Source organism: Drosophila rhopaloa, unplaced genomic scaffold, assembly GCF_018152115.1.
Source record: "Drosophila rhopaloa isolate 14029-0021.01 unplaced genomic scaffold, ASM1815211v1 contig_3, whole genome shotgun sequence".
Taxonomy (NCBI): Eukaryota; Metazoa; Arthropoda; class Insecta; order Diptera; family Drosophilidae; genus Drosophila; species Drosophila rhopaloa.
The window spans coordinates 7,506,152-7,763,885 of NW_025335123.1; the positions used below are offsets into that span (position 1 = coordinate 7,506,152).

Consider the following 257,734-nt stretch of genomic DNA (forward strand, 5'->3'; position numbering starts at 1 on the left):
AATAGCACTGGTTGGCCGCAAGATTCATATACCTAAGCCCCCCTTTTCTTCCGCGGTAACTACGCCTTTGACTCTGGCTCTTTTCGCTCGGGGGCTTTGCTGAGTTGGCTTACGGAAATAGCTCTGATTCTAAAGTCTAAACCCTTGAGATCCAGCCAATTAATCAGTTGATGGACCGGTGGGGTAATTATCTCAAGTAGTCCTGACTTCTCCTTCAACACACATTCCTTCAATTGAAATTCTTTAAAAACATATAAATAGATCAAAATTATCACCATATTAAACTCATTAAGTTGTATAAATATGTTCTTTTTTTTAATTGTTAAAAAAACACATTTAAAAGTCTGAAAAATAAATGGATTAATAAAAACTGCTAAATAAATTGTACTCGATTTTATTTCTAAATTTTTTTGTCATTATTTTTAAATGTATATTTTATTGTTATTATTTTAAAATAGAATTAAACTTTAAAATTACATAGTTTGCTTATAATTTTTATTTCCATTCTACTTTTAAATTATCAACTCAATTATTTATATAAATCCCTAATCCCATTTACAAAATTAAATTCAAAAAATTAAACAAACATTGAATACCGAAGGGTTAACAGGTTGTAAGACAAAGAGAAAAAAGGAAGATGTGTCGCTAAGGCTTCACTTGGCTTTTTTACCGCAGCAGCAGCAGCAACAGTTGCAAGTTGCAGGTTGCATATGCGCAAGCAGCAACATATGAAGTCCTAGTAAATATAAACCATAACCAACTAAGCAACAGTAGCAACATCATAAGCAACACAAGCAGCAGCAACATCAAGAGCAGCAACAACAACCAGCAACACCAACGCATTGCGCATGCGCAGCAGCAGCAACGTCGTGGCTGCGTGGCCAATATTAAAATAAAAACGAGATAGGAAGTTGTCTTTGGCAAGACGACGTGTAAATACGCTTGCAGCATTGGTAGTAGTATAATTTGTATACAAGTCAGTTATTTAAAAAAAACCCCAACTTCATACAATTTCCAACCGATCGTTCTTTTGGTCTTTAAATTTTCGATTTTAGTTAAATACGAAATGTATTTACGCTGTCTTATAATTCGAAGATAGTTCTATTTATTTATTTTAAATCCAACTAAACTATGCAAAATTTGTTGATTAAAAGGATAAATTGAAAAGTTTCATGTCGCTAGCTCGCAAACAGTATAGAAGCGGATGATATCCACATATATATCTATATATAAATTGAACATTTGAAACGTCTCACTTACTTTGTACTTCAATTATAATACCCTTTTAAAAAGTATGGTTTATAAAGACGGGACTCGGAAGCGTATATGTTTTGCGTATTTGTTTTTTTGTCTTAATGTTGTTGCTGTTGTTGCTCCTGCTTTTGTTGTTGTTGCTCCTCCTGTTGTTGCCGCTTCTGCTGACGTCTCTGTCGCGTCGCTGCTTACCTTCTGCCGTCGTACCGCGCACTCAAAAGTCGTTGAAATTCGATCGTCGAGCGGCAAACGAACTCAGAACGTAGCCGCTGCGCAAACGCAAAGCACGCGTCCAAGACACCCATACACACAAAGCACATACACACACCGCCTACACACACACACGCACGCAACGCCACGCCCTCGCCGCCCAAGTCGCCCAAGCAAGCCGGCTTGCAGGAATTTTCAAAAAAATTTTTAAATCACTGTTTCCAGTTTGCAGAAATTTCAAAACTTCAACGATTAAAATTTTCGATACCTCAACGTATTTTTTTTCGAGTTTTGTTTTGTATTTTTTGTGTGCGTGAACAATTTTAAGTGCCAATTATTTGCGGAGTACAGCGTAAATTACACGAAAATATTCAGGTAACTTACTCAAGTTCAAGTTTATGGTCAACAATAAGTGGAAACTATTTTTTAAGTGACGGTTTTCGCCTGTGCATTTTGATTTGATGTCATTTAAAAAACATGAATTTAAGAAAGTCACAAAAAAGGCGATATTAAAAGTAGTAGCAAAAAAAAAATCATAGCTAACTAAGTTAAATCTAAAAAGTTCCAAACTATTTTCAAAATTATACAAAAATTTTTAAAGAAAACAAGGAACTAGCCATAATAACAATAAAATATGTATAAAGTTGCTTCAAAATGTATACATTTCGTATATTTTTGTATGATACAAAAAATTTGTAAAATTTAAATCCTTGTATAAGGAATAAATTAAATCCTTTGGCTTTGTGTTTTTTAATAATGAAATATAAATATTTCTTACCTGTACCTCTTAGTTTAATTCCAAAAAAGAGAATATGACACTTTAATGTTTGTTTACTTGGGCTTCATTTTTACAAATCTTTTTTGAACTATATTCCGTCCACGAAAATTAACAAATACACATTTAAAATAATATGTTTACCATAAATAAATATATATAAAAAAGAGACAATAGTACGCCTGGCTGCGGAATTTGAATTCAAGGGTATAACAATAAAAATAATAAAAGTAAATAAAAAAGTTTTTATACCCGAAAAGAATACCACATAAAAGTAAACAGAAAGCGTTTCATAAAACGTATCCGAAAAAATATTAGGAGTTCAGCGACATTTGCCAGCGAAATTCCGATTGCACCTGCTCGAGCATTTCGAGTGCCCCTTTCGAGTTCCCCCTTTCTCTGCTCTGCTCCGCTGTCATTCAAATAATCAAATTAGCCCCGAATATCCCGAGAAACCCACAACTCCCCATCCCCGTTGAACTGAAAAGTGGACAAATACCTGATCGGCATACCGAAAAGGGGATGAGTGGCCCCGCGGAATGGGCAAAAGGGGGGACCAAGTGCAGTTAATGCCATAGAACCCGCTATGAAAAGTGGAATGAGGGCCCCGAGTTTTATGCGTGCATTTCAATGAGCTGTGAGTAAGCAAAACCCCAAATAAAAACCCTATGCAATGACTCAAAATATCGCCTCGTTGTTTTTATGTTCAAGCCTATATAGCATATAGACAAGCCCAATATCATTTTCCTCACGTTGGTGGCTCTCCGTTTTTGGAGTTCGACATTTTGGGTCCACTCGATAGAAAGCAAAAGTTATTTATTTCGATTGTTGCGCAAGACAATTTCGATTTCATTGCAACTTTCTACCAAAAAGGTGGGCATTTAATTAGTTGTACTTTCTTATGTGCAATTGCAAAGATATCTATGAGGTGCATTTACAATTTATTCATTTTATGGCTGAGAAACGTAATTTCTTTTTATAAAATATACATATTCGTAAAACTATGGAAACTATTTTTAAATTGTAGTTCTTTAATTATGCCCCTACATATATTTATAAAGCACGTATGTCAATAAAGATTAAATTAAATTTCACAATGGACTATCAATGCTAGTTTTTTATGTGAATGATCAACTCTTAAGGAAATTATTAATACAATTAATACAATTCAAAAATCATCACCTAAAATAATAGTATTCTAGCTCATTTTTTCTCAGTGCAAAGTGTAAAAGATCTTGATCGCCATCAGCTGATCCCTCTGCAAGCCTTCTTCGCTGTCATTCCAAAACTGACCTTCGCCGGGGCCGTTACGACGTTTACTGACCCCCGGTTTCGCTTTCGATTAACACTTTTTAAATACCAAAAGTGGCAAGGATGCACAGCCAGCCAGTTTCAGTTACCAGGTTTTTTTGCCGGACTTAAAAAGAGATTGGCACGCTTGTTCTCACGCCTGTCAGTTGGCCATAAATTTGCAGCGGATCGCTAACAAAAGAAATTTTGAAAACGGAAATATCTCTGCGATGCCTCAAACCAAACTGGATATTTTGGCTAACTATTTGGGCGGTCTTTGTGCATGAAAGCCAACTTGATTCTAAGCCATTAATTGGGCCATTTGTTTTCGGCAATCGTTGCCAAGTCGCTTGATTCATTTGCGGTTTATTTCTGGACAACGCCAATCCAATTGACACAATGACACATTTTTCTTGCCTTGAAGGCGGCTATATAGCATTGATTCGATCCGATCAACGATCAACGATCACCGATCAATTGAAGCCCTGTCTTGATTATAAAATTTACGCATGTTTGATGCTCCATGCTTTGCATGTTTGCTTACGTGATTGAAATTCGTGAAAAGTCCAGGCCATTGAATTGGACACCCCATAAACCCCTCTTGGAAAAAATCACCTCGATCTATCAGTGAAGTGGTACACAAACAGAAAATTAAAGAAGACTAAAGAAAAAGTTACTAAGGAATGCCAATGAATATGTAAAATATTAAGAAAATACCTTAAAGAACTTAATAATAAAAGGTTAAGCCAGAAACTTCTATCTTTCTGTAAAATAAAGGAAACAGTAATTAAAAATGGCAACAAATGTAAAGACATCTTAAAAATCTTGAAGCAATTAAAACCATTAAATATAAAATATAAGCATTATATTTTCATTAAAAGTGCTGTATTGATTGGCTAAGTCTATAGTATTAAAACAGAACAAAATTTAACTTTTTCTTCTTATTCCCCTATATAGACTTCTTTCCATCGCTCTCAACTTGACAGACACTTACAGGTGTGCTCAACTAATTTATGTTTTATTTATTTGTGAACGTATAAAGTTGAGCCATCAGAGAGCCATTAGCGAGAACAAGAAATGCGCTGTAAACAAATTTTGAATACAAAATAGTCTGCTCATCGCTATAGATTTATTTCTTTGTGCCAATTCCAAACTTATCGCTCCCCCAACCAATTAGTGACTTTTCGGAAAGCAATTAAGAAGGAGAAATGCTAGAAAAAAAGGCTTTATAAACCGATTTACATTCGACAGTTCCAGTTTGCAAATCAGTTGAATATTTTTCGGGCGACCTCCAAAGGGGTCTTAAAAATATTGGGGAACACGAGGGACAAAAGGGGTGCGGATGATCAATTTGTCATGCCGCTTACAGAATCGTGACTTGTACGAAAATATTGATGATGGTGATGATTATTATTATTATGCGTATCGATATCATTATTTCTGATTTATTTATGTCGCCCATTCGTCGAGTTCTCTTTTGTGTGGGCTTCTAATTTGTTCGCTTCTATATCCACATATTTGGTTACTCACTTTTGTCCGGCGCCATATTAACAGAGTACCTTAAAAATCGAATTGTTTCATTTGGCAAACGGAAGAAATAATTGAAAACATTTAAGCTTCTTTTTGGTGGCCTGGCTTTGGATTTTTTTTATGATATTTATGTGAACGAAATATAAATTCTTTATTTTTTGGACAGCTGGTAATTTAATTGACTCTTAATGTTTTTTGTTATTTTATAAAGCCGTTCTAATCTGAATGTATGTTCCTATTATTATTATTATTATTTCATTATTATTTTACAAATAATATATATCATATTTAGCTTCTCAATAATGAAATGGCTCATCTAAGATTTAATTTTCTGAATGTGAATTATTCATTTTAAATGTAATTAAAACATGAGTTTATATATTTCTTCAATACTTCATACACCAGACAGGTCAACATTTTACCAAAATTTAAATACCCCTGTGTCCCTTTTATTACCTGACTTTTGACACTTCGTGAGTTTGCCCATCTGACAACTTTATTACTTGCCTTTTTCGGACACCGTCACGCCCTAAAACCCCAGGCCCCAAGTACAAGACACCGATTGCATAAGGTGATATGTAGTACATTAAATACATTCCTCCTTTTGCACTTCATTCGAGTGCTTTTATTCCGTTTTTTTCAAGGGGGTAAACGTTTAAGTCGGGACCTGCGTTCGATTGCGTAATGAAAACACACGCAACGTAAATAAAACAACAATCAAACAGCAGCCAATGTTGGTGGGCTGCCTTTTTTTGGCTGTGCAATTTGCTTAATTTACAACTTAATTTCTGCCATGGTTTTCAATTTATCGTCGCCCGGCTGCAAATTTCGTACATTTTAATTTGGCCATCAACGATGGCCTGACAATTATGATAAACGTCGTTGGTTATTGCAAGGACGTTTTTTTTTCTGATTTTTTCTACCATTTTTTTCATCCTGTTTCGCTTACTCAGCATTTACTCCTTTTTGGTAGACGGTTAATTCCTTTTTCCCTTCGATTTTTACTTTGTTGTGCAACACGCTCATTTAACGCCAAGCAGTTTCCACCTGGCACATTATTGATTTCGGCGGTCCAATTAAAAATCAAGCACTTATGCTTAATTACATCGTCGGCAAAAATCGGATGGGAAGGGGTTACTCAAAGGAGACCTTAACTCTTGTTATGTTGACATTTTTCTATATTATAGACAAGATTATTAATAGTTTTTTTCAACAAAATATTAAATTTATAAGGTGGTTAAGAATAAAGAAAAACTTAAGCAATATCACCCAAAAAATCACTTATCAGAATAGATTTTAAGTAAGCATTGCTTAAGGATTGAAATAAATAGTCTATTTAAATAACATGAATTACATTTTCTTCTAAATCCCATTTTTTTAATTTAAACTCATTGCCCATTTAAGGGTTAAAGAGAAAAAGAAGGAACCATTTTCTGGCTTACAGAAACTTCTAATTAACCGCATTGGCGGCTAATCGAGGGCTTAGTCATCGAATAACCTGTCACCGTAATGTTCTGTTTACTCTTTGCCAATTTTGTTTTCAGTTTTTCGTTTTTTTTGGTTGACAACTGCTTATTGAAATGTAATAAAAAAATCAATATATTATTAATAAATTTATGAGCTATAAAATCACATTTACAGCCAATTTCCTTATGCCCCCGAAACACCCTGTAAAAATTATAATTGCGGCTCGTTAAATAACCAAGTTTACTGCCACACAGAGTCAATGGCCAAAAGGCTAAAAACAACAACAAAAAGAAAATATTTACTAAAATATTTCTGAATATATTGAGATTCCTCTCTGTCTTCTTCTATCTTGTTTTGGTCTTTCACCGATGGACAAATCAATTTGTTTTTAAGCCATTTATATCGAAGAATGGCTTGATGGGGAAGATGCTGAATGCTGGGCATTAAGAATGCGAATAAATAAAAGCACACGTGGAGAAATGGAAAAAAATTTTAATCGTAAAAAAATATTAAATAAAATTTTTTTTAATAATATAATATCTAATATATACTACACAATTATTACACATAATAAATCAATTTTAATTCCCCTTAATATATTATTCTTTTTTTTTTTAACTTTACTAAGTGTAGAATATTTTTAATACTAGTATGTTTTAGTTTTCAATTCAAACTTATCAAAAAAGTGTGGACTGCTTTAATTGTATTTTGCATACCTTTTTTCTCAGTGAACTCTTGGTTTTTAATGAGAATCGAACTCGAACATCTGCATATATATTTTTAGCCCAGAAATCGTCGCTCAAAGCTTTGTATTTCGATTTGTTGGGGGCCGGACCAAGTTCAAGTGCCCGTCGTAAACCCGTTTATGCAGCAGATTTCCCTTTCCGCCCCCCTTGAATATGCGTAAACTAGATGATGCCATTAAAAGTAATGTTCAAAATTGAAAAACCTACGGAGCATATGAAAAAAAAGAGGGCCTATCCATTGATAATGTTTTTCTCGTTTTTTTTCACCGCCTGGACAAGCGAGCAAACATGTTTAACATAAAGATAAGCCTCAAAGGGAATGAGAGCAGGGCAAAAAAATTATTTAAACAAAAAGTGGCAAATATACTTGCATTTATCCCCGTCTGTCTGGGTCTCTTCGAGATTGTGTGTGTGGGCATGAATTTATTTATAAAGGGCACCGGCCATAAAGTCGAAAAGCGGATCAGGTGGACGTCCTTGCAGTCAGCAGTTATTGCACCAAGTACTGCTCACAGTGGTGAAAAAGTGGAGGAAATGATTTGCCATTATCAATTACAAACTCATCAAAGGCTTGTCTGCAAAATTATTAATTAAATTGTTATTTATTAGGCTAAAAAGCACATATATTTCAGGCTTTAAACACTCATACTTAGTAAAAGAAAAGGTTACAAATCATCGTTATTATAGAACCTGATTCAAATTTTAATAATTCTTAGGTAAATTAGTCCATAAACCTAAATAGTAATACATTTAATTTTCAAATTTCTAGCATGGACAACTTTAATTCTTACATTTTTTATACGCCTCTTAAGAAAAGCTAAGAATTTGTATTTAAAGTGTTAACTTACGAGTTGTTATAAGATAATCATTTGTAAATATTTAAGATTAACACTATTTTAAGCTTATGTTAGTTCAGTAAAGCATGCAAAAGTAAGTTATTTATGGGGATCTGTGGCTGTTTAAATAGTTCCACTGTTTGGATGGCCCAAAAACCCGTTTGTTGATAAAATGCATTCGATTTTAAGCCCCCAGTCCGATGCACTATATCATGTTCCATGTCTGTTTGCATTCTAGCCATCTGGGAATCGGGGATTCGGGGATGAGGATGCGACACTTGACAGCCACCAAAATGGGCGTTCTGCCAGTGGGAGTGGTAAGTAGTTAAGGGGCAGAAAGCCATGGGATACTTAATACTTAATATTTAATACTTTCCAGCTGGGACTTATACTCCTCCAACTGGTGATATCGGTGCGAGGACATGGCCGTTTGATGGATCCGCCGGCGAGGAATGCCATGTGGCGATTCGGCTATCCCAATCCCGTAAATTACAATGATAACGAGCTCTTTTGCGGCGGATATGCGGTTCAATGGGAGAAGAACAGTGGACGTTGTGGTGTCTGCGGCGATGCCTATCACGTAAAGTCCCCAAGACCCCATGAAGCTGGCGGGGAATATGCCAAGGGCATCATCTCTCGATACTACACGGCCGGTCAGGAAATCGAAGTCGAGGTGGAGCTGACGGCCAATCACTATGGTCGCTTTGAGATGTTCCTGTGCCCCAACAACAATCCCCGGCAGGAGGCCACCCAGCAATGTTTTGACCGCTATCCGTTGCCAATTTCCGGGAGTCGGGAGCACCGGTACCTCATCCCGCGCGATGCCAAGAAGAAGGATATATTCCGATATCGGGTGCGACTGCCGCCATATGTCACCTGCACGCAGTGCGTCCTGCAATGGACCTACTACACCGCCAATATGTGGGGCACCTGCGCCAATGGAACCGAGGCAGTCGGATGCGGCAAGGCAGGTGAGCATCTATAGCATCTACATATGATTATCCCTCCCTATTAGACAAGATTAATTTATAGTTCATCCCCACATTGTATTTAAAAGTGTACTTTATATGGAATCTAATAGAAACCATATCACAAGAAGGAAAACAATACAATCACCTAAAAATCTAGACAGCGTTATTTCGATTTACAGATTCCATCAATATATTCGCAAAAAAACAAACTATATATTGAGTTTTGAAAACATCCTTATGGAAACTATCAAAAACATTAGAAATTCAAAAGCACAAGATTTAGTTCGATACAAATTACTGGTTAAGGAATGTTTCATAGTTGGTATAACTTTATATAGAGAGAAAATAATTATCTCGATTTAAAAAAAACAGATTTTTTTTAATATTAAAAAAATATAGTTTCCATATTTAGTGATCCTTTTTTTAATACATGTTTGTTTTTTGATATATTTTTCCTGTCATTTTTTGCAAAATTAACCCATATTAACCCCTAGAAACTTTCCGGAACTGTGCGGATATAGCAATTATCTCGAACACCGGAGGTGGTGTCCCACCAATCTTCGTGAACAACAAGTCACCATATCTGCTCTATTATCGGGATTATCGGGCGCCAGCGGACAACAACATCTTTCCACTTATTGTGCGGTAAGTCGGGTGATGGAAATCTGGAAATTAAAGTTGTAATGTATTCTACAGTTGCATAATTCCGATTCGGTAACGAGGACTTATCTTAGATTTTCTTTAGCTTTTTATTTCGTTTATCTTAGATTTCCTTTAGCTTTTTATTTCACTCTGTCATCGCTTTACTTAAAAACTTCAATGTTTCCAAAGGTTATTTAACTATTCTCTTTGCAATTTAACATTCTCATTTCCCTCCGATTTCTTCCTTAAGTTTTCTTTTCTTGGACATTCATTAGGTACTATCCCTTTACTTAACATGTATTTTCCAAATCTCACTTGTAATAGTTTTAAAACTATATTTTTCCGATAACCGATTTCCACTTTTATCAAACGGTTTTATAGTTCTTTCTCCAACAAAATATTTATATTTGTAAAGAAAGATCAGCGAGCACAATTTTAACTCTTGATTTGGTTTTTAGAAATGCCACGCGGCATGCGCGCAAACGAGGCAAGGCTTAACCGCTTACCCGCTAAACAGCTTACCCGATACCTGCTTAAAACCGCTTACCCGCTACCCCCTCGAAAACAGCTTCGAAATCGTTTTTAGCCTAGCTGAAACTGCCACCAAAAACCAAAACACTCATCTCGCTGGATTCCCGCCCAAAAATCGGGTCAGAGTTGTTCATAAAGAAACGGGTAAAGGTAAATTTTTCGACCACCTACATTTTAAGTCTTTAAACGGTTATGGTACACACACACGCATACACACACACTGCTGTATATAAATAAATGCTTAAATAAACATAAAACCGATATAAATGCATTTATATTGTTTTGCTTAACCGCTTTGCTTAACCGATACGGAACCGATTCAAATCGATTTGAATCAGTTATGGTGCTGGGGCATAAACGATTCACATTGCACATGAAATTTTATTAACATTGGCATCGCTTTGGCCCAGTAAGAAAACAAAAAATTCGAAAATCTAAGTGTGAACTCGAACACCGAATCGGTTATCGGGGGTTTTGTGGATTGGTTCGGCATCTTCTGCTTTTTCTGCTACTTGCTAAGCTGTTCTTGATATTTTGTTCGTAGTCGTGGAACTATCGCACAGGTCGAATAATTTTGAAAGGCGTAGGGTTTTTTCTTTAGGCAGAGAGATGCTGTGTCCTGTGTAAGTGGTGTTTATTTTTAAGGCAGTGAGCAGCTCACATCCGGATAGGTGAAGGCCATGATGAGAACTAGAATAACAGCAACTTGGACAAACCCCACAAGCACGGTTTTGAGCAACTGCATCCGCACCTTGGGCTCAATGCGATTTTGAATTGGCGACATGGCCGCCACTCGACGTATGTCTATCCTGGTCCTTTTCGGCTTGGGATCGGGTTCCCTGGTCGCCTGTCTGGATGCTTTGATCTTAGACCCTTCCAATTTCTTTCGCCTAGTCAATCTGGGACTGGGGTTCGGTGTATAGTCGGGGGAACTGATTTCCGTTTCCGGTTCGGGGATTTTCCTTTTTTGTCTGGGCGACTCAAGTTCCGTTTGCGTGGTGTTGTGAACTTGACTACGACTTCGAGGTGGTCGTGGCAGCTGTTTATCCCCCTGATCCAATGACCTTTCCAGAAATTGGCGTTCATTGACCCGCACCGAGAGGCGTGAATAGGCGATGGCTCCGCCATAATTGGCAATGGTTCCCCCACCGCCGCCTCCCGTCTCTCGCGTGGCCATTTCAAGTTCCTCGGCAGCGCTACCACCCAAAGTTTTTGACTCCGCAAAGGCCAGACTGTTAAAGAACATGTTGTCATGATCCAGTAGGTTGAAGGGCCTTCCCGCTTCCGCGTTTAGGTGTCTCAGTTGCTGCAGCAGGACATTTGGGTTCTCTCTTAACTTTCGGAAATTAGTGCGCTGGAGAGGATCGGCTTCGGTTTCTATTAGGCTGGCCAAGGGTGGTTCCCCCCTGGGAGCTGGTAAATAAAAACATTGCGAATCATCTGCCGTCTTCAGTTCGTTCAATGTCTTCGTCTCAATGCGGAACTCGCGCACCAAACCGAAAATAAAAGCCGTGGCCTTGGCCCTTTGCTGAACCACAGCAATCCGTTCAACCCGAAGACAACCCAATTTGGTGATGGGCAATTCATCCGGGTGATAGGGACTCGTACGCGGGGTATAGAAAAGGGTGGAGGAGTGTTGGTTCATATCCTCCACGACTCTGTGCTTGGGCGTCAGGGGTTTGGGTATATTGGTCACTCGAAGTGTGACCTCCAATTTCTCACCCAGCTGCTGAAGCATCCGGATCTCGTGCTGCAAAGTGGGCAGATTCTGGCAAACCTGATCCAGTTCCAACTGGCGCTGCTCCTTCACCCGCTGATCCTGCTCCAGTTGGCGCAAATGTCGCTGCCTTTGGCGGACCTCCCGCAATTGGGATCTCAAACGCTCCTGACTGCTCAAAGTTGTTCTGGCCTCCAATTGCTGTTGACGTAGTTGCATGGCCTCATTGGTGGGACCGTCCAACTGACTAGTGGTACTCGATGACTGGGTTAGTCCCTCGAGGGGTGAGAGAGTATAGGACCCATATCCTTCGCCAACACCTTTGCTGAGGAGAGCCTCCTCGGACATGGTTCTTGGAAGTCTGATGGACTCCTCCTCCAAGGATAAGTCCCCCTCTATCGGCTGACTCAAGTGCTCACAACTAGTGCGCATTCTTCTGGCAGTGAGCAACTCCTTGACCTTCTTGACCGGCTTGCACAAATAGACGAAACTCTTGTTCTGATCATCTGGTAAGCGGATGGCCTTGGCCAACTTGATCTTGCGACGTTCCGAGGAGCTACTACTGCCACTGAGAAATCCATCTTGAACAACTGCATTGGTCCTTCGAGCCGGACTACTGCTATCACTGCCGTGTGGTGTATTCATCAAATGTGGATTTTTGTGCCGGCCCATGGGGATTTGTGACTGCTCCAATTTAGCCTCAGTCTCCCGACTTAAGCGATTCGGCATCCTATTCGGTGATTTATCCGACTTGGTCGGTAATCTGGCCACGCGGGGTAGAAAACTCCGTTGCCTTCGGGGAGTACTATTGGCAATGGGGACATTAGTGCTTTGACCCAGTGGAGTAGTTGGAAAGACAGCCTTCGGTGGTTGTGGATAGCGTGGTTTTGGTGACACTTGGTTTACGGGCATGGACTTTTGAACTGAAAAAAGGATTAGATCAGATTAGATCATAGTGGCTTTAAAAGAAATATTAAATCAATTGCAAATGAGTCTACAAATTAGCTGTTATCCATTTTGGAATCTCAAGGATTTACTCACCGGTGGGCAGTCCGCGTGACAGCATCTCCGTCCGTGTGTAAGTCGTCTTGCGGCGCACTGTTTGGGCTGCGGAAGGTTGTGCCTGGTTCCCACCTTGGGCCTGGGGATGACCTTGAGTTCCTCCGGCGGTTGCCTGCATTTGTATGACCTCCTGCAGGCCCCGATCCATTTGCCGCATCGGGTTGATGCGGTTGCGGTTCATATTGATTGGTGCTGTCCGTCGATCTTTTGCGACATCTGCGATCTTCGGCGGTTCGGGAAGTGGAGTGGAGCCTTGGTTACTATTGTCCCGAAATGTTGCGATGTGATGTGATGTGAGTGGAACGCTGTCGAGTGCCTTGAGTAACTGTATTAGCTGACTGGTGAAATAAACAACATATAGAGAGGAGCTCAGATGACGTCCATGCTCGAATAAAATCAGACTGACAGCCGAACTGCAAAGATAGGGCTACTGCGATTTTAAAATGTAATTTAGGTTTGATTTGGTTAATCTCCTTTACAATTTTTAATTTAAGCGGTCGTTAGTTTTGTAAACCATTTTCATGTTAGATATTTCTATACAAATTAGCCTTAATCTGACCTTAATCGAGCCAAGTTATCGCACCATAGATGGTGTTTGGTGATCCCACTCCTTTAGTACCCTTGAGGAAACCTTAGCCCCATTGGAATAGGTTAAAAAAAGTAAAATACTTCTATATTCATCGTTACATTAAACACTAATTGTTTGATATATTGTCTTCCCTGAGGTATTCGGCCAACAGGGAGCTTGCCAAAGCGCGCTTCTGCAGCATTTCATACTGCCTGAGATTGAAGTCCCATGAGTCCGTCTTCACTGTTGGCCGTTTCGGCATCCGGTTCCCATTTCGATTCGGCGAAAGGGGCGGGGATGCCGAAAGGGGCGTAGATGCTGAAAGGGGCGTGCCTAGCTGCCAACTGTAGGCATTACTCGTGGCCACACGGACCGGCGGTGCACCGGTTTTCCCACGTACGATCCTATTGATTGGCTGGCCAGGATTACCGAGCTTGGAATGAAAGGGAGACTGGGCCGTTTGGCCGGCCTTGATGCGCCTGTTGCAGTCGGAGATGGCATTGCCGTAGCTAATCCGCAGCCCCGCCAAATATCGGCGGTGCTCGGCCCTACGACGGACCTCCTCGAACATCTGCATTTGGCGAAAAGCCTTCCTCTTTCCTAGCTGGGTCTCCTGCACCAAACTGGGAATTTTCCAAGAGAACAAAATAAAAGTTGAGGAGGCAACAAATGTTCAGGTCACAACTTACTGTTATGTACTAATCTACGAGATGGACTCCTCACACATAAATATTGGAAAGAAAAAGCAAAGATCAAATGTTAAGTTCTTCTTATCTAAGGCCTTTCGTGGGTTTTAAGGCTTGGAACACACACAAAACTTATTAAGTTACTTTATTTACATGCTTTTCATGGGGCAGAGTCTTATGTTACGTATTATATGAATGGATCTGCTCAGAAAAGAGGCTCTTTCTTCAGGAACTTTACACAAACAAATATGTATTTATTTGCTGATCGAAAAGTAAAATTAGGATATAAAACTCTTTAATTCATCCTTTTGAGGGGTAGAACTCTGTTCTGAAACATTTGTTATTGGGTACTTCTTGTACTCTTTTTAGTGATCAGAAGTGCATAGCTGCCCCAGCCTTCCGAACTTTGCCAGGTATTGACAACTGGTGCGAGATCAACTGCCTGCGTTACCCGCCCAATTGTCCCGAGGACGCCTGCCACTGTCCGTGAGTATACATAAATGCCATAGAAACCCAATTGTTATATTAAATAAATACCGAACTTTAGCCAGGACTGCGTGGCCATTGGTGAGTTGGCTGGCCAGGAAGGAGCCGATACCTACTGCATGGACAAGTGCCTCAACTACGGATCGGAGTGTCCGCGCGACAGGTGCCGCTGCTCGTAATCCGGCTCAAGGAATCCGGACTACGAGCTACAGCTGTGCTGCCCACCCATTGCCCCCCAGGAGGATTACGAAGATAAATACCAATCTACGAAATGCGAGATCCAATGAAATGAATTTGATTTACAACATATGAGCTGAATTTCAATGGGCTGGATGGGCGCAGAACTGGGTTTCGAATTTATGTGGGGGACCAGGGCAGCTACTCCCGCTTGTAGGCCTCATACAGAAAGGGCCGGGTGAAGGCCTCGAGGAGTTCGCGCTGCTCCCGCAGTCGTCGGGTCTGTGCCACCGGGGTCTCCGGACTGTCGATGTAGCGTCGGGCCCGAAACAAGGCGGAAACCGTACTGCCCAGCTGTTGCCAACGTTCGGTGGCCCGGGATTCGAGCTGCAATGGATCCGGCAGTATTTTGGGTAACTTCAAAGAACCCGGCTGGGATACCACATCTTCTGGGCGTTCGATGGTTTCAATGGGTTCGAAGGGTTCGAGGGGTTTAGGGGGTATTATGACTGGATCAACTGGCGTTGGAGATTCGCCAGGCGGCATCGACTGGCTGCAAATAAGCACCTCGGCGCGCTCTTCACGGGCATCATCCTCACTGTCCTCTGGCGGCAAGGCGGCACAATTGCCGCTGACCAAATCCCTGACATGGGCAAAGCTCGAGGCGATCCGTCGCAATGATATATCCTTGTCCTTTGGCTGCGGAACATCCGCTTCACAGGGCGTATGCCCTACCAACGCTTTAGTCGCAACCAAATCGCCACTGGTGCTCTTCTTCTGGCGCATCTTATTCAGATTTATGCTGGAGAACTTGTTGCCATAACTCCAGCGCATCTCGGCGCGTTTGCGACGCCCCTCTTCCTCCGCAATGCCCGCCAGTTGGTCCCTGGCCATCAGATGCAGGGGTTTCGACATGGCCACCTCTAAATCGGGATGTCGATACGGGAAATCTTGCGGTATTTAAAAATAAAAACGATGAACGAAACGTGCGCTGAGAATTTTGAGATTCGGATGTCTTTCGGATGACGGCTGGGAATCGGGTGCCAGGAATAGCTGGAAATCTCTAGGCGGAGAAATGTATTTCGTCCGGATTACTTGGATCATAAAATACTTATGCTAGGGGATTATCAGTTATTAAGATTGCATTATTACATTAAGATTTCCCTTACATTTGGAGATTTTCAACTAGGATTATTTTCTATTATTTCCAAAGGTTACCTAATAGTTTTAGACATTTCTTCTGAAGAACAACCAATTTCACTTCGCCTTAAGTCACATCTTTAATAAATCATCCTCATCTTAAGCGTAGTCTTAGTTTTATCATACAGAGATTTCCTCCTCTTTTGCTTAATAATGGAAGTTAAGATAAATGAGGAAAAGGTTTGCAAGTCAATTACAAATTATAACAATGCAAACAAAGGTATATTTTTTATGCAACGCAAAGAAGTGAAATTTCATTGACTTATTTCACGGAAATTGTAGACTATGTAAATCAATAACAAATCCCTTAGAATTGATTCCTTAAAATCATCTACAAATATTTAAGATATAATAGAAACTGTTTGGGAACTGATTTGTTTTTGGATGCATTCCTTAAACAATGGAAGGATATTTCTAATATTTTTGCCCTCTCTAATAAGTGAAATTTATAACTGATTTGATTTGATGGGATCAAATTAATAAAGAATTGCTTCTCTTGAACACCGCAAACTAATTATAAATTTTTAAGATATAATAAAAAAATTCTTGGAAACTGATTCGTATTAGGATTGCAATGCATTCCTCAACGCTTCCACAAATTATTGATACCTAAAGTGTATGCTAGAACTGCAGTCGCTTCTTCTGGGCCAATCCATTGCCCCTCACTGTGGTCTCGACCAGCTTTCGCTTGAGCGCTGGTTTCTCCTCGCCGGCCTGCGGATTGGCGCCCTCTTTGGCGGCCAGAATGGCCGAGGGCATGGGCAGTTTGGGACCCACCGTGGGAGCGGGCTTATTGCCGAAGTACGGCATACTCAGGGCCTCCCGACACGACACTCGCCTCAAAGGATTCATGGCGAACAGTCGACGCATTAGGTGGATCAAATCATTGCCTGCGGCAGTGAAGATGTTTTCCAGTGGAGTGCCCGGAAAGTTCCTGAACTGCAGGTAATCGTGCAGCTTGCCCAAATGCGGCCATTCCGCATCCGAGGGTGTTCCCAGTGTGGCAAAGATCTTGGTCAACTGATCCAGGTCCGAATCGCCCGGCATAAAGGGCACCCGCAACATCAACTCCGCCAGGATGCAACCCACGGCCCACATATCCACTCCGGTGCCATATTGCCGGGCTCCAAAAAGCAATTCCGGCGAACGATACCACCGGGTGACCACGTGGTGTGTGTAAATGCGGTTTGGTGAGCCAAACGATTTGGCCAAACCAAAATCACCGATCTTCAGCACACCATCACTGTTGACCAGCAGATTATTGGGCTTCAAATCGCGATGGAGTATCCAATGCAGATGCAGGTATTCCAGTCCCTTTAAAGTCATTATGGCATACGCCTTTATATTCGCCTGGGTCAGGATAATCTTGGTATCCTTGATGATCACCTCCAGGTCGGTGTCCATGAAGTCGAAAACGAGCGAGACATTCGAAAGCTGCCCAAAAACATCCACCAGACCGATGATATTCTCGTGCTGCAGCTCCTGCAGGATCTTGATCTCCCGCAGAGCCGTCCTGTTTATACCATCTCGTGCATCCTCGCGGGACCCCTTCTTGATCTTCTTCACGGCCACAATTTGACTGGTCACCGTGTCACGGGCCTTATAAACAATGGCAAACTGTTCGGAAAAGTGAAAAGCGCACGTTAGTTGGGATCTTTTGGTCTCGATCTTGGCAGGACTCACCTGACCTTCGCCAAGGAAGGACAATTTGGCATAGCGATCCTTCTTGTCGTTGGCGTTGGGCAGCATCTTTCGGAATTCTCATAAATAACACAAAAAACAAAGATATGCCGCGAGGCCAAACCAAAACAATTCAATTCAATAGACGATAGGCGCCGGCATATGTTATCGCAAATAGAGATGACGGCTTTCAAGCCAAAATATTTTTTAATTGATGAAATTCAATAAAATCGATTCCAATTTAAAAATATGTTAGGGCAATGTTAAAAGAAACTATTTCATGAATTTATATTTCAAATTGTTGCCCATTTTAGTTTATACAAATAAATAGCTAGTTTTTTATTTATCAGCCAGATTTTGTAAATAAAAGCAATAAAAAAAAGGCAATCACTACCATATTAAACGAAAAATATAATAAATAGGTATATTAAGCTTAAAAAATATTATTACATATACAGTATTCTTAAACTTATTTAAAAAAAAATTCCACCGGATTAAACATAATTTTTATTGATTTATTGACAACTTTCAAGTAATATTATTTTAATTGATAAAACATAAGTCAAGAGCTGTTTTTTAAAATAATAAAAAATTCAATTTAAGGAATACAATTTTGTTAATTTTTTTATTATTTTCACCTTATACATATTTATTGAATTTAAATCCTAACTAAAAAATATATGAAGTAAAAATGTATCTAGCAACTTTTGGCTAGTTTCCAACACCACTTTACAGCACTGGATATATATCGATAACGCCGGTACGTTGCGACAACGCGTTGACAGTTCGGACACTTTCCAGCACCAACTCACCGAAAGGGAGCATTTTTTTTACCGGAACGAAAATCTTGTTTTTTGCCAAATTAATTGAATAAAAGGCCGCCAGCATGGACGTGCGACCTAACCAGACGATCTATATTAACAACCTGAACGAGAAGATCAAGAAGGAGGAGCTGAAGAAGTCGTTGTACGCGATTTTCTCGCAGTTCGGCCAAATCCTGGACATTGTGGCACTGAAAACCCTGAAGATGCGCGGCCAGGCATTTGTGATCTTCAAGGAAATCGGGAGCGCATCAAACGCCCTGCGCACCATGCAGGGATTCCCCTTCTACGACAAGCCCATGCAGATTGCCTACTCGAAATCGGATTCGGATATTGTGGCCAAGCTGAAGGGAACCTTCAAGGAACGACCCAAGAAGATCAAGCCACCGAAACCGGCGCCAGGAGCCGAGGAAAAGAAGTAAGTATCCTTGGTTAATGTATTCCTCGGTCTTTCAGATCCTGCGCTTAAGTGCACTGTCACGGTCCTCCATTTTGAGAAGCTTTAGTTGACTGACTTTAGAACTGATTTTCGCACTACTTGTCTTGACTTTGGGCGAAATTTAAATGGCACTGGAATCCTGCACCTTTTTAATGTGATCCTTGTTTCCTCTGATCCTGAACTTAGAGCTCTTTCATGGTCCTTAATTTCTGCATAATTTTATTGTCATTTGAGACTGATTCTCGACTTGTTTTTGGGCCACTTTTTAAAACCCCATTAACTGGGATTAATACATATATCAACCGTCTAAAATATCGCAAATTTATTCTGTATCTGATTACCCTTACTCATCACTTTCATTTTCTGCCCCACAGGGACAAGAAAAAGAAGCCGACCAGCGCGGAGAACTCAAACCCGAACACACAGACGGAGCAGCCGCCCAACCAGATCCTTTTCCTCACCAACCTGCCCGAGGAGACCAACGAGATGATGCTGTCCATGCTGTTCAACCAGTTCCCTGGCTTCAAGGAGGTGCGTCTCGTGCCGAACCGTCACGATATCGCCTTCGTGGAGTTTACCACGGAGCTGCAAAGTAACGCCGCCAAGGAGGCGCTCCAGGGCTTCAGGATTACGCCCACGCACGCAATGAAGATCACCTTCGCCAAGAAGTGAGCTCACCGCATACACAAATCAAGTGTACACGTCGCTCGCTGGCTGTTCAAGCAACTCCAATTATGTTCTTAATTTAAAGTATAGAATAAATCAATATATACCTATGGAAATTTGTGAATTAAACTAGGGAAATGGGCATGGAAATCTTGATGTAGCTTATACCAACTTCGATTTATACAGACCAAGTAGGAAAATATAGCCCTCCTTATCAGATTTGTGAATGATTTTTTGCTACACAAAAATATCGAAGCATACAAATAGGAGCCTTTTTATATAATTGCACAGCATATATTTCATATCATTTATTGAAACTTAAAAATTACTCAGACCAATCAATAATCAATTCAAATTTATCGGTTATAGATATGATATTTTAATTAATAAATAAATAGTAGTTGTTTCAGTTTTTGGCAACAAAATAGTGTTAACAAGAAACCAGCAAATGATGTGTTATTTAGCAGCAGTCGATTGTACATATTTCCATTTAATGGTTGAGATATTGTACAGAATATTTCGACTTCGAAGTTGTTTTAGTATCCAGCGTTTCGTGATTGAGATAGCATATAGAGTATTTCGACTTCCAGATTATTTGTGTATACATCTTTTCCTGGTTGGGTATATAGAGTAGTTAGACTTCAATGTTGTGTTGTCCAGCGTCTTGTGGTATATCGTTTGTGTGTAAAGTATCTTAATTATAAGATTACAAGAATAGCGGCTTGAATCTTGAAAGTAATAAAGATCTTCATTAAGTGTTTTGAAATTAGGATCGCGTTATTGATTTCTAGGATTAATATCGTGGCATCTAAAGTATTGTGGAGCTCAATGCTAAAACATTTGGAAAGATTTGCATTTTGGTGGAGTTTCAAGATGTCCAAAAAAGTGGCACTTGGGTATTATAAATGCGGAAATTACTGCTCCATCATAGCCTCCACTGCCTCCTGATCGTGCTCGGAGAGCTCGCAGATGACCACATCGTTGACACTGCCACTGGAGGAGGCACTTGGCCCAGCGCTGCACACATCCTCGGATCCCAGATGGCTGGACGAGCGGCGCTGCTCGGTGGAATCCACATCCAGAACATATTTCTCCATGGATTTGGCCAGTTTGTCCGAGTTCCCGCCGACGAAAAGCTCCAGTACTTCGCCGCATTTAATGAACACAAACGTGGGCATGCTGGTCACATTATAGTCCACTGTAATTTCCTCGTTTTCATCCACATTCACCTTAAGCACCACCGCACGATCTGAGTATTGCTGCGCCAGTTCCTCCAACCTGGGGGCAATAATCTTGCACGGTCCACACCAGTTGGCATAGAAGTCAATCACCACCAGCTTGTCCTCGGCACGGGCCAGCTGCTGGTCGAGATCGTCCTTGTTCCTCACCAGATACACCATGATTTTAACTAGCAAATAGAAGGTTTATTCAAATTAGATGAAAAATTTGGATTTAATTTTTTTTTATTTAAGTTTTTTGGAGCGGAACGTCTGCTCACATCGAAGTACGGGGCCAAAAAGAAAGTCTGTGACTTGCCAAAATGAAATCTGCCAAAAGAAAGCCTACTAGGATCAAAAAAATGTTTTAAACGACAGCTATGGTGAATAAGTGTGACCACTCGCGGGCAAAGGGAAAAATACCACACAAAATACCAATAACTGTCATGGTCAAAATTGCAAACTTTAAATAATAAACATCACGATTAAAATCTGTAATTGGAAATATTTTTTAAAACAGTATTTCGTGAGTTTCTTTTTATTTTGACCATATCTAAAGTATAAAGTAATTGAATTATTAGTATCATTACTATTCAGATATCTTACTATGAAAGCTAATTTGGGAAATTTGTAGCTCAATTTTAACACTTTTACATATTTTTAATTAGATTTGCATTTAATAGCATTTATTTGGAAATTGTGTAATAATTAATTCAAAAGCGGATAACTCAAATTGATAAATATATAAATATATATATATATATAACATTTTTGTCATATTGAGTGTTATTACTATCATATGCAAAACAACTTTTATTTTTTGCTATTCTTACAATTCCAAGAAAGCAGTTGTTCATTTAAATGTACATTTATTTAGTAGTGCAATAATAAATTACGAAATAGATTTAGCAATAATTCCACACTTTGAAGTAAATTATTGCTTATAGCTTATATTTATATGTGAAATACAAGGCTTATTCATATAATAACTATTAATTTCAAAAAAGCTACGATAGTTTTGCCGTGGTGAATTAGTGGGACCCCGAGTACGAGTGCTTTTGAGACCGGCTGGCAGCTCTGCCATGGGCGCCATGTTTTTCTCCCCATAATCCGCCATTTTGAATTTTGTGAGAGAGGCGGCAAAATCGCGAATTCAGCGGAAATTCGGCGGGAATTCCAGTCTCCAAAACGGGACTCGGGGCCTATAAAAGCCCCCATAGAGCAGCCGGTGCATCCAGTGCAGAATCAACTTCGAAAGATTAACGACGTGTCCGCAGAGTTCTTCAAGTCAACACCTAAAAACAGAACATCCGCCAAAATGTCAGTCATTCGCACCATGTCCGATTATCACAAGAAGATCGAGGCGGCAAGTGACAAACTGGTCGTCCTGGATTTCTACGCCAACTGGTGCGGTCCCTGCAAGGATATGGACAGTACGGTGAAATCGCTGGCCAGGAAGTACTCCTCCAAGGCCGTGGTTCTCAAGATCGATGTGGACAGGTTCGACGAGCTGACGGAGCGCTACAAGGTGCGCAGCATGCCCACCTTCGTCTTCATCAAGAACAATCGTCGTGTGGCTGCTTTTTCTGGAGCGGATGAGCATAAGCTCTCCAACATGATGGCCAAACTGGTAAAAACCTAGAAAACGCAGTGAATAATCTTAATTCGGAGCAGGCTCTCAACTAGATTTTAACCAATGTTCCCCGTAAAAGTGTTCTTTTTGTATTCGTTATAAGTCGTGTCATATGTAATTGTATAGCTCGTAAGCGATGTGGGAGTAGGAGATGCGCGTGTGGTCATAAAAACTAGATTATTAAAAACAAAATACGGGCTAAAACCCAAAACCTAACCTCAATATGATGTAAATGTATGCTTTAGGGCGTGGAGGCGTGTCTGCGACATAACCTCTTAGGTCTGAGAAATGTAATCTGTTTTAAACTCAACTCGAAATGCCTTTTGGACAATCAAAATAGCTTTAAGGTTAGGCACTTAGCAATTCGATCAATAAATTGTAACCACTCTGACTATAATTTTCCACTTTTCTCTTGGCTTATGGGTTATTTTTCAGATTTTTCTTGATTTTCAGCTAATTTGAATCACTTTTTGTGTAAAGGACATAGTGTTAATCATGATTTTTTTAACACAGTGTTTTACAGTTATTTTGGTTGTATCAGGTAATGCAGTTCTATATCAAAATCCGAAACTTCGTGTGGTTTTTAGTGAGAATTACCCAAATCATGATACTGTAGAAAGCTAATCTTACCTATTTAACTTGTTTGCAGCTCTTATATAACCTTATTTAATAACTTTTTATATATGTAAGTAGTAGTTCTCAGTGGCAAAAGTTTATTTGACAAAGGAATTACTTTGTCTTTGAACATATATTCCCTTTTATTTAGATATTTATATTTTTGCTTAAATTTCTAGGTGACATTTTCGTATTTTTCCAATGATTATTAACGATTAGTAGGCGGGTAGGGATTACGTCAGAGGTTTTACATTTTTCAGTTGGCATTTGCTAACAAAACTTAAAATCACACACATGAAAAAATCACTTTCGTCAGACCAACACTCACAAAAAACCTTTAGGAAGCTGCAAAATTGCCAAGTGCCATTTGAGACTGCCACAATACAGACCACAAATAGACCGAAAACCAAGTGTTAAGCCCTGAAAAGAAATATCCCAAAGGCTCGAGCTATATAGACTATATAGACCATGTCGTATCAGATCAAGTCGACACCGTATTTCCGGCGGATGTTCAACAACAGCAAGAAGAATGGACAACTGCAGAGATTGAGGGAGGAGTACGAGCGGATTCAGGAGTTCAACGATCGCACCATCGAGTTAAAGATGCGACAAGTGCGCTTGAAGCGGCTTTTCCGGGAGATTGAGGAGATCAAGGAGGGAGGTGCTGGCAGTGCAGCCCCCAATGCCAAGAGATCCCCCGGTGGCACCTCCACTTCTCCACCTGGACACAATCTCCGCCGGAGGAATCATCTCAGATTGGGCAACACCACGCAGGAGCAAAGGACTTACGATCAGCGGGTGGAGGCATTGGCCAGAGCACGGGAACTGGGCAAGGAGATCTCGCGAAGGAACGCCGAGATGGCCGAGGCCGGAGGATTCCTGAGGAGCGAGCTCCGGCTTACGGCCAAGATGCAGGCGGTGGCCGATGCCCGGAAAGATGCCTTGGACCGCCGGGAACGGGCTGCCAAGCGGATATCCTACGGCAACGACCAGTCCCGCCAGAATCTCCAGCGATTGCTCCAGGTCCGCCAGCGACGCCACTGTGGTGGCCACTCACAGGCGGCCGGGAATCGGGCACATCTGGAACCCAATCCGCAGGTTCTCGTTCCCCAACAGTCACCAAGGCAGATGATAAGGTGCCACAGGTTAAAAGTTTTTTACATTCATATTGTTGACCATTTTCCCAGAAAAATTCGCTTAACTTTTAACAATATTCTAAGCTATCCAACTCTTTCATCGTATAATTAATACTTAAAAACAGTCAGATTAATACAGAAAAATATGAGGTTATATTGATTAAACCTATTATTTCCTATAAAGGTCCCTCTAGCTGATATTTTTATTTTATTTATTTATTTATTTATTTAGCTTTATAGCTTAAGTTTTAAAACTATAAACTAACTATATTAAGAGCATTAGCAATTATTTTATTATATTTTTAATTATATTCCAATTCTTGTATAGTTTGGTTTAAAATTTGTATAATATGTTTTATTTCATTATTTTCAAATCGTTACTGCTTTACATGGATAAAAATCTGTTTGCAATTTTTGATTATATTCTTAATGATGTTTTAATTTGAGAGGCAGTTAAAACTGTTTTTCTATTAATTTAAAGTTTATATTGTATTAATTTTTTACTTCATTTTAAATAAATAAAGTTATCTTATAAGGTTTTATATACATTTATAAAAATTCTCTTTACAGAATATAAAAATAAACTACTTGAACAAACTATACCATAAACTATTTATAATTTGAGTGAACAATACGAAAAGTTCATCTTAACAAAATGATCATCTTACTTTACAATTAAGGACATACGTAATCTTAAGTACTAATTCTGTACTTTCAGGGCCAGTCACTTGTATCCGGACTACCGCCAGCTGACGGCTAGTCAAATGGAACTCCTGGCGGATGAGAACGAGCAGTCGGCGGAGCAGCAACGCATCCTGCGGGAGGAGGAGGAGGATGAGCTGCAGCTGAAGGAAGAGCACTTCAGGAGGCTGGAGGAGAAGCTCATGCTAGAGGAGGATTCCCTCTCCCCTTGCGCCTGCTCAGAGGAGGAGAACCACCTGCGTTTTCGTCGGCAGAGGCCATCGATGTCATCCCTGGAGGGTTTGGGTAGCGAGGAGCAGCGGCTGGAGCTGCTGCGACTACAAAATCCCGAGCTGGCAGACGAGCTGGAGCGCCGGCGGCGACGACAGCAGGAGGACGAGGATGAGGAGGAGCAGCTGCAGCGGCGGCGGCGGCATCTCCACGAGGACACCTCGCCCCTGCGGCTGGCCCGCTTCTCGCCCAGCTCGACCATGACGGAGGCCACTACAATTGGCAGCACCGCCACGGCGGCCACCTCGCCACAGAAATTTCAAGAGGACGCCTCCATGGAGTCTGATCTGGAGATGGACACTGCTCCGCTGGGCCATGAGGATCGCTTGGCCTTGTGCTCCCGCTCCGTAACCATAGCTAGTCATCAACCGATTCGGGGAGTGCCCCGGGAGCAGGATGACGACGATCTCGAGCAGAATCAACTGCCCATCACCCTGAACAAGTGGCGGCAGATTTCGCTGATGCTGCCCTGGTTCAAGGCCTTCCCCGACCTCAAATCGACCCCCATCGTCCGGATGAGCAGCAACTACGAAGAGATGGTCCCAGCACCTGCCCTGATTCCCATGTACTCCAACCACTTCAGCGATGCTGTTGCGCAGGTGGAGGAGGCAGAGCAATCGTCGCCGTTTCCGCCTCCTCATCACGAGTTCCTGCTGTCCACCTTCAAGTTCATTGGGACCACCGATCGTTAGGCTTCAGGAGAGAATCGGACAGGCAGATATTCACAGTTCCAGTCCGAAATCTGTGCCCATATCTCCCAGAAAAAGGTGGTCAGTATACTGAAATATATAATTTGATAGTTCACATTATAACCAGGACAATTAGTCATTTAAATTTGATGTTCCCTAAAGCTTATTTATTTAAATTCGATCTAAAATAAAATTTAAAATTCATACCCATATTAATTTAGATCTCATCCCATCAGTTTATTGTCGCTGCCAGGCGTCTGTGGTATCTACAAATCCCGCTTTGCACAGATGACCAAACGACCGCGTCTAATATCCAGCCAACAGTGAAAGTCTGATTGTTTTGACAGGTGTCAAGGCAAATATATACAAAATTTGTTTGTTGTTGCTTTTCGGTAAATAAAATAAATAATTGAAAAGATGATCTTAAATTTGAATTGGAAAATGTAAGAGGTTTAGGTTTCAAAAGTACATACTCTGCTGCAAAAGTAATAAAAATATTAAATATTTACTTTCATATTTAAAAAATGGTGGTGATATATTTAATACAAAGTATGTTGTATTTGTTCAAGGAATTTACAGTGAGTCAGATTTCTAATGAAAAAAATATATTTTTGTGTCTAGTAAACAGGATTTGTATTAAGTGTACCTGTATTCCGGAGTGAACAATATTTCAATTATTTCGTCAACTTCAAGTTATTGTCAAGTACAATTTTATCGGGGGTTAAATTGCTATAGAGGATAATAGTGGCGTTTTTAAATTATGCGATTTTAAGGATACCTCCACTTATAACATGCGAAAAAGTTTACGTAAGATTAGTCAACTAAGGGCAATTAAGTATTAAAGTGATCAATAATACGATTAACTGGCCTTCGTCTTACTTCATTTGCTTTCCTTCTACTTCCTCGTTTTGTTTTCTAGCTCATTTTGTTTTACTTGATCATTTTTCTCCACTTCCTCCTTTTGATATTTCGGCTCATTTTGCTTTTCTTTACTTTTTTTGATCTTCTGGTTCTCTTTTCTCAATTTGATCTACATGTTCCTTGGCGTCACCGATCTCCTTTTCAATCTGTTCATTCAGATTTACCTCCTGCCTTCCCAAAACGGCTGGATGCTGAGCCTCCCTCACTTTTTGGTTGGCCTGTTTGTAAATCCGGGCCCAGTGCTCCTGCTCCTTTCGGTAGGCGGGCATCCAAGCGGCCAGCGCTTTTAGGAGGCCAGAACGAAAGGGATTGTGTAGCTCGGGTAGCTGAAAATCCATGTAGAAGGACGGAGAATAAATTATCTCATCGAACTCCGCCTCGAAATCTTCATCCTTCAGGGGGATTAACCTGGACTCCAGGATTTCGAAGCTATGAAACAGGAAACACATTTAGCAAAGGTAATTTTGTATAAAAGGATCAAATCTACCTAGGCAATCGTTCTCTCAGGTAACGTAGTCTTCTTCCGCAATTGTATTCGATGAGCTCCCGACTGTAGTGATCACTTTTCCCAGCCAGATTTGCGATGACCAGCTTTTTATTGATTGACTGATCGAATGTTTTCTTTTGTGAAAGTCGCAGAAAGAGTATGCCCTCATCCGCGTCCAGTTCGGTCACCTGGGCGTGCAGCTCCCGTTTGAGAACCAAGCGCCGGAACTGGAGCGTACTATCCGGAGACCAGTGGGGTCCTAGTGGATGGACATAAGAGAGAGCACCCCGGGCTGCCAATGGCGGCACATCCGTAAACCAATCGGGCAAGAATTTCAGATCGCTCGGCGACACTTGAGCTGCCGATGCATAATCCACATAGAATATGGAAATCCAATCGGCATTTTTTGGAGGAGTGACGAGTATTCTGGCCCGACGCCATCCAGTATGGTGATTTGCAGCGCAAATATATCCGGCTTTTTGAAAATACCTCGTCACAGGGATCCTGTAGCTTTCGTGCATTTCATGGTTATAAAAGGTGCTACAAGGTTATAAAGGGTGCAAACAAAATAAAGGTGCTTAATCAACAGCAGGGTAGTCCCATAATCTCACTTGATGTTCCTGTTCAACTCGGCCAGCAATTGGGTGTCGTGCGAGCTATTTACAAAATGGAACCAAAACTGAAAAGGACTATAAACCTTTGGGGTTTACACGAAAATACAATTAAAATTGGGCTAGTACATGGTTTTACTTTTACTAACTTTGCAAACGGAGATCATGATGAGGTCCTGTTCCTGGCAGTTGTCCTGCAGACGCAAAGTGGGCAACTTCTTGCCCAGGGAGACGGCATTTCTGGGTCTGTCCACCATAAACACAGCATCCGTCTGTTTGAGTATAAAACCAAAGTTAAAAACACTTATATGTATTGAGAATATAATAAAAATAACCAAACAGCTTTCTGGAACTGCAGCACGGAAATGCAGACGTCGCATAAAGCCCATCATCCGCTCCTCCGCCTCTTCTGCATCCGAGTCCTCCACTTGCAAGGTCTGTGGATCTGTGCTGCTTTTGGCAAAGGGATTCTTGCCGGTTAACTCCTCATCATCGCTATCAAGGGTCGAAAATTCTTTGGAAGTTTGACTACAAGGCAACTCTATGGCTTCCTGGTGCACAGATTTTTTCAGAGAGTGACTGCTAGGCAATCCTGTCGCCGAGTTAAGCCATTCCTTGCTGTTGGAAAGCAGCTGAATATCCCCGGAACACAGCTGGGTTTGTGGGTTGGCATGCCTTTCCTCTGGTCCTGTTGAACTTAGCCACTCCTTGACAAACGATTTTTTATTGCCGCCCGGCAGATTGAGTTGTCGCAAACGACCGAGATCAATGTTTTTGGTACTCTCCTGAGATTTCGATTGGCTTAAGGATGAGGATGCCTGGCTGGGTACGCAATTGGGATCGGTAAGAAAATCGTCAGCGTCCGGCTAAAACGGGGTTTTTCTTTTATCAATAAATACCGTAGTTGACAGGCCTTTAAGATTAAAAACCTGGCTAATGGGTGTGTCCTGGTCACAAGCCTCCTTTAAAGTTGAAGCCGCCAGTCCTAGCTGTTTCTTGCAATTAAGATGGGAATTGGGATGGATAGGATCATTAGGGGCCAACTGAAAATGAGGATTCGTTAGTAGACGTAAATTTCATACTAAAAAGATTACCTACTTGAACAGTGAGCTTTTCTTGGTCACATGGCTCCTGCAAAGGTGAAACCTCTTGACTTCTCGATTTGCCAGAACAAACCTCATCATCTTTGGGTTCAGAAGTAATCTTAACGGGCATGTCATTAGTTTTCGATAATCTTTGCTGATCTAAAACAGTTTTACCAGATTTATGACCTCTTTTTGGCCTTGATCTCCAACCAAAACCTTTATATTTCTATCCATATTCAGAGAATGTGTTTTGGCGCGTGAGGATCGGAATCGTTGAGTAAACTCTTTTTGGAGCATAACATCCGTCTCAATTTGATCAATTCGTTCTTTTAGCGGCTTCATTTTGGTCACTTTCCCCATCATTTAGCTTAATTCATAGAAAATTTGCAAGTTTTTATTTTGCCCTCAATGCAACTGTAGTTTCAACTGGCGGTGTTTAAGGTCTGGCAATGCTGGCATTATCTGGAAAGTAGGGATGAAAAAAAAATATCGCTGAGTATTATATATTTAGCGAGTACACCCTCCGCAGTTAGCGAGTTCACCCTCTTACTTTAGCGAATACAACCTCCAACATTTATAAAAAAAATCCTAAAAAATGTTCTGGTATATTAAATAAAATAAGCATTTGAAAGCCGGACGGTATATATTTTGGACTTGTTTGTTTACGCACGTGTTGTTCGGTTTTATTGTTTTACTTGGATAAATTCTGGCCAGAAAATGGACAGCGAGGGTGACGATTATGAGCTGACCGGTTCCGAGCAGGAGTACGATGCGGAGGAGCGCGAGATACTGGAGGATCTGCGCAAGCAGCGCAAGAAGCGCCAGCAGCAGGATCCCCGCCAGGAAGTCCTGGCCTTTAGCGATGATGACGACGACGATGAGGATCAGGACAACGATGATGTGGCGGATTTGATGCGCGATAGCGACATCGAGGGAGCCGAGGACGATGACCGCGATCTGCCCAACACAATGGACTGGGGCAGCAAGAGGAGCACCTACTACAACACGGACTTTGTGGACCAGGACTACAGCAGCTACAACGCCCAGGAGGAGGAGCAGGCGCGCGCCGAGGAGGAGGAGGCCAAGAAGATTCAGTTGCGCTTGGCCAAGCGGTTCAGCGAGCAGGACTTCCAGCTGGACGATGTCCATGTGGCGGCAGGAAGCAGCGACGAGGAGGAGTCGAGCGAAATCACTAGGGTGACCACCGATCTTACGGGTCTGACGCCCCGTGAACGCCTGCAGCTGTTGCAGAAGGACTCGCCGGAACTCATGGGCCTCATCCAGGACTTTCAGAAACATCTGGAGGAGGTCAAGGATCTGATCACCCCGGTTCTAAACTATGTACGGAACCACGATGTTCCCATGGTCCCGGCTCTCAAGTACGCCAGCCTATACCACACCGTGCTGTCCACCTACTGCTCCAACGTGGCCTTCTATCTGCTGCTAAAGGCGCGACGGAGTAGCGTCAAGTTCCATCCGGTGGTCAAGCGGCTGGTGCAGCTCAAGCTGCTGAGGGAGCAGTTGACGCCGCGCTACGAGGAGTACATACGGCCGCAGTTGGAGGCATTGCTGGAGAGAATTCAGGATGGCGATGCCTTCACCGTGTTGGATGTGGCACAGCGCAAGGCCAAGCTGCAGATCCTCAACAAGTATAACAATGGAGAGCAGGCCGAAGTAAGCAGTGATGATGGTGAAGAGGAGAGGCAAGAAACGAAGGGTCAGGAAGAGCCAGCAGAAGACCCAGAAGAAGAGCAGGACGAGGAGGAGATGGCCCGACGCGGCATCACCTACCAGATGGCCAAGAACAAGGGTCTCACGCCGCACCGCAAGAAGGAGTTGCGCAATCCGCGTGTGAAGCACCGCGGCAAATACCGAAAGGCTCTGATCCGACGCAAAGGAGCCGTGCGCACAGTGCGCAAGGAGCTGCATCGCTACGGTGGCGAGATGTCCGGCATTAAGTCTAGCGTCACTAAGAGCGTCAAGTTCCGCACTTAGTTCAATTAGCAGTTATGTAATAAATCAAAAAGCCCTTTCTTTTAATCAACTCGCAGTTTTGTACATTTTATTTCGGTTTCGGTACGTTTTAAAATCATTTATGTATATAGATCGACAAGTGGCATTTTTTTTCTGGACTTCCAGGATTCATAAATGTCAGAATTTCTCAATTAAAACATGCTTATAGTCAAATATTATTCTTTAACAAATTGATTTTATTGTGTCTCCCATTTTGATTTTTACTTGGTTCCCACATTTTTAACCAATTAAGAATAAAAAAAATCTTACATCTGCCTCATTTGTACAACTAGTTAACCTTTTGGTTCAGTTTAGGTTGTCTAAAATGTTAAAAGCTAAATTTCGAATAATCGTCCTTGAATAGAATAATCGATGTCGTCTTACGGCTGGCTCCTGGCTTTGCCGTAGGAATTGTAACCTAATCCTTAAAAAATAGCCTGCGGAACTCTTTGTTTGATTTTGGCACAGCGGGTTCCTTCCGTTCGGACTGATCAGTAGCCTCTGACTTATTGGTTTCGTCCGTTGAATTTGCGAACTTTGCGGACTCGAAGACCATCAAACGACGTTTCTTTTCGGCCACCGCGTGGGGCAGCAGTATCGTGGGTATCAACGAGGTGGGAACTCGTCTTTTGGACCCAAGACTGAGCTTGGGAAGATCCAAGGAGGAATCTTTTGGCGGAGGGTTTGAAATGGCCGCAACAATCTGCAGAAGTTGATCAAATATATTATTATAAAATAGTTATATAAAACTCAGAAGGAAGCACTCACATTCATGCCCTTCAACAGGTAACCATCGCGTGCAGCCACCGCTCTTTGAGCTTCTATTGGCCTTTCGTACTCCACGTAAGCAATGCACTTCAACTTCATGTGCCTGGTAAAAACATATAGCACTTAGCATATAAAACCTTAAATAAAACTAAAGCTCACTTCTTGCGAACCAGGCGCACATCTTTGATGGTGCCATAGGGTCCAAACAGCTCGTGCAGCTCCTCTTCGGAACAGTCGGGATGCAGGTTTTTCAAAAAGATCTTGTTGGCCTCCAAATGGGCTACAAAATGAACTCATTTAAGTAGATGAAATTTCTGTTTAACCCTTGGGACTCACGCGAATATTTAAAGTTAGATCCCCAGGTCTCTTCAGCCGGACGTGCAGTAAGTTTAGCCTCCGATGCTGGAGGTGGACCATCCTCGGATGTAGTTTTAGAAACGGATTTGGGCATAGACATTTTATGTCCCTGCTGCTGCTGTTTCTGCTGATGCGCCAGCTTACGTCGCTGCTCGCGATTCAATGGCTCACGATTCTCCTCCGGTTGTTGGCCAGGCTTTGCCTCGCAAGGCTTTGGCTGTTGCTGCTTTTCCTCGCAAGGCTTTGGCTGTTGCGGCTTTTCCGCGCAAGGCTTTGGCTGTTGCGGCTTTTCCTCGCAAGGCTTTGGCTGTTGCGGCTTTTCCTCGCAAGGCTTTGGCTGTTGCGGCTTTTCCTTGTGAGGCTTCCCCTGGAGAGGCTTTTCCTGGTGAGGATTTTTCTTGTCAGGTGTGTCCTTGTGGGACTTCTCCTTGTGGGACTTCTCCTTGTGGGACTTCTCCTTGTGGGATTTTTTCTTATGGGACTTTTCCTTGTGAGGCTTTTCCTGGTAAGGCTTTGCCTGATCAAACTTTACCTGGCGAGGCTGTGCCTGGTGAGGTTGTGCTTGGCGATGCTGCGGCTGGCGGTAATTCACCTGCTGGGAATTGGGCTTCATATGGAAACGCTGCTTTATGTATTCAGGGGGCAATTCAAGGGCCTGACAGGCCGCATTAGACTCATAGGTTCCATAGCAGCGTTCGTGGCGTCGATAAAACTCCTGCACCTTGATGCCATCTTCCAAAACGGGCTGGGATAGTGCTTTACGCAGAATATCAGGGGTGCAGTGACCTGCGTTGTATTGGCTTTCCATCTGGGCGAAACTAAGCCAAAGCAATCCGCGATGTGAGCTGCCCGGATAACCTGAAGAAGGAAATGTGTAAATAGTATGCTTACTGAACGTGGAAACATCTGCTCACCCAAAATCTGATGCCAAATATGCATGGCATTGTCCGGACTGCCCAGATGCGCGTACTCCACTTGTGCCCACAGCTGGAGCACCTCGTAACTGGTGTCCGCTTTATCGCCATAAAGGTTAGAAAGCTCTTCCCAGACGCTATTGAAAGCGGCGCGCAACCCAATAACCTGTGCATTATCCTTAACATTGGTGTTACGCACGCAATAGGCTAAGTAGTCTAGGTGCAGCTCCACCGTCATGATCATATCGGGCTCTATGCGCTTCAGAATTATGCGGAGCTGATGGTCAACATCGGGCTGCTTGAAGTCAGCCAGTTCCATTAGATTAATGAATCTGTGATTCAGACGCACGCTGGGGCGACTTCGCACTCCCCGCCAGGCCAAATCCAGTGCAGTGCTACGCAAGAACCCTTTGCCCAAGCGGCTTTCTCTCTTGGCCACTGCCTCCTCTTTCTTGTTACCGTCTTTGCCCATGATAAAGTCGATGTAGCATAGCCACAGGAAATCGGCAATGGGAAACTTGGCCAGGGTGCGCTCAAATAAGAAGCGGATCACCGCGTTTTTAATGTCTTCGTCGAAGGGCAACGACTGCACATCCTCCACATTTCTTTTGTGTAGTTTTGACCAATTCCAGTCACAGTTTTGTGTCTTCATCTCGTCTAGATCTTTCTTAAACTCGTCAACGAGTTTTTGTATGATCTTTCTCTTCTTTTCGCCGCAGTTCCAGCTGACGCAGTGCTTCTGCAGGAGTTCTTCGAATGTGGCGGCTTCTTTTTTGTCAGTGATACTAGAAAGTAGTGGGCGTAACTTGTCGCCAAAATCTGGGCGCTCTACGTCGTAATCCGCAAGCAGTTTGGCCCACAGCACATGGTTCTCGACATTTCCTTGGTCAACCAGGTAGTTCACAATAAAAGTGGAGAGCGGTATGTCTGGTAAACAACATATTAATTAATCGGGTTTTCTATTTTATTTGGTTGCTATAACTTACTGTAGAAGTACGTTAATGCTTTGGCGCACTTCTTCTCGAAAGCCTTGCGCTCGTCGGGCGTTTGGGTCACCACCAGTCGGGCCTTGAGATATTTCAGCCAGATGTGGGCCGGCACGGTAGCTTGCTTTTGCAGCGCAGTCACCGATAGTTCAATCTTGTCCAGGTCGTTGAGTTTGCTGGATTTGCATAAAAAACATAGATGTTACTTAGAAAATTGAACAAATTTTGTAGACAATTTACAATTAATTGCATGCCACCCGATTTTTAGTTAGCCTGCATGTATAAACAAAATTTTAACAAATTTCAAATAAAATCTTGTAATTGAAGCTAAGCCTCTTACTGTTTTAATACATGTATGTATGTTTACGTTTAATGATGGTTTTAAAGGCCCTATTCATTACCATGTAAATTTAAATATTGCATTAATAAGATGTGAAATTTAACCACATTATTTAAAGTTCAAACAAGTTAAATAAAAAGAAACCTATGTACTTTAACATTTTTTGAAAAATTATCGGTTGTTCCGTTGCACTCTGAATTATATGCAGTTACTTTTATATACTGTTTATACTTAATAAATTGGCTTTAAAAAGGATATAGCAGTGCTATTGGTAACCAAATTAAGATTTGGAGACTAGAGAGAAATATGCTTAAACAGCTAATCCCCACTTACAAGGCTATTTCGCTGATTGATACCAACTGGGCGAAACTTTTGTTATCCTGGCTCATCAGATCCTTGTAGGATCGCTCCAGGTTGAGGCTTTCGTCGTCGCTGGATTCGTCGTCGAAGTCCCAGGTGAAGTCATCGCTGCTGGAGGAGGACGAATCATTCCCCGCCTTCTTCTTTACTGAAGTCTCATCATCCGAGGATGTGATAGTAGTGGTGGGCACAATCTCGCCAGGGGACAATGGTGACCAGATTGGAGTTGGGCAGCTTTCCTTGCGCTTCTTCTTTTCATCGTTCTCCAATTCCTCGATCTTGTCCAATGTCTTGTCCAAATGATGCACCGGCATCTCTCCCAGTTCCTTCTTCAGCTGCTTTTTCAGATGAAGTGTTATTTTTTTCATTAAACAAGGGATTGTAAGGGATTCCCATTTACCCCCCAAATCTCACCTTCTTGTTGCCGACCATGATCTTTACTGTTCTTCTCAGGGACCTCTTCGGTTTCCTCTTGAATTTGCTTTCCGAAGTAAAACAGGTAAATAACAAATAACAAAAAGACTACCACCGACGGACTGGCCAAGTAAGTATCACGTTATTCGATGTTTTTAAGTTTCTATAGCGAAATTCTTATTAAGCACTTTGCTGCGAATATTCTAGGTTGCTCCCAAAAATAAAAGTCATTGACTGTCACCTTCTTTAATACGAAAATCCCGAAAACGTCAAATAGAAATAAGTCTAAGGGCTCTAAGTTTTTAGATGCGCAGTGTGCCCGTAGTTAGATAGTGAGAAAAATATCTTGTCTTATAAAGTCCGGCGATAGTTTCGGCAGCCCTGGCAAAACCTGGATCTTAAAGAATAAGTCTATTATAAATAACTATTTTGTGTATTATAATTGTAATTATATTATTCTTATAAGTATTTACAACATGTACTCCCAAGTGAGATTTATATATATGGTTTCATTTTAAAGATGGTTAATATTAAAAATATTAAATATTAAAACAAAAAAATCGGTTGGTGAAAAAAAATTATTTTGGTAAATTTACCACTTATAAATAATATAAAATATGATAAAAAAATTGTACATAACAGAATCGTTTCAAGGTCGTCAGGAGCTACAATTGTTGACATTTTGTGCTAACAATGTTTTATGTAATCGAACTGGACTAGATATATGAAAAGCCAACAAAAGCAATATTTCATTTTTAATTGTTTCAAGTGTGTTGAAAATTTATTTTTATTAGATAGTTTGTGAAATTCAAATTGGTCAAATACTACCCATTATAGCTGACACTTCCCACAACTTAACTTGAGCAAAGCAAAAATACATATTAAAAATAAATGAGAACAAACTTTATTTGGATTTCCTTGCCAATCTCCACGATTTCTATATAAAGTATATGAAAAACATTTGCTATAGATAACCACAATTTTTGCATAGCCAATCTTGACTGTAGTCATATATAAAGCCGTGGTATTTTCCTCGGCTGGTCATACTTCACGTGCATTCCCGCCAAAAATTATTTTTTGGCGTGCCATTTTCGCGATCCTAGTTTTGTTTGCATTTGTGTTTGCTCCAGAACGGATCGAGTCTGCATTATTTATACACCGATAAAGAGATCCGAGTGATAGACTAGGACATAACCATGGCCCACGAAGGGGAACAGTTCATCAAGGACATCCAGCGCGAGTATGTGGACTTCCTGGACGACGAGGAGGATCAGGGAATCTATGCGGGCCACGTCAAGGACATGATTGCGGAGAAGAGCAAACGTCTGATCGTGAACGTGAATGATTTGAAGCGGAAGAATCCACAGCGGGCAATGGGACTCCTGGGAAACGCGGCAGATGAGCAGCTGGCCTTCGGAAGGGCCCTTAAGGAGTACGCCTCCACGGTGGATCCTGGGTATGCCAAGATGCACGAGGATCTCTTCGTTGGCTTCGAGGGCTGCTTCGGCAATCGACATGTCACCCCTCGCTCCCTGACCTCCATTTATCTGGGCAACATGGTCTGCGTGGAGGGCATTGTCACCAAGGTCTCCTTAATTCGACCCAAGGTGGTGCGCAGTGTCCACTATTGTCCAAATACTCGCAAGGTCATGGAGCGCAAGTACACCGATCTGACATCCTTCGAGGCCGTGCCCTCCGGTGCTGCCTATCCCACCAAGGATGAGGATGGCAATCTGCTCGAAACCGAATACGGATTGTCCGTCTACAAGGATCACCAGACGCTGACCATTCAGGAGATGCCCGAAAAGGCCCCGGCTGGCCAACTGCCACGCTCTGTCGACATTGTATGCGATGATGATCTCGTTGATCACTGCAAGCCGGGTGATCGTGTCCAAATTGTGGGTAGCTACCGCTGTTTGCCGGGTAAACGCGGTGGCTACACCTCCGGCACCTTCCGTACTGTTCTCCTGGCCAACAACATATCGCTGCTTAGCAAGGAGAGTAACCTGGACATATCGCGCGAGGACATTATGCTGTGCAAGAAGCTGGCCAAGAACAACGACATCTTTGAGCTCCTCAGCAAGAGTCTGGCGCCGTCTATACACGGACATTCGTATGTGAAGTCGGCCATCCTTTGCCTTCTCCTCGGCGGCGTGGAGAAGATCCTGCCAAACGGAACACGGCTGCGTGGCGATATTAATGTCCTGCTCATCGGTGATCCCTCGGTGGCCAAGTCGCAGCTGCTGCGCTACGTCTTGAACACGGCTCCGCGGGCAATTCCGACCACGGGACGTGGTTCCAGTGGTGTTGGTCTCACGGCGGCGGTTACCACCGATCAGGAGACCGGTGAGCGGCGTCTGGAGGCCGGCGCCATGGTCCTGGCAGATCGCGGAGTCGTTTGCATCGATGAGTTCGACAAGATGAGCGATATTGATCGCACGGCCATCCATGAAGTGATGGAGCAGGGACGAGTTACTATTTCCAAGGCGGGCATCCATGCCTCGCTCAATGCTCGCTGCTCCGTTTTGGCTGCCGCTAATCCGGTGTACGGAAGGGTAAGTCTACAGCTTGATCTCCTCGAAAATCTCTGGCTAATTATGGTATTTTCACAACCCATTGTAGTATGATCAGTACAAAACGCCCATGGAGAATATTGGGCTGCAGGATTCACTGCTCTCGCGTTTCGATCTGCTCTTCGTAATGCTAGACGTGATTGACAGCGATGTGGACCAGATGATCTCGGACCATGTGGTGCGGATGCATCGCTATCGCAATCCCAAGGAGGCAGACGGAGAGCCACTGTCCATGGGTAGCTCATATGCGGATTCATTGTCCTTCGTTTCCAGCAGTGAAGAGGTGGGTTTTGAATAACAATATTTATAAACGGTTTGATAATTATGTTATATCTTCAATTAATGTTACAGAAAAAGGAAACTGAGGTCTATGAGAAGTACGATGCCTTGCTGCATGGCAAATCCCGCCAGCGTCACGAGAAGATTTTGTCCGTGGAGTTCATGCGAAAGTACATCCACATTGCCAAGTGCATGAAGCCCAAATTGGGGGAGCAGGCTTGCGAGGCGATTGCCAACGAGTATTCCAGGCTGCGCTCTCAGGAGGCGGTCGAAATGGATGTGGCCCGCACCCAGCCGATTACAGCTCGTACGCTGGAGACCCTGATCCGGTTGTCCACGGCTCATGCCAGGGCACGCATGTCCAAATCGGTGACCATCGAGGATGCCCATGCAGCCATTGAGTTGGTGCAGTTTGCCCACTTCAAGAAGGTGCTGGAAAAGGAGCGCGGTGGCAAGCGTCGCCGGAACAGTGCATCCGGTGATGAGGGGGAGGAGAATGGTGAGGCGTCCAGCCAGCGATCACCGTCGCGACGCTCCAAGCGCACACGCACTGCCCCTGTAGGTGTGGATAGCGATGACGAGGACATTGAGACACCACAGCCGGATGCTGGAGATTTGACGCGCCGTGAGACCCGTCGTTCGCTACCTGCTCGTCCCCAGCTGCTGACCTCCAGTGAGGAGCAGTCATCGGTGGGCGAAACACCGCCGTCGGAGCCAGCCTCCATCAGTGATCCCAGACTGGGCGAATTCAAGAACAACCTGCAGCGCCTGTTCCGCGAGGCACGCGAACAGAGCCTGCCGCTGGCCAGGATCACCACAGCCATCAACGAGGGCAACCAGGAGCCATTCACCGGCGGCGAAATCGAGGCCGCCGTCCATCGCATGACCGATGATAATCAAATCATGGTGGCCGACGACATCGTTTTTCTTATCTAATCTCACATTCCACCGGAGCATCTTCACCATGTCCATCAAATATAACATATTTTCTCTATTATAACCTTCATATATCGGTTAAGTTGTATTTTTTGTTTCTATTTATATGATAATAAACACTTTGAAATTCTCTTTGCAATTTAAGAAGCATTTTTGTTGGCATTTTCGTTATTTTATGTTTTTTAGATAAAAATTGTAAAAAAGTGACACAAAAATACAAGCCAAACTGAAAACTCCGACTTTAAGAGAATTAGGCCACGATCATTTGGAAGTATGCCACTTTGTAATTGGATGTCTGTGAGAAAAGTTATGGGTTTAGTGGTGTAGGTTTTGGTTAACTTTTTCCCAAAGCCATTTTTCCGAAAATTTGGAAAGGGGTTACATTACAGAAATGACGAAAAATCGACCCCAAAAACACAAACTAAGTTGAAAACACAGATTTTTAGAGAATTAAGCCACGATCATTTAGAAGTATGCCACTTTAAAATCGGATGTCTGTAAGAAAAGTTATGAGCTCAGAAGTGCAGGTTTTGGATCACTTTTCCCCAAATCCATTTTTCCGAAAATTTGGGAAGGGGTAACATCATTAAAATGACGAAAAATCGACCCAAAAATGCAAACCAAAGTGAAAACACAGATTTTTAGAGAATTAGGCCACGATCATTTGGAAGTATGCCACTTTAAGATCGGATGTCTGTAAGAAAAGTTATGAGCTCAGAAGTGCAGGTTTTGGGTCACTTTTCCCCAAAGCCATTTTTTCGAAAATTTGGAAAGGGGTAACATCATTAAAATGACGAAAAATCGACCCAAAAATTCAAACCAAACTGAAAACACAGATTTTTAGAGAATTAGGCCACGATTATTTGGAAGTATGCCACTTTAAAATCGGATGTCTGTAAGAAAAGTTATGAGCTCAGAAGTGCAGGTTTTGGGTCACTTTTCCCCAAAGCCATTTTTTTGAAAATTTGGAAAGGGGTAACATCATTAAAATGACGAAAAATCGACCCAAAAATACAAACCAAACTGAAAACACAGATTTTAAGAGAATTAAGCCACGATCATTTAGAAGTATGCCACTTTAAAATCTGATGTCTGTGAGAAAAGTTATGAGCTTAGAGTGCAGGTTTTGGGTCACTTTTCCCCAAAGCCATTTTTCCGAAAATTTGGGAAGGGGTAACATCATTAAAATGACAAAAAATCGACCCAAAAATACAAACCAAACTGAAAACACAGATTTTTAGAGAATTAGGCCACGATCATTTGGAAGTATGCCACTTTAAAATCGGATGTCTGTAAGAAAAGTTATGAGCTCAGAAGTGCAGGTTTTGGGTCACTTTTCCCCAAAGCCATTTTTTCCGAAAATTTGGAAAGGGGTAAGTAACATCATTAAAATGACGAAAAATCGAACCAAAAATACAAACCAAGTTGAAAGCACAGATTTTTAGAGAATTAAATCACGATCATTTAGAAGTATGCCACTTTGAAATCGGATGTCTGTTAGAAAAGTTATGGGCTTAGAAGTGCAGGTTTTAGGTCACTTTGATCCCCTTTAAAATAACAAATTTGCAAAAGCAACAAACGGACATGGATAGATCGACTCGGCTGGTGTGTTGATCAATAATATATATATACTATTTAAAATAATAAGAAGAACCAATCAGAAAAACAATCCACGTTAAAGGTAATGTATAATTTTCTTATATTTGACAGTCATAGACACTTAAACAGTTTTTTTAAAGCGATATACAAAGTTTTACAACGATTTTAAAAGAAACAAGATAAAAGTCGAACAGAACTGGCTTTAAATCACATTGGTCAACCCATCATTTACTTTGAGAAATTCGGAGGATGCATTATTTATCTCACAAGATGTAGATTTCATTTAAAGGTTTTCTACCTGTATGACCGCCAAATCGTACAATTTTGGGATACAAACTCTTAACTTTATAAACTTTAACATGGTAATTAAAATTTAGCTGCAGAAATTCGTATTATTTGAATAGGTTGAACCATATTAAAGGTTTAGTTTTCTTATTTGAGACAGTCAAAGACATGAGCATTGTTTTGGGGATCTATGAAGTTTTAAACGTTTCTAATAGATTTGAAAATATGAAATGAATATCGCCTCGATTACATTTAATACTTGGCTTGGACTAACATTCATGGTTCCGTTTTCTCTTTGTTTGCTTGGGATTATTTATACAATTAAACTAGACACAAATATAGCGACTAATCTCCGGATAAAACTTATTTACAATAAAAAAGAGCACCTCCTCCCAAGGATCGCAAAAAACGCACACATCGCACACAGGCACACAATTACAGAATAACAGACAGACGGAAATCCTTGGGCGGATATGGAGCAGCCAAACAGAGAAGAGTACAAGATTTAGCTAGACAGCCGTGGCTAAGATCAGAGGTTCACCACATTCTTGAGATCAGGCGGCAGCAAACCCTTCATGCACTCGATTTGCGCCCGGATTTGCTGCTGGGTGCCATTGATTCCCTCCAGCTGTGTGGCCTTCTCCCCATAGAGATTCAGTTTCTGCTTGAGCTTGAGTATCATGTCGATGATCTCCACCTCCTGCTTGTCGTGCGCCCAATGCTCCAGGTTTGCCTCCGATAGCGCCTGCAGCTGAAGATCCTGGAGAGTGAGTTGCAGCTCCCGATGACGGGCCTCGTACCATCCGCGAAAATTGGGCGATCGAAAGAAGCGTCTGTAAAGACCCTTCCAATCTCCTTTCAGCGGGGAAGTGAGCTGCGGTCCGGCTGTTTCCAGCGTCGCCAGGAAGTCGTCCAGCTTAAAGCTGCTCGCATTCGGGGCCGACTTAAACGGACTGATGTCCTTTTGCAGCGGCATCAGCGAGGCCATATACCGCTCCAGTGGTATCATGAAGCTCTGGGTCAGCTCGAGCAGGTGGCGTCGTATCAGAGCGGTTTGCACATGCTCCGGCCGCTTGGTCTTCATGCCCAGCAGCACCTTCTTGATCAGCGCCTTATCCTTTTTGAGGTACGGCCTGTATTTGCTGTGCAGTCCCGAGGATGAGGCATCACCCGAGCCATTGCTGGAACTGCCATTCAATCCAGTGCTGGATTTGAGGGACCTTCCGACCAACTCCGTTGAGCTGGAGAATGAGGTGGCCGAGGAGATGTTCCTCGCATGTTTTTGACTCATCAACAACTGCTGTTGCTGCTGCATGTTTTTCTGAAAATGAGCGAGATGGAGATATAGATTTGTATGTGCCTCGAATAAAAAGTTATTCTGCTCACCTGGTTGTCCACCAGTCTTAGCATATGCGGCCAATCCTTGAGCAGCTTGACAAAGAACGGATTGGTCACGCCTAAAATGCAGGTGGGCACTGTCGTCTTGCTGGTGCACTCCTGCGTAAACTCCCGGAACTCGCTGTCGTGGATGGTGAAGTAGGGACGGGCCTCCGCGCAGTACTCCAAAGGAGCAATTAGGGCTAGGAGAGTCTGAACCATGTGTGAGCAGTCGGCGGGAGAGGTGCCCACCACCACAATAGGTTCGGCGGTGATCACCAGCTCCCACAGCGTATACAGCTGCTCCATGACAAAGTCCAGGGAGTGGAAGAGTTCGATTTCGTTGACGGAGGATAGTACCTTGGTCGCTGGACAAGCAGCCAAGGGTGGTGAAGATTCCCCAGAGTTGGCTGAACTTTCTGCAGTGGATTTCCTACTGCTACTGGTGCGGGGTATGCAGATTTGGTAGCTGCAGTCGAGCAGGGGAAGCTGGAGGGGATTGCCCACCCTTAGGCCGGGCCACTGGCGATTGATTTGCTCACTGGCCAGTCGAAGGACATCGGTTCCTTCCTCGAAGTAGCGAGGTGCCAACTGGGAGAGTATGTCGTAGTACAGATTGAAGAACGGCAGCCGTGTGATGATGATGAAGCTCTTCTGGAAGTAACCACGCGGCAGATTCGAATCCCTCTTCTGCCGGAAGTAGACGAAGCCCCAATAGTGTGAGCCATCCTGTCGCAGGGCTGGCGAGCACTCCGCATTGTATCCCGGCAAGGATTCCCGCCGCGATGTGCAACGTAATCGCATGTGGAACTTGGTGTCGCCCATGCAGCCGGAATTCGAGTCCGGAAAGGCCATGTAACAGATGTTGCTGACCTCCTGGTCGCTGGGCATGAACTCCGGCGGGTAGACATGCTCCAGCGCCTGGCCAAGATTCAAATCGAAGGTGACAACGCAGAAGCAGTGCATCCACTGCGAGAAGTTCACCCAATCCTTGACACTTGGCTGCGAATTCGAATTGGTGGCATCTACGTCCTTGTCTTTGGCGGTGATGTCCTGTGATGGCGCCATCTCCTTGATCCTTGCATCCTCGCTCATTCTATATTTTGTTGATATTTACAAAAAACAACAACAACTTTGCCTGCGACATTGACAAGGGGTATCAGGGATGGGCGATTGCTGCTCCCTGTTCACCGTGACTGTTATCACCACCAGTCACGACAGGAAGATTGATCAAACTTACAACATAGATTTTTAATATTTATAAATTCAATTGGTTGATCCAATTAATGCAATTTTAAATGTGCAATGGTTCATAATGTTAGCCAGCCCATATTTCTATTACTTATTTTGTTTATTATTTATCTCTACCATTTTCACAGCTTCTGTATAAAACTACTCATCTCTATTTCTTAATTATCATATCAAAACTTTCACTTTTTGTTGTTATTTGTTATAGCTGTCCACTAGCGTTGCCACCTTGGTGAAATCACTTTTGGGCGAATATAGCTTATCCAATAGTTTTTATGGAATAAAATATAAATAAAAATAAAGGCCAATTTAGACATATGGGATATGTATTCATGAACAAAAAAAATCATCTCTTCTGTTCCAGGTTCGCTTCATATCCTTAAAAGATATATTGTAATGATCGGTATGCTGGTATATTACTTCGGAATCCGATTTCAATAAGAGATGTAATGTGCCGGAAAGTTCAGGTTTTTGGGAATTTTTTTTAAATCGTGGTAACAACATAAAGACTTTTAAAACTAAAGGACCAGAATCAAAACTGTTAAATTTTTAACGTAAATCATTATTGTTCTAATGCTGATAAAAATGTGTTGGCATAAAAAAGTATATCTAGCGATTACTAGCTAGGCTTCCAGCACTGTTAGTGATGTGCGAATAAGACTTAGAAATACAGGGTTTATTTTTAAAATATTCGTCCAAACAAAAACAGCTTAGTTTACATCTGCTTCGAAAACTACAACAAATAAACAAGCATTTTGGATTGTTAATTTGGTAATTCATAAACCTCGATATAAGATCTCCATCGGGGTCATCATAGAATCAAAGATAGCTATAGGAATTTCCCGCCTAATTAGCTGCGTCTGAATTTGATTGATGAAATTGCAAAATGCCAATTGCGATTTTTAAGTCAGTACGCGAAGTAAGCAGTGAAGATGGGGTGAGTGCTGGTAATATGTAGATGGCATATGCATATATGTAATTATATTTCCCAATTGCCAGGTTCACGTGGCGAATAATTTGCTGAAGGAGAATGCCGGCAAAAAGTGGCGGACCAAATCGCCGGGCGAAAAGTCGGCCTATGTGATCCTGGAGTTTCAGGATCCCCAGCAAATTACCGGCATCGATATTGGCAACGAACATGCCGCCTTTATAGAGGTGCTGGTCAGCCGGACGGGCTGTCAGGCGGATGATTTTAAGGAACTCCTGTTGTCCAGTTCGTTTATGACCCCGATTGAGAGCAAGAATTCGAGTAACCAAAACCGGGTTCGCTGTTTCAGCGGTCCTGCTTTGTCGGAAATTGTCCTGCCGGAAAAGTGGAAGCTGCTGAAGATAGTCTGCACGCAGCCTTTCAATCGACACGTCCAATACGGGCTATCCTTCGTTAAGGTTCATGTTTTGGGAGCTCCGGCTAACGTAGCTGCTCCTCCGAAGGTCAAGTCCCTGCTGCCACATGGAATGATGCAGTTCGGGGCTTTTAAGCTGCGCGAAGAATCTCCGGACTCGGAAACCGACAATCAGGTCACTAGATTTCAACGCTGGAAGAAGGAAACACAACATCAATCTTCTGCTGCTGTCTCCACAGCGGCAGCTATTCGAGATGCGGGCTCTAATGTCTTGAGAAGATTAAGCACTGGCAAGGCTTCCAGCTTGGCTGCATCGCCCTCTGCATCGCCCAAGCCATCGCCTAAGCCATCGCCTTCACCATCACCAGTTCCAAATGCCCTGCGATCAGGCTCTCCTTCTCCTTCAGATAGCAAACCCCTGGATCGCAACCGAGCTTCCCTGTTGTTTGGTGATGACGACGAGAATGAGGCTGCTGTTGAGGAGAATGCCAAGAAGAAACGGTTGAGCAAGCATATCGAGGCGGACAAGGAGCGACGGCGATTGGAGCAGGAAAAGGAAAAGGATCGCAAGAAGAACAACAGCAGGCATTCACTGGATAAGTCAACCAGCAAAGAAGAGAAATCGTCCTCTAAAGAAGAGAAATCCTTCTCTAAGGAACACAAATCTCATAAAGAAGATAAAATAAAGTCAAAAGAGGACAAATCCTCCCCAAAACTAAAACATTCATCAAAAAAAGAGGAAAAGTCCTATGAAAAAGAGGACAAATCAGCCAGAAAGGAGGGCAAATCTTCTTCTAAGCACGAAAACGGGGATCTGGACACATCAAAGCACCAGAATACATGGAAAGGAAAGGATAGTCCTCGTCCATCTGCACAAAAGCGTCATTCATCACCTACTGCAAGCGCTGCTACGCCTGCCAAAAAGCAAAAGGTTAAAGACGCACCAATCCAATATCGTCCCTTTAATCAGCTGCTACAAGGAGTATATCTGGTCATTAGTGGCATTCAGGCAAGAATTAAAGAATAAACTGGATAAACTTAGAAACTAATATCGATCACTTATCATTCCAGAATCCCGATCGTGCAGACTTGCGTTCGAAAGCCACAGCCTTGGGTGCCAAGTATAAAGCTGATTGGGAGCCAGGATGCACTCATCTCATGTAAGCCGGCGTAGTCAATTTGATAACTTACTAGCTAACTCCAAAATTATAACCCAATTAGATGTGCCTTCAAAAACACTCCAAAGTATAATCAAGTGAAGGGCAAGGGCAAGATTGTAACCCGAAGTTGGATCGATAAATGCTTTGAACTGAAGAAGTATCTCCCCTGGCGACGATACGCTCTAAATACCACAGATCTTGGCCAGCCGGAGAGTGATGAAGAGGTGTGCGATGAGGCGATTAAGCCAAATGCACGACGCGAGTCCAGCGAGAATGATGTGGAAATGCTGGAAGACATCCAGGTGAAGAAAACCTATGATGCAGATCCAAAGGATAACAAAACAGGTGATCTGAATCCAGAGGCTTCATCGGGTATCGATACGGAAGATGAATTGGAGCGGGTGACTCAAGGTAAGTTTTTGTTTTCCCATAATTTCTCATTTAAGTATTTATAAAATATAATTCAGAAAACCGCAATAAGAAGATCAAACACAAAACTACGGTGACGGAAAAAGCGCGAGATGTCTACGATGCTAGCACAGATGAAGAGGATTATCTGGAACTGAAGAAAAAGCAGATAGCTGCTGTCGATTGAACGCCATTTCTAATCTCGAAATTTTTCATATACCTATATATGTTTAAATAGTGTGTAAGTCAATCTTGAACTCTGGCAAGAACATTTTTTGACATTTGTGTGAAACCGCTATTTAAAATTAAATATTTGGAAACACTACTTAAAACTAAAATACGACGAATACAAAATGTGTTCTTTAAACATTTTTAATAAAAGTATTTTTTTGTTGACCATATTCAATAAAAATAAAATAACTACACAGTTTATTGCCCATTTGTTAGCTTCTTGTAATTGTTAAATACTTTATTAAAATGGAACTTAAAATGAAAAGTAAACTGGGAAAACAATTGTTGAGTAAACCTCTTGGAATATATTCAAAGTCCATCAGGCTATTCTAATACTAACAATTTTTGACTACATTTCCATTATAAAATATTTAAAGTAAATTATTATAAAGGAACATCGCTAATGCGATGGTACATCTCTAGGAATGAATCTCTAGAATTTCCCAACGCAATATCCTTTTTGTAAGGATCGAAAGCCGCTAAGTGTGCTATAAAAATATGGCTAAACTTTTTTGTAACCCCTAAAATTATGCCTTAAACGTAAAAGGAAACGGCATTGACAACTGTAAAAACGATTTGCAACCCCCAAAAAACAGGTGGAAAAGCAACAGCTGTCTGCTTTTGACAGCTCTCTCTCTCTTAGCTCTCACTTTTCGCATTTCCTCGCTGGCATTTTCCTTAATGGTGAAGAACTCTCTCTTTCGTCCACAGTCGTGTATTTGCTGTCGAGCGAGTAGAGAGCACTTTTGGAAGTTAACAAACCAACGCTATTGTTTATTTATGGTAAATATCTATGGGTAACACTACAAATCCTTCATTGAGCTCAACTAAAGCTTCCTGAGAGTCCCAGAGGATCCTAAAACAGACTCTTTCCCGAGATTTCACTCCTTAGTTGAAGCCAAAAAAGAGAGACGGGAAGTGAAAGTCCCTGGCAATTTGGAAAATCGATACGATTGAGCCATAATTAAAAGTATGCTGATAACTTGCACTCCCCCCTTTTCTTTTTAGAGTGTGTCAGTCGTTGGAAAATTAAGAGGTTGAACGAAACAGAATCCGGAGACCACATACTGAGGTAAGAGGTCGTACTGTACACGCAGAGAAAAATCTACCAAATCGTGGGCTTTTTAAATTTAAAAAGGTTTTTAAAATATGAATTAGTTGGCATTGAAAAAAGTATTTAGCAGATTATATTGATGTGACACACTTTGGAAGTCTTAAATTATTCAAATATTATTGAAAAAGGTAACATAAAAAACGTTTAGGTATTAAAATCCCATACTCTTGGGCGATTATAGAAATCGGTATCTAAAAAACCAATTGCAATAATATATTATTGAATAAACTTTATTTTACATTACATTACATTAAAAAAATAAATCAGAATATTAATAGTCATAATTGTCATTTTAAAGAACTAAACTAGAAAACACGCAAGATTCTAATGTATACACTAAATATTATCTTAAAGATATGAGGTCTATCATTTGGTTATGTTTTTTTCCGTGTGAGAAAGAAAGTAGTGCCATATTAACGATGACTCTTTCCCGCAGATCAAGACCAGAGAAATAATCAATCAAAGGCCAACATGGGTAACGAGACCTCCCTGCCCATGGACATGTGCTCCAACTTCGATGCAGACGAGATCCGGAGACTGGGCAAGCGGTTCCGCAAATTGGATCTGGATAATTCGGGGGCCTTGAGCATAGATGAGTTCATGTCCCTTCCGGAATTGCAGCAAAATCCTTTAGTTCAGCGGGTGATCGATATTTTTGATGCCGATGGCAACGGGGAGGTGGACTTCAAGGAGTTTATCCAGGGAGTATCGCAGTTCAGCGTTCGCGGCGATAAGCTGTCCAAGTTGCGATTCGCCTTTAGGATTTACGACATGGACAACGATGGCTATATCTCGAATGGGGAATTGTTCCAGGTGCTCAAAATGATGGTGGGCAACAATTTGAAGGACACACAATTGCAGCAGATCGTGGACAAGACCATTTGTTTTGCGGACAAGGACGAGGATGGAAAGATATCGTTCGACGAATTCTGCTCAGTGGTGGGCAATACCGATATCCACAAGAAAATGGTCGTCGATGTTTAGAAGTCGTATAATACATATATAGCAGGATTCCAAAATGTGTGTACCTTTCCTTCCTTCAAACCTGTTCAGCTTTATAATAAATGGTCTGTCTGTGAGTCTGTGAGGGCGTTTAAGGGCGTGCCAAAAACGAAGCAGTTTATTCGATTTATTGATATACCTATCGCATATAGTACACTTACACCCAAAACCTGATCGATCTCTCATCCTCAGAATGCAATGAATTGTGTCTTATACTCATACTTGAAACCACCGGCAACGGACCACTACAAATTCATACTTTCTAGAATTTTCCCCATACGAATACCTTCGAAAACCCCTTCTTCGCTCTGAAAGGTGACTTAGGATTGCTCGCATCATCTTAAACTAGTTTGTACTATATCCTAACTCTACGTTCAATTCAAGCCTAACACTTAAGTTCATCTCTCGACTAAATGTTGTGTATAAGATATGTAAAAAAAAAACAAAAACTACAACTACAATTAAACACTGTTTATCGAAAAGCTAAACTAAAACAATTTCCAACACGCGTTTACCTGAGGGTGAAGTAGGCTGGGTTCTTTGGCCGGCAGGACATGTCCTCGGGCTTTCGGTCCGCGAGTCCTTGGACAAAAAACACGTGCGTGTCTCTCGGCTCGTCTCCCAGAGCTTCCAAAACTCCCGAAATCCCAAAACACGAGCTCCCGAAAACCATCGACAAAAAAAACATGCCGAAGACAACCGAAAACTTTTTGGCCGTTGGCAACGATTAAATGTTTTGTAGGTCACCGATTTTCCAACTACTCGTGTATGTATGACGTCCCTCATGTGAGGTGTAATACACTAAAAAAAAACATTTTGAGTTCTTATTAATAATAAGTTTCAGGAAAAACTAAATATTTATGTAAATTTTTATGATTATTTATGATTTATTTATACTTATATAATTTAGTTATCAGGAGTTTTTTTGTATAGTTTCATTTTCATACTTTTACAAAAGTAGTAGTAGTAAAACAAAGTATGTTTTTTAAGCTGACAAATAAATATAAATGTAATAGTTAATTGCGAATATTTTTGGTTCATATAATAGTAACCAATCAATTCATATTGATAGTGTTTTACCTCTTGGTTCAGATTTTTGGATATTCGAATGATCGAAATCAGCTGGATTTTCTCTGAGTGCAACAGGAAGCCAGCAAACTAGCTGTCGGGTCCGTGGAGAACTTGTACGGCAACAGAGCCATGACCATGGAGTCGCCTACTGAGTTCGGGAGGTCCTGCGAGGGTCCTTTTGTGTGCGAGAATGCGTGAGTGTGTGCCTGGTATCAATAAATTATTATATGCTGTCTGTCGCAAGTTGGTTCGTTAATCATTTTCGCCCAGGCCCTGCCCACTGTCCCCTGCCACCACCGACCTCCAAATAAAGGCATTTCCATTTTGAAAATTAGTAGGGTTAATGCTTGGAATGACCCCCAACCCCAATTCGAACCCCTCTCCAAATCGATGTCCCATAATTTCGCTCCTGTTGCTGCGTCACGAGCCCACGACTGACCTTTTTTTAAGGTACTAATTGGTTTGATTAATGTGTTTCACATTTTTCGATGGTACGTAACTGCGCCAGGACTCAATAATCGGGCATTTCCTTTCCAACGCGCGTTAATAATTTTTTTTGGGAGAAGCAGGACTTATATTAATCGATGGGACAGCTACAATTTGTATCTTCGAAGGTTTCCCGGGATATGACAGGTTATATATAATCTAAGAATGGGAAAAAGATTACCAAGTCCAAATAATAATTAACATTTTTTTGTGTACTTTATTTAGTTATTATGGGTAAAAGTTGAATTTAATTTCCCAGGCTTTGATGTCATCCAGTATAAATGAATACCAAAATCTACAAGACATATCTCTCCGTAAACCTTATTGATTCTTTTTTGTGCTCAAAGGCTTCGTTTATTTTTGGAAACCTTCTTTTTTGTTTCTGTTTGCAAGGGGGCCCCAAACTTATTTCGCTTGAATAACTTTGTTTCGAAGGCAACTATTTAGTCAAAAGGCTTTTTATAAATTATGTACAACAATTTCCCCAATTTTAATGGGCTGGTGAGCAAAGGAGAGGGATGGAAAAAGGGGAAATAGCTGGTTCCCTTAAACACAAATCAATATGCCTTTCATATCTATATAGACGTGTGTGTCTCGGTGTGTAATAAAGTTTGGACAGGTAAGGGATATCGTATAACCTCAAAACGAAATTGTCAGCTTTTATTCTTTATTTTGTTTTGCCGCCCGGAATCTCTGGGTTTAATATAGAGCCCATTGACTCTGGCATTAGTATTTCTATACCCACACCTGGGGAAAAATAAAAGCATTTTAGTTTATGTTGGTTGTTTTCGCGCTGTTTTCTTTTTTGGGTTGTTCTGTTTTTGCAATAATAATCGCGGCATTAAGTCAAAAGCGGGCCTGCAAAAACAAATGCCGTGTCTCCCATTGACAGTTGCAGTCAAGGTAATAGTTGTTTTACTTGTTTACTTGTGTTTTTTAGCTTTTAAATTATTATTAGCTTTTTTAAATTCCTTAATATTTAGGAATTTTCAACTATTGAAATATTGTGAATTAAAATAAAATTAAAACAATTGTGTCATTATGTGAATAAATTAAGTGCAGATAATTGAAATGACGTTTGTAAGCAGTACGCTTGGGAAAATACTTGTTTTGTTTGACACAATGCATATATCATTTAACAAAGAGAGTTTAATTAAACTTGAAAATGTTTAATAAATCACTTTGATATTTTACCTATTTGAGCCTTTTCTGTCCAGAGTTGTATATACTTTTGATTTTCGTTTGTCATCGTTTTATGTTTATTGGTTTGTTAACTTATTTAATTAGCCATTTCTATAAATTCGTCCCCAACTGTGCGTGTGTTAGTGCGGTTGAGTGGCATGTGTGAGTGTGTATTGTGCGATAAAAGTTGACTCGTGCCAGTTTCGAGCTGTAACCGAAAACGCATACAAAACAAAAAGCGGCAAAAAAAATGTGAAAGAATGGGGGGAACACAATGTGAATGGGAATTACAAAAACAAGGCATCAACAACCACCGCCAGGAGCGTTCTTTCCCCTCTGTCTCCTGCCCTTCGCTTCCATCTGTTCCCGCCCTCAGAACCATAAATTCACCATTACCACGCAGCTACCTCAACAGTGCACCGCCCCCTCTTGCACGCCCTTTGGCCCACCGACGACCCACTGAACCACAGGCCCACCGACACACCAACCCACCAACCCACCAATCCACCAACCCACCAATCCACCGCCCCTCATTAAAGGTGGCGGCAAACAAACGCCGGTGACGCAACGGAACTCTGGAGCCCCCGATTCCGAACCCGAATCGCATTCCGAATCCGAATCCGAGTTCGAGAGCGAGCAGTCCAAAACAGAAACATGAATACCAACTAACAGGGCCGGACCTGAACCTGACCCACTAACCCTTGGAATTAGAGGCAGCGATTCCAGGATCCAGAGGGAATTCCAAAAGATATAGTACCCAAATGTAACTAAATACATATGGAGCTCTTTAATTCATAAACATGTGCATGGCACAATTAGAATTTTCAACAAATTTTCAACAAGCCAAACCTACAGGGAAAGGCCCAAAACTAAATAACTCTGTTTTTATGGTAAGTATAATAAATAGTATCCTATCCTAAATTTTTAAGGGATATAAAGAATTTATAAGGATATATATTATTAATATTATTGGATATTGGGAAATTATATTAAGCTTAACTATCATAACATCGCTATACGCTATAAAGTACTCAATTTAAAAGTTTAAAATAACAATTTTATAATTGTAATATTTTTAACAAACAATTCTTCTATTAGGTCTGATATAAATATGCACTAATAGACAATATAATTATTCAATATAATATAATATAATATAATATAATATAATATATATTATTATATTCAACCAAAGATAGTATCCCAAAATAAATTAAAATTTAAGCTTTTGCATTTGCATTTAAAGTTGAACCTCAGGTCTAACCATCTTAAGGTCAATGTTAAGTGCTCCTTGGCTGCTTTCTCATACTTATAAAAACTGAAATTTGGCAGTAAAACTGACAAGTGCCGAGTCACTCTAATGAATTTAATGGACACTTACAGCTCAACCAGAGCATAAGAAAATGGGCAGTTGGGTTCTAATCTTCCATTCAGTTTCAGTTGATCCGAGTGAAATTAGGCTAATATTCGTAATTCCCCGTTTTAAATAGACCGTAAAATGTGCTGATTTAAGTAAATGTCTTAAAAAAAACAAAGCATTTATATCTTAATTAATTATAATTTTGTTTAATGGTCCGATACAGACGTTAACACTCTAGTTCTCTTGTAGATATTCCGCTCCTGTAGGAATCGGGGCTACAACCTCGACTCCGATTTTAACTCTGACTCCATTTTGTTTCCATTTTCGATTCCGAGTAGCGACTCCCGATTCCCGATTCAGTTGCACTCAACGAAGTGTCTTTATACTTGTATGCTGTTTTTTTTCAGGCACACAAGTGGCAAGTGTAGACCAGTGGTGCCGTTGGGAGTGCTTTACAAGGGGGATCAAAAGTAATGTGTATTTACAATCCAGAACTCTAGCTTTTAACTTTTGTCCCAAATATTACTCATACGACACGTACGCCCAGTGTTTCATGCATTTGATTTGATAGAAAGCCAGATATTTGAATAATACATACCAAAGAACATTTGCAAATAAGGTGTTTAAATTAAAGTTTTATATATTTTGTTTAACTTGTTTTTTGCAATTTCCAGCTTTCTCTTATTTCTTATAGAACCGTTTTTTCAGCTCGGTCCTTAACTAGTTCAAAAATTCAAATAAAATTGCTTTCAAACTCAAGTTATTGAAGTGTTTCTTGTTATAAAAATGAATGTGTTATTAGGTTTTAACATGGAGTTTTTTGAGATTGAATCTAAAAATAGCATACCTTTAGGGGTTTTTTCCTTTCACTTAGACAACCCAAACTTTATCTCATCCCCCTCACCCTTCGATAAAAGACAAAGTTAACTGTCGACGCCGCTGGGCGGACTAAACGACTTCCCACCCACAAGTGCGACAGAGAAAGAAAGCGGGAGAAAGCTAGGAAAAGCAGGGGAAAGCGGGAGAAAGGAAGAGAGCGACCGACCGACCGAGCGACCGACCGACCGTTAGCCGAGCGAAGAGCAAGAAGAAGCACGCTATATACACGGTGCCGAGCAACAAATTGAGTCAGTATCGCACAAACAACACTAACGGAAACATCAACGTGAAAGCGAGACGGACGCCCTCCGTCCCGTTATATCCCGTTATATGCTGTGTCTGTCTGTCTGTGTGTTGAGTTGAGAGTTCTACGCCGCGCACTCCAAAAAAAGAAAAAACTTTAACACCACACACACTGGCACACACACACAGTAAGGTGGATTAATCAAAAACAACAGCTTTAGGTACAAGAGCCACAAAAGACAACGAAGAATTGAGACAGTGATAGAAGCTTAGATCTCAAAGTGAGCAAAAGAGAAAGCGAGGCAAGATAAGATCTCAAAAGAATGACCTAATGAAGGACACAAAGAATTGTGAGCAGCTTAGATCTTAACTGTAAAAGGGTTTTAAGGCCTCTTTACACGACCTGGATTCTATTCAGAGTTTTTGGTATTTCTTGGTACTCTATAAATTAAAAAAAAACAATATAGAATTTATTGATGACATTAATGAGATTTTATATTAATTTGTTTCTTAATAGTACACTAGTCATAAAATATAATAGATAATATAAAATGTATATTTATCTGTATTCCAAGCTTATTACAAAATTGTGCACCTTTAATAATAAAATTTTAAATTCAAAAATTAAAACTTTGATCGTGTAAATAGGTTTTAAGACCAAAAGAGAGTGGAAGTAGAGAGGGCAGGATCGGTAGTCAGAGGCTTAGATTTAATTCCAAACCAATACTTTGAGCGGAAAAGAGAGTAAAAGTGACCCGAGGGCAGCGAGCAAAGTTTGCCAAATGTAAACGCTATTAGGTACTTAACACTTGGAAAGATTTAAATTGCCCCTCGGGTAAAAAGCTGAACCAGAATAGACAGGCACAGATGCATCAACAAATCAAACTAATAGAAAGAAACTCGTAAAAATTCGACAGGCAGTGGAGTTGAATGCTCTTCGTTCGTCGTTGTCGTCGTGGGTGTCGTACACATAAATATATATATAGATGCAAGTCATATCCCCTTGTCATCTATATATATACAATATATATTTTTTTCATGTTATTCTATAGTTGATATATATTTAAAAAAAAATTGAGAAAATTGTTTAAAAAGTGCAGAAAAAAGAGCGCCCAATGTGGCCCATGGAAATGCCAAGGAAAATGCAGCAGCAACAAATTCGACAACAAACGCAAATTCTACAGCAACAAGAGGAGCAACTACAACAACAATTGCAGTTCCCCAATACATAAGTCCACCGAATTTTCCGTCTTTGTCGCGCGCGTTCACACTCACACACACCAGGCACACACACACAGGGACACATGCATGTGCATAAATGGCAATATGGACGAAGAGCAGCTGCATTTTCGTTTTGTACCAACACAGTGACACGCGCGTGCCAAATATTGCCGATTTTATCATACTAACAACAAGAACAACAACAGCAGCAGCAGAAACAATAACAACAACAACATCACCAGCGGGACCAGCTATTAACTAAAGGAGTCATTACAACAGTAACAACAACAACAACAACGATAGCAACGAACATTACTGGAAGGCGTTGCAAAATATCAAAGTGGGTACCACTACTACTTCATACTACCACCACAACTGCAACTACAACAAAGATAGCATATTTATTAACACAAACTAACACACGCACCCACAAACCGCCTGCACTTTCACACCCACACACACAATGCAAAACTTCGCATACCAACACGAACGACAAGTAACTGTAACCAAAGTGCAAGTAGCGGCAGAAAAGGACAAAAGGGCAGAGAACAGAAGCGAAAAGGAGCAGAAGGAAGCGAGGGGAAATGCCAAATGAGTTCTGCGTGCACATTCCTCAATCCACAGCTGTAGTTGGAAACTTACACTCACTCACACACACCAACACACACTGGAAGAAAAAGTCCTGGGAAAACCAGTAACAAATACACATTTAAGATGTGTTAAGGAGCGAAGTGTTAGAAGTTGAAGAAGTCTTAAAGTTCATTATAAGTTGAGAGCTTCTCCTATATGAGAGAAACGAGACCAATTCAGATTGAAACAATAGCAAATGAAATTTGTCATCTTAAGTAACTTTCACAAAACTAATTACCAAATTGACATGTGACGAAACCTAGAAGAAGTAAAAGTTGTTTAAAAATTTGAAACAAAAGAAATAGGGAGTTTTCTCCCTTTCAAAATTGTGAAGTTAATATCCTAAACTTTCATATTTGATAACACACTTATGAAATCTTAAAATCAAAAGCAATAAGATATACTTGAAAAAATATTAAAGAAAATTAAAAGCTTTTCTTAGATAAAAAAAAAATAATAATACAATTTGTCATCTTGAGTAACTCCCAAAAAACTATCCAGATAAATAACTTATTTTGGTTGAAAAGCAATCAAAAATGAAAAAAGAGTTGGACTTTCTTTTAGTATAAATAATTCAAATTGATCCTTATGAATTTACCCCAAAATTATTAATTACACTCTGAATATACTGAATAAAAAATATATTATAATAAGTTTTTTGTAAATAGCAAATAAACTACGAATGCACTAAGCAATCAATAACAGTTTTATGAATTCAGATAAAATTGCCTGAAAGTGATAGCATGCGTGGTCTTAGATTAATTTTTTACCAACTTTTTCAAATTTTATTAAATTTGTATTAAGAGAACTCTATTAAGCAACTCTAACATAATTTTTAGTATTTCTTGCCTAACCACACAATTAATTATAGACTTCACAAATCTAAAACCTCTGAAAGATACCAAAATTCCCCGAAATTAACTTTAAAGTGCCCACAATCTCATAAATAAATCAAAAATCGTTGTTGCTATGTTAAATATTCCCCCAAATTGTGTGGAAAGAACCCAAGCAAAAGTTTTGTTCATAAAATTAGGCCAACTTCGCATACCGACAAGGGCTCGAATAGATTTTTGGACCGCCACAAACCCCACAGCTGTCTATTATGTTTTTTTTTTGGAATGGGAAAACGGGATTCAAGTGCGGAATACTTGACATTCTTGCTCTCCGTGCAGTATATGCAGATTAGGCCAAGTTGGCTCAGCACCCGCAAACCGCAGCCAAAGGAGAACAGGAGCTTTCAAGTGCTGTGCAATCAAAGGAAGGACCTCAAGGAACCCAACAGGACCTCCGGAGCCGAAGAAAAGGCCCCGTCCACACCACCGATAACTCACGTTTTGGTATTCTGCAGTAAGGAAAGAACACTGTGTAACTGGCTTGCGTACGGTCATGCAAATGCATAAGGATTAGTCCTCGTAAAACGGAATATGAAATTTTCAGACCCAGTAAAACAATGACCCCGTCACCGTACTTCTTCTTTTCCCCTTTCCCGTTCTCCCCCTTTTGACGCACATTGAAAATTCATGAAGAGCCAAATTGAGTTTGTGGTCGAACCCGAAAACATAACTAAAAATAAATAATTTAGTACAATTGGGCAACCTTTAAGACCTCGAATGGGTTTGAACTTTAAGCCAAACTTTATGCTGAACTTTTACAGCGGAAATTGAAAGCATATTGAGTGGGGCAATAACTGCAATTGGGTCAGAAATTTAATGCAAACACTGTAAGGAGTATCGGAGTTGTAATAACATTTCAAGAAGGTCAATTGAAAAACATTTAGTAGTGTGTCACTTGACTTAATCTATCTAGCCTGAAGATTAAACTTAAAGAACAAATATTAGAACTCATCAAAAGAAAGTGCAAGGTATTAATTTAACGAGAACGATTTAAAGTGTCGTAAACGATTGGGGTTATTTAAATATCATAAAGAAGAAGCTCAACAGATTTTAATCTTTTCTCTACTAAAAAGACCTAATCTTAAAAACCCCTTGATCTAAGACTATTACTGCGCCCAACCATAAGTCAATATGCTAACAGCTCTTTTATTGTCTCGAAAGGCACTAAAGTTGCTCGCATTAAAATCATTGTTGATTACCCATCGCTAAGCAATACACACAAAAACCCCAATTAGACATTCCTTATTTTTATTGTAAATAACAATGATCATAAACCCAATGTACATAAATACATTCACCATACCACTGCTACTATTGTAAATAAAATGTCAATTGTGTTTATTTCCCAACCTATTATCCAAAAATACATCAAATAAACTTTTTTGAAAAGAAAACACAAATATTTTTACACTTTTTCCCCTGAAATTTTTCGGTTCTGTTTGGTTGTGCTTTTCATTTCTTTTTTTTTTACAGATTTTTTTTGCAACTCATTTCGTCTGGATGTCGCCGCTTTCGCTTTCTATACGATGCGTTGCGAGATATCCCAGATATACATCTGAATGCACTTGTGTGCTTTTGGGAGCGATCGTGTTGAATGTGAAATATGTCTGCGGTGTAGGAATTTGCCATAAATAGATCCGGGATCCCGATGCCAATAACAGTTTTTAGATGCGTTCCCAGAAAGTTCTCTATACAGGAACATCCGTATCTTACCCCTGGGAATCTTAAGTACTCCCTTGTTTAGCTAATGGACAATCGCATTTCTTTCTCTTGCTTTCCCCTCCAGATCGAATCTTGATTTATTTGGTTAATCTTTTGAATTTTAAAAGTCATCACCCTGCCGGGTTTCGTTGATAACTTTTTCCCAAAGTCCTCTGTCGAATGGTTAATGACCAGAAAAGCGAGCAAAGTGAGCGTAATTAATGGAAACTGTAATCAATCATGCGCTCCAATTAACCGACCCATCCCGTTCAATATTCTTGATATTCTTGTGGATGTGGCACTGCAGAGGTGGATATATATCCCTCCACCCCACCGACTAAATGCTAATGGCAGTGATGGGGGCCCCTTTCTCCATTCTGTCCCGTAATGACACAGAGCGGTCCTGGTGTACATTTCAAAACTCATTACGATTCACTCACTCGACGTCAGTGCGGGTATCTATATATATATATAAACATTATATATATATAAATATGTCTGTGGTCATAGCCGACGAGTCATCATATCTGATTTCTTTATTTTTTTCCTTCCAATGCGTTCCATATTTTAATATTTTGCTTTTGTTTTTCATGAGGTACTTGGCCTTTTCGGGGAACTCAAAAAGTTAATTATTGCTATGTGGCACGCTTTTATGGCAAATATTTCAGTATTGAGGTTGCTTTGATTTGTGTTATTTTTAAATTAAAAATTTTAATAGATTTCTTTCTTTGTGGATTATTAAACACGATTACTTTCTCGGATGTGTACATTCTTAATTTGTTTTTACGTATTTATTTTGCTGTTTTTGAAAAGAAAGTAAGTAAGTGATTTAAAATCTCTTTGTTTATATATTTTTATGGAAACAAATATTATCTTAAACACTCTGATATAAAGGCTCAAATGTTATTGATGACCTAAAATAAATGCCACTCCAAATGCAAATTAGATGTTTACATGACATTTTTCCGACGCAATAATTGCTTGTTGTAATAAGTTTGCTTCTCCTGATTTTTGAATAGCTTATCGGCAGAACATCTATAAATATTTTTACTAACTTTTTAGTATACTAATAAAAGGACCAATGGAAAAAAATACACATCGTTATCTCGTTATCGATAATTAATTCAGCTAAACCACTTGAGTCAACTTCAGTCTCTTTCACTTCACCACTCGAATTCATGAATATCGAGAATTTTGTTTGGAGGGCTGCTTTTTGGGGGCCCTCTAATAATTCCCAACCGAAAATTCAATGGCGTTCAAGATTGCTATTCATAAAAATCGCCCGAGAAAGCTTGCGTCTTTTATTCATATCGATAATTGTTTGAACAATTTCGGTGAATGCCAAAAATGAATTCATCGATTGCTTGCGGCCTTTTCCTTTTTCGCTTTTGCGTTTTTCGTTTTTTTTATTCGCTTCATTTACTTTTGGGTCCTGGAGGCAGTGGGCAAATGGGGGAGTGGCAATCGAGAGGAGCCCAGAGGACCCTTATAACCTTTCACCTCGATTGGGTGGGAGGAAGTGGGAGGAGATGGGCTGCGGGTGAGTATTTCACATTTGCTGATTTTTGACGCGTCCATTTACTGTTGATTGATTTTGCTTGTACACTGCAACTTAAATTTGTCTTTTGTATTGATTATGAATAACTTTAAACATCGGTTAAAAAAAATTTGTAATTTTTTTTCGATAGGAGTTTATCATAAAAATTATAAAAATGACAACAAATCGACCATTAAATACAACCAAGTTTAAAAAACAAATTTTTAAAGAATTAAACCACAATCAATATGAAGAAGAATGCAACTTTAAAATCCGATGTCTGTAAAAAAAGTTATATACTTAGAAGTGCAGGTTTTAGGTCACTTTTCTGCGAGGCCATTTTTACGAAAAATCGACACAAAAATAAAAGCCAAGTTGAAAACATAGATTTTAAAAGAACTAACCACAATCAATTAGAGTTATGCAACTTTGAAATCGTATGTCTGTAAGAGAAGTTATGGGCTCAGAAGTGCAACCTTTAGATAAATTTCTGCAGAGCCATTTTCCGAAAATTTGTTATAAAAATTACAAAAAATTGAAATCAAATTTAAAAACAAAATTAACACAGATTTTTAGAGAATCGAACCACAATCATTTAGACGTATGCCATTTCACAATCGGATTTAAAATCAACTTCTTTTGCTTATGGCTTTTTCTCGACGTGTTTCTTTATAGTATACCAAATATATAGCTGGATGTGTGAGCTGCGGTTGCATCTACTTAAAAATACATTTATTTTTGCGGCTTACAGTGCGCGAGGAGACATGGAAATTGATAAAATATTTATACAGTTTGCATAGTCAATTTACATAAGTCCATCAGCAGTCCAGCTGTCCGTGTGTGTTGTTGTATGATTGTTTTCCCCGAGTTCTGTGGGTTTTAGCGTGTCTGTTAACCACACCAGCCGAACACCCAGCCACCCATCCACCCACTTTCCCCATAACCTTGCCCGCTCCGTGTGTCTAGCCTTGTCCTGTCTCATCAATGTCAAAGCAATGAACCCGAATATCCATATTGCCAACGCTTCGCTTATTCAATTTCCCCGTCTGTCTATCCAGCTGAAGACCCCACCCCCATTTTCCCTGATTTTCCCTGTGGCTAATACCCTTTTCAAAAGCCTGGCAGCTCAACGAGGGGGGAAGGGGGGAAGGGGGCAAGGAGAGAGGGGGCTTAGGGTATTAACAGCTTCGACTTGGCGCAAAGGAAAACAACGTTTTTGTTGTTTGCCCAACAATGTTAATGTGTCTATATAAGCATGTACACAAAGGAACACAGTTGCGGACAGGATAATAGCAGTGCAAATTAACCTTTGTAGTGTGTCCACAATTTCATCGCCTATTGCTTGAATGATTGGCAAATCAATTAGGCGCTTTGGTTGGGTAATTTCACTTAAGCTCTCTATTTTAAGCAAGAAAAAAGCCGATTTAAATGTTTTAATGAAATTTAAAGTTAGGATTTTTGAATATACCCATTTAAGTCTTAAGGTTTAAGTAAGAAATTATATAATTTTCACAAGACAGAATACTAAAACGTACCTAGTATATATTTAATGTAAAAATTGTTATTATACAGAAGTAGTAATGTTATACTATAAAAGACTACACAAAATATCATGGTCATGTCAGCCCTTCTTTGCCTCACTATTTTTTCCATGGCTGTACCTTGTGCATATGTTAAGTATATACGCACTCAATTAGAAAGGAAAATGTGGAAAATGGTAGAATCGTTTATGACTCAGCATAGTGCGTACCACCCCCACACTTCGGACCGCCCGCCCGCATTTGCCATTAAAAATGCTCAGGCATGTGTAATTGTTTTACACACAAGATGCCCAAGATATTGAGTTGAAGTCCCCGGGGGGGGAGGTATTTCGGTATTTCGGCATGGAGTGTGTGTTTGATGTCTATATGGCATGGTATGGCATAAGTGTAGGTAGGGATATATGTATATATTTCGATGTGGGTATATCTGTGGCAGCTATCTTGACAGGTGCCGACAACTTTCGGAAAGCAGTGTCAATTCTTGTCAAAACAATTTCTTGGCTTTCGGTTCGCTTAGTGATTCTTCCCCGGTCGGAGTTACGAAAAAAAGGCCCCCGACCAAGTTTATATGGCCTATATATAGCAGTAAACCTGACACACGATTGTAAGTAGGGTTCCCCCGTTGATGGCTTCATTAAATTGGCTTGGCCTGCTCTTTTTTCCTTGTGCCCCTACTTTCCCCCACCGGCTGTCCATCATCTATTGTGAGTTGGCCTGTTCTTTGGACGCTTTGTGATGGAGTTTTGGCCCGCGGCCGGGATAAGTCAGACCCATATCGAAAATGTCAGGTTTCGCAACTGTTGTTTTTGGGTTTCCCGACAAGTAGATTGTGTTGTCAGGTTGCGAATGGAGGAGCTCCGGGCAAGTGTTTCAATCAATTCAAGTTTTGAACAAAGTCTAGGACTGCAGCTAAAGTGGCTTAACATCCTTTTGTGTTTTTAGCGGGGTGGTAAACTAATAAACAGTAGAAGTCACTTTTTCGTATGCCACTGAAGACGTTTTAAAATCTATTTACTTAGATTGCTATCAATTAGATTTGGTTAACTTTTCGTTGTCAACTCAGTCATTTTATTTAGATTTTGATGATTTTGGAGGTTTATTGATGAGGAAAACTTACTTAACTTATGATGAAGCTTAACAAATGAGTGATTATTTAAATTTTTTGACTTATTTACCTGTCTGCAAAAAAGTAAAAGATACAAAATTATACAACGGCCTTTAGTTATTAAAAATTAAAAAAGTAAAATATATTTTGTTGAGGAAATTCTATTGTTCAATCTTAACATAAAATACAGACGAGTTTTCTGCCATTACAGTGGGAATTTTAAAAATGTGACGTTATATAAAATGCATGAGTTTTCTGTTTGTGCAGAAGCAGATTTTTAAAATCCTCTCCAAGAATGCGCCTTTGGCTCGGTGTTCAACTGAAACTGAGACATTTGACCGTGTTAAAACTGTCAAAAGTCAAAGTTAAGAGCCAAACTGAGATTAGAAGCCAGTTTAGAGACGGTAAGCACACAGATTCCCAGAGAGAGCTATCAGGTCGGGTTTTGTAATCCCAGGGTTTCCGTGCAATTAGAGGGTGACCCCTCAACTTTAGCCAGCCTGTGGCATCCTTTTTTCTCCTTCATTTTTACCACTCGTTTTTCGTTCCTCGTTTTCATCCAAAAAACAACAACAAAAAATGTGCCAGCATAGCTTTTGACGAAATGCAACGAGGTCGTTGTTGTTGAGGTGAGTTTTTTTCAGGGGGGGAATTGGGGGGCATAATGTTTTGTGGCGGACTCCTGGCACAGGATAAAACAGGGCCAAGTTAACGATTTTCCTCTTTTTTATTGTGTACTGTGCTGTGCGAATGAAATTTATGTATTCTGTTTATGTATTCTGTTTCGACACAAAATGCCAAAGGACTCGGCACTCGGCACCCTGCCTCTGATTTTGAGTTGTGCAATAAATTTTTATCTCTACATGCGACCGGTGACTGGTAACAGGGAACTGGGAACTGGTAGCCACGACCAGGACCTGCACCTGGAGGTGAAGCCTGCGGATTGAAGGGTTTCCAACGCCCGTTGGCCATTAAACAACGCTGTCAGGTCTCAATGGCCACAGCCTGAAAACCAGAAAACCTGAAGCGGCCATTACACAATAGAATTTTCCTGTCTGCCTCGCTCCAACTTATTTGTATTTTGCCTTCGTTTCAGTGTTGACGGGGCTGTCTTTTCTGTCTTAAGAAAGAGGTTAACTGAATACAATATTGGGTCGCATTTTCCGATTTGAATATTTGTATTTTACTTTGACTCTTTTTTAAAGAATTTTGTATTTGCTTTATGTTAAAAATATCGACCTTTATTGTATTGGTATTTAATGTAAAAATGGTAAAATCATATGACATAGAGATTTTCTTTAATATTATAGTAACAAAATCATAAAAATAAAATAATCATTAATTATGATGAATAATTCCATGATAGGATCATTATTTTTTCATATTAAAATGTTTTTTATTTTTTTATTTATTTATTTTTTATTTATTGATTGCGATAGATATATGTAGCCAAGCATTGTTATATTTACTTACATGTGCTTTTGATTGTGATTTGCAACAATCACATAATTTATCTTACTGATATATGCACATCCCTGTTTTAATTGTTCATTGGACAAAGAGGTCACAACGTATACAATTTAAAATGTCAACATCTCGCAGACGTAACCACCATGTAACCAAAGTGAATGATGCCAACAATAGGCACTTAATTACGGAATAACAAGCAATTGATGGAATAAAAGCCGAAACGACAGCACTACTCGATTGTGGTTCGAGGTCCTGTGCTCCTGTCTCCTGTCTCCTGTCTCCTTGGCTTTATTGTTATTGGCCAAGCTGCGTTGCGGGCCATGTTTTAGCGCTGAGTGCTGAATGACATTTGGGTCACCTGGGGCTCCCCGACCTGCATGTATACTATATACACACCCGTTTAACTTATTCAATGCCCATTCGGAGCTGAGGTTCGTCCTCTGACCATCGACGAGGACATTCACACGCGGCCCTCGTCTTGATTTTTTTTATTTTTTATTTTTTCTGTCCCTTTGCCGTTCCATCGGTGCATGCTGAATAGGATTTAAGGGGTCGATACAGTGCGTCCCCCGGTTGTAAGGCGATTGATGGCTTAATGCCCCGTGTTGTTGTCGAGTGTGTAACATGGGATTACCGTGATTTGTTGTGCTAAGCAATCGAATTTGATTGGCCATTGAACAGGAGAAAAGTAAATTATCAATTTAAGTAGGTGAGCTTATGGTGGCCATTGAATATGAAGGGATAAAGGACACGTATTGATTCGTCTTTATATAAGGCAGAAATGGTAATTGGAACTAGTTACGAGATTATGTACTTGGCAAAAAAGCATTTGCTTTTGGCTTGCAAATTTGAATAATATATTGCAATAAAAACTGCGAATAAAAAACATAATTCCTTATTTTCAAGAAGTTTCTTCTGCACTAGTAAATAACAGAACTCATCAGTAAACTAGCTCATAATCTGATGAAATCAGTGTACAAATTACAAAATATTTATGAGGCGATTATCGACAGGCAATCCAAATGAATTACACAGCTGAGTCGCACTGTACGTGCCTGTGTGCGATAAAGCAATCATTTTAATGGTGCGATTAAAATTTCATCAGTTCTACTCATCGAATGAAATCGAATTAAAGCGTGGCGCATCGAAAGACGAGATGTTTATCAATTATTCCAGATTCATCTATGAATGAAACTTTCTGATGATTCAGCCTTATTGGTTGTGGCTTTCTCAATTTTTTGTTTATACCAAAGTGACTGACAAATCAATCAATAGCAAAACGAACGATATTTATAGAATATCCCATCAAGGGTGGCTCATAAACAATTGAATTCATTTTCGGCCCCAAAATGCGATTGCATTTGCCGTCGAGAGAAAATGAATTTTTTAACCCAATTTGGAGCAAGAAACCATGTCCCATTCTCCGTCCGTCCCTTTGAATTTTGGGACGTATCTTTGCCCAGTGGCGTACGAGGGGGGTTAAAATCATAAATTGTACAGAATAATATTGTTGAAAAAATAGAAAATATATCGCGTTTTAATATCATAATTTAAACAACGTAAATATCTATTATAATTGGACATATATTATAAGTTATGTTTATAGTACATTCTCAACAATTATCATATACAATTGTTTATAAAACATTAATATTTATTTTAGTTTTTATTTTTATTTTCTAGCAATAGAAAATAACTCTGTTAAGAAGGTAATTAATACAAATGCAATATGTACCGAAAAGAAATGAATAGAATTTTTTTTAAACCCCCTTTGGGGATCTTAGAACACCTTCCCCTCGATGAACTCCTGTCCACGCCCCTGTCTTCATCCGTATCTATATCTGCCGCATTCTGCCTGGCACGGACTCTTCTGACATGGTCTATGGTCTATGGGCTGTGGGGCCCCCAACTATTATTAGCGGCACGCTCGACATGCAAACGTATAATGGATTCATATATATTGTGTGTACAGTATGTGCTTGCACATGGGGGCCATATAATGTTGGCGATATGTATAGTTATGCCAGCCAGTCCATCCAGAAGAACTCATTGCTCTGCAGGTGTTCAAATTTTCACATTTTTCGTCCAGCTCGCTGAAATGTCCTTTTGTCCTTTTCTCACACTGTAAAAAAATTCGTAACCACAGAATTTTTATTAGAAATTTAAAAAAAGTTGTTTTTTAGAAAAAATATAAGCAAATAAATAAAGACACTTTTAAAATAGTTTCAGAACACCAAAAATATTTTACAAAGTTAAAATTTATACCTAAACATTTTTAAAACTTTTATAGACTTTAAGGGGTTGCCATTTATATTGTATTTATTATATTTTAGGTTTAAATTTAATGAAATAATGTTTATTACCATCAATTATAAATGACAATATTTAAATGGAAATTGTTTTATTTAAAATTTGATTTACTCGTTAAGTGTTTAAATATTTTTTCTTTATGCATTTCCTATATTAACCAACAAACCTCGGCATACCTGTGCCTCCATACTTTACAATTCTCGTTTGTTTTTATAGCTGAATTATTGATTACATTTTTGAGATTTGTTTGAATTTTTTGTAAAGGTTTTCCTTGTCCCTTCCCTTTTGTTTTTCGCATAGGTGACTTGCGGTCAACAAGCTTTCCCGCATTTCCCGCTTTTTCCTGGCACATATGTGTGCGCTGGCTTTGAAGCTTTTGTGGCTTATCAGTTCTTTGTTACCAACGTCCAACTTCTGGCAAATAGTTTTCCCGGAAAGCTTGGCCACAGCTTTCGAACCCGTCTTTCATTTCATTTTCCATTTTCTTTATGGAATTTTAAGCCGTTCCTTTGTCTTTTTCTCGCACTCACTTCACATGCCCTGATTTGGCGATTTGTTTTCGACTTTATGACTTGTGATTTCTTTTACCTTGGCATAAATTCTGTTCATATAGTTTGATTTCTCTTTTTTAGGAGAATTTTTTCGGTTAAATATTCATAAATTTAACACACATACGCAGTGTTGGTCATATTGTTCATACGAAGAGTTTCCACTTAACAGGATATGCAATTTATAAATACATAATATAACCTAACTTATTTATATTTATTTGAATAATTGCTAAGCAAATGCAAAAACTACCAACTACAAACTAACAAAACCTGAGGCAATCTTGTGTAAAGTCGCAATAGCCATATTTAAATGTTTATTGATATTTGTGTTTGGTTTGATTTAAAGGCATTGAAAGCAGAAATCAGTTTCAGGAATGTTTTTTATTGCTGACAAATTTGGCAAAGCTAAATTTGACAAGATTTATACATGCAAATTTAAAAAAAAAATTTCAACATTTTGATTGCAAAATTTGAATGACATTTCCATATTACACACTAATTTACCTAATTTGTTTTGTTATTTGACCGGTCGCTTAACTATTACTATAGCTCGTAATTCCTTTTGCTTATGCTTCAAAATAATTACAAATATTTTTAAATAATGTACAAAAATATTGTAAGTGCTTACATGTGTAAATTATTGGCTTATTTATATTTCAAACAATTGTATTGCTTAATATCTGTATTGTGTTTTATTTGTATTTGTGTTATATTTAAGCTTAATTTTGATTATTGTTTGCCCATCAAATGCTAAACGACATAATAAACGACACTCAAAATTTAAGCTAAGCTTTAAGCAAGATTATAAATAAGGATTGTTCACAATAGTCAAAAGCTGATTTTATTAATTGGTTGTTATTTGCCTTGTGGCACACTAATTTATTGTCTGTTTTTGTGCGGTGTTAAATTAAAACTCTTTTGATTGCTTTCCATTACAGATGTCAATTCAGAAGCTAAACGACACCACCAACTCGGGCTACGTAAGTTCCGAGGAGACGGACTCGCTGCTGGTGAGCAGTTCGAATCCCTCGAAGGGAGGTGGTCGGACGGCCCTGCTCCGCCAGGTGAAGAGTAGCTCCACAAATGGCCCAACGACTGGGGCCTCCACATCCTCATCGGGATCGGGATCGGGCGGGGGCGGGGGAGGATCCGCATCGACGGGCTCGAACTCCGCAGCTGGTGCTGGGGCTTCCAAGCCGACGCTGATGCGGCAGGATCGCACTTCCACCTACCTGACCAGTCCCCAGCAGTCGCAGCATGCGAGAATGGGCTCCGAGGAGAGCATGCGGGGAGGAGGAACTGGCCACGACGAGGACGTGGAGCAGGGCCTGGTCCGCAGCAGCATAGTGCCTGACATCGAAGTACACGAAGAGGACCAAGATAGCCACAGCCAGGGAACAAGTAGTAACCAGCAACAGACACAACCGACCATATCAATTATGAATTTAAGCCTAAAGCCCGGCGACAGCCATAGCCACAGCTCCAGTCCGGGTGTGAGCCACCCCAATTTGGGCACCTCATCATATCAGAACCTGGCCTCGAGCATACCGCCCAGCGTGCCAAGTCGCTGCAGGGCGTGCCGCAACTGCAGCCGACGTGCTTCCACCACGCCCACCACGCTGATCGATCGCTCCGCCTCACGCGACAGTGTGAAAAGTGCCTTCCAGCAGGGCAATCTCAGCGGCTCCATGGCCATTTGCATATCGAATTCGGCCCTGCCGCAACAGCAGCAGCAGCAGTACCACCTGCAACAGCAGCAACACTATCAGCTGCAGCAGCAACATCTGGCACAGCAGCAACAGCTGCAGCAGCAGCAGCAGCAGCAAGTGCCGCCCGTTCTCATCACCTCATCGCCCACGAATGGATCACGGATAATACGGCAGAGTTCACAACCGGAATCGAGCAGTACGGCGATTTGCTGCGGACCGCATTCCGCCTGCGTCGGCCACGCCCACTCCCACTCGCATACGGTTCCAAATGTATCGCTGAAGCAATTGCGCGAAAGTTCCGGCGATGGAATCGCTGGGATTGCAGCCGATTCCCTGCGGATCAATGGGGGAATGCGGCCCTTCAAGCAGGTGAGAATCAGTTGGTAAACGTGAAATAAAAAAATTAAAACCCCACCTGCCCAGTTCACCCGACCTCCTCCCCTCTTGCTTTGTCGTGAGGGGGAGGCAAACTTAGCCACCCACACTCGGAGAAAATCAGCAAATCACTGAGGAAAAGAAGCCTTTTAGTACTTCATTTAAAAAATAATTTGTTTTGATTTGAGGATGCCAAAATGCTTATAATTGGCTATCAAGACTAATTTACAATAAATTTAGAAATATTTAGCAAAATACATTCATATATAAATTTAAAATTCTAAAAAATTTAAAGTTATAGAAATGTTTTATTTTAGAGTGACCAGCTATGTTAAACCTTCAAAAGGGTGGCCTTGTTCATATTTTCCTCTACTGAATGTAAAAAATAATTATTTTATAACTATTTAATCAAATACAAACAGCTTTATTCCTTTACCAAAAACCGAAGGCACTTTTCCAATTTGAAAGACTTCGTTTTTCCGAGTGATTCTATACCATGACCCCCCTGTACATAATTCATGTACATAAGACATCAGCAATCGCCCAGCTCATAAATGTCCGAGTGGACGCCACCCAGGAGTACCCTTAGCGCTCGGTGTGTACACAGACCTCTATGTATCATATATAGTATATCAACTCAGCAAATCCCTTCTCTATACATAAGTATATACCCGTAAATTGGATGTTTTGTAGCCACTATCGCACTCGATGTTCTGTGTTCATACAAAGAATTCCCAGATCTTTCATTATTCTAAATACATACGCGTGTTAAAGGATATTCAAGTTCAGTGGGACCAGATTGTGGTATAAGCTTAAATTGTTGCACTGGCCAGCCCCAAAAAAGGTTATGTATTACAAAAGTTTAAGCAGATAGGAAATTTTAAGTAACCAGATCGGAATGCTAAAAAGATGAATTTCCTAACATTATATATTATTATTATATTATATATTATGGATTATGGGGTTTATTATAAATGGTATTTTTAAGCTTACTTAAAACCTTGTGTGTAAGATAGACTCCTCAATTTTTATTACTCATACATATAAAATCTAGAATAATGGCCCCACTTAAAGAAAGCATCAAAAAATCGCTGTACTATTCCTAGTTATTAAACTTTCTCATGTGGAAATCTCACCGCCAAAATCACTGCCCATAACTCATCTTCATAAACACACAAAAAAATCCCTCCAAGATGTTTTTTATGTTCAGTTCGAATTTCTTTATTTATGCTATAGATGTTTTCTAATAATCATAAAACGCTGGCAATTTGTGATTTGCTTATATTGTTGCTGTTTTTCTTTTGGTTTGTTTTCGTTGAATTTATTTCTTCTCAACCAATCTCCGCCGCCTCCTACATTTGGCCATTTAACGTTTTTCGCGCGCTAAAATCCAATTAGTGAAAATCAATATTGCTCATACGCGGCGTTGGCTCAACAATTATTTTGTTCATTTGCCCGCTTGGCCACCTTCAATCGCATTTCGTTGCCTCCATGTATTTATATTTCTTTTCCTCAGTCTTCCTTTCGCATTACTTTCGGTGGGCATAATTAAAAATTTTGTTTACACGCCATTTGATCGGGGGGAATGGAAATGGAAAATGGAAATGGGAATCTTAGTAGGTGGGCCTAAGAGCATTTACCATTTACCATTTTACCATTTAATGATGAAAATCCAACAAACGCAATTAAGACATTTCTTTCCTGCAGTCTAAAAATTGATTATTCATGTGGCAATAGAATTGTTAAGTGCTACAGCAAATACAATTCCTAGTCGTTCTATCTATATCTCTCATCTCTCCTTTATAATTAATATCAATTTGCGCCCAACGTGTCTGAACTTTTGTCGTCCATAAATATCTCGAAAAAGAAAAAAAAATAAGAAAGAAATAATATATAAATATAGATGGGAAAAAAATGATATCGCTTCCTTCTTCATGCTGGCAGTGACCTTACCATGATTGATGAATGTTTTCACTCTTTGACATTTGCCGTCGCGTTTTTCCTATTTTCTCTTCCAAAACCCCCCCCACATTTGTCGTCTTTTTTTTTTGGGTTTTTTTTCAGTCTTTATAGATAATTGCGTTGGGTTCTCTGTCAGACACTTTTGGGCAATAGTCAGGGGATAAGGACAAGAAGCCGGCCAAAATGAGAATGGAATGGGGACGGTAAAACATTTATGGAAGCTTCGGGGCACAACAAAAGCTTTACGTTTTCAAAAAACTAGCGGTAAAGATAGCAAAGTAATGGGGAATGAGATGGTTTGGGGTAAAGTAAAGCCTCCACATTAAACGGCTCCCCATGCAAATGGGCCAAGAGCTTTCAAGCCACATTTAACACGAATAAAAAAGAAAACAAACAATTTGTATATGCAATTCCCCTGCGGTCACCTTTTTACACTTAACCCCCTCGCTTTCAAAAGAGCTTTTGGGAGCTTTTCCTGCATGGGGTTAAGTGGGTAAAGCTTCAACGTATTTCAAGTTTTCAATTGTCTTCGGTTTTCCGCTTTCCATTTTCGTTGACCTATGTTGTTTTTATTGTTTAAAAGCTCTCTATTTAATTATGCAACATGCAGTGAACTTTTCATCCCATTCCATTTCACACACTACACCATATAATACACCCTGGCAATCCCACAGGATCACACGTGTCGAGAAAGCCCGTCATTACTTATCATGTCTATCATATCCCTACCATATATGACAATTTTGCGCATATCACTTCAATCGCATAGTAAACATTTGGCTGCAGGATTATACGTCTAGATACCCCGGCATTACATCTCCTAATTAATTACTAGTTATCTAACTATCCTTACCATATATATGACATCTTTGTAATCGATTACCCTTTAGTATGTAATACTATCAGCTTAAGTTCCTATCTATAATATCCATGTAGTTACTTCGACTGTATTTTTAAATCTTACTCTTAAATTCATGCCTATGCTATTATTTATGGACAGTGCGTTTTGTAAGGGAAAGGAGAGTACAACATTTTTCCTTAAATTAATATAAAATAAATTAAAGAGTTTGTAATGCAAATACCTTAATTTTTAAATGGGTCTATCTGTTAAATTATAAAATGTCTTAAAATCATATTTTAAAAAGCTTCCAATACAACTTATTTTTATTAACAGAACTGCTTTGCAGACACTGGCTTAAGGTTATAAATTATAGAGAAATCAAGTTAATAAATTAATGAAATTGGGTTTCCGAAGTACAATTAATCAAAACAAAACCCAGCTGATTCCTGCCACTTCCGCAACGCACTGTACTCGTAAGACTCTACGCCGATCTTTGTCTGACTGCTAGGTATTTAAACCGCTTCCTTCGCCCAGAAAACCAGAACAAACCTTTTAGAAGCCCCGACCCGAAAGTAGCTTAGCAACTAACTAAAATAACTTTACAAATCTGTACTAATCACTGTCGCATCAACTCTCGCAATCTCTTCAGGGCGTTCTTCTAATGCCTCGCACCTTGTCCGAAAGCCGAAAGTTGCGCCTTCGAAGGGCCTTCACCGAGGCCACTAACGAAACGCTCCAATGCTCCAAAATGGTATTTAACAAATAAAACAATGCAAAAACCACAAAACAAACCCCATTTGCCGAAACTAACTATTTTATTTAATGTGTACATAAATATTTAGAATGAACCAAAGTAGTTCCAAAGTTACACAAAACCAAAAAAAAAACCAAAGTTCATTTCCAATGGCACCGCAATGACCTTCCCGCCTCCCAGCGGTCAAGTAGCTTGTTATCGATAACATAATGCATTTTGCTGCGAAATGCAAAAAGGCCCCTGTGCAATTGGTTTGCGTTTGGCATTCGTTCCTTCCTAGTCTGCACTGCGTCAATGTCCATATTCAATCTCCCCTTAAAATCTCACTACAAAAAGAAGAACAAAAAAAAACTCAAAATTACCAGTTTTAAAACCTTTTTGAGCATTTTGACCGCTTTGTAGCTCCAGTTTGGACTTCCGCATCCCATAATCTCGCATCTACTTCCAAATTCGCTTCAGCGTCCTGTTTGCTTTTGCATCCCTTTTTGAATTTAGATCCGTAGTTAATGTAACCCCTAGTTAGATTACGAATAACATTTATCGATGATTTCTCGCCGCAGGTAAGATGTAGCTAAAAATGTTTCGTTTTTCTTGGCACTGACTGTCGTTATTTGTGATGAGAACATAATGCACCGATTACCGACTAGTTTTTAAACAAGCTTTTGGGGGAGATATATATTTTATAAAAGCTTACAAATATATGGCTTTTTTCAAAAAAATATTTGACATATATATAATATTTACTATATTTCTACACTGTGGGAAAAATGCCTATTTATAATAAAGAAATGTTTCTACTAATAATTTAAATTTAATAGCGGTTCTTCCCATATTTAATATATAGAAAATAGTCATAGAAAGCATACTTGGTATTATATCTAATGATAAAAGAATGGTTATATTTGAACTTATAAATTATCCAGGGTATTCGTAGAGTCTAGCATTTGTCTTTTTTGAGAGGGCAGCAATTAAGTGCTGAGCGGAAGCATTTAAAGTTTCCCTTTGTAAAAGCTGCAACATTTTAATTTCCATGACGTCGACGCGATCAGGTGTTTCCCGTCCCTCACCTTTTACCGTTTTTCCCCAGAGGATGTTTCTCTCATCGCTCTCTAAAATAGTTGCTCTCATTTGGCCAATCCACCTGCTGCTTTTCGTCCACTTGGATTCCACCTTCCAAATGCGATCCGTTCCACACGATCCAAGCAAACGTGCTGATCGAAGAAGTTGTTCTTTATAAACGGTACTAACAATGGAAAGGGGTATATTGTGTGTCTAAATATTGGATTCGGATTATAGGCTTCGAAATTCACAAAATTTGGGGCATTCATATATTTCTGCATTTTTCACCATCACAAAGATGTATAATTCCTTAAAAGATCCATAATCCCAAAGATATTAAAAACTTAAAAAAAAAAGAAATGGATTGTTAGGAGTAGACAGTTATAGCCATAATTGATTTATCTTTATTGATTTAATAGGCTTAACAGAAATAATTCGCTCTCACTACAGAGTATCTCAAAGTCCATATTTAAGTACCCTTATGTTCTTCTTGGTTCCGCTAGATTGGCGGAACCAAATAGAAAAAAAAAGGCAGGAGCGCACCAGATTGGAATATAAATAAAACTTTTGGTGGGCAGCCCATTTGTGCGGCGTCGTCGGAAGGGATCGCTCTCGATCTAGATCTCGATCCCGATCTCGGGACCTCGCTCTTTGTCGCTCATTTTTCAGATCGCTTGCAGATCGGATCGGTCAATAATGGACGTGAACGGCTTGTGGAAATGCTGAATTGTGTCTGCTTCCCCAATCTGTTTACATTCTGGACAATTACGCAGTCGAAAGCCGAAATACTGTTGCCCAGAAATAATCCCCACATTAAATTAAATTCAAATCAAAAGTGATCGGTTATTCGTCTGTTGCGGTTCGTCGATTATATTGTAAAGAAATCCGATTTTTTTTGTCTGTGTGCGTTTGTGTTGACAATGTGCATTTGCTTTCCAAAAATGAAGTGTACTAAGGAAATTTTTACATATAATCAATTCCAGGGAGAAAACATATAAATCATTGTTCAAACAATGCGGTTTTAGCCTGTAACCGGCAAGATCTGAGAATTGCAAATTAAAATAAACAATGTACTCGTTTCCTTGAAAATCTTTTAATAATAATTAAGGCAACATGTTTGTATGTACTTGTAATTTTCCTCAAAACAAAAACAATTGTTTTCAATTAAGAAAACAAAACCAGTGAGTTAACAAAGAAAACGTTCTATTCTCGGGATATTTTTGGATCTAAAAAAGTTCCAGCTCTGGAATTTAATGGCGATCTGATGATCTTGGATCTCTATTATAACTTTTGGCAAGTCTAATGATCCTAAAAGAATAAAAATATATTTCCAAGGCAAAACATGACAAGTAAAAAGTAAAACCTAAACATTTCGGATCCTTAAAAGGTTATAGGCTATTTTGTAAATCGAAAATAGCTTCTGGGATCTTCGAGGATCTGAGAAAAAAGAAAAGAAAACACCTGGAGGAGCAGAGCATGTCGCCGGCCTCCTGCATGGATAACGATTGTAATCAGGGCGCTCTCTACCAGAAATGCCAAGCCACGCCTCCCCAGTCCACGCCCACGCCCACGCCCGTGGTCGTGTCGACGTCATCCACACCCTCGCCCTCCCCCTCGGCCACTCCCTCCCCCACCCCCTCGCGGTCACCGTCGCTGACGGTGATGATGACGTCGTCACAGATGCCGCCGCAGATGCGACAAATGTCACAACCGGTGAACGCGGCCACCGCTCTGATGACGCGAACGGGCAGCGTCGGTGGCGCCACGAGTGCCGCCCGCAGGAACTCCCTTTGGCTGGAAACGCTGCGCAACACACGCAAGCTGTCCTACGCCAACGAGCGCCCCATTCTGGTAAGACTACACTCGAAAAAAAAAACGGTAGTGAGGGCAATGGTGGGCATAACAATTGGAAATAGGTCAAAGTTTAATTGAGTTAATGAAGAGTGAGATACTCGATTGATGTGTAGTTGCCCCTCTTCGAAATATACTTTTTTTTTGCAAGTGTGCGGATTTTAAATGATGCCGTGTACAGTTTCTTATAAGTTTCAACAGGCTCAGATAGTTTAAAACTTAAATACAATTTAGGGATGTTTTGTAAGGGGACTACCCTTCAATTCACAACAGAAATAAACGATATATTAGAGGTAAATATATCGTTTATTTCTGTTTTCTGTTTCTTTTATCTTTTGAAGTCATTTCGTTTAATTGAATTAATTAAGAGTGAGATACTCGTACTCGATTGATGTGTAGCTGCCGCTCCTCGCAATATATAGTATTTTTTGCAAATGTGAGGACTTCAATTGAAGCCTAGACCAGTTTCGTATAAGTTTTAACACGCTCAGATAGTTAAAAACTGAAATTAAACTTAAAGATATTTTGTAAGGGGACTTCCATTTAATTCACAATTTAAATAAACGATATATTAAACTCTACTTAAATCTACTTATTCGGACAAAAATCCGGAAAAATCAGCTCGTTTTTTCGGTCTTTTAATCAAAAACCTGGGAAAAAGTGGTCGAATGTCGGAATGCCATACCTCGTTAGATTCGTTATAAAATATTCAATAGAATGGCACTCCTAGCTGAAATTTTTTCTTTAAAACAAGAAATGATAATGGTACACCTTATGAAAAATATTTTTTGTGTGATTTCAAACCAAGTTCAAAGCCTAATATATTTAAGAATAAATAGGGTCAAAGGTTTATGAAATTTACTAGTCGTAACGGAGAAGATATGAAAATTTGTAATAACTACATTTATAGTAATAAAATCATTATTTTTTATAAATTGCTAAATTTTATTTTAACTATTTAACACAACAAACAAAAAAATAAAATGGCTCACATGTCGTATACGTTTTTTTGTTAACTTTCAAGTTGGAAAAAATGGCTTACATGTCGTATACGTTTTTTTGTTGACTTTGAAGTTGGAAAAAAATGAGCATACGACATGTATGCCATACAAAATATGAATTTGTTGCATTTTGTGATTAACAAATGTTGTACATATTTGTACATACGCTGGGTGTTTTCCATATGCTTATCTTATATTATGAAATTAAGTTTAGATTTCCAACAAACGCTTTCCCTCAGTGTTGCCAAGAAACTATGACGTATCCAGCTTATCTGCTGCCCATTTGTATGCCATTTCCATTCGCCATTTCGTCGGCGGGTTCCACGTGTCCGTTTTGCCTCAGAGTCCAAGCTATAAAAATAAATAAACCGCCCGCGTTCCCTGTCTCCGTCTCTTTTCCTCCGTTCGCTCCGTCTCTTTCTGTGGTCTCTGCGCGATTCGAAGTTATTTTCAACCAAAGCATCTGCAGAACAAAACAAAAACAAATCGCAGGCACACGATGGAACTCTTGGGGAAAATGTTTTGGGCAACGAAACTTTTCTACCCTGCAAAAAGTGGCGAAAGTTTTGCCAAATGTTAGCAAAAAGGGTAAATGTCAGTGGTTTTATAAAAGAAAACAAAATAAAATTTATTAGAAAAAATTTGGGCGCTGGGAATTCACTTGTATTTTGCAAAAATTGCAGTTCCTTAAAAGAACTAAAGGCAATGGTGTCAAGAAACTACAACTTTAAGGTGTCTTTAACTCTCAAGGGCTGCAAAACTAAAAAGGCTTAAAGTAGTTTGTTATTTATACAAGTATTAATGCTTTTCTACTCTCAGTCTACAGTGTTTTAAATAACACAAGTATTCTGACAAAGTATAAATATATAATATAAATAAAAAATAACCAGAAGTCATTAAAATATTTTTGGAATGTTAAAAAAAACATAAGTAATACAAATCTTGGTTATAATTATAAGAATGGGATTAAATTGATAATTTTAAAATGGTTTTTAAAGAATTAAGCTGGACATATATTCTTATGGTTTTATGGTATTGCACTGTGTGAAACCACTAAGAATTACCAATTGAAAACACCCTTATGGCAAAGATAATGGCAGGATATTAATTTGAGGAGTGGGGGCTATGAAAGCAATAACACAAAACAAATGTGGGAAAACGGCACATTAACAAAGGCGGCAAACAAGGGGCCGGGTCTAAAAAAATAGAGGGGGAAGCCATCTATTTGGCTATTCCATCATCAGCATTCGAAACACAAGAAAAAACGCCCATAAAGACATAAAGTTCGCTCAAGTGTTCGGATCGTATCGCCCGATCTGTGCATCTGTATCTATTGCTTTCATATATTGTTTACAACGCAAGCGATTTCGATTTCGATTTGGACTTGGATTTGGATTTGGATAACGATCACATCATCATCGTCCGCATCATTATAAGGCGGGAATCGCAATAAAGAGAATTCAGGGTCACAATTTTCGGGTTACAGATAGTCCATAAATAAGGCTACTGCTTTATTTTCTGGGTTACATATCAGGCATTTTGTGTACTACTCCTTTGATATATGGCCCTGCCGATTGAGCAACGCAGTTTAAACAATGCCAATCGCCACGTAATTAATGGCATATGAGCAATGAAAGAAGAAACCCTCGGGAAAACCGGGCCTCAGATCGTGGGCATAAATTATCGACGAGTGTACTATATATATATTTACTCTTCACCGGTTACCTCATGTAAATGGCCGGAACAACACATGCGTGCATATTTAGATGATGATAAATATTATATATATGCACTCCCAATGGGTATTACGGGGTGTAATCTTAAATATTTAAGGCATTTGCTTTGCGACTTTTGACTTCTTGTCCATATGTCTGCATTTCGAGGACTCACAATCGACCAAGTTAACATTGTTGTGTGTGTGTGTGTGCGTGTGTGTGTTGTTGTGTTTACTTTGGAGGTGGTTCCTCAACTCGACGGTGAAAAATGCTGGCCAGGTGGCCTCAATAGTCCAATAACTTATTGCCTCGGCATTATGCGGCGAAAAGAAAATCGAGAAACTTTTTAAAATTTCATGACAATAGTCTTCGACCGCGACTGCAGTTTTCCCCCTTCCTCGTTTTTCTATATATTATATCCGTTTAAATGGATGTGCTCGGCCGTATATCTTTGCAAGTGCATGCACGCTGTTTGCCCAAGTGTCCATCAATAAAATATGACATGAGGCACTTTCAGCGGACTGTCCCCGAACCGTAAACCGTAAACCGTAAACTAAAGACCGCACCGCACCGGACGAATGGGTCTGAAATCGTCGCCGTCTAAAGGTCGCGCCACATCGAGTCCACTTGTACAGCTGTTCTGAGTCATTTGCCAAGGCATAGTCCCTCTACCAGATGTCCGGCCTTTGAGGGCATACACCTGTGCAGGTGCAGTGCCGACCGGGTTGATCTGTGATTCATCTTCATTCACCCACCGATCTTGGGAGGCTTGAAATTGTATTTTCTGACTTACTTCAGTTTGTTTAAGGTAGGTCCTGATCTATTTGGAAATTACCTTAATTTTTTTAAAATAACTTATGACAATCCTATATAGCTCAGTGATCTAGTGCTCACTTCTGTTGGGTTCAGAGTTGAGTTGACATTTTTTGTAACTTTATATACTTTTATTTTCAAAGTTAGGCCCTTAATTTCAGCCAATGAAATTCAAATTTTATCCTTTTAAATAGTATGAATATTTTTCTTGATAATTTTTTTGATCCATATTAAATATTTCTAAGATGATAAAACTTCATTAACATTATTAGTTTTAAGACAATCTCAAAGAGCCATTAAACATGTATGACTTACATTGAGGTTCAATCAATATTATATAACTGTTGTTTTTCAATTTGCCTGCAATTGTCAAAGTACTTCAAAGTTTCAAACTTGTTGCAAATGTTGCAAAAGTGAAAGTCAGCCGACTAACAACCGGATAATTATATATGAAAATTGCACTTATAAGTGTAAAACTAAGAAAACCGCTAACAACCGGGGGACATTTATGATTTTGCAACCTGTTGTTAACATCTTCCGAAGATCTCTGGATTCCCTCTGGCTAATATAAGATTTTTGTGGGTAAGCTTGTTGTCCCACTCGTATTTAAGCCACTGCTGAAGACGGAATCAATCCCCATATTCAAAATGAGGAAGTGGGGGGCAAAAGGGACCGGAATGGCAAATGGCTGACAAATGCATAAAGTTTTCATTTCAATGAATTATTCAAAATCCGACATGACAACATTTTGACTATCTGTCGTTTGCGTTGACATTTCCATTTGATATCTGGGTCGTCGATTGTGCAAAAGGGGGGCGGGATTGTCACTTGGAGGGGATCGGGGTTCGGAGACGTGTGGATTTAGGTGCGATGTCCTATGTGCACATTAATGTCGTCCTCAAGTGATGGACACTCGAGACAATTGCCTGGGTGTTGCACGAAATGCATTAATTTATTTAAATGAGTGGTACTTTAAGAAGGCTTTGCAGTACCGTATGGATGAAGTGGCTGGTTCCCCCCAGATTTCCAGGTAAGGAATTCCAAGCTCAAGTTGTTGATTGTTTGCCCTGGCAGGTAAAGCCGCTTAAAGGCACTGAAAAAATTTTCCATTCATGCCATTTTGAATTGTGAATAAACTAGTCCAATTTGTCTTAAGATTTTTAAAATATTCATTTACTCAATTTCTACTTCTTAATACTCCAGGATATTAATCCTGGTGAATATTTTAAAGTATATTAAAAAAGTATATTTTGTGTGCCTCTATTTATGATGTACATTTATTAAAAATAATCTGTTAACATTATTTTTAAGTAAAATATAATGCAGAGTAAGCATTATATACATTTTTAACGCCTTAAAATGGTTTAATAAATCTTTTAAATACTATACTGGACCATTATTTAGTATTCTTTTTGTGGTTTATGAAGTTATTAAAATTATTTCAACCAAAATTTCATTAGAAATGAGAAAATAAATAAACAATAAATCAACAATAAAATATTTTATATTAAATATACCATAATGAAATAATTAGCTCCAAAGAAAATTACGAATTATGAATTACGAATAAACTTAGAAATGTAAGACAAACGGACTTGAGCTTCTTCTGGTTTTTTTGCAGCTTATAAGTCCTATTTGAAAAGGGTTCGCTCCTAATTAGATTGACTAAACAGGACAATGAATTAACCACTTGAATTAAGTGCAGGTGCAATATAATTAGAATTTCTCAATGGCTTAAATGATTCCTTATGATTACGGATGCGGAATTAAAGGATTAAAGAGGCCTGGAATGAATGGGAAAGTGGGTGGATTTCGAAGATTGTGGGGATGCGTTGCTATGCCATCAACTTCGGTTGCTAGGCCAATTCATTTGTCAGTTCATCAGCGCCAAAGAATGCATCCGCGTATCTGTGAGAGCGTTATTTAAGAGTGTGCTGGTGCGGGCGTATCTGTGTGATGTACGAGTATGTGTGTGGTAGTGCGAGGTGGGCGCACAGTCAAGCCTGTCTAAAACGGACAATGTGATTTTTAAAATGTATTACATGTAAAGTTCCATATCGAAGGCACACAATACTCTTCGTGTGTAAACGATTGAGACTCTATTTGAATAGAATCATCTGACTTTATGTACATTTTTCGAATCTTAGGCAATATACATTGACTATGTTTATAAATTAAACCATTTTTTTCTAATTACTTTAGAGTTAATTTTAAGAAGAGACGAATTATTGTTATACGATTGGGTTCAAGGAAATTAATAAGAAAGCAGTTATTTTGTAATTCCATTTTTTGGGAAAAAAATGTTTTTTCCGTTCCTTCCGAACTATGTCTTATCGAGGGCCTACCGCATTTCCTTTGCATGCACAAAATATAGCTGAACAACGTGACTATAGTCGAATACGACTGGAGCAGCGGCAATTGCCGATGACAATGAAATCGCGTAGCTGGAACTTTGAATTGAGCATCCATTTGGGATTGCCTGGATGTTGGGGGAGTACCGGGGTCCTAAGGGGGGCGTAGTAGAGGGGGGAAAAAAGATGGATGGGGAGGCCGCGGAGACCATCACCTTACGCAAATCGGAGTTTTTCAATGCGCAGGACCAACCGAAGGCCACGGACAAAGCCGCTCTCTCTTTCTTTCCTCCCTCTCTCGCTCTGGCGCACGCCAAAGGGGGTTTTGGGGGACCAGGCTCCCCCTTAAGATTTTTTTTCTAAAAAACTGAAGACTCTGGTAATTCTTTACCAGCTTTCTAGCTTAAGAATATTATTAGAGAAAAATAAATCCCTTATATTAAATCTACTTAAAATACATCTTACAAATGTCAGTGTTTAATTTAAAAACGTACGTTCTGTCACCTCTTAAAATAAATTAATAAATTGCATTGTTTTTTCATTTAACTAGAAAAGGGAAATATATTTTACCTCTTATATTATTTTACGACTGCTTCAGACTACCCATTATAATTGACAACAATTTTAGTATTTTGAGGTCCATTTTTTTAAATCTACAAACTCCCCCTTTTCAAACGGCTCTGTTTTTTACCGCTGCTTCTCTTTCTAAAATAAAATTTTGAATGCCCGAAAAGGAGTATCTCTCGATGTGTGTGTCTGTGTGTAACCGCAAAAGGATTAACTTGCAAAGTTCAATTTTGATTTTCGTATCGCGTGTCAGTCGACCATTATGCTGAATTGTTAACCGAAGAAAATGAAACAAGAAACAAAAATGAAAAAAAAACTTAAAGCCATAACCAAAGCTCAAAGTTCAAAGAATAAGAAGAAGAAGCAGCGACAGCTTCTTCCTTTCGATTCTATTTCTCCGACTCTGCCATTTTCTCTGCCGCGGTCGCTGCTTATTTTATAAGTGTGTGTGTGGGTGTCCTGCTGCTTTGTGCGTGTATTCGTGGGTGCGTGCAAGCAAGATGGCCATAGCACACTGTAAAGAGTGAAAGGGAGATAGAAAGAGAGTGAAACAAAGTTGAGTGGATTGGAAATCAGTCATAGAGAGACAGAGAGAGAGAGAGCGAGTGAAAGGCGAGGCAGCGCCGACTCTCTCTCCGACTTTCTCCCACACACACTTTCTCTCTTTTACCTCAGAATTTTTGGAGCTCCTTTCGCGTGCCGCCAAATTGAACACACATGCCAATGCCAATTCATTATAGGCAAAAAAAAAAGAATAATTGCAATTGCAATGGCAGCCGAAACAGCGCAGCGACTGCGTCGTCGACTGTGACAGCTGATAAAGACAGTTTTTGACAGGCAAATCTGGTACCAAAGAAGAAGAACACCCACACAAGCACACACACACACCCCAAACCCACACTTCTTTGCAAGCTGCTCACTTTTTAGAAGTACAGTAGAACATCTAAAATAAAAAATTTTCTTTTACTTGTGTATACAAATATATTTTGAAAGCTAAGAATTTCTTTCTCTATATTACAATTGTATAGGATTTCTTAAGCTAGACAATTTTGTGATACTTAGTTAATTTTGTTTTTGTATGTTTTTTTTTTATATTCTAAACGCCAACAGTTGGTTGTTTCAGCTATTTGGACTTTAAACATACTTTAGTCATCTTAAAAGTTAAGTTTTGTTTCGGAATTCCACTTTCATTCAATGCGAAGTTCGGTAAAATTTTGATTAATTAAAGTTATGCATTTTTTTTGTGCAGATCGATTGTTTATTACTGCAGCTTTTCTAGGCCATTAGTGAAGTTGCAATTTTTTATCTATGTATATGCTTTTCTTATTAGGTTGAGCTGCATATGTGTCTTGAACTGCTGATTATTTGGCGTTAACCAAGCTTGAAATTGCTGCCATTTCGGAGGTTTCACTGTGGCTATTTATCAACCGTGGCTTGGTAACGGGATCTGGGAGCGAAGAGATCGGGTGTTCTGTTCTGCCTCTGGCTTTCGGCTACTCTCTTCGCTCTTTTCACTCTCCTTCGTAACGGGAAAAATTGTGGTCGAGTTTATTCGTTGCTCTTGCTGCCGGTGTCGCTGCCGAAGTCGCTGCCCGCGGCGACAGCGTCGTTTTGAAGATTCCGTTTCGTATCGTTTCGTTTCAGTTCTCGGTCGGTTTCTGTTTCAGTCTGTATTGTGTTTACACCCATGGCTGACGTAGCGAGCGCAGAAGAGCTAAACCTTCGAAAGCGAAAAATAATAATACAATAATAACAACAACAACAACAAAAGATATATAACAAAATATATAAATAACAGATGAAACGAAAAACTACAACAACAACAAAAAAGGCATGCATGAACAGCGTCAGAAACAGTATTTTTAATATCCGATAATAGCCACAGCAACAACAATTACAATAACAGTTATCGTTACACTTACAATTACGTTTACGAGTCCCGTTTTTTTCCAGTGCGTGCGTGTATGTGAAACTGTTATTATTAACAATAACAACAACAACCGATAAAAAATAGAGAAGAAATAGTGTTACTTACCTTTTAACCGGATTCCGGTACTCACACACACACTTACACAAACACACACCCTCACCCACACAACAGCAGCGAACAAACATTGAAAATGAAAGACGAAACAATGCGATAAAGGGATAACTAACAAATAAACCAAAGTTAAAAGAGAAGAAGAGGAAGACACGAAGACAACAACAAGCGAATTAAGGTATTCATATAATATTAAGTGAGAAATATTAGGCATAAAAAACAGACAAAAGCACAAGACAAATAAAATAGCAGTGTCAAAAAACGGGAGTAGCTCTACGCTTCTGCCGGCGTAGCATCGCCTAAAGCTAAAAAGAAAGTAAAAGGAAACAATAAAAAACAGCCAAAGGAGGCATACACATAAAAGACTCATAAAGTAGAAGAAAACAGAAAAAATAAAAAGAAAAAAGAGCTGGGAAAGTCCCGGAACAAAGGCAAAAGTAATTTATCACAACATCCATCCATAGATAAATATCTTGCCAAACTCTATGAAGATGTTGAAGCCAAAAATTGGTCAGCAAAGGTAGTGGGAGGAAAGCCGGGAAAAAAAGGAAAGCTTCAATCTAGTTTATCTCCTTGAAGAGGTTTCGAAAGAAAAGTGCATTATATTCCCAAAGAAAAAACCTGAACTGAATGATTCTTCTATTTTTAAAAAATATAGTAATAAAACGACCTAAGCCTGAAAGATCAATAAGTTATATACATTCTTGGGTTCAAAATAAGCATTGCCAGCTTAAGTAAAGCAAATAGGAATCCTACTTTAAATGTAATATAATGTTATTTTAATGTACTGCTTTTATTTTGCTTTTATATATTAAGCAATTTTATATTTTCATAGATTATAGCTCTCGTTTATATTAAAAAAGGGAAGAACATATAACATTTGTCGAAAAATGTTAAGCTTCAGAATTAAACAATTAAAAGCACATAGGTTAGGTTACCATTACCAAGAATTGCTGAAAACAATAGAAAACCAACCATGCAAATCAAAATAGTATCCTGGCAGACTCATTGTTTAAAATCTCAATAGAACAAATTCAATAGTTCCGATCAACACAATGTATAATGTATAAAAACGGCAGAGAACTACACCAATAGTTCAAAATATCAATAGACTTTATTGAATATATCTTGACACCACCACAAACCATTCAAAAAAGTATAGAGCCTCCTGTCTTTGATGGAAAACGTAGCATATTTATCGGCGCCCGCTACTCGGCAAAAGAAAAAAAAACAAAAATAATCAGAAAAAGAGGGAAAACTTTGAAGCGAAGCGGACGAAGAGTAGGCAAAATTTATGATTTTCCCGCATATGTGTTTGGACGAGAAGATATAGGTATATATATATTTGTATATATTGCAATATGTGAGTAATGGAAGGGCGCAAAAGAAAGAAGCTCAAAGAGTGATTCAAACTTTTTTTGGTTCAACCATAAACTTTTTTGCGCCTTGAATATTTTATGAAAGGCAGATGAAGTACACAAGTTCGGAGTAAAGTCCATCATTAAGCGACCAATATATATTGGACTATATAAAACAACGAAAAACATCTCGTGTAAATTTCAAAGTAAAAGTAAGAGAGATAATATTAATATAATTACAGTCTCTGGAGGGAAAAAGGAAGGGGCTGTCATATCTCTTCAGCATTCCGGCTAAGAGTTACGACACATTTTGGCCATGCTTTCTTTCCCTTTCTCGGTATGTTGCCCCCATACTTCTTCTTTTTTTTGGTCCTTTTGCTACACTTCGAGTTGAGTTATCCTAGACACAGCCCTTGGAGACTGGCTCAAGTCAACCCATTTAACCGGCAGCACATGGCCCTGTCTTACCTGGTTTTCCTCATCTAACTGTTTCATGTGCCCATCTTTTCTCTGGGCTTTCTCTTGGTTTTTCCCTTGGGTTTTTCCCATTTTTCTCTTGTTTTTCTGCTGGTTTTTATGACAGTTTCTGTTGCTGTTTTCGATGGTGTAGGAATTCCAAGCCGGTTGCATTAAGTTTCAGTTCCGGCTTGTTGATTGACATTTCCTTTGCCCATTCTCTCCTTTTTCGTGACTTTGTCACATGCCTCCGCTGTGTGTTTGTGCGTTTGCGTTAGCCTTATCCTTTAGCCGGCTGACAGTTTTGGCCAAAAACAAGGAAAAAAAAAACAAATAGAATGGCATTTTTTCGTGTGGCAATGGCCATGGCAATGGCAATCTTATGCAACTCGCTTCGTTTGATAAACCGCAAGTGGCACTGTGTGTGGGTGGCTGGGTGGTTGGGTGATTGTTATGTAAGGCCGTGGATGTAACAACAATGGCCAAGATAAGGGCATCGAAGCGCCAAGCAAACGAAATGAGCAGCGAAACGTGAAAAACTCCAAATAATCTACAATAAAACAAGAGGGGAAACGCACAAAAAAAGGAAAAGAAGAATAAATGGCAACGGGGCGGATGGTGGATGTTAAATGTTGGATATTGCGTATACGTCATGTTGCCAGCGTTTGCTGTTGCTGTTATTGTTGTTATTATTAGGCAGGCGTGGCCAAGTGGGCGACTGGCTCTCGAAAGATAACGCATACGCCGCATAAGTCCACGTTCGCCGCTTAAAAAGATGCAAATCCCAATGAGGCCGACTGGCTGCAAACAATTCTGAATTATTAAGTTACTCAATCAGGCTTGGCCTTAAGACCTTAAACTCACTTGAAATGGGATTTGGTCGAGGGTTTACGTACGTCTCTGTTGTTGGTAGGATTATATATTTCTTGTGGAATCCGACGGACGGGACAGCCGTACAACTGAAGGTGGAAAAATAACAAAATTAAAAAATTTTCAATTAACAAATTCGCCTTTCGAACGTTCGCGTTATGGGCAGGCGTATAAACAAATCTGCAGCGCAGAAAGTTCCGGGCTGAGAAACATTTCTTTAAGGGATTAAATTTTCATGCCTCAGCACAGACAAACGCACATACACAGAGAGGAAAGCATAAAATATATATTTGTAGGGCGTTATATTATAACTTAAAATTCACTGTAATTGATAAATATATTTAAATTGCGGAAATTAACACCGAGATCTGTTTGCCGATAAAATACATTTTCAGTATATTTTTTTCTCTGTGATTATTAAACCTTAACAAATTAATAAGAGTTTTAAAATTTATCTGTATTTGACTTATGTTTGACTCCTGTTTTTGGAAGAATTTGACAAAATCTTTTCTTAGCAAGCTGCTACGACACAAAAAAACATATTTGTACGATATTTAGGCCAGGCCATTGTTGTTTCCGACAGTGTACAATACATCCTGGATATATATAAGCAAACGTGGAGCGACACGTGCCCGAGATGGATGTCTGTTCTGTTTTCCCTGCGCTTTTCCCAAACCGCCTGTTAGATGTTTTTTGATACTTCCAGCCATATTATACTCTTACCTGTCCACGTGTGTGAGCTGAAAGTTTTGTTATTGTTTTCGCACTAAGCAATGGGGATCAGCACGTGGCCATGACCGCCATATTGGCATGTCCTGTAACAAAATAAAAAAAAACAAAATCACACACACACTCAAGACAAAATCAACAGCAAGTTAAACTTCAATTGCAATCGAATCAATTCGAACCTGCTCGCATATATAGGTTAGTTGTTTGTCATTATGGCGGAAGCAAATCATTGTAAATGAAACCAAATTGCTCGTCCCTTCGTTGCCCTTTCCCCTTTTTGAACCTTTCGCCTTTCCGCCGCCTGTTATTTGCATTTCAGTATTTCCCTCTGGATAATTGAGCGGGCATGCGACCCTAACTGGGTCTAACCTTCAGCTAGCCGCAGTAGTTAGACTAACTGGTCTATAGTCTAACTCCAACACCCCCTTAGACCTTAGCGGCGCCATCAAATCCACACACCTACGCCCTTTGCGGCTCATCCAAAAGTGAAAACATTCGAGTCAAGGCCAGGCGAATGGCTCTGTCTATTTGGTATCGTTTGTTTATTAATTATTTGGTTAGGCTTTCACCCGCCCCTATTTCCATTGCACTCAGAGAAAATGTTATCGACCTATCATTGTGATTTCAAAATTTATGTTTTGAAAATTAACAACCTTTATTTTTTACATTTAAAAAAAAGATTTTTTTTTTGTTTTGAAATTACTCTAAAAGATATTCTATAAAACTACTTTTATTGTATTTATGACAGAAATTTCTATAACATATGAAAAGCTATAGCTTAAATTTTTTTTTATTCAATGTTCCAATTTAATTAAATTATTACGATTGCTTATTGATTATAAATTGAATCTCATAGGATTGCAGATAACCAGATATAAAATAAAACTGTGTTTTAAACATAAATATTTGTACTTTTTAATAGTAATCAGTATTATTTTGGATAAACATATGTCCTATAAATGCACCGGTTTTTAAACATTTTTCAAAATAATTCTACCATGATTTTTCTCCGTATAGTTTTGGCTTTAACCCACAATGCCTACTTTCTAGTTACCCCCTCATATTTTTGCCCCCATGTTTACTTTTTGGTTTGGCAAATATTTGAGTTTTTGCCGTCTTTTTCTGTTTTTTTTTTTTGTGTGGACTTTTTTCCTTTTTGTATTTTTAATATGTTTCATTGCCAGTCGTTTCATTATGCAGTCGCTAAGTGTGTCAACTTTGGCGCACAAGTCGAAAGTAAACAATTTTCAATTCCTCAACAATTTCTATTATTTTTCGTGGCTTTTTCCTCTCTACTTGAGTCACCTTAACGATTCTTGCGTTTGTCTTTTCGCATTTCAACGGACTGAGCGATGTGTGTGTGAGCGGCAACAATAGGGTTAGATATATTGATTTTCGATCATAAGAACCTGCAACATGCAAAGTCCGACCAACACCTCGATAAATACATATATATAAATATATATATATCGGCCCAGCGACACGCCCCGCCCATTGACATTAGCTATATTCAAGTCGCCTTGGAGGGGTTTGCCTCGAAGACGTCTTCCAGCCATTGTCAAGTTATCATTATTATATTAAATGAATGCGTCGTTTTGGCACGCTCCAGCCTTTATGCCTCAGTACCCCCGATTCGCCACGCCCCCTGATTAGGGCTTGTTATATATGCGAGTCGGTGGATCCGGCAATCAATAGGCGTTTGGGGTTCGGGGTTAGCGCATATGGAACCGATTTGATTAGTGATGAAAGACCGACTACAAACTAACCACAGTCACCCGCCCCACACAGTTCCTTAAAAAACAAAAAAATGAGGAACTCCCAATTGACCAAATTGTGCACTCAGGGTGAACTAATTGTGTAATTCAAAGTTTTCAAGACCCAAATACACAATAAACATAGTGAGAAAATTCATAGTCTTGACTTCATGGCTTTGAATTATTATATATTGGAAAATGTAATTGTAATCATATTATTTTAATAAAAAAAAAAAAAATTTTAATATCACACTTTTGGGTGTATAAATATCCAATATTCAAGAGGGTCTACAACTATTCGGAAAAGTCTAAAAAATTCTTTAAACAACTTCAAATAATAATTATTTATAAAAACAAATCAAAGAAATTGTGTTTATATCAAAAGTAGATACAAATAAAAAATTATTCCGAAAATTCCTTTAAAGGACATTTTTCCAAAGGAAAAAAGCTTAACTTATTTTACGGAAAAACCCATATAAATAAAGAAAATGTATAGCTATAATAAGATGTATAATACATTTTAAAAAGCTAAAAAGTATGCTAATGATTTTTCACATATGTATATCATGGATAAAATCATGTTATTATAAGCAAATTAATACATTTTTTCTCTGTGCTGGAAAAATTCTTAAGGGTGCGCAAGGCAGGGCAAAAATATTACTTATCCGCCTAATTAAGCTCCAACAAAGCGAACACTTCATTATATATTTCCTGCACTCCGGCAAGCAGAGCGACAGAGAGGCAGAGATTTTGGGGAGGGGGGTTTCCTGGTGAGGAAAAGAAAACGTAACCTTAATGTAATGTGACTTACGCTAAATTTATTAGGCAACAACGAGCCAGGGGCAGGCGGTGGAAATCGGGGGAAAGCGGAAACGGAAACCAAGGCAAACCGAAAAGCGAAGGGAAAACCCACACAGAAACCCAAACACACATGCGTATATGAGGCTGAGCCTAATCGGTATCGTTAACTCTAACTTCAGGACCTCTTCACCCTGGATTTTCCAACCAGTCGTTACCAATTTCGTCGCTTGTTTCGTATTTTCTCTCCTAGTTTCGTTTCTTTTGCCTTTCGCCCTTCGTTTTTGCGTGCTGGCCGCGTTTTGTATAGGAAACTCGATAATTTCCACCAATTTCCTTTCGCCGCTCATGTGTATGTGTGCTAGCTCTGTTAACTGAAAAAGTATGCGTGTCCATGCGAAGCTCATAAACTGTGTGTCGGCAATGAGTATGTTAATTTGGTTAGAGGTGAGAACGCAGGTGAGAAATAATTTTGGGGCGTGGCATCGGCTAAATGCCAATGCCAACATCTCTTTTGTGTGCGTGATCGGCCAACGAAAAAAAAAAAACACAAAAAAAAAGAAATTAAAATGAGACAGATAAAATGGGAAATGGGGTTGGGCCCCAATCGAAATTACTTACCAAAGTACTTCAAAACAAAACTTTGCCACACAAGACGGAAAATTACCCAACAAAATTGCACTTTCGTGATAAACTTTTCAACCCGTTAATTCCACTGTTTGTAAAGTTAGTCTTGAAAGACTTAAGTGTCAATTTATCTCGAATACTGGATTCTGTAGTTTGTTTTTGCAATTAAGTAAATCTAAGTTTGTTTATATTAAAACATCCCAACTAATTGTGTATATCAGGTATATTTCTTGTGTCTAATTTATCTGCAGTATTGGTAAAATGTTTACTATCAAATTGTTCAATGATTAGCAAATAAAATCAACACTTAGAAATAAAATATGTTGATGGAATGAAGTCCTGAAATACAACCCGATTCTGTATTTAAAATTTTAAATAAACATTCACGAAAAAAATGAAGGGAAATTATAGATTAACATACTAGTTAACAAAAGCAAAGTCAATTTTCCAACCAAATTGGCCATTGGCCATAACCTATGTTGATTGGCCCCTTGGCTAATGTTATTTGTGGTCACTCTACATGTTTGTATAGATTTTAAAATTTGATTATGTTTGTTTAAACACTCATGAATTCTCACATTTTCCACTGATTTAATTGAATTCCACGAGTGGCAAATAATATGTTGTTTTCTGTATAGTTGAAATGCCATCATCGTTTTGGTTTTATAAGTTATCCTATTCATAACATTCCGCATTTGAAATTCCGTGTAAATTAAAATTCTCTCCCATTTCATTCTTCAATGGCTTTTCATTTCACTTCACTTGGCTAAATGGGTTTGCGTTAAATTTATTTTCGGTGGTCTCTCAATTGTAAGGCCTCCCAAAAAGCTTATTTCTCGCTCCAAAACTTGCCACATTTTCAAGTTAAAAGACTTCCTTCGAGGCGTTTATTTAATCTGCTGCTGAGTGTTCCTGCTTGCTGTTTTTTTGCCTTTGCTTGGGGTTTTCCACTTCCCGTTTCGCTTTTCAACTTAATTAAGAAATCCAATTAACATCATTGACATTAGATGTCCTAGAATATGCGCAATTTGTTTTGTTTTTATTATTTTTTTTTTTTTGTTTTTTTCGTTGGTGTTTTCATGAGCACATGACAGCCGAAAAACAGACAAACACACTCACGCATCTGCCGAAAAATAGAATTTTCCTTTTTCTTTTTGCATATGTATTTGTGTAGACGGGGCGAAACAGGACCTCGCTGGCCACCCCCGAAAATCCACACCCTTTGCTGACAAGTAGGCGTTGATGTTGATGTTGACGTTGGTCTCGTGTGTGTCCCTCCCCCGAAAACGAGCGACCCTCCGCCCACCGCCCGTCGCCACCCATTCGTTGCGTGAGTCCCGAAATTGTGCGTGTGTGCGGCTCTTTGGTGGGGTGGGGGGTGCCGAAAAAGTGGGTGGTTGGGCGGCCAGCACGCAACAAACAAACGATAACAAACAATTGTGGCAACGACATTCGGATACTCAGTGTCTCCTTTTCCCCTTCCGTCGCCCCCTCGAAGTTCCTCCATTTGTCTTTCCCAGATTTTGGTTGGAAATGTTCCGTAAATGCTGATTGTAAAGGCAGGGCTGGGAATCGTGTTTTGAATCGTGTTTACTGGCCCGAATTAGAAGATGTCCTTGAAGAGGTTTAAGAAATTTCAAGTGTCACTGAGCTTGATGTTTAGATACACTTTCTTGGTGTCTGCTTTTAAAATCTTAAACTCGACAGCAGTGTGCATGTTTCTTTTAGGTTCATGGTCACACTGTCAAGATACATGGTCGTATGGCTAAAATACAATAGTGGGGTGATAAATTTTCTTTAGGTTCTCAATAAAAAGAAAACTTTAATAGTGCATTTGGAATTTATATTTTTATGACTAATAACTAATGGTATTTTTTATATTACCAAATGTTTACGTTAAAATTTTTTAATTCCATGCCCTAAAAAGAATGATATTTTATTGGTAACATTTTTTTAAGGTGCAAATTCTGATAATAAATTATTAAAAGCAGAATATAAAACAAAACGGAAATCCAAATAAAAAAAACCTAGACCCTTAAACAATTTATATCACTTTATTAGTAGCTCTTTATTTGAACATCTTCTACGGTTTGACTGCCACTCAATCGAACGAAAACAAAACGATGGCACTCCGATTTGTCGTTTCACTCCATTATGATAACACTACCGGGGTCAAAGAGCAGCACATCCACGCCCACGAATCTGTCAAATTATCCACATGATCGCCCCCTATGTTTCGCTGCAGACCGGAGCTCAGGAAATCCCAGTCAAGTCGGACAACTTTGGCTCATCTCCTTTCAGCTGGCTTAAACAGTGACACAAGTAACACAACTGCACGAGGAGCGGGAGCCACATTCAAGCAAATCTACTTAACATAAACCAATTCACACACACATACATGCAGGTTGGGGCAAACACACAAATACAGAGATACAAGCACTAACACACTTACACACAAAGACCTAAGAGAGAGAAAGCAGGCAGCTTTCATTACAGGGGAGTGGCTGGCTTTCACCGAGCAACTGACAAACTGCGAAAGCCAAAAACTGATTATGGCTTTACCCATTCAAAGCGACAGCATTCTGCACTTGCAAATAGACAAATGTGTGTATGAGTGCTCTAGTGGGAGAAAGAAAATATAAAGAGAAAGGTTTTTGAATGTTTTATACTTGAAAATGTAATATAAAAAGCCGCACTTTGCAAAAGTTTCTCTTCGGAACAATTTATACAATAATAATTATATAAAATGAGCTCAAATTGCCGTAAAAAGTGCAAGGAACGCGTAGTATGGCCACATTATATGTTTTAGTGTGACCTTGCAAGTAGTGCTTGAGATATAGAAAAGCATATCAGAGATATGAGCTTTTATATTAAATATTTACAGATTTTTTTTTAAATGTACATTGTTTCGAACATATTGTTTAAATACAAATTATTTGAAGTGATTATTATTATTCAAATACCTTCATCAATAAATACATGTTTTTTCAGTGCACCTTTAATACAGCTTTAATGAGAAATAACGAGAGCTGTGTGCAGCTAAGTTACATTTCGAGTAAAAATAGAGACATTTGCAGAATGTGAAATTAAAAATTATGCTATGTACTTAGCACTCAACTTGCTTGCTTTCCTTGGACACCCCTTTTTCCTCCAGTACGGTTTTCCTATTTTTTTGCGCCATTTCTCCCAAGATCCCGTAAGTGAAGTACAAGTTAAGCTCGAGCCTTGTCGCCCAGTCACGTAGTCTTTTTTCCCATAGAGAAGGTGCCTCCAAAAGATAAGGCGGGCAAAATGGGGGACTGAGCTGTTCTTTATAAACAAATATTTGGATTTAGCAACTGAGTGAGCAGTTAAAAGGCAAAAGGAAGCTTAAATTCAAGCTGAAAAAAAATAAGAGGAGCTAGGAAAGGAATGAATTTTATTTCCAAGCTGAATTTTAGGCAGTCCTATGGGACTCCGTCTCCCTTTTGCTCGCTGTGTGTGCTTGTGTGTGCCTAGTTTACGACTTTTACTACTTTCTTTCCACACTCTCTCTCTTTTCCACCCACACCGCTTATGCAAAACCGCACCCATATTGAAGGACAAGTAGGAAAGCAGATTACTTATCTTTTAGTTTTCATTTAAATATGAAGACCAAATGTACACACACGCCGCTTTTTCCTTTTCACTTTTCTCGACCATTAGGCCATATACTCGAACATATACAAAGGAAAAGCATGAAGAGGAGCTCCTTGGGTTTTTGCTCTCACGCAAAACTCTATCTTTTAGCCAGATAAAGATAGAGCAAAAAGCAAGTGGATTTCTTCTTATTTCCCGCCCGCCCTTTCAATTCCCGGTTTCATCTCGAATTTTTTCGTCTATTTTTGGTTAGACGAAAATAATTGGATTTACACCGAATCAAGAATTGAGATGAGAACCAAGGAAAAGAGATGGAGATGCGGCATGTGATGATGTCGTCATTCCGGAGGATAAAGAACGGTTGGCAGGAAGATGTGGGTTGTAAAGGGAACTCAAATTGGAGATATTCATAAGTGAAATTTGTTATTCAAATGGAGAGATAACGGAGGGCTTTTGAATTGCAAAGGTTTTTTTAATAAGAACCATAAAAAAAACTACAGAGGTTTTCAAAATTAAAACCATAAAACAGTGGCAAAGGTTCATAAAATAAAGCCTGTAAGGAAAGTTATTTTAAGGCGGTAAAGCATTATCTTCTTCCCTTAATAGCAAATAAAACTAAACAAGTTAAACAAGTTCCAGAAATAAAACTTAATTAAGTTGATGGTAAAGTATACGAATTCGATTTTACTTACATAGATTTTCACCCAATGCTAGTTGCTTAAGCACCCGAGCACAAACCAGAACCAAACACCATTTTCTTTATCCTTTAAACCAAATCATTCCTAATAATGCATTTGTAAATAAATAAATTCTAGCTCCGCAAACCGGCGTCGACACTCTCAATTCCTGGCTCGATGAAAACACCTTCCATTGCGAACCGGGAACAGATCTCATCTGGATGCAACGAAGAAGCGGCCGAGGCACTAGTGGGTATCCACTCAGACTACCCTAGGTATGAAATGTATGTATAGCCGATCCGCCAGTAGAGTATGTATCCACAAAAGCGTGCATTCATCAACCTCCCCCGCCCATTCGACAAACTCCTCCACCTAGAGTCAATTCCAAACTGATTAGTAGTTTCCACACCTTAAAAAAAATATCGATGTAAACAACCAAACTATTTGTGAAGGATGATCAGGTCAAAAATAGTAATCCAGCTTAATAGAATCGAATATTTTGAGAGGTATATTAATAGGAAACATAATTTAATTGGGTGATATTGAAAATTAGCAAAGTACTTATATAAATGTAAGTACCATTCTGAAATCTGATTTTAAAACTCTTTCTTTTATTACAATTTTTAAAAAACCACTTTAAAATGGCAACAACTAAAATTTGACTGCAGAAAATTAGGAAAATATGACAAATTTGTATAGGATACTATAAACTTGTAGAAATAAAATAATGCACACAGAAAAAAGAGGTAATTGGCCATATATATAGCTTGAGAAAGTGCCTCATAAAACAACATTTTCGCAATATTTTGTATATTATATAAGAAGATGTTTTGGCTCAGTGTACGACTTAGAGAATTTGCAGTGCCACTGAGGTCTGACATTTGAGTGTATGGGAAACGATAACCGTAACTGTGGTCAAATCATTGACTGATGGATAACCCGGGGACAGTAATTAGCTGTCAATGTCAGGACAAGGGACCCCTGGATGATGATTTTGCGAGGGCCAAAATTGAAATAGGGGAAAGGTCCGGGGTAGTAATATTCATTGGGGAGCGCTTGAGAGACCGCGCGATTCAATTTGAGCACTCTAAAGTGAATTCCGCTCACGAATGGATTCTCGGTTCTGAGGTCCACATAAATCTCTATGAATGTCGTGGATGGCAAGATATTTTCCTGCAATCACGTTGGCAATTTGGCACAGTTCAGCAGTTTATAAAGGGGGCAGGGGATTGGATATATATGGCTATGGTTGCGACTACCTTTGTGACTGTGACTATGAGACTATATGGGCATCGAAAACGAGGACAGCCAGCTGTGAGCGTCTGTGTATTTTCATTTGTCAGCAAATTTTTTATTGGCCATCTTTGGCTCATCCATGAACAGGGGACGCCTCCCTCAACCCCTCTACCCCCTTGTCGACGGTGTCTGTGTATCTATAAGATACAAATTGATATGACACATTTAGGAAAGCCGGAGCAAAGCGAAAACACACAAATCTGTCATTCAGGCTGTAAGATTTATTAAGGTGCCGACTAGAGTTCAGCGGAGCTGAGTTAGAAACGCTCGAGTTGAGTTCTGTTGAGTTGAGCTGGGTTGACTTTACCCCCGGTAACCCCCACGAGGAATCTGCGAATCTCGACAGCCCTCCAGCCACTTAAGCATTAGTCAGCGATCTGTGACAAGCACTCAGGGGGTTGAAAACCTGTGGAAATTGTGGGAAAATAGATTAGGCGCTTGGCAAATCCTGCTTGTTAAGTTTTCATTAAGCAGTAGCAGTTCGTATAATTTAAATTCAAAGAAAACAAACTGCAAGTTAATAGGATTATAAACATGGCTCACAATCAATCAGTAATTGAATGCAATCACAAAATAGGTCAGTAAAACCAAATCATCCGAATTAATGACAATTAGTTGATTTAGTTAATACTATGTATTTGCTTTGTTTTCATTTTTTTGTGTAAACCTATTACCAAAACTAACATTAGTTGTTAGTTCCTGCTTAATCAGCAATAAGTCTGAACGAAAATCCTCTTCTCTAGCAAACTATAAATAAACATAATCAGCTGGCAAATTGCATATCCTTTTGTGAAGATTTTATGTAAATTAGGTTCCACCAACCCAATTAGATAAAAACACACATTGGTTTTCTTCACTAGTAGAGTATAAATAAATAGCCACATCACAAGTAATAGGATTTCAATCCGTACGTAGAATCATTCATGGCAGGGAATTAAGAGGGCTTAGCGAGATATACTTAGATATTCATACAGCGAATAAACAGGCAATTAATAAAGGGGTAAGCATTTGAACGATAAAAAAACATATGAAAGGTTATAGAATCAAAGAAAATTAAATTGCAATTGCAAACATAACTGATTATTAAATAAGCGAACTATATTTGAAACTATATTTAATATTAATTCGTTAATGTAGCTAAACATCGATCCTGAACTATGTGTCAGGTCAGAAAAAAAAGATTCCAGTATAAATAATGATGTCCTTTAGCACGAATAGCCATCTAGAACGTCTGATACAATAATTATATACCCAACACATCCCTTAATTAAAGTAGTTAATAATCGATGTAGCCAACATGTAGCCCGACAAAATGGAGAGCCCCGTGGGAAGGGGAGTGTGGTAGTGAGTGTGGGCTTTGGCCACCCAGCGCCTCAATCTGATTGAACTCCAATAACCCCGCAGGTATATGGAAGAACGTGCTCTTACTGGCGGCAATACGTCCAGGAAGCCATCGACAAACTCGGCCAAACACAAACCCAATGTGGGCTATCGCCTGGGAAAGAGGAAAGCCCTCTTCGAGAAGCGCAAGCGCATCAGCGATTACGCCCTGGTCATGGGCATGTTCGGGATCATCGTGATGGTAATCGAAAACGAGCTGAGCAGTGCCGGTGTCTACACAAAGGTAAATAATATAAAAATATAAAATAATAAATAAATATACCTACTATAGTTGTGAAAAATATCCTTTCCCCCGAACACATTTCTTACGAAAGATGGTCAAAGATTTACCGATAAATACAAAAATTGTATCTATTTATTCTAGCTACTCTGTGTACTACATAATATTTACTATACACCATTTCAATATTTAGCATTTAAAAAAATTAAATTATGAACCCAATTAATCTCAATCTTTTATACTTATAAAATAATATTTGAATATTAACATGATTTTTAAAATCGTCTTTTAAATAATAATACTGAATGAAAGTAACTTATATACGAAACCGAAACGTATTTTCATATTGAGACTATTTAGTAAGAAATGTGTGATAAACATTTTATTTGTATGCCCTTAGATATTTATATCAGCCAATAAATCCTTAAAGATTACTAAAACTAATTCGAAAACGCATTTTTCCCACTTTTCAGGCATCGTTCTACTCAACAGCGTTAAAAACCTTAATATCTGTTTCGACTGTGATTCTTTTAGGACTTATAGTAGCTTACCATGCTTTGGAAGTGCAGGTGAGAGTGAGTGCAAATTGTATTCTTCTCTTCCAGATGTTATTGATGTTCTTGCTGATGGTCGTCATCGTTAACTGTTTAACGTTGCCGTCGTCACCCTCGCTCACTGTCACCATAATACCGATAGACCCCCAGAATTCCCAGATATTAACCTAAAAACCCCCTATATTGTCATGCCAAGCCCTCGAAATCCCGAACCCGTCATCATCGCCATCTCGGTTTGTTTGTATGTTTGTTAGTTAGTTAGTTTGTTTGTTTGCTGTTGAAAAACGTTTTCTTGTATCCGGTTATGATTTCGATTTACTTTCTATTTTCTTTTTTGTTCTAACTTTTATCGTGTTTCTCGCATATTTAGAGAGTGACCAAAAGTATTGGAAAAGCGGTAGAGAGTGCATGTGCGGTGAAAGTTAATTTGAGTGAGAGAAAGTGACACCCCGTTTCCGGTTCCGGTTCCGTTCCCCATTCGTTCATTCCACAGCCAACCTTCCTACGTTCCCATTTCTACCTCGCTCCATTCCAACATTTCTCTGGACATATTTCATACTGCCCCTACAAAAAAAGAGAGTTTCATTCCACCTCAAATATCCAAAACGAACTAAAAAGTTAAGAAAGCTGAAACACTGTACATAAAGCTAGCCATTCTCATTCACCCAACTCACCTTAACCACATTCACTTGACTATTCACCACAGTTGTTTTCTGATCCCCGATTCTCGCTTTTAAATTATAGAAAAAAAAAACAGTTAACCCGAAATTTTGACAATTGGCTTTCTTCTTTTACTAATATTTTCACGCAAAAATTTAATTAATTTTTCCTAATAATCTTTTCTTAACCTGATGTAAAATTTCTGCGTAAATTGTTAACCGACCCTTTTGCAAACCCCAAAAAATTACATTCCCTGTGGTGAAATTTCCTATATCGATAGCCCTATTTTGGCATTTTCATTTTATTCGTTTCATTTTCATTAAACGCAGATCCCCTGAACATGATATAGACCGGAACTTATTGACAATACTATATCCATTCCATACCAAAATCGTTTTCGTACTCGTTTACCTCCAATATGCGCTTCAAATACCAGTTGCATGTACAGCACTATAATTTGTTTAATTTGCTCAACATTTTGATATATATGAGCCATATATAAATATACTTATGTATATCTTTATATAATCTATACAATTTCCACTTCTACTTCCTATTCTTAAACTTATTGGTTTCGTCTTACTTTACTCGTTTCGTTTACCTTACAAACATAAAAATATAAAACCACAAGAAAACCAATCAATTTAGTCAAGACATTGTGTTAAAAATTATCGTTGGCATGAGTTAATATATAATATATATATATTTATTACCATAACGCAAAACCTCAACCGAATTAAAAATAAATTCGGTTAAGGAGAGTTTCGTTTGGCATTTAGAAATATGTAGAAAGCATGGGAGCATTTATTTGCCTAGTACGTAATTCTATTGATTCTATCTTTAAACATGAACAAAACATAATTATATACTACAACATGATTGATAACAATATTATCTATTAGCAACATACTCGAATAAAACCGAAGAGAAGTGGAAGAAACTCGAAAACCCTGAACTTTCGTTAGCTTCATCGAATGAAACTGAAATACTGATGTTTGTAGGGACCAAAGTCCTGTGTTCAGTGATCGAATTTGGATTGGTAATTGATGTCTCCATATCGAAAACTCGATATGGCTATCGATAGTCAGCATATCAGCCTCGTTATCGCAATAGCAATCGAAAAAACAATAGCAAAACTAAAAATAAAAATAAAACCCCGAAACCCCAATCTGTCACAACTACATTCAACCATTTCCATGTCCATGATTCAATCAAGCCAGGCCATTGATCAGTCGTCTTTCAGTCAATCAATCAACCAAACCAGTCGTCAATCAACCAGTCAATCAATCAAACCAGTCAGTCAGCTGATAAACTTTCTATATATATATATACAAATAAAACCCCCAAAAATCTCATAATTCGTATTCTCTTCACACAATTGTTCTCTCTATAATATAATTATAACTCCGACTAAATGTTTAACCCCCCCAAATTAATGTTGATGTTTAAAAGTAAAATTTTAATATGTAATTACCTTCCATTATGCTTTGCAGAATTCAGTAAGTAATACTTATTATAATATCTACCATACATACTTCAATATTTGTGAGTAAATCCAAATCAAAACCATGCATAGTGTTATGTACCATATACGGAAGCAACCAATACCAATACTAAAACCAACTCAAATCAAAACCAAAACAGAAACAAAAAACCAAATCAAACAAAACATGCCTAGAGTAGATAAACCATAGATCGTACTTAGATGGGGTATACGTATAAATACTATATGTATACCCAAAAATGCATATTGAAGCCAAAAAGCAGAAACCAAGCAAACTTCAAGTCGATGTTTAGTTGAAACTGCGCGTACCTGTACTCATAAATCGTGTCTAGTGTATATACTATCCTTATTTTTATATTTTTTTTTTATGAAAACTAAAAACTGAATACCCTAAACTGCAGTTACCGATACAGATTATACCGTCAGACGCTGTCCAAGATCAAAGGCAACCGCTTGGCTGATATATATATTTTGACAAATGTGCTTAGCTGTGCACCCGAACCACCTAACCGCAATCTCACCTTGTCTTGCAATACAGTACTGCGTACAGTAAACACTGGCCATGTGCGAACCGATTGTGGAAATGTTTAATCTTAAGGTGGTGCTTTTAAATAGTTGGAATGAGACTACAAATACTTGTAGATAAATTCTGAAAATTCGTTAAATTGTCCAGACATTTGGAAACTCAATAATATTACAAAAGATATTCCCTCAAATTACTTACTGAACAATTAACAAAAAGCTCTAAAAATTAAACTTAGTTTTGAAAATTCTTAAAGAAACTTCAGGATAGACTTTAACTGCAATCAAATTATAGTATACATAAATACATTTATATTCGAATTGCTTTTAAAGTTAGTTTTTGAGAATGGTTTTTCTTTGGTCTTGGAACGAATGTAAATATTTATAAAAAAGCTTACAAGCCACTTTGCTTTTGTAAAGATTTTCAATCCGTAAGCTTAACAAGTATTAAACTTTAAAAATATCCAGTAAATCATTAAGGAAACGTTTTCCAATCGGCTTGCAAACATATAACATAGATGTACATGTGCACAACATACATACAAGCATACTCGCATACATATGAGCATTCCCATTGCTAAGTCGATACTGAATATATATATTAATCGATATATGTACTATCGAACATCAACCTCATCTATCACCAAAATTAGAAGCAAAAATATTGGAGTTTGCCAACCCAAAAAGAGAACACAGGACTTTGTGAATGTGAGATAGGAAAGACCTTGCACACAGACCATGTCGTAAATCGATAATCAATTAATCAGTCGGCTTAACTTGCGAATGGCTCATATGCAACTAAAAACTAAAGACACATCAGAAGACCATGCCTCTCCAACTAAAAGAAAAATAACGAAAAGTGCACATATCTTAGATTGCTGTGCGAATTGCCTTTGCATTGAAGATCGGGAAATAGCGATAGCTTTCGATTGCGCTACCAAACATATCGGTTTATCGACTATTTCGATATTTCCCATCTCTACTCTGCCTAGATGTTGTAATATTGATATATGTTTGTGTATACGGCCTAATTGCACTGCGAACTCTTGATTAATGCAGTTTAGGACTTGGGGGCTTCCGATTATTTCCGATTAAGTTCAGTGGGGGTGATTTTGAACTTTAGAACAATTGATTTGATAAGGAGTAAGGAAAAAGGATAACGGTAAAATAGCAACAAAGAAAACAAGAACGAAATCGAGTGAAACGTGCTAATTACACAAGAACACGCACGCTGCTTTCTAGTAAGTACTTGCACTCACACATGCACCAAAGCACACACACACACGCACAACACACACCTTTAACTAAACCAGAAAAAAAACAAAAAAAGAAAATAACATAAGACATGAAATGAATTTCAGAGGAGATTCCATAGCTTACGATACTTGAACTTGACTCAGAATGTGCTTCCACCACTGAAACAAAAACCATTAACACACACACGTAGGCACACACACTTGAACACCCGCACTCACCCACACATACACCTCATTGACGTTGTACTTGTCAAATAATTCATGCTCGTATATTTGAGTGTAATTCATTTTTGTTTAGTCGCAAAAAACCAAAACCCAATCAATAAATTTCCAATTATAATTAATAAATGATATACTTGTTCTCCTTTTTTTTCTTCCCCTCTCGTTTTCTTTTCTTTTTTGGCACACACCAACGAACTAAATAATCGTATAACCCCATGTAATCCATTTGCGACTATAATTCCAATCGAAATCGAAAACACAGTTATTCATGATAGATAACTGCGCCGACGATTGGAGGATCGCAATGACATGGCAACGAATTAGTCAAATAGGGTTAGAACTTTTTATATGCGCTATACATCCAATTCCTGGCGAATACTATTTCCAGTGGACGACGAAATTGGCCAATAAGAATAAAACAATTGGCACCGAAATGGTGCCGTATGACGTAGCTTTATCATTACCTATGTTCCTTCGATTATATTTAATCTGCCGCGTAATGCTGCTGCATTCAAAGCTATTCACAGACGCATCATCACGGAGCATTGGCGCTCTCAATAGGATTAATTTTAACACAAGGTGAGTTTACTCATTAAAAAAGACATCAAATTTTAATTCCTACACAGTCATTTCGTCAGTATTTGATGAGATATTAAAACAAGTTTTATATTAGGTTTAAAGATAGTTCAAGAACTTAGGATGCCATCACAATAAAAAAACCAAATAATCTGCATTAAAAATAGAAAAAACTTTAAAAAAGAAAACAATTTCGCAAACATAGCATTTATTTGAAATTGTTTTTTGTTGTTAAATATAGCAACATTGAAAAACATTAACCAAATTATTTCCCCTTTCAAAAAATTAATAAAAGCTTCACAAATTGCAACATCAACTTTATATATTTGTATTGAAAACTTGTAGGAATTTTGATTTTACTGTAATTTGTTTAAGTTCAAAATAATAATGTCTATAAATAAGGTATTTATATACATACATACATATGTTTAAGACAGCCAATATTACCCCAGATTAGTAGGATTCCTTGCGTTGCCAACTAATTACCATTATTTGTCAATCTTTTTTAGATTCGTTTTAAAAACTCTAATGACAATATGCCCGGGAACGGTTCTATTGGTCTTCATGGTCTCGCTGTGGATCATCGCATCCTGGACGCTGCGTCAGTGCGAAAGGTAATGGCCATATTATATTATCCATTTTATGATATGATATTTCTACTTGTTGAGATTTTTAGTTTCTTTATTATTTTTGTTTGATTTTTGATTGTACTTATGCTTTCGTTTTTTTTTGTTTGGTCTCAATGGTTGATTGGTTTCCTTAGTTTTTCGGTTCTTAGTTTTCCTTATTCTGAACTCCGTTTTGCGTTACCCGTATTTTTGTTACGTTTAACTCTGAACGCCATTTCCGTTTACCGTACTGATTCAATGTGTTTGCCACTAATACTTTGACATAACTATTAAACGTATGTATTTAATATCAATGTATGTATGTACATAAATGTATGTGCCAAGCATTACGTAATGTCTTCTCCAAGAAACTAAAAAAAAAACTTTAAACTCAAAAACTCGAAATTTAAAACATCTCCGTCACAAGTTGTATTTGCTTTTTTTTTGTACTCTCCTGTATAAAATATATTTTAAAGTCGTTGAAAACATTTTAAAGTCCGGAAAAAAGGGGCAAGGGGGGACTTGAGCACAGCCACAGCTTACAATATACACGATAAAAAAAGCGAATGCGCATTGTTGCTTATTCATACATGCTAAAGAATTTACATGTAGCTTGCATTTTATCCACACACACACACCAACAAAAACGAAATCCCCGACGAAATACCGAAACTGTAAAGAGTTCGAATGCGAATCTGTAACAATCGAAATGCAATTGTCACTGTCACGTAGCGAACGATTGGATAATGGATAATGCTTGCATGTGTTTCAATTTATTTACATTTGGCATTCGGATTCGCTTGTTTTTTACCACCTCTCCCACCATCGCCCCTCCATCCAAAGAACCCTGATTGCTGATTGCTTTTTTACATTTATCTTGCCTGTACTTTTCCCCTTTTTTGACAACTGACAACTTATCGATATATTCGATGAAAGTTGATTGAAGTCCAGCACTTCTCGAGGGAAAGGGGCAACAACAACAAAGCAAACGAAACACACACCCAAATAGTTAAAAAATAAAAAGACAAATAAGTAGAGTTGGAGAATGCTGTAAGAATTACACAGAGAAACAAGATGATGCACCTGAAAAAGTTTGCTCTTGATTATAGGCGCAGTGTAACCTTGCACCTTGTGCTCTTTTTTCGGTGTGCATGGTCACACTGTGTGCTTTGTATGCATCTAAAGCTAATTAAAAGCAATAGCGAATACTGTGAACGGTACATAAGAGTCCATCTTTTTTCTTTGTATCGCGTTTAAACCGTATATACATGCATTATTAGCGTTTAAACCGTATATACATGCATTATTATCCCTAGCCCGTATTATCCCATTTTGTATACTTTTATTAATCTTTGAATCTTTGTGTTTGAACGTTGTATGCTAGATCTGTCTCTCTTTCTCTCATCTTACTCTTCTTCAGCAAACTCTGGTTGCTTTTTTTAATAACCCCTATATAATGACACTCTTTATAAGCTCCTTGAATTGGCGCACCATATGTTCCTGTCGCTTTTTCTCTCGATTAATTTCTTTCCATTGGCCTTTGGTATCCTGTTTCTGTCCCTTTCACATTTTCTCTACTCTCACTCTCACATTGATCTACTTCAGTTGTTCTTGCGATTCTTACATTTTTAATTTGATTTTGTTGTGGATTTACGACGTTCCTTAAGTTTTAAGTTCTTGTTGTTGTTGTTGCTGTTTAGTTTTGGGAAACGAAACAAAACAAAAAAAAACATTTTACATTGCATATTTATCAAATCAATTAAGCTTTAAATTGTGGATTGGACTGCGCCTGCATTGCTGTAGATCATATCAAAAACATCCATATATATATATGTAACCAAAAATAAACATGAAAGAAATGTGTTGATTGCAAACCAAAAAAAAGCAGAAAAATCAATCAAATACCGACCCAAATCATATGAGGATCCTAAGTCTCTCGAACCAACCGATAAATCCAACAGCTGTGTTTCTGTCTAGTGACGAAAGCATACACACCACTCCATAAGTTGTTGTTGTTGTTGCTGCTGTTGTTGTTGTCGTCCTTGTTGTTGCGATGTACCTGTAACCAATATAATCCTCACATGTCTGTGCAGTTGGATCTATATGTTTAAATATATATATATATATATGTATATAGTATTTGCATTGGCTGCACAGGCATGTCGACCAAATCGGACAATCTCAGCCAAAAGACAGAAAAGAATACGAGAGACAGAAGTACTTACACCTTCCTCCTACCTCTTCTTCTTCTTCTCCATCATCTACTACCATATAATGCCATATAAATATTCTCGACTTTCATTTTATTTTCGCCCCAGATGAGTGACATATATTGATTTGCGTGTCACATCCATCCTCCACTCGATTTGTTTCTGATTTTACTTTCCCACGTTTTCATTACTTTGTATTATTTTTGGCACATGGCGATAGACTGGACTGTTTAACAAACAAATGAAAAAGCCCAGTGGGAAATAAATGAAAAATAAATACATCGAGTATATCCTTTAATTTTAAAAACATACACCCAAAACACACTGCCCACGTCTATGTATTATGGTAACGATGTTGAATTTTGTTTCAAATTTCAGTCTATATTCGTATCTCAATGTTTTTTTCTGTAGAAATTGGTAGAATTAGTTCTGAATTTTCCTAAATTTTTATTTTCCGATTTGTCTGTTTTTTGGTCGGGTTCTCCCGTGGTCTCGACTTTATTTTCTGTTTTAAATCGTTTAACTATCTGTGTCTGTACGTGTGTCTGTATGTGTATGTGCGTATTGTTGGAGATCCCTGGAAAATGTATCTTAACCAACCATGCATGCGCTGCTCAGCTCGGATCAAAGCTCTGTGAGTTAGATTATAGGCCAGGGGATTGAAGGAGAAAGTGTGAAAAAACCAGGAGGAAACACGAGATTTGTGCGGTATTATAAGGGTGCTTACAAACACTAAACACACAAACACATGCATACACAAAGAAAACAAATTGAAATTTTTGATCTCAGAAAAAATATTAATTATTCAAGACACAGTTTAACGTAGTTTGACTTTGTAAGTTTACAAAATGAGAAAAATTAGAGAAAAAACGGGTAAATGTATAATGTTAACTCACAGACTGCTTTAATTTTAGTTAGAAGCATGGTCACACCGCGTTTTTCTATTAGTTTTCAGTTGTAGGAGCAGAGTGACCTTGCTACTTAAACTTTATATATCAGTAAGCATCTGAAGCATATTTTAAACATGTTTGTGGGTTTCATTTGATGGAGTAATAAAAACACATTTACGGAAATGAATGCACCTTTTCAAAAAAAAAATAACTAAGTAGCACAGAATTCAAAGCAATTCAAGCATGAATTTGTTTTTCCAGTGTACGGACTCTTGGCATTCATTATGATTTTTCCTTTGCAAATTGCTTAGTCCACCCATTCAGACACAATCCACCCACTCGCCCATCGAAAAACGGCACCCGACGGAGCTGTGCCGGCAGACATGCCTCAGCATTTAGTGGCCACATCTCTAGGGCTTCAGGTGGTAAGCCTCTTCAGGTAGAGCAGCGGGGTATTACGGGGCGTAACTCTCGGATGGGCCATTTCAGTCGTTTTGCATGTAGTCACAAGTGTGTGCCGTTTTGTGTGAGTGCGAGTGTGTGCATCTGTGCCGTTCAGATCAAGAGTTATCAGTTCGAAGACCCAGCACCACTCCCCAAATCCCAATTCCAATTCCAAGCCCCCTTTCCAATCAGACTTTCACGCCTCGGCAGGAAGAGGTGAAGATGAGGATGAAAATGAAGATGAAGAGGAAAAAGAAGAAGCAGGATGAGGAGAAAAAGGAGAATTATGAGAGGAAAACAGTTTTTGAACCGATGCCGAAGCCAGTGTTGTAATCGAGTTGCCAAACTACTATTCCAACTATAATTATTCAATAATATTAATGTCATTGTATATTTCAAAATAATCCCCCCGCCGCCCCCTTTACCAAAAAAATCTATCTACCTATCTCTCTATCTGTATCTTTAAATCTATCTAACTATCTCGCTCTTATATTGAGGGCTTTTAATTCGTTGCCCAAAAAGAAAAAAAAAACAAATCGAAAAGATAAAGCAAATTATTTTCCTTTTTAATATAATTTTACTTTTATTTGTTTTCCCTTATCAAATGTTTTCTTTATTTTTTGATTCGTAATTGATTCATTTATTTCTTTGATTTATTTTTAACTTATGCGTATTCTCTTAATACATGGAAATTTTCTAAAAATATGAAAAAAAAATTACAAAATTGTATTCTTAATTTTCTCGAAAACAAAACCAAAAACGAAAAAAAAATAAATAGAAAAAATTTAAACAAAAAATGTTCACATAATTTCACATCTGTTTATTTGTTTACTCCACTTCTCACCCTACTTCTGTATCCACAAATTGCAAAAAAAAAAATACCAACAAAAATGTATGAAATCGAATATATATATGAAATACCCAACAACCGAAAAACCAACCGCAACTTAAATACGCATACGAAATACGCACTACGCATCTGAAATACCAAATTCTTTATATACATTTTTGTGTACTGAAAACCACAAAAACTAAAAAACCGCTAATGAAAAAAAAAACCAAAACGGCAAAAACAAATTTATAAATTCTAATAAAAAATACGTATCATAAATGATAAAACAAAATGAAATGGCTGAAATTCGTACCCCATTTTTCCACATGCCGATAAATTCCAAACCAAAACCGAAAACCTATACGATCCGATCCGATTCGATCCGCAAAAAAGGTTCCACGATGAGGAGCACGCGAATTTGCTAAACTCCATGTGGCTAACGGCCATCACATTTCTGTGTGTCGGTTACGGCGACATTGTGCCAAACACGTATTGTGGACGCGGTATCACCCTCACCTGCGGCATGGTGGTAAGTATATCCTTCAAAAACCTAAAAACAAAAAAAAGCCTCAAACCTAAAAAAATACCAAAAAAAGACTCCCAGAAATTCCATTTATGATACTGAAAATACCTTAAAAGATACCAAAAACAAACTAAATCATAATAAAAAAAAAACAAAAATAGAACAGTACAGAACAGAACAGTTGCAAAAATAAAACAGAACAGAAAAGAAATATATATATATATATATATATATCTCCTTATATACAAACAATAAAGAAATCCTATAATAAGATAAACAATAAACTACAACAACTACAACAACAAGTACATACATCATCATCAACAAAAACCGCAACAACAACAGCAAACAGCAAACTTTCATGCATAAAAATATGAGAAATCAAAACCCATCGCAAGCAAAAGAGCAGTAGTAGAAGATAAAGAAGAGGAGAAGGTGGAGGAGGAGGATAATGAAAGGGGGGCAAAGAAAAGTAGCCGCCATAGAGGCGCCCCCGAAAACTAAAAAGAAAACAGATATATACATAGTATTTTATAGTAATTGTACCTGCCAAATCAACCGATACACACACACGTACACACTTCCCTGTACACCGAAAAAAATCCCACACATAATCTCTAGATATTTGAAATTTATTCATTCTTCCGAAAATCATAACCGGAATCTCTAACCACTAATTTTAAATAGTAAAATATTTTTGGAACTTTTTTAATCAATATTATTAATATTGGGTGATATAAATAATTTCTGATATAATAAATCTCTAGAGATTTTGAGGCATTCCTTAATGTATTACTAAAATTCGATACATATGTTTACTTTTCATAATATATTCTTAAAAAGTTTCAAAATCTTCTCAATTCTTAAATGCAAAAACATCATGATATTCCTATTGGATTTTTAATATTAATATTAATATTAATGTTTAGGGATGAAATCGAATCAAAATATAGAGCACAAATCAAATATTTCTAAATTGAAAAATATTTATATTTTTAAAAATATATAGATTGATCTCATATTATCCGAGTTGCTCACATATAGCTCAATTGTTTCCTGTGTACGTGTGTGGGCGTATTCCCTGACCTGTCTTCTCGATGCCCTCGAGTTTCCCCCACCAGAGTTATAAATTCAAATTCAAATATCCAAAATCCGTTTTGATGGAGGCTTCCACCCACACAAACAAAAGAACAAAACACATATCCATTTTTCGTAGCATACATTTCAGCGCACATATTTTAGATGCCGTTTTGTCTGCCCCAAATCGTCGCCAAAAACAAAAATAAAAAGCCAAAATAAAAAAATAAAAACGGAAAGCAAATGTCGAGCGATAGTTCTATATCTGTATCCATCTCGCTCTATCTGGTTTTTGTTTCAGTCAGGCCGCGATAAGTACATACAAACACATTACATTCCCACCCACCCACAAACACACACTCCGGCAATCTGTTGTAAATCATCACCAAAAAAAATATATATATATGTTACCACCCACTTTGTGTGCGTGCGTGTGTGTGTGCTGTATTATAAACATAAGCATACATTATACATGTATTTAAATATATGTACATAATCACCATGTGTGCGTGTGTGTGTTTTTGCAGCTTTAAAGAGCGCAGATAACAATGTAACTTTTCTTATTGTCCTTTTTTTTCTGCCAGCAAAAACTAAAACAAAAAATCTCCACACACTCATACACAGATGTACTTTAAAGAGGAAGCAGAGGAAAAAACGAGAAAAGTTTTTGCTTCCTGGCAAAAACAACAACAAAAACAAAAACAAAATCAAAACAAATCTTTTCTGACAGCTCCGGCAAATTCTATTAATGTGCACATTTAACTGTCTGCGTGTGAGTGTGCTTATGTGTGTGAGTGTGAAAGTGGGCCTGTGAGTGTGGGCCTTGAATTGTTTTCTGCACCCTAGAAGCTCTTTCCTTAAGAAAATCAAATCACTAGATTACGTAAAAAAAAATATACATTTTCAACTCTCACTACAGCAAGCTTTCATCGGGCCAAAACCCCCATGGTTGTACATATATACATATATATTAACGGTTACGTCCATAACTGTCAACATCTCAATATATCCGAAAACCGAAAAACCCCCCAAAAAAAACCAAAACCAAAACCCCATCAAGCTCTTTTTGGACCACTGTATTGTGTGCGCTCACCCGTTTCTCGTCCATTTGTTGTTAATCTCGTTTTCCTATATGCAGAATGCCCATTCTAACTTTTACATTTCGATTCCACAATTGTTTTTGTTATTATTTTCGTTGCCTTTTCGTTACTGTTTTCGTTACAAGTTTTCTGTTTGATTTTTTGGTTTACTTAATTTTACGTGTGTCAGTTTAGTTTTTAATGGATTCTTACAGTTTATTTTTGAACATTAAGCCAACAATACGATATTTTTCTCTATCTCTCTTTCCCTTTCATTTAAAAAATAAACGCGTATATTCAATTTGACCCCTGAAACTGAAACTTCAACTGATTAAATCCATAAAAAAAACCATAATCAATTCAAATAAATATATATATTTCGAACCAAACAAATATATATAAAAAAAACCGAAAAAATATAAAAACGCGTGCTGGTTTATGGAACAGATTTCATGATGAAGAACATGCGAATCTTTTGAATGCAATGTGGCTGATAGCGATAACATTTTTAAGTGTTGGTTTCGGTGATATTGTTCCGAATACGTACTGTGGACGTGGTATCGCTGTCAGTACAGGAATAATGGTGAGTTTTTAACAACAAAATATTACCAACAATTGCACACAACATAACAATCAAGAAAATTATATTTAAAAAAAAAAAACAAGACAAGAAAAGAAAAGAAAAACAATATGTTCTATTTGAACAGAAATCACGTGTAAATAATTACATAAGCTGCATACGAATGTTTACCCGCCCACCACAACCGCCCCTCGCCTCCACTTCTAACAAAAACACAAGAGAAAATCTAAACTCACCCGAATCGCAATATTTCTAGTTAACTGTACATACATATATAAAATACCTAGTTGAATCACCAAAACGAGCTTAAGAATTTTGAATTGAGGAGATAATTGCATGTGTTTTTTTTTTTAAGAAAAAACAGAGATCAGATTGAGCAATTTTCAAGCCGAGTTATAAAATTTTATCAAGTGAAGTATCTTGAAAGGATGATGAAACCAACAGTTATCGTAAATAAATCGCTAATAAAACATAGCATACAGTCTAGGAAATAGTGCTTATAACCGAATTAAATATATATTTTCCATACTTCTATCTTTCTCCACTTTTTATCCAGTTCTGCTTCTGTGTGGCTTACTTTCTTTCTCTCTCTCTCTCTATATATATATATACATATATAATCTATATCTTTTTCGATTTCCCCCTCTACCAGTCGTCTGACTATCTGCTTTTTTCTTAGACTTTTTGAGATATTTATCATGTCGTAGTGGCCAAAAAAAACAAAACAAATAAATAAAGCTATGATAGATATTTCCACTCCTAACTTGGCTATGAATTGTGGCTTATGGTTTCAACTTTGTTCCCTAGCTAATTGTTTCGTACTTATGTGTGTATGTAACTCTCTGCCAGACACCTCTAACTGTTGTACTACATATAGAAATGTGCCGAACCCAAATCCATTAACTCTTTTGATCTTACTCTAAAACGAAACTAAACCCCACATCCAACTCCGTATTTTTAAATTCTAACCGAAAACGTTGCTGTATTCCAATCTATCCATCTTTATCGTAATACCAATTAGAAGGAAGTCATCCAATCATCCATACTCATTCAACCCACTCACCCATTAATCGTTCAACCATCGAGAAGCAAACGAAATAACAAAGTGAAAAAAAAAGAAAAGAAAAGAAAAAAAGATGAGAACAAAAAGAGAACAAACTAAAACATAACATATATACATGTTGTAACATCCATAAAAGTACTATATATATTGTGAGAGCAACAACAAAAGTTCTGGACTATATAACTTGATAAACAAAAGCAACTTTCATTTTGAATGCATAAACCAAAAGTGAAAATAACCAACTGACATTACAGATGGCCGGGCACCCAATTCCGAAAACCCCAAACAACCCCAAGAAAAAACTTACATCAAAGAAAATGAGTGCAATTGTGTCACAATTAAGAAAATTGCCTTTGACCATTGGCCAATTTCAGATAATTTGGGGAAATTCTTTTCTTGTTGAGGATATTGCAAATTTTTCGTCAGATTTCATACGCAATTATCTATAATTTGGGTCAGTGTGTACATTAGGCTTTTATTATTCAAGACACTCTGAGTTTTGTTGCCAATTATTTCTATAATTTTCTGGTGTCTGATTACTGTAATCATAGAACAGTTGTGAATGGGTTTATCTGTAACTCAGATAATTCAAGTGGGTATTTTTTATAAATAATGATCCACAGTTAAAAGTCTAGAAAACTTGTAATTAACTTAATTTTATAATCGGTACTGTTCCGGTGTTTTATAATAATGAAAATGTATTTATATTGATTTATTGTTTGATAGATTAATCATTTGTTTTAATTGTACAAAGTAAATTAAAGATTATTTCACAGGCACTCAATATAGGCAAGTTTATAAAAAATGTTCCTTTTAAGACAATTTTTCGAAAAGCGTTAAGTAATTTAAGAAAATACACTTAAGGAGTTGGGTGTCCGGGGGTCCCAGATCCCAGATCCCCAGATCTTAGATCAGGCCTTAACTCACCTCAGTTGCGCGCGATATTCGAAATTCAAAGCCCAATCTCACCACTCTCCACATCGTCGTTACAGGGCGCCGGATGTACGGCTCTACTTGTGGCCGTAGTTTCCCGGAAACTGGAGCTGACCCGTGCCGAGAAGCATGTGCACAACTTCATGATGGACACGCAGTTGACCAAACGGGTATTGATCGTGTTTCCAAGTCTCAACTCTCAAGTCACTGATCTGATCTGATCCGATTTGATTCCATTCGATTCGATTCGATTCGATGCGACCGACTGACCAAACCGGAGTTACCATACACAGAATCGAATACCCCAAAAACCATATATGTACCATCTACCATGTATCCATATTGCATTCTAATTACTTTGTATACGTTTCTTCTTTGGACCAAAATTTAGCTGAAAAATGCTGCGGCGAATGTTCTGCGTGAAACTTGGCTCATTTACAAACATACAAGACTAGTAAAACGGGTTAATCCCGGCCGTGTAAGAACCCACCAAAGAAAGTTCCTTCTAGCTATATATGCGTGAGTATTTTTAGAGATCTATCAACAACCAATCAACCAACCAAACCAAACCAACAACTAAGAACAAATACCAATCAAAACTATAATAACTTAAATCGAAAAGAGTGCCTAAGAACCGAAATGGTATCAGATCGACTTGTAGTTTTCGGGTCTTTAGATTGGGGAAATCACTGATATTGATCGTTTTTGTTCGTTTATGTTCTGTCTCTTTTCTGTCCCAATATTTTCGTGACTAACTAACTCATTTGTCCACATATATATCTGTACGTTATATGTTTTGTCAGATTAGTTCCAAGCAATCAGATCCCCAGTTCGTAAAACTATCCCTGTCCTGTTCCCCCTCCCGTCGCCCATTCATAATTAGTGACTCATATTTGTGCCCATCAAAAATCGTAGGCAAGCTTTGGGAAAGCCATTCATCAGAATCTGTATATAGATCCGTACGAAACGAAAGTATATAACCTAAACATGAAAAACAAAGAAAAACGAACTAATCAAAATACTAAAAACGATAATTACCAAGTACTAAACTGAAATGTTGAAACCACAAATGATTGAACTCGTTTTACTAGCCTGTAAATAGGTTGTAAAGCCCTGTTTTTACGTTATGCAATAACCGAGACTAGCCACATAACCTAGCATGCTGCGTTAAATATTCTAGAATCTCGTATCTAAAACTATCGCAATATCATCTGTGCTTATGCCTAGTGCCCAATCATTATATCTCAATCATATCTGTTTTACTAACTGCCCAAAAGATAACTAATGTCTTCACCGCATTCCATTGCATTCGTAACACCCGATTCTTGTACTTTGTCAAAAACTATTGCCCCCGTTCCGCTGAATCCTGTGAATTGTTGTAGATCCATCTATTCTCCTCATAATTTTCGTCCGGGAAAATGGCTCAGGGATCAGCCGAATGATATGACGATGCTTTCACGATACGATTTTCTGCAATTTTAACGCCCGAAAAGAAATATGGACTTTTTTCTTACTCCTATTTAATCTTTTTATCAACTACGGCACAACGAATTCTACACACCAAAAAAAAATATAATCAAATAAATAATATTTTTAATGACTTTTATCAATTGAGCAGTGCGAATCGAAACCCTAAGAGACTTCAGCTTACTAAACTAGAAACTTAAATGTTTCAACTAAGGCTTGGTGCAAAATGCATAAATAAATTTTAATATCGGGGTTTCAAGAACTCTATTTTAAAGGAAATAATTTAAAAGTATCATCTTAAAGTTTCGAAACACATAGCTGCCTTTTTGTCCGATGTCTAAATACGTTCTATAGTATTTAATTGTTTTTTTTTGAATGGAAAGTGAGTTTTCGGCTAAACGAAACGGGAATATATTTTCCATTTAAAAGAATTATTGTGTGTTATTGTGATTTGTATGTGAGAATAAAAGGCCTAATTATGTTACGCGCTTAGTGTTATATGTTGGCTATATATCATATTGTATTTAAATAATGTTCTCTGTAATATTAATGACTCTTCCGATGCGATTTAGGTTGCGAAAAGTTAAAATGGATCAGCGCAAACTAATGGATAATGCAAATACAATAACTGACATGGCCAAGGTAGTTTAAAGTACAAACAGGGAAATACAGTCGAACTTCGTTAATAAGTGAAATGGAATAGCTAAATGTATTGCAAAATTGTTTTCACAATTGATTAGATTACTACAAAGAATCGCTCTCAAACAATTCTTATTTTCGATATTTTTCAATGAGGTTTGCTGAATCTTTCAGAGAAGTCAGATTGATTTTCTAACTATTTACAACAATTATCTTGATTGTAATGATATTAAAGTCAGATTTATTGAGCTTTTGCTAGAGGTCTGATTAATCGAGGTTCGACTGTACAGCATTATAGTATGCACTCCAATTGTGAATGACCCCCGATGTGCAATGCATGTTTGTGATTATGTGAATACCATTCGCAGACACAAAACACGGTCTACGAGATAATATCGGACATGTCTAGCCGTCAGGATGCCATCGAGGAGCGCCTAACCAACCTGGAGGACAAAATGCAGAGCATACAAGTATGACAAACAATCGGGAATGTGTTGCCCCACGTGATTTAACTAACATCCAATACCACTCCCCCTCCCTTTCCCCCTTTGAAATACTTCCGCAGGAGCACATGGAAAGCCTTCCAGACCTATTGTCCCGATGTCTGACACAGCACCAGGAGCGGATCGAGCAGCGGCGGAACTTTTTACATCCTGACACAGCTGCAGTTGCCCCCATTCAAGCACCAACGCCCCAATCGATGTTCAATGCAGCGCCCATGCTGTTCCCCCATTCTAGGTGAGTCGCCCCTCTCTCTCGCTCTCCTCTCTCTCTCTCTCTGTCTCTGTCTCTGTCTCTTTTTCTCTGTCTGTCTCTGTCTATCTCTATATCTATATGTCTATGAGCCATGTCCATTATCCTCATCCTCATCCACACACACATATACTCGTACTTGTACTCGTATGTCTATATCATTTAAGCGAGACTTGTGCCTGTCATTTCGATTTGTTTTTGTTCGTTGTCTGCGAGTCGTTTGTCTCCTTGCCGGGAATAACGGGGTCCCCACATCCCGAACTACATCCCGTCACCCACCCACCCATCCACCCATCCATCCATCCATCTACCCGTCAATCCATCCAGTCATCTAGTGAACTCATTTGTAAATATATATACTCCGTAGCTGTCCACTGCACACACTTGATTCCTCCAAATTATATCCCCAATCCCTGTGGCTACCCAAAAAAAAAAAATAAAATGTAAAGAGAACCTACTCCGTCTTCTATGCAAGATTCAAGTGATTTAAGACTGTGATTGAGGAAATTATTGTTTTGATTATAAACATTAAAAGGAACGGTCAAAACTCTTACACCATTTGAATTTAAAAGTGACTGCCCGTTTCTATTCTTGTTTTAGTTATAGTTTATATTTAAAATTATACTAAAAGGGCCTACAAGTTAACGTATAAAATGAAAGGGAATCAGTAACTAAAGTTCTGCTCGTATTTTTTATGGACACTGTTACTTCAAATTAAAAAAAAAACAACTATTAATTAATAAATTACAAGTTTGTCTTTGGGTCCTAATAGTGCTTACAAAATTTACATTTCTAATACTTTTTGCTACCCTTGGACGAAAACTTACTTGGGACTTTCAATTTTATCATTTTTCTTTATTGACTTTTCATGGCTTTCCATCACTATGACATTTCATGATTTGCATCGAATCAAACCATCGCCATTAAACGAAAAAGAAACAAAAAACAGTTTATTTGTTTTTGAAAGCGTACTTGATAACGACAATTAACATACTGCTTTTTGCATAGAAGTGTTCCCTCATCCAATAACGCCGCTGCTACTTACCATTGGCCAACAAGCCCTATTTTGCCACCTATATCTAGTAGAACACCACATTTAGTGCCTGATACTCACATGCCATCAAATGGATCTGCAGTTAATAGCTACGCATCTTCCAACAAATACGGCAGCTGAATATCAGAAAGAGAGCGCTCCAAATCCGTGATTAACATCGAGATGCTAACAATAAGGCCGGATCGATGCTGGCCAACATCATCCGCACCCCAATCCCAAAAAAAGTCAACATCAACGTCTACGTCAAAGTATAAACCAGAATTCGCAATGGCCGAGACATCGCTGAGGCAACGCGTCCAATCGCCGTCGTTATCGCAATCGCAATCGAAATCATCGTCCCAATCGCAAGACCACATTATGCACCAGATTAGTGGGATAATGCCGATACCGGAAGATGCCGAATCGCCGGGGAACACGAATACGAATAGCAACAGTTCGCCCGACCAGCAGTGTGTGCCCATGAGTGCAGTACCGCCATCGAGTTCAACGCCCGCATTTACGGCGATAGATGATGGTAGTTCGATAGCCGGAACTAGCGGTGGCATTGTCAAGTCGATAACGATGAATGAGCCGATTACGACGGAGAGTGGCAAAGCGATTGCCTCAAATAAGTTTACTAGGAAAAGAGAACGTGTATGCAATAATAGTAGTTAATAGTATTAGTTATAGTGATAGTAATAATAGAAGTAATAGTAATATTAGTAATTCTACAAGTCGAATTTCGAACTCGGCCTTTTGTAAATAAGCCTCTTCGAGATGAGAAAAAAGTCAAATGTTAGCATATACATAATACACACACACTATATATATCTGTATGGATATATAACACTCCCCCAGAAACCCAAAAGAAAAAAAAAACAATAACAGAAAACCAAACAGAATATATGTATACAATTGTGTAATTTTTTTTTTCTAAGTTTTAGGCTAAACGTATTTGTAATATTTCACATTGGGCCAAGGCAGCCTGTACTTGCATACTAAAATACATAACATTAAATAGCATAAATCGTGTGAGTGTGTGAATGCGAGTGTACAGGGCGAGAGTGTTTAGAATGTAAGGTCCTAGGAAATAGATCGTAGGACACCAGCAAGTAGAATCGAAGTAAATAAACGTACAACGCTCAGAAAGCAGAAAAAGCAATAGTTTAACCTGGAAAATCTGGTCCCTATCAGTACGACAACCACATAAATCGGTATATTTATCCCTATAATACTTGCAAACAAGATATAACCATAGGGAACTGCAATCCCCCCTTTCAAAGATTCCCCTCAGCACTTCCGTTTCCGGTGCATCCAACCAACTGCAGTACACCCACGAACATGGCAAATTCTAGTGTCCGTCTGTCGAAAATGTATGTGTCTGTATCCCAAGGATGTGTGTCTGACCTGACTGTGTGTGTGTACAATGCAAGTAAAAGCATACGAACAAACCATAAAAAAAAACCAACAATTATATACAAAAAGAGCAAAAAAGAAAAATCCCCAACCAAGAACAAAGAAAAACTATCTAACTGTAAAATGTATGTTACGAGATTTAGAAAACAGCGAAGCAAGAAAACCAAATACCAAGAGATAGAAAAACAAAAGAAAACCTATGAAAACCCCAAAAAAAACCGTGGGTAATGAAAAACTAACACACAAATATGAGAGTTCTTACTTAACATCTACTAGCTCTGGCTTTAACTAAACTAACGAAACAAGTTTAAAGGAAACAAGTTTGTTGTTGTCTTCTTTTTCTACACATATATTTAAAAATATATATAGTATATATACATATATATTTTCGTTGTTGTTGTTTTTCGCCTATTCTTTTCTACCAAGAATTATGAACTCAATTAAGAACCTGAATAGCTTTCGAAAGGTGTTGACGACGATGATATAGTAGCGTAGACTAAACCGAGAAACAAATGGAAACAAAATGCAAAACTAACGTATTAGTATAGTCTACATACTAAAGTGAACAATTTTAATTGAAATTTTGTAACATATTAAAGGTAATTCACATTAATATACAAACTAGGAGGTAAAAATGTAACAACGGAACAAACTACAAGCTCCAGATAGAAACTAATAAAGCCGAAACGAACGGAAGCGAATTGAATTGCAATTGAAATTGAAATGAGTAGAGCAGTATAGTGTAGACATAATAGCAGAAGTGGCCGAGCTACGTAAAGATTTTCTAAAGATTCTAAAAGGAACATTATATATACTATATACTTACTTAAAGTATTAACTGAGAGCATCGAAGTTATTTAAAGAAAAAACCAATGCAAAAAACAAACAATTAGGTAATATGCAACCTTCTAACGCTTTGTTAGGATCCCAATGGAAGGCAAAAGAGATTTACAACTGAATTCCCCGAATAGTGCCCCCCAAAAGTTCCCATTCCTACCCAGTTCCCCAGTTAGTAAGACAGACTCTTCATATTATACAAAACCAGGGCCAGAAAGGATCAAAATATCTGTAAACTATAGATTATACAGCCATAGGATGCAGTCCACTTAAGCCAACTAAAAGTATCAAAGTTTTGCCATATTGATTGATTTACCACATCTCCAAGTCACCTGGCTTTAGTTTGATTTTATGATAACTTCCCCTCAACCAAAAAGTTTCCCAACTGTCTGATAGGTCTTAACTTATATACAACAAAAATGCCAGACAGGAAATTGAGTCAAAGGAGAACAAACAACAAAACAACCAACTAAATAAACCCTTAAACAAATGTGTGTATACCTATTTATAATATTGAATATTTAAATTGAAAAGAACGTTCAAGACTGCTGTCAAAATAGCTTTATCACAAGAAATAACAAAGATCTACACAAGACAACAATACACCAAACAGAACAGAACTAAACGGATCGCAAAAGATCGATAAATATCGGTTTTCGAATCGGAACAAGCACCAAAAACACACGATAGCACACAGATACAGATACAGGTACCGATACGAGATATGGAATGCGCCCAGCTTTAACGTTATGTATTCATGCATATTTGGGTTTCAACTCTACTACAATATAAAACGAATACGCAAAATAATACTGAACAAAGATCGATATACGATTATGACTTAAATCAAATTGAATTGAATTGAATAATTGGTACAAGATCAAATTCCCGTTTGAACTGGTTTCCTACGCCCCACAAAATACCTTTAAACACGATACAAAAACTAAAAACTTTGATATGAGGGACCGAATTTCTAATGACAGGTCTTTATTATACAAAATACCGAAGAAAACTTAAAACCAAAATAATGAAGCAAAAGCAAACCAAGAACAAGGATTCCTACAAAAACTGAACCCAAAACAGTAACAATTTATTATACCGAAGATTTTTAGCCGCTTTTGAGCTGAGATACAAAAATAAAAAAAACACATGAAAGAATCTTATTGCACAATGTCCTTAGTTTCTTTCGTAACATCGTAGGTCCGAGTCTTACGCCCAGAATTTATGTTTTTTGTTGTCATATATTTGTTTGGTTTTTTTGTAAACCAGAAAAGAATCGTAGAGCTCAAGGGGTACTTCGAAAATCACGCTTCAACCGAAAAACTTCTAGCCAAACCTGGTCAAATTGACCATATATGAATATAGCCCAGCCAATGCCAATGCTACCAAAAAAAAAAACTGGATTCGAGTTTTCGAAATCGTATCAAACCGGATTATGACGATGCAGCCATTTTGGTGAATTTACACGCTAGAAACTAGAAAGGGTCCTCCCAAAAATATCCCCCATCTCCCCTCCCCGCCCCCGCGCCCAACTAGATCGAGGTATGCAAAATATATAAGGTTACATATACAATATCTAGATATACAACACACACATACTCGTATATACATGTACAGACGGTCTATGAGGTCTATATACCGAACCCAAAAACCAAAAACCAAAAAAAAAACCCTAGCCCCACACTAATAAGATCATATTTGACTTTATATGTATTATAGTAATGTATTCAGTAGCTAAATCGAAAGCCGAAGCAAAGACCAATTTATTAACAACAAACTAATAAGGAAAACCCAAATGGAAAACAATTATTATGTTAAACTAAACAATAAAAACTTAAGAGGAAGGCGAAACAATTTTTTAATGAAAAAAAAAAACAAAAGAAAGTAAACTAGAATGCATTGCATGAATTAAACAAAGAGAAGAAAAACTAATAGAAACACAAAACTTAACTAAAGCTTAACGAATGTCAACTAAAACTAAACTTAAACTAAACCTACACTAATGCTAAAATTGAAGTAAAATTTAATTAAAACAACTAAAAAGGAAAAAGATTAAATTTCTAAAAGAAATAAAGTAAGAACCTAAAAGAAAAAAAAAACAAAAAATTCAGTGGCTAATGAAATAGTTTATTTTGAATTTACCGTATTGTATATTTAAATTTAAAAAGGGGAACCCCCAACAAAATATATTGTTATATCTTATCGAGGAACCGTGTTTTGCAAAAGCTTTAATATTTAGGGTGCCTACATTTGCTAAATTAGTATTTTACGATTTAAAAAACCAAAAAAGAAAAAAAACTAAACAAATACTGAAACCAACACCTACATACACGAAATAGTTAAAAGCTTGATCATAAAACGAGCCCAAGAAGTTAGGAACCTCGATTTCCAAAACGAATACACTGAGCAAAAAACAGAAACCGATACCAAAACAAATTAACAACAACTAACAGCTAAAGCAAATATTGTATTTGTATTTGAGATATGAATTTTAAGAATGTTTATTAGACTTACGATTTGTTATTTTGTATACATATATATATTATATGTATTATGTATGTAGTATAAACTGATCTGATGACGATTGTAATTGTTTTTTTTTTTGCTCATTAAGCATTTACCTCATAAGAATTCCCACTATTTATAGCAAATTTACCATATTACATAAAATCAATTGCTGTACTGTTATAATGTGCAACCCCAAGGAGCCGATAAGTAACAAAACAACCATAACAAGAGAGAGACCGATGAAAGTCGAGAGGAAAGAGGAAAACTCATAAAACTGTAAATTATTAATTAATGAAGAAAAAACCAAAAGAAAATAATTGAAATTTTAAACAATAATAAAGGGCTTTGTATGAAAGAAAAACAAACAAAAACTGAATAAAAATAAAATAAAAGTAAAAGATATGTTTTTGATTTAATCGGAACTGTAATACAAAACCGCAAAGTTAAATTAGTACAGTGAGTGTTTTGGCACAAAAAATTATATTTTGATTTTAAAACCGAAAAACGAGTGGATTTTTTAAAAATTTTGACCAAAACATTTTTCATTATGATTTTTGCGAAAATTTATTGGGAATTTTGTAACGAATTCAACAATGTATGACATTCCAATATTAGACCCTGATTTCCTAGTATTTGGATTAAAAAAAACGAAAAATGGAGCTAAAGTTATCCGGTTACGCGTACACAATTGCTTTTCGTTACAAAATTTTAAATCAGAAATTTAATTCAGCATGTTAAAGTAGCGATCGTCACGACAATTTTTTTTTATTTCGTTAAGAGATGTTTCTATTCGATATAAATTTGTTTGGGATATCAACAACTTTTGTGAAGTTTTTCATGTTTTTAGCTTTGGGAAAAAAAAACTAGAATGAATGAACATTTCATCGATAACAATAATTTATTTATTTCTGCTCAATATTATCACATTACAAAATGTCGGTATACATAGAATAACAAAAAAAAAGGTCTTTATTTATTGGTAGATGCGGTATATTCGGTCGAAGTATTGCTTCGCATATGTGATGGCTTCATAGAGGCTGACAATGGCGTATATAAATAACAAGTGGTTATGGTTAATCGTAATCTCTGATATCCCCACGATATCCCCACCTCGGCTCCCCACTCAATATAGACTTCTACTTGTTGCTGCCGCAGAAATTTGTCAGTTTCCGCCAGAAGAATCCGATCTTGGACGTCTCCTTCACTTGAGCTCTTTGGGCGGCCTTTTGGTTCTTGAAGATCACCCACTCACGCCTAATATCTGGATTTGCGGGTCCCCATCGGTCGCTGGGCTTCATTGAGGCCTTAAATGACTGTAAATGGAAAGGGGGTAAAATGTTTTAGTTTGGATTACGAAAAACAATTGGCCAAGCTGAACTCTAATTGGCAATAAAATTCGGTTTTATATGTATTCTTACATTCCAAAGGTTGCCTTGTGGATGACGAGAGATATACCAAATGCCCCAAAGCGGAAACTGGGCAGCTCCAATGGCAAAGAGCAACCAGCCAGCAACTGAAAGTTTTCAAAAAATATAACAATTAACTTTAAGCCAAATTGATGGTTTTTAAAAAACGTCTTACCATTGGCGGCTTCAGGGAAATACAGTTCGCTGTATTTAATTGGTTCGATGGTGGCCATCGAGTATATAAATATAATGATCATCATGACCGGTGTGAAGAAGGACCAGCACACCCGCCAGTACAGTGAAACACGGCGATTGCACATAAACTCGATGTCATCGCAGAAGTTCTGTAGACCTTTAGGGGTAAATGGGGTTTACAAAAATCAAATGGATAATATATCCTGTTATAGAAACACCCACCATAAACCCACACGATTCCAGCCAGTTCGAAAATGGCCAGAATAAAGACCACATAGGTTCCGCCATAGAAATCCACCAAAGTGAGGATCCACTGACCTCCCTGAAAAAAATGTAAATATTTATGAAGATTAGGGAATATACTTTATAAAAATGTGTTTAAAATCTAAGCTAAGTCTTTTAATAATTCAACCGGTATGCATTAAAAATATCAAAAACTGTAAGTAAAAATTCTACAAATTTTGCATTTCGAAAAAAAAAATGTAAAAAGGTTTGCCTTCCATAAATTATATAAAATTCTTCTTGTTCCAACATAATTAAGGTTTTTTCGCCTATTTATAATGATTTAATGGTTTAAAAAGTTAAAGGAAATCAGATCATTCCGTTTTAGAGAGTAAAGTATAAACTTTCCGCTCTTTAACCAACTTACCGGCGTTACGTAGACCAATCCCATGAGGAATCCACACACGGAGGTGGTCAGCGCCACCTTCCAGTACTTCCATCCCTTGAACTGGTCGCATATGATGGTCACAATGGTGCTCTGCAGGGCCACAATGGATCCAATTCCCAGGACGAAAAGCATGAAGAAGAACAGGACCGAGAAAAGCTGCGGAACTGCCTGGAACTTTGATATGGCATCCGGATACGAGATGAAGGCCAATCCCGTGCCACTTCGCACCACATCCCGGATATTTTCGATCTGCAGATTGTGAGCCAGGTTGCCCAATATGGCAAATATCGTGATGCCGCCCAGCAGACTGGTCAACGTGTCCAGTGTGGTCACGATCATGGCGTCCCTGTAGATCCCGTGATCGAATCGATTGTAGGAGGCGAACATGATGATCGGACCAGAGCCGACGGCCAGCGAGAAGAAGCACTGCACCACCGCCTCCTTCCAAACGGTGGGGTTCAGGAGCTCACCCCACTGGGGCTCCAGGAAGAAGAGGATGCCATCCTTGGCTCCTTCCAGGGTCACCGCACGGATCAGAAGGACGAAGAGCACCACGTAGGGGAACAGGGCCAGGAAGTAGGCCGCCTTGCCGGAACTCTTCACGCCGCGCATGATCACCAGGAAGATCACCACCCAGGAAACGAACAGGGCCAGCGTTAGCTTCCAATCGGGGTCACCCACGCCGTCCGAGATGTCCAGCTTCTCCTTGATCACTACATCCCTGTAGAGAATAATAGAAACAATATTAATCAATTTTTAATAATAACTAAAATAAATATAAATTTACTTTTAATTGGCAAATAGACCATCAAGATATAAACAAATTGTATATCTTACAAAAGTCAAAGAATTTCGATTATATTTATTTTGCCTAAAACCATTAAGATAAGATATATCAAATAATAATTGTAGCTACACTCGTAAAGCAGTATTTATCAATTCCAAGAACTGCAAGTTTAGTGCCTTATATCAACAGATAACATTATTTATTTATAATTAAAAAAATATGGACATCATAATATTTTATTAGCACATCCAAAAAACATCTATAACAATTACCAATTGTTAAAACCCTCTAATTGAACTATTGATTCTCTTAATGCGAATTGCTTACTTTAGGTAAATAAATATTTTGTACAAAAATTCTAAGAACTAGCTCGGAATTGTATTTTCGAGAGAATAATATTTGAATTGCTCTGATAAGCTAACCAAAAGTTGACATTTCTTACCAGAATTCTCGTTTAATGTTGTCACTAAATGCATTTAGCACATAGACAGAAAAACAATGTCAAGCAAATATTGACAACGCTGAATAATTATTTATTATTTTGCATCACTAGTAATTTTAATCTGCTTGTGATAATGAAAGAAACTTGCTCACTGTTCACAAGTCAGAGGGAATAAATAAATAAAAATGCTGTAAGCACAATATTTAATTCAAATCAATAAATAATCAGCTAGTTTAATCATAAAACGAATTTTTAAAAATTAAAAAAATAGATGTGCTTTAAGACCACTTCCTATACGAGTTTAAACTTTAAAATTCATTTTACTTACAGGAAGTAGAGTTCGGAGCTGCTTTGGAGTTTAGTGTCGTTGGTGGCCAGAGGAGTAAGACTGCTGAAATTTCTGGCTGATTCATTTGCCAAGGACATGCCGGTGAGCAGGTTCTCCGTGTATTCCTGGGGTCTCGAGTTCACGCAGTTGGTCCATTCATCACGGCAATAGGACCACGGCAACTCCGATTGGAAGGACACGAAGAGGTAGTAGAGGGTTAGGGCCAGCAGAGATGAATAGTACGAGATGATGCAGATGGTGCCGAAGGCCTGGCCATAGCCCACACCCACGAATCCCGGTACCACCGACCAGATCTTCACTGTACCCTGACTCGTAAACTGTCCAATGATCATCTCTAGATAGTACATGGGTTTACCTTAAAGAGGGTAACAACAAAAAAGAGATGTTGGTCAATTATTTACTGTTCTAGGAAATACTGTTTACGATATACACACATGAAAATAAAAAATATTGCTATCATAAATATATACAAATGTCACACAATCACTATCATATCATTCACCATAACTTTTATTAATTTATTTCTGTAAATTTATTTAATCAATAAAAAAGTATATGTATTTAATAATTAACATTTTTATTGGACCCAATTCATTATCTTGAATTCTAACGTGATCCTTTGATATTTTTAATTCGAAGGGTTCAATTTCAATAAATTTTGTATAATAGAAAAACAACTTAATTATGCTATAATATATATATATATATATATATATATCTGTATATTTTCTTTATGTCTATAGTTATATAAACGATAAGTATTTTATAGGCACAAAGGATTTCCCATTCTTACCAATCAAAAAGAGCACTATGATGTAGGGTATCAGGAAGGCGCCTCCTCCATTCTCGTAGGCCGTAAATGGGAACCTCCAGACGTTGCCCAATCCCACGGAAACCGATATGCAGGACATGAGGAACTCGAGGCCATTGCCCCAGTTGGTTCGCTCCGTTGTCTGCTTCTCGGCATCTGTCTTCTGGAAATGAAAAGAATTGCCAATTTGTTAAGCAAATATATAATATATGCCAGCCAGGTGATATCGCAATTCGGGGAATATAAGATTTAATATCTCTCACAAAAATACCAGGCACATGTCTAAATATTTAAGCAGCCATCAAGCGGCGAGTTTTTGGACTCTTGAATAAACACGATCGCGACATGCGTGCGGCATTTTCAGATCCAATGCCAGATAAACCCATGGACATATTATAAAAATGCGCCACTAGACTTCACCTGATAGTGCATATTTATATGCCCATTATGCAATATTTATCTTCGTGCGCCTAATTATGATTAGATTAGGATCACTTTGATGTAGTCACTCGAGAAAGGCGCCCCAGCTATCGATCAAGTATTTTTACTGAACACTGAGTTCTTGATAAATTCCTAATTATGATTGTGATTAAATTATATTGAGATCATCTCTATGAACATTTAAGGCGATGTATTCACATGTAAATTACAGCAAAGTTTAGACTTAAGAATCATTTCTGTAGTTAAACAGGCGAGTATTTGATCATTATAATTCCTCCCAGACCGCCTCTAAAATCGTTGAGAATAGTCATAAGGTATTTTTATTGTGATTATCTCAGTTTAATTCTATTAATACAAACTACAAATTAAGTGTATGCAACCTCGCCCACTCAATTAAGGGAAATCGAGATTTCCCTAATGCAAGCTACTATAAAAAATCCTCCCAAAACAAAATACCCAAGGGCACTTAAGATCACTAAGCAATAAATATCAATTGCTTTTAGGTTTCTTTTAACAAAAGATTGAAAATGTTCACACGTTAAATGTACAATTAAATTTAAATTACTGACTCACTCACAATTATAATAATTAAATATACAAATGTAAAAGCAGATTGTTACAAAGCGTACTTTAAGTACTTTCCATTAGGTAAATTCACAAAAAAAAACATCTGTCGTTAGGAAATGAGGCTTGCGAAATCGAAATACCTCATTTATTTTAACGTAAACAAAAAACAATATTACCTTAACTAATTAATAATGGTAAAAAAGCTGTCAATAAAGCTAACAGTGAAAATTTTTGATTAAAAAATATGATTTTTAAAATTTCCCATGAATTACAACCTCTTTTAAAATTCTAATATTACTACTATTAATTGAAATACAGTGAAAATCTATTTCCAGCCCTTAAACTTGTAAGGCAGCAACAGATGGGGAACCAGGCTATTGTTTTTTATTTTTTTATCAGAGAGCTGGGAACGCGAGAACTGTTTTGCCGCTTACATATTTGTACTTTTCGAAAAAAAAGCTGTTTAAATAAAACAATAACTGGGATGGGGGAGGGGGAGTAGGGGAAACCCTGGGCAATTACGAAGGTAAATGAAAACGAAACTGCATCATCAAGACGTATCTACAAATGAGGTATCTATGAAATAGCCAAAGCCCAACTGTTTACTTATCCACTTTATCTCCCGCTAAAAGGAGTTACAATCTTTGTTTTTACCTTTTCATGTGTAAATTTTGGATGCCTTGCAAAAGATATTTTTTGATAATTTGTAGGTGCACCACACAGGCTGTTGAACCGAGGTTTCTTTTAGCTAATGCATAATTGATGGTTTTTTCCTGCACTCTGGGAATTTACATCTTGGGAATTACTTTAATTGTGTTCGTCATAAATTAAAGCTATGCTGTCTGCATTTTATTCTAGCTTTGAACTGTCGATGTCAGTTTGTAAGGGGAAAACCTACTATTTAAATAACCTGATCTATTCTATAGCTTTCTGGTCTATAGAGCAACTGCACTTTGCGTGCAATCATGTGAAGATGACTCTTTAGGGGGATTACCTTAATTAATATATAGATATTTAAGTAAGAATGTACGTGTAATTGAAATATTATTCTATATTTAGAATCTGTTGGTCTCTAATTGAGAAATTAGTCAAGAACTGATCTTTATGATTAAATACCTACATTCAAAAAAACGTAAATAATCAGGTGGTAAAAGGTTGTACTTATGAAATATGTAATATGAATTTCTCCAAGCGATTTTATAATTCAAATAAAAATACATACATTTTAGTAAATATTTATTTGTGGACATATTCTGGGATCTACTGATTATAAACTATCCCAATAAAAATATATATCTTATAAAAAGCTTTTATTTTAGACCCTAAAGATAATTGAATTTCTTTTTTTATCTTAGGATCTATTTATAAGTGAAGGATTCTAAGAATTGAAGTAAAGATATCTTTATTACTATCAGAAAACCTTTTTTGTTCATATATTTTTATAACGTGCTGCCTTTTCTGGGAAATGTTGTAATGCAACAGGGAGAGGGGCGAAGTGAACTTGTCACTCGTGTTCATCTATATTATTAGTGTGTCAGTTTATGGCTGCTGCACTAAAAACGGGTTTTTAGCTCTTTGCCCACATATCACATGTATAGAATAGTTTTTGCTGATCTAAAGCGGAGCGCTAGTTGCTCAGTTTTAGGGCATTATTGAGCTCAAAATGGAACAAAAGACGTCGTTCTCGGACATTTATGTGGCTCAGGTGGCCGTAAAGCGTATAAGATATGCATATAGTATCCGCCTGACAAAGTAATTTCTTCCTCTTTGGGAGACCGTAAATCGCATTTTCGTTTGTCGGTCGATTAGCCTGCAATTAAAGCCTAACTGCCTTAATGATCACAATGATCATAAAGCCATTGAGCGATTGTAAAGACCACACTGAACGAAAAAGGTAAGGACAGATATGACTAAGGGCTTATCAAAAGCATAATTATGGGTGAAAGTCCGGGGAAACTAAATAAATTTTATCAAGGCTCTTCAACAGTTTTGTTATAAGTATTAACATTGGTTTGGTATTGCTTTTTTGTACTATGGGGCGTATACTTAATGTACTGACTGTTTTGGCACTGTTTCTAATCTGGAAACTCTTGCCACTTGAGTTTTTGAAGTGCCACTCGAAAGCAATTCTATTAGGGATATTAGCTTTCTTGATTTTTTTTTTTCAAACTTACTTCCGGTGATCCTGCGGTATTTCCATTTGCTGTGCCATTTGTCGGCTGAACGCCTTTCAATTCCATTTTATTTGCCAGCTTTAAGTTGAACTTTTTCGCGTTTTGCAAACTGATTGACTGTTATTTTGCGTTTTGCTGTTTAATTGCCGTTTTTAATTAGCACATTGCATTGACCAGCCCTTGGTTATGGTTGGTTGGTAACTCCAACAGCAGTTTCGGAGTGGTTCGTCGTTAATGGGGTTTGCTTTTTGTTTTGTTATTTTTTATAGTTTTTGGCGGTGCTGGAGGCGCGCTTGTGTTGCCGTGAATGCCGCGGCTGGAACTGAGAATACTCCGACTGCTGGCCGCTTTAAGAACCGCCAAAGTCAAGCAGCGTTTTGCCAGCGCTCAGCAGGTAATAAGCGTGAAATTATTCTCACACATAGAAAAAAAAAACCAGCGGTAGTACCTACACCAGGTACTGGTGCCCCTGTACTTGAAAAAGGGGGGAAAACTTTGGTGTCGTGCTCTCGCGTGCGTTCTTCGTGCGATCGTCGTAATGGGGATGGGGTTGAAAGCGTCGGATAAGGAAGTACCCACGGAATTGCAGAACAAATTCGCAACGAGTTTACCTAAAAATGTTTGGTCGTTCAACAGAAAAACAGACTGCACTGCAGAAAAATTGCCTTCAAGACTGAGATACGACTTTTTCGTTTTTACAGATCATGGAGGCATTTAAATCTTTAAAATATAGATGACTTAGATAACCATCTAGATAATGAATACTACCCAAAGAAACTGTTTTTCCAACTTAAAAATCCAATTTTAAAGCACAATTTTATCTGTCTAAGGGATTTAATTTTTGGGAAGTCGCTAATCCTTAAAAACTGCTTTATTATTAACTTTTATAAATAATGTGGAATTTAATCTTTGAATAATTGATGATAATAAAAAGTAGATTTGTCTTTAAATAGCTAAATTAAGTAATATTTAAATTTTTGATAAAAAACTGAAAATTTAAGCATAAAATAACTGGCTTTTCCTTGAAACATATTTGCCAACTGATGATAGATAGTTAAACTGCAGAACCCAAGCCTGGTATTGTAAACAATGAAAACAATTAAAGAATACATTTTATTTTTTTTTTATTTTGTCAAATTAAAACTAGTATACAATACTAAAATTAATGGAAAGAAAATGGCACTGGAAACTGAAGTCCTTCGGCCGTGAAAAATACAGTTATGCCTTAGGATTATGTTTTTAGTCTTAGTTTATAAGTATTCAAAAGCTTTAGAAATTCCGAAATCTCTCATATCTGGTAATCCAACTGCCGGCATAAATAGACAATTATTCATAAGATAAATGTTTTCCATTTCTTAATTAACTTTTAGCGTGCCATTTGTATTACCTGTGCGATAACCTGGTAATTTCACGTTTCTATTTTGTAATTTGAAAAGCTAGTAGTGATAAAATTATATTGTGGGTTTGTTTAATGGTATGAGCTTTTTTCTGTGTTTAAGGAAAACCCCAACAGCTGCCAAATGTTGATTAGGTCTCGAAGATAGCTGATAAGACAGCAGATACCCAGATAACCATGTGGATACATGGATTTATCACCGGAGATAGACTGGATAGACATTATACCCAGAGCCCACTGTCCGGCGCTGCGTAGGAAAACACTTGGCTTAGATAAAAACCGGCAGGCGAAATAAACGGTCAGCAGTAGTAAATACCTTCCGATAGACGGACCCGCAGACGCAGACACAGTAAAACCACTTTAAGAACTTATCCGAATCGGCCGTGACTGGCCATTTTCGGTACAGATTAGGCCCTCGGAGAAATCACCCCTAAATGACCAATCGAAAAGCAGGAAAAAACAGAAATGCAGACAAAACCAATTAGGAATCGATAATCGCACTAGTAATTACACATATAGATTCGGGAGAATTCCAATCGACTGGTCAATGAAACTTTTACGATCTTCTTGTTTTGAGAACCGGACCTGACCGGTTCGCAAGTTATAGAAAACTTTGGTCATGGTCGACTCTTACGCAGAGTGTTCTCCTGCTGAGTTCGATATCGCAAACACTTAATATCCGATATCATGTAGCGCCAGACGATCCAATAATGCCGGCAAGTGCAATTTCCTTTTGATTAAGTTCATTGAATCAAGGGAATTGGTTTCAGGTGAATGTGAAATCGGTATTATTGGGGATCGCAAACCATATCGGACTAGGACGATGACTGCAACTTCCTTATCGTATCGCTATAACGTGAACCCCACTTTTGGATAAGAACCCTTGACACTGGTCGGTTAAGTACATAAATTATAAAATAAGATTGTAGGTTTCACATTCAAGGCTGTAAAATTAAGCGATACTTTCATAGTTCCAATACTGAAAAGTGTTGGTAACAATTGGACCACTGAAAGAACTTTTGACCGCACATCCCGAAAGCCACCAAAATAATAACTCTTCACACATTTAATTCTTTTTCAATAATGTTTTATTTTAATGTACTTGCTTTATATTTAGTTAATAACTAGATTTGTAAATTATTCTCACTTTAATGCGTCTATAAATTAAATCTTATTCGTAACTCTTGTCTCTCAGCATTACTAGATAAGAAAAAAAATAGAAGTACCACACACATACGATGATCTTTAAGGGAGGACTCGACTCTTCTCTTGCTATCCACTAAGATTAGTTTCAATATGTGCTCTACATCATGTCTGTTGTGTTTGCATTATCTCTATGTCAGTTAATCAGTTATCAGTTAATCAGTTTATCAACAATTGTACAAGTGACAAATCTACAATGAATTCGATAAAACACCGAGAACGTTGACAACTCTGGCGAATACAAATTAAAATTTGACTTTGAGCTAGTTATAAGAATAATGTTTCGTTTAAAATTAACCAATAATAGTAATATAAGTAGTGTTCCATAGGCTAAAAAGTAGTTTTCTTTTCAATAGAATTTTCAAAGGCGAAATTAAAACAAGGATCCATTAAACGAATTTGCACTACAGTGTGGAAGGCAGCGGGAGGGGGCGAAGTGGGGGGCTCGAGATCCCGCGTTCGCCAAAAACCTCCTTGGCCCCTCCAAAAGTTTTGATCAAGTCAATAATGTTTTAAGATAACAATAAGAATGAATTACTTTAAATTAGCAAATAAGGCGTAAAGTAATTACACACGAAAGATCTATAAACAAACAGCAAAAAAAAGTGTAATAATAATAATAATGATTTAATGATAGCGATAATAATAATAGTAAACTACCGTAGAAGAAGAATAACACGCCAAGTCTTTCATGTTGACATATTAGATATATGTGTGGATCATCACTTGTACGTTATATTAACTAAATTATTTATTTATGACGGTGACGACAATGAGAAACAATGACGACGACGACTATTTAAGCTGAATTGTGATTTATCTTTAAATCTTTATATATGACTTATATATTGTTTCCGTTTCTGACGATCTATTATCAATGTGAAATACATTTGAAATAAAACTATTTTCTTCTCAACAAAATAAATAAGTTTAACATGGTTGGTTAGTGTGTTATTGTGTTATTGGTGTGTTGTTGTGGTTGTGCTGCACTTAGAACAATTCTACCTAAAATTTGCTGCTAGGCTAGACACCCAGAATTGGTAACTGTAAGCGATTTATGTTTGCAACAATTTCCTTGTTTTTTTCGATTTAAGAGAGTTCTTCTTGCATATACAAAAGAATTTAGAAAGAAAGGCATTTAAAGGTTTTCACTCCTTTTTTCAATAGGCTAGTTTTGTTAGCAACAATTATTGTTTTTTTCTTGCATTTTTTGTCTGTCGAAATGGATTTTATTTACAATGGGTTTGGGAACAAGTATCCATTTCTTTCTGCTTAATAGGTTTTTCTTTTTTTTTGTTTTCTTTTATGTTTGTTTGTTGACTAACAATGGCACACACGCATATATAGATATTTAGAATTTGTAACGTTATTTTTTCTGTTTCTTAATGTTTTTTTTTGTTAGGCATTCTGCGGCTTTAGTGCGGGTGTTAATGTGAGGTGAGGGGTTGTTTCTCTTTGAATTTCCTTTCCGATCATTTCCATCTAACTTTCAGCTTTTTGAAGTAATCTTGTACTTTTCGCGGTTTGAGTAGTTTCAGTATGAATACAAACAAAAGTTATGTAATGGATGTAAATATATAGTGATCCTTCAGATATAATAAGTTTTTAAAAAAAGCCTATTATAATATTTACAAATCTCAGCAAAATAGCAACAGAAAATTTAAATTATATCAGGTTTTTCTCCATTTTTGCCAAGACCAATTCAATGTTTTTTTTTCTTTGTTTTGTTTAGTTTTGTTTTTCTCTATATCTGAAGAACGCTTGATATTTAATTTAAGTTTATTTTAGTGTACTTTTGTTTTTGCATTTTGTTAAATTTATAAAAACTATTTACACTAGCTAGTAATGCCTACTTAAAAACTGAGTATGGTAATATCTTAAGCGGTTCGTTCTCAAATCCGACAGTTCTAGCCGATCCGTAGGATGTCCGCCCGCCCGTTGGTGCCATGTGGTCACAAATCATAACCTAGTTGATCTTCCCCCCATTTTGGTATCCAATCCTGGGCTGTCAACAAACAAACGTTTGCCTTGTTTTGTAATGTGTGTGTTTTTGGGTTAGTGAGGTGTTAGGTGCTCTTATTCATATATGCGTGTGTGTAATTTGCGTGTATATGTGTTTTTTTTATGTAATGATTAAGGGGCTCTCTCTAGGCTCAGTCGCATTTTACACCTTAACGAACGATTTTTTTTAGGGGGCCTCTGCGTTTGGCAGTTCTTTTGGAATCTGCAATTTGCTATATTCTATGTGCTACATGCGATCTGCTAAAGCCGCGTCCGCAATACGTGATCCGAATTCGTCACCGCTTTTTTGGGAGACTGTTGCACAAGACTTAAGCTTTTCTTTGTTGCACTGCCAAGTTACTTGATTTGGATTTGAGTGATTGTTGTTTAAGTTTGCTTTTAGTTTTCATTTAGTTCTTGGTTACTAGTTGAGTTGTTCACTAAGGCTGTTAGTCACGCATCTCCACCCACTTCGCAAGGTTTCTGGCGACCAGTTCCTTATTGATAAAGATTACATTCTGTAAATAAAAACAAAAGAGTTAGAAAATTTGTGTTTAAGAATAGTTATACTTCTTTGAAAACAGAAAATTCAATTTGGTTTGATTTAGCAAATGCATTAGTCAGCTGTAACTTTCTTAATTGGCATTAAGCCCTTTGTTTTAATAGATATAAATAGAGGCTGTTTTTCCATTTTTTTTATAGTGAAAATTATATATTAACGTATTGAAATAATCGAACTATTTTCGGAAGGGATATGAACATTGGAAAAAAATACGAAGTGTTTGGAAACAGAATATTAAGAAAATTAAAGATTAATTAAAGTTTACTCAAAAAAAGAAAATAATTGAAACCGCTTTGCCATTATGTCACGTGCTGTATCCAGCTTTCTCCCTCTATGTAATCTTCCCGTCTCCCTCTTATTGGCGGATAATACTCACATTGGGACCTAGAGAAGCGAATAAATAGATTTCTGGTATGTTGTGACTATTATAGCCGGCGACTTGTGCTTGCAAGACAATGCCTTTGGTAAGTTTGTTGAGGATTTCGGCCGCCTCGATAGACCATGTCTCATCTGAAGGTTAAAAGAAAATGTATTGAGTTAAGCAATTTAAATAGTAAATCTTAACCCGCACTTACCGATGGGCTCAATGTTGGACAGGATGCATTCGGTGGCCTGGAAGGGCACACTCATGAAATCGGTGCGGATCTGGCGCAGTGTGCTGAATTCGACATTCATGTAGCCACCAAAGTCGAGGAACTTGACCAGGCAACGCTCCTCGTCCTCAGCATCCGTGTCCACGATCTGTACGCGATACCAAACCCCATTGATGGGTATCACGCAAACGGCACTGATCTCCAAGCTGGGCAGCTGGGGCGACTCCATAGTGGAGTAGCTATCGTACAGCTGCTTCTGCAGCATGGGCAGCGATGGATGCGAGGGATGCAGCGGGTGCTGGATGAACACATGCGACCCGGACAGCACCGCACTCACCACCACATCGTTGTTAATGCCCTCGATCAGTTTCAGCTGTGGGGGAGGAGTTAGCCAAGGCATTAGATATATATGATGCATAGCATATCATGGATGGGGGACTCGAAATCTAAACTTTCCGATTGCGCCGACACGACAGGAACAGTAGTGTAAACCACTTAGAGAAATACAAATACTCTCTGCGTATTCAACGGGAGGAATACTATTGTATAAATCATCAAATCAAATAAGCCAGCTAATCAGCTATAACCATGTCGTGTCGGCGGCATCGTCGTCACCATTGTCATCGTCACACCATCACTCACTTGAAGATTGTAGAGGCTTTCGGTCGAAAGAGGAACTATGGTCTGCGGAAGCGCAAAGTGGATGCGTTGCATGGTAAAGTTGGGATACCGCTTGATCGGCAAACGTTGACGGATCATGGCCAATGCGGCATCAATTTCACTCTCAGTTCCCTCAATCGTGCAGATGCGCACCTTACCCGAGTAGGGACTCTTGCTGAGAGTCACGCTGGCCAGAGTCTTGATCTTGATTTGGTTGATGAACGCCCGCTTGCGCCCGTAAAGTTGACCAATCAGGCTGATCGGGAAGAGGAACTCGTAGCTGGTCTTCACACGCGTCGCCTCCGAACGGGGCAAACTGGATCCCTTGCCGGAATCGCCTGATTGAACGCTGCAAATGCTCAGCGAGGGACTGGCTGCATCCACATTGCGCTTCTGGTTGCCATTATTATCTACCACCTCCTCCTTCAGCACCGTCTGCTGCTCCGGCTCCTGAGACTGTTCCTCCTGGGACGACACTTGTTTGTCTTCTCCTTTTTCCTCATCCTTGGGCTCACAGTTATTGTTCTGCTCACATTCCTTGGTGGCATAATTGGTCTCCAGGAAGGAATTCTCCGGCGATATTTTGGGTGTACGCGTGGCCTTGATCACCACAGGTTCCACCGTCTTTTGGCTGGCTTTACGATTATAAAAGGACACGCGTGTATTTACCGAATCGGGCAAATCACGTGGCGATGACAGATTCTCGAAATCCTCATCTATTGAGCAGAGTTTCTTGTGCTCGGCATCTTGAATCTTTGACTTGAGCATCTCGGAATCAATCTGCTGTTGATGCTTGCCATTTGAAGTGCGTCCATTGCTTTGAATTTTAATAGGTGCAGATTTGCCATACAACATGGTAGTGGGACTATCCTTCTCATCGCTGCCACTTCCGCTATTACTGCCACTGCCACTTCCGTTTCCATTAGCTAAGGTTCCATTGATGTTCATCGACTTACTGACCGGCTGCTGCGGCAATTTGCCATTCTGTACGACTCCGTTGGCCTTGCGCGCCTGCACAGTGGGCTCAATCGAGTCCTTGCCGATGGCCGATGTGTCCTCGTCATCGGGCTTGTCTAAACGATTTTTATTTCTACGCCGAAACCAAAAGACGCCGAGTATAAATGCTACACCGGGCAGTGACAGGTAGAGTAGAGGACGACCGGATACCATTTTCGCTGAATATTGAAGGATCTGAAAAGGTTAGGGACAGCAGTTAATTGGTGTTTTTTTTTTATTTTTCTAATATTTTAAACGATTACTTTTTTCACTTTTCGAGAATTTTATACTACTACTAACTACAGTTCACAATTCAAAGTGATTTTAGATAAAAGGCTTATCAGATTACTTTTAAATAGGTTTTCAGCCTTCTTTGCTTTTTTTTTTTGTATATTCAATGCTTTTGGTGGACTCCAAACATAATGCCAGCAAATGGAAACTATATGGAATTTGCAAACTAAAATAGACAGAACTGGAACAGCGAATTAATGGTATGTATAACACCAATATACAATTTAAGGTGCATTTTTACTAATCCCTGAATTGTTACCAACATTTAATATGTATATTCTCTTAAAATGGTGAACAAATTGTTTTTTGTTTAATTTATAATTGAATGTACTCAGCAAATATTCAATAATTCTTATCAGACAACAATTTACAAAGCGAGTATCGTCGTATATAATGATTTTAAATGCATGTCATGACAAAAGATATGATTTATAATATCTCTAGTTTAAAATTGACTTATTTGGATTATAAAATATATATGTATCTTTAAAATATTAGGGACTTGCTAAAATTTCATTCAATTGGTTTTAATTTTATTTTATTTTTGAATAAGGAAAAACCAACAAAATTATATTTTGAAGAGTATTCAGAAAGTAAAAATATTTTTTAAGCAATCTTGGAAAATGTTAAAATATTAAAGGAAGGATATTAGGGTGTGAAATATCAGAGTTTAAAATTTAAAAATATTTTAAAGATGTAAAGCGTAAGACACCGCATGATTAATTATTTAAATGAAATCTAAAATTAAATATTTGAAAAACCTAAAAAAAGGTTTTTAATTGTTTTTGGGAATCACGAGACCCGCATGCATGTGCTTGTTTGCATAAGTGTGCGTTCGTGTGTGTAATATGTGCTTAGGTATTTGATTTTGGCTTTTTCCTTTCTGAACTTTTGCGTATTTATAGCAACAAATAAATTGTAAATATAGACAACAACAAGAAATGCCGAGAGCGAATGAGGTGCAAAGCAATTTTTGAATGCCACGCGGAAGGGAAAACGCAACGAGAGAGACTGAGAGAGAGCTATACTAAGAGGTAGAGAGAGAGGGCAAGATCGGTAGAAAAGAGCGCGTGCGCAAGAACAACAAGCAAGCAAAAGAGAAAGAGAGAACAAACCGTTACGTTTACGGCAAATGTTACGAAATCATTACAAAACAAAACTAAAAGTTACGAAAACAACACTTTGCCAGAATTTCTTAACCTTTTGACTAAATATATAATATCACTATTTGATATCACTAATTCACTATATGGTCTAAAAACTGGTTCGTAGTTTATTGCAATTTTCGTTTTTATTTTTTGTCGTTTTATGGCATCAATTCGTTTTGGGTTTTTTGTTTTTTTTTTTGAGTCTGTGTGGTGATTTTGTTTTTGTTTGATTTTTTCTTTTTTTGTGGTTTTTGTTTCGAAATGCCGGCGAAATTGTTGGAGATTCGAGATATCGACTGCTCGATATAAGAAGGGAAACTACTTTGCCCGCCTTCTAATTGCCATTTCTTCTGTTTTTTTTTTCGATTCTCAGCTCTTCGCTCCATCCGCTTTTCTTCCTCTTTTTGGCCCCCTTCTCCACCCCGCGAAAAGAGAGGATGCGTGGTGGCAAGAGTTTTTTTTAGCGCCCCTTTCCACCCACACACACATATGCGCCTCCCAATCGGAAATGAGAGGGAGAGCTCATTAGAACAATGAAATCCGAAATCCGTTATTCGAAATTAATCCAAATTCGTCGCAAATGCACATTCAAATTTTGTCAACATATCCGGACAGTGGGCCCAAAATGTGTTAGTCCATGATTATCAGTTTTTAAAAATACATTATATGTAGTACTTCGTTGGAATGTTAAAATTGTATTTCAGTTTTAGATACATTTTTTTTATTATTAACTTGGGTTGCCTGGATAAACCTTATTTAATTGTATTTATATATATATCGGTATCCGAATTTATTAAATTATTTAATTTTACAATTACAACTTTCACAAGCTAAAGAGCCAATATTGCGATTTTTGTAAATTTATTTTAAGTTTGCACTGTAGTATTAAAATTTAAAAAATATTGTTAATTTAAATTTAGTATTTTGTGAAAAAAAAAACATTTTATGAAACAAATTATCTACAAATTGATAAGACCAATCGCCAAACAACAAATAGCGTGAACAAACAGGGTGCCAAAAGGGGGTTGGTGGGGGCCATACGATTGGAAGGGGCTTCAATAGGGTGCTATAAAATATAAAATGCCCATGGAAGGGCAATCGGCCAGACAGCTGTGGCATTTCCTAATCAAAAAACCGGGTGACGGGATTTTTTCAGCTTTTCTTGTATACCCTTTGCACAGAGTTTATTAATTTTTGTTATAGATTTGAAACTTGGTTTACATGTTCAATTATGTTTAAATATATGTACATATTTAATGTTGATCATTAGAGAGCAAAATTAATAAACAAAGTAAAAATCTGATTTCTTTATTACAAAAATAAACGTTTGTAATTTGCACAAGTTGTTGAATGTAAAGTAGATGATTTAGACCCATACATATTTACATGGATCAATCATACTAAAATTAGATCCCTATAGTTCACAGCTGCAAAGTTGTTTATAAATACAAATTAAAAGACCAAATACGGTTGTTTCATAAAAAAAAATTTAATAGAACCAAAACAATGCGTATTTTTACTTATACTTCTTAGTTGCCTTTTTTTAACTCTACAACGACATTTGTATTAAAATGGTAGAGTATCCCAACTTATACTTTTAATTTCTTATACTGTAAGCTTGTTTACACATGCATATTAATGTGTGTGCGTGCGTGTCTTGGCATGCAAACAAACATGTTTAGGCATGTTTTTTGTGTTTCTGTTATTTCTGACTTTGAACTTGCATTGTTGTTGTTAGAAACTCGAATTTCCATGTGGCCGAAAGAAGAAGAGGAAGGGGAGGTGAAGCAACAGCCAAAAATTTAAATTCCCCTTTAAACTCCGAAAGAGCTAAAGAGAGCTACCAAAAGAGAGCATCAAAACAACAACAAGCCAGGTGCAACAACAATTGCCAACTAGCCGAAAAAGTCCAAGTCTTGGCAACGTGGTTTCCGATCATATGGTGGCCAAAAATGGGCGGGGATTGTATAACCGGGGGATATATATGTGGGACATATATATTGTGGGAGTGGCTGCTCCTTCTTGGCTCTCTTTCTAGCAATGAAAATACCGAAAATTAACGGTGAAAGCTGTTAAAACATACACGCATACTTATGTTCTCTATTTTCTCAATGTGTGTGTGTGTGATGGCATTGTGTAATCGTCGAATTTAACTCCAAAATTTTCCCTTTGCCACCCACTGTCACTTTGCCGGAACAACAACAACAAAGGCAGACCAATACACTAAAACAAAAACTAAAAAAAAAAGGCAGAGAGATGGGGGAAAAGAAGAAAGGACTACAACAAAGAGCTCTAGACAAGAACAGTGTAAGAAATCCGCAGAACTCCCCACATGACACCATTTTCCATCTCTCTGTTTTGGCAAATTCACACACAACGCACTATTTGTACTAGGTTATGTTCCGCGTGCTCCGATTTCTTACCTCTTGCAACCGCTTGGATAACTTATTTTGCTCACTATTAGTGGGTTTTTTGAATAATATTTAGTGTCACTCGCGTGTTTTGGTAGTCTATTGCTTTATTTACTGTTGATTTTCCTGGCTTTCTCAAACGTTAGAGAGCTGCACGAATTAAACACGTGTCTACGTTCCACCTTTTACAAATCACAATAACATGGCCGGCGTGCGGCAGTGTTGCCATCTCTCTTCGAATTCGACTATAAAGGCTGCCGCCTGTCTGCCAAGTCACGATTCGCGTTCAACAAATTGCTCAATTAAAACCGCCGTGAACTTCATAAACACTTTTTGGACTAAATTGCTTTCGAATTGTTTGCACAAAGCCGTAAAACGTGTGTGGAGTTGGGCATCGGATCGAATGGCAACACATGCACGGACAGGGTTGATAACGCGTATCGACCGCTATCGATTGGTAAGAAACAACTCTAAAGTGGCAGCTGGTAGAGCAGCGTTGCCATCTGACTGCTAGAAAAGTGTTGGTAAATTTGAAATCTATCGTTTGGATATTTATTGGCTTTGGTTTGATATTTTCTTGAATACAATTTTTAAATTATACAAATAAACCATTTATGTCGATTACGAAAATTTTCTTTAAAATATTTCAATTTCCTTTAATAAAGCATAAATAATATATAAATAACATTATATACATCAAATTGTAACTTTTTCAAAAAGTAATTACCCATTTCAGCTTCTATTTTGTTTTATTTTTAAATCATTTTTGGTAAAAAAGTCCACATAAAAATTAATTTTGCATTTTAAAGAAATTTACACATTTTAAATGCGAAACTTAGTGAAATATATATTTATTAATTCAAGTCGATTGGTTGTTAGTTGTGATTTTAAGAATGTACTAGTAAATTTTAAAGACTTGCGCCATCTGGCAACTCTGCAACGACATATCGATACTATCGCGCGAATCACCCATCTCCAGCTGCCATATTGTTTCCTGCCAACTTTTTTTTTCGTTCTTTCCACTTTTTAACAGCAACTGAGGTACAGCGACATTCCGTGAAATTACTGAGCATCTTTTTTTTTTATGTGTTAAATGTGAATCATACGGTTGAAAGACAAGCCGAAGAGGCTAAACCACCCAAACGTTTGCATTTCGCGCATAAGACAGCAAAGAAAATCAAATTAAAAACATTTTAATAAATTTAAAATTTCGACCCGCAGTGAAGATGGCAGTGCGTTACGAGCTGGCAATTGGTCTGAACAAGGGCCACAAGACCACCAAGATCAGGAATGTCAAGTACACCGGCGACAAGAAGGTCAAGGGTCTGCGTGGATCTCGCTTGAAGAACGTAAGTTTTGCACCCCGGAACACTTTGTTTGTCCCGGCCTTTTGTTTACATGAATGGTAACCCCCAACTATATCGCCTACAGATCCAAACCCGTCACACCAAGTTCATGCGCGATCTGGTGCGCGAAGTGGTGGGCCATGCTCCCTACGAGAAGCGCACCATGGAGTTGCTGAAGGTGTCCAAGGACAAGAGGGCCCTGAAGTTCCTCAAGCGCCGTCTGGGCACGCACATCCGTGCCAAGAGGAAGCGTGAGGAGCTGTCCAACATCCTCACCCAGCTGAGGAAGGCCCAGACCCACGCCAAGTAAACGGATCGAATCTAGCGAGGAATCCGGCATCGGAAAAGTACAACGTACGCGGTAGTGTTCATTTTTTTTTCCGGTGCGAACATATAGTTATACCATATATGTCGAAGTTACTTGAGAGCGAGTCTAAGCATCCCAGAATTAAACAACAAAAATCTTAAAAATCGTACTCACCACCATGTGTTTATTTTTTTCGAGTGCAAAGGAAGCTAACCTCACAAATGGCCAAGAAATTGTGGATATATAGCTTAGGAAATAGTGCAAATATAGCTTTGAGGCTTACCTCCCCTTAAAGTGGGTAAAAACCAATCTAGACACAACGTTCTAGAGTGGAAAGGAGGATCACCGATTGCTGGAAGGGGAGAAACCTATTTGGAAACTTAGTTCTCCTCAAAAGCTACCCAAAAGGTTTAAGCTCCCACAACAATTTGCAAAGACGCGTGTTTTTCAATTAAGAATTTATATTTATATAGATTTCTTATTGCAAATTAGATGGAATAACTCTCAGCTTATAAGAGACCAATTTAAACCATTATTAATGTTTAGTTAACTGTGATTTTCAATAATGATTTACTGCTAATATTTATACCAACCCAAACTAATTACAAAGATTCCGTACTGCTTTTAATTAAACTTCTGGACCTAAAAAAAAAAAACTTACCAAAATTGCAAGGCTAAGTCATAAGCAAATAAAAGGTAAATAGAAATATCCCATTCATTGGGAAGCAAAAAAAAATGGTTATTAAAAAATTAAAATTCTAGGAAGAACTTTTATTTATAAGGTCCAACTCAAAACTTATTAAATGATAAAAGAAAGTTTTCCATATAAGATAAAGCAGTCAATTGTAACATTGGCTTACTACAGAACTTCATTGTAAATTATGCATAAATATTACTTTTTTTTAATATCAGAGTTTCATTCGCACAAAAAGTTTTCAAAAAACAACAAAAGACAGTTTTCGTTTGGGATTGATTTTTTTATTTGCTGCACACCTTAAACGATAAAGTTGCTACTGGAAACTGTCAAATCGCTTAAGACTAAATGACAAATGAATCCCGATCCGGGATGGATAATGCAAACCTCGCATAGACATTTTACATACAGGGGCGCAGGAACGCACATACAATCTAAAATAATGGTTACGGGGATATGATTGTACAGAGTCAATGCATTTTCCGGTGACGACATAGCGCCCATTTTTGATATAAGTCGTGATTTACTTTTAATTTGCAAACATTTTCACTAGCCCATGTAAAGCTTGATCAAAGTATTCTTAAATCTCAGAAATGATCATGGGTTTTATATTGGTATGTTAATTTCATTGCCTTTAAATGCAAGAGAACAAAACTACAAAGTTCGGGGCAATAAGTTTAAAGGGTTTGGGCCTTATGACCTAATAAAAATTGTAAATAAGGCCCATGGAAGTTTTAAGTTAAGGGGAAACACCACTCCAGAGCTTTTAAAACTGAATAGCATCTCAATATTTTGTCAGAAAAAGGAGATTATTATAAAAAGCATTCTGTGTTAACAAAAACATGCTGGGTTTTGATCTTAAGAATGAACACTAAGAAAAAAAGTAGTTAAGTAGTAGTAGCTTAAAAAAACTACAAAAATATTAAAAACGAGTCATAAAAAGGACGATAGATATTTAGCGAGATTTGAGGTGTTTCGGGACCGAAATAGAAGCAGTTAGAAAATGCTCCTATACCCTAAGGCAATCGACATTACTTAGTTCTTAGAGTGGCGTTACCCTTTGAGCTTACATACTATGATTAATATTGTCATGAACATCAGCCCAAGGGCGTTATGACATGTCACCGCATTTTCCTATTTTCGACGTAGGTCTAAGTGGTTATGCTTAAACGTTAGGGGGCACACGAGATCAGAAGTGTTGGCTGCTAGCTGCCGTTGGTTCCGTTCATCTCGATTCCTCACAGCTCCTCCGTTAGGCTGGGCAGCGAGATGATCACCTCGCCCATCAGCTGCGCCTCGTGCGGATCATTCGAGACGATGATGCGCTCGAATTCGCTGTTTGTGGGATCCACGATCTCATAGCAGGTTCCCGAGCCCGGTTTCAGATCAATCTCCAGCGATACATTCACCTGCGGCGACAGTATCTGCTGCGTTACCTCCAAACTCTCAATGCGCGTCGTCTCCAGGCGATAGAATCCGTTCTCGTCCACCCGGTAGGTGAATCTTTTGTGACCCGATGGCAGCCGAAAGCCGTGCTTCTTGATCAGATGAGCGGACAGGGATTTGCCGCTCTTAAAGAAGCGCTCGCAGCAGTGGCAGGCGTACAGGATGGGATTATTGCCGTGAACCTCTAAAAAATGCTGTAAAAAATCAGCCGTTTTATTGGTGTTTTTTTGAGGTTGTTTAATCTTACTGTAAACGATGGTGGCTAATGTTAAAACAGAAAACAAATTTGCTATCATAAAATCAAAATTCACAGCTCAAAAAGATCTAAAGCGTTTTAAATAAAAACGAAATCGATATGGATAAGTAAACTAGATTTCTATGCTGCAAGTCAGCCGCCTCATCGTTTAGGGGATCAAGGGATTCAGTTGGTCGGTGGCTCACCCTTCGCATCTGCGTGTAGGTGCGCACGGAGTAGTGGCAGTCGGGATGCTCGCACTGGTGCACCGTCTTCGAGTGGACGATCTGTACGTGCTTGGCCAGATCCGATTCCCGGACGCAGCGTGTGTCGCACTCGCTGCACTTGAGCGGCTTGTCCTTCAGGTGACGGTAGCGGATGTGAGTGGTCAGCGAGCTGGCCGAGCTGCAGGTCATGTCGCACATTGTGCACTTGTAGCAGTTCACATGGCGCACTAAGTGGCTCTTCAGAAGCTTCTTGGTGGCGAAGAACTTGAAACACTGCGCGCACTGGAAGCTATTCGCTGCGGATAAGAATTCAAATTTTAGCTACTTAAACATATATAATATTTAGATAAATACTGCCAGAGTACTGCGATAAGGACACAATGTTTATCCTAAGATAAGGGTTGCACTTCCTCATTATTAATACAAAAATCTCAGACAATATTTCATATATGTATGTACATTAAAGAGGGGTGTTTACAATAATCAATAATAAACTGAACAAATAAATCACCCCTATGGTCACCATTGTGGGTTAATATCATAGGTTGAAAAATCAATTTTTGCAAGATGGTATGTATATAAAATTAAACAGCATTTAACTTGTGACTTAGTTATCATTAATAAGGATTTAACACTATTTGAAGTGAATTGACAATAAATAGGCCTTAAATACTGAATTGCTTTTGCCAGGAAGTGGATTAAGATGTTATATTAAAGAACAACAATGGATGTATTAAAAACAAGATGCTGAAATGAATGGAACTCTGCCAACAAAATGATTTATACGTCTTATAAAAGGAGGTCAATTGCCTAAATGAAATGAAAATTGACCCGGAAAAAGATAGAATGAATAAAATTTTAGGAACCCTTTGGGGGCACTCACTGTTGTTCTCCGGCTGCCGTCTCAGATGATCGAAGAGCGTGGTCTTGGTGCGGAACAGCTCCCCGCAATGGAAGCAGGCCACCTGCTTCTTGTTCGAGTGGGTGCTGATGTGCTCGATGAGGCGGTACTTGTTGCCCATGTGCTTGTGACACATGGTCCAGTTGCACATGGTCTTGGGACGTTCGTCCTCCGGGGTCTTTTGGATGTCATACTCGAACAGGGCGTGCTTGACAATGTGATCTTGGAACTCCACGATGGAAACAAACTCCCGTTCGCAATCCGTCCACCCACAGCGGAAGTTCTGGCCAAGTACGGGTAACTTATCCGTCTGGCGAGCAGGAGCAGTGCAGGCGGGGATTTCCGGATGCAGTTCGCACTCCAGTTTTCCTTGCAGAAGGAGATGAAGGTAGTACCCGTGATAATACGAATGCCGCTCGAATTCCACTAGATTGGAGGTGATAAATTCGCAGGTGTTCCATGTGCACTGGTGCTCATTGTGGTCGGCATCCTCCCGACCATCCTGATCCCTGGCATACTGCTCCAGATGCTCGGCTATGTGGCTATTAAGGTTCCATTCGCCCGTGCATATCTCCTGACAACCGCGCCATTCGCAGGTTAATTGCAATTCCGCGGGCTTCTTTCGTTTTCCCGGAGGTTGTGGCAAAGGCATCGTAGGCTGAGGTCTTAGCATGTCTATTTCTCGAGGGGATCTGTTTTCCTAATCCCAGTTATGTGAAAATTTGACACAATTTGGGGCGGTTTTTAGTGCGAAAAGCAATTTTGTGGGAGCCCAAACTAGCGATGGTAGTCGCTCGTTTCGATACCGTGACAGACCGTGCGATATATCGATAGCGATAGTTGAAATTTTCAAAAATAATTTGAAATTTGTTTTTTAAGCAATATTAAAACTATTTTAAAATGTTTTCTTAAGGTATTTGAATTTTCGATTGTTTAAATTTGTTTATTGTACAAAATTTTTATTGTCATAAGCCATTATGGACATATTGTGCAGATCTTAGGCTTAGGTAACATTTATCAAAATTTCAGAAATTTTAAAAACATAAAAGAAACGTGCAGAATATTTAAATTTTGTTGGTCTTGAATAAATATAAATAAATGCATTTTTAAGTTATACATTGACTTTTTTTATGATTTAAGGCTACATTTGAAAGAATTTTATATTTATTTTTTGGCAATTAAAAAAAAAGAATAAAGACTACTTTTTGTTTTTTAATTATATATATTCCTTTTATTAGATTTTTTGGGTTTTTGTGACCATAAATTCTAAATAGTTGTAAAATATTTAGAAATGTAATTTATTTGAAGTATTCGAAATTCATTTAAAGATCGAGTGATGTTTAAATCATTCTAATATTATCCTCTCGAAAATATTTTAAAATCTTTATCTTAATTTTAGAACCCCATTTGGTGTATGTATCTTTATGGTCATAAATTTATAAGTTTTTCTAGTTTTTCGGCTCAAAACATAATTGTAAAAGATTTATTTATAGTTGAGCGATAGTTGAGTTGAATTGATTTTGTGGTTTTCCCCTCTACATATCGATCCATCAAATTGAACAGACTATAGATTAAAGATTAGTAAATATATTTCATTGGGGTAGTTATTAATAGTCAGAAAACAACCCTCGCAAATATGTCTGATTTGCGGGTGAAAAAGATTAAGAAACAAACTAACCAAATAAATAATGCATATATTTTTCAGATGGGATAAATATTATTTTGTTCACTCATGTTTAAAGATTTTAAATGATAGTCCAACAAAAAGAAAACAACTCGGTTAGAAGTAGACCTTCAGATCTGGCATAGATAGTTTTACTTATTCAAAATCGAGATGCTTCAGCTTAAAACTAAGGATAATTTATGGATAAATGGTTTATTTTTGACTGCTAATTTTTAATTTACAAATATATATTGCGCTCGAAAGAGGTGCACACCTTGAAATCAGGAAGCAGGCGTTTTTAGCCCCCTTTGGAAGCTCAGCTGCCTGGTATAGTTATACATATATGGTTATATTGATTTCCCGAAACCTGCTTTACAATCCCGGCATTACGTAGGCGATATTATCTAGAGTGTCGGCTAGGTTTTTGCTAAGCTGAACTTTGTTCTCCAATCCGGGTATCTGGGTGGTCATACAGAGCAGTGGTCCCATGGCGCAGAGCAAACTGTCAAGAAGTACGGATAAGCTTCCTGATAAAGCCACATGACCATTGTGCTTCTTTAGACGCTCGCCAATCACCGTGAGACTTTCGCCCAGGAGTTTCAAGTGAGCTGCCGCATCGATCACCTCGATGCTGGTTTTGTGGGGCTCATCTTGTTTTGGGTGACCTCCAGTCCGTCCGCCCACATCCGCATCCTCTGGCGATTGCAATATCGCCGCACTCGTGGATGCCTGCGACCTGCCACTTCGTGTGTTAATGGTGCGTCTCGGGGTGGAGGAGCTGCTCGCCGCCGCTGCCGCAGCCGCCGCTTCCAGAGAGGATTGCTGGCGATCGGCGGCCAATTTACGAGTGCGACTCGTCGTTGCTCGATTCTGGAAGATCGTCTCGTGCTGCGGGGGATCCAATGCCAGTGCTGTGCTGCCATTGCTCGTCGTCTGGGGCGTGCCATTCGGTCTGGCCCTGTCCCGCGAACTAGCCCTTGACGCTTGGATCTTGGCTTTGCGCCGCCAGGTGTTCTTGTCCCGATTAGACACATTCGCCCATAGCTCGCTGAGGCGTCTGGTGGCGCTGGTGTAGTCTGAAACAAATTTTATAACAAATCGATAATTACTAAATTACTAACTATCTGCAAGTCAGGTACGACTCTATCGATTTTTTGTTTGTATATGTTCCATGTCAGTTTGCATGTCTTACAAATTTTTGCAAGGAGCAAGAGAAAATGTATTCTAATTTAAGATCACTGAAATATATAACATATATATGTTCAGTCATATATATGCTTGAAGTAAAGGTTATTATTTCTCTTTTACGAAGTTTTAAAATAAAGCATAACGAATCGCAATTGGATATTAATTTTGATGTTTTTTAGAAGGAGCTTGGATATAATAACGTAAGTTTAGTTATTTTGTGTAGATATTGGCGCCAAAAAATTCCCAGCAAATTATAAAAAAATAATCATATGTTAACTCAGTTTTGGGGAATTAGTGCCTTTTAAAGTCAATCAACATTGGTAAAAATTTTACTCTTCCATATCACAAAACCTACCCATATCCTGAAGGTCTCTTTTGCGTGCCTCCCTGGCCCACAGGCTGTAGGCGGTAAACCGCTGCTTGCCCTTGTCCTTGCGTTGCACCTTGGTGGTGACCACCTTGCCGTCTTTGAGGACTTTCCTCTTGTTGGCCTTCTCGCGCATGTAGAGGCTCTGGCGGATGGGCGACTCCTGGCTGGTGGCTTCCGCTTGAACGCCGTCGACGAGATCCTGCACCAGGTTGTCCAGTTCGTCGTCTGAGTTCAGGATGGGCACTGCTGTTGGCGTTTCCGGGTGAAATTCCTCGCCATCCGACATATTGGGCTCATCGAAGAGCATCTCCTGGTCGGGTTCCAGATCCCGCAGAGCATTCGAAGGCCTGCCACGCCCCGAATACTTGGACGGTTGCCTTCCGCCACTTTGGCGCCTTGTACGCTTCTCGATCTCCTCCGGCGATTCAAAATCTAACAGTTTCGAAGACTTTTTGCGTACGCGTCCACTGCGAGAAACGCCAGTCACCTGGAAATCTAAGCTCTCATTGGTGACCTCGATCCTGCTTGAGAGTAGCACTATTTTGGACTTACCTTTGGCCACCAGGTGCGAGGTGGGCGACTCCATAATTGGCCGCAATCTCCGATTCCCGCGATTTGGAAGATTTGTAATTTGTTGTAAACGACGCAAATTGGAAGCCAGTAAACAGCTGATCGGTGTGGCCAGAGCAACAGCAGATATATCGATGCTTCTGGTGATAGTTTAATGGTAATCATTGTAATCAGAAATAATTTTATTTATTATATAAATTTAAAATTTATTTTTTAAGTGTAGGACTTGAGCATTAGCTGCTAAGGTGAAATCAACCCCAAATAATATATCTAACAGAATTTTAATTATCAGTTTTTTGATATCGCTTGTATAAAAATTACAAAAAAATCTACCCAAAACTGCAAGCCAAGTTGAAAACACAGATTTTTAGAGAATTAACCCACAATCATTTAGAAGTATGCCACTTTAAAATCGGATCTCTGTAAGAAAAGTTATAGGCTTCCAAGGGCAGGTTTTGGGTCACTTTTCAGCATAAGCCATTTTTCCGAAAATTTGGAATGACGAAAAATCGACCCCAAAACACAAACCAAACTGAAAACACAGATTTTTAGAGAATTAAGCCACGATCATTTAGAAGGATGCCACTTTGAAATCGGATGTCTGTAAGAAAAGATATGGGCTTAGAAGTGCAGGTTTTAGGTCACTTCTCTGCAAAGCCATTTTTCAAAAACTTGGAAAAATAAAAATGACGCAAAAATTGACCAAAAAATACAAACCAAGATTTAAATATAGATTTTTAGAGATTTCAGCCACAATAATTTAGAAGTATTCCAATTTGAAATCGGATGTCTGTAAGGGAAGTTATAAGCTTTAAAGAGCAAGTTTTGGATCAATTTTCTGCAAAAACATGTTCCGAAAATTAGGAAAGGGGTTACATTATAGAAATAACGAAAAATCGACCCGAAAATACAAACCAAGTTGAAAACACAGACTTTTAGAGAAACCCGCAATCATTAAAAAGTATACCACTTTGAAATCGGAGTGAAGTGCAGTTTTTGTTCAAAAGGCAAAGAAAACTTTTTAAAAGTTAAGTATGGCTAGTAATTATATTCATATGGACTATAGGTTTTTAATTGATTTAACTTAATTTAATTTACTTTTTTTAAGCAATATAAATATTTATTACCTACCTATTACTATCGCTCAACTATTTGCTCTGACAACTTCAGGCCATTCTCCCGGTAGTCAGTATTTGGTCACACTGCCGCACCTTTGTTTTGTTTTGTGTTTGTTGTTGTTGTGAGTGGAAGCGGCTTTTGCTTTTGGTTTATTGATTTGATTTGCACCTGACCGAACGAATCGCATAATGGCACGCGATTCTCACCGCTTGTGAGTCGCCGGTGGCCCCCAACCCAAGGACATTTCGGCCCCCAAAAACCCACCATATTCGTATTTGGCGACCCGCACCCGTTTTTTCATGACCAAAACGGCGGCTGCGATTCAAACGCTATTCAAACTGCAAAACATTCGCGCATCGTCAATCAATCGAAGCGGTAATACAGCGGCGTTACACATAGTTATACCATGTCGGGGGAAAGCCTGCGGATTGCCAAGGGCAAAGGAGATGAAAGAGGTTCTGGTTCTGGATCTGGAGCAAGTGCATCCGAAACGGATAATGTGACCGCCCTTGAACTGCAGTCCAACAAACGCATGCTTTACTTCAGTGATGGAGTTATGGAGGAGCTATCATCCAGCGAGGACGAAGCGGATGGGGAATTGGCCGACAAGTGCTACGACGTCCATTTGAACGAGGTACGTCAGCAGGAAATTGGAAATAGATACTCCTAAATATGGGGAAAGGGGTAAAACTTCCGGCCCGCTCAGTTTATAATTATCCGAATCGAGTTAAAAAATAGTTCGCAGAAGCTTAGGAATGTTTTAAGGGGAAAGATTCTAAGAGAAACTCAAGAATTCTCATCAGCTTTTAAACTAAGATTTATTTCCTAGAATTAATATTCGCGCAATAGAATAGTTGACTGTTTGGATACAAGAAAATAACATTTATATATACATATATTATATATAGCCTTTAATACTTGATTAACAATTAAAAATGATTAAAAATTGAATACAAAAAAAATCATAATTATAATGAGAAGGCATGATAATGTTTCATTTATATAAAATGCATTTATATAAAATAAACATATAAAATGCATTTATATAAAAGAAACATTGCAATGTCAATAACTTTATTAGAAGATATAAAAGTATTGAACAATATCATTTAAATGCATATCTCTTAAGAAATATGACTTTGAGCTTTTATAATAAATAAGTAAGGCCCTGGGCAATGGAGATAAGGAGCTGGTTACATATCTCACCCACCCGCTGACCATTATCGTGACTCACCTAACCTTTTTTTCCAGAGCGAAATGGCGTTGGGACCACGCCTCCGGTACAAGGCCAGTAGGATGGGAAACCGATTCCTGGCCGGAATCGACTACGTGGGAGGTGGACTGGCCCACCTCCTGGGAATCACCAGCAGTAAGTATGCCAGCGAAATGGAGAACTACCATAGGGCCAAGGAAAACGGCGACGAGGACCTTGACAATTGGCAACCGCAGGCCTTGTCCAATAATAACAACAACAATACCCGGAATGAGACCATCGTTTTGTGCGGACCAACACGCAGTGAGGCGACCTTGCCACCCACTCGGCAATAGGCGAAAATCCACCCAATCCGACGGGTGGGGTGGGATTTCTTGCCTGAAGAAGGAAAAATGCTCATGGAGAAACGGCGACACTTGGAGACTCTTTTTTACTTGGTAAAACAACCGCAAGAAACAAATCAAATCAAATGAAATCAAAGAAGATCTTAACTTTTCGACACTTTATTCGCTAGCAAATAAGTTACATATAATAATAAAAATACACATACAAAATACATATACAGTTAATTATGACCCATACGATTCGTACAGTCCGTAGTTTTATAAAGGTTTTGTTAGTTGGACAGTTAAAATTAAGCCTTCCTTTGTTTCCGTTTTTAAGCAAATCTTTAGGGCCTTGAAATTGCAAAAATAATATTTTTATTTTTATTTTTTCCGAAAATATGTAAAACCCAAAAATATAATTGTCGATAGGATAAATAGATTGAAACAACGTCTTAGTGCCAAATAATGAATTGTAGTAAGGAAAAGGGTTCAAGGAATACCTTTAAAAATTAGAATTGTACCCTTTTACAAAAAAATCAATTTCAATCCCATAAAGTTTGTTTAAAAAAACGGATTTCACAAGGCGCTTTTGTGTTTTTGACTTGCTCAGTTAAGTCCCTAAAGTTAATGGCACACTGAATACAATTAGGCATTACGGCTACGATTGCAATTGCGTTTGTTTTTTCATTTGTTAAGTACACTTGTTTCGGCATCAGGAGAAGAAGACAGCAAAGTAGGAACCAGGTTTTTTGGTCCCTGGTGTTGAAGACATAAACATGCGTATCACAGTATTTGGTTGCTGCGTGTTTCGTTCTCAAAAAAAAAAAGTAATATATAAAAAATGCTATAAATGTACGCACAGGCGACATTCAGTCTAAATGTCTAAAAGGCAAGAGTGATTATTTGATTTGGTTACACCAAAACGGCAAAAAGGCCACACAAGGGGCAACTAATTAGGAGCAACATTAAGTACACACGAAAATAGGATGCGGCCCATCTAGGGCAATTACAATACATTGTGGGGGTTGGCTAGATGACCTATGACCTATCGTTGTAGGCCTACATTAAGAGGACATTTCCTGGGTTATATACACAGTACATAGTTTTTCATTGTGTTCTACGGGCAAAGCAACTTAATTTGGAATTTTGTGCAGGTAAGATACTATAAACCTTAGTCCGTTTTATAGCTAGCAAACCCCACCACGTTAAGTTATAGTACAAGACTGACTTTGGCACAACAGCTGCCGCAGGAACACTGGAAGCCGGGGAATCCTCCCCACCTAGAGCAGCGTCTCATCGCCGTAGTGCTGCAAATGGGGATAGTAGCTTCCATGTTGGCTGTACTTTTGGGAGGCATAGCTACCCGGTGGATAATACAGGCGATGCGAGGATGAGGAGTGGTGTTGGTGATGGTGCTGCTGCTGCTGCTGGTGATGATGATGATGATGATGCGGCGAGTGGCGCTGCTGCTGCTGATGATGATGATGCGTGCTCCTGCCCAGCGAATAGTTGGACATCTGATTCAGCGATATGGAACCAGCACCCGGTGAAGTCTTCAGCTTGTAGGGACTCGGCGGCAAAGGTGCACTGGCCATCGAAGGCCGCACCGAATGGTAGGAGACCACTGTACTATTACAAGCCGCGTGCGATCCCCGCGAGCTGCTGTGACCGTCCAGATGGACAGATCCTCCTCCAGCAGTCGGCTGCTTCACCATCTTGCCATTGCCCACTTGTCTTTTGTAGAGAGTGGAAATGCTGGGTCCGAGGACCCAGGCAAAGCAGCAAATGCCCAACATCAATTCCATAAAGGCGCGTACCAAAAAGGGCCACAAAGGCGTATTGGTATCACCCGATCCCAGCCAGACATCGATGTTGGCGAACTCGTAAATAACTGCCAACAGGAGCAGAGCACATGCCAGTCCATAGATAAATAGGAATATTCCTATTCCGGAACTACTGTGAGCACTCAACTGCTGGAGTTGCTGCTGCAAACTCAGGGCATTGCTATTCCTCAAGATCTCCTTGGTGCGACAGTGTACCAGATAGCCGGAGATCAGATTCATAGAACCAAAGATCCAGTAGCAAAAGACGGGCGTCGCCACCAATATCTGCAGAGCCTTATCAGACTGGTTGCCCACAAAGCAGGCGCCTGAAAGGAATTAGGGTCAGCATTTTTATGCTATTCTTTAAAGGATCTATGACCAATCTCACCCAGCAACTCATCAGCATCCACAAAACGAGCCACGATCACAGCGGCCGTTTGGAAGGCGGGCAGTCCCCAGGCCACGAAGCAAACAAAATTGTTCTGCGACAGATCCTGCTGAGCGGTCTTGGCATTGTTTCTCTTCGCTGGACTGCCAGCAAAGTTCGAGGGAATGGACACATGGCCCTTGGAGTCCGGACTGTGCCGTCGAATGTCTCGGTGCCAGCCCAAACAGAGCACAGCCCACCTGGAAAATACAATTTTCGTATGTTATTAGATGTGAAAAACTTTGAAAAAACAGGGTATACTAAATCAATTTTTTAAACTATATGTACATATGTCAAACGAAAAATGCAAGCAAAAGTCTATATAAACCTTGCTGTCATTACAAAAAGGGATTTTTCTGAATGTGGGATCCGTATTTCTTCAGGAAATCATTATGATATCTCAACATTATATATTTGTTATACTTTGTGTAATCATGAAGTAAAGTACAGCCACTATATTAATATAAAATTAACATTTCTTTCTTTGTGGCCTGTTATCTCAGAGAGTTATGCGCATCTCACAATGGAACTTGTATGGCGCACCAAGCTCTTTGGAATGTAAATAATAGATTTTTTTAATCCAAATAAATATTTGCGGGTCGGCCAAAAATATGATAACTGACATTTTTTTAAAGTTGCGGCTATATTTTGTGTTTGAGTAATGTCAATAGCTGCGAAAATTAGTTTTTAAGTATTATTTTTTTTAAGCCACGAAATTTAAGTTTTAAGTAAAGTAAACCAAAATATACCATGGCTATATCTGAAAATCATTATTAAATACTGCAATAACTTTGTAGAAATGGGAACCATTTTGAGACCATTAAGGCAAAGGATCACTCATATGATATTGGTTTATTATTATGTATATAGCCTATAACTCTTACCAGGCACAGGCGGCCATTCCGAAGTAGTATCGCATGAGAAACACACTGGCGCAGGAGGCATTCGAAAGTCCATCCACTGTGAGCAGGGATTCATTGGGGGCCTGGGGATCCGTGCCACAGGCAGTGCCAGTTCTTCCCACCACAAAGCGCACTGCCCATCCCAAGGTGACCATGTTGTGGCACCAAATCAGGGGGGACAACAATCTGGACCACTTGGCGCTGGCCAAACGACTTCCGTCGCTGGCCAAGAGACATACGGTGGCCACCAGGGCCAATCCCAGTGCGGCATAGGCCCAAGTGGAGACCCAGATCTCGGCCAGGTGCTTTTCCGCCGGCGTAAACAGTATATCAGCCTCACAGAGAGGAGCACATCGTCCCGATCTCGGCAGCCTTACATACAAATGGGATTTGGCCAGTCCCGAGCAATCCAGCGGCAGTTTCCCACCCAATCCGCCAGGTATACCCTGTCCTGGCAGTCCATAGAGGTCCTGATCCTCTTGCGGCTGATGCAGTTCGCCAGGGCCCTCCATGCACATGGTTTCGTGGTTATTCTCCCGCGGAAACCGATCGCAATCCAAGGCGGGTGGCCATGGGAAGCCGAAGCCCTGCAGAATCGGATGGCAACGTATCCTCACCGACTCACAGAGACTCCGACAAGGACCTATGGCATGTACGGGCGCTTTGGGCGTACACATGGGCACGTAGGCGGCGCACAGGAACAGTTTCAACTGGGAACTACAATCGTATTCTATCAGAGGAGCAAATGTCTGCAGGGTGTACTCCACATCCGCTTGCATCTCGTGACCCACGAGATTCGGCATGGAGGTCTCGTTATAGCCGATCTTTCGGCACATTTCTATGCGAATGGCCTCGCACTGCCGGAATGTGGGGATTTCTGGTGGGGAACTGGAACTGGCACTGGGATTACCACTGGATGAGGTCTTGGTAATGCGGGGATACAGAAGGATCATCACCAGGGGGTATATTATGTAGGGAGGCATCTTCTCTTCGCTTCGTTCCCTCTTTTTTTTTCAAAGAGTCCGATCTTTCGGGTTCTTTTCAAAATTCAGAGCTTGGGCCTTTTTCTTTCTGAAAAATTTAAACTTTGTTTTTTTTTCTGAGGAATTCAATATATGAAGTTTCTTCACTTGTGTTCCCTCTTTTTGTATTTTAAAGAATTCGAACGTGGGGGTTTCTTTAACTTTCGGTTCCTTTATTTCGTCTTCAGTTGGTGTTACTTTCCGAAGAATTCAATCTTGGGGGTTACTTCGGTTGGTTTCCTTCTTTTCTTCCCGAAGAATTCGAACTTTATGCAGATTCTGCGTTCTTCAGTGGAACGCTGGAAGGGGTAACCTGTTCCAGGTTCTTGCCTTCCCGCTCGCCCTCTTCTTCTCTCTCTTTCCAATTACTTCCAGCTCTCCTTCTTTCCAGCTTGTTATTGTTGCTTTTGGCTTGTCAACTCGTTAACTACCTTTTTTTCGGCGTCGTTCTTGTTATCGCTTCTCCTCTTTCCCCACCTCTTTCTCATTCACCTCCTTCAGCGCCTCTTTCTCCACCACTCCACTCCACCCCCCACTGTTCTTAGTCGATAAACGGGTTTTTTCCTCAGGGATTAACTTGAGAATTTTCTGGTAAATCATTAAATATTTTACAACTTTTACTATATTGATATCAAAAACTCTATTACTAACAGTAAGTAGTCAAATTGCACTTTGTTTAAAAAAAAAACAACTAATTTACTTCGTAATTCATTATTTTATTGGAACATTCTTTTTTCGTTGTTTGTTTACGCGAAAAGTGGGACCAAACTATAGTTGTTGGGAAAATACCAATTAATCGATCGATGGCAGCGCTGATTTCGATAGGTTAATATTATGATATTGATAAGTGATAATCGATTTCACTTTAAAAGTGCCATCTGTCGGGATTTTATGTGACTACTGGAAAGCTTTTAAAAGGGCGCACTTTTTAAAGTAAAAATTTTCTTAAAACTTTTTAATTTATTAGTGTTTATTTTAACTGATTAAAAACAAATAAAGATGTCTATAAGACAAATAATAATTAAATGTGTGCCATTAGGTGTGAGTTAAATATAGATTTTAAAAGGAATTTTTGAAAGAAAAGTTAATTGTATGTATAATTTTGAAGTTAAACTCCTATTAAATTAAAAATATACTTTTATAAAATGTATTTTGTTATAGTCTTCCTAAAAAACGGAAGCTTTTAACAGCTTTTAGTCAAGCAGTAAGTAAGCTTTGGCAGGGCTTTTCAGAAGGCGGGCTTTTCAAAAGCGCAAACTTTTTTTAACCTATATTTTGATTTTTTTTAAATGGTAAATAATTTATACTTAATATATATATGTATATATTACTAAGTTTCAAAAAGCCACATTTACTTGGCGGCGCGCAATGTCAGATTTTTTGAGTGAAATAAAAACATAAAAACCATAAACTGCATAATAAAGAAGAAAATTAATGATAAAGAAAATTATATTGTAACAAAAGAATTCAATGAAAAGATTTAATTACTTTAGTTTCAATTACTTAAATTTGTGACAGTTTAATATTTTCGAGTCAAATCAAAAGCTACTGTCAGTGGAATTCCTATTGCTATTCCTACATTGATGTTTGTTCTTTGGTCCGATTTGCCATCTCCCTTTAACCTCGAGTTACCCTCTCTTTCGCACACATATTCGAAACAGAGGCCACGCCCATATATTTCAACCCCCCGAAGAAACACGTAACATGCTACTTTTATGTATGGAACGTGACAAACACGCACATGTGTGCGAAAGAGAGGGGCCGTGGTGGTTAGAGAGAGACAGCTGCTGAACGTTTATGTATTTTGCAGGACCCGCAGGACTCGTGTGAGTGTGTGTGTGAGCGATTTTGTTGTTGCATAACGCACACGCGCAGACGTTAAGGCACATATACATATGTGGAAAGGATATACAACAAACACATCCTTGCTGGCTTTTTCGCAACTGCCAACTAATTACGAAAGCCAAATGAAAGTTTTCAACTTTACATCAATTTACTAGCGTTCGCTAGAAAGCAGATCCAAAAGGATGCACAAAGGCAAAAGGGATTTGCCATTCAAGAACCATATAGTGGCATATGAAATAAAATACTCATAATCCGATTCGCTAAAGTATCCCAGTTCACCTCTTCTGCAATATCATTATTTTGTACATATTCGAAGGGTACGTTCCGAAGTACACTTTCACTTTTCTGCTGCAGATTTAGAACAATTCTTGCATTTTTATTTCACGCTTCTTTTCACTCCTTTTCATTCTTAAATAAAGTTCATTTTCTCACTCTCCACTTACCCCACATGCCTATATCTTTTTATATATATATAGATTCAGCCGCCTGCTGCGGGAGGTGTAATAAAAGGCTCCAGAGAAGTCTCTGTTCAAAAAACGAAAAAGTAAGCCGCATTCAGCACAGTTATGCCCAGGATAATAGGATATAATTCTATATTTTTAAAAAAACATTTCCTTAACATAGGCAATCAAATTTAGCACTTGAAGAGGAGCATAACTTACTCAATCTGAAATTCAAACTTATGTTTTCAAAAGCGCCTTTAAAATAAAAATCATTTTCATTCGTGTAATATTTTGTAGCCTTTACAAACAGAAAAATTCATTTCTAAATAATTATGTTTATAGCACTAAATTTATGATAAAACATGGACGAAACAGTTTTATGAGACTAAAATTGTATTAAAAACGCAGAGACATATTGTTATATTCTTCATCGGATTAATGTTTTATTCAGTATTTAAAATACAGGTTGGAACTTGTTTTAATGCATTATTAGAATAAAACAATTTTTATTTTTTTATTTGATTGAAATTTTTTTCGACAGGTGTTTAAAAATGATAGAAAAATAAAGTGATTGATTACATAAGTGAGTTAATTTAAAGTAACTATATTATATAAACATAATTCCTCGTGGTGTTTGAATTTATAGAGAAATAAAGTGATTGATGATTTAAGCGAACTATGTAATTTCTCTAAAAAAGTGACTTATGGTGTGAACAAAGTGCGGCATTCCTTATGCAGTCGCAACTGGCGCCAGCAAGAAGGGAAATTCCGGGGGGAAAATGGGGAAGGTGTGCGAAAACCATGGCCCAGGACCTCAGCCAAAGGAAAAGCCAGTGGAAAAGCCGGGGAGAAAGGGGAGGGGGGGGAGCGGGAGGCAAAGTCGGGGAAAAACTAGGAGCGCGTTGATGCACAAAAGCATTTGCTGCGTGTAAACTTGACTTTGAAATTTGCCTCATTTGCACTTGCCGCTGCATTTTGCACCTGCCAAGGATATATAAAAGCCGGATTTTTACATAGGGCCTTCTAACTGTTGCATGCCATGCGAGATGTTTGCCCAAAAGTGTTTCAAATGGATTATAATAAAACTGGTTAAACTGGGGCTATGCGAATGCGAATGAAAATGGAATCTTCAATCAACTCGTTAATGAAACTGCCCCGAAAACCGGTCACAACAATTGGAAAACATATATGAATTACAATCTAACAATATAACAATGGAAACAAAATCTACATATAATATATGCAGGCGCGCATATAAATTTCCTTGTAAAGGACACAAATAAAAAATGCATAGTATCCTTGTGCAAAGGTCGTTGCTACCAGGTCGCCATGTATATAGTACTCGTTCACCCAGCAGATATACATATGTATATGCTTACACTTTTGCCTTGCACTTGTCACATTGGTTTTCCCTTTTTTTCGCGCTTTTCATTTGGCTTTCAAGGTGTGGGAAAAACAACACGGAAAATCCCAAATGCATTACAGGATTTCACGGGCTTCCGTAATTTAATCGCTTTAAGATTGCATTTTTACTTTTCGTTATTATTTCGCGGATTTTAAATTGTAGCGGTGTTTAAATTGAAAACTTAATGAAAGGTAAAGGTTATAAGGGTACACATGTGGTATTAGTAGATATTAATATTAAATACTACACTTAAACCACTTAACATTCTAAAAAAAATGTTAATATTCTGTTTTTTTTATCGCTTTAAGTTTGCATTTTTGATTTTATTAATTTGGGAGGTAAAAATTAAATTAATTAATTTCCAATTAAACATTAATAAACTGTATATCAAGTGCCGTCGGCAATAATAAAAAATTCAGTTTTCTGGCTTCCAACTAAAACTAAATTACCTAAAAGTAATTTTGTAATTAAATAAGTAAACTAGTCAAAAAAGAACTTTTAAAATAGTACGAATTGATATTCATATTCATATTATATTCCTAAAACACGTTTATTTTTGTTCTTACTTTATAGATATTAACCTCTTCCCTAATTGTCCCGATAATTCCGCTAGTGTTTATATAATGTTTCTGTAGCCCAGCCCTCGAATTAGATAGTTGTTGGCATCGATTAATCATTTCCAACTGACCACTGGGCATTGGTTCATAAATCATGCTCAAATTGTGAAATTTTGGGCGCGCCGACAGCTTTGAACCACGGCGAGTGGTTTGCACCACTCCGATCCTGTGGTTTCAATAAGGATGTAGATATGTCCTGCGAATGGGGATGTGCATGTGGATGAGGATGAGGACGAGGATCAGGATGGGCACGAACGGAGCGCACGCGTAACCTTTGCACCCCGCCCAAAATCAAAAGGTCTTCGAATGGCCACTGGTCACTGGGCAAACAGACATGCAAAATACAGTATGTAAATTCGCTCGCGGACATCTGGGAAAGTTGTCAACCCGATTTTCCGGCTTATTTCGTTCCAAAGGCGGGGAGAGAAATTATTTTTAGGGAGAGATTTAAGAATAAAAATATTAAAATATATTATTTTAGTCGTTATTTAAATTTTTTAATATTATTTTCAGCCGGGGTAAACACTCCAGAACGCTTTATGTAAAAGATGTTATTGGAATTCTTAAAATTAAAAAATTAATATCAAATAGCAATTCAAACATGCTATATTGTTTGTACTACATTAAGAGTTTCCAAACTTTATGAACAAATAATTTAAAGCTTTAAACACCAATTTGTTTGCATAAATAAAACTAACATAGAAAACAGTACCGTACTTATATTAATTAAGTTTTCATTGAGTTAGGAAATAGGAAACTTTTTTTTTATGATATATTGAAAACAAAATGTATAAATAATAAGATATTCCTTTTGATTTTCCAGTACCTATATTTTTTATTGGCATGAATATGATTAGTAATATCATTAAGAATAATCTATTTTATTTTAATTTATTTTATTTTTTAATTTATGAGTGGTGTTTTAATCCTCCCAAAACTGCCTATCGCAGCCCCTGTCTTCTCACACTCTCCGATTTGTGTGCCGATTCCCACCCGGTAAAGTCCGAGGATTGGACTTTGATGAAATGGTGGACAGGGGTCACTTGCGGTATTAAATATTTTGAAGAGGGTCGTCGCTCGCGCTGCGCAATTTCCAGCTTGATTTATATATATATACATATATAGTTGGTTCGGGGGGTCGAAATCGGGTCGGGGTTTTGTCACGCCCAGAATTTTTTATCAAAAGGGGTTGGTTGAACTGGAGTTGCAGAAGTCGGGAGACACAGGTCAAATCCTTGGTTAATTAATTTGCCAAACGGGATTTGCATTGCCCTTAAAGGCTGCTCCACTGGTGGATTGTTTCTTGCTTTTGATTTGCATTTATTACTGGCCTGTTACCGGCTCTTGTTGTTCCAGGTGGAGTTCACAATTCAATATGAAAATTGTGGGGGGGAAAGGACTTTTTATCGGGTCAGCCAAGCATGCAGTGTACTTCATGTCTTCCGCCCACTTTCCCCATCGAGGATATACAACCCCGTTTTTGGGGATCCAATCTGGGACTCCCTTCGATGGCACATCAATCTGGGCATAATGGCCCCAGATAATAGTGTTTGTTTGTGCGCCAAGGTATGCGTATGAAAAATAAAAAAAAATGTATATACACGGTGAATACACAGGCGATTAGGGATGGAAAGGATGTGAGTTATGGATTCGTGACTGGTTAAAAAAAGACCTGAAACATGGGCTTCCAAATATATATGCCTCATCATCTCTACAATTTCCTTTCTCTTTAGTCCTATGTAAAGTCTAAAAATTCTCAAAGGTTATCCATTTTTGTAGTCAAAATTGAAATAGTATAATTATTTGAAGATCATATGGCATATTTATTCATAACAAAAACATAATTATGGCTATTAATAGCTATACATTATAAGACAACATTTAAATAATATTACAAAAAATTGTTAAAAAACAAATCCTTAATAATTCCTTACATTCTTTCTTTTCAAAGGTCAACATTTAGGATAATCAATAAAAGTATTAGAAAATATTAATCCCACACCATAGAACTTTAAAATATTATTTTAAAATGTTAAAAATGTCTATATTGACCACACTTTGTTGAAAAATAAAAAAAATGTTTGGATTTTATTTAGTGTTATTTACCAGCTATAACCGTTCATAAATTGTAGAATAAAATAGAAAAGCCATGCAAAACAGGTCAGCATCCTTGAAAATCCTTTAGGTTCCCTGGAGAAGTATGGTTATTTTTTATTAACGTGTCACGCACTCATCGCCGCAAATATCCAACCGAGCTATCTTTCTATATGTTCATGAGCAGGTGCGTTTCTCTGTCTATCAGCGAGCACTTTTCAATTTCCAAGCAACGCAGCGTATGCGCGATGGCAATCTGTTCGCCACATCCTTCTTTCCCCCCCAAAAGTCGTTTCCTCAGCTTTGAGTTCTTGGTTTTCGTTTTCGTTTTCGTTTTTGTATATTTTATATTTTATGCATGATTGTTATTGTTTGCAGTTTGCGTGGAATAACGTTTCTCGAGTTGCGAGTTGATCCGAAAGCGGCTCATGTGCCCCCTTACCATCCTCGCCATATCCTGGCCATATCCTGCTGCTCCTTAAGCTCAAGTCGCTGCTCTACATACAATTTTTGGCCGCAATTACGGCGGGTATATACGTATATATACATATATATGTACAGCGCCCAACTGATTGTACGCATCATATTTTACTTTTCATAAATATAAGCGCGCCCATCTCATTTGCATATAGCCAGCGAGGAGCGAACCGATTTTCCCACTCTATAAAACGCATTTTTTAGAGGGCAGGCAACCGAAACTGAAGCAGAAGCCGAAACCGAAACCGAAACCGGGGCAGATGTTTTCGCTCACGCCGCGAGCGGCATAACCCCGGCATAACCCCCAGACCAAAGGACCTCGAACCTCGAACCCCGAAGACCCCAGGACACCTAATGCCGAGGTCCTTTGCCAAATCAGACAGCCTTCAAGTGAGTGCGAGTGTGTGTCCGCGCTGCATAATTGATAACGAGCGAGGGGTTAAGAGCCGAGCGGGATTACGGCAGGATATTCAGGCTTTCTTGGAACTTGCCAAGGATTTATGGGATAGGATTTCTTGCACTGGCTGCTATCACAAATAAAGTCTGGAGAAATTACAAATCAAAGGACCAACAATGGCAAAAATCATCTTGAATATTGCTGGGCCTGCTAATTACAGCAGGAAATAAATAAAGTGAAATTTAGAGATGGATGCAGATCGCCTTTATTGGCTTCTGAATCTAAATCTACTTGTCATTTTAGTTTCTAACAGTCTAACAGTAAGTATGATTACAGGCTTTAAAATGTTAGTAAATAATGTATTTTAAAATTGTTTTTTTTTTAATTATGAAAAAATTTAATTTTAAATAAAATATTTTTTTAGTTTAGCAAAAAAATAACGTAAAAGAACAATTTTTGGTCATGTTCCAAAGAAGTGGAAAACTTGGTATTTAGAAAAGGAAAAGTAATAAAACGAATGAACTAAATAAAAAATGCAAAGGTTTGATATTTTAATTTTTAATTTTTTGATTTTTAATATTTTATGTGCGTCTTGAATTTTATAAAAATGTCTTATTTGTTGGACTATGACAACATCTTACAGAATTGCCACATTTTAATTTAATTTTAATTATTTTTGTAATTTTTGAGCGGCTCAGATCGATCACTTTAAATTGTTCTTCCTAACAGTTTCAGTTAAGAAGTTTTTAAATGAATAACTTTCGTTAATAATCCGTTTTAACTTTTAATGTTTTAATGTACCATTTGGAAGTCCTCAAAATGTTCCTTTTATGTTTTTTGCCACTTTCAGCTTGCAACCCTTCTGAAACCCTTTTTCACCTAAGCAATCTCGCGTTTAATCAATTTCCTTAAGACCGCAATAAACCTGGCTACTGTGGATGTCCTGGGCCAGGATAACTCCATTGGTCACGTGTCTCCAAAAACGGCGAACATGCGCAGGCACCCTCCACACACACACACACACTCACGCTCACAGGTACCCACCTCCAAGGATTCATGTGTGTGTGTGTGTGTGTGTGTGAACTCTTAAGTGGGGCAACTCTCAAAAATCAGCGTCGAACGGGGCTCAGATTGTTTAGCACGGCGGTTTTGGCCACTGAGCGGGCAACGAAGCCTAAGGACAACCGATGGCAATGGCAATGGCTGCCAGGATACACACTCACACCCGCCCACACACACCCTCACACACACACATGGAGACGAGGAGAGGAGACAATACATATGGGAGTATATATGCCGTGCGCTCGCTCTTTCCATCGCGCCTTCTCACTCTGTTTGCATGTGTGTGGGTGTGGATAATTGAGTATCAGTTTAGTGTCTGCGATACACTGAGCAAAAGGAACATGATGCTGATCATAAAGTTATCTACCTTTTTTTTTTAAGCAATTAACACCTGTTTATATTATGTAAAACTAGTTGTTATAAAATTGTTAAATGTTAAATACGTTTACGTTACAAAAAATATATTGCTATATTTCAGACATTATTTTTGTGGATAAATAATAAAGTTGTTATTCTCAAAAAAAAAGCAAAACATAAATTTTAATTAATTTATATCTTTATAAAAAAAAATTATAATTCAATGTATGTACCTTTATATAAACAATTGTCTGTTACAAAATAATAATAAAATTTTCTTTTCAATAAGAAATAAAGAAAACAGCCATCTTTTGGAGCGTTACAATTATGGTATGTAACCCATATATTTTGCGACTGATAACCGTTGCCCTTTTCTCCCAGTGCAACGAGTAGTTAAGGGTTTTAGGGGGAAGGTGCAGAGTATAGCAGTAGCACAACTTGGACGCTGGCAGCCAAAGTTTTATTAATGTTTTGGCTCTGCCGGCTGGGGTTGCTTTCGTTTCGCTGTTGATTTAGCTAACTCGTAGTTGGGGCCGACATATCCTTGGTCCTTCTATAAACCCCCCACCCCCCTGGAAACCACCTCCCCCCCTATACCCAAGCCCCTCTGCCATTGTCATTTATCATGTGGTGTACATACGTGACTGAATCTGTGTGTGCGTGGGTGGGAATTGTTATCAGTGGCATTGCAAAACCAAGTGGAACACACGCGCAACTCGAACCGATTGCCAATACACACTCACACACACACACAAACGTGTATTTATATATGAATATACATATATGTTTAAGGGGAGGGGGTGGCACTTTGCGGTGGCAGGTGAGCCCCCCGTTTTTTCGGCTCTGTCAGTTGTTTTTGGGCTGCAAAAGTTTATCTTTTCAATTTCGAGCTTTTGGGGTTGGAGTCCCCCATATACGTACATATGTGGGCTAATGTGTGTGTGTGTGTGTGTGTGTGTGTGCAGTGGGATTAGGGTGGGTCCTGCTCTGCCGTTTATTTATCCACTCGCTTCTGTTACTCCTTCGCGAATCGGACAGTGGCCATATCAATCACACCTTACATACATAAGCCCTATATGAATACACCCATATTCATTTAACATTTACTCAATAAGCTTTAAATGCTGGCTTTGCTTGAGACCTCACAAATAATCCCTTAATACTTAATTATTAATAATTAATAAGTTGTCTTATTTTTAAGTTTATCTTTGATAAATGTAGCTTATAATTTTGTTAACATTTGAAAATAAATACATTTTGTGATAACTATATATTTATAAGCATACAATGAAACTTACAAAAAATTAAATCTAAAAATCTATAAAAAAATCAAACATAAAAAATGATTAACAAAATATCGTCTTAATTGTTCATAAGTAATATTTATTAAGAGAAAAATGTCCTTCTTAAGTGAAAGCTATGTTTTACCTTAACCATGTTTAGTTTCAATAATTCATCATGGTAAAATCATTATAATAAGTTGTTTTATAAGCTTTTATAGTTTTATAGCTTTGAAAAATATGTACACCTTTGTTAATTAAATAGCGAAATAGAACCTAAGATTACTTAAAGGCTTTTCTGCAGGCCGTTCCATTGATAGCCATATATGTTATGTGTGGCGACATGTATGTCTGAGTTATGTGTGCAGTCATATATCTGTAACCCTTTCCCAAAAACCCACTGGATTTAGGGGCGTGCTCTCTACTCGCCTTCGATTGGACGCATTGTTATGGCTGAGCAGTGGGGTTCTGGGAGGGATTTGAGTTCGAATGCTAGTTTAGGCAGACCACCTGGTTCGTGGAGCCCCTCAAAAATCGGAGGGGGGATTCATTAGCGCATGTCGCATCTTGAGGATGTCCTGGATGTGGATTGCTTCTTCCATCCAGTCATATCCTGACTACCTCCCTGTGGCTTTTCGGGAACTTTTGTGTTGTTGAAGTTTTCGGCTCGGCAATTTATGGTTAGAAGATTTTGCATATGCCCCATACACGCATACTAACCCCTTTGCTGAAAATTCCCAGAAAAGGCGCCCAGTTTTGCCACCCATTTTTGGCTGAATTTTCGGCAGATCTTCTTGGGCATTTTCTTGCTACAGCTGCCGCTGCTCTAATGCCGCTTTTAATTGGCGGCCCACACACATAGATATACGTGTATTTATATATATACGTGTATTGGTGGGCGGTTGGTGGGTGGGTGTGTGTGTGTGGTGGGCGTGGCATGTGTGGTAATTTAACTGCAAGCAACCAAAGTTTATGGCTAAGTACGAGTATATAGCGCCGGCGATGGCCATGTTCCCAGTTTTCAAAGTTCCCCCCGATTTTCAGTTGCCCCTTTCTATTCACTGTTCTCCGTTTCCCAGTTACACTAAAAAAAACCCCCAATGAAATTATATATACTCTTGTTTAAGTAAGAAATATATATGTCATGATTTCTTTTATATATAAATTTATTTTACTTACAGAATTTTTGAACAAAATAAGGAAAGTCGAAATGATACAATGATTTTGTAACTTTTAAAACCTTTTAATAAACCGATTAAAAAACCAAATAAATATAAGCTAATTATTTTGTCAATAAAATAAATGAAAAAAAAGGTTTCAATGAATTTTGAATGGCTTTTTTAACTTTTTTGATTATCGATTTAAATGATGAATAAACTTATCCAGAAAGGAAGTCAATACTTTGGTAAATATTAAGTTAAAGTTAACTTTGTACTTGAACCAATGGTATTTTCAAGATAATCTTTTGCATTTGACAATTATTTCTTCCATTTTTCTCAGTGCATATTCCTCCATCTTCTGGCTTCTGTTCTCTTTTCTCTGTTTAGACGACGACCGATGACGAGGACGATGGCTCGACGAGGACTTCGTGGCTCCTCCTAATTGCAAAGCCTCAGCCCGTTTCGCCAGTTTCGCAATTGTGGCTACCAAGTGGGCTAAAAGAGGGGGGTGGTGGGTGATGGTGGGTGGTGGTGGGCGATGGTCGGTGGGTGGGCAATTGTTGGCTTCGCCTTGTCTCGTGTGTGTTCAATAATGTGAGCTTCATGTGTGGCCCGCGTGTGTGTACAAGTGCCTCCGTATTGGCCAAAGGGTGTGGCCCGCTTTCAACTGGTTTCTCGTCACTTTTCTTCCTTTCCCATAATTAATTACTATTAAATTTTAAACGATTTTTAAAAGTTTTCTAAGCCGATTGGTTGAGGAAAACTGTTAGAGAAAATATTCAAAAAAAGCTTTTCCTTATTAGGCTACTTACACTTATTATTTATATTTTATAATTTTTTTATATCTTAGATTATTGTTAGAATTAATAAATTGAAAAAGTTTAATAAATATCATGATGGAATTCACTCATTTCAGTCAAGAGACTAAACATTACATTCATAATTTTGGAAAGGACAATTGAATTTGCAAAAATTAAAAATAAAATATTTTGATCAAATAATCAACGTTTTAAAAATAATAGTCATCGATAAATTACGATTCGATACTTGCATCGATAAATACAATTTAATGATTTATTATTAATTTGACTTTTTTTTATTAATCACACTCTCAAAGTCAGCTAGTAAAACCCCGAAAAATATCATTTCTTATCCACTTTGTTCAGAATGTTTAACGGCTGCCAGTTGCTCCTTTTGGCCCAATAAAGATGTCAATCCGGCGATAGCAGGCAAGCGATAACGATAACAGTGACAATTGCCAATTGACAATTGTTGGCAATGTGTCGAGGTTGTTTCGGTGTGAAATTGAAATTTCACAATGCTGACATTTATTGACGAGGCCCCTGATTAATGATAAGAATCTCGCCTGCAAGACGGAGAATCCAATCGAAAGCGAAGCAAAAAAGCAAAAAAGGAACACAATATAAAATAGAAGGGGTGGAGAGTTGAGCTCGTTTCAATTTTGACATAAATCAAATAGCTGCATGCTCATCCATTCGTTCACATTTGAATTTTCCGGGATGCGAGAGAGTCGTGTGCAACATAATGGAAACAACCGCGAAATATCTATTGACAGTTGGGTGTCATGTTTATCCGAGGTTGTTATCCCATTTTGGCAACACTGCGATTTATGCTCTCTCGCCCCGAAAATTCCACATAACGTCGAACGGGCGGATCGCCCGAAATTCAGACAGATAGAAGGGATTCGCAGATGCAGAGATACACAACATACAACACACAATAGATACAAATGCGCATTTTGCATTTTTTTGTTTTATATGAGATTTGTGTGTCAAATTTCCATTAGCCACCCCGCCGCCACCTTTCCCTCCCCTTTTCCGCTCAGCATGCAAATGCTGATTGCTCCTGCTACCGGGAAAAATGAAAAATTTGGAAATGGGAATGGGTTAAGGTTCTATTTTTTTTTTTTTTTGCACTGTCTGGGGTGCCTGGGTTGGCCTGCACCACCCAAGGGTTAGGGGTAATACAATATCCTTTTTTATTTCGCCACTGCAATTTCGCTTTTTTCGGGCTGCCCTTATGCTGCGAATTTTTTTTTTTTTGTTTGATAATTTATTATTTTGTAAGCATTCAAATGTGATTCTGTCGCGGCTGGCTGTCGAACAATGAAAGTTGATTTACATACCGAAACGATGGCAGTTGATGTCCCCGTTGTTGTTGTCCTTACCCTTTTTTCCGTGTGACACAGAGAGATAGTGAGCGGTACACTGGGAAAAAGTGATTACCGATTCCGTATCGTAGAGTTTCTTAATAAATTCAAAATATTGACTTACTCCTAATTTTCTAATTTCCCAATTTTTTCGCAGTATTAAACAAATTGAATCAACATTTCTAAAAGTTATTTCTAAGGTCGTAGTAATAATTATTTAGCATTAACTGAAAGATGCTCCAAACCAGTATCAGCACAGTTGAAAAATATAATTTTAATATTTTTTAATAAATAAAATAATTTTAAACCAATAACAATATTAAAATATAATAAATGAAAACATTTTCTTTTTGTATGGACTTTTGTATTTAAATTGTAAACATTTTTAGACATATGAGATATAAGAATATGTTAAACACTTTTTAATTAAAACAAATGTAATATTATTAATTGGCAGAATATATTTCTTGTACGCAAATAAAAATGTTCAAAGATGTTTCTCAAATATTTTTTCCGAGTGTAGTAAGGGGGCACCCCCATGGACAAACGAGCTGATATCGTGTTTTTACGGTCATGTCGCCGGAGATAGAAATTGTAGAGAGGTGATAGATATTTATGGGCACCTAAAAAAAGAGACAAAAGTCAGCGGCAACAAAGGAAGCTGGCAAGCGATTTTTATGCATCAGCCGCCTCTATTGCCAATCGCACTTGATTAGAATTATTGATTGCGTATCGAAATTGGCTCTGCACACTTTGTTATCTGCACATGTATCTGAATCTGTTCCTGTTTCTGTATCTGCAACTTCTCTCCGTATTCCCAAATATGTCACTGTCGCTGCTCGCAATTTGCATTCGAAATTTCGCGAGCGGAACGAATTTTTGTAAAGAAATATATTTTTGCTCTAAGCGATTGTAATACAATTTTTGGTAATATGTTTGTTAAAGTTGAAAGATAGTTATAGTGTATTACACATTTCATATTTCATATATTTCCTTGTACTCATGGTCAATTTAACAAACATATCTATGAACTTTTCACTTTTGTAGTTCTTGCTAACTTTATTATATATTTATAAGTTTACCATTTACTTTCTTGACCTTACACATTTCTTTCTACTCATTCAATTTAATAAATATTTTTCTGAAACCTACTATAAGTTGCAATTTAAGAACGCAATTATTTACAAAATATTTAAAGGCTACCAGGTGATTTTAACGTTTAACCAATTTTTGTATCTAGGAACTTATGTTGTGCGGCTTAATATTTCATTCCTGAATTTTTAACTTATTTATTTTTTTCATATCAGCCATAAATTCATGGAAAAGCAACAAGAAGTGATAGCTTATCGTTGGGAAACCCTCACCAACTTGCGCTTTAAAGGACCGCCGAGTAATCCGATAAAGATTCGGTCTCAATGCAAATTCCGTTTGCATTTGCGGCTGCATATCCCGCTGCGATGCGGCAAAGTCCCATATTCCACATCCCATATATACACGACTATGGAATCTGCATGTCGCCGAAGCCGTAGCCGGATATATCTGTCTATAGCTGGGACACGTGCTCCGGTGGCCGTGCCATCCAATTAATTATACGTGCGCAAATACCTTAATCCGCAGATTCGCAATCAAAATTCGAGAGCTGCCGGTTTCCATGGAACAGAAACAGATACAAAAGCCAACATTAATATGCAAACAACAAACACACACAGCGCGATGAGGGTCTCATCAGTGGGTTGTGGTTCATCCATAGTGGGGGGAGGGAGGGGGGTTTACCCATTCAGGGGTACGTTCTCGAGGGTCGAGGGTCACAGGCTGCACTTTCCGGTGCATCCTAACGAGCGAGATCCTCTTCATTTGCGGTGGATTGGCCAACCCTTTTCGTAGGGTGTACTACTACTAATGATTGATTTGCCTGTCTGGCACAACAGATTTCAGATATAATGTGCCATGGAATACATTTAAGGGGATGGGGTGAGTATCTTTGCATTTCAATTTTGCCTATCAGGTAAATTTGGGATTACATTTTGCTATGTAAATACTATTAGTTGGGTGTGCAAAACTAATAAAAATAAAGATTTTACTCTTATTTTTGGGGCTTCAAAATAAATTTAAATTAATTTAAGATGGCAACACAGAGTTAAGTCTTATGTGTAAAGAAGAATATTTAGGGATTCAATTTATTACATTTTGTTAAGAATTTTCAATTCTAATCTAATTTAGTTCTTTATGATGAAAATTCTACAGAATCATTTTTATATTTTATCTTTCTAAATATACAAACTTAGTGCCATATTTGCAGATAATGCGTATTGCAAATTAAATATCCTCTAATGCGGTTTAGATAATTCAACTTATCTTAGCCCGAGAAGGGCATAACTTTCCCCTGAAATTAATTCCATAGTTTCTCCATGATGGGGTTAGAAAATTCTTGAATTTGTGGAAGTATGATTTTGCAGGGCCCATGGAATGTGTTTGATCCAACACAAAGCGTGCGAATAGTTTGGTTTATGTAAGAAAACGAGAAAACAAGGATACAGGGATACAAGGATACAGGAATACAAGGATACAAAGTAAAGAGGTGGCGGATGAATGCGGATGATAACCTTTGGGGAGGCATTCGGAAAATGTTTGCTCTGCTGAGGCCCGGCGGTAATAAATAAAATGAACTTGGCCACGCATCATCATCATCATCATCCTCGTCAGGATTGCAGGATGTGAAGGCAAGATGAAGGCACAAGAGCAGTAGCTACAAAGAAATGCAATCAATTTAAAGTTAAATTTTCGGCATATCGAGGTTTACACACACACACACATTTAACCACTGGGGCGTACGTAAAATAGCGGAGAAGGGGGGCCAACACATTTAAACACTGATAGAAAATGGTTGGAACTGGGCCTCAAAAAATATTTAAAATACACATTCTAAAATTATATTATGTTATTACTTTTTTGGTTTAATGTCCTTTATTCTTCATTAGATGATATGTCTCTTTTTGTTTTATTCAATATTAGATAACATTATACATTTTATAAAATAAATGGTAAGTCACGGTTCTTAAAAAAAAGATACATAAAAAATTGATATAACTTTAGTAAAGACCTATTTAGAAAATATTTGTGTGGATTGTAAACATCTAAAACGGAACACAAGAACGACGTGTTTATTCATAAATTATATTAAGATAATATGAATTAGGTATCTTAATAATTTTTGATAAAAACAACATTTATATATAATATGGAAATCGAAGAGGTTGCATTGTGATAGTATTGATTAAATACAAATATAAATTTTAATATTCATGTATTTAATATTTTTGGTTAATAATAATAATTTAGGGAAAGGGTTTTTTTTTGCTGTGCACTAACAGATTCAGCCACCTATTGACGTGGGGAGCATCATTGGTAGCAGCTTCCCCAAAGGAGCAGGGCCAGGAAAAGTGGGCTGGAAAGTGGGTGTGGGTGGGGGTGGGGGTGGTGCTTACACACACACACCCGCATGGAACATCCCCGTTGAGGATGTCGCTGCCGGATGGCCACAAAAGACATCATGGCTGCCGAGTCCTAACGCTTCACTGGATACTTACTGTGAAAGTAGACCCATTCAAGCTCACATACACATACGTGGGGATTATGTGCGTGTGTGTGTGTGTGTGTGTGACAGCAAATGCCAAAAACCCACCCGCCAGCAACTGTCAACCCCCCACCTCCTGAAATGTCCTGTCCACCCCCACAAATACACACATGTAGTATAAGCTAAATCCAGGCTCACATGTGTGTGCTGCTTTCTCCCTCCTTTCTCCCCGTTTCAGTGTGTGTGTGTGTGTGATGTGTGTGCGGGGGTGTGTGTGTGGCCAGCGAAGCATCATGGCGGCAGTCATGTTGAAATTTTAATTCCTCGCCCACTCAATTTGCTCACCATCCCGATTCCCATTCCCATTCCCATCACCTCCTCGAAACCAGGACCTCCATTTATTGTTGCTCTGCCGGTCGCTGTCTGGCACTCAAAAGTTGTCCCCACATGCAGGCGGCTATATATATATATGTGCATATATATACACCCATATTTGTATATATAGCATACCCCCGAAAAGGGGACTGGGGTTTGCGATGGTAGGACAGTTGGAGGACAGAGCTCGTGTTCGATGGCCAGGGCACGATACTGGCTACACTCAGAGAAATCTATTACGGTCGTGGATAGGGTTCTTTCAAAGGAATTAAGTACTTCTCATCTGGACAACTTTCCAAACGAAAACTAATGTTAAAGGCTCTAAAAAAAAAAACCCTTGGAAATAGTGGTCAGATATTGGAATGGCATACCTCGTAGAATTCGTTATAAAATCTCCAATCAGATAAGAAATTTTAATTTTCGAGAAAAAAAATAAAATAGTACCTCTTCTGGAAAATATTTTGGCCATAATTTGGAAAAAATCAGCTCTATTTTTCGTTTTTTCTATCAGAGCCCTGGAAAATAGTGTTCAGAAGTTGGAATAACCTCGTTAAATTCGTTATAAAATGTCCAATCTCGTGGACAAAAATCATGACCTTACAAAATATTATTTTGGTCAAAATCCGGAAAAACAACAGTTTGATTTTTCGGTTTTTTAATCAAAACCCTGGAAAGTAGTGGTCGAATGCGGGAATATTATACATCGTTGAATTCGTTATAAAATGTCCAATCGAGTGGCATTCAATTGTTTAAAATATATAGTTGTTAATGCTCAGTTATTTACACCTTAAGGACGAGCTTAAGCTCGATTTCTTGTTGTCCGATTTAAATTTCAGTGCAGGATGATGAGGAGCTGGGATCCTTTGGATATTTGCAAGAAATGGCAGTAAGTCCGTCCAGGTGCTGCCTGCCTGGCATCTGTGTCTGGTCCTTGCCAGCGGTCTCCTTTTGCCTTTTTCTTTTTTCTTTTTTCCTTTTTACTTTTTTACTTTTTACCTTTCCTCTTGCTTTATTTTCCTTCCATTTTTTGCATTTCTCTTGTTTTTGTTTTTTCTTCTTCACTTATTTTGCTTACATGAGTGGAAGCGACAGGAATGCTCAGCGCTGTCCTCAGTTCGAGTCCTGGCTAAAAAGGAGCGAGGAGGGGGGCAGGGGGAGGGGGCGGACAGGGGTGGGCGGTGGCTGCGGTTAGCAAGGACCCAACTAGGACAAAAGAGCAATACTATTCACACACACACACACACGTGGGGCACACATACATATGTATATGTATGGGTCCTTGTACATAAGGATTGGCATTACGTACACATACTCGCCTACTCCTTTCCTCGCTCCCTCTCTTTCTCATCAACGCTCGCTCTCCCTCTTTCTCTGTCTCTGTCTCTATCTCATATGTATTTGACTGTCCCCATGACAGTATCCCCTTAAGCCCCAACCCCCTCCCCTGTTTCGGCCACCCCCACCCCCCTTGAACCCGCCACTGCCGAGGTCCTCGCACAAAAATGAAACACCGCAAAGCGTGTTGCTTGACATGTGATTGAGGACGACGTTTATGGGGATACACACACACTACACACATGTGCGGCAGGGTGGACCTTAAAACAAAATCTTGGGTACCCAATTTAAGGTCCTGTTCTGGTCCTGCATGAATTTTTGTATCATATGCTCGTTTGATACAAAATTCATATTGATATCCTAACATTGTATCCTCAGTAATGGGGAATTAATATAAAAAGGATACATTCTCTGATTTTTAATATTATGATTATGATATGTTATGATTATATGATTTTTAATATTTAATTGAAATTCACCTACTTGAACTGGGTTTTTAGGTTCGCCTATTGAATTTGAAAACATTTATGTGGTTGTGCCTACACAATTTGAACAATACAATTTATTCACTATTATTTATATTCTTTTCTATGCCTTTTCCGATGCGATTATTTAGACGATTAAATTAGACTATTTATTCAATAAATTTTAAATAAAATTAATAACAATTTGGGCCAGCGAAAAAAATACATAGTTTCTACGTTTCGGAATGTTTATATTTTAGCAATTATACTTTTTAAATCTACAATTTTTTGTTAGGCTAAGCTTTTCAAAGCTGGGAACGGAAAGGTCAACTATCAATTAATTTATGGTCCTGACAATTGCATTGGCTAGTTGTGTCCACCCTTAAAAGCTGGCGCATACACGAATCCTCCAGATACATGGATAGTCAGTCATGGAGAGTCGTCGTGGGTTAGTTAGTTCGTTAGCATTTATGCACTCGCTTTGTATGCACACCCCCTCCAACCAGGACCCCCTTGCACCCTTTTTTGTACCCCTCATCGGCGGGATAAACTTGTTAGCGCAGAGAAATGTTAAAGGTAATAAATCTAAACGTGACTCGCAAGTGGCCAAAAAAAAAAAAAAAAATATAAAAAAACGAACTGAAACGAAACGAGACGAAGTGAGTTGTTGCCAGTGGAAAATGTATCATAAATCAATTGAGTTTTCATTTACTTTCCCGACTGAGTTCGTGGGACATGTGGAGTGCCACTTGGAGCCCATCGACGGATTGGAATTGAGCCCTTTCCTCCGACCTTTGACCCATCATCCATCGCTTATCGAGCGGTTTTTCTGCCTTTCTCCTTTTCGCCCGCTTATCGAAGTTAAGTAATCCGCCATGGACGCACAAATGTGATTCGGATTGGTAATTGTAATTGCGAGTGGGGGCTTCAGTTGGCTAGGACTTTCGCCATGATAAAGTTCAAACAGTCTGGCAAACAGCAAAGGTGAATGCGCAGACAAGTTAGGGTCCAGAGGAGTATACTGTTTTTAAACATTTGATTTCCTCCTCTGCATATCAATTACTGATCAATATTAAATCTAGATATTATATATCGTTACGCTTTCGAATATCTGCTAAAATATCGAATTCGATTTTCTTTTCTTCCTAGATGACAAGTTAATAGTCAACATTTAATTATTTTAGAATATCTTTTTTTGCATCATTTTATTTAGGAATACTTCACATTACCAAGCAGATTTGTTTAGTTGTGATAATAGCTTGTTTCAACTTGAATACATTTTCGTTTAAGTGCGATTTTAAAATTGAAACGCAATCAAATTTGTATAAATTTGTTTGATTTTCAAGTAAGACAAAATCTTATATACTATTTTAATTTGATTTTTTAGAAATATTTGCTCACCTCAGGGCATTCGGTATTCCGTGAATACTTTGAGCAATATCTTAAGCTCCTGCGTCTTCCTCCTTTTTCCGTTTGCCCGTTGCCAAGGGTGAAAATTAGGGGGGGTGTGGAAAAATTGGGGAGTGAGGGTGTGGAAAACGGTGAAAGTAAAAACACATCAATTGGCATGTGCATGGAAATGACACCAGAGAATTGTGCAAAAATGTTATCTTTGGCTTCCGCACCAAGTCTTCTCCAGGTTTTTTTTTTTTTTGGGATTTACAACCCCTCCCCTTTGCCGTTTTTTTTTTTTTGTAAAGCGTAAGCGTAACAATAACAGCACAAACAACAACAACAACAGCAACGAAACCCATTTTAAATAACAGGCGATATTGACGTCAAAAGCAAGGACCTTCGGGGGGTTAAGGTCTGATGGGTGGGTGGGTGTTTTATTTTATATTATTTTTTTTTTTTTGGTTCTTGGTTCTGTGTGCAAAATGGGCCGTGAGCCCTCTTTGCGAAATTGCCATAAGATAACTCCGACAGGCGGCTCACTCTTACATTCTATATAGAAAATTGGCAGTTGGATAAGCGAAAAAACCAATTCACGAATACTTTGCATATATAATATATTCAAAAATGTACCCAGAAGCTGTCCAGGCAGCAAGGAGCACCCAAGCCACCCAAAACCAGCCATAAGCGACCATATCGTGTATACCACGCGTTAAAGGTAAACACCCTTTCAGATAAAACTTTGGTGGGGGGGGTTGCTTTCGTAGAGGTGAATTGTTGAAGGGGGTGGGGCGAAAGCGCCAGGTCAAATGGCAACTGACAAACGCTTTCGTGGGGTTTTTCGAGGGGGTGGTAATGGGTGGTTTGCATGGGTGCCAAGTGTCCCAAGTCAGCTGTGCCAATTTCTATGGGTCTCTGGAGTTTGCAAATTCACTCTGCTTTTCGGGTAAGCACTTACCAGGTAATCAGTAGGAGAATTAATTGATGTGTGTTGAAAATTAAGAACTGAAATAGATAAAACTATCACGTTCGATAACAAATGAGTCAAGTATGTCAAAATATATTAATATTAATTATAATTACATTATGAATAAAAAATATATTATAATATCTAGCATATTATCTGGCATATTATGCCATTATATTTTAATAAGCAATGTAGCTAACCAAATTGACAAATTTTAAGGCTTTGATGATGATTTACTGTGCAAAGGACTAATAATAATAAATGTTTTCTCAGCAAAACAATTATGCCTTAAAAATATGTTTTTATTGACACCATTGTTTGTTTTAGTTTCCTATATCGAACGTATACTGTATTAATTGGAATTATACATATTCTGAATGAACTGCCATTTTTCTTAACCCCCTATAAATTCACATTATATTTACATTATTTGGGTAAAAATGAAAGATAGCCCCACGTTTCTTTTCATCGTTTGCCACACTTTTATTGTTTGCTACGCTTTTGTTGTTGGGAAAACTTTTCCGTATGATAGACTGATCGCTTCTTGCATTGATTTTCGATAAATTCCATTGTTATCGGTTGGCAGGCCATCCAAAATAAAAAAAGGAAACCAGGGTGGGGTAATGTCGCCCCCTCCCCACAAAAATAAAGATGCCGTGCATTATATTATCCTGGAGCGTGTATGTATATCCTTGACAGCCAGGCAGGCATCACTAAACTTGACAGTTGACGGCAGGGCGGGCGGACAAGCCAAAGGACGAAAGTACGGCTATAAAATCGGACGGAGGAGGTGGAGTTCCAGTTGGAGGTGACATATGAATGTGTACTGTAACCGAGGGGAAAATCGGGGGAGGTTTGTGGGTGCCCACGGTAAAAAAAAAGGGGATACGATTAAATACGGATATCTTTTCATTCACGTTTTAAGTTTATTAATGAAATCTGAATCGTTAGTACTAATACATTACGATTTAAAATGTACTTAAACTATACAAATATTAGTCAACTTAAGCAAATGATTAGTTAATAAATATTTACTGCTTTCTAAATTTGAAACATTTTGAAGAAAGTGTAATAATACCTTAGGAATATTGTTATTAAAAGGATGTCTTATGAAAAGACCTACCAAAATAAAATAGTTATTGTATCACCATTTGGCTGATTTCAAAAATGACTAGAAGACTTGGATTTTCGCTTGAAAGAGATGTTTTCGAATCATTTTCGAAGAAGTGTCTTATATTTTTTCAGTGTGATTTATTTTCCCTAAGCGAGTGTGAGTGTGGCTAAATGGCTGATAGCGAATATAAAAGTGGCACATACACGTATACACTTTTTAAGGATGTGGCGGTGTGGGCAACCGTCATTGGCATTTGGTCGAGTTGGGTACTTTTCCACATTCGCCTGCCGGGGCTCAGGCGGAAAATAAAAAATGATGATCCAGATGAACCCCCCTCCCCCCATGCAAAAAGGAAAGTAACGCACCGTTGGCTAAAAAAGAGAGAGAGGGGGGGTCTTCTTATTTGGCCATGCCGCGAACTCATTGGAATAACCGTAGGCTTTCTCGTTTTTTGACATGCGGCGGAAGTCGCGGCACCCATCTTTAGAATGGTATTATATGGACTGGGCGGGGAAAAGGGAAAAGCGAACCCAAACGACTCTTGGTGAGCAAGTGAAGTGTAAAGAGCTCTTTCCTTTATTGGTTTTGTATTTTATTATCACATCTCGTTTATTCCCCCAGCCTTTATGTGTCCGTCTATATAGATATACACATACATATATATATATATATATGTGTGTGATTCGCCTCTAGGCTTTGATGACACTTTGCGCCGCCGTTTACGGGCCATATGGGACTTTGATATGACAACGCAAATATCCGTTATGGGACAACAGGCACGCACCATCTTTATGGCGGGGGTGTGTCCTCGAAAGGGACTTAAACGTTGCCGGGGTAACGTCCACATAGCCATGCATATATCCCAAAAGCCCTATAGTCTTGGCGGAAAAGCAAACATCCCCCCAGCTGACGGTGGAATTAATGAGTGGATTTATACATACACATGATATCCACTGTGGAGCATCCTTGAATTAATTGGTCATTGGTCTTTGGTTCGCGGAAAATAAACAAATTATAATCAAGATGTGAAGAGTGCTTTCCCCTGCCTTGTTTATTTTTACCCTTGAGCGGTGAGGAGATATTTCTAATTTATATTTGTAAAGAGGTTTCCCGACAGCTATTCAAATGTTTTACATTTTTGGTCTTCATGCCATAATTATAAATACAAATTGTTATAAAAAGTTGAAGTACTAATTGATATGAATAGGATTACGATTAAAAGTCCTGTTCAACCACCAATTTTGTATATAACAAAGAAAAAATCATATTTTTCTTGACATTTTTTTGACAATACAATATTTTGATTAAAAATGTGCAATTTCTGAAAGCAAAAAATGATTAATACCATAAAAATGTACAGGTTTTTTCTAAAATAAATTAAAGTTCTACTATTTTTCCTGGGAAATTTTCTTGTAGTTTTGGATCCTTTATTCAGATTATTAAATAGTTTGATTGCTTTATATTAAAATAAATATTATTGTACTTTGGGTATTTATTCCCCAACACCACATCGTATTAAAAGTGTAAATATATTTAGCTAAGGACTATATAATTGCTGATTAAATCTTAACCCCAACTACCGCCATCTAATGTAAGTGAATTGAAAGGACAGGCCACGCCTAATATGGCAGGAAACCGCTCCCCTTTCAAAAATTCAGCTGCTCCTTCTATGGCCCATTACCAATCCAAGAAGTGAATGCAATTCAACATTTTTGCCATTTAATTACTCAATCTAAGGCACTGCGACTCCACCTACTTACATATGTAAGCTCCACATGTGTATACATATATATATTGTTGTGAGTTTCGTAATTTTCACATGTTCGGAGAGGAAGAAGAGAGGGGGTGGGGGGCCATCTCCGCCCCCTCAACTATTGTTGAACAACCCCGCACATATCGCAACTTTGCTACGGGCAACAAAATTAAAACAAATCCTTTCGTTCCATATTAATGGTCGCCATCTTTGCAGCAAATGACATTCGAAAACATTTATTGCGCGAGCGTATGTGTCGGTGAAAATCACCCACCCAACCACCCATCCACCCAACCCAAACACCCACCCACCCATGTGACCAACCACCACCCCCTTTGGCACATATGTGTGTATATATGGTGCGGGTATGTGTGTTCATTTGGCTATATGTAGTGAACCCTACAGGACACATTCCTCACCCAAAAAGCGAGGGGGTGAGCACTCCTTCGCATCCTTCGCATCCTTTCCACATCCTGAGAACAAAGGCATGCGTGTGGGGGGTGTGAATAACTACTACTCGCATGTACAGTCATTTCGGTTTACATTATTTACCCATTTTACCCGAAAAACTTTGTTTGGTCCTCCACACCACCCACCCCCTTCGGCCCCCCACATTTACCACCCCCTTCAGCACTCCGCCCTCCCTTGCTCATTGCGTAAAACTTTCATTTAGTTTTCTAATTACTTTTTTAATCAAGAAACCAAAGATTGCCGCTGTGTGCCGGCAACCCTTTTGAAATTTTCGCATGGAGGCTCCTGACAATCCCCGGAACACGGATTTCGTATTACTGTATCCACTTTGTTAACCCACTGGGGATTACGTCTATCTAAGGAAAACCGAAGAGTGGTGTGGACCACAAAGAAGGTATGGTATTAATTCGTAAGACAATTAAATTCTGATGGACGTTGATGCACTACGAGCAGTACAAACAAGTGGCCCAACGACACCAAGCACGTGCTTGTTACGCGCGGGCCCTATTATCAATTTGGGCAAAAAATGCGAGTTCGCGAGGAAAATACATAAATTAAATAGAGACAAGACACAAGTGAAAATAAAAGGCACAATTAAGAGAAAAGCAAATGAGTTAAAATATTAGTTTTTAGTAATGGGATAGAAGTGGAAATGCAGATTAGATGATAAAGGTTGTTATAAGTATTACATAGAACGCGAAAGGGCTCGTGCAGACAAAAATTTGATGAACATCGTGGCAAATTTAGAGGGATATAATTTCGTGTTAGTCTAACAGGAACATTGAAAGTTAGGCGGTTTACAAGTTCTGCAGAATCAATATCACCTCTTATAAGATTATGCATAAAAATAGTACCAAGCATTTTTCTACGATTTACAAGTGTAGGTAAATTAAGCAACAGTAATCTACTCTGGTAGGAAGGTAGCCTTACGTTTTGATCCCAGTTCAAACTACGAAGGGCAAAAAGAAGAAATTTTTTTTGTACCGACTCAATACGGTCAATGTGCACTTGATATTGTGGACTCCAAACCGACGAACAATATTCCAAAATAGGACGGACAAGTGAGGTAAATAATAATTTGGTCGTATAAGGGTCATCAAATTCTTTTGACCAACGCTTTATAAAGCCAAGAACACTCATGGCTTTATTAACAGTGGACATTATGTGGCAGTCAAATTTAAGTTTAGGGTCAAGAAGAACACCTAAATCGTTAACTGAATATATACGGTCGAGTGACGTATTTTCAAGAAAATAACTAATAAACGTAGGAGTACCCCTATAAAAAGTCATGACGTTGCATTTAAGGTAGTTCAACTTTAAAAGGTTGTACTCACACCATTCATGAAAACAATCAATATCTGACTGTAAGTTAAATCCCGACGCTATATCATTATATGATAAACAAAGCTTAACATCATCAGCATACATTAGAACACGAGAATGTGTTATGATAGAGGGAAGATCGTTGATAAACAAAGTGAACAGCAAAGGGCCCAGATGACTTCCCTGAGGGACTCCAGATGTCACGTAGATCAATTTTGAAACAGAATTCTTGAATATAACCCTCTGAGTCCTACCATTCAAGTAACTTGAAATCCAAGTTAATAGATTACCAGGAAACCCAAGCAGATCTAATTTGAATAAGAGAAGAGAGTGGTTGACGGAGTCAAAGGCCTTACTAAAATCTGTATATATAACGTCAGTCTGCATTTTTTTCTGAAATCCATTTATTACAATAGATGACAATTCAAGAAGGTTGGTGGTGGTCGATCTTCGCTTAACAAAACCATGCTGACACGGTGATATAAGCGAGGAACATAAATGTTGCAAATGAGAAGTGATAATACGTTCAAATGCTTTAGGAATTGCCGACAATTTAGAAATACCTCTATAATTCTTGGCATCAGCCTTCGCACCCTTTTTATGAAGTGGAATAATAAAAGAGTCCTTCCAGATAGTAGGAAAAACTGATGATGAAATAGACAAATTAAAAAGTTTAAGAATCGGTTTACAAATGGTTGACGCACAAAACTTGAGCACACATCCAGGAAGTCCATCTGGACCGGGAGAATAAGTCGGCGTTGTTGTTTCTAAATCTATTAAGAGAGAGTTTTCAGTAATTAAAGGGGAAAAAATACAATTTGCCCTATTTAAGGGATTAGGGTAGTTAGAATTTGACCAAGTTGTCGAACTATAAGTGGTTTGGAAAAACTCAGCAAATAAATCAGCAATGTCAGAATCCGTCGATGCCTCCATTGAGTTTAGACGTACCGATGAAGGCAATGCTGATGACTTACGCTTGGCATTAACAAAGCTGAAAAACTGTTTCGGATCATTTGAAAATTCAAATTTACATTGATTTAGATACATAGAATAGCAATGACTGTTGAGAACATTAAAATCCGATCGTGCCACTACATATTTCGAAAAATCTGATGGCTTACCCGATTTTTTATACTTTTTATAAGTATTTGTTTTAAGGTTTTTAAGTCTTTGAAGCGCATTGGTAAACCAAGGAGGCCTGTTTAGGTTTAAAGGAAACCTATCAGGAACGCATTCATTAAAAAAGTATTTAACACTATATAGAATAGTTCAGTGGCACTTTCAATGTCTGTACAATTGTACAAGTCTGTCCAATTATAATGAGAAATCATATCGTTAAGTTTATTATAGTCACATTTACGAAAACATCTCGTTTTAGTTGGGGGCACTAAAGGAGAGAGGGTATCAGAGCAGGGGAGGCAAATTGTCAATTCCATTGTTGGATGATATCGGTCTTCAGGTACAAACTTCGATAAGTTTGGGGAATTCTAATTGATTTCAACTTAATGGCTGATATGTTTAATACTTTACATTTATAATATTACGATATTACTACATGATATATGTTTTTTTTTGATATTATATATTGGCGAATTGTATCTTTATTTCTAGCAAACTATTAAAGATTTGTAATATAATTACTTAGTATTAAGCTTATGGTATGTTCGCCAAAAATGTTCCTATTTGCAAATTTAATGTGTGGCTTTTTTTTACTTATTTGTTTTTAAAGTTTGGCGTTTTGCGAATAGCAATTAATTATTAAGTTCATTGACTGCGAAGCGTGAAGATATTTTCGAATTTCGCCCCCTTTTCGTGGTTTATATTTCCCAAAGGTCAACAACCAGATGACTTCGATTGTTTTCCTTGGGGCTGCTAAACTCGAATTAAATAATGTGCAATTTGATTTAATTTGTTTTAATGATATCCAGGTAAATAAGTTCTTATAATATTTAAGTTCTTAATATATTTCTATATTCTTCGCCAGCTTTTCCATATTTCTGCTTGAATTGTAGCGAGTTTTCTGGCATTTTTCCGGATTTGGTCGGTGGAAAGTTTCCGCCCGCCATTTGATTTTCCTGCTGGACAAAGGTCTAGCCTGGTCGGCCATTTTGGATTTCCCACCCGCCCTAAAATTGTGCTCCCGCGTCTGGAGTGAAGTTGCATGGTTCTCTGTCTGTATTTGGTTTTGTTTGCTGTTTGCCGATGTCTGGGCTTCTGCTCCTGTCCCCTGATTTTCCCAGCCCACACTGCCCGTATCTCCTGACCAACTCCCAGATCCAAGTTTCCAGTTCCCAATTCCCAGTTCCCAGACTGTGTTTTTCAGGGGGCTGTCAGTCAACGCGTGGCTGTTCCGTGGCCGAGCAGCCAAGTCATCGTCTTCGATTCGCTTTTTATTTCCCCCCCCATCTTCCTTTTCCTTCCGACGCCGATAGTTATTGAGTTTTCCACCAACACGCACCCACACACCACGGAAAAGTCCTTCGTCAAGGGGCCCAGCGCCACCCACGGCAATGTAATGTCAATTTACTTCAAATTGAAATGATTCAAGGGCGAATTCGAGCCACGAGATGGGGGTCGTCAACTTGGCTGCCCAGCACTGAAAAAAATGGCTAATTCATTGAGCACTGTAATATAATTTAAGCAGACTATGACCTTATTTACGAACGAAAAATATTAAGTTTCAAACGTTTGAAGCAGAAAACTAATCAAATCATCCCACTTAAGTTCATTAACCATCTGAATTCATTTTTATAAAATTTAGGAGTACAATTCTTTAAACATATGTTGGCATCAGAAATACATTTTCTTTATTTTTAATTCAAAACAAATTTGTGACTAAAAGGATTGCAAAAACATTATATATCACTATCAATATGTAATGTGTAATTAATGAACAAATTTCAATTCTCTTCAATAATATTTTTACACAGATAAGGTGTCCCTAATAAAAACGTTATATTTATTTTATATTTATAGTTAAAACTAAAGGCTAACAAAAATAATTGAGCTAAAACTACTAAAGGGGTTATATTACCAATGTTATGTACATGGCTTTCTATTCAAAATGATACTGTTTACGTTTTCTAGGTACTAATTCCCCACAGTGTATTGAGTTATCTGCATGGGGCTCTCTCGCTATTTTTGGTCGCAAGTCCAAGGGCTAACTCGCGGCGAACGTCTGCTGTCCATGCGCAGGACATTGCCTTCGAAAGGACCAAGGACCAAGGACCAAGGACCAAGGACCAAGGACCTGGGAGTTGGGAGCAGGGAGTAGGGAGCTGGGACCAGAGACCACGGAAAGGACACTACAGGAAGAGTTTCGAGGGGGTTGGCAAAAGGATGACAGGGCGTGTATTTATTGTTACCGCTTTTCGTGGTCGCGTCACACAAAAACTTGGACACGCCGAACTTTGTTTTTGTGGAGGGTTAATAGGGGGGAGGGTGGAGGGGTGTCTCTAGGACTTTTGGGTCCTTGGGGGGCACAAGTCCTGGTCCGAAGTCCGGGCTGACGTGAAATATTTATTACTTATCTCCCGCTCGCCACTTCCCCGTCGACAGTCCGTCGATGTTTAAGAACAGTAAGGGTGAAATATGAACGTCAAGTTGCCCACATTTCCCCTTTTTCCCTCCTTTTTGGAACACCCAAAAATAGTCCACTGATTTCCTTCTCGTCTGGAGTTGTTTATGCGTCTGGGTCCGTTCGTTTCCCTGGCCTCCAACTCGGTCCTTCCCCAAAGAGCATCTCCAGATGGGGGTTAATGTACAGTTATGGCCAAAATGACCATCGCGGGCTTTTGTGGGCGGGAGTCAGGTGCGTCTGGATTATTGATTTCATCAGGGGACGAAACTGGTGGTCGCTATTTGTGTATGGTATATGTAACCACAGCTGGGGTCTAAATAATATAGCACAGACAATTGACCAGTTATGTTAAGGTTTTATATATGTGATTGGTAAAAACCAAATAAATAAATAATAAATTACAATCTGAATAATAACTATACAAGTTCTTAAAGCTTACTACTAATTGCTTAAAAATGTAAAGGTTATATTAATGTTTCATATAATTGTATTAATTAAACTATTGGGTTTAAAAATAAACAATTTGAAAAACTTTTAATATAAATTTAAATTTTTAATCATTTATGACTTTAAGCTGTATTAAATTTACTACATTTAGTGTTTGGACTTCAGTCGTTTCACAATTAATTATTAATATACATATATAAGGCTCTTTTGTTTGTAGTCTTAAAGATTATTTGATGATTTAATAGTTTAAAACTAAGTCCAAATATACATGTTAAGAACTGATCAAGTTCAGCTATTATTTTGACCACTGCTGTATGTGCATGTATAAAGGTAGATAGGTAGATTTATTTTAAGAACCCCATATATTTCATTGGGGAAACAGGAAAACATTGAAGTGGAGTGCTGGGCTGGGCCTGCGTCCGTCAGTGAGCGGGTTGAATTTCAGGGATTTGGGGTTGGACCATCGTTAGCTTCCTTTTTGCAGTACAGTGAAGCATGTGCCCAAATAAATAAAATGAATGTTCAACTGTCGCCGGCAGACCACAAGCTGTCACAGGGCTCTTTTCCGGGATATCTGCGAGTATCCCCCCTCAAACGCCCAAAAATACATACTCGAGTGTGCTTATATGTGCTCGAGGTACTTTGCTTTTCTCGAAGACAACAAAGCTTTGAAGCAAAACTTCCCAAAAAAGGGTTGAAAGGGGGTTGGTGGAGGGGGGGGTGGTGCTGGGATATAAGTGGAAAATGTACAGTCACCCCCCTCCTCCTACGAAATGCGACCACATATATGAAGGAGCCGCCAGGAGCCAGCAGAAAAGTTCCATTGCGCCGTCCATCCGAGTCTATGTCCTTTCCCCCCGCCACCCACTTCGCCATCATCTACCCCTTTCCACCATTTTGGGACCTTTTGTTGTCTGCAGGAAAATTCTCCATACGTGTGTGCACACACAGGATGTGTGTGTGTGTGTGTGTGAGTTGCAAAGTTTAATTCAAATCACAAAGACACACACATGCACACAAATGAAAATTTTGCCATGTGTGTGTGTCTGGGAAAAGTTTCGAAATTCGTGCGGTGGCAAACCGACTGACGTCCTTACACTCCATGGCAAAATAGGATCTAAAATCCTTTTTAAACCCACCTCATCACTCCCCCTTACCCCCTCCCTGCCAACATTTTCCTATATACCAACTGCTTTGCATATATCCATGTGTGCGATTGTGTGTTGAGTGAAACTAGAGGAGGGGGAGATTTCTAACTAACTTGTAAATTTTCACATTTTCCAAAATGTCTTATTATGCCTTTGAGTTCTGTTTTGTGTTTTTCTTTGATGACGTTCCCAGTGCATCATATTGCTCAAAGCGTTCCGTTTCCTTTGTTCTACACTCTGTTTTCATTTGGTTTCAGTGGATATGTTATCATGGAAAATGTCTTAAATTAAAGCTCACGTACTTGGTATTTATTGGAAATTTATATTCACCTAATGTGCCATTTCATAAAGTATTGCATATATTATTTTAATATTAATGCTTAAAACGTTTTTAAGCAAGTCCATTTTCTTATTTAGTTTTCGTGTAGTAATATCACAGTTTTTTTTCGAATTGTGTTATACTATCTTTCCTATTCTTAGTTTAAATATTTTTAAGTCATAATAAAGATTATATTTCTATTCAATACTTCTTGTCGCCCATTTGCTTTATATATTTCTTTGGAAAGATAGATTTGGATTTGTTTGAAATTGATTAGTTTATTTTCCCTTTCAATATTGGTGATGCTCAGCTTAAATGTATGTTAAAACATGATTATTATTTTAGAAGTAATTACTCTGAAGTCTTCTCCTGTATGAACCCAAAAATGTGATTGTGTGTCTCTTAGTGAGTATCCTTTGGATGTGCAGAAGTTAACTCGACCGGAGAAGTTGAATCAGCGGAGGAAACCGGAGGGCAGAGAAACGAGAACACATTGTTATTGGAAGCAGAGAAATCGGTGACTGTTAAAGGACTCGCGGAATGGAGGGAGATGGGTCGTTAGGCGAACTGTGGATGGTGACTGAGGAGGACCCCTTGAATATTTCGCAGGGGGAGTGGAAAAGGGGAAAGGGGGGAGGGGGCGAAGGACTAAAGGACGAAAGGACCCACAGCGGAAGCAGACGAAACAGTCTTTTGCTAAAAGTTCGAGTCTGACATGTGCAGCTGTGGAGCAGGAAAGGAAATTCGCTGGGAGTTGGGCGAAAGTTGGGTGGCTGAGCAGGACCCACGTCCACCCACCTCTATATACACACACACACACACACACACATATATCCGCATGTGAGTGGGTCTGCGTACATGTGTATACATATTTATCGACTTTGTGAGCTCGGGAAAACATCAAGTGAACGGAAAAGAGATGGAGGCTGAGCGGTTTGAGTGGCAGCGAAAACTGTCGGACACACATAGTCGGACGGATGCCGGAGCATCGGGAATGTTCCATTAGACCCGATATGGAAATGCGACAACGGCACATTCGGGGGAAGGACCCTGCCGTTCAAAGTCCTATTTCCATTCCCCATTCCCCATTCCCATCCCCGTTTACCGTCGACGTTTCCCGCCATTCGATGGCCGGAATGATCGGGATGCGAGTGTGTATCTTCATCAATATCTTCTCTCATTTTACTGCACATGCTAGGAGTCGCAATTTAAGGAACTCTATTACTTAATTGTATTTTGGGGGAAGGGTTCCATCGGAATTTGGAGTTCGCCCATTAAAAGAGATAATATAAACGAATGAAAACTCATACTTTTACTTGTTTCCCTACTTGTTTATTGCACTCTTTAGTTGCCAAATATAAAGTTACATTCAATTATTTTTGACTAGCTAAAAGATGAACTTTAGTTTCAAGTAGCCATATCTCTATATTCTATTTTTGGGATACTTCGGAGCTTAAAAAGATGATGCTCATAGGAACTTTTTAATCCTCAACTGGATTGTGGTTTATTGCCCTGGAAAATCTCAACTTGAAGAGCTTGCTCAGCTGGCTTGTTCCTGTCGCTGTCTTCGCTTAGAAGTAATTCCCATCTAATTCAGTCGTTCCTTGTCATTGTCTTGCTCATATCCGTGATGAGGACTTAGTTTTAGGTACCCAGTTCCCACTTCCCATTCCCCGTGGCCACAGCCGATTTTCAGTGGCTTTGGGTGAGCAAGGAAGCCCGAGACTAGGCGAAACCATATGGGGAAAGGACATTTGGAATATGGATTACCCTAGACAAAAAAAGGGAATAATCCTGCAGAATCGTACATTTGAGTATTACATTTTTACTATCGCTATTTAAAATATATGAATTCGATTTTTAAAGTTTCTTTAATAAGTTAAAATCTCAAAAATATACATGCATTTCTTTACAGCAAAATGATCTACTACAATCGTATTATTCAAAGATTGACAGAGTGTCGTTGAAACTGTTGAATCAATTTTCAAATTTCAACAGTTTTCCTAACCTATTTTGGCTTTAAAAACGATATGCCCCATTTGTAGGGTACACTTACATACGTACATCAACAAGTCTGCTCTGAAATACAATTTACTTTTCGTTGGGATTACATTTTGTGTGTGTTCTTTCTCGTTTTCCCTCAGCTTTCCTTGTTTGCCATTCGCTTTTGTAAATAAAAAGAGCTCAAGCTTTTCGCCTTCGTAAGTTAAGGGGCGGGGCTGTGGGCGGTAGGTGGGCAGGGGGCAGGGGGCGTGGTCGCCGCCGCAAGCAGTTCAAGCAGCTGAGGCGGAAAGTACGTATAAGCTCTGTCAGTGGCATAGTTTTCTTGTTTTCCCATTTTTTTATACATTTTTTTTTAAGCATCTAGGGATTATTATTTGCCATATTATAAGAAAAACGGTTTTAGTTCAAATGTCAACAGCATTTGTCAGAGAATTGGGCGGAAAAGGTTGATAAGACTGTTTTTCAGCAGCAGGTCAATATTTTTCAAGACTTACATGTTATTCAAGTAGGGCATTTGTAAGTTTTGGTTAACAAGTGTTTGGTTAATCTCTACTAAATGAAAACAAAATGTAATGCTTTAAGTTCTTAGCTTATATATAAATATTCTTCTATTATATTTTTTGACCCTAGGAAATCCTATTTCAATGCAATCATTACGCGTCGGATTATTTGAAAATATTGATTCTAAACATTCGATTTCAAACAGACTTTCACAAAAAGCAAATTCCTATAATCAAGTCATAATAAGAATTAGCTAAAATATTATTATTAATTAATGGAAGAAATTGTATTTTATAATCCGATGTCTAATAAATTCGTAATTATGTTAAGTTGCTTTTTAAAATAAAATTTTTTTCAAACCCCTGTCCCTTTATTACGTTCCAACCTAAGAATCCACTTGTTTGGACCCCCGAAAATAGAAAACCCACCCATTTCCATTACCAATTAAATTCAAATATTTCCCCCCATGATAATCACTTGACCCGAGATGTGTTTCTCCAGTTTCGAGTTTAATCCGATGATATACGATGACCACGGGGGCACAATATTTAGAGGACAACAATCCACCCCCCTGATGATGACCAATTCGATGATAATTCATGCCGCACAAGGATGTAAGCAGTAAGTCAAATATTTTCAGCATATTATGGCAACCATGTTGTGATCGTGTGTCCAGCCCACTCTTAGTCCTTCGTCCTTCGTCCTTCGTCCTTGCGTCCAGTTTTCCCCCTGTTTGCACACAATTTGTATGGCAGGGCTGTGTTGTTCCACACGGCGCCCCATTAATTCCGTGATTTATGTTCTGTTTAATGTGAAAAATGCAATGTTTTTACCAAAGAGATCACTCCCCGTGCCGCTCGCTAGCACGCTTCATTATCCGGGGTTGTTCAAATGCCCGGAATTTGCCCGACGACCTCGGGGCCCGGTCACTAATCAAGTTGACCACTGGCCAGTCGCACTCGTACCCCTGTGACCCGTTGACCAACCCCCTGCATTTTCCACGAACCCGAATGTCCAACTCCCAAGTCTCGAATCCCGGAATTGCGAACCCTAAACCGGTACAAATTCATTAAACGCACAACGATCGAGAATGAAGTTTACTTCAATTTGCATACCAATTGCTCGGCCTGATTTGCTCAGTTAGGGTGGGAAAGCAGTCTATGTACATACATTCAGATGGGCAGTTGGGCAGTTGGGCAGTTGGGCAGTCTGACGACCGACTTATAAGCGTGATAATGATGATGGCTGACCTCTGGGCAGTGTTGTGCCGGTCAGCTGGCCAAAATGGCCGCCTTTTTGCCTTGGCGGCGACTTAACTTTTGACCATTGGCCGAGGAGCAGGAAAAAAGCAGCACGTGTCCTCAAGACGATTGAATCCCCTTTCGGCCAAAGTGCAATAGGGATTAGACAGCCCATTGACACTGCAGGCAGGGGGTCCTTTTTCCCTCTGTTTTCTTTTTTTTGCCGCCGGTGGTGGTCAGCGCCTGTCAGCATTATTTCTCAATTAATTTTTCATTTTTCACGAAATTAACCCAGAAATCGGCTGGGCAGTGACCTTCGCCACTTGGCACTTGGGCAAGCACAGGACCTTTGCGATGGGCACGTGTTTGGTCATCGGGGGGGAATAATGGGTTTTTCAGGCAAAAGAGGTCCTGCCTTCTGACTTCCTTCGATTGGATTATTGGCGGTGGTTGGTGGGGGGTTCTTCGACACTTGTTGAGAGGTGGTGCATTTGTATTTATCTTTTATTACATTTATTTTATGCCCTGCCATTGAGGGGAATTATCCGCTTCTTGGTGGTGGTGCATTGAGAAATAAAAGCTAGAGTTTTTTTTTTAATATTTAAAAGAAGGAGAGGAAACTCTGAGGGCTCATAATGATTTAATTGTATTAATTTTGTGGCAAAATCCAAGTACAGAGTGATTAGTTGAAAAGCTGAAGTGTGACCTTGCCTTCTGCATAAATAGGAAATGTTGAAAGGTTTCAATGCGGTTTTGAGTAGAGAAAGAAATCAGGAATGAATATAACTGACAACAAGAAGTATTTATCAGTCTCCCGTTTAAATTTCTTGTTTAACCAAAACACCAAAATGCGAACCAGTATGGAAGTTATTTTTTTCTGTGTGATAAACCAAGTCCGGGGCGAGTTCTTAAATGAAATTAAGTCCGTGTCGGCTTGCGCTGCTGTCGCTTCTTTTTCTGCTGCAGCCAGGAAGTGATAGAATGAATGGCTGCCGCTGCAGTCGCTCCCCGTTCCCCTCGTTTTTCCCCCTGCTTTTTTCCCCGCCCCCTTGAACCGAGGGCAAAAATGCACAGACAGACTTCCTGTGGATTTTCCGGAATTTAATTTATTAAAACAACGACGGACAAGAGAGCGCGACGACTTTAGCTGCCAAGTAAAAGCCGTCCCGTGTTGATTCCGATTTACAATCAGTCTTTAACCGATCGCGTTGCCGTGGAATTTGTGTCATGGATCGATTTTTTAAAGGGAGATTAAAAACAAATCCGTGAAGTTAAATTTTTCACATACAAAAGTTCAAATATACTTCAGAGAAGAAGAAAATACATTTGAGGATAGTAGAAATCCAAAATAAATTGTTCTCTTTGTGTGTGTAATATTTGAATGTCAACTCTTTTGAATTAGTTTATAAAATCAAGCCAAGTTCAGGGCATTATGTATTTGACATTCGAATATGGCGAACAAAAGTGTGCTGATCAAATCGCCGCAGGACATTCATTTGCGTTTTCTCCGTATTTAAATTAAATACTAAAACAATTCCGCAACGGGTGGTTCGGAAAGGAAAGGAATCAGGAAAACAATCTCAGGGCAGGATCGCTGACGCAACGGGACTCGGATCGGAGGTCTCGTAACCGGCTGTGCTTTTTCCCGCTCCGCACCGAAAGTCCTGCGAGTCCTGTGTCCTGCGACTGTCAACGTGTCAATCAAGCGCTGCCTTCGCTTCCTTCGTTCGCCGTCACACATTTCATTAATTCAGATTGTGTCTCTGTTCCCATCGTCCTTGATTTCCCTCCCTCTGTCCGGCACCCATTAACCCCTTCCAGCCGTTCTGCCCTCTTTCCCTAACTGTGGAGCCTGATCTTGGTTCCCTGGACTTCCCCATGAGGTCTGCGCAATCCTGACAGCCATTGTGAAAGGACTTGAGTCGGGCAAAAGTCAGAAAAGTTTCTCAAGAGCAACGTTGGACTTGGGCTGTTAAATGATATAGTCGAATTTTTGATATTGTGGTTTTTATATTATTAAAAATTCAAAAACAATTTTTAATATTTCAACTGATTGGTCAATGTTTAGAAAAACTTGAATTGATGGAAAAGGATTAAAAAGATATTGTTGTATTTTTAGAAAACGATTTAAGTTTGATATTCTGATTTGAGACAAAAAAGATTTTATAAATTAAATAAATGTCTGATTGAAAAATATAATTCCAAGGAGTTATGAGTTGTTCTCAGTCTCAATCGGCTTTAAATGTATTGCAATAATGTGACCTATACTACATCAATTTTAAAACAATCCCTATTCCTTATTTTGATTTAGATTTTGATGGTCAAATTCTGACTCATCTAGACCATTTAGGGTCCATTGTGTTGTTTATTTATCTAAGAATTAAAAAAAATGTATATATTTAATGCTTTAATTCCTACCTTATTTATTTATTTAGCCCAAGTGCCGCCTGGCGATGTGTCATCCTTTGGACTCGACTGACGACTGTTTTGCGTTTTGGATTCCCTCCGAATTTCTCCGATTCGGTTCCATTTGCCAGTTAGGCACGCACATCCTTCATACAGGACATCTGTTATGCGAATTCGCGTTTTTCAATATCAATAGCGCTCAGTGAATGAATAAAAAAATAACCTTATGGAAATTTGCATATTTGGCTTGTGTTTTCATTTCGCTTTTCTATTCGGATTAAGCAATGCCCCTTTTCTACGAACTATGTGTGTCCCACCCCGGAAAAAAGAGTAAGAATAAAAGATTATAATGATGAGGCAGAGCCGCGGAGAGAAGGAAATCGGGCATTATAATTTGCATTTCTCTGCAGGACCAACAAGCAAAAAAAAAAATAAAATAAAACCCGGGAAGTTGTCACACTCACAGCGGCAAAATGCCTTGTCATTAAATCCCCCTTTCCCGATCCCTCAAAAAAAAAATAGAAACTCAAATCAATAAATATGCAAATTCGCATTCGCTGTTATCCTTTTGCAACATTGCACACAATACACGATTTGGGATCGGCGAAAGCCCACCCTTTCTCTTTTATTTTTATTCGTGTGCAGATGCATTGCTTGCATTCTAATTTCCATCATTTTCGCAAATAATTGATTTGTGTTCGACATACATATTTTTTACATTCGCTCTGAAATTTGAATATTCAAATTACAGTCATTGAAGTTGCACATCCGGTCGCCGCTACCTACTTTGCATAACCCCTAACCCACTCGCATCCCTTTTCGGAATCCAATTTTCCATTTGGTTTCGTATCTGGGCCCTACGTGCCCCTTTTTAAGTCCGATCCAAAGGTTTCCGAGGTGCACACTTTTTGGCAATTTGAGTAATTCGAGATGAGATTCCGGGTCATGCGAGGTGTGAAGTGCACTCGATTCGGCTGCGATGGCGATAAGACACGACTCCTTCGGCTAATTTATCGCGGCCTGAGATGGGTATCTATGATATCGGGAATGTCCTTTTCTCAAACAAAGGATGGATCCCTTGATTAAATATATTTCTTAGAGGGATCGCGAATGTTTCTAAGTTCCCCAAATTTGTATATATTTTATTTAAACTTTTTCCTTTCCATTGCTATTGCGATTATCTATATATTCTTTTTATAAAAGCTAATGGAAAAGCGTTGTGTTATAAAAGAAATGTAACCATCGTGTGACCTCAAGTTTAATCAATAACTTCGATAATCTATAAACTGAAAATAATGAAAATCCTAACGGACTTGTTTTACTTTTGTAGTTATTTATTATTTTGTTCAGAAAGGTGATTATACTATGTGATCTAGAGCTCAAAATTTGACTAATTCGATTCTGATAAATATTTCTAAAGTTTGTTGATAATATAAATTACAATGTATAATTCTAATGATGAACATTTTCTTTTGTTTCCAATTTTATACTAAGTTATTGATGATTTGCAGAAAGGCACTTTTGGAGTCATTAACTTAAATAAGTTTAATCCAACCTCGAAGAGGCATACCTTTAAATGCTTTTGGCTATCATTTTAAATAATCTTCATTCAAATGTATCATTTCCCATTTTTTTATTTTACGTCCTTAAGTTTTTTATTGCTTTGTCGAATAATGACCCAGAACTATGTACATTATGATTCGGAGTAAGGCGACCATAAATATAATACAATGTAGAAAAATCTCTTAACAATCTTTAATTTTAATTCTTAAGGAATTGTCATATACCTTACCCAAAGAAATATAACAAAATAGGCCTGTCCAAAATACCACCGTTGACTGTTGATGTTTCAATAAATATATATATATATGTGCTTGAAAATCAAAAGGAATTCTTAACCGCTTTTTAGTGCTATATTTAGATTCTCCATTTTTAATTAATCGTATGGCAATCGAATATGAAAAGTAATTCATACGATGGTCCATATATGTATGTGTGAGTTTGTGAGTATGTGCAGCAAATGAATCGCCCACACATACAAGCGCAGGCGAAGAGCTCACATAAATATCACGCATTGTGTATGTATTGGCTTACATAAGCTTCAGTTTCTGCCCAGCGCGGTCCACCCCCTGTCCACCCCGCCCCCTTGCTTGCATCCTTTAGCCACCCCCTTCGCCACCACTTGAACCATCCAAACCACCCAGAAACCCACACTCACACACACACACCCCCTTTTGCCTTCATTTGTGTCTCTCTTTCGATAGCACGAAATGTGCATATGCTTCAAAGTGCTCTCCACATCCATTTCCAACTCTCGCACACATGTGCGCAAAAACACATATACAAATATACATATATATATAGAGAGGGACAAGACAATAAAGAGGAGTGGGTGGGGGGTTGTGGGGGTTGCTCAAAGGGCTACTTGCTGTTTGGAGCTTCACACATGCTGCCACCTCTCATCTTTCAACTTGCCACCTTTTTGAAGTCCACCTCCCAAGTAACCACCCACCAAAACCCCCACATACACCCCCCCCCCCATCTCCACACCATCCCCTCTTTTTTTGGCGTTGTCGCCCAGGCGACCATTATAAGCATGAGATATTCATTTGCTTCATTCTTCACATAGCCACTGGCATGGACCATTCCGTTGGCCAGAAAGAGTCGGCAAAACGGAGAGAGTGAGAGAGACGGAGAAAGGATGTAGTCGCATGTGTGTGTGTGTGTGTGAGCTGCGCAAAAGTCCTTCAATTAAAGATACGATGGCGAGCGAGATGGAGATGTGGAAATGTATGGATGGAGATGGTGAAGTGGAGATGGAGCTGCGAAAGCAAGCGAAAGTTCAAAATGTGCAAAAAGCAAGCACAGAAAGCAGAAAGCACAACTTCACACACAAACACACACACATAGGCAATTGTGTGCCCAAATGCGTGCTACGATATATGCATATGCATGTACAGTCCAACTTCCAAAAGTCGTATTTCCACATCTTTAGACGTATGAACTTAGTCTTAAAGAATTTTCAAAACTTAGAGAAATCTCTAGAGATATAAAAATCACTTCTTTAACCTAGTTAGTTATTTTAAGGTTAACTAAAATTATATAAAAACATTTTCAAGTTCTTTGGTTGTTCTTTAAATCGTTTCAAGAACCTAGTCATAATAATGTTTTTTCCAGATAACCTATTAAAAAGATTTGCATAACAAAAGAGTTCTAATTCTTCAAAAAGCATATTACAGTTATAAGCAATAAAGTGAAATTATTTTTTGGAATATTTTAAGGGACTGAGGATCATCGAAATTGTTTATCTTTAATTTAAATTCTAGAAATTGGCCATTCATGTCAGTTATTTCCAATTTTTCGATGTCTTGTAAAAGAGTGGCCCAAAATTGGACTTAGAGAGTCCATAACTTTACCAAACTTAAGCCGATTCCAGAGTGGCATGCCTTTAAAGACTTGTGATTCGATTCTCTGAAAATCTGCATTCAAATTTTTAAATTTAACGTTGATAAAATTTTTGATCAATTTTCATGTCAGTTATTTCTAATTTTCCGATGACATGTTTAATGTTGACCCAAAATTGGACTTCGAGATTCCATAACTTTACCAAATTTAGGCCGATTTCAAAGTGGCATACCTCAAAAGACTTGTGATTCGATTCTCTAAAAATCTACATTCAAATTTTTCAATTTAACGTTGATCAAATTTTTTCATGTTAGTTATTTCGGTCAGTCTATAGTATCATATAATGAAAAATAAGAGAAGTCTAGCATTTTAATAGTAGTAAATAAACCCTAATTGAATCTGCTCAACTAAGTCTGCTTTCAGTGACCATCCTGTTGTTCAGGTCATGGGTGGCATGTGGTTCGGTTTTATGGAAGTTGGACTGTATATACACATACACTCATATGTGGGTGATGGTTTCAACCAATATTCAATGCTCATGTGTGAGTTTGTGAATTTGTGTGGAGCAGTCGCCATCTTCGTGTACGCAGGTCGCGAGTAATAAAACACGAAGCGACTGGCCGAGACGGACTGACAGGCAAAGGGGGTGGGGAGGGGACTGGGGAAAGGGGGGTGGGCAGGTTGGGTGGTGAAAGGGGGCGGTACAATGGGCTAGTGGGTGGCTTTCGGGGGAGGGGCAAAAAAGACAGACAGCAACAACGATGCGCATGTGGGTGCCTCACACATGTGTGTGTACGGACGCACACGGATGGACAGGACATACACCCACACACACACACACACACATGCGACGCAACATGTTCGTCCAGCTCCATTGTTCTGCGCCGGCAGCGACGTCGGCAGAGACAGCCACGCCGGCAGCGACGTGGGCAGAGAATCGCGAGCGAGAAAACGACGACCACATTCGATAGCCTTCGATGAGCAATACATTTTGCTTCCCTTAAAAACGAAGTTGGCTCCCGCTCTCTCTTTCTATCCCCCCTCCCCAAAACAGCAGCCCTCTCTGTCACACACATGGGTGCCACATATGCGTTTGTGTGTGTGTGTGTATATAGATATATAGCCCCCACATGCAGTGCTGTGTGTGTGTGTTGGGATGCCATTGCTGTCACTCTGGCAATAGACGACTTCGGGCCAGAATCTCGGCCGCCCACACACAAGCGTTGGGTCCACAACCACTCAATGACCTCCCCCCACCCACTAAAGCCGCCCTCCTCCTCTTTTGCAAAACCCAAAAACGCTGCGCAGGTTTTTCGGTTAAAAGGGTGCGCCGACGTCGCGGTCGCTGCCTCCGTCGACGTCGCCGTTGGCCACTTGGTCGCCCAGAAATGCCCCACTGCCACCCACTAGAGCGCCCCATCACCCCCTACCACCCACTGCCACCCCTCGATCCACTAACTTCCCCTTTTTCGTTTAGGGAAAATTGATGCGTTGCCTTAATGGCGACCAGTTCACATACACACTCTCGTATGGTCCTGAATAAACACTGAAAAAAAACAGTTGGCATTCAATGAGTCCCATAAATTTATCTTAATCAGTTTAGAAAATAATATTAAGGTAAATTTTATAGAGCTTATATATGCCAAAAATAAAAGTAGCTGAAACAGTTTCCCAAGTAATAAAATCGTAAAGCTTTTTTCTATTTGCAGTATTTTTGTTGTTGCACTTAAAAGTAAAAAAAAAAACAAATAACAACAAAAATAATACAAATTGACATTGTTTTTATATAACTAAAACATTTTGTTGTTATAATAAAAAGCTTTAATACCGCGAATAAAAATATTCGCTTTTAATGAAATACTTGTTTAAGTAATATCTAAGTATAACTTATATTATTACTATTTTAAGTGGTTCCAGTATTTTGTATTTAATGTTTTTATACTTTTTTTATTTGTCTATAAAAAAATCGAGATTCAAGTTTCGTTAGCAAAATGAATTTGTATATTGTTGTTATTGAAGTTAAGTTATTAGTTTTATTCTCTTACACAATATATTTGGTTGATATATTAGTTGAACGTAATTAAATTTTAATGCTGACGCATAATTTTCTGTTCATAGTTTTACAATATTAGCGTTTAGTCTTTAGTTAAAATTCTCTACACTTTTACTTTTACAATATTTGTGTTTAGTATTTAGTTAGAATTCTCTACACTAAAGATATAATATACAAATAATAAATGCCATAATATTACAAAAATGTTCTTTAATGTTTTATGATAGCCATTTACCATTTTTCTATGTTAATAAGATAAAATGTGTTTCGATATTGATTTCCAAATTTCGACTCAATCACTTAGCTTAAGATGTTTTTCTTTTTCTGAGTGCGTATCTGTGTATCCTGTGAGTCGGGCTAAGCAACTAGGTGATTAAGCCAGCAGCTTTAGCCACCAATGGTTTCAGCCCCCCCCGTCCCCCTTCCACCATTTTAACCCTCGAAAACCTGCCCGACATTCGCATAAATTAGTTTTGATGCTGGCAAATGAAGAGAAGGCTCTTCTTTTCCTTTCCTCGTCCTTTCAGTTCGTGGGATTTTAGCGAGCCGAGCGGCCATCTTGCCAATATGCGAGCATATGTGTGCTCACCCACACAAACACACACACACATACATACATATATTGACAGGCAGTACATATATACTCCCACACATAAGTGCGAGTGAAGTTTTCGTAGCATACAGAAAAGGGCGTTTTGACCAGAGGGCCTTCGCATACATTTGCTTTTTACTTATACGTTTATGTACATATGTGCATATGTGAGAGTTGGCTCCTAATTAAGTCCACATTCTCCCTCTCTTTCGCTCTCCATATGCCCCTCTCTTTCCTGCAGCATGCAAATCGATTTCAATATGTTAATGGCGCAAACTTTGAGCAAATGAAGTGAAATTCGCTGGCTCGACAAATGATGTATGCCCGTGCTTGTGTGTGTGTGTGTGATTGTGTGTGTATGCATACACTCACTTACTCACACACACTCGCTTCTAATAACAAGAACAAAAAGCTTAGGGAATTGGAATGGAAGGGGGGTGGATTTCTGGGTGGTTGGGCGTTTGAGTTAAAAGTCAATACTTTTCGTTGACGTGTGATGTGCACCTCTCTTTTTCTACCACATATACCTTTCTCTCTCACGTGTGCGTGTGTGTGTGTCAGTGTGGGAGAAAGGTACAGTTTTCAATTACGACAGTTGAGTTCAGGATCCTTTGACAACCATCGACATTGCGTGGCTTGTTTTTTTTTTTGCAAGCCAAAGAGTTTTCAACTTTGCCTTGATTGCGTTTGGCAATTTACAGATTGATTGTAATCAACATAATTACCACTAATTGGTATTTTCTCTTAGCCAAAATGTGGGACAATCCAAGGCAGTCGAAATCGATACAGGTTAGTCGCGGGGCTGCTTAAATATGTCAATTTGTTCGATTATTCGTGACATGTGTCTTGGTTTTTTTTTTTTTGCTTTTTGGTTATGGAAAAGCTTAAGAAAACTTTTAGTTATAAGAATAATATAGTTCATATTTAAATGTGTACACTTTACTATATTATTGGGAAATCATTTGGGAATCATTTAAATTTGATAAAGTACTTCTTGGTTTTGTTTTGCTATGCGTGTATCTTAATTCACTTTTGCACATTTAAAATGTATCAGTGCTTTATTTAAATACAACCTTTAAGTGAAAAATCGTTTGTGCTTTATTTTTTATTTTATAAATCTTTTATTGCATCATCTACGAGTTTAGGGGCACGATCATTAAATGAAATATTGTAAAGAGCACCTAATGCTTATAATGTTTTCGCACAATGGAAGGGAAACTCTCCCATGGCTTAATTTTCTAATTTCCCAATCAATTTCCATACCTCCAAGGGACAAAGCCTGTCAATCACATTCAATAAGCCGCAATCCTTTTTGCAGACATGCAAAAATTCTTAAGGGATCTCCGATCGTGCGAAAGAAATGGGTTTGCGAATTTGCCTGTGCGCGTCTTCAGCCTTTGCGCCAAAAATGTCTCACCTTCGATCCTGGGAAACTAACTCGACGGCCCTCACCTGCATTGCCCCGTTACGTAATCAAATTACATGCCCAAAATGCCAAAGGAAAACCACACGACGAAGGGGTGTCTCCGGAGGAAAAATCCGTGGAAAAAAAGGGGTTGGCAATCGGGAAGTGCATGTAAATTTCTCGCTGTCAATTATATGGAATGCATCGCCCAAAGGATTACCACGGCCAAGATGTGAGTGTGTGCCATAACCCTTCTTGTGTGTGCCGCAATTAGAAGGAAGGCACATTTACATTTTTTCCTCCCCGCCGCCCTTTTTCGGAAAAATCGCAATATGCAAACCGAGAGTGCCGAGATGTGTCGACCATTTAATTAAAATTCGAAAAAGGTATAAATTTCCCTTTGAGAGCGATTGACAGGCGACCGGGAGAAATGTAACGGCAGCGGTTCGCAACAGTTTTCCAAGTTCACCGCGTTCCCCGAGAATTATTACCCATGCAAATTGGCGGCGATGAGGTCTTCGTTTTTCCCCCCGCCCCGAAATCACGAAAAAATAAATGCCAGATGGTAGGGTAAGTGTGTGTAACTCGACACACACGCCGCCATAAACGGCGCAGAAATTATTACTCCCAGCTCCTTAGCGAAGGATATTATTCACGTGCGAGTATCCCATATCAGGACCACGTCGCATCCTTATCCTTATCTAATTTCCGCGATTTGATCATCCCAACTGGAGCGCAGCGAATGCGAGTGGAACATGTGTGAGCGAGGGCTTTACAATTTTGATAAGGGGCTCACAAAATCGAGAATATAGACTCCGTTTAATTTAAGATTTTTATAAAAAACTGAGAGAACAGTGTTAAAGAACACAAAGCTTTAAGGATCTTAGCTTAGTCTAGCCCCAAGTAATTTTGGTTGCTTTTATAGCATTACATTTTTGCTGATTTTGTGAACTTTACAGAAAAAACCAAATTTAATTGCAAAGCCCCTTAAAGCAATTCTCATCAACAAGGTAACATCATTTTTGAAAGTTAATTTTACAAGTTGTTGATAAATGCTTTAATTAAACATTTACCAAATTTAAATTCGAATTTATTTCCAGGCAAAAACTATTTGTGTCTTGGGAATTAAAAAAGGAAATATAATAAAATATATAATAATATCGTAATCTTTAACTTCAATATATAATGGTTATGAATAGATTTATTTAAAGGACTCATGGTTAAAAAAAACTATATTAATGCCCAAATATTTATACATATATTTTTATTGTTCTTTCATTATGAAATTTAAGTTTTAAAGCATTACAAATTATGATGAATAAGGACAATGTTTACAATAGCGTAATCGTTATTTACTTTGTATATTTTAAATTCATCTCTTGTGAAGATTGCACCACTTTTTGTTTGCTGAATTAATCAGTGACTCCCTCTGATGACCAATTTTGGGCTAATGTATTCAGTGGCTGCTTATCGCGATTTCGATTTCGATGACGAGGACTCAGACTCAGATGGCAGAATCCAGATTTGAGATTCCAGATCGCAGCGTGACGAGCATCCACTCGAGTCCGAGTTGGAACTTCTTCACGCACTGTCGCCTGCCAGGATCATCGATAGCGTATCCTGTGGCCCGAGTCCCGAGTCCAGAGTCCTGAATCCCGAGTCCTGAATCCTGGCAGCTGGCAACACTGCCCGCTGAGCCGCTCGTTTGATAGGCAACCACTATTTCTGCACCACCACCACCAATCAGCATCCAAAGGAAATGTAAATTATTCAAGTGGTCTTCACGCCATTCCAGCGATTTTGGTCGTTTCGTCCTGGAAAACTATTTAAAATTTTTGGCGACCCCGTCGTGTGTTTGAGTGTCCTCGAAGTGCACGCTACTCGGCATAAATTACGCAATCTTTGCTTTTTTTTTTTTTAGCTGCTCCTAGTTTTGAGCCACTTTTGGGACAGCCCTGTGTCTATCACCCTGTGCTGAAGGTCACTTAAAGTTGGCCCAACTGTTGCTGCCGCAACAAGTTGTCTCATTTTAATGTTCCCCCTCGTTGCCACCTCGACAAAAAAAAAAAAAAATAAAATAAAAATGCGACACAAAAACGCGCTGAAAAAATTGTGTAAAAGAAAAGCGAAATGCAAATAGAAAATGGCTGGAGAAGCGGGAGTCTGGTGGTGAGGGGGGATGGCAGGGGTTGGCAGGAGGGAGAGGGGGCGGCGTGGCGGGGTGTCTGGCACGTCCTTGCCAAGTCAAGTCTCAATTTGAATTTTAATTTTAAATGCCACAATTTTCCATCTATTTACAGTCTGATGCAGCGTCGGCGGCAACGGCCTTGCACAGTGGAATTAACTCGGCTTTTCGATGGCAAATAAACAGTCATTACGTCATTAACATTAAATATATCTTTAAATTCAGTTTGAGAAAATGGGGGTGCTTCTTAACTTTGTTTTACTATGAAATTAAATAAATGGGCATTTATAGACAGCAATCTTTACATTTGAGTTTATCTATCAAAAATATTGGTATTCTAACAACAACAAAAAACTATAAGATTTTTAGAAGTTCAATAAACAATTTAGTAATTTTGTGCATTGAATATACTTTTAAATGTGTTGGATAATAGGGATAACAAATTTTGCGATGTATTCAAATTGAAATAATTGATTTGGAAAGTGGTCGAAGGATAAACAAGGCGTTTACTATAATAATTCAAACAGACTATTATTATTATTTCGAATTTGGTTTATTTCAGTTATGTTTCTTGCAATTAAAAAAGCCGTAGTAATTTATTTATAATTATTAAGCCCATCATCCCATGGTGTCTCGCTTTTAGTCCCCTCAATTTAGACGCTTACGTAACTATACATAACAACGACAAGAAAAAAACACTCTTGGGGAAACACCAAAAGTTGTCCAAGTTCCCGAAGCTTTCTTTTCATGAATGAAACAATTTTTTTTCTTTTGCTCTTCCACTTCTTCTAAAAATAAAAGAAAAGCGCGGCAGTAGAGGCAAAAAAAAAATAAAAAAAACAACAACAAAAAGGAAACAATAAAAGAATGCAGGACGAGAAAAAATAAGGGAAAAAAATTAAGTCTGCCCGCCGTCTGCAATGTAAGCGTAATGAGTCTCTAATTGACGACATTGAGCCACCAGCCACCCACCAGTTACCATATTTTCTTTTTTTTTCCACCCAACGTCTGCGGAAGTTTTTTTTCCCTCAGCTTGTCGTTGTTAGAAATTACGCTAAGCGGAGGGAGGGTGGGGGGGCGGTGAAAGTGGGTGGGTGGGAGAAAGCTGACTGGCAGACTGATTTATTTTGCCGGCTCTTTTCAGCCATTTTTATTATTATTACGATTATTATTTCTGTTTTGTTTGGCATTTTTCAAGGTCGTCGCTTTTGAGAGTTTAATTTTTTTTTTCCGGCCGGAAGTGGGAAATGTAATGAAAAACTTTTTTATTTGGCTGGCGGAAAGTGAAAGGTGGGCGTTGCTGGGCGGCTTTTATACGTATTTTGTTTCATCCTCTGACTTTTGTTCGCCTTGCTATTAAAGCAAATAATTCCAAATGAGATAAGAAGAGCAGGAAAACGGGGGGAAATCAAGAAGAAAGGGGAAAAAATAGAGTAGAAAAAGAGGAGGAAATTGGGGGAAAGTGGAAAGTGGAAAAAGCAGAGAGGGAGAAAAAAATGTCTCAGCAACAAGTTGGCAACTTCTCTTTGGCAAGACAAAGTGAAAGTGATGAAGTGGAAGGCAGGGGGCAAATGAACTCGCGAAATTGCACAGCACCACCCATCCACCCAATTTCCCAGCCCCTCCCACCGCCGGTCACTGCATAATTTATCAGCTGGCTCCGCTGGATTTTCCGGAGAAAAATTCCTCAGAATTGTTGTCTGTCCCTCAAGTTTTTCTCCTTTTTTTTCGGGTTGTTGCTCGCTTTTCAGGGTCAAAGGTTAAGCGTTTGATGGACATAATTAGCCGGCAATCGCCAGAAAGTGGAAAATAGTAGATAAGTGTTGGAATAAAAGTTCAGGCACATTATAAGTGGCACGATTAGGTGGGCTAACATATTTTTATTAGGAAATAATAGAAGAGCAAAATGTATAAGCTTTTAGTGATATTATCATAGCACAATTATGAAATATATCCTTTAGCAATGCTTGTTTCTGATTTCATGGGTTTGAATACTTACATATTTGCAATTAAGATTTAAATCTTTTTTTTAAAGTAAACACAAAGTTTTGTTGGTGGTTGTAAATTCTCTTATTTCTTATAATTTTGTATGCTTTTAAAAATAGATAATACTTTTAAATCTTCTAATTACAGTATTGCAATAGCTTAAAAATTTCATTTAGGCTAGTATATATATATTTTTTATTGGAAATATTCCGAAATGTTAATGCAGTTGAATTACATTTCTTTCAAAAATTGATAAATTAACAAAATTATAAAGATTTGTATATCAAATTTAAAAAGAATGGTTAGTAGTTACTCTTACTTGGAGTCTATTAAAACGTATCATAATTTACGGCATCAAATAAGTGAGAAGAAAATTTTAAATTTAGTGAAACTCTAGTTTAAGTCAAGAGGCAATTTAAATAGAATTGCCTTGCATAATCTGATTTAGCCAAGTGCGGAAAAACGCCAGCATCCTTTGGCAGATGCGCCGATGCGACGCCATCGCCGAGACAGGCCGCAGGATGTTGCCTCTAGACTGCATCCTGCATCCTTTTGCGATTCCCTCGTCCTGCTGTCCAAATTCCCAAATCGCATCTCTCACATCGCAAATGCAGCCAGCACATTGGTCAAAAATCCGCCTGGCAAACTACCCAAATTGGAAAACACACATACACACATATAACGTTTGTGTGTGGGATTAGGCTCGTGTCCGCTGTCAGAAAATCAGGGGAGGGTGTGGTCATCTCGTTTTCGGGGTGGAAAATATTGCTATTTTACTTCATTTTTAGCCTAAAATCCCCTCACAAAATGGTAGTCATCTGTGTTGGTTTGTTTCCCCTCAAATCCTCTACAATTTATCCCCTAAATAACTTCGATTTGCTGACCTCTTGAGTTGGAATTTTCTTTCTTCATTTTCCTTAACCAATTTTCCTTCGGTATGTATCGATGTGTGGGTGGTGGCTCATATGTGTATGTGTGTGTGTGTGTGTGTGTAAGAGACGCCATTGTATATTGTACATGCGCACACACACACATGCGAACATGTTTGCGAGGAAAATTCCATTTTCCATACTCAACTGTACTGCTTCGGAATTCGAATTGCTAACCGAAACATTCGCGGCAAAAAGTGTTTCGGTGGGTGAGTGGTTGGGTGGTTTGGGTGTTTTTTTTTTTGGGTGGCTTTTGGGCCGCCTCTCTATCTGTCTTCACAAACGCTATTTCTGTGGCCTGGCAAAAATAATCTGGGTAAATTTTTAGCATTCGCAAAAAGTTTGCAGTTCACGGTAAATTCCCATTCGATGGCCGCCCTTTCCGCTGCAAGAGATTTTCCCCACCCACTTTTCCGCCTTTCCCTGGGGAGTCAAGTGGCTGCTGGGCAAACAAGTGGATGGTGCACAGAAAAAAATGTATATCGACAGCGAATGGATGAAATATCCAGTTGATATCTCTAAAAATAATGACTTCAAAGGTTAAGGAGTAGGGCAAAATACCCTCTTAAATATAGCATTTAAAACGACTGATTTCTATTTTAGTATTCTATATTAAAACTCCCTTTTAAAAATGTTTGACTTTTGAGGAATGAAAACTATATAATTAATGATTAGACATGTTTTTACTATTACAATTTGAAACTATAAAATCAAATCAATAAAGATGTGCGTGGGCTATAATATTTTCTATGGAAAGGGGTATGTCCCTTAAAAAGTTATGTCTAACATTTCAAAGCAAAATTAATTCAGTAACCATTTATTATACACTTTACCTATTACATTTTAATGAAAAAGCGTAAACATAATAATTTAAATTAAATTTATTAAAATTGTGTATTGCTGTGTAAATAGAAAATGGAATGGTTGATGTGGCAGATCAGCTGGAAGGAGTCTGGGCAGGATTCGGTTTTCCTGGACGGCGGGTTTCCCGTTGGCTTTGGCTTTGGTCTGATGCCAAGTGATTTATATTTCTGATATGCAAAACACTCGCAAACACATCGCCAGCCCACCACGTCGAACATTCCCTATATACAGATATATACACATATAAATACATATTTATATATATATACATATATATTTGCGCACTACGACCGTTAGCGAAAATCGGGAAATTTGCAGGAGGCGAATGACAAATATGCGAAGGACATAAGCATAAGCAATGGCATAGGGACACTCGCACAGTCCCAGGATAAGCAGTCGAATAAGGAGTAGTCTTCCACCGCCCACATTTTCCCATTTTCCCCGTCGTCCTTGTCGTCCTCCCCCCGCAAACCCCACTCCCCCCTTTTCGGTCCCTTTTGTGTGTGCCCGGATGTGGTCGTTAGATTAATGCGCTTTGGCAACTTGCCAGTACATAAAATCTATGTATGAGCACCGAAATACGAGTTCGTGTGTATGTGCGACTGTTGTCCTTACATACACACACATGTATCCCTATCGCCATACATCGCACACTCACAAGCGCACACACACACACACACTGGAGACTTCGGATCCAATTCGCTTGGTGGAAAACTGGGAGCACACGTTTCCCCATTTCTCCAGGGGACTCTGGTCCAAATAGAGACGGAGATATCGGGAGAAGGACAGAAGATGTCGGGTAAAATGTGGGAAAATCAAAGGAAAGGGGGGACTTCGGCCAGCATTAGCGGCCATCGAGGGTAATCATGAAAGTCGAGTCGAAAGTTGGATACTCTGCAATTGCTAGGGCAAAATATAGAGAAAGCCAAACCATTTTCTTTAAATTAATATATTTATAGCTCGACAATTTGTCTGCAAGAAAGCATGAAATAAATGTTCAAATTAATTATGTTTATTTCCTAGACTAATGGTCTTTTTATGGTCTTTCTGCAAGTAAGAATTACCATCAAAATTACTAATGTACTTTTTAAATACTTGTTTTGAATTCATACGAAGTTAGTTTATTTGAAATTGTTGATCTGTAAATCTATAAATCATCTTGAATAATTTGTTAGTTTTACTAAACCTTATTTTCCCCCTTAAATGTCAGCCCTCTTTCTATGGAAAATGTATAACATATTTGAAAATATTAATATACCATTTTACATTAATATAAGCATGACTTGCTTTCTTAGTCTTTATATTTTCTATATTTTTGTTGTATATTTTTATAACCATCTGATCTAGTCGGTCATCAATTTTAGTTGTTCACTAATAGACCGATTTATGTAATGAACTTTATTTGTCGGCTATCGACTACAATTGATATATTTTGCCATCAACTTTGATTAACCATTTTCTGGCTATCGCAAATCCCCGTTCGCAGTAACCCTTGGCCAACCGTCCTTATATGCATGTCGTGCAGTCAGCGACAGTCACAGCCACTCTCGTTAGTCCAGATCCGCCTGCCTAGCATTATTGGATTTGAATTTGCGCTGCCAGACGCTCAGGATATTGATGGCTTTTGCCGCACAGCCTCGGCTCATTTGCATATGCCGCCCAGGAGTCGGAGGGTGGACAAACAGAGACGGTCGCCAAGGGGATTCCAAAGGGGGATGGGGAGGGGGATTTCGGGACATAACGAGCGATAATGCTAATGCCTTTATGCTGCACACACATAAAATGTCCTTTTTTCGCGAACAATGTTGCTTGGGATTCAGGAGCTGAAGAGGAAGGTATCCAGGGTTATCCAGGGCGATTTCCGCAGGGGGCGGAAAGGGTGGTTTGCGATTGCGAAATGAATAACAAACCCACCACTTGCCCGTGTGACCAGTCGACCGCCACCACCCAAAAAGGACACCCACCCACCACCACCACCACCAACACTTGCGAAAATTCAGAATCCACCGGGCATTGGCATTGCCAAAAAACCAACCCAGGACATATGTAAACGGCGAGCGAGGGTGGCTCCTTTTGGTCCATTCGCTTGTGTATGTGTGTGTGTTTGTTTCGATTGTAACCGTTTCGTCCTTGCCACTGTGTGCTTCTGTGTGTGTGTGTGTGTGTGTGTGTGTGTGTGTGTGTGTGTGTGCTATGTACATGCCTTGGCCCATCATATATGGGCTTATGTGCATGTGTTTTGGACGCCCGTTTAGGGGATGGTCGACAAGTCTGACGGCAACAACAATACACGATGGCCCCACCACCTGCCCACCCACTTAAAAGCCACCCACTCACCCACACACTCAGTTCTGCTGATGGACCAGAAATCGATCGGTTTTTGATTGGGTTTGCGACTGTACTAGGTTTTTATGGCTAGGCAATCGAAGGTTTTTATAGCAACGATCTTGCGGTGCCTACTTTTGGGTGCTCGATCGGTTGAATATCTATTATGGCACAATTTATGGCATCTAAACAAGTAAATTTAACACTTATTTATTTATAATAAATTGTTTTTGTGTTTTGTTCGTAATTACAAACTCATTAAATATTAAATTACTTTTTTTAAACTTATATAAAGAACTAAGATTTCCTTTTAACTATATATTCACTCGATTTATATTTCGCATTTTTTGACGTGCCATTTACATCTTCTGGGCTCTTGTGTTCTAAATTCACATTTTAAATTTGCTTAACGTCCAACACTTGTTCAATAAATTGTTTAGAAAATTTATATATATTTACATGGATCTTTTTGAAAGCTTGACGATTAGTAAACTTATTATTAAAATGCTGCTGTTTATTTGTATTAAAATGCTTCACATATTTTTTATTTTACTTAAATACTTAAGCCTTCCCATAAAAAATAAGATCTGAAATAAAATCTCCATGAACATTCATTAACAGAAAATACTAAGAACCTCTTGCTCGCATGACCACCAAACGCCACCTGTTGGCCACCCCTGTTTCGGCCGTTGGCCCACAGATGGCGACAGTATGCTTATTGGACACGCGCAAACGTAAATGCCAATTGGAAGCCTCGAATTGGTTGCCATCGGGGTGGTTTTTATGGACAAACGCACACCAGTGCACACATGTGAGTGGCACACACATGTACACGGCTTACACGTATGCAAATCAGGATATACATACAGAAGGGAAAACGGCAAGGAAAAGGGTCGAATTGGTCAAGGAACTCGAGCGAGCGATTTTCTTGGAAGTTGTTTGAGAAAAGTGGAAATTTGATAGGTACGTAGGGTCAAATGTCACAGGGGTCAGAGGTGAGAACTCCTGTTGAAAATTTCTTAATTGCCTATTATATGATGACCCAAGACTGCGTAGAAAATGGGGAAATCACTCGAAGCGTTGAGTGAATAATTCAGAAATCTCTCGATTTTCCTTAATTTCTTTTATTTGACAAAGGGTAAAAACAAGTTAAGTTGGAAATATAATTAGAAAATTGTTTAAAAAAAGACGACATTAGAAGAGGTTACTTATTTTCTTAGTTTATATCTTATAACTCTTTTCATAATACCAAGCCATCTAACATATTTTCTAAAACTGATATACAAAATATCATTCTTTCAAAAACTGATTTTAAAGTATACAAATGACCAAGTAACGTATCATTGTATTTATATTTCGAGTGGACCTGCATAACTGTACGTAATTTTCTCGACTTCCCCATGTATCTCCAATACGAACACGAAGGAATTCGAGATCCCTTTTTGTCGCGCTTGAAGATGTCATAAATAAAACTCTCGAGCTCTGATGTTTTTTTGTTTTAGTTGGGTTAGACGATGGAGCGTGTTTATTGAACGGGAACCCAGATGCACATGTGCCTCTGGATGGAAACGGGGACCCACCCGCAATGGACGCCATGCAGAACCCGAGATCCAATTGACAATGATAAACATAACATCCTGCAGTTGCAGCCTGTCGTCGCACATCTCAGATCTTTGGGATCTCCAGCCCACATATAACATCTCAAGTGTCTTTCAGCGCGGAAAACATTGCAAGTTGGATGGGTTTATGGCAACTCTGGTGCACGTGCAGCCTGAAAAAGGGTTGTCGATGGGCCCGAAGATCGTAATTTATGCCTTCAAGATGCCGACTTTAGTCCTAATTCAAGTGTGTAACGGCAATTTCATTTGATTTAGTTTAAACGGGTAAAAAAAGTCAAACATATGTACATGTTTTGAGTCAAAAACAACCTTAAATTAATTTTATTGGTATACTAAAAGCCAGTTTAAAAAATCCTATTTCTCTTGTATCAAGTTAAATATGTTAAATTTTAAATGTGCATTAAATATTAAGGATATATCCCCTTGAAGCGTTAAAATGAATAGAAAAACAAAATAAAATATTAATCTACAATATTTTTATTATATTTAATCAAATAATAACTTAATATTACTTAGCTCATTCCCAGATATTTTCCATTCCCTTAACTTTAACCTAAAATAGACAATTATTGTAAATGAAAATAGCTTTGAAATTGGTTGTATTTAAATTTTAAAAGTTATGCAATGGCTATAACTATCCCACCGACCGCATTTTATTTTTTGTATAATTGCCAGATTTCTTCGAAGGATACTCTCTCGTTTATCCCAGCATTAAGTTGACTCAGCTCACTTGCTAATGCTGATCAATGGGTTAAGTGCCTTTTTAGCACCGAAATCCGCTGGCTGTCACAGCTGCCTTTTTCGCACACCGTCGACGACCCCAACAAATGTTTTGCCAACCGAATGCCCCTGCCGCAAAAGGTCCTTTGTTGCCGGGTGGCCACAATCGGAATCAGAATCCGAATCCGAGTCGGAATCGAGAGTACGAAGACGAGGATGAGGACGAAGACCAGATCCTTGGACCAAGTCCATTGTGCGCGCTGGGAGGCTGTCAGGAAATCGGCGAGCGGTACGTGCAGAAACCCGAAAAAAAACATCCATATATACCTATATGGCGATTTAATATTTAACATGCTGGCTGGCTGGCTCGTCGTCTCCATTTTTTACGAGTATTTGCGTCAGGACAAAGCAGGGCGAAAGGTCAGCGTTGTGTGTTGTTTTTTTTTCGTATTTCTCATTTTTTCCTACTTTATGGTTGCCCATTGTTTTGGAGATTTTTTGCGGTTTTTATGTAATCTCACGTTTGACGTATTGGTTTCAATGGCCCATGATCCGGGTGGTCCTGCTGCTCCTGCTCCTTCCAATGCTCCTTTTCGACAGCGGCAACACGTTCCCCTGGTCGTGGCCCTCATCTGTCCATCAAATCGGAATCAATCAGCTCGGCTCCATTGTCCCGAATCGACAGCATTCGCCATGGTCGCACCAGGCTGCTAATTAACGCAATCTCCCAGCACCACCACCACTCCATCACCCCATCACTCCACCACCAAAACCTCCCACATCAGCGGGATATATGCAAAGCCATACACACACGGAGTGACATGACGTTCTGTTGATATCGACATGCCAGTCACACACAATCAGGCCTATTGTCTTCCAGCCGTATGCAAATTGCTCGGCATCGGGATCGGAATCATAAAAACAATTGTCGCAGCACTTGTCAGGCGATTCGGTACGGATGATGACGCCCCTGTCAATGAAGTCCTGCCCGCACTTCTTCCCTTCTGCAACGGTGGGAAAATTAGGCTGGCGAGTCAGGGAAATTATTGGTACAACTAAAACCATTGCGTAATCTATATGTATCTAAGAAATATAGTAATACCCCCAAATAACCAAGTTATTGGGCTTTAAAACGAAGGTCAAGCGACTATATCTTTATAGTGTTATCTGCAAATAATATTTAGATTCTTAAAAATGAGCTTGCACAAATTAGTTACCTAAATATATTGCAAACTCAAATGTCTAAATGAGTGTAACTCATTAAAAATCCTTATACGGCATCATATTTTTTAATTCAGCAAGTAACGTTCCAAACATTTAATTTAAGTCATTTCCAAAAACACCATTGAGCATTTACAGCACTTTACGAATTTCAATTAATTTTTTTTGCGACATCTTTAAGCCTCCATTACACAGCGCAATGACATCAAAGATGCCCACACCGCATTCGAGAATTTCGCTCGCTATTCATATAATAATTTTGCCGGTCACTTGGCCGCCTTCGTCTGACTTTGGGTCATTGTTTTTGGCCACAGAAAGGCGATGGGCAAACGGGGAGGGGGAGGGAAGGGAAGCCGGGAAACAATGGCCGAGGAACGAACCGTCAAATTGTTTTATTGGCATCTGACGCATTTGGCACGGCGATAAAATCAATTTGCCGCCCGCTAAATTCCCATTTTCCTCCACCGATTGTCCGAGGGTCCGAGTCGAGATTTTTGGCTGAGTTTGGGTTTCGAGTTGCGAATTGCGAATTGCGAGTGGCGAGTTCCAAATGCAAATTCAGGGGCGTGAGGTAGCCGAGTTGTGGCGTATGCAATGTTGCACGCACGATTTGCCTAATCCATATTCAAATTCCGGACAATCCAACAGCCGGCCGCTGTCCATTGAATCGTACACTTTGTTTGCCGTTGAGATTTATTTTTATTGAATTGCGCACAGGCGAAAAAAACAAAAAGCGGCAACAAAGTAACAGCAATGAGCCAACAACCTCGAGGGCTGAAAATGGTTTTTGGGTCCTTGTTTGAAGAGTGATTCCAGAGGATTTTCCACAGGGACGGGGAAGGAATTTTGGCGGAGTGGCTCATCATTGTGATAACCATTTATTTTTCCTTTACAGCAAGATTTGTTTTACAAGCTACGTGATTCAAAAACCTTATACAATGTGGTGTAATTGGAAATTTGATTAACAAATAGTTTAATATAAAACTAAGCATTTATAAAAAACATCACGGTTTTTGATCATACAAATTAAGATTTCATTGTTAAAATAATCAAATATCTTTCTTTAGTTAAGCTCTAAAATATATAAAACTTGGAACAGGAAAAATTTAAAAATTAAGCCTGATTAATAAAATGAGTTTAAGTATGTTTTTTTCATATCGTGTAAACACCTGACTGATTTTTCTGATTTTACACACAATTAAGTTGGCATTTAAGCTAATTGGCAATCAGATCTGATATTATATGTGAATTCAGATTGCATAAAATGTCCTTAAATAAATTCAAATTAATTAGAGGCAAAAAAAAACATAAAAAAAACATGTATTACACTTTTAAATAATATGATTTTTACTTGTTTAACAGAGATTTTACCGATAAAAGAGATCGAAATGGATACCAACCAATTTAATAAACGAATTGCGCAGACCGATTTATTTAAAAGCTACCGAAATATTTGAAGATAAAAACAAGAAATAACAATAGTTTTAGTTTTTAATTCAGCCCTCCCTGGAAGAAGAACCCATTTAGAAGTTATCCAATAATTGCTGGCCCCAGAAACGATTTCTCCGCATTTATTGCCCAAGGATGTGGCGATGCGTTTTCATTTTCAGAAAATTCTATAACGGGAAACTGTCAGAGGAGTGCGATCGCCGTTGAACTTGACTTTGGCATTGTGGAAAATGGAGTGGGAGGGGGGAAATGGGGAAAATGGGACGAGGGGATGCGCGAGGGGACCCTCGAAACATTTCGGTACCGAAATAGATAAATTCTTATGACTGGTGGGACGCAGTGCAGCGCACATGGAGCGCATGGACTAAAATAAACATGCGCATCCGTCGAGCTCGGGAGTTCTGGGTTCTCCCCTCTCTTTCCGTCATGGATGGGTGGACGTGGTCGCCTCCGCCTTCTCCTTCCCCTCCATCTCCCCCTCCTTCTCCTCCTCCACCGCAGCTTCTTCTTCATCTGCCGCTGATGACCGCGAGGATGCCACTGAGGCGACAACTCCTGCATCTGAGATATATGCTATAGTACCCACTCGATAAATATGTCATGCCTTTTAAGTTTAGCCTCTTTTTCGATAAATGTTTGTCTATATAATTGTATCTAGTCCTGAGTCTGAAGAAAATGTTATTGACTAATTTAAATTATTATTTTTATTTATATCTGTTTACATAATTTCTTGAAATTGAACTCGTTAGACTTGGGTCTACAAATGCAGAATATTTTTGTAGTCAAATTTTCGTCCAGAAATGTTCTTTTTGTCAGATCTTTGTGCAGATCTAAAGCTTGGCTAATTGAAATTAAATATTTAAATAATTATAAAATGATTTTCTTTTATATATTTTTGTAGTACATTAATTAGTAAGACATATCGATATTTTTCGTAAAATTTCATTAATATTTTGGTATCTATTTATACATGTACAGTTAATTAATGTTGATTTTATTAGTAGTATTTATTTATTTATGCTACAGAAATGGGAAACAAAGAAAATATTACTATTTGGACGTTCCCTTGGAGTCTCTACTGTGGCGGACAAATAACAGTGATGGCGGGGAGGGGGGACTGCGTGGGATTGGGGGGAGGGGGGCTGTGTGTGTCAGCTCCTGCCAGCGGTGTCCACACTGCCTCTTTTCCCGTTACATGGCCACGCACATGTGCCCGACCGCGACTGCGACGCGGGCAGAGACAGCGGCAGCGGCAGAGGCAGAGGCAGAGGCGGTAGCAGCGACAGAGGCGGGGGCAGAGGCAGCGGCGGGAACAGCGACGTCGACTGCGACTGCGACGGCGGCAGCGGCGGCGGCGGCGAGTGCGTTTGACATTGACATGGTTGCTAGACTGTTTACTTAATGTCGCTTCGAATGTGTTTCATTTAGCCAACCGTCCGGCAGTCAAGGGAATAGCCTCCCCATCTCGACCCCCTCCCCCCCCTGGATTATCCACCGATATGGTACTAGCAGCACCATCCATAGCACCATCTACAGTACCATCCGTACAAGGAGTACCAGCGATGGATGGATATTGATGCGCCACAGCCGGCGTCTTCTTCTTTTTTCGTCTTCGCGGAGGGTGGCTATTTATAGTGTCCGCTTCGATTTGTGTTACTGTACATTGCAGGCCTTTACTTTCCTGCTTTCCCGCTTTTCCGCCGCAGACACAGACACTCGGCAAAATGTATCTGAATCTGGCTTCATGTAACCCCTTGAATCGCAGTTGATATGCAATCGCATTTCTTTTTAAATCTAAATAAAGATGGCAAAAGCTTGGGCTTGGTAAATACGTTTAAATTTAATTGGTCGGTGAACCCGTTTTGTATCTTAAGGATATTCTGTTCAGACATTGACCAATAACTATGTGATTTAATTTCAATCGAGGAATATTACTTTTATTAAGAATAATAAATATTTTTATTCTAAAATGTCTTACTATTCACAAACTACAATACCAATTGGTCATTGAATATAAGTATTTGGAGTAAACAAATATAGTAGTAAATTAATATAAATAGGGCCCTTGCTTACTTTATCAACAAACCAACAACAAAAAGATCAGATTTCATTGAAACAAAGACCCTATAAATTCATAGATCCAACTGTACTAACCTCAGTTTCAAGTACCCATATATCCCATTCCCCAAATTTGTGTGACTCCATTTTTTACCGCCGCGATTTCCCCTAAATGCAGAACACATTGACCTAGGCTAAAAAAAAAACTAATAATAGTGACGGAGAAAGTGAAAAGGATGGATGATCCTGGGCAGGATATGCGGCAGATGGGGATGGCATTGCGTACTTTATAGGTACAATGAGTGTTCGGGGGAGGTCGTCTCTTGGAGTCGGTCCATGTGACACATGTGTGTCCATTTGGATTCCCCCATCGACATTTCTACATTTCTGGTTTTCTGGCGCCTTGGATCTCGACTTGGATTGGTTTACATTCGGGGTTTCGAGTGGAGCAGCGATGCCTGCATCCGCTCGCTAATGATGCACTCATATCTGTATCTGTATCTGTATCTCTTTTTATATCTGTATGGGTTTCTGCAACTGTATCTGTAGCTACTGCACTTTGATTTATTCGGGCGCTTTTCCATTCCCACGACACAATGCTGCAGATGCAGAAAATCCATGTGCCACTTCCTGTACCCGCGAATATTGAATATCCCAAAAGTCTGCGCCTCCTTTCACAATTTGAATTTTTTTTAATATGCATCCTCGTCCCAAGTGGTGCAATGTCCTGCCAAAAAAAAAAAACAACGATAAAGGGCTGCGAAAAGAGTTTACCCTTTGGAAAAACCGGAACTAACAGACAAAAAAAACTATGCAGACAATTTTTTATGGCACCGGGGAAAAGGGTGAGGGGCGCATTAGTTGACTATAATTTATTAATTTACATGCGTCCTTTGCATACAGGCATATAAGGGTAAGGGTGACCCCATATAAGGGTAAGGGGTAGCTGTAGGGTCACCGCATCTTCGGGGTAACTCCATCGGCAGACCTCGGTTGACCCGCCACTCCATTCGATGCGATGCGATACCATCCCATCCCATCCCATCCGAATCTGCATCCTCTTCCGCATTTGCATTGTCAATACCAAACCAATTTCGCACCCCATTCCCACTTTTTTTTCCGGTTCGGGTTCACAGGTCACAGGCTCACACACTCCATAAAAAACGAGAGAGGACAGGAGGTCGAGCTCTGATTTACATATCGCTTTTCGATGCTGGCTGCTGCTGACCAGAAAATGTTTATTAATTAAAGGGATGACTGATCAAATGAGATTTAGAGTTTACTTAATGAAATGATCATTCTTTATATATTGGGAAGGATTGGGTTGCACATTTTGCATTTTTGTAATAACTTTCCAACTAAATACTCATAATTCATAATGATGATAAATCGACCCAAAAATACAAACCAAGTTGAAAACACAGATTTTTAGAGAATTAAACCACAATCATATAGAAGTATGCCACTTTGAAATCGGATGTCTGTAAGAAAAGTTATGGGCTTAGAAGTGAGGTTTTTTGGTGACTTTTCTGGAAAGCCAGTTTTCCGAAATTAGGAATGGTGTTACAAAAGCTGAAAATTAAAAAAACAAATTCTTATGTATACTGTTGTATGCTAAATTGGATTTAAATGGACTTATCTTCATCTGAACCCATCTCCAATTTACCCAATGCTAAATACTTCCTGAATTTCTCACTCCCCTGACTGATTTTCCTTTTTCTACTGCCAACTCTTTGCCGTTCATTGAGTTTTCGCCGGCCTTTCCCTTTTGTCCGGTCAATTGATTTGGAATGACCAAAGCATTTGACTCGCCATCTATTTCATTAGTTAATGCTGGGTTCCCAAATTGTTCGGATCTGTCTGTAAATTGCATTTCCCTCGCTTTTTTGTTTTTCCCATTCATTCGGCTAAGGCAATTAAGGTGTAGATCCGCAAAAGGATCAATTGTTGGACACTTGGTCGCTGTGGTTTTCCCTCGGTTTTTTTTCCGCTTTTTTTCCTTTTTTTTTTGATTTTGCCGTCAATAATTAGAAGGGAAACTCGGTGAGCTAAGCAATTTTCGCTCATCAACAGCAGCCGCTGTGGAATAGAGATTAGGGCCAATGTCCTGGCAGGAAGTCCTGCCACTGACCGCAGTCGACACGAAAACGAATCGCCTGCCAAGTGCAATGGAGTTGGAGGGACCTGCGATGACCTGCTGGGTCCAGTTTTTCTCTCGGCTGTTCGGTGGTTCGGTTTTTCGGTTGTTAACGGTACCAGATGTGCCCAGAAAAATAAAACAGGCGAAACTCAGGTAGAACAGCATCCTGGCGCTGCCTTTCGAGCCTTGCGATCTGTGTGTAGCTGTGATGTGTTTGTAAACACTCCGAAAATAGAATAATAGATCACAGCCAGATACAGTCACACTGACAAAAACACTTTTTATTATTTAAGATAATTTCGATAATTTGATTTTTGATTTGGTTATTAAGAATATTTACAAATGGGTGCAGAGCAATAAAACAAATATAAGCTCTTAAAGGTAAATAGAAAAGGTTTTAAAAATAGTATGTAAAAGTAAGATCTACTTAGATATTTTTCCATTTAGCAAGTAATAACGAAGTTACTTTAGTAACTTAAATATAATTGGTTTATTCCAATTCCAATAATATCTTATTAAATGTTAGATAAAAGATTTTATAGTGCACAGTTTTTTACAAGTGATGTTTCTATTCTGTAATTTTGGATTTAGGACTACATTTCTTCCGTTGATATTTGCCCAGAGTGTATGCATTTTTCGCAGTGTACGCACACGAACGCGATCAGCATACGGAATAACAGAAAGGAACAGCTAGGAACCTGGTGTCCTGGGGATCCTGGCACTTGTGATGCGGGTGCGCATGTGCACGGCAATCATCGACTGGCGATCGACTGTGGGAACCACCGGAAATCATCATCGCTGACCGTGTAGCGTAGCGATTTCTGAATTTGTAACACACATGTTCCCCAGGATCATCTACTCATTCATCCGCCTGGCGTTTCCTCCCGCCCCAATCAGTGCACCTGATGGTGTCCCTTTCGATTTTCCGCAGGGTGAAAGTGCTCGATTAGAATAATTCCCACGCAAGGGTCAAGATCTGGCTTATTATCGATGTCCAGATGGGATTACTGGGTTTTGGAGGTTGATCGATTAGCACCTTTGAAGTGGAAAGAGGTAAGCAGAGGGGGAAAGGTATAGTCAAAACCCATTAAACACGGATGCAAATAGGCAATTAAGTAGGAAAACCAAACAACTGTATTTTATTTTGAGTAATTTTTAAGTAGTTTTATGACTACTAGAAAGAAATCGATAATATCGTTTTAAGGTAGCTGTAGCTGAATATGTATTAAATTCTTTATTTTTCCCTTCATTTCACATTTAATAGGGACTGCGATATTTCTTTTATTATTTCCTTGATATTAAAGTTCTCTTCTTTTAATATTGGGAACACTTTCCATCGTTTACTAAGGCTCTCAAAAACCTTTCCCCTCTTATTTGTTTGCTATTTGCTTTTAATTTCAGGAACTTAAGGACCTCTCAACTTTCCCCATGCCCCTCATTATTCGCAACCTCTTCAGATTTCTCCCATGACCGGCGGCGTGTATTGAGACGACCTCTGACCCCGCCAAAAAAAAAAAACCCACGCCATGCCCTGCCAAGTACAGTTAGTTCTGCTTTGATTAATAAAAAAGAGATCACAATGCCAGCGCAGAATCCACCTACAATCGAGGCTCTTTCATTGGCCGCACGAAGAAAAGAACTCAATAGCGAAACGCACAACAGAAAAGGAAACTTAAGACGCTCGGATCGTTTTTATAGCGGTACCAACATCCTGATACAACATCGAAGGATCGCCGGACGCAGGACGAATACTTGAGACACAAATGCCTAGCGGTTTCTCCATTCTTCTATTCCTCCCTCTACCTTTTCTTTTCATTTCTCTCTTTTTTATTTTCTTGTGTGTTTCAAATATTACACAATGATCTAGGGTTTCCCAAAGTCCTGGGGGCTCCATACATTTTTTCGCACGCCACGGGCACTTCTTTGTGTGGGTTCCGATAAAAAAATAATGGCAAATACCGACGAGATGAGATGGGATTGGATTGGATTGGATTGGGCCGGCGAGGAGAAAGAAAACTCGCCACGATCCCGACGATCGGAGGATGGCTTATCTGCTTATGAGGCCGCTCGGTCCATTGCCCGGGGAAAATGTGATTGATTTTAATTGGGGTACCGTCTTCTCTATCTGTTTTTCCTTCCCGGTGTCTTGCGGAGGAGTACGTAATTCCATTTGCCGAGCACACACACACACACATGCTGGGATAAGATCTGGGGACATCTTCCGCTCCCTTTCGATGGCATCTGTTGCCAAAATCCCATCCGAATGTGTGCGAAATCCATTGGATATGTGAGATCGTTTCGATGCGATTATGATCGGCAGATGGAGGGAGGAGGTGCCATCTCCTAATGGACTTTCCCCGACAGCCCCTGCACTAATTGAGATTCCAGCAGTCCTCCGATCGATCTCGAGATCCGGGGTCCGATCATGCTTTGTCATTTACATGCTAACTTGGCCTGGACACGATCGCCTACATGTGTAAACGGCGGGTTCTTCGGGTTCTCAAAAGGGGCTCAGACCCGAAATTTCCATTTCTAATTATATTGTCGGATGAACCGAATCTGGAATCTCTTTTTCCTGCTTCACTGGCGGCTTACAATCTGCAATACAACAAAGTAACTGACTTGGCTAAATCTCAGCATAAATACCTACTATTTATCTATTTAAAAGATTATTCACTTAAGAAATTATAATAAATTGTAAATAGTTGCTATAGAGTGCATTGCCTAAACTATTTCTGAATTGAATATTTATATTTTTTGCATATATTTTAATTGATATATGATTACAAAGGTAATAGAGAAAATTACAGAAAATTGTGATAAGATGTAAAGCGACAAAAGGATAAGCATTTGAGTAATTCAAATATTTGTAAGCCAATGATTTCTGTTTATGACTTAAAAGTGAAGTTGTAAAATACAGTTTAGTTGATAGGTCTTAACTAATATTGTGGTAACACCTAGGAACACCCATTTCATTGTAGTATTTGGTCTTTCAGAATCCATTAAATATTCCCAGAAACGCTTTTAAGTGACTTGGTGCTATTGATCTCGGTGAGAAATTGCTGGCTGCTGTGCACTGTTTGTTTGAGTGGGCCCAACACTTTTCGCTCTCAACGTTCTTGGCCCCCAGAATACCACCCCACCCCACGCCCCCTCGGGAAACCCCCTTTTTTGGCCCGGAACACATAATGTGACTGCTGTGAATTTCACGACTCGCCAGTTAGCTGCCTGTTACTGTTACTGGAAAAACTTGGGAACGCCAGCGAGCGGGAAGAGTTCAAATTGCTTGAACTTTATGGTGTTCCAAATAGACCAGAGGACTGGACCTGGCCAATTCGGCATTGGTATCGGTATCGGGATCGGGAGTGGGATTGGGATTGGGCATTGGGATTGGGATTGGGATTGGGAGGATTCGGGGTGAGGGCAACCTGCCGGGTTGTCCCTTTTTTGGCCAGCACCCCAGTGCTCTTTCGAGGGGGGTTCGAGGAGTTCGGGGAGTTTGAGGAGTTCGGGGAGTTCGAGGAGTTCGAGGAGTTCGAGGAGTGCGAGGAGTGCGAGATGAGGGGCAGTGGCAGTGGAGCATGCAAGCATGACCAGCGGTCATGAATCGCAATTGAAATTGGAATCGTTCTATGACCAGTTCGGTTTCGGTTTTGCTATTTTGCTTTTCTGTTTAGCGTTTTTTTTTTCTGCACTTTGCTATTTTTCACTCCAGAGAAAGAAAAAGTGCCCTTTAATAAAGATTTATTGGTTGGTTATACCCTAAATAGAAAGCAATTAAGGTGAAGACAAAATTATGTTGCTCTATGAACACAACTAAAATTCCAGTCTTTATATATTTTAATTCTTCTATAGAGCTGAAGAAAGGAATTAATAAAAATACAATTTGCGATAGAGAGATTAAGTACATATATAGAATTTTAAATAGTTAATTTTCTGTGCGTTAAACTGTTTACTATAATTAAATTGTAAAGTAGGTCACAAACATAAACACTTAATTTGGCTTTTAAATAAGTGTTTAAAGTTTCCAAGTTAAGAACTATTTATTATATTTTTTTCACATTGTATCAAAATTAAACAACTTATATAAGTATATATAATTTGAATTTTTTCAAGCCATGATATTTATTGCTTTTATTCTTTTCTCTCTCTACTGCATCCCCAATTTAAAATCGATCGAATGTTTCGAGTGTATTTCTTTGCTATTTTCGTTGCAGCTTCGTTTCGGTCAGACTTTTTGGGGTTGACTGAAATTTGCCTGGCTGCTTCTGCCGGCAATCAAAAGTCAAAATCTTTTTGGTGGCTGGCCAACGAAAACGTGATGCAGTAGGAACCGCTGACGATGACTCTTTGGGTCTCCAGTGCCGCAGCCCATGATGGCATTTGCTAGCCACCAAGTTGCAGAGTGGCAAAGTGGCTAGCCCACTGAATGACTAACTGACAGACTGGCTAACTGACTGGCTGACTAACTGACTGAGTGACTAACTGGCTAACTGACTGACTGACTGACTGACTGACTTACTGAGGAGCGTCTGCGACATGGACCTCAGACATTAGCCGGCAAATGGCACAATTGCTTTTATTGGCTGGCAATGGCGAGTGTATCCGTGCATCCGTATCTGCAGAATCCGATGAGTGCAGAAGCCGCTCCCGTTGACAACTGGAGAATTATGAACATTTTGCGGGCTTGGCTTTCCAGCTGCGCCCCCAAAAAGAGCAGTCTAAAAAACTAGCCCCCGGCTGGTGCGAAATCTCTCGCCGGGAACTGCCCACCACAAAAAAGTGAACGAAACAAAATCGTAAGATACAACCTCAAGTTCACACATTCTCACAAGCATGGACAAATTGCAAGTGCCGCTGAAAGATACAAGATACAGTGTACTGTGCAGATACAGATACAGTCGCTAGCTGGCCAAATGCAAATGTGTCAATTGCTTCAGCCGGACATTTATTTGGTATTTATGCGGCTCCTCGACTGGGAAAACTCAACAGAAAGACAGACAGACTTTTTGGCCAACTCGTGAGCCGTATTTGGCATACAATATTTTGACAATCCAAAGGATTCTTCACCTTTTGCCGCCAAGCGGGGGAGATCGCTCGTGCAGTACACTAGAAAAAATATATTGTTAAAGGTTTCTCACTTTCACAAGTATTATAATATATATTTCATTTAAAAAGCTTCATTTTAGCAAAAGGTATGATCACTAAAGAGTCAATCTTATGACTTCAAAAGTCAATACAAAGGTAATGATTTAAGTACCACAATAAACTATCATAATTTCTCTGCGTGCATGTGTGCCTATAGTCTTAGATCAGTGGATCTGCAAAGTTGTGAAACCGATTTCGGCGAGAGGTTCGTCTTTGGGCCGTCGGTTTTTGTTGTAATTTTTGGCAGTGACTGGCATAAAAAATCCTTGCCATCGGTACCTTCTATTTTAAGAATTTTTGTCGAAAACAATTTGGCAACGATCTCTTACCTTGGCACAATAACGTCGCCATCACCACCACCATCATCATCATCATTGTTTTCATCATCATCATTGTTTTCATCATCATCATCATCATCATCATCATCAGCGTCATCAGCGATCATCATCGAACATTCGACAGTTGCAACTTCAGATTCGGATTCAGATTCAGATTCAGATGCAACTCAAGCTCGCAGTTCGCATCGCCGCTCATTTACATGCACTCGCTGGCTAAAAGCCGGGCCCAAAGCGACTTGGCCGAAAGTTCGGCAACATCTTGGGCAGTCATGAACATTGGGCACTGGGAAAAAAATAGGTACCATATTAAACTTACAATTATTAAAAAAAAAGTCAAACATTTGTTACTTTTAATTATATCAATATTAATTTATTATTTGATACCTAAGTGGATTTGATACTTTGATAATAATATTAATATATAAAATATAATAAAAAACAAAATCCATATATATATAAATATATTTACTAAAGTTATATTTTCCAACTTTGAACTATCAAATAAGTTTATTTTATGAATTGAATATATCTTTTCTGTTTCAAATTTCAAATTTGAAACAAATTTATAACTTTATAATTTAAAACCCTTTTGAATATTTGTAATTTAAACCCCTTAATTCATTTTAATCTATTTGAAATAGACATGTGATATTCTTAATGGTTTTTTGATAAAGTCCTAAAATATTGAATATAAATATTGTGAAATAATTTACAACTGCTTTATTTCTTTGGAATATTTTGATGTAAAATATTATTGGAACGGAAGGGCATTGTTGTTAGTTTTTCTCAGTGCAGCTGCTCGACTCCAGCCGCCTAAAACACTCATCATCATGTCGGACAAACAACCTTGTTGCCTCTTGGCTGGAGTGTATGTGGAATGGGGTATGGTATGGGGCATGGGGCATGGACTACAGTGTACGTGTATCGCATGTTGGGCCCCTATAGCCCCCTTAGCCCCCCTCCCCCCTGTCAGTGGTTCCTCGTGGCGCTAATGTGGCCGTACTTGCAAATCGCATAGCTTGTGCTGCTCCATTAAAGCCAAAAGCTAAGTTAAAGCCGAAAGTCGGAGAGCCGGAGTCGAAGTCTGCCGCTTATGACAGGCGATGCCGCTTCTTGCCCCACCGACATGCAACCGAACCAAGCCGCAACAAGTGAGAAATGTGCCCAAAAACATGGGTACTTTCTATTGGGATACCCTGTAAATTGAGCTTAAGAAATATGTACTTTAAATTAGCTATATACATTTTGTTTCAATATGAAAAATATAGATCGTATCTTCGCCATATCATTATTAAAATATTTTCAAGGTCAAGATTGGCTTGTTTGTGAGAATTTTAAGCATTATTACAATGCTTTCACAAAAACATTACAAAAATTTCAAGTAAATGTAATGTGACCTTATCAACCCTAAAATATTATTTTAAAAAAAGTATTAGATTGTAAAAGTTTTTTTACATTTATGCAGGCTCAAGACTATTTTTTATATGTTTTGAACTTAAGAACATAAAACAACACTTAAAACATGTTTATACGGTTTTAAATTGTGAAATACAAATTATTGAAAATATTTATGGGACAGAAAGAATGAATTTTAAATTAGACAATATAAAATCTATTAAAACTAATCTTTAAACCTCATGCAAAGAAATCAGTAAAATTCCTGTGAGAATTAAATATATAGTATGTTGTGACCTAATATACCCCTGAATCGTATTTAAAATAATGAGAACTGCAGCGGTGCGCGAAATATCTCGACATGAATACAATCTTTTAATGATCGTGTGTAATTTACAAACATCTGGGGCTGGGATGGCGATTGCACGCTGCCACCGTCTAAATCGCATTTTGGATTCGAGCTGGGCTCTTTGGATATGGATTTGGATTGGTATTTGTATTTGTATTCGCGTTCGTATTCGTATTTCTATTTGGAGTCGTCCATCACCTGACCTCCGCTCGACTCGCATACAATCACTCATTTGGCAGGGCCAAGTTGCAGTTGCTGTTGCAGTTGCAACAGTTGCTGCTGTTGCAGTGACTCCCAGTTGCAGTGCACCTTGATTCTGGGCATCAGTCACCCACTAAACGCGACTGGGATCCATCTCCACGAGCAGTTCCACATCCCAAGTCCTGGTCGCATTTCGCAAGACGTTCGTTCACATGCCACTCAAGAAGTCGTGGCACTGGATAAGCCCCCTGATTCCCCAAATCCCCAAGACCCCCCCCCTCCGATTCTCCACCCGGAGAAAGAGAGAAACGGCGAGAAACAGAGAGACCGAAGATGGATTTGAACGTTTTGGGCAATTACAATAACTCAATTTGTACTGCCAGCAATCGTTTTGTCAATTGTTGTCCCGCTCTTTTGCTTTTCGAGAGGATTTCCCGGGGGATCCCCGACTTCACGAGGGGGGTGGAGGGGGTGCTGGAAAAATCCGACTACTCTGGGGAGTTTTACAATATTATTTCGGTCTCTGTTTTCGTTTTCAATTAGCCGCAGAGCAGAGCAAAGAGAAAGGCAAAGAGAATGGTCTGACTTAATGGGGTCCGACTGTAGGCCAAGCGATTGATCAATCAGCAAAGATGGATGCGAGTTCTACACAACTAGAGCCAAGGGATTGATTGATTTAGCTAATGGACTTAAGTAATAAAGCTGAGTTTTATTACCACTACTTTGGGATATTTTAAATAATACTTTAACTATGTATTTTAGTCCTTAAAATAATATAAAGTGATTTTATTAGGATTTCTTTTGGTAAATGTAAACAAATTATTAATTAATCTTTCTATATATGGTATATAATTCATATTTAAATAAATAATTAATGAATAAATTGTAGGTTTCCTGGGGATCTGCAGGTGCCTCACTTGCGTCACAAATGGCACTGCAATTGCTTGCCTTCCAGTAGCCACTGACCCCTGCGATTTGACCCCTTCCCCAATTTCCTCCACTAAACTAATTTAATCGACATTCGCACGGCCTCCGCAGCTTGGAAGCCCCAGGCGATCCTCGGACCTGATCCTCTGTTTGTTTCCCTGTCCGATATTGTTATTGCATCTGTATCCAAACCCAATCCCAAACCCAAATCCAAATACAAATCCAAAGCCGTATCTGTATCTGTATCGACATGGCGTATCTGTATCTATGAGGTCGAGTGTCTGGCGTTTAGCATTTTCAATTTACATATTACACGGCGAGTCAAACAAGCGAAAGATTTGTGGTCGCCGAATCGGTCGATCAGTGCACTGAAAGAAATTATTTTTTAATCCGTTACCTCGAAAATTCTCTTGGGAAAGTAACCTGTAATTTGTAATATTTTCTTTATTACAAAGCCAGTGAAATTGATTTATTTTTTAAGCTTGGCTTGCCATTAAATATTTTATCTAGATTCATTTAAAAAATTCAACAAAGAACTTTAAATAATTTGGAAAAATATAACATAAGTTTGACTTTTGAGTTATGATTAGATAAGATTCTTCACTGAAACTACAAATATTGCAAGATCATCTCATGATTTCGCATCTTAATTATAAATATCATTCCTTGGGGAATTGAAGTGAAGATAGTGATTTTACTCACATTTTCTGGCACTTTTCTTTTTCCCCCCCTCAAATTGGGTTATTTATTTAACTGGTTAAAATTGATATTTCTTTGTGTGTGAGTTGGTGGGCTGATGGGCACCCGAAAATAATCCAAAACGAAACAATTTATTGTGACACGGGGTAATTGCCTGGGGCAGATATTGCCGCAGCTCCTATTGCTCTTAACTCCCAACTCTTAGTTGTAAGCTGTAAGCCGTAAGCTGTTAGCGGTTAGCTGTTAGCAACTTGCAACTTGCAACTCGATAAGGGCATTGTACCGTGGCCGGCAACTCGAGCATCACTGTCCCATGGTCGGGATGGTGGCAGAGTGGCAGTGTGGCAGCGTGGCAGCGTGGCAGAGTGGGCCAGAAACGGTCATCAGGGCCCCAGATAGATCACGGGGCCAGTTTCTAGCCAGCACGATGGCTTCGAACAAACGAAGAGGCGGCCAGAAGAAGACATAGTAGAACTTATTTGGTGTAACAATTATTTCGTGATTTAATTTCGACCTTTAGCGACCAATTTAATCGATCCACACAGCCGCATAGCTGCCATAGCACCATTGTTGGCTGCCCAACAGCGTTACCCGAGTTACCGCAGTTACCTTGCAGTTGGCTTGGGTTTTGCCTGGGTTTCTCTGCCCATGTGCCCATGTGGCCATGTGCCCATGTGGCTCTGTTTTCTGGCCAAGACTGGGAGTGGGCATTCGGCACTCGGCACTCGGCACTAGGCACTTGGCTTTTGGCGCTGGAGGAGCTGGCAGTAGTAGGAGCTGCAGAAAAGTGGGAGCACAAGTTGGACGGCCCGCGTGGTTCGCCTTCATTGTGTTTCATTGCCCCGCAATTCGTGCGCGATATTCTGCGGCAAGCCTAGCAGCCCACGGCCAGTGCTGCACTGGGAGAAACTGGAAGTGGCTTTTCTAAAATTTTATAATAATACAAAAAAACTTAGAGAGCGGCAATGGACTTTATTAAAGTGGTCAATAATATAACACACTGTAGAAATTTTATTGCAGATTATTACTAATTTTGAACACACACACTGGAGTGCATGTCTCCCAAAGATAAAAAAAACCACAGCGGAATCAAACTTCGGCATATTTATAAAAATTAAATATTCTACATTTCGATTTCGATGATTAAAATGAAGCTAGTTAAACCACTTCGAAATCGGATTTCTGCAAGAAAAGTTATGGACTTAAAAGTGCAGGCTTTAATTCAATTTTCTGCAAAGCCATTTTTGGAAAATTTCGATAAATAAAAACCCTAGATACCACTTCTTTAAGAAGTTTACTAAAAATGTTTAATGCCAAAAATGTTGATGCAGTTGTATACTCCTTAGAAATCGGGTATCATTTGATCTGTTTTTGAAATATTCTAGGAGTAAGAAATTCAATAAAAATCAACTAAAATGTTTTATGTCCGAAATGTTGATGCAATTAAATGGTTAATTAAACCACAGAATTTTAATGGTATACCGCTTATAATTCAGGATTCTTCGTTATATTTTATGTACACATCATGAGACGTTTGTTAAGGGCAACTAGTGGTTCTTACACTGTTTTTCTCGCAGTGCATCCTGCTCCCAGCAGCGTGCAGCAGTGGCGGCAGTTGCAGTTGCCGATGGGGCAGAAAGGGGGGGGAGGGGGCAGTGAGGGGCGGGAACGGAAAGGGGGAGTTGGGCTCGGACTGGCCTGGACCACAAGTAAGTAAGTTCCCACGTCTCCGCTCCACGGCAAGTGCCCTCTCCCTCGCTCCTCCGCCCCGCCCTCTCGCTCGCACTCGCACTCGCTCCTTCGCCGGGCGACAATGTCCCCAGAAGCGTTTCGAGCGAAAAATTTAAATTTCGCACCGCGCGGCTCTTTGTTTTGGTTTGGTTTGCTTTTTGTGGCTCTTGGCCATGACTTGGTGGGTCAGGTTTTGTTTTGTATTTTCTTTTTTTGTTTTTTTTTTTTGGACCTCTGGTCAGCCGATCTGGCCGCTAATAATTGCCATTGATTTGGATTCGGATGTAGATGTGGATGTGGATGTGGATCATGGGAGCAATGGCAATCCAGAAGCCGGGCCAATTTGTGAAATTACATAAATCAGCTTTTATTTATTTATACAGAGTGGATGGGTGTCGTGTTTTGGGGGCTTCCTGCCATTGCCATTTCTATTACCATTCCCAATTCACAATTCCCAATCCCGCTCACCCATTCCCGCCATTGATTACTTATTTTCCCAAATAAATATGCATAGTAAATTGGCCTCGTCGCCGTTTTGCCTTTGCCTCGGCAAAAAACTCATTTGAGGCTCAACAGTTTGGCTGCAGTTTTCCTATAGTTTTTCCTTTTGTTGGCGGCGGTTATCGAGCGGCCATCTCGGAGACAAGACAGAAACGGTGGCCAAAAGTAAAGTCCCCTTTGGAGTTTCGGTTTCGGTCTGGATCTGAATCTGAATCTGAATCCATGATGATGCTGCCCGGCTGAATTTATCGTTAATCGATCGCCGGCCTACACTAAACCCAAATCGCGTATAAATAATTGAAAAGCAATGGGCGTGAGTTCAGAGACCTAGAACTCTGCAGATTTTCATTATGCCAGCCATTGATAAGCTGTGGTAATTAAGAATATTTCAACTGGGTACTCGACATGTGTTTTGGGCAGGGTAATTATTCTTGTTTAATAAGTGGTTTAGTGTGATTTTTATTACGAAAAGATGAACAGATTATGAAAGATGTAGTGTGTATTTCTATTTAATTAGTATACAACAATATAAATTATTACATTTTTATTATAACAATTATTTGTATTACGTAATTTAATAATTCTTAAATAAAAACTTCATTAATAATTTAGTGTATTCAAACTTTCAGCTAAAAATCTAAGACTTTGTTTAATGCTTGGAATATAATATAATATAATGTACAACTATTTAACAACGGATTCTAAAAAGAAAATACAAATGGTAAATATTAGAAAGAGATTAGTTGAGCCACCCATTTACCATCGTATTGATATTCGATAACATAATCGCTGGCCATTTGCTGCGATTTATGGCCCTCATTCGTCTATTCTCGCACATTTGTCGTTTTAAATCGCCTACATTTGTCGATTAATCAACCGACTCCCATCGCTTTCAATTACCGATCCCACCGATGACCAGCCGAATGCGGAGTTAACCTGGGAAAATGCATTCGCAGGTGGAGAAGACAGCGAGGTGGATTTATGAACTCGTACTCGGAAGTGATTAGAGCTCCCCCCGAAAAGTATATATATATGTACCCATAGTGCAGGCAACTCGCATGTAGAGTGTGTGTCCGAGTTCGCCTTGCGGTTTGTCCGTCCTGTTTGTTTCGTGTTCGATTGACACGTTCCAAGACCGCTTTCCCCCGCTTTTCCCTCCCTCTTTTCCGCCGCTTTTCCCCCGCTTGCCCCCTATTTTCCAACGATTTTCCAACTGAAAGTTAACACACCACGCAGAATGGGAATGCGAATGTTGGCAATGCGCAGACGCCGAATTCATTCATTGAAGTGGATCTGATCCTCGTGGCTCCAGTGGATCCAGTGGTGCAGAATGGGGGCCAGTTGGCGGTGCAGGGCGGGGAAGTGGAGTGGGGCAGAGCGATCCGCTGGAGTCGTGTCTGCACCGAAATTGAATGAGTTGTGCGCGTGAGCCACGATCGCTCAGCAAATGCAGATGGGTCAAGAGTGGTGCGGTGGGAGTTGGCACACCGAAAAACCAAATGGGGAGAAATATTAAATCAATATTTAAATAAGCCACAGCAAAGTTAAAGGTGAAAACTCAAAATCGAAAGGGTTACTTTAACTGTTTAAGTTAATTTCATAAGGCTACGATTTTTTAAAACAAATCTTAAGTTATTTTATAACATATATATGTAGTATGGCCTTATTGGAAACCAAAGTAAAAATCAAAGTTTAAATCAGGCTGCCAAAACAATCAAAATATATAAAAATTATAGGTATAACTGTAATGATTTAATCTTAAAGTTAATAAGAAAAATAGATTTTTTAAATATATTTAATTATTTATTATGAATCAGTGTTAAAATACATAAATAAAAAAGGTTTGCTTTGTGTTGAAAATGCGATTAACATTAAAATATTAAATAATATCAATAATTTAGATTAATTTTAAATAGCCAGTTTTATATAAAAGTTTAATGTTATTTATGCAATTTACAATACACCCAGAAAATACTTTTATAAATGTAAGAATTAGTTTCCGAATGTACCCCTTAAAGTCTTTTAATTTGTAAAATAAGTAAGTCACAACTTCCAAGTAAGCCCCAAATAATTTCACCTCAATTAACACCCCCCTTTTCTCGCAGTGTCCGGTCACAACTGTAACCTGCACTTCGAATGCGTGACGGGATCGCCGAAAAGCGAGCACAGTAGTGATTCGATTAACTCGACAGCAGGCCACTTAAGTCACTGCCCGCGGGAATGGACGCCTTAGCGGGTGCCCACTGTCGCCTGTCGACTAGCGGAGCGTGTGGCGCATCGTTTCAGCCCGCTCGGCTTTTGGTAATGAAGAATTATTGTGGCTCATTGTAAATGTCTCTAATTATGGTTCATTAATCAATAAAATTGTTTGAGCCGCTCGTTCGCCAGGCGAGTGAAGCTTTCGGGATCGGGATCGGGATTGGGATTGGGATCTGAATCTGGTTTTTGGGGCATGGATCCTATATGCGGTGGTTAGTATGCATCTGGAACTGCCTCGAGCTGGTGTCCGCTGTGTGTTCGCCTGGCGAAAATTATGTTTTGGCGCTGAGCACGCCGAGTGCTTTATGTTTGTATAGCCACAGCTAAAGATATATGTATTTGCGCAGATATTCCTTTGCATGTATCGACACATGTCTGCATGTTGGGCCAGATCGTGATGCTTTTCGTAGTGGACACACGTTGGTTAGAACCCCCCTTCCCCCCTCCCATTCCCCCTCACCCCGTCCAGTAATCTACCATATGGCAGAGTAAACTAAGCCTGAAATTGCTCGCTTCAGTTCCGCTGAACTTTCTTATCGCCCTGCATTTAATGGCCTAATATGAGTTCCACACACATTGACAATTGTGGGGGCCGCCGTGGCCAGCGCCAGTTGATAATGGCCAGGCCCTAACCCAAGGTTCTCGCTCCACACAAAGTTTACCATACCATGGGGTACCATACCATCCAGACCCCGGTCCAAAGTCGCACTCCTTTGCGCTCCACTGACTGACGGAAAAGAGCCGGAGATCGGGGAACCCAGAAAACTTGTGTCGCAGTCCAACTGTCATTTCTAAAGTCTATTGTCTGAACTGAGAGAAATATTATTTCATATTTCAGACGAAGCTTTCAATAGAAAAGTACATTATAATAATTTACAGAGTATAAATAAATGTTTTAAACCTTTACATACATCATTTACGCAGGTACACTTAGAAAATTCAAACATTTTGTGATTGTTACAAAGTTTTCTTGAAATGTAAAATCTTTTTTGGTTTTGCTACTAATTACTAATGATCTGCAAGAAGCTAAAACATTGTTAAAAAATGTAAAAGAAGTTAATTTAGGTCTTTTTTTAATCTTAAAAAAATAGCCAATCATAAATAATATATTTTTATATTTAAAAATATTTGTTTATCATTTATGTTCTGTTTTAGAGTCTTAGCCTTGATATTTAGATTGAACCTCATACTTTTACTCTGATATTTTATTTGTGAGCAATACATTTCTGTCAAAGTCATTAAATCTTTCCCCATGTCATTTTTGTGCAGTGTAGTGGCAGTTTGAGTTCCATTCCGACCGAGATCACGGCGCGTTGGCGACATTCGCCATTCGGCGAGTCCAAAAAGTGTACGTCATGCACATTTAGACAGGGCCAAGCAGAGGGCCACCACCTCGACTCCATCTCCATCTCCATCTCCATCTAAACTGGGTTCTCTTTCTGGGCTTCTCGGGGCTCTCCTGGAAGGCAGAAGAAGGTACCTGGAAGGTAGATGACACCAGCCGGGGTTGCAACGCTCTTGGCGCTTTACCGGCGTGAAATTGGTTTAACCCACTGGTCACAATTGCACGCACAGCCACAAAAACAGATAGCCGAGAATACTTTGGAGCACATTAACATTAACTGAGCCGCGAAAGCGACAAGGGGCAGCGAGCCCAAACCGACCAGGCCAAGACCCCCCCTCCCCCTCCTTCTCAATTTAGTGTTATCTCTGTCTCGGTATCTAAACATGTGTGTTTGCTTTCGGCCCGGCCGACACAACTTGGCGGCAACTGTCCAGGTTCCACTGTATCCACCATACTATACTATACTATATGTACTATATGACAAAACTCAAGTGCGAGTGCCGAGTCGCATTTAAGTGGAGTCGCGGAAGTCATTGCACTTGCAATTAGCCCTACCTTACCCACACCCCCGCCTAAAAGTTTGTTCAAGACCTCATACCATCTCATCCCCAATAAAAATTAGATGGGGCAGTCATCATATGGGCGAAACCCCGGGTAATCGCACTCTGAAATCTGGAGAGTCCGATGAGTGGGCCAAATAATACTTGGCTGACTTTGAAGATTTTGTGGGGGAAGGGGTCATTATTTCCCAAATTACCTTTAAAGTGCTCTACATATGCTGGTGCTCTGACTATTTAAAACAATTATATTTGCTGTGTTGGCTGACCCAAAAATATGAAAAACAATTTAATAAAATTACATGTAAGTCGCCTTAAAAAAGTGCCATGCATATTTGCTATTTAAGATTTGTATTTGAGCGAAAAATATATTGTGGTAAGACCTAAATTCAAATATATTTAATATTAAATATTTAACAAGAAAGGAAAGCTAACTTCGGGCGGAGCCGAAGTTGAAATACCCTTGCAGAATATTCTGCAAATTATATTCTCCAAAATCATTCATAATGCATTCTTAATACTCATAAAAAATCCCAACTTCCTAACTTTAAAAACACCAAAGCTATGGCATTTCCAATCGTTCAGTTATATGGCAGTTATAGAATATAGTCGGCCGATCCTTATGAAATTTGATATGTCGGATTGATTAGGCAAAAATAAAACCCATAGAAAATCCCAACTTCCTAACTTAACAAACACCAAAGTTATGGCATTTCCGATCAATCAGCTATATGGCAGCTATAAGATATAGTCGGCCGATCCTTATGAAATTTGGTACGTCTGATTGATTGGCCAAATATAAAACCCATAGAAAATCCCAACTTCCTAACTTTACAAACACCAAAGTTATGGCATTTCCGATCAATCAGTTATATGGCAGCTATAAGATATAGTCTGCCGATCCTTATGAAATTTGGTACGTCGGATTGATTGGCCAAATATAAAACCCATAGAAAATCCCAACTTCCTAACTTTACAAACACCAAAGTTATGGCATTTCCGATCAATCAGTTATATGGCAGCTATAAGATATAGTCGGCCGATCCTTATGAAATTTGGTACGTCGGATTGATTGGCCAAATATAAAACCCATAGAAAGTCCCAACTTCCTAACCTAACAAACAGCAGAGTTATGGCATTTCCGATCAATCAGTTATATGGCAGCTATAGGATATAGTCGGCCGATCCCGGCCGTTCCGACTTATATACTGCGTGCAAAGGAAAGAAGGGTGTGTGCAAAGTTTCAATTCGATATCTTTAAAACTGAGAGACTAGTTCGCGTAGAAACAGACAGACGGACAGACAGACGGACAGACGGACAGACGGACAGACGGACAGACGGACAGACGGACATGGCTATATCAACTCAGGAGGTGATCCTGATCAAGAATATATATACTTTATAGGGTCGGAGATGTCTCCTTCACTGCGTTGCACACTTTTGACCAAAATTATAATACCCTCTGCAAGGGTATAAAAATAGGATTATCTACCAAATTTCCAATAAATTACATTTAAATAAAATATTCACTTGGATTAATTTGATGGATTAATCTTTCGGTTACTTATTTATTAAAATTTCTTCTAAACTGATAAAAATTAAGTTATGTCTCAAGCAAAGTAATTAAAAAAAAACAAAATGTATGTTAGCATTATTTAGATTAACAATTTTTTATTTGTAGCTTAATTATAAATCGTTTTGATAAGCAAAGAGGATATTATTGATTATACATTCATTTTTAAGTACCGAAATATATGGTTTCTCCAAATGTTTAATAAATTCTCAAAATGCGGTGAAATCAGCATAATAAAGTCCGCAGTTGACAAGTGTACATGTGTGGTATTTTGGTAAAGATCACCTAGATATCAAAATGACATTTTCTTTTGGCTTTCCCTTTGAGCTTTTCGCTCGATGGGCAATCGCCCTCGTACTCCCCCCATTCCCCGTCTGCCCCGTATTCCCCATTAATCCAAGTAGAAACTCGAGCCCACTTTATCGGGCCATGGGCATCTGGGCATTTCCAGTCAGCGCTTAGATGCGCTTAGCCTGGCTAGGAGTGATTTTTAATAATCGCCGTACTCGTGGCAGCCGCATCATCATCATCAAGGCTTTGCAACCGATTAAACGAGGCAACGTCACCTGCAACACACAGAGCAGACCCGCCACAACAATAAATATTTCTAAACAGTTAGTTACATTAAGAGCCGCAATGAAAACAGTAACTCACTTGTAAAGAAATAATTTGACTCGCACTTGGACTTTAATTTGCCGCAGAAGCCAAAGAAACACGGAGAGAAAATCAAATCAAAAATGTTGTCATATTTAAAAGGATTTTTGTTAAAATAAAGTCTTAGTAAAAAAAATTTTAGTAAAATTGGAAAATATCTTATTTTAATTTGTGTTTTTTTCGTTTATAATTTAAAGCGAATAGTTTCCCATTAGCCAGTAAGAAATATGTATTTTAAATCTTAAATACAAGCGATACATTTTTATTGGCTTGTTATTATTATTACTATTAGTACTAATAATATTATTATAATATTTTAAATAAGTTATTTATTTATATTTTAAAAAATACCAATAATATGTATACCTTTAGTTGAATATATTTCTGGTGAACCATCAAAATGAGTTACTGTGCACTGCTGTTTGTGTCTTTTTTGTTGTTGGGAGTGTGGGTACAGGCCATAACGCTCTGCTTTCCATTGGCGTGAGCGGGGGGAGTGGCTCCGCAGGGGGGAGTGAGGTGGTGTGGTGCTGGAGGAGGTGGTGGTGGCGACTCGGGCCTTCGAGAGGCGACAGTCAGCCAAGCGATGGGGCAACAACAAAGCTCGCTAGGCAGCCACTCAGACGAGAAGCGTCTTCGCGTTTGTCTCTCCGCTCAGTTCCGATCTTTTGATGATAATCAGCGGCTGTCCTCAGGTCCCCCAACTGCCAGCCACCGAGCAGAGTAACCACCAGTAACCACTAGGTGCCCCTGCACCACCCTTCACCACCCTGCACCACCCTTCACCACCCTGCACCACCCTGCACCACCGGCACCACTGAACAAACATTTGCTTTTGGCTTTTCGGTGGGCAGCGAGCGTGGAAACAGTTTTGGGAAATCACATGCGACATTTGCTCAGGAAGAGGAGCATCTTCCCCAAGATACAGATACAGATGCTCCGCTGGGCAGGCACGATTCCCCAGTCCCCCCCCTGCCCGGAAAAGCCCCCTCCCCCGCAAGCACCACATCCCCCCTCTGTGGAACCCGTTACATGGCAGCCATTCGGCGACAGCCCCACAGCTACTGGGCTCCGGATTGTTGGATTACTGGCGACAATTTGCTTAAAAAATAAATCACGAAAAACGGCAGAGCAAACCACGACGATCTGGGCAATAAAATGCCCAGCCATATTAATAATGGCCAGGTTAAATGCCGCCGATCCTGCCCAGATTGGGTTCACTTTTCGAGTTCACTTCATCGATCAGCGGCACTTCTGGTCGAGAATAAATCACCTTATGTATAGAAACTGTCAATCAAATGAGTATACATATTTTAAGCTCTTTAACTTTTAGGAAAGTATATTTAAATACCTTTTGAGATTTTTCCATTTTACAAATCGGTTTGGATGATTAAATTTATTGAAAAGATGTTTTTTCAATATTGTACGGATCATGACCATTTTTTATACCCTTGCAGAGGGTATTATAATTTTGGTCAAAAGTGTGCAACGCAGTGAAGGAGACATCTCCGACCCTATAAAGTATATATATTCTTGATCAGGATCACCTCCTGAGTTGATATAGCCATGTCCGTCTGTCCGTCTGTCCGTCTGTCCGTCTGTCTGTTTCTACGCAAACTAGTCTCTCAGTTTTAAAGCTATCGAGTTGAAACTTTGCACACACCCTTCTTTCCTTTGCACGCAGTATATAAGTCGGAACGGCCGGGATCGGCCGACTATATCCTATAGCTGCCATATAACTGATTGATCGGAAATGCCATAACTCTGCTGTTTGTTAAGTTAGGAAGTTGGGACTTTCTGTGGGTTCTATATTTGGCCAATCAATCCGACGTAACAAATTTCATAAGGATCGGCCGACTATATCTTATAGCTGCCATATAACTGATTGATCGGAAATGCCATAACTTTGGTGTTTGTAAAGTTAGAAAGTTGGAATTTTCTATGGGTTTTATATTTGGCCAATCAATCCGACCTACCAAATTTCATAAGGATCGGCCGACTATATCTTATAGCTGCCATATAACCGATTGATCGGAAATGCCATAACTTTGGTGTTTGTAAAGTTAGGAAGTTGGAATTTTCTATGGGTTTTATATTTGGCCAATCAATCCGACCTACCAAATTTCATAAGGATCGGCCGACTATATCTTATAGCTGCCATATAACTGATTGATCGAAAATGCCATAACTTTGGTGTTTGTAAAGTTAGGAAGTTGGGATTTTCTATGGGTTTTATTTTTGGCCAATCAATCCGACCTACCAAAGTTCATAAGGATCGGCCGACTATATCTTATAGCTGCCATATAACTGAACGATTGGAAATGCTATAACTTTGGTGTTTTTAAAGTTAGGAAGTTGGGATTTTTATGAGTATTAAGAATGCATCATATGAATAATTTTGGAGAATATAATTTACAGAGTATTCTGCAAGGGTATATCAACTTCGGCTCCGCCCGAAGTTAGCTTTCCTTTCTTGTTACTTATGAAAATGCAGTCCGTAAAAAGAAATCTTATAGATCCTGTTAGGCCAACAACTTATTTAAAAATTTGAACCAATAATTTTCTTTGTTAACTGAATTATTATTAAAAGTAAATGTAGATAGATTTTAATGATACATTACCAGGAAATGAAAATGAACAAGTTCCTTTACAACAAAGGTCAGTTGAAACCTGAGTGTATGTTTAAGAGAATCATTTCCCATATTAAATTAAGATTTAACCTAGCTAAAACTTCTTATGAAACTTCTTTAAAATAAATCGATTTCAATTAATTTCAGAAATGTATAAGAAATGAAAATGAAGAAGTTCCGGTACAAAAGTGATCTGTTAAAGAGTTAGGGTTAGAGTTAGGATTTAACTTAGTCAACTTCTAATAAAGCTTCTCTGATAATATATCGATAACAATTAAATGCTAACCCGTGGTCTCGTTAGCCATTCGTTGTCCGCCGCCCACTGAAAACTGCCATAGGCTGGGAAATGCGCAGCGAAGGAAACCCTTTTCCACTGCGGAGGTGTCAGCCCCTCTGAACCCCCCGCCCACCCCCACTGGAAACAGTAGCACCTGGAGAAAAAGTAAAAAAAAAAAAAAAGAAAAACAAAACAAGAAAGGAAAGCTAACTTCGGGCGGAGCCGAAGTTGAAATACCCTTGCAGAATATTCTGCAAATTATATTCTCCAAAATTATTCATATGATGCATTTTTAATACTCATAAAAAATCCCACCTTCCTAACTTTAAAAACACCAAAGTTATTTCATTTCCGATCAATCAGTTATATGGCAGCTATAGGATATAGTCGGCCGATCCTTATGAAATTTAATATGTCGAATTGATTGGGCAAAAATAAAACCCATAGAAAATCCCAACTTCCTAACTTTACAAACACCAAAGTTATGGCATTTCCGATCAATCAGTTATATGGCAGCTATAAGATATAGTCGGCCGATCCTTATGAAATTTGGTAGGTCGGATTGATTGGCCAAATATAAAACCCATAGAAAATTCCAACTTCCTAACTTTACAAAAACCAAAGTTATGGCATTTGCGATCAATCAGTTATATAGCAGCTATAGGATATAGTCGGCCGATCCTTATGAAATTTGGTAGGTCGGATTGATTGGCCAAATATAGAACCCACAGAAAGTCCCAACTTCCTAACTTAACAAACAGCAGAGTTATGGCATTTCCGATCAATCAGTTATATGGCAGCTATAGGATATAGTCGGCCGATCCCGGCCGTTCCGACTTATATACTGCGTGCAAAGGAAAGAAGGGTGTGTGCAAAGTTTCAATTCGATATCTTTAAAACTGAGAGACTAGTTCGCGTAGAAACAGACAGACGGACAGACAGACGGACAGACAGACGGACAGACGGACAGACGGACAGACGGACATGGCTATATCAACTCAGGAGGTGATCCTGATCAAGAATATATATACTTTATAGGGTCGGAGATGTCTCCTTCACTGCGTTGCACACTTTTGACCAAAATTATAATACCCTCTGCAAGGGTATAAAAATGGCCTGGGAGACGTGGCACATAACGTCTGCGAAATTGTCAAATGATTTACATCCGACATATGTATGCTAAACTCACGAATCTATCTGCGGCACGATTAGGACACAAGCTCACAGGCTCGGGCTCTCGGATTTGAGATTTGAGATGGTGGTGCAGCATGCTCGTGTCGCACCACCGACTTTTCAGTGGTTACTTCTGGTGGCCATATAGCTCTAGAAATGGAAACAAACGGGCAAAAAACGGGCAAATCGTAATCGTGGTTATGACAAATTTCGATGCACCACTCGCGGAGTCAGTCAGTCTGTCAGTCGGTCGCCGGCGATGTGGGTGCTTCACTGTACCACCCCCCCCCCCCTCTAAGTAATTGGGACCTTTCTCACTTTCACGCGCACAAATTATACGGTCGCGCAATTTTTGGTGTCTGCCCGAAATAATGTACGAACTTTCTTATTTCAGTTGCTCGACGTCTCAAGCCAACAATCCCCCTCCCCCCCCGAAGAAGTCCTCCCCGATCCGTGGCTCATCCAAAATACACCACCCCCCCACCCCAACCCCATCTCATCGCTTCGTGTTCGGCTAGTCATGACTTCCGCTCTGCACTTTGGCACACATCCAGGCAGCCGGCGATGATGCCCCATTATGTGGCATGTAGAGCGATGCAGTCCCCTGCACAGCGAAAATATACACCAACCGACCAAGGGAATGCGAAATTTCTATAATTTTATAATAGGTAGAGTCACCAAAGAAACGGGTTAAATAAAAATATTAACTGCTTAAGTGGGTCACGGTATTATAGGATGCAGTCTCAATATTATATCAATTTCGTAAAGAATATATATCAACAAATAAAACTAAGTCGCTGGCTAGCCGAGAAGTGCTGTTAATATCAATTAAACAAAGAAATTATTTTAAAATTGTAATTTAATAGGAAATAGCAAGGACGTAAATTATGTTACTAGCTACTTATGTTCATCACAGATTTAAAAAGTTTTAAGATACATATCACAGATTTAAATAGTTTTAAGACATTCCTCTTTTTGTTCCATAAATAAATCATGATAAAACAGTAGAACAAAAATAAATCACATCCAATACTAATAACTAAATAAAAACCTCTGCAAAGCCAAAACGGTTTGGTTTAATATTGCAAGCTGTCTATTGTCTATAGGAGTATAAAGTGTCATTTAGTAAATTCACCAAATTTTTCTCAGTGTTCTGATTGTGTTGCTGCGGCTGCCGCAGTGGCAGTTGCAATGTTCTGCTGCCCACACAACAATCGCAGCTAGACTAGCGCGATGCCATCGAATCCCGCCTCGATTGAAGTCCATTCGGGTGATTAAAAATTCCCCCCACAGCCCAAAAAAATGGGAAACCCACCCACCTATACAGCCACCCACCCACTCATCACCCTCATCGCAGCCCATCTCATCTGCGGAGCAGAGTCCGGCATTAATATTTCATACGGGGCCAGGTCGTCTTCTTGGCCAGGTCATCGTTATCTGGCCCCCAGCTCGGTGCTTTCTTTTCACCTTTTCAAACTGGCCAAATTAAAAGTTTTGTTTGCGTTCGCATAACTTTTCAAAGACTCTTTGAATGTGGGCTAAAAGTGGTGCTGGGAGTGGGGGGGGTGATGTGTTCTGGTCATGTGTGGTGCGTGTCCTCCCTTTAAATTTCCTTTCGGCTCAGGGCAAAACTTTTCAATTCCCTGTTTTCTTTTTTTTTTTCGTATTTCGTATTTATTTATTCCTGTTGTGCTTTTGCCTTGACAAAAGAAAAGAATGCAGGAAGGCTTATCAGTTGGACAGGCTTTATTTTAATTGTGGGCACTCGAGTGTGAACCACATGAAAACTGAAAACCCACCGTCAGGTACAGCGACCCGCACAAATGGCCAGCGGAAAAATCCTCCCTCTAAGTCCCCAAAAGTTTTATTTTTGAATGCCCCGCAGAGAAAACAAATTCGGGAGTTATGAAAGAAGTTTTTTTCTTCACAAATATTTATTTTAAAAAATTTTTTAAACATCTGTTTTCGTTTAAAACTTTGTATATGAATGGTCATGCATGGTACATGCATTCATGATGCATGGTCACACTTTTATTGCAATATTTAGAGGTGTGACCCTGCAATGTGATTAGAATTGATACAAGATCACACAGCAAAGCTTCATTAATCTTTGAATTGGTTGCTATACTTTAGGATCATAAATATTTTTGTTACCATTTATCAGTTGAAAATTAATATTCCCAGTGCATTGCTATTGTGGGTTATCTTTGGCTTTGGGTGTTTAATCGTCATGCGACTCCTGTCCACAGAATCCCAAATTGAGTTTGCACAACAAGTGGACATCGAGTCCATTAGCTAATGGAGAACCCCCTTAAAAAATGTGAGACCACAGAAGCTGAGCGAGATGCCCAATCTCTTACAACGAAATCTCGGCGACAATCTGTGTGTGTGAGTCTTCCTTTGGGTTTGGGTTTGTGTTTTTTTTTTCCTTTTCATTCGAGCTCTGAGTTTTTCACTTTTGAGTTTCTTTAGCTGTGACTGCTCCCATCCGCCTGTGGCCTGCATTTCGTGGGTGCGGTTTGCTGCGGCTCTGGAGAACTCAGTGCCACCCACTCGCATTTGCATGTGCGGGGCAATTGCCAAGCCCAGACCGGTGGTCAGCTAGCCTTTATTGATGACTTTTAGCAGCCAAAGCAGCGTCGTTTAAATAATGAGCCCATGGGCCGAGGCCACCAACTGGCAACATCATCATCTCCGCCGTCGTAGTATTTCTAGCCACATGCCCACACCTCCGCATCTGTCAGGGCAAGTCATCAATGGATCGCTTCGGTTCGGTTTGGCTTGGTTTGGCTTGGTTTGGATCGCATCGATCCATCTCCCTGGGTCCTCCTCCTCCGAGATCAGCTGTCACATTGGGCAATTGCCATGGCCCATTGCCCAATCTCGGCATGACTAATCCAGAAATCTAAACGAGTTACAATGCAAAGTGCCGCGTCATCCGGAGTTCGGCAGTTCGTCAGTTCGACAGTTCAGCAGTATAGCATTTCGGCAGTTCAACCTCAATGTCCAGCTGATTTTGGCCTGGTTTCACTATCGATTTCCCGCTGGCCGCTTGCTATTCGTTTGTCAACGCCGCTCAAGCGCGAAATTGCCACTAAAATACAAAAGTAAGGCAGCTGGAATCGAAGAGGTGCTCAAAATCAAAAGTTTGAGGTCCGACTTTTGTGGGATCTTGGGTAAACACTCGCAAAAATGCATTAAATTGGGAGAAATAGGAAAAATTACGGTTGAAGAAAAAGTGACAAATGTTTTTGGCGAAATTTGGCAAAACAATAGTTTATATATATGATAAGTAAATAAATAAATAAAAATAAATACAGGCTTTACAATACCAACTTTCTGTTCAAATAAAATACTTTTTGGGTGTTTTAGAAAAAATGTAAAGGCTGTAATTTAGTTCAAGGCCTTCAGAAGCTGAAATGGTTGACAGTTGTGTGATCGCATCAGAAAGCTTTGGCTTTGCCAATATCACACACTGTCAGCAGCAAACAATTCGCAACACGAAAACTTATAATAAATACAAGAAACCGCTTTCAAACAATTTGGAATAATAATTCTGCAAGCCCGTGAAAAAAAAAATGATAAATTATCATACATGGCACATGCATGAACATATTTTTCCAAGTGAAGCTCCACTCGGTCGCCGGCGATGAGTCCACGCATATTGGTGCCATATGATTAGCGGAGCGTCGCCGATGCATGACAATCCATCAGATGGATGGGATGGCGATGGCGATGGCTACACCACCTCGATCCCTCGATTCCGGCTAAATCTTGGCCCAGGCCTGCCACCAAGCGAAATAACATCATCATCGTTGTCGTCGTTTTGTTTTTTTTTTTTCTTTTTTTCTTTTTTCTTTTCTTGGGCTTGTGCCATTGATGACCAGGAAAGCTGGGCGTGGCCGGCATGCCCCGTCAATTGCCCAACTTGGGCAGGGTTTTTTTCCTCTCTTTTTTTTCGCTGAGGTGCAGAGGGGCAGGCACACCCAAAAAAAAAAAAAAAAATCCAAAAAGTGCGATCGCTTACAAGTACAAAATTGTCCCAGCCTACGCTTTTGGGCACCCAATAGCCCCATCTCCCTCTGCCACATCTTTATCCGGCTATAGATCTCTCGCTCTAGTGCGTGCAGATGCAGCAGCCGCGATATCTGGCCAAATGGGAGCAAGACATAAGACCTGGCATCCGATCCCAATCCCAATCCCAATCCCTATCCCAAACCCAATCCCGATCCCGATCCCCAATCCGAATACGAGCCCGATTCGAGTAGGCCCAAGAAACTCATTTCGTATTCATCGATGTGGGGCACGGCCAAGAGATCTGTGTAGGATCGAGCAGGAAGTGGGCCCAAAGGCTGGGGGAACCACAGCCACCACCCCTGGATATATATTTAATCATCTCCGGCTAAATAGTTGGACTTGGCCCAGTAGTTTTGCGGTGGTGTCATGCGCCACCTTAACAGCATTTGCCAGCCAGTCAGCCAGCCATTTGTCATTGGAGTCGGGCTAGGCCGCGAGTGGAAAAAATAGTTATAAAATAGCAGGCCCGAAGATTAAACACTGAAAGAATGGTATTTGGCAGTAAATATATTTTTAAATTCATCAAATAATCTACAAATTATTTGATGCCTGATTTACATAATATTACAGAAGAAAACGATAACACCAAATGGTACAACAAATGTACTTTAGATTTATAAATATATGAACAAATTGGAAAATTGGTTTACTGGAAACTCTTTAACATTAAGATAATCCTTTTTCGATTCTCTATTATAATAATAAATTTATAAAAAATTATGTTTATGCAATTGGTGTTCAAATTTGTTGGCTTAATATTTATCACATTTTAATTAAATTCAATTCTTGATTTTTTGTACCAGCTTTATGGCTTATAAAAAAATTATTTTTCGTTATTTTGAAAACCTAGCCATTCATTTTAATTGCTTTTTTTTCTGTGTATAGACCAGGGACCGATTCATTCATTATGTGGAAGATCTGGCCGGGGCAAGTCATTCGAATTCATAGCGCAGACTGCGTGGGTTGTCGTCGCTTAAAAGCTAAAGAGCAAGGCGAAACAAAAGATTTTGGAGTTAATAAGCTTCAGGTGAACTGTGCATACCCTAACCTGCTCTCGTGTAGAGATTGCAGCTCATTTGTCATATCTGTCCATCATTTCGGGGGGGTTTAGGGGCTGGGGGTCGAGGGGCGGCGACACGCCCACATCTGGGATCGCAGCGACCCGGCGACAGATCGGGAGATACCGAACTATACCCTATACTATACCCTACTGGCCCCCCCGATAAATTCGCATTGTGTGCACGCAGATTGGCATCGGCAGATATCGCAGCGATATTGCAATTAAGATAAGCCGGCTTTCGGCTAGGAAAACCGAAAAGCCGAGGCAAACCAATGCAGACCAGGCCAGAACTGCCGCTCCCCCTTCGTTCGTGACTGTCTTCTGTCTCCAATCCGCAGTCTTTGGGCCTCAGTCTACAGTCTCCAGTCTACAGTCTTCTGTCCGCAGTCTTCTGTCCCCAGATTTATCCCCATTCCCAGCACACGCAACGAAAGCCGAGGAAAGAGCCGGAGCTTCCGGAATTGACCAACAAAACCTAAACACACTCGGGAGATTAATGTCTGATTAAGGCTAATGGTGACATTTAACTAGCTAAAAAGGCAAAAATACAACATGGAAATTGGTATAAGCAGAATGATGCATTACATAAAATATCAATATCTAGGTTTTACCAGTAGTCACCAATTATTTATGTTTCCACATTGTCTCAATAAAAATGCGTTACCCTACTGTAACATACAAATTGGAAAGATCTTTTAAAAGAAACTGTAGCCAGTTATTAAAAAAATGTCCATTAAACCCCAACGATTTACTAAACTCTTTTAAAATTTAAAATTAAAGAAAGAATGAAAAACTGATAGAAGTTATTTTTCTATCAGTTTTTCATTCTTTCTTAATAAGGGATTTTAATTTTCTAAACACAAAAGCATTTATTGTACAAAGATTCCTAAGATAATTTGTATTGACAATTTTGAATCTATTATATTTGTAAGACATACGATTACGATTAGAAACATGCAAACCACAAATATAAACATGAATATAAAGAAGTTCCAATTCCCTGACTTCTCGAGACCTATAAATAATAATTGTGAAAATGTATAAATATATCTCTTGCACATAACGACGGGATTTTCAAGTTCACCCCCTGCTACGAATGTGTTCTGATGTTCCCATTCTATCTGTCCGATTTCCCCCGGATTTCTCAGACTTCCAAAGGGGCTGGTCAAATGTGGAGCGATGCGAGTGAGGCGCAAGAGTCTGAAACCGTACACGAGAACACGAAAACCATTTCATGCCATTCCAGTGTCGGTGTCAAGCCAACTGACAGTGTTCCATCCAGCATCCAGCATCCACCACATAGCCTGTAGCATGCAGCATGCCGCATGTAGGATGGCAATAGCACCCCAATACATTCCCCGTGCATCCCCATCCCCATCCATAAGATCTGTGATCTCCACGGCGGCGCGGCTTAAAATAACAATACGCGGGGTCTTGAGATCGGAGACCCGGGTCCGCTGCTTGGCCTGAGTTGAGTTCGGCTGCTCACATGTGTCTGCCATATGTTGGTCCGTGGGACAAACGGCCAGACTGGCCGTGGGGCTGTATTATATACTATATACTATACACTATATACGATATGCCACATAAGCTATATAAACGAGCATCTCCGATCTCCCCAGATTTCAGCAAGTTCTGCTCCCAAGATGGCCGCCTTTGTCAATGTTCCATTTGTGGACACACTTGAGATTCCAATAATTCCCAAATATTTTCATTTTGTCGGAAATTTCAAGGCGGCAGGCAAATCAAACTACATAACATATCAAGTGCTGTTGTTGTCACTGGGTTTTATTTATGGCCAAGCGCTACTGTTTCGTCTCCGTGCCCCAAAAAGTGTCACTTGGACAGTGATCGCATCATCGCAGCGGGTGGAAGCGAGACGGAGGCAGTGGCACTTGAAAGGGGGAAGGAGTGAAGTTCTGATTCACATACACCTATGGTCATCGAAATGGTTATCCCAAACTTTCTTTTGGGACTTACTATTTTCTCACCATTTTTATACGATTTGGCTGCTCAATATAATATTATTATATATATTATATTGTTTTTTTCTTTTGCTATTGTATTATTATATAATTGTAAACCGCGTTGTCTATCTTCTTAATGTAAAAACTTAAAAACTACTTTCTTAAAATCTATATATTTTCTATTAATCTTAAAGAAAAATGGCAAAGGCTCAATTTGTTCTCCTAATTAAATTCAGTTCACTAACATATTTTAATATCAAATTTAATTTAGCCAATAAGAAAAGTAATGATATATATTTGTCTGACCGCTATTGTTCCAATTCTGAAGTGGGTGATTGGATGCGACTTGTCCGCCTTTCGGTTAACCGCACTGAAAATCGAAGCTGAATGTTCATAGACCGAGCTACGGATTCCCAAAAACAAAAGAGATTGAAAGGTATCGGGTCTCGAGTGGAATCTCCGATTACTGACAGGACTCCAGGACATCGCGGTCCGTCAGGACTCTCTCAAGTAGGTTCAAGTGCTACGATGCACTTGTCTCGGAATTTGGAATTTCAATTAACTATTATCCCAAAAGAATTGCCGAGGTAATATCCAGTAGGTTTTCCAGCTCTGAGAAGATCCAGATGGAAACCTTGAGTAAAAACAATCTCCCAAAGTAAATCCCTTAGTTGGATTAGATAATTGTATGGTAAGATTGCAGATGGACTAGTAAAATAAGTAATAAGTCATTCAGATACTGTGGTTCACTAATGACCTGTCATCTTCAAAGTATTTCCAATATTTAAAATGTTAGGGAAATATTTGGCGTATCTGATATGATGAAATATGAAGTGCATTTTTAAGATTGTTAAGAATGTGCTTTAAATCGAAATGAAAAACTGTATATCGATTTGAAAGTCACAAAAACGAAAATATTGTTAAAGTGATACGTTTGAACACCACAAGAAATCAAGCTCATATGGTTCTATAAAATAATTAGGCTAATAGTCAAAAGTGTAAGCTAAGACCTTTTTCCAATTTAGTTGTAAACTAATTTGAAATGCATACATTTCTGGTTCAACCAGATCCTCTAAGGACATCTGAGGACAACCTCATTTCCACTGGTATTCCTTCACCTCGTTGGCCCCACTCCCACCTAAGTGGCCCCAAAAAAGAAGGTCCGCCGGAGCAACCACCGCAGGCAATGAGGACAGCCGGCGGTTTTGGCTGCCAAAGGAGGAAAGGACGAAAGGATGAGGGGCGGGGCGGGGCGGGAGGGCTTAAGGCCTGTTGTTAGCCTTCATGGCCATCGAATGTATAATCGATCACTTGGGTGGCCAGGACACAGGCCGAGTTTGTTGGGTCATCTAAACAAAGCCGACAGAGGCCTTTGGGGCAGAGGAACTCTGGGGAAGACTCGAAATGTGCCACTCGCTCTCTTTCTCTGGCCGATGTTAAATTTGTTAAATCGATAAACTTTGTTTAGTGCGCGGAAACAACAAGAAGTCAGCCAGTCAGGCGGTCGAAAGAGCGGCCAACCGGGCGATTGCCATTGCGACCCCGGCCCAAAACCACAAAAGCCCAGAAGGAGACCATCCCATCCACTCGGAAAAAAATATGAACCATCAATAGATTAAGATCAGCAGATTTTCTCTGAGTTTATTATAAATTATATATTTTTTAACAAAATCAAAAAACCACACACATCTTAAATTAAATTACTATAATTATATATACTTATCTTGGGAGTATTTATATAAATAAAATTTATAAATATCCAGTCATTAAAAAAAAAAACATTTTTGTTTGCCAAATCATGACTCTACATCTAATATTTGATATCTTAAGTGCTTTTATTATCAATAAATAATGAGGCTCACGTTTTACCTAAAAAACGGAATAATTGCATTTGCAGATTAACAACAAAATGGTTTCATTCTTTATTTTGTGTGCATATAGCCATATAACCATCTAAACTCTCACCCGAAAATTCCATCAGCTCCTTGGATACGCGGCCTTCCTTTGGAATTATTTTTTCTTGGCTGGATTGCGTCAATCAACAATTTGTCAACTTGGCGAGCGGACCGCGACTTCTTCTTCTCCTTGGTGTGACATTAACTTACCCAGAAGTCCGCCCACTCCACCCCGCACCACCCACCTTTCAGCGGGTCGTTTAATCGATCAACGGATGGCCGCTGGCATTGAGAATCGGATTGGAATCGGTGCCACCAAACTGGGTGGTTCAGGGGGTGGTGCAGGGGGTGGCTCAGGGGGTGCTGCAGTGGGTGGTCGCTTCGAGTGGGAGGTTCCAGTGGTTGACATAGCGGTAGCCAACTGGTGTGCCTGACCCCCAAATCGATCTAACAAAGCTGTTCACGCGACAATTAATAGTCAAAAAAAAATGAGGAAGATATGATGGCGGAATAATGGAAGCGTTGGCACCAACAAAAAACAGACTTATAGACTGATACTTAATGGGGGAGCATATGGATATAGCCTCTTTAAAGAAGATAGCGACGAACCCAGAACCGGTAGCTGTGATAATGGTCAGCCGTTGGCCAAAACGATTTATGGCCATCCAGCGTTCGCTGCTGCACTGAACAAAATTTTTCTAAGACAATCATGGAATGCCGAAAATTATAGTATTTAGAAAGCTAAAGTCAGCAGCAACTTTTTTTTTTAGAAATGGTCATATTTTATGTTTTTTTCTGTGTAATATCTCAATTTTTAATTATTCAAGTTTAATTCTAATTTTCTATTTTTCCGATAAAACCTCCATAAGGCAGGAACAAAGTCATTTAATTTAAAAGTATAAATAATTATTAAATAATAATAATTTTAATCTAAAACAAGAAAGGAAAGCTAACTTCGGGCGGAGCCGAAGTTGATATACCCTTGCTGAATACTCTGTAAATTATATTCTCCAAAATTATTCATATGATGCATTCTTAATAGTCATAAAAAATCCCAACTTCCTAACTTTAAAAACACCAAAGTTATGGCATTTCCAATCGTTCAGTTATATGGCAGCTATAGGATATAGTCGGCCGATCCATATGAAAATGTGTAGGTCGGATTAATTGGCCAAAAATAAAACCCATAGGAAATCCAAACTTTCTAACTTTACAAACACCAAAGTTATGGCATTTCCGATCAATCAGTTATATGGCAGCTATAGAATATAGTCGGCCGATCCTTATGAAATTTGGTAGGTCTGATTGATTGGCCAAATATAAAACCCATAGAAAACCCCAACTGCCTAGCTTTACAAACACCAAAGTTATGGCATTTCCGATCAATCAGTTATATGGCAGCTATAGGATATAGTTGGCCGATCCCGGCCGTTCCGACATATATACTGCGTGCAAAGGAAAGAAGGGTGTGTGCAAAGTTTCAATTCGATATCTTTAAAACTGAGAGACTAGTTCGCGTAGAAACAGACAGACGGACAGACAGACGGACAGACAGACGGACAGACAGACGGACAGACGGACAGACGGACATGGCTATATCAACTCAGGAGGTGATCCTGATCAAGAATATATATACTTTATATGGTCGGAGATGTCTCCTTCACTGCGTTGCACACTTTTGACCAAAATTATAATACCCTCTGCAAGGGTATAAAAATTAGAAATAACACTTGAAAACATTTTAAAATATTTTTTTAAGTACAAAATCTTTTGTAAATTTAATTATTTTCTTGCAGTGCGGCTAGCCACTTGGCTAGATGGCCACTTAGCCGAGCGGCAATCACGGAGCTAATGGGCCGATGGAGCTGGCCAAGAACTTTAAGCTGGCCAGTGGCCGTTGGCCAAAAGTGTTGGCCACGTCGATGATGGATCGCAGATTGAGGGGCTCTCCCGGGCAATTTGTCGTCACTTCTGGTCTTTTGGTCTGCGGATCATCGGGTCTTCGGGTCTTTTGGTCTTTTGGTGGTGGAGATGGAAAGCCGCAGGACCTCCAGCTGACATAATGATGCAGCAGTTGCTGCTGGCGGGTTCCTGCTGCAACTTCCAGTTGCAACTGCACTTTCGGAGTGCACTCTAAATCTCAAGCATCGCTTCCTCTCCGTTCTTTTTTTTTCGCTTTACTTTCCCGTTTCGCATATGTCACATGCAATTTGAACTGAGACCCCCTCTCGCAAAATTCGCCACCCCCTTGTAATTGTCGGCAATTCTGCAATTTTCGTTATTGTTAATGGCGGTTTTTGTGTTTTTTTTCACAGTTTTTGTTTTCATTTTCAGCTTTCGGTTTTGTTTTTGCCAACAAATAACAAAAATGGAAGCGAAAATCTCACATCTCGCCGACAATGGATCGGTTTGGCTCGGATCCGATCGGATCGGTTAGAGCAGGCGTCCATCGATAGCTGACGGAGCCGGGCCTCCATCTGCATATATTAAAGGTATGACTATGCACTGGGCGAAATTCTGCGTTCTCCTGCAGTGACTATGAACCTCAACTTATACAGCTTAAAATGACGTCTGAACACATAAATTTTTCAGTTTAATTACTCAATAAATGCAGTTTTACATCTAAAACTTTACAATTTTAACTAAATATGTGTTTATCTTAGGAAATCGCATTTGTTGTAAATAAATAATGACTATTGGATCCGAATCTCACAATATTCTGAGTTTTACTTTGTCAGATATAACGAATCAAAGTAAAGTTCTCAAGATCATCTACATCATAATCGAATACCAACAAATTTCGCACAGTGCATACCTGTGTAATGTATGTGTAACCCCGATGATTGCGTACGTTGCAATTGCGAAGGTTCCTCTCAAGTCGCGAGTCGCAAATCTGACAAATTCGCACTCGCCTTTCGGATTCGCGGGTAATTGCGCGACTCTCTCCCCTTCCCTCAGTCCACCAACTCGATCCCTTTGATCTCGCCGAATCGGAATCGGAATCATCCGGCAGCTATGCCTTTTGAGGAGCAGGGGAAGCCACCCCCACGAGGTCTTATCTCTTAGCAGTAATATATACTTTATTTAAAATTAGGTTAGCTATCTATAATTTGTAGTGGACAAGTTGTCTAGCTAGTATGACAAGTTCTGCTATAACTTTTTTTTTAAAGAATCATTTGGCTGTGAATGTCAGGGTTCTGATTAAAAAACCAAAAGATAGAGTCGATTTTTCCAGATTATGGCCAAAAATATTTTCATAAGGGGTACCTCCATGTTTTTTTTCGAAAATTTAAATTGTTTAGCTGTGAACGCCGCTTGATTGGAAATTTTATAACTAATTCAACGATCTATGACATATCAATATCTGACCACTATTACGTAGAGTTCGGTTTGAAAAACCGAAAAATAGACCCATTTTCATGACAGTTTTTTCTAATTTTCCGCTGTCTTGTAAAAGAGTGACCCAAAATTGGACTTCGAGAGTCCATAACTTTACCAAATTTAAGCCGATTCGAAAGTGGCATACCTCTAAAGACTTGTGATTCGATTCTCTAAAAATCTGCTTTAAAATTTTTTAATTTTACGTCGATCACATTTTTGACCCATTTTCATGTTAGTTATTTCTAATTTTCGGATGATTTGAAAAAGAGTGACCCAAAATTGGACTTCGAGAGTCCATAACTTTACCAAATTTAAGCCGATTCGAAAGTGGCATACCTCTAAAGACCTGTGATTCGATTCTCTAAAAATCTGCTTTAAAATTTTTTAATTTTACGTCGATCACATTTTTGACCCATTTTCATGTTAGTTATTTCTAATTTTCGGATGATTTGAAAAAGAGTGACCCAAAATTGGACTTCGAGAGTCCATAACTTTACCAAATTTAAGCCGATTCGAAAGTGGCATACCTCTAAAGACTTGTGATTCGATTCTCTAAAAATCTGCATTCAAATTTTTTAATTTTACGTCGATCACATTTTTGACCCATTTTTATGTTAATTATTTCTAATTTCCGGATGACTTGTTTAACGTTGACCCAAAATTGGACCTCGAGAGACCATAACTTTACCAAATTTAAGCCGATTCCAAAGTGGCATACCTCTAAAGACTTGTGATTCAATTCTCTAAAAATCTGCATTCAAATTTTTTAATTTAACGTCGATCACATTTTTGACCCATTTTCTTGTTAGTTATTTCTAATTTTCGGATGACTTGTTTAACGTAGACCCAAAATTGGACTTCGAGAGTCCATAACTTTACCAAATTTAAGCCGATTCCAAAGTGGCATACCTCTAAAGACTTGTGATTCGATTCTCTAAAAATCTACATTCAAATTTTTTAATTTAACGTCGATCACATTTTTGACCCATTTTCATGTTAGTTATTTCTAATTTTCGGATGACTTCTAAAAGAGTGAATTAAAGTTGGACTTCGAGTGTCCATAACTTTACCAAATTTAAGCCGATTCCAAAGTGGCATACCTCTAAAGACTTGTGATTCGATTCTCTAAAAATCTACATTCAAATTTTTTAATTTAACGTCGATCACATTTTTGACCCATTTTCATGTTAGTTATTTCTAATTTTCGGATGACTTCTAGAAGAGTGAATTAAAGTTGGACTTCGAGAGTCCATAACTTTACCAAATTTCGGCCGATTCCAAAGTGGCATACCTCAAAAGACTTCTGATTTAATTCTCTAAAAATCTGCATTCCAATTTTTTAATTTAACGTCGACCCATTTTCATGTTAGTTGTTTCTAATTTTCTAATGACTTGTTTAACGTTGACCCAAAATTGGACTTCGAGAGACCATAACTATACCAAACTTAAGCCGATTCCAAAGTGGCATACCTCTAAAGACTTGTGATTCGATTCTCCCAAAATCTGCATTCAAATTTTTCAGTTTAACGTTGATCAAATTTTTTCGAATTATGGCCAAAATAATTGTCATATTATTTCGTAATTATTTTTTTTTTTGATTGTGTCCAAAAAATCAATTTCTAAGGGGATAATTTTTTTATAGATTCTCCCTTTTTTAAATGGGCTTAGATTTGTTAAAATAATCGGTATTCATTTTAAGTTTTTCCTTAAGTTAGATGTTTTCAAGGAGCCTCCCCCTTAAAAATAAAAAATGTGTATCTGTTTGATAGACTTCTAATTGTTCGAAAAAATAAACAATTTAAAACGTATTAATAATGAAACATAGCTCAAAAAATGTATCATTTTTTCATATTATTTTATTCCGCTAACCGGCTGTTTCATGCGAGCGGTTACCGTTCGACTGATAACAGTTATGGCGATGCCCGGCGACCCCTACTCTGAACCCCTCCCCCCTTTACCGCCCACTAGCCCTCACCTTGTAACTTGGTGGCACACATTGTGCTCCCCCCGCTCCCACTCTCTTTTTGTTATAGAGGGGGTGGCGCGCTATCCCTCTCTCTCAAAAATTTCTCTCTGTTTCGCTATGCTACCTGTGAGCAACCAAAGAGAGAGCGGCAGGTGGGGGCTGGGGGTGGATGGGTTAAGGCGAGGGGTGGTGGTAGAGAGAGGGGCGGAGAGCCAATCGATGACGAACGCGCGTGTGCGACGCCACATATGTGTGCGTGTGTGCGAAAGTGCGTGCGAGTGTTTGCATATGTATATGTAAGGATAGAGCGCCAATCTATATGCTATACAGCACACAGAAAAACTAGGAGATCTCGAGGGTCCTCATACAAGATCAACATTTTAGGATACAATAAGAAATATTTTATTGTAAATATTGAACCACTTTTATTTTTTTATGGATAATACAATGTCCTAGCCTGGTCAACATATATCCTCAAAGAAGTATATTTGCCATTGTGGTTTCTGTAAGTTCAGTAGGTAATAACAATGATGCAAAATTTCTCATATTCTAGATTGAAAGCTTCACTACCACATTTAAGTTTTGAACATAATATAAATAAAATAATATTTCTTGTAGATCCAAAAACAGAACTAATGGCGATTTGTACATGTCAAATCAATATTTAATCCAAAACCCCATATCTAACATCAAATCCAAAATGAACGGGCTAAAGGGCTATTAAATAAGAAGGGGAATAATGTTTGGAAAAAGACTCGGACCCTAGAAAACCTATCACCCCCTAACCACACACCCCCGTAACCCCCACTTCCCCAAACAATTAACAACAAAAACAATTCGCACACACACCAAAAACAAAAACCACACACACACACTGTCGCACAATTGAAGCTCACATATGTGAGAGTGCGCTGATTCTCATACGTACATATATTTGTACATATATGAGATATCAAAAGAGCCTGACATTAATGGCAGCAGCGACGTCGACTGCGGCAGCGACGCTGACGGAGAGCGTCCAGTTTTTTGTTTTGCTTGATACTTTTTTTATGTTTTTTGTTTGGGGGCCAGCAGGCAAACATGTTCGATGTTGTGGTTGCAAGGGTGTGAGGACTGGTGCCAAGAAAAGGAGTGGGGGCTGGGGGAAGATCATTCATTCAGGGATGCACCTTAACCCTAGAAAGTCCACCTCCCAACCCCCACCCACATGACCTTTAAAGATCTCTGAGAGCTTGCAACATGTTGCTAGCTTGTCGATTCAATTTGGCTATCCAAGTTGCATGCAATAAGTCCGAAGCTAACGAAGCTGCATCAGACGCTTTTGGACAGTCGAACGACGAGGACGTCCGTGACAAAGCGGAATGATATGGTTCCCTAATGTTAAGAACACAATGAAGAACAAAATATATTTAATTTGTATCTTCCTTATCTGATTGATTGGTAAACTTAGCAACTAAGTTAAAAACTAATAATGTATTAAAAAGTTATTAATTTTATTAAATTCCTCCTAAACCAAATTTACGTATCCCGCCACACTTAAAGTACAGACCTGATTAAATGTACATATGTATGTTCGTATCAAAACACTTACATTTGTTGAATAACACAACAATTTTAGTCAAGGCTTTTAACATTTATTCCAAGAACCAGCAGAAAGTTAACGTTGGCATGGTCTTAATTTTGTTTAAAATAATATGGTCAACAAGTTATCATAATAGCTTATTTATAATTAAAGATTATTGCAAATATACATATGTACTTACATATGTACTTATAAAGATATTGGTATAGTCATCTATTGAGAATTTACATTTACTCACGGAACATTTAAACATAGAAAGTTTATGTTTCTTTATTTTCAATTTGTTATTTAAGTTAAGAAGTCAAGACACAATGCTAGGAGTTCGGTGAAACGCTTAGATATTTTATAATTTTTGGCTCAGTGCAATTTATTACCTACGTGATCCTATCTCGAGTTCCTTTTTTTATTGCTTTGATTTTCAGCGCGAAGGTGCGCGCGCGCCTTAAACGCTTGTGGAC

General features: G+C 38.8%; 22 protein-coding genes across 44 annotated transcripts; 11 read left to right on the forward strand and 11 right to left on the reverse strand.

Moving 5' to 3' along the window:
- The first annotated feature begins 1,514 nt into the window (after positions 1-1,514).
- On the forward strand, positions 1,515-15,080 carry LOC108047655. Of its 2 annotated transcripts, XM_017127941.1 has the most exons (6): positions 1,515-1,839; positions 8,347-8,425; positions 8,488-9,079; positions 9,574-9,724; positions 14,655-14,771; positions 14,833-15,080. In XM_017127941.1, the coding sequence occupies exons 2-6, from the start codon at positions 8,372-8,374 to the stop codon at positions 14,948-14,950; spliced, it is 1,032 nt and encodes a 343-aa protein (XP_016983430.1). In that variant the 5' UTR covers positions 1,515-1,839; positions 8,347-8,371; the 3' UTR covers positions 14,951-15,080. The 2 variants fall into 2 exon arrangements, with proteins under 2 accessions (XP_016983430.1, XP_016983431.1); XM_017127942.2 differs by lacking the exons at positions 14,655-14,771; positions 14,833-15,080 and adding an exon at positions 10,180-10,501.
- LOC108047653 lies at positions 10,614-13,622 on the reverse strand. The gene is made up of 2 exons (XM_017127938.2): positions 13,011-13,622; positions 10,614-12,892 (listed from the first exon to the last, which is right to left on the reverse strand). The coding sequence occupies exons 1-2, from the start codon at positions 13,210-13,212 to the stop codon at positions 10,893-10,895; spliced, it is 2,202 nt and encodes a 733-aa protein (XP_016983427.1). The 5' UTR covers positions 13,213-13,622; the 3' UTR covers positions 10,614-10,892.
- Positions 15,037-16,120, reverse strand: LOC108047656. Its single transcript, XM_017127943.2, has one exon. It carries the CDS (start codon positions 15,861-15,863, stop codon positions 15,150-15,152), a length of 714 nt encoding a protein of 237 aa, XP_016983432.1. The 5' UTR covers positions 15,864-16,120; the 3' UTR covers positions 15,037-15,149.
- Positions 16,121-16,209: 89 nt separating this feature from the next.
- Positions 16,210-17,979, reverse strand: LOC108047654 (cyclin-dependent kinase 7). The gene is made up of 2 exons (XM_017127939.1): positions 17,832-17,979; positions 16,210-17,765 (listed from the first exon to the last, which is right to left on the reverse strand). Exons 1-2 carry the CDS (start codon positions 17,895-17,897, stop codon positions 16,770-16,772), a joined length of 1,062 nt encoding a protein of 353 aa, XP_016983428.1. The 5' UTR covers positions 17,898-17,979; the 3' UTR covers positions 16,210-16,769.
- Positions 17,980-18,604: 625 nt separating this feature from the next.
- Positions 18,605-19,870, forward strand: LOC123037986 (U1 small nuclear ribonucleoprotein A). The gene is made up of 2 exons (XM_044461151.1): positions 18,605-19,067; positions 19,463-19,870. Exons 1-2 carry the CDS (start codon positions 18,715-18,717, stop codon positions 19,758-19,760), a joined length of 651 nt encoding a protein of 216 aa, XP_044317086.1. The 5' UTR covers positions 18,605-18,714; the 3' UTR covers positions 19,761-19,870.
- Positions 19,871-20,109: 239 nt separating this feature from the next.
- On the reverse strand, positions 20,110-21,344 carry LOC123037983 (thioredoxin-T). The gene is made up of 2 exons (XM_044461142.1): positions 21,253-21,344; positions 20,110-21,162 (listed from the first exon to the last, which is right to left on the reverse strand). The coding sequence occupies exon 2, from the start codon at positions 21,152-21,154 to the stop codon at positions 20,669-20,671; it is 486 nt and encodes a 161-aa protein (XP_044317077.1). The 5' UTR covers positions 21,155-21,162; positions 21,253-21,344; the 3' UTR covers positions 20,110-20,668.
- An 851-nt stretch (positions 21,345-22,195) lies between these two features.
- Positions 22,196-23,001, forward strand: LOC108047624 (thioredoxin-1). Its single transcript, XM_017127888.2, has one exon. The coding sequence runs from the start codon at positions 22,290-22,292 to the stop codon at positions 22,611-22,613; it is 324 nt and encodes a 107-aa protein (XP_016983377.1). The 5' UTR covers positions 22,196-22,289; the 3' UTR covers positions 22,614-23,001.
- A 483-nt stretch (positions 23,002-23,484) lies between these two features.
- LOC108047622 (trichohyalin) lies at positions 23,485-26,437 on the forward strand. 3 transcript variants are annotated; one of them, XM_017127886.1, is made up of 3 exons: positions 23,485-24,364; positions 25,074-26,097; positions 26,238-26,437. In XM_017127886.1, the coding sequence occupies exons 1-2, from the start codon at positions 23,688-23,690 to the stop codon at positions 26,017-26,019; spliced, it is 1,623 nt and encodes a 540-aa protein (XP_016983375.1). In that variant the 5' UTR covers positions 23,485-23,687; the 3' UTR covers positions 26,020-26,097; positions 26,238-26,437. The 3 variants fall into 3 exon arrangements, with proteins under 3 accessions (XP_016983375.1, XP_016983374.1, XP_016983376.1); XM_017127885.1 differs by having other exon boundaries at positions 26,253-26,437; XM_017127887.1 differs by having other exon boundaries at positions 23,485-24,355; positions 26,253-26,437.
- A 120-nt stretch (positions 26,438-26,557) lies between these two features.
- Positions 26,558-35,587, reverse strand: LOC108047610. The gene is made up of 18 exons (XM_017127860.1): positions 35,273-35,587; positions 34,832-35,193; positions 34,159-34,334; positions 33,173-34,099; positions 32,238-33,116; positions 32,061-32,181; positions 31,902-32,004; positions 31,553-31,836; positions 30,722-31,089; positions 29,816-30,406; positions 29,295-29,485; positions 29,134-29,238; positions 28,965-29,078; positions 28,371-28,901; positions 28,185-28,307; positions 28,036-28,121; positions 27,425-27,964; positions 26,558-27,366 (listed from the first exon to the last, which is right to left on the reverse strand). The coding sequence occupies exons 1-18, from the start codon at positions 35,288-35,290 to the stop codon at positions 27,006-27,008; spliced, it is 5,880 nt and encodes a 1,959-aa protein (XP_016983349.1). The 5' UTR covers positions 35,291-35,587; the 3' UTR covers positions 26,558-27,005.
- Positions 29,748-31,413, forward strand: LOC108047647 (something about silencing protein 10). The gene has a single exon (XM_017127931.1). It carries the CDS (start codon positions 29,838-29,840, stop codon positions 31,113-31,115), a length of 1,278 nt encoding a protein of 425 aa, XP_016983420.1. The 5' UTR covers positions 29,748-29,837; the 3' UTR covers positions 31,116-31,413.
- Positions 35,588-36,323: 736 nt separating the features above from the next.
- LOC108047664 (DNA replication licensing factor Mcm3) lies at positions 36,324-39,199 on the forward strand. Its single transcript, XM_017127951.2, has 3 exons — positions 36,324-37,827; positions 37,895-38,128; positions 38,197-39,199. The coding sequence occupies exons 1-3, from the start codon at positions 36,469-36,471 to the stop codon at positions 39,058-39,060; spliced, it is 2,457 nt and encodes an 818-aa protein (XP_016983440.1). The 5' UTR covers positions 36,324-36,468; the 3' UTR covers positions 39,061-39,199.
- A 1,536-nt stretch (positions 39,200-40,735) lies between these two features.
- LOC108047666 (protein DENND6B) lies at positions 40,736-43,499 on the reverse strand. The gene is made up of 2 exons (XM_017127954.2): positions 42,331-43,499; positions 40,736-42,265 (listed from the first exon to the last, which is right to left on the reverse strand). Exons 1-2 carry the CDS (start codon positions 43,414-43,416, stop codon positions 41,474-41,476), a joined length of 1,878 nt encoding a protein of 625 aa, XP_016983443.1. The 5' UTR covers positions 43,417-43,499; the 3' UTR covers positions 40,736-41,473.
- A 732-nt stretch (positions 43,500-44,231) lies between these two features.
- LOC108047667 (DNA repair protein XRCC1) lies at positions 44,232-46,905 on the forward strand. Its single transcript, XM_017127955.1, has 5 exons — positions 44,232-44,506; positions 44,569-45,921; positions 45,984-46,072; positions 46,134-46,483; positions 46,540-46,905. The coding sequence occupies exons 1-5, from the start codon at positions 44,456-44,458 to the stop codon at positions 46,665-46,667; spliced, it is 1,971 nt and encodes a 656-aa protein (XP_016983444.1). The 5' UTR covers positions 44,232-44,455; the 3' UTR covers positions 46,668-46,905.
- A 500-nt stretch (positions 46,906-47,405) lies between these two features.
- Positions 47,406-49,134, forward strand: LOC108047619 (calcineurin subunit B type 1). Its single transcript, XM_017127882.2, has 3 exons — positions 47,406-47,494; positions 47,720-47,783; positions 48,262-49,134. The coding sequence occupies exon 3, from the start codon at positions 48,297-48,299 to the stop codon at positions 48,807-48,809; it is 513 nt and encodes a 170-aa protein (XP_016983371.1). The 5' UTR covers positions 47,406-47,494; positions 47,720-47,783; positions 48,262-48,296; the 3' UTR covers positions 48,810-49,134.
- Positions 49,135-54,072: 4,938 nt separating this feature from the next.
- On the forward strand, positions 54,073-121,186 carry LOC108047635 (small conductance calcium-activated potassium channel protein). Of its 19 annotated transcripts, none has more exons than XM_017127902.2 (16): positions 54,073-54,269; positions 55,101-55,609; positions 67,946-69,085; positions 72,544-72,645; positions 95,072-95,217; positions 97,634-97,853; positions 98,324-98,425; positions 102,831-103,147; positions 103,654-103,758; positions 108,522-108,657; positions 113,443-113,553; positions 113,775-113,902; positions 115,423-115,492; positions 115,858-115,959; positions 116,055-116,227; positions 117,251-121,186. In XM_017127902.2, exons 3-16 carry the CDS (start codon positions 67,946-67,948, stop codon positions 117,414-117,416), a joined length of 3,018 nt encoding a protein of 1,005 aa, XP_016983391.1. In that variant the 5' UTR covers positions 54,073-54,269; positions 55,101-55,609; the 3' UTR covers positions 117,417-121,186. The 19 variants fall into 19 exon arrangements, 18 of the variants coding, with proteins under 18 accessions (XP_016983391.1, XP_016983387.1, XP_016983392.1 ...); XM_017127898.2 differs by lacking the exon at positions 108,522-108,657 and adding an exon at positions 111,255-111,390; XM_017127903.2 differs by lacking the exon at positions 108,522-108,657 and adding an exon at positions 111,255-111,390 and having other exon boundaries at positions 117,254-121,186.
- A 1,723-nt stretch (positions 121,187-122,909) lies between these two features.
- Positions 122,910-130,209, reverse strand: LOC108047638 (sodium-dependent nutrient amino acid transporter 1). The gene is made up of 8 exons (XM_017127917.2): positions 129,879-130,209; positions 126,679-126,859; positions 125,865-126,240; positions 124,287-125,028; positions 123,860-123,959; positions 123,618-123,794; positions 123,455-123,549; positions 122,910-123,349 (listed from the first exon to the last, which is right to left on the reverse strand). Exons 1-8 carry the CDS (start codon positions 129,942-129,944, stop codon positions 123,173-123,175), a joined length of 1,914 nt encoding a protein of 637 aa, XP_016983406.1. The 5' UTR covers positions 129,945-130,209; the 3' UTR covers positions 122,910-123,172.
- Positions 130,210-134,387: 4,178 nt separating this feature from the next.
- LOC108047648 (A-kinase anchor protein 1, mitochondrial) lies at positions 134,388-141,568 on the reverse strand. Of its 2 annotated transcripts, none has more exons than XM_017127932.2 (5): positions 141,152-141,568; positions 136,276-137,484; positions 135,616-136,006; positions 135,417-135,550; positions 134,388-134,996 (listed from the first exon to the last, which is right to left on the reverse strand). In XM_017127932.2, the coding sequence occupies exons 2-5, from the start codon at positions 137,461-137,463 to the stop codon at positions 134,928-134,930; spliced, it is 1,782 nt and encodes a 593-aa protein (XP_016983421.1). In that variant the 5' UTR covers positions 137,464-137,484; positions 141,152-141,568; the 3' UTR covers positions 134,388-134,927. The 2 variants fall into 2 exon arrangements, with proteins under 2 accessions (XP_016983421.1, XP_016983422.1); XM_017127933.2 differs by lacking the exon at positions 141,152-141,568 and adding an exon at positions 138,781-139,078.
- A 503-nt stretch (positions 141,569-142,071) lies between these two features.
- Positions 142,072-142,961, forward strand: LOC108047658 (60S ribosomal protein L36). Its single transcript, XM_017127945.2, has 3 exons — positions 142,072-142,180; positions 142,361-142,488; positions 142,571-142,961. The coding sequence occupies exons 2-3, from the start codon at positions 142,366-142,368 to the stop codon at positions 142,793-142,795; spliced, it is 348 nt and encodes a 115-aa protein (XP_016983434.1). The 5' UTR covers positions 142,072-142,180; positions 142,361-142,365; the 3' UTR covers positions 142,796-142,961.
- A 787-nt stretch (positions 142,962-143,748) lies between these two features.
- Positions 143,749-147,085, reverse strand: LOC108047657 (histone H4 transcription factor). Its single transcript, XM_017127944.1, has 3 exons — positions 146,278-147,085; positions 145,374-145,690; positions 143,749-145,126 (listed from the first exon to the last, which is right to left on the reverse strand). The coding sequence occupies exons 1-3, from the start codon at positions 146,966-146,968 to the stop codon at positions 144,725-144,727; spliced, it is 1,410 nt and encodes a 469-aa protein (XP_016983433.1). The 5' UTR covers positions 146,969-147,085; the 3' UTR covers positions 143,749-144,724.
- Positions 147,086-148,075: 990 nt separating this feature from the next.
- LOC108047618 (HMG box-containing protein 4) lies at positions 148,076-150,195 on the reverse strand. The gene is made up of 3 exons (XM_017127881.1): positions 150,069-150,195; positions 149,502-150,011; positions 148,076-149,034 (listed from the first exon to the last, which is right to left on the reverse strand). The coding sequence occupies exons 1-3, from the start codon at positions 150,100-150,102 to the stop codon at positions 148,331-148,333; spliced, it is 1,248 nt and encodes a 415-aa protein (XP_016983370.1). The 5' UTR covers positions 150,103-150,195; the 3' UTR covers positions 148,076-148,330.
- Positions 150,196-151,304: 1,109 nt separating this feature from the next.
- Positions 151,305-152,974, forward strand: LOC108047652. Its single transcript, XM_017127937.2, has 2 exons — positions 151,305-151,839; positions 152,457-152,974. The coding sequence occupies exons 1-2, from the start codon at positions 151,612-151,614 to the stop codon at positions 152,751-152,753; spliced, it is 525 nt and encodes a 174-aa protein (XP_016983426.1). The 5' UTR covers positions 151,305-151,611; the 3' UTR covers positions 152,754-152,974.
- On the reverse strand, positions 152,906-157,670 carry LOC108047650 (frizzled-4). Its single transcript, XM_017127936.2, has 3 exons — positions 155,879-157,670; positions 154,956-155,194; positions 152,906-154,893 (listed from the first exon to the last, which is right to left on the reverse strand). Exons 1-3 carry the CDS (start codon positions 156,877-156,879, stop codon positions 154,025-154,027), a joined length of 2,109 nt encoding a protein of 702 aa, XP_016983425.1. The 5' UTR covers positions 156,880-157,670; the 3' UTR covers positions 152,906-154,024.
- Between the last annotated feature and the right edge of the window lie 100,064 nt (positions 157,671-257,734).

Excerpts from the sequence above, each read along its gene's own strand:
- LOC108047655 (XM_017127941.1), top strand. The coding sequence starts at position 8,372 with ATGAGGATGCGACACTTGACAGCCACCAAAATGGGCGTTCTGCCAGTG. Across the intron at positions 8,426-8,487 it reads GCGTTCTGCCAGTGGGAGTG|CTGGGACTTATACTCCTCCA; the intron begins GTAAGTAGTTAA and ends AATACTTTCCAG. Across the intron at positions 14,772-14,832 it reads GAGGACGCCTGCCACTGTCC|CCAGGACTGCGTGGCCATTG; the intron begins GTGAGTATACAT and ends ACCGAACTTTAG.
- LOC108047653 (XM_017127938.2), bottom strand. The coding sequence starts at position 13,212 with ATGAACCGCAACCGCATCAACCCGATGCGGCAAATGGATCGGGGCCTG. Across the intron at positions 12,893-13,010 it reads GTCACGCGGACTGCCCACCG|TTCAAAAGTCCATGCCCGTA; the intron begins GTGAGTAAATCC and ends TCCTTTTTTCAG.
- LOC108047610 (XM_017127860.1), bottom strand. Across the intron at positions 30,407-30,721 it reads GCTGTGCCACATCCAACACG|TCCTGGATGAGGCCCATGAG; the intron begins GTGAAGGCATCG and ends TGTTTCTGAAAG. Across the intron at positions 28,122-28,184 it reads TCATGATCTCCGTTTGCAAA|GTTTATAGTCCTTTTCAGTT; the intron begins GTTAGTAAAAGT and ends TAAACCCCAAAG.
- LOC108047664 (XM_017127951.2), top strand. The coding sequence starts at position 36,469 with ATGGCCCACGAAGGGGAACAGTTCATCAAGGACATCCAGCGCGAGTAT. Across the intron at positions 37,828-37,894 it reads CTAATCCGGTGTACGGAAGG|TATGATCAGTACAAAACGCC; the intron begins GTAAGTCTACAG and ends AACCCATTGTAG. Across the intron at positions 38,129-38,196 it reads TCGTTTCCAGCAGTGAAGAG|AAAAAGGAAACTGAGGTCTA; the intron begins GTGGGTTTTGAA and ends TTAATGTTACAG.
- LOC108047666 (XM_017127954.2), bottom strand. The coding sequence starts at position 43,416 with ATGAGCGAGGATGCAAGGATCAAGGAGATGGCGCCATCACAGGACATC. Across the intron at positions 42,266-42,330 it reads TAAGACTGGTGGACAACCAG|AAAAACATGCAGCAGCAACA; the intron begins GTGAGCAGAATA and ends GCTCATTTTCAG.
- LOC108047656 (XM_017127943.2), bottom strand. The coding sequence starts at position 15,863 with ATGTCGAAACCCCTGCATCTGATGGCCAGGGACCAACTGGCGGGCATT.
- LOC108047638 (XM_017127917.2), bottom strand. The coding sequence starts at position 129,944 with ATGGAATTGAAAGGCGTTCAGCCGACAAATGGCACAGCAAATGGAAAT. Across the intron at positions 126,860-129,878 it reads ATACCGCAGGATCACCGGAA|AAGACAGATGCCGAGAAGCA; the intron begins GTAAGTTTGAAA and ends TTTCATTTCCAG. Across the intron at positions 123,795-123,859 it reads TGGAATCGTGTGGGTTTATG|GTCTACAGAACTTCTGCGAT; the intron begins GTGGGTGTTTCT and ends TTACCCCTAAAG.
- LOC108047658 (XM_017127945.2), top strand. The coding sequence starts at position 142,366 with ATGGCAGTGCGTTACGAGCTGGCAATTGGTCTGAACAAGGGCCACAAG. Across the intron at positions 142,489-142,570 it reads GTGGATCTCGCTTGAAGAAC|ATCCAAACCCGTCACACCAA; the intron begins GTAAGTTTTGCA and ends TATCGCCTACAG.
- LOC108047667 (XM_017127955.1), top strand. The coding sequence starts at position 44,456 with ATGCCAATTGCGATTTTTAAGTCAGTACGCGAAGTAAGCAGTGAAGAT. Across the intron at positions 45,922-45,983 it reads TGGTCATTAGTGGCATTCAG|AATCCCGATCGTGCAGACTT; the intron begins GCAAGAATTAAA and ends TTATCATTCCAG. Across the intron at positions 46,073-46,133 it reads CCAGGATGCACTCATCTCAT|ATGTGCCTTCAAAAACACTC; the intron begins GTAAGCCGGCGT and ends TAACCCAATTAG.
- LOC123037983 (XM_044461142.1), bottom strand. The coding sequence starts at position 21,154 with ATGGTGTATCTGGTGAGGAACAAGGACGATCTCGACCAGCAGCTGGCC.
- LOC108047647 (XM_017127931.1), top strand. The coding sequence starts at position 29,838 with ATGGACAGCGAGGGTGACGATTATGAGCTGACCGGTTCCGAGCAGGAG.
- LOC108047650 (XM_017127936.2), bottom strand. The coding sequence starts at position 156,879 with ATGCCTCCCTACATAATATACCCCCTGGTGATGATCCTTCTGTATCCC. Across the intron at positions 155,195-155,878 it reads GGAATGGCCGCCTGTGCCTG|GTGGGCTGTGCTCTGTTTGG; the intron begins GTAAGAGTTATA and ends TGTATTTTCCAG. Across the intron at positions 154,894-154,955 it reads GGATGCTGATGAGTTGCTGG|GCGCCTGCTTTGTGGGCAAC; the intron begins GTGAGATTGGTC and ends AATTCCTTTCAG.
- LOC108047635 (XM_017127902.2), top strand. The coding sequence starts at position 67,946 with ATGTCAATTCAGAAGCTAAACGACACCACCAACTCGGGCTACGTAAGT. Across the intron at positions 108,658-113,442 it reads CCCTCACCTGCGGCATGGTG|GGCGCCGGATGTACGGCTCT; the intron begins GTAAGTATATCC and ends TCGTCGTTACAG. Across the intron at positions 116,228-117,250 it reads ATGCTGTTCCCCCATTCTAG|AAGTGTTCCCTCATCCAATA; the intron begins GTGAGTCGCCCC and ends CTTTTTGCATAG.
- LOC108047657 (XM_017127944.1), bottom strand. The coding sequence starts at position 146,968 with ATGCTAAGACCTCAGCCTACGATGCCTTTGCCACAACCTCCGGGAAAA. Across the intron at positions 145,691-146,277 it reads ACGGCAGCCGGAGAACAACA|CGAATAGCTTCCAGTGCGCG; the intron begins GTGAGTGCCCCC and ends TCTTATCCGCAG. Across the intron at positions 145,127-145,373 it reads CCTACACGCAGATGCGAAGG|CATTTTTTAGAGGTTCACGG; the intron begins GTGAGCCACCGA and ends GATTTTTTACAG.
- LOC108047619 (XM_017127882.2), top strand. The coding sequence starts at position 48,297 with ATGGGTAACGAGACCTCCCTGCCCATGGACATGTGCTCCAACTTCGAT.
- LOC108047622 (XM_017127886.1), top strand. The coding sequence starts at position 23,688 with ATGTCGTATCAGATCAAGTCGACACCGTATTTCCGGCGGATGTTCAAC. Across the intron at positions 24,365-25,073 it reads CAGATGATAAGGTGCCACAG|GGCCAGTCACTTGTATCCGG; the intron begins GTTAAAAGTTTT and ends CTGTACTTTCAG.
- LOC123037986 (XM_044461151.1), top strand. The coding sequence starts at position 18,715 with ATGGACGTGCGACCTAACCAGACGATCTATATTAACAACCTGAACGAG. Across the intron at positions 19,068-19,462 it reads CCAGGAGCCGAGGAAAAGAA|GGACAAGAAAAAGAAGCCGA; the intron begins GTAAGTATCCTT and ends TCTGCCCCACAG.
- LOC108047654 (XM_017127939.1), bottom strand. The coding sequence starts at position 17,897 with ATGCTGCCCAACGCCAACGACAAGAAGGATCGCTATGCCAAATTGTCC. Across the intron at positions 17,766-17,831 it reads CCTTCCTTGGCGAAGGTCAG|TTTGCCATTGTTTATAAGGC; the intron begins GTGAGTCCTGCC and ends TTTTCCGAACAG.
- LOC108047618 (XM_017127881.1), bottom strand. The coding sequence starts at position 150,102 with ATGGAGTCGCCCACCTCGCACCTGGTGGCCAAAG. Across the intron at positions 150,012-150,068 it reads CTCGCACCTGGTGGCCAAAG|ATTTCCAGGTGACTGGCGTT; the intron begins GTAAGTCCAAAA and ends ATGAGAGCTTAG. Across the intron at positions 149,035-149,501 it reads AAGAGACCTTCAGGATATGG|ACTACACCAGCGCCACCAGA; the intron begins GTAGGTTTTGTG and ends AATTTGTTTCAG.
- LOC108047652 (XM_017127937.2), top strand. The coding sequence starts at position 151,612 with ATGTCGGGGGAAAGCCTGCGGATTGCCAAGGGCAAAGGAGATGAAAGA. Across the intron at positions 151,840-152,456 it reads ACGACGTCCATTTGAACGAG|AGCGAAATGGCGTTGGGACC; the intron begins GTACGTCAGCAG and ends CTTTTTTTCCAG.
- LOC108047648 (XM_017127932.2), bottom strand. The coding sequence starts at position 137,463 with ATGGTATCCGGTCGTCCTCTACTCTACCTGTCACTGCCCGGTGTAGCA. Across the intron at positions 136,007-136,275 it reads AAAGCCTCTACAATCTTCAA|CTGAAACTGATCGAGGGCAT; the intron begins GTGAGTGATGGT and ends CCTCCCCCACAG. Across the intron at positions 134,997-135,416 it reads TCGCTTCTCTAGGTCCCAAT|AATGTAATCTTTATCAATAA; the intron begins GTGAGTATTATC and ends TTTTATTTACAG.
- LOC108047624 (XM_017127888.2), top strand. The coding sequence starts at position 22,290 with ATGTCAGTCATTCGCACCATGTCCGATTATCACAAGAAGATCGAGGCG.